A 288358-nucleotide genomic window follows, 5' to 3' on the forward strand; every position below is an offset into this window, starting at 1 on the left:
GATCTACTGGACTTTCTGAAGTGGCACTCCTGGCAGGTGCATTGTCAAGAAGAACATGCTGATTGGCAGGAAAAACATAATCACTTGTGAAAGGGCTACTTTTAATTGTGCAAGTGATGTCATAGTAAATAAGTTGCTATAGTGAAGCTAAACAATGATCCGTCCAGCCTAATATCCTGTCACTTACAGGGCCAATGCCAGAGGCTTCATAAGAAGACTGTGTAAACCCACATGAGATAATATTCTAGATGCAGTACTCCACCACTATATCACTAATGCAAATTTCTTCTTTATCTGGGCTGATGATTAATTTATGACCTGCAACAGGAAGATTAACACCCTTTTCTAGTGTAATTACAGCAGCTATTTATGACAGTAAACAGACTTTTATTTAGTTATTGTAGTATTAGTTTGGAATATCTGTGTATGGTAGTGTTACCCGCAAAAATCTAGGGCACCCCGCCCATACCCTACCAAAGGCTCAAGGCATGACCTGGTCAATTTAGGTACCTGCCCTTTCCCACAGGACTCAGGGCTCTACAGGTCTGCAGAACCTGCAGTGAGAGAGCCTTACACAGCTGTGCTCTAAACATCTATTTATTAGCAAAACACACTGAATACATATACCAAGCAAATCTCTTATGCTCACCACTCCCAATTTCCAGACCAAATACACCCAATGGCCAATCAGGATCCCTCATCTGGGGGTTTCTGGCGATGCCTCTGCACCTCATGGTCATGCAGAGGGGTCAGAGTTCTAACAGCTTGATGTTAAATTCCAGTCCAGAGGTGGTTCCCAAAAAGCACTGGCTTTTTGTTACATTATATAGGTAAAACTAGCTACCTCCTTTAACTTCACTAAATCTATCACATTATTCAATACCCCTAGATAATATTTAACCAATCACACACTGGCACCTATGTTTTCTCCTCCTTGCTCAACTCTCTTTATATTTTATCTTTCATGCCGAAATTGTCACTTATTTATGACTTTCTTTGTACAGATGGTCAACATAAATTCACTGTTCAGAGCTTGTTTTATCTATTTCACCAATTCTTGGGGTCTTTCCATTTCCCCCCTAAACTTCCCAGCGCCTGGGTGTCTCTATTTTACAACCCTTGGTGTTGTAACTCTTGTTAGGGGCACTCCTGAGGTGGGGGCATCTTAGCAGCAGTGGAGCATTTTTTTCCCTTAATTTTAGTGGTGAAATCCCTGAGTTTCACTCAAGGCTGGTTTAGTTTGGGGTGAGTTAAATCTCAGACCTACAGTAATGGATCAGAATCTCGCATTTTGTCCATCTCTGTTAAACAGCAATTAGTAATCTATCCTCTGTGGGGTTAACAGCAGTACATTTTCAGCTACAGAGTTGCTCTGGTGATGACACACTTAAATTATTCAGTCACTTGAAGGAACCTTATAGCACAGGGGTTCTCAAACTGGGGGTCGGGACCCCTCAGGGGGTTGCGAGGTTATTACATGAGGGGGTCGCAAGCTGTCAACCTCCACCCCAAGCCCTGCTTTGCCTCCAGCATTTATAATGGTGTTAAATATATTAAAAAGTGTTTTTCATTTATAAAGGGGGTTGCACTCAGAGGTTTACTATGTGAAAGGGGTCACCAATAAAAAAGTTTGAGTCACTCACTGATATAGTGAGTGAGTGATATTACACAGTTGTTGGGAAAACACAAACACTTTAAAATGAATAATAAATAAAATAAAATCAGCCATTCCTGATAAATAGCATCTATAGAGACAGCATATTAAAATATGTAGATATAGAGGTGGAGTATTGCATCTGTTGCGTCCTGAGGGTTTATATCGATACATATTTTAGAGGTTTTTACATTCCTGCTAAATTGTCAAATAATGACATGCAGAAACACGATACTCTAGTTTATAGACATACTCAAAGAATTTTGATATCATATTTAAGGAAGCTGACTTACACATCTTTATGCACTAGCTGATAATGGGATATATTCTTAGGAAGGATGTTATCTGAAAAATACAATTTTAAAAACATTATTTTGAATTTACCATCACAGAAATAACAAACAGCACATGCTGTACAGACAAAAATTAGGTTGTAGTAAAATGTGTTTTCAGTTGAAATTACAATATAGATTATGATAGTAACAAATAAAATAACTGAGGTAGTATACATGCTTCACATAGTTTTGCACATCAGTGTTTAATTCTTATCTTACCATTAAACAAGCACAAATGTCATTTTTTTCCTTTCCTAATCTCCTGTTTAAAATGTGATTTAATTTTTAAAAGTGACTCTAAAAATGGAATTATGGTTTTTCATGTTTATTGTCTGTCTGTGATTGCCATATCAAATGTGCTCAACTTAAAGACTGTATTTTTTCTAATTCTGTCCCATAAACTAAGAGATGAGCTCTGCTCTTTACTTCACCAAAAGTAATCTCAGCCATTACTCAATCTGTTGGTGTTATAATTAGGCACATGGTTGTGATTTTGTTTAGCTTAGGTATCTTCCTCAATAGTCTGAAGTACAGGGGCCTGGCATCTTGTACTGAATTCTTCTCAGGGAGAATATTTCTAAAATGTTTGCAAGCCACAAACATTAAAGTAACTTAAAAGGAAAAACAAGTTTTTTTCTTTTGCTCATATCACAAACTATTAAACCTTCTTGAAGTAAAAAACTAAGAGGAAAACTGAATTTGTTTTTTATATATTTTAAACCTCTAAATGCCAGCAATAATCTAACATCTAAAAATAAACTATGAAAACTCTTATGGACTGAAATATTCTGTTAAATGTGGTCTCTATTCACATTGTTACAGTGACTCTAGCATAGGTGGCGCATATAATAGGCTGAGGAAGGCTATGACTCTCCAAATAGCCCCTTGTGTCCCCACCCATGCTCCACCCCAAGGCCCCCTCCTGCTGCTAGTAGTTGGCCCCAGCCCAGGCAGGCAGCTCCTCTTCCAGGAAGGGAAGTCTTCTGGGGCTAGGGCATCAAGGACTTGGGTGGCTGGGGCCACCCAGCACTGGGGGGCTCCTGGTGCTGGGGCCGCACCGCCCAGCGCTCCAGGGCTGGGGGAGAGGGGGAGGCCGCATGTTGCCTGCCTGGTGCTCCGGGGCTGGAGGCACTTGGGCTACCTGGGGCTGGTGTGGGAGCTGGTGTGTGTGTGTGAGGGGGGAGGCCCTCTGGGCTTGGGGGAGGTGGAAGGGGCGGGGTCTCAGGAGGAAGGGGTGGGCTGGGCTGGGGGCTAGCCCGTGGTTCACCCACTGCCCATGGACCCTAGGCACACAAAATGAACAATTCCCATTCTGTTCATTATTTCCTATGAGGACTGGTTATAATACTTGTCACAGAAGCATTATTTTTAAAAGTTAAGGTACCTCAGATCTAAATTAGATTTCACATTCTCTTAACTATGCATCTAGACATTCAGGAGAGGACAATTAAAAAAAATTTAACCTCAAATCCTGTTTATAACAGCACATTTAACACACGCACACTTAGGGCAATAGTATGGGCTCCAAATAGGGCTTAAATGGTCCACCAGCCTAGAGTTGACCCTCTGCACAGGGGTATATTTCACCTTACAACAATAGGTGTAGTTTGACTTCTATATTTGCGGGGAGGAGGTAGCTCCAGTCAAGCCAATGGGGCCTCGTGCGGGGGGACAAATTCCATGCCCGCCTGAGGCTTTAAGTTTGGGGGGGTGGGGACAATACCCCCTGCCTCCCCCGCAAACTACACCCATGCAAACTACACCCCTCACATAACTCCCTGTACTCTTCTGCATGTAAAGAGTCAGTGAGAGGCTTTTGTAGAAATGTGAATTTGTATTTGTAGGCTATTGATTCACTTTAATATTTAAATACACAGTGCTTGCTCTCTGTATATAAATATACATGTATGTTGAAAGAAGGTTCTGCAACTGATTAAAAGCTTAAAGCAGCTTTTTAAGGTGACTAAATCAGGTTCTTGGAATGTAAATTGATGCAAGAGACACTAGTGGCTGCAGCAGGTTGCACTGCTGAAAAAGCATGTGTGATACTTGAATAACAAATTCCAAGGGTTTTTTCCTATATGGGAGGCATCCTCTTAGCCCCAATCATCTTTTCTATCCCCATTTATAATGTCCATATCACAGTATTCCTCTGCCCAGAGCAGTACACATTTCCCACTGGAGCCTGTCAACACTACTCTTCACGTCAGTCAGGGGAATTATTAAGAATGACTTGAGAAGCTGCCTTCCTCAAGTCCATTCAAATCCCAGCTGCTAAAATCATATTCCTGGGCTGGCAGGACCACATCAGCCTATTCAATGGAAGGGCCGCCTGCCGCCGAATTACCGCCAAAGACCCGGCTGCACTTCGGTGGCGGGTCCCGCTTCAGCGGCAATTCGCCAGCGGGGGGTCCTTCCGCCCCGGAGCGGAAGGACCCCCTGCCAGCGAAGACCGGGAGTGGAGGAAGCTCTGAGGGGCCCAGGCCCCGCAAGAGTTTTCCAGGGTTCCCGGAGAGAGTGAAGGACCCCGCTCCAGGGGCGCCGAAAAACTCTTGTGGGGGCCCCTGCGGGGCTGGGGCCTGGGGCAAATTGCCCCTCTTGCCTCCCCCCGGGCGGCCTTGCCTCCAATAGGCAGCCCCCTGTCTTCAATTAGTACATTAAAAAATCCCCTTGGCATTCAGTTCAATTTTGTATGATCTTTCCTTAAGGGACACGTCTGGGTAACTGATTTTTCCTGGTTCTTTGAGTGACTACTAAGATAGGTCCTTCAAACAAATTTAAATAAAGGTACCAATCTGTCCTCTGATGGTCATAGGCACCAACTCAGTACCCAGCGATAGCCCCCCGCTCAGCACCTCCCCCTCCCCTGAGTGCCTCGCACCACTGGTGGCCCTACCAATCAGTGCCTCCCCCTCCCACCCCCAGCACCTCCCACCCACTGTGATCAGCTGTTCTGTGGCATGCAGGAGGCGCTGGGGGTAGGAGGAGGAGAGAGGAGTGAGAGTGGGGTGTGCTCAGGGGAGGGAAGAGGTGGGGCTGAGCAGGGGTGTGAAGAGGCAGGGCAGAGTTGGGGCCTTGGGAGAAGGGGTGGAGTGGGGATGGGGCTTGGGGCAGAGCCAGGAGGGAGCACCCCTGGTACATTAGAAAGTCAGCACCTCTGCCTCTGGTTATTCCGATTTCTGCCCCACAACTCATTCACTGAGGGCAGGCCTGACCCTGCACTCACCGGGCGGCAAGAAGTGGAGTGACCCAGCCCCAGCCTGCTCTGTTCTGCTCCTGTGGCTCCTAGCCTTGGAGCTTGGGGGTCAGGGGGGAACCGCCCTCCAGAACTCACCAGTGGCGCAGAGTGGGCCGGGGTCAGGTCGCTCCACTTACCGCTACCAGTGAGTGCAGGCCCAACCCCTGCTGCAGTGCTCAGGGGAGTGGGGGCAGGAAGAGGCGAGGCGTGGGTGGAGCAGGGGCGGGGCCACGGGGAAGAGGTGGATCAGGAGCTGGAGCAGCATGCAGCTGTGTAGGGCACCAGGAAATTTGGCCCTACCCTCTCCCAAAATGCCCCTCACAGCTCGGAGGATGAGGCGGAAATCTGGACAGCGAACTGCACCTTACCCTTGGAGCCCCAAGTGTTCGCTAGGAAGCGGTGCAGCTTGTCCCGCAGCACTTTGGTGGCTGGGATCACAGACTCCTGGTCGTCTTCCAGCTGGGTCTCTAGAGCGGCCCTGTGGAGATGAGCAGACCCCCAGCACAGCACCCATTCTGCGGGTTCTGTGTGGTCCATCTCAGTCCCTGGCACCTGGGATGGCAGTGGAGGGAGAACAGAAGCCCTGGGTGGGGTGGGAGAGGGAAACAGAAAAACTGCCTCCTGGGGGTTGTCAACAGAGAAGGGAAACAGGACAAGTCCAGGGGCAGCAGAAGCATGGGAAGTGGAAGGGGTGGAGGTGGGATTGGGGCTAGGGGCAGGAATGGAATTGGGACTAGAGGCCTTGGCCGCCAGGGTGCGCATCACTTATCTGGGCATGGGGGTCAAAGGGATGGATGTGGGAAGGAGGCCATCAATGATGCTGGGTTTGGGTGCCGTGGTGGGCTTGGGGCCCCCAGCCACAGCACTGGACAGGAAAGTGTCCAGGTCTGGACCCCCAGGTTGTAGGGGGGTAGCCGCCCCATCTCAGAAAGGGGTGCAACCAAAGGCTCAGGGCCCAACCGTGCAGCATCAACCATCGCCACAGTGGGCTGACATCTGCGGCTGGCAGTTGGATGAGCCCAGGAGCGCTCTGAGAGTGAAAGCAGGGGTGGTGGTTTGAGGAAGGGGAGAGAGAAGAGGAGGGGGTGACACAACAAAGTTATCGCCCAGACTGAGGCCTGCGGGCAGGGCGTCATTCTCTCCCTGGGTGACAGGGGTCAGACCTGGGGCCTTGATCTCCTTGAAGATATAGCAGAAGTCCCCACCTGCAACCGCGGGATCCTCCCCGTCAGCAACTGAGGCGATAGCCACCTTGGTGCTGATGGGTGTGTGTGTGGAAGATGACAAAGTAGTGGGGCGGGGAGGCTTCCCTCCGAGGCCTTGTCTGGAAGGGACTCCTCAGTTGCCACAGCTTCCTCAGCCAGCTCCAGGGGCAAAAGGATAGCACTGAGGAGGAAAGGCGGGATGGAAGTGACCACCCATGCACCCAGGTTCTCCAGGGCTCGAGGGGGATGTAGAGGCCCCCTACCACGAGGCCCTTCTCCACTGCCAGGAAAATTCTGGAAAACTCACAGAGGGGCATTTGTCACTTGTTAGGTGCCCCACAATCTATAGAGGGGTCTAAGGAGTGAAAAAAGTGGTTCCCAGCCCTGTACCAGGGTCTGAGAAGTGAACTGAGGGCTCTCTCTGACTTCCTCCACCCTTGCCTCACTTCCTGGCTATTAAACTCAAGACTGTTAATCACCCTTTTGTAGGGCAAGGAGAGCAGTGTTCCTATGAGCTCCTCTAAGACAGTGCTGAGTGAGTCTTCACATTGATGTAGAAGAAGGAAGTGAAACTATTAATACAAAACAGTGAAATTGACTATATCCAAGTGGTATCAAATGCAAAGTAAACAAACGAAATAAAAATTATTTTCCTCTACTTTCTTGCAGTTATAATCTTAGTTGTTACTTCTAACAGCGTAGTCAGAAAATTTAACTCTTAAATTGATGGTGATCCTTCAAGTACTACAGATGGTGTTATACAATTCTGCTGCTAATTTTCACTCCCTTTTTGGGGATTAGTATTGAAGAATGGGCAGTGCATGAACTGCCAGTTGGGGGAGGCTAGTCCCCAGCCCCTCCCATTCTGCCCAAGGCCGCACTCCTTCCCCACTGGAGCCCAGAGCACTCTCACCGCAGGCGCCAGCCCCCAGCCCTGGGCTGCCCCAGCTCTCCTAACCTCAGAGCACCAGGTGGGCAGCACGCCCCCAGTCCTGGAGCACTGGGCAGGGGGGGAAGGTGGGCAGTGCAGTCCACGCTGTCACCAGCCCCCGAGCGCCGTACCACCCCGGAGTGCTGGGTGGTACGGCCCCAGCCGCAGGCTGGCCGCCCACCCCAGCGGAAGAGTGGGAACTGGAAGCAGGCAGGAGCCTGGGGGCAGAGCATGGGTGCGGCCATTCTGGGCTGTTTGGGGAGACTCATCCTCACCCCAGCCTTTGATACCCACTGCCCATGTATTAAAGTCATACTCTCAAATTGTGGGGAATGAATAATTTTGCTGTATTTCACTGATCCATACAATCTTATTTTAAATCTTCCTCGTTCTAATCATTTCCACTTTTGGCCTCAGGACCTGGGCTGCATAAAAAAATAGTAAGTCAAAAGGCCAAGGCTGCCATTTAAGGAAGTTTGTTGTAAAAGACTGATCAGTAGCCTGGAAGCTCTTGAAACTCCTAGCCTTGTCACTAGCTAGAAGTGATGGGGTGTGTGAGGTAATATATTGTATTGGACCAACTTCTGTTGATGAGCAAGACATGCTTTTGTGCCATACATAGCTCTTCTTCATGGCTAGAACTGCACTGCATGCTACCTAGATGTGTGATTTTGGGAAAGTCAGCGAGAGAGAGAATTATGATGCTGCTTCCTCTCATGGTGCTATGTCAGGATTGGCATTGGGGTAAGGGTGATAGTTCACTCTCTCCCAGTGCTGTGACCAGTTAAGAGGTGTTTGTAGGGGAATGGTGACAGTTCTCTCTCTCTCACTCTCATGGTGCAGTGGATAGGCCAGGTGTAGTTGTGGGGGAAGAGGGAGATTTCCTTCTCTCCCAGGGCTAGATTAAGGCATAGATAACATAGGGGTGGGTGGCAGTATAGCTCTATGACTACACTCTTAGCTCCCAGAGTTGCGATTATGTCAAAAATCTCAGCTCTCATCTAAAAAAGTAAGTTTCTAGCCCTCCTGGTTGCAAAGCAATGCATGAAAATGAGACCAGAGTGTAACTGATGATGCTGGGGGACAGGGCTGGGTGCAGCTGTGTGCGACACTTGTCAGATGCCCATTATCATGGTATCAGACACCATTATTAATCCTCACTGTTACCTTGGTAGCAGCCAACCTCACATGGTGGCTCCAGGGCCGGGTAGCAACCCCACGCGACCCAGCCGTCCACAGGTGGAGAGGGGGAAGGGCCGAGATACGGACTACCATTCCCGAGGGGCAATGCTGCCGGCTCTCTGCGTTGGGTTCGGGCAGGTGTCGTGGTGCCTTCTGGGATTCGTAGTCCACGGGCAACCAGGGGGCCCATTTTACATCCAGTTGCCAAAGCAGCCCAACAATTTGGACAAAGTTTGGACGTAGCCACAACTGGTCCAGACGCTTCTTCGGCCCCGCCTGGCCTCACCGAGAAGGGTCGGAGGAGCCTTGGCTGCTACTTGGTGTGAGGAGGCTTCGACCCGCCTCCCCACTTCGTCTGGACAGAGGAGGGGACACGTGTCAATCACCATCCCAAACCCGCCAGGCAGTGCGCGCTCCCCCTCCCGGCTGCCGCTGAGGGGGAGGCGCGGGCACGCGATCTTCTGGTGGCGCGCGCTCGTATGTAAATGAGCGGGCGTGAGGTCAGAGGCAGATGGAAAAGGAAACAGACAGAATGGCCGCCGCGGCTCCCGCTCCTCCTGCCGCTGCCTCCTCCCCTCAGTGCCGGAGCCCTCGCTGCACGGCGGAGCGCAGGGGAGTCCGCCGAGAACTCGACTCCTGGCGGCACCGCCTCATGCACTGTGTGGGTAAGAGAGGGGAGACTCCTCTGCCGCGGGAGAGCGGGGTCGGGGGAGGCGGGGACCGAGCCCGGGTCTCTGGTAGCGCTGGTGGAGGAGCAGCTCAGGAGTCTTCCCAGGCGGGCGGGCGGAAGCGGCGCCCCGGGGTCTCTGCCCAGGAGAGGGGGGAAGGTCTGCCGCCCTGGGTTTCTCCGCGCGGCGCGGGAGGAGAGCGTAGCGAGTCCCCTTGGGGCCGAGCTCGGCGGGATGGGAAAGACAGGCGGGCCCTTTCTCGGTTCGGGTCCTTTTGTCTAGGCGCTTGTGCGAGGAGCGCCGGCTGCCCCCTCCTCCCCACCGGGAGGGTGTGTGGAGGGAATGGGAGCCGGGTGTGTTTGCGCCTTTAAGAAGGAGCAGCTCTGCACTGACGGTTGGGATTTGAAGTTTTCCCTCCCCCCCTTGGAAGTTGTCATGGCGACCGCAGTTCTCCCCGCACTCCCTCCCCCTCCTCTCCAGCCTGTCCTAAGGCTCTCGTGCAGTTCCCCTGTGTCATGTGACTCCCCGAGGGCCCGGGGGGAGGCAAGTCTGGGTGCCTTTCAAACTTCTTCGCGCTGACATCCCCACACAGGGGGAGAGCACCAGAGAGCCGCCCCCGCTCTAACACCCTGTCTCGGCCTGCGGGGGAGTCCGTCGATGCCCAGCCACGCTGGGCTGCTGCTGGATGGATACCTCTGACTGGAGACCGCTTCTAGGTGCGGGAAGGGGATTTGTTCAGCCGCTTGGTGAATGTCTGAGTTAATAGAGAATGACTCTGTCCCCTTCCTTATGTATTATATGAGCTATCATATTGATTGATCTCTGAATAGGTTTTTTTTTTTGGTAGTCGCCTGCTTATTGGTGAATATTTAGGGATTGGAGGAGGGGGTTGTTCATTTGTATCATCCACACTGAGATCTTGCTTGTCAGGGAGACAGGTAAAACAAACAGTCTTTAAATGGCATAGCAGTTTCTTTACTCTGTTTGCATTCATCTCCCCAATGGCTGAGCCATGAAAACACACCTCGATAACTGAGATGATAGGCTTGAATTCACTTAGCATTTTTGTGTATCTGAGACCAAGATTGAAGTATGAATTAAATATCTGATATATACTTTTACATGAAGAGTGTCTTCTGCATTGCAAAGAATTGTCTCCATAACCCTGTAGCCTTCTGACTTAGGTTGCTTTAAAAGTAAATTGCAAATCATCCTGATCTGTTGGTGTTAGTAGGTGAAAGAATATTCTTTCAAGTGACATATTTTCTTTTGAAGGGTGTGTGTGGGGCTGTTTGTTTCCCCACTGCAAAGTTATAGCTTTGGTTATAGAAAACACCAAGTGGTTAAAAAACAAACTTTTCTTGGTATCTTTTTTGTGGTAGGAAGATAAAACCCAGTGTCATTAGGATTATAGGGTGAGTTGTAGTTCAGTGGGCTACTTAAATATGGTACTGGGGGAAAACTTGGGTATGTGTCATCCATCTGCTCAGACTTAATACGTATCATCTTTTAATTATATCAGATGGCCTAAATGCAAAATTATATCTTCATGACAGAATCCAATAGAAGGTGAAGGCTGGTGAGAGGAAAATCTCACATGATAGCACACTCCTGTCCTAGCAAAATGAATATAGAAACTTGTGAAATTAAAATTCAATTTGAACACTTTTTAAAATGTTTGTCAAGTTTGCTCTAATGTTCACTCAACCTCATGTGAAGTTGTCTGTGATTTTATTTTTTTACTTTTTTTTTAAGAGCTTGTTGGTTCACTTTAAAAAAAAATATTTCTAGCAATATGTTTTTTTTCAGTTCAATTTGATTACACAGACAAACTTCTTTATTTTGCCAATACCTTACTTCTGTCTCTTGTTTTGTAATTTTTCCGTACTCTTATAGTAATTTTTTTTTTCAGCACTGCATTTGTGCCTGGTTTGTCCTCCTTATGCTGGTGCAGCAAATCCCAATCCTATTGTATTTAAAAAGCACTTTTGCCAGGCCCTTTGTTTTAATGCTGTCAGTGTGCTGTGGTTCACTAAATGCAAAACTAAAACATAACTACTGAACTCCTAAATAGATTCCACCATGTTGTCACTTAGTGCTCTGTGTTTGCTTCTACCTTTGTCTCAGATTATAGATTTAGGGTAGAGATTCTTTATTCTTTACAGTGCCGAACACACTGTTGATATTGAACTAATAGTAATTGTGCGTATCCCTTTATAACTGCTAAGGAGGAAGTACACTGCTATAGGGTTAATGATTAGTCACAATCCCTATCTCAGGTAGGTATGAGCTTTTTGAGCAGTTCTTAGCTAAGAGAGAAAGCATTAACAAAATGACAGGAAAGTGGATGGGCAGGAGAATAGAAATAGTGTACTTTCCAGGCTTTTGCTACTTTTTGAAACCTTTGGACTTAGTTTCACCTAATAGGCAAGATAATTTATTGAACCAATCAATTTGATAGTTGGATTTTTCTTCAGGCAAGATTGAAAGGCTCAAATGCTGGTAAAAACGGGAAATGGTAACAGCATATGAAAGGTAGAACAAAACAGCTAGGTTAACTCATTCATATATGTCAAGTTATTGGGTGGTCATGTGGAGGAGGAGGGAAATCTGGGTTCTTAAACAAATCTAGCAGTTCATTTCTACCTCTGAGAGAGAACCATTTTTGTTTCTGATATCTCACAATTTATTGATGACAAACTTGGTCACTAGCATCTCTTTGAGATCCTCAAGTGAAAAGCCCGACAAAGTGCTTTGGAAGAGTTATTTCAGTGTTACATTATCTTTCTAAGATGGATAATCATACTAATTTTATAGGAAGGATAAACTGAGTCACAGTCTAAAGGGATTTTATCTAACATACCAGAACTCGGTGCTGCCATCCTAGGTTATATTGAGTACTGTCATTCATTTCAACAAATGACTACTTGAAGAATAAGGCACAGTTCAGTGCAAAGTTAGAGGACAGAATCAAACTCTGTTTATTTCATTAGTGAACAGTTGGACATAATTTTATACGCTTCAGTTTTTTGGTATAGATATTTAAGAGTTTGAGAAACTGAAGAAGTGATGCAATTCTAAATGAAAATACCAGAACATTTAGAGTCTTGACTAACATTTCTCACCTTAAACTGGAGTGATTGAAAATCTAAACTGGTTTGGTAGAAGTTCTTGAAGGATGTAGACTCAGAAGAAATGTCTTTTCAACTGAGAGAGAGATTCTGCATAGGCATATATCAGAATGCTTGCAGAAAAGGTAGGTTCTTTTTGAATAAAAATTTTATAACATTGATTCATTTCCTAATTGCATTCCACTGAGTTGAGAGGGTTTGATAATTTTATAGCTTTATGAGCATGGAGCTATAAAACTGAGGTTTCGTGTACTATATTTCCCCCTCCATTTATTTATTTATTTTATTTTAAATAGGTCTAATGCTAGCAGTACTAACTTAGTTTTGGGAAGTATGGCTCCTTTAACCTGGGAGGCATCCCTTTTTGGAGTCTCCATGGTACAGTGTTAACGGTCACTTTTACTTATCAATACATTAAATCCAATTATATGAAATTGTTAGGGGCACAGTTTTGATGGGGAACAGGCACCCACACTTGTCAAACATTTTACTTGGAATAGCAGGTCTTTGTTACCTCTTGGGATTATTCCCAGAAGAGCAAATGTGGGTAATTTAGTATGAATTTTTAAGGTTGGATTTCTAACATGGTTAAATAGTTCTTAAAATAACAATGTGAATGACTTTTAGGACCATACTCTAGGTTTCATTGAAGTTAAGGTTGACACTGAAATTTTCATGCTGGGTGTCTGTCTCAGGCTTAGTTTTTTGGAATTTTCAGCTAAAATAAGAGAGATTAAGGAGTTTTGTTTTGCCCTTGATGGTGTGTGGGGTTTGTGTGGTTTTGTTTTTGTCTTTGTTTTTGTTCCTACCATTTCTGTTAAGTTCTAGTGCCTCCATGTTTTGGAGCAGGGACTTGACATTTGGCAGGTGAGTTGCCCTCATGCCAGTCTCATGAAAATTCACCTAAATTTGGCCTGACTGTAAACCTCTGAAATTACAGTTCACACAAGATCGGTAGAAGTTTTACATCTAAATTCTGATTTCATGTGCATTGATCATGCTTCATCCCCAAAGGGCTCCTACATGACAACTGAGCTATGCATGCACCATCCTGGGGCAGCAGGGACTGAGCAGGACTTTCTGTGCAGTTGCTCTTCCCAGTTGCTGTGGGCAGCTGGGCATTGAAGGTGAAAGCAAGGATTTTGTCTCTCTTGTCCTGTGTCCCTCCATTATTGTCCAGGTAGCATGGACAAAAAGATGCTGGAACCAGTCTGACTAAAATGCAGTGGAGAGGTGCTGGGAAGGGCTGAGATGGAGGGAAGATAGGATCAGAGGTGGGGTAATGATAACAGGATGGGAATTCAGTGGCAGAAAGATTTATAACCACTAGAGTGCACTCTCCTTCAAACCTTGAATATTAGCCAGATCCTAGAATCTCAACATTCCTTTGCTGTCTAGCATGTATAGATGCTAAACCCACTGAAGTGCATATGTCATCCCTCCCTAGGGACATGTCCACTTGGATAACAATATTTTACTTTTACTTGAGCTAATGGAGTTACTAGTTGTAGAGGTCTGCACTGTGGATCTAAAGGCCCCAACCTCGCTGATGACCTATGCGGAGGTCAGTATGGTTCCACATGGTGGAATTTGTTTCTTCAGTTCACTTTTTAAAAAACACCCTAGGGAATTACATACAAAAAAGTAAAGAATGTTACATGAATAGTTTTAATTTTGAAACTCTCTTTTGAGTGCTTGACTTCAGAGTCTTAACTTTTTTTAATATGTAGTTCTTGTATGTAATTTAATATAGGTTAAATAAAACCTCATATAAACAGAAGTATCTGCATATTTCCTTATTACAGTGGCAAAGTATTTTTATATTTGAACTGTAGCTTAGTGAATCCACCTAATCTGTTAATGTTAGAATCAGAATGAAACTTCTTATTTCAGAGGGTCTCCAGCATTTTCAGAGTATGGCCTACTTCTCCCTTCATTTGTGATGAAATAGACCACCTCTCCTCCCAGTTGCTATCACACAACATCCCTGAGACAATGATAGAAATTACTTATTTGGAAAAGTAATATTAGGAAAATATGCTCATGTGTTTAACTGTCCTCAGAGGGAACAATCTTTTTATCCTCTTCATTTTTTTGGTGGAAGAGGAATCATACTGTCTTTTTATTCTTCACCCCATCCTCCTCTCCCATGAGTTCTATTTTCCCTCCTTTGGAATAAAGGGAGTAGTCAGCACCATTTGACTGGCCAGCCTTCTGTGGACCATCGCTGGTTCGTGGACCTCAGTTTGGCAACCCTGGTTAGTATGTTCTTGATTTCCAAACTGAAATGTTGAGTAAATAAAGCATAAATGGCGAAAGTGGAACTAGACTTATAAAATTTGAAAGGGAGGCCATCTGTTTAAACAGTATCTGTATGTTTCTCTAAAAATATTAACCTTAACTTTCTAAGATCCCAATTTATTAACTTTTCCCACTGACCTCAATTTAAATGATAAATACAGAATATTCACTTTAATTTTTTCATGTCAATTTTATTTTCTGATTGGTTTGAAAGCATTTATGTGTAGGATATTTAAATCAGATTTCAAGGATTTGGGCTCTTTCTTTTCTTATATTATTGAAAAGTTTTGGTGAGAAGATGAGTTTTGAATTTTGTCTTAGTGGGGATCCATGATGCTTTTGTGGAAGATTATTCCATCACTGTGGGCTGGCTGTTGGAAGAGATTTGTCTCTTGCCTCCATGTTGTCCTTGACAATGTGTCCCTCTTCAGTGCGTTTTGTCATGGTTGTTTATCTCAATCAAAAGACTTTTCTGAAGTACAGCATTTTTGTGGTATAAAGAAAGAAAGACCAGAGGTCAGACCAAAGGTCCATCGTCTCCAGACCTCTGGTCCACTGTCAGTGGCCTGCCACAGCCCCCAGTGCCATGATCCAGAACCTGAAGAAAATGATCCTCTGATCTCTCTCCTCCATCCTCATCCTCCTGATGAATTTCTCCATCCTCTGACCAACAGAGGCTAGTGGCACCATTCCATTATTTATTTTCCTAGCCCCCATACTTACTTCCCCCCTTTTTTATAGTCCCCCAGGTCAGCCTCTCCTCCCTCCTCAGGTTCACAAGAGTCCACAAAGTTGCTGTGAAAAGATTTTAATTTTTTTTTTATTTGTTGTTCTTTGCTGCCTTTTAATTTCATTTTTATTTGTTCTTGTATTTGTATGTGTTAAATATGTTTATATTACTATCTATCTTTTTTTCAACATCACTTCTTCAACTTCACCCATGATTTTATATACTCTTCTCTCTCTTTTTCTCTCTTTTAGCCTTTCCTCTTTAATCTCCTTCTCCCTCTTTAATCTTTCCTTCTAACCCTCTCTCTATTTTTTTTTTTTTTTTTATTTCTTCTTTTTTATCTTTTTTTTTTTTATCTTTTTGACACACATCTTCACACATCATCACAGATGTATGGATTATATGGATTTATATATTATATATATATATATATATCTATATATTCTATTCTCTTTTCCCTATCCCTTTTTTACATTTTCCTTTTTTTTTGTTTGCTTTTTCACAGAACAAGACTCTGCAGAGAGAGAGATCTCCTACTTTTTCTGATCTTTTTGCTAAATTAGTGTTGCTATTGTGCCCCCTAGGTTATGTATTTTGTATGCATTACTTTTTTTTTATTTTTTTTTTTATTTTCATTTCATTTCATTAAACATCATTTTGTTTTTGTTTTTCTTTTTTAGTCTTTTGAATCTTTTTGAAGTCTTAGTCTTCTATCTTCTCTTTCTTAGTCTTTAGTATAGTAGTAGTTTTCTGCTTTTTGCTTTCTCACCCCTTTCTCCAGATCATTTATGAATAAATTGAATAGGATTGGTCCTTTAGTCCTAGGACTGGAACCACCTAACACCCCCTCCCCCATCTTGAATTTTTACATAAAATTCCTACCCTTTGTTTCCTGTCCTTTTCCTGTCTCCAATCCATGCAAAATCCTCATTTTTATCCCTTCTTTAATTTATTTTCCTTTTTTTTTTTTTGAGAGAGCCTTTTAAGAGCCTTTTCAAAGGCTCTTGTCAAATCTTTGATCCCCCTCCACGGATCCCCTTGTCCACATGTTTGTTACTCTTCACAGAGAGTAGTAAGAGATTTATAGATTTATTAGATTTTATTGTTGTTTTGTATTTTATTATGTTTTTGTTTTATTTATTTTTTTCTTTTTTTTTTTTTATTTTTTACTTTTTTTGTTTTAATTGTACCGGTTACGCGGTCTGTAGTCTAGTCTGTCCCCTAAGGCCCTTTATTGGCTTTACATTTTTTAAATATTCATCATTGGCATACTTTACATTTTTTAATTAAAGGACAGTTTACAACAGGTAGTTAATAGTTCTTTTACTTCACATTTCTTTCTTTCCAGAACTCTTGGGTCAATACCATCTGGATGACATTGTCAATGAATTTTTAATGTTTAATTTAAAAATCAATCTCTCTCACACTCCTCTCTTCTGACACTTCAATCTCAGACAGTTCCTCAGATTCACCTACAAAGCCAGGAATCTCCATCTCATCTCCTAACATCCTCAGCCGTGAAGAGAGAGGCAAAGTTCCCATTTAGTTGACTTTATCATCTTTAAGCTTTTTCTTTTCTTTTTTTTTTTTCAAGGTCCCTGTTGTTGTTTAGGCTTTTTCCTGGCTTGATGTAAAAAAAAACATTTTTTTTATTTTTGAGTTTTTTTTTGTTTTTTCTTTTCAAACTCCTCTTTGGCTTTCTTTTTTTACACTCACTCTTTAGTTTTGGCGTTTTTGCTCTCCTTTTTTTTTGCTCTCTAGGATTTGACTTCCACTTTTTAAAGGAAGTCTTTTTAAAGGAAGTCTTTTATCACCACCTTTATAGTTCCTTAGCACTCCTGTAAAATTTTTTCATACACAGTTCCTTCCAACAGTGCAGAGTTGTTTAAACCACTATTGTGATTTACTCAGAGCATGTGTAGACTATCATTGTATCCTGCCCCTAGTCACTCAGCTCTTGTGCAGTGCCTGTATGGACAGGAAATGCAAACCTTGCAGCTGCAGCAGTGTAATTAGTCCTCCCAGTGTAATTCCCTAATGCTCTTGCTCACCCATTAGTGACAGCTTTGGTAGCTCAGTGCTATCTGTCAAGCCACTCACCAGCAGCCTGTGTGCAGGAAAGCACTCAATGTAGTGTGTGGCTGCTCTGAACAATTTTCTTCCCTTGCCACTCCAGTCTTCAGAGCAGCAAGGGAGGATACAGAGATAATAAAATGAAATGAAACTCCTGCATTTTAAAAGATATTAACTTTCTTGTCTCCCCAAATTCATTTGAGAAACCCAAGAAAAATAAATGGCTGGTTAGACAAGCATTACTCATGCTTTGTTGGGGATTGCTACAGCAAGCCAGTGCTGCCTCAGCATGATCTGCCACTCCTGAGATGAGGAAAAACAGAAAGGATCATATAATTGAAATATACGCAGGCAGGGGTATCACTATACCCCCTCATATCCTCAGATAATTCTTCTGCCTCTCCATGGTGCTCCAGGGTCTACTTGTCTCTCTCTCTCTCTCTCGAAGTGGTACGTTACCCGGTGTCCACACTGATGTGATTGGATGTCCTACCTTTGCACTATTCTTGTCTGCTTCTAGAAAGAAACCCTTACTTCAAGTAGAAAACAATATAATTTTAAATTTCTAGTTTTTCTTTTACTATTAAATAAATGGAAGAGAATAAAATCAGGTCCCTTGCCAACTTGAATGCAACCACCTCACACATGGCTGTGCTCATCAAAATACCTTGACTCTCCACTCATATGCAGTGACTAATTGGCTGCAGGTACACTGGAAGCTTAGTGGCCTTCCTGCATGGAAACTGCCAGTGTAAGGATATAGGAGATGTATCTCCTGTTCTTCATGAAGAAAGATGGTTATGATCCTTATGCAGGACAGAACTGTTTGAGGCGGGTAATCAAACAGAGCAATGGTAAGAACAATTAACAGACCATGCCAGATTTGCAGGGAGTGCTGTGTATACCCTTTGCACTCAAAACAGTATGACTTTTGTGTGGATATACACTGCCAGTAAACTCTCACTGGTGCAAGTTATAGTAGTTAAATTATGTAGTGTAGATAAGGTTAGAGATCATCTTGTAAGTACTCTTTTTGTGCCTAGAAGCCTGTAGTTTTGTAACATTTGAACAATTCATACTGGATTGGCAATATGCACTTGGTCCAAAGCAAACCTGTCCTATTCCTAACAAAATCTGCCATTTTCTGTGTTTGTACTGTGTTATGTTCAATACAATTCTAAACTCATTCCTCTTAGTACACTCTAACTGACCCTCTCTGTTAGGTGGAACTGTATCGATTCAGGGATTGATTGCAGCAAGTGGCCAGAGCTTGCACTGGTTTCTGAGGAGAGGTGCAGCTGCAGCTAGAGGAATCAGAAATCCCCTATTTCCTGGGCTGAATAGATTATCACAATGGCCTCCTTGCCTCTGAAATCAAGGAATATGTGAAAGAGTTCTAAGAATGATTAGCATTTCAAGGCCTCTAGAAAAACTGTTACTGTCACCTTCAGAGGCTGACATTTCATTAGGTATGTCAAGGAGAATGTAGTCACTTCATCATATTCAAATACACTTTTGCAGACTGAGACAACAAGAACGCCTCATCTGCATTGGCATTCATACACTGCCATGCCCTCTCCGCTGCACTATTGCTCTGGGGAATTCTAGCTGCTTATTGGCACACAGTGCACCAGTCAGGTAACAAAAGGTGATGTCTCAGACAGATGAACAGGTGTTAACGTCTGGCAAGTCTTGGGTGTTTATGTGAAGTAATCAAGTGTAGGTCAGGCTTAGTTATCCTGTCTTTACTAATCCACACCTAAATTTGACCTTTATGGCAGGGTGGATTTGATTTAAATCATGATTTAAATCACTAGTCAGGAAGACTCAATTTAATCATGGATTTCTACATAAAAGTACATTTCTTGTTGGTTGTTAAACCTTAATATATTTCTTCACAACTCAGATAGATATAGGTTTCATTTTTAGAAGGTATACACTATACATTTTTAAGTGATTTTGTTTTTAACTTTTCAGATTAGTTTTACAGTTAAATCAGAAAATGAATGATAGTTGGGTTATTTCATTTACCAAAGGTAATTGAAGCAAATATTTATGAAGTCATTGGGAAGTGAACTATATCCAATTCAAAAGGTTAATCATTAATATTTGGAGGATTTTCTTGCCATGCAGTATTAGGAGGAGAACATCACCAGACAGACATTTAAATTGTTTTATTTAACTAAAACAATGTTATGTGTTCTGGATTTTTTTTCTTCAATAGCAAACATATAATATCTTAACAAAACAAGCATATGAATTTTTGAATTTGGTTAAACATTCAATTTTTAAATTTAGGTTTATTTTTGTTAAAATTGTTTTTAAATATTAAATGAGGTGTGTGGTTTTTATTATTTATTTATTTTTAAACAACAAAAATTCAATTGTCAGCCAGGTCAACATGAAAAACTTAAAATATTGGCTTCTGCAGCTAACTCAGTCATCTTCACCTTCATTTTTCTGTTTACTCATAATCTGGAAAAGAAAAACAAGCTTTCCTGCTTTTTCAGGTCCCAAACGATTTCTCAGTTTGGAATGAATTAGTCCAAAGGAAGAAAATATTTTTTTCTACACCGGCAGAATAAGCTACTGCAGTTAAAAGTGAGATTATCACTTCAACAGTCTCTGAATCCAAATGCTTAGGTGACTTCCTCCAGTTCACTAGTGTGACTTCCTTTAAAACATCATCAGTAAATATATATTTCTTGAATGGTTCACCCTTAGTTCTGAAGTTTATTATAGTTGGCATTACGGAGGGATGATTGCTGGATGTCCATGTCATATCCAACTCCTCTTCTTCAGCAGTTAAGATTTGACCCTGATACCGAGTACTGAGAATATTTGCAAGAAAATGAGCTGGACATAATGCTTGTCCCATTTGTTTTTTTTTAATGTTGTAATTTAACTCTGTCATTGCATATTTCTCTTTTAAGATCTCACTCAGTTCCTTCTAAATTTCAACAGCGTCAGCAATAAAACAGCTGTTTCCCTGCATTTTGTTCAAGGCTACAGAAATAGGCTTCAGGGTACTCCGTATACGTTTAACATTTTTCTTAAGCCCAATGTTGAGAACTTTGGCTGTGACAGTGCCATCTATTTTTTTTTCATGATTTTGTTCACAAACTGTCATCAGATTAGGCCGGTTCTTGATATAGTGCTCAAAACAGTCCACTACTGAGTTCCATTGCACGTCTTGTGGGAGAGTTAGCTTGGTTCCTCCCACTTTTTTTCAGAGCAGCTGCTGCAAAGTGGTTGTTACGGAAGTATTTTGCAATTTCAAGAACATTAGCCTTTATTTCTGGAATACTGAAGCCTTTGACTAGGAGGTGCATCAAATGAGTACTGCAACCGTATGTTGTTAGCTTGGGACTCCCTTATAATTTTCTTCTCATCTTGGATACATTTGCAGCATTGTCTGTGAGCAAGCTGCATAGTAGACATTTTAATTTTTTTCCACAGTTTGTTATAGCTTTTACTGCTACTTCTTGTAAGTATTCTGCTGGGTGCATTTCCTGATGTACCAATTCTTTCTGTAAAGAAGACATTCCCCGCCCCCTTCTGTTGTCTCACAAGCACATAAAATGGAATCATTGTGGACATTGCTCCACCCATCAAGACTCAAGTTAACAATTTCACCCTGTAGACCTTTTGCACACTGATCAATTTCTCTTTCGTAGACTTTATCCAGCAATTTGCCTGCAACATCTGCTCTGTTGGGTGGACTGTATCTTGGTCTTAATGACTGAACCCTACGGAAAGGAGAGTTGGTTGCATAAACAAACTGGGCAATTTTTTCATTACCTCTTTTTGTAATCTGCTGGTTCTTCTCACAAACTTAACTATGGCTGTTTTCTGGATGATGGATTTTTTTTTTTCCTTTTTGTAACAGGTGATATACTGTGGCTAATGTGACATTACATGATGTGACTGAAACACTATCATTGGCAGATAATTCTGAAACTATAGAAAATGATGGTGATCTTGAAGGTGGATAGTCTTCAGAATCCTGTACATGGAGGATGGAGTCTCCTAAACAAAATAAGTCAATGCAGTTATTTAATTACTACCATTCTGCTCATTTAGTATTACTCATTGCAGTCACTGACACTCAGTACTACTTTAAAGGTGAAATTGTAAAAGGACGATCTGCCTATTTCAGCTTTTTTTATCACAACTGCATCTAAAATGATCATACCATAGAGTAACAATTTTTTTTCCCCTCAAACATGAGAATTCAAGAATAGTTGAGAAGGAAGACAGGCAGTCCTTAAGAAAGAAGCAAGAAATATAAAAAGTTTACCCACCTGAAGATCCTGCATGTTCAGACATGTTCCTTTCATCTTCAACGCAGCTTCCTCCTGAGAAGGAACACTTCTCATGGTGTTTCATTTGGGCATCCAGGTCTTGCATTTCTTTGTTGTGCCGTTTGCATTTTGCACGTGTGCCTGTCTTGCCCACAGGGAGAAGAACTTCATTAAAATATTCCCAAACTGGGTGTCTCTTATGGCCTGCTGCCATTATAGGTTTTCCCTTCTAATGAGAGAATGATATAGTAGATCCCAAATCAATGAAGGCTACACTTAGACTTCTGGAATATGCTGCTCAAACAGTCCCACTTTTGTTTCTGCTGCCTGTCCCTCCATTCTCACATATATCTCTAGACTTCTTTTCCTTGTCCAGATCTATTCTGCCCCAACAATCTTCCATTCATTGAACTTTTTGAAACTTTGCACTTTTAGAGAGAGGTAAGGGATTGACTGTCCCTCTGCAAATTTGTGTACACAATAGGTTTGAGGTCTGTTATTTCTCACCTCTGTATATTTAGTTAAACTTTTTTGCTGTTAACAAGCATGTTCTCTCCGGAGACACAAATCCACAGTTTGAGAACTGCAAAACTAAATCTCTCTATTGGAATCTTCTAGACTGAGCACTGAGTCCCATTGGGTAGATAGAAAGATTAACCTAAATAATCTATACAGAAGCCCCTAGAGCCCTGTAAAATTGGGTCCCTAATCCATGAACTATTGGAACTCATTTACAAAACTTTTCTTAAACATTACATGAATATATTCTCATACTATAGAATTAGAATTTATAATCCCTATTACATTATAGCTCAGATATCTCATCATGGATCTTAATTAAAACTATGTTTATATAGCTTTTTGAGGGGAAAAATACATTTATCCAAAAAATCCGATTTTAAATTAAAAAAAACCCTGTATATATCTATATCTATATCTATATTTTAAAATCATTGATTTGTATCCACCCTGAGTTTTTGGTAATTTATCTGTGCGTTACTGAACTTCCCCAAGAGGCACACATCACTCGTACTACTAGCAGAGGCGATAGATTTTGGAAAAATTTCTGAACTGGTTTCGGGTGCCATTGAATAGCTGAGTTCAGGGGCAGTCCAATCATATGCTCTGCCTCAAAAAACAAGAATCTGAACAATTTAAAAGCAAGTTATGTTTCAGCTGCATCTCCTAAACTTGCACCACAAACTCTTTCCCGGCTACTGTTGCTCTATCGTGGTTGTTTATCTTGAAACAAACAAACAAAAAAGTCTGTCCATGCACATGGATTTTTTTTTTTAGAACAATTTGAATATTAAAATCCCTTTGAGCAAATGACCCCAAATCTGCATGCATCATTAGCCACCCCCTGGGCCCTGATGATGCACAAACATTTAAGGTAATCCAATTATGTATGTATGTAGCTTGGCTGAACCTTGACCGCAGTGTGGCGGCAACCTTCCCCATAACATAAGCTGTGGAGATCTAAAAAATAGAAAGGTCAGGCTTTATTTACATCAGGAGGAAGCAGGTACTTCTTGGGGAGGGGTAGAGTTTGGTAAATGAAAACTTTTTATTATAAAATAATGATCAGATGTGCAGTCTTTAAAAGATCATAAGCTGATGAGGGTAGCTTCTATGTCATTTAAAATCCTCAAAAGTAAAATGCCCATTAGAGCAGAGGTTCTCAAACTTCATTGCACTGCGACCCCCTTCTGACAACAAAAATTACTACACGACCCCAAGGGCGGGGGCTGAAGCCTGCGCCTGCCCGAGTCCCACTGCTCCAGGTGGGAGGGCCAAAACCTGATTCCCTACCCCTTGGACAGGGGGCCTGTAACCTGAGCCCCATCGCCCAGGGTGGTAGGGCTCAGGCTTCAGCTTTGTCCCTGGGCCCCAGCCAGTCTAACATTAGCCTTGGCGACCCCATTTAAATAGGGTCATGACCCACTTTGGGGTCCTGACCCAGAGTTTGAGAACCGCTGCACTAAAGAAACCATTGCATTTGTGGAGTCTAACAATTGTCTTCTATGATTTTTCTGTCAAATTTTTAGTGCAGGGCCATTAAGGTCCATAAGCACACTGGAAGGCAGTGGAATTAAATGAGATTAATTTAGATTACTTACATTATTTTCATCTAATGACCAAAGTTCATAATGAAGGATGTTGTAAGTTATTACATTTGCAGCATACTATTATGTTGGAAGTATTATAGAATTGTTATAAAGGTGCTAAGGATAATTTTTTTAAAAGAACTGGTCTTCTCCTGCCCATGTTCCCTCAGAGGACTGATCAAAACTGTAGAAAATAACAGTTCTAACCACCATAGTAGCAATGAGCTGAATGCTAGTGTACAATAAGTATGTAAGGAATCTGCTGAGCTAGCAGTCAGTAGAGGGCAGTGTAACAGTCATTCATTTCTTAATTGCATTCCATTGAGTTGAGAGAGTTTGATAATTTTATAGCTTTATGAGCATGGAGCTATAAAACTTGGTTTCACGCAATATATTCCTTTTTTTTTTTTAAATGGGTCTAATGCTAGCAGTACTAACTTAGTTTTGGGAAGTATGGCTCCTTTAGCCTGGGAGGCATCCCTTTTTGGAGTCTCCAGTGGTACAGTGTTAATGGTCACTTTTACTTATCAATACATTAAATCCAATTATATGAAATTGCTAGGGGCACAGTTTTGATGGGGAACAGGCACCCACACTTGTCAAACATTTTACTTGGAATTGCAGGTCTTTGTTACCTCTTGGGATTATTCCCAGAAGAGCAAATGTGGGTAATTTAGTATGAACTTTTAAGGGTGGATTTCTAACGTGGTTAAATAGTTCTAAAAGTCATTCACATTGTTATTTTAAGAACCATACTCTAGGTTTCATTGAAGTTAAGGTTGACACTGAAATTTTCATGCTGGGTGTCTGTCTCAGGCTTAGTTTTTTGGAATTTTCAGCTAAAATAAGAGAGATTAAGGAGTTTTGTTTTGCCCTTGATGGTGTGTGGGGTTTATGTGGTGTGTGTGGTTTTGTTTGTTTGTCTTTGTTTTTGTTCCTACCATTTCTGTTAAGTTCTAGTGCCTCCATGTTTTGGAGCAGGGACTTGACATTTGGCAGGTGAGTTGCCCTCATGCCAGTCTCATGAAAATTCACCTAAATTTGGCCTGACTGTAAACCTCTGAAATTACAGTTCACACAAGATCGGTAGAAGTTTTACATCTAAATTCTGATTTCATGTGCATTGATCATGCTTCATCCCCAAAGGGCTCCTACATGACAACTGAGCTATGCATGCACCATCCTGGGGCAGCAGGGACTGAGCAGGACTTTCTGTGCAGTTGCTCCTCCCAGTTGCTGTGGGCAGCTGGGCATTGAAGGTGAAAGCAAGGATTTTGTCTCTCTTGTCCTGTGTCCCTCCATTATTGTCCAGGTAGCATGGACAAAAAGATGCTGGAACCAGTCTGACTAAAATGCAGTGGAGAGGTGCTGGGAAGGGCTGAGATGGAGGGAAGATAGGATCAGAGGTGGGGTAATGATAACAGCGTGGAGGTAGACAGGATGGGAATACAGTCAATCTGTCCACCTCACATTGATAAATGGGAGTGGAGGTTCCCAGCTAGTGTCCTAGTTAAATTGGAGGGGGTCTTGAGGTGGTTCTGGAATGGAAAAGGCTGACAGTCACTGCAGTGAAATATCAGGACATGCAAAGTTTGCCGTGTTGCATAGGAAATGTGCATCTGAATGTACCTGGTATTTTAGGCATAAGATGAACTACATACAACAGGGGTGGGCAAACTACGTCCCACAGACCACATCTAGTCCACTGGACCGTCCTGCTCCGGGCCTGGGAGGCTAGTCCCCGACCCCTGCCCCGTTGTCCCCCCTCCCCCCACAGCCTCAGCTCGCTTGCTCTGCCGCTGGCACAATGCTCTGGGTGGCAGGGCTGTGAGCTCCTAGGGCAGTGCAGCTACAGAGCCTGGCCTGACCCGGTCTCTGTGCTGGCGTGGCACGGCTCCAGTTGGGTGGCACAGCTGTAGCGTCGCCAGCCACTGGTGCTACAGGCAGTGTGGTAAGGGGGTGGGGAGCGGGGGGTGTTGGATAGAGGGCAGGGGAGTTTGGGAGGGTAGTCGGGGTGGGGGTGTGGATGGTGATGGAGTGGGGGGGAAGAATGGGATTGAATGGAGGCAGTGGTCCCCAGGGGCAGTCAGGAAGGCGGGGGGGAGGAGGTTGGATGGGGCAGGGGTTCCAGAGTGGGGGAGGGGGATGGCAGCAGGAATGAGAGGAGGGGTCGGATGGCGCAATGGGGGTCTGGGGGCAGTCTGGAGACACGGGTCCCAGAGAGGCTGTCAGGGAACAGGGGGGATTGGATGGGGCAGGAGTCCGGGGGCTGGGCCACAACCCCCTCCATACAATTTATGAAACCCAATGCGGCCCTCAGGCCAACAATTTTGCCTGCCCCGGCATACAGATACTCCTTACCAAAGTGACATCTCTGGCCTGGCAGAAAAGCAGACAACAAAGTTTTATATGCATTTGGTATGTAGCTACCTCTATTTTTATTGGCTTTCAATAAATACAAAACAAAATGGAGTCTCAGAAATTATGCAGTTATCTACACTTCTGTTATCTTGTCGCATGGCTTTAATTTAATCTTTTCACCAGCGTTCCCTCCAATGTCATTTTTTGCTGAGTGTAAGTTTAGTAGTAATGAGCATCCTCCCTCCTCCTCCCAAATCATATGCTGTTTTTATTTTCCTCCATTTCTCCTCATACACTTGTCCTAAATTAAACCTAACTACTCATTCACTCACTCCTCTGCTACACTTATTTATTTGACCTCTTATTCCACTCTTCCTTCTTTTCTCTCCTCACTTTCATCCTATGCATCTATCCACATGCTGCCTCCTGATGCTGTTACCCTTATTAAAACTGCTTCTTGGTAAATCTGCTCCCTGCCATTCACCCCTTTCCCCCCAAAAAAAGTATTATCTGAGCTGTGTGGACCTGGCTTCACTAATGTGAATTTCAAACATTCAAAAACTGTCAGACTTTCCCTCCCAAAAAAAGTTGTTTATCACATTTTCACTTACCTTCAGATTGGTTTTCCCCCTTTGGTGCAGAGGGCTGCCTCCAAATGTGTATGAAATGATCTCTGGTTCAAAATTCAATCTGAAATATTCTAAAAAATGCAGGTCTTTCGCTGTTTGCTACTCAGAGGGAACTCTTCTTACCTCTCCTATCCCTAGGATGTGGGGATCTCCCATTCTGCTTCTCTCCCTAACTAGATAGGATAAGCAGCTATCACACATGCATCCTCCTTCTGTGTTCCTCCACTTGTCCCCTGCATTTACTGTACTTGCCTTCCTGTTTTCTCTTCTTTTCACATTCTCCCTCTTGGCCTCTCCTTATTCCTCTGTAACCCACCTTAGTTAGCCGCCTTCTTCCCATGCTCCACCCTTCAGTCTCCTCCTGCACCTTTTGATCTTCTTCTGTTCACAATCCCCTATTGCCTCAGTATCCTGTCTAGTCCCTTAACTATAAAGTGGCATTCCAACTCTTGAGGACTGTCAGGCTTCAGTCTCAATTGAAACAGTGGTTGTAAATGGCCATCTTATTGGAGAAGCCTCACTTTCATATGGAGATATTGAAGGGAAATGGTGGCCATCTTGCTGGGCTTCAGATCTGTTGGAAACAATGGGAGATGGTAACCATTTTGAATAAGGGAATGTCATGAGATTGAAATCAGGAATAGGGCAGTCCTGTGAAGATTCTCTCTCTCTCTCTCTAAGACAACAGGAAGACTGAGGATAGAGGGCATGTTAATATTTCAGTTCCCCGCATCTAAGAGTTATTTTTTCCTTAGAGGTCTCATTCATCCTAGTTAGTGTTATTTAAATGTTTCTCCCCTTCTGGGAACTATAAATTATTGAGAGGGAATGCCCAATTTCCCTGGTTCTAAACGCTGCCTATTGTGCCAGGCACTAATCCTGGTGAGTGATGAGCAAGCCTGATGTATCTGTTGCCTCAGGGAATCTCACATATCAAAAGTGCAGCTGTTGTCTTGCATTAAAATTCTTAGGGCCAGAAAAGAACAGGGAGATCAAACTACATCTACTCATGATGGAGAACTCTTTGCCCAGCTTCTGATCCAGGCCATGACACCACCCCACCTCTCCTTCGCCAGTCTCCATAAAAGTCTGCCACTGTGACTGTGTGAGCACCACGCTCCCTGAGGGCACCTAAGAAGAAAGTCAAAATTCCTCTCATAAGGTTTCTAAAGCCCTCCAGGTAGGGAGCCTTCCTCAAAGAAGCTACAATCACCAATGACACCAGCTGCTTTGGCACCCATTGGTCTCCAACCCACAAAGTTGCTGGTTCCTTTGGAAGTAACAGAATCACTAAGCCGAAAGACTCCAAAATGTTGTGCTCTGTTAGGCCGTCAGTACCATTGGAAGAGCTAAGCAATAAAAAGATCTTCTTCTCACTGGATACTGAAAAAGACTGGTCAGACACTCCACTCTCCACAGTGTACACAAGATCCACAATACCACCGACCTTCTCAACCACGATTACTCCTACCCAGGCTATCACCATGGTACCAATAATGTGCTCAGTACTGCAGGAATTTCAGTTTCCTTTGCACTTTGCTGTGACCACAACACCCAATTCACCCATTGTTTGGTACCAACCATTCTCAGTACCAAGGACCTCAGTCTCCAGACGTTCATCCAGTACCGACAAACTTGCCTTCTGTTTTTCAGTGCTCCACTGCTTCAGAGTGATGTGGAAGAGGAGGATTGTGACTAAGATCTTGCTTTGGTTTCTCACATATCAGTTCAAGGATCTCCCACCTCATCTCCAAAGGGGTACTTTTCCAGAGCATCTGAGGAAGCTGATATCCATCAGAAACATTTACAGTCATCATCTTGCTGGTATGAACACCTATGGGTTCCTCCACACACACATGGCCATCCTGGGACTTCTGGGTGGCTTACTGTCAGCAATTTTTGTGGGCCTGGAGTACCACCCATCATAGAGGCAGACAGTTTCCATCATCATCTTTCTCCAGGAAACTAGAACCTCAGGAGGAAACCTTAAATAAACAGGAAGTGAGGGCTGATGAATGGGTCTCCCCACCAATCAACATCTCATCCCCTCCCCCCCATCTGAAACTGTGATACCACCTCCATCTCTGACTGATGACTTCCATCAGTTCCAGGAACTTACTAAGAGGATAGCAGACTCCTAACAGGTCCCACACAAGGTTAAAGAGTCGCATCATAAGCTGCTTGACATCTTCCATATAGCATCATTTGCCTGGATCGCCTTCCCTGTCAGCAAGGCCCTACTAGATCTAGTGAAAGTAATCTGACATACCTCATCTGTGATTCTAACCACCTGCAAGAGCATGAATAAGAGATACTATGTCACCTCTAAGGACTTGGAATGTTTATTTTCTCACCCTCTTCCAGTTCTCTGATCAAGGCAGTTAATGAACACAAAAGGCAGCATCACACTAAATCTAGGCCCCATGATAAAGATCATAAATGCCTCTATCTGTTTGGTCAAAAGTTGTACCTATTGGCCATTCTACAGTTTAGAATCCCCAGCTATCAGGTGTTTAATGGTTAAATACAACTATACCAAGTTTAATTCCTTTATTGAACACCTACCATTAAAGCACAGAGAATAATTTTCAGGTGATCACTGCAACAGGCCAGCTTCTTGTTAGAACATCTCTGGATGCTGCTGAGAGTGTTGTTTTTTGTTTTTGTTTTTTTCCCTATCTGTACAGCAGTAGTCATGAGGAGAGCCTCCTATCTCCAGCTTTTAGGATTTCAGAGAGAGGTCCAAAAAACTATTGAACCTTCCTTTCAACAGCTCCAAACTGTTTGTAGAGAGCATGGACAACTCTCTCCACACAATAAGACTCCAAAGCCACTCCGCACTCTTCTTGAGGATTTATACACCTGTGGTGCTGGCAGACCAGGTGTTAGGCCTCACTGAACGCGTACAAATGCATAGCTGGAAATTGTTCTTGTTTACTTGTGTGTTGTTGTCAAAATAGATATTGGATATTAAGTTGATAAGAGTGTGTGTTTAGTGTTTAGACTGCATAAAGTGCTTGTAGGATGCTGCATATATTGATCTCACTTATTGTCTCTATAGCCAATGGTATAAACTTATATTGAGTGTGTGCATTTTAAACCTCTCTAATTGTGTAACTCAGCAAACAGGAGAAGCAGCATTGATTTAAGATCAAGTTCTTGCCTTGTATACAAGAGTGGCCCCTTGAAGGCAATTGACATGTTTTGTAGCATCAGAGGGCTGAGACTTTGATTGCATTCTTATTTTCCTCAAGGAAGGAGACACCTATGCATGAACTCATCCCATCGGTTTTGGACTCTGGAGAGGAGTGGATAAAAATCCCTGGCATGAAGAAACTGAATCTCCTTTTATATTGTCTGGACTCTAAGGGGCAAGGATTCCTAAACATAAGCATAGATATCCCCATGCTGCTTTGCCTGGATTAGCCCTGAAAAGACATTCAGTGCTGATAGATTTCAAAAGGTGACACTTGTGGGTACGTGTTATTGTTACAACATCTGAGTACAGGTTAAAGCAGGCAAACTGAAAATAACTCGCTTCTCTTTCCTAGTTTAATAGATCTTTTAGTTAGTTTATTACAGGATTGGTTACCAGTGCTGTCTTTGAGATCTAAGTTACAAATTGATCTGGGATAAGTGACTTGTCTTCTGGGACTGGAAGCAACCTGAATATTTTGTGATTTTTATTTTGTGTACATGACTATTTATCACATAGTCCAGCTCGCCTGGATGGCAAGATAAACTGGGTTGTCTAAGGCAGTGATACACAGACTAAAGCTTGTGAGCCACAAGTAGCTCCTAAATATGTCTTCTGTGGCTCTTTGTAGTACATGATATTAAAACACTGATTTAATTAACCAGTTAGGTTTTACTATGTTAACCAATTGTAGTTGATAAAATAATAATAGTAATTTTGCTGTGATAATTATGTATGTATATAAACAAATAGTAAATGAGACAATGAATTCACACTACTGTGGTTCTACTGAGTAAAGTTGATTGCTAATTTGACTCCTGCACCACTGAGATTTGAGTAGCACTGGTATAAGGAGACTGCCTGTAACTCCATTATAAGACTGTTGTAGTACTTTGGAAATTGACATTTGTTGCTGGGTTGGTTAAATCTAATTGTAGAACATATCACCAGTTTGGGGTTCTGTCAAAAAGCAGGGTAATCTGCTCTGAGGTTGGCACTCTGTCATGAGCCACCCCCGACAGCGTGACGCCTACTCAAAAAGGAAAATTTAGTAAGCCTCAGACAGCACAGAGATCTCACCCTGCTCAGCCTCTGGGAGCCAGCGAACTATATGAACCCCAGCTCACAAGAGAGATTTCAGAGGAAGCAACCATCTATCACTCAGTCTCTGACCTCACAACCTTTAGTCTCTGAGCACCAATTTTGACAAGGCAGTCAAGGTTCTGAATCACCATCCTCCCAACCCCACCTCCTCTTTATATCATCTGCAGCAATTCTCCTATCTTCAGCAACTGCCTTTACCACTTCCACTGGGCTTGGGAATTTAGCACTATGGACAAGTGGGTTTTGGAGATTATCTCCACAGGGTACTCTATCCACTTTACTTCCTTCCCAATTTCCAATACTCCTTTCCTATCCCTCTTCAGTGCCCCCTCTCACAAGCACCTTCTAAAACAAGAAATACACTTTCTCCTACTCTTGGTTGCTATAGAACCTGTTCCTGTACAACACAGAGGGAAGGGGGTTTATTTCACATACTTCCTGGTTCCAAAAAAGAACAGCAGTTGGAGGCCTATCTTAGACTCAAGGCTACTCAACACCTTCGAGAAGGCACACAAATTCAAAATGGTAACATTTGCAGCCAGAAAAGAACAGGAAGATCAAACTAGATCTCCTCATGGCGGAGAATGCACTTCGCCCAGCCTCTGATCCATGCCAGGACCCCACTGCATCCTTCGCTGGTCTCTGTACAAATCTGCGACTGCTTGAGCACCACTCTCCTTGAGGGCATCTAAGAGGAAAAAGTGATAAGGCACAAATAATTTAGTCACTGGACCAAAGGGCTTGCTTCTCAGCCCTTCAGCATGCATATTTCTATATTGCAATCCACCCTTTTCATGGAAGGTTTCTATGTTTCACAGTCAAGACCAGTTTCAATACAGGGTGCTCCCTTTCAGTTTTTCCTTTGCCCCAAGAGCCTTTTAGAAAGTCGTCAACAGCAGCTCACCTCTGCAGAAAAGGAATTTAGGGATTGGCTTCAGAACGGTCATTCTTATGCAAAAGCTACAGTGGCTACTCACAGAGCCATAGACGTCTTCCTTAAATTGGGCCTACAGCTGAACAATAAAAAAAATCCACCTTAACCCCTGTAAAATTAATAGGAGCTTACCTTGACTTGATAGCAGCAAGACCCTACCTCCCTGTGCACAATTTTGTGGCTCTATACAATATACTCAATACAGTCCAGATTGCGAGTGCATTGCTTTCAGGGGTGGCTGAGGACACTTTATTCCCCAAGCAGGCATAGTCGGAATAAGTTACTCTCCATACCCATCTTTATGAAGGATTCCCTCGATTGGTGGAGATCCTTTTGTCTAGCCTTTCCCCCAATGATAGTTATAGCAGATGCATCAATCTTTGGAAGTTCTCTCCTACCTGACAGTCACATGGGTCAAGGCAGGTGCACACCTCTGAACAATATATCAACTTGATGTTATTCAAGGCAGTCAGATATGCCTCTCTCCAATTTTCTACCATTGATTGGGGCAAATATGAAGGCTTTTTGTTTGTTTAATATGCTTGTTTTATATGCACTGTGGAGGAGGAGTGAGATCACCCTCCCTCTGTGCTGAAGCAGTCAGGCTTTGGAATTGGTTTATACACAATTGTATTAACATGACAGCAGCTTACCCTCCCAGTGCTCAGAATGTGTCTGTGGTTACACTCAGCAAACACTTTTCTCAAGATCACAAGTGGGAAATCTCGTCATATTTCACTGCATATTTTGATATTGGTTCATCTCTTCTCTCAGCGGGTCTGCTGTACACATTCCTTCTTCTTTGAGTGATTGCTCCTATGCATTCCAGTTAGGTGTGCGCGCCGTGCGTGCACAGCATCTCAGAACTTTTTTACCCTAGCAACACCGGTGGGCCGGCTGGCGCCCCCTGGAGTGGCGCCGCTATGGCGCGTGTTATATACCCCAGCCGGCCCGTCCGCTCCTTAGTTCCTTCTTACCGCCCGTGACGGCCAGTTGGAACTGTGGAGTGCTCTCTGTCCTCCACTACCCTAGCTTTCGCTAAAGGTTTTTTGTATATAGTTATCTTAGTACGTATAGTTAGTTGTTAAGTTTAGGGTTAGGGGGGTTTCCCTCCCTTTCCTTCCCTGGTGCGGGCTCATGCCCAAGGCACCGGGTTTTAAGCCCTGCGCAATTTGCCAGAGGCCTATGCCGATCGGGGACCCGCACGACGCCTGTCTTTGCTGCCTCGGCGAGGGTCATCGCACGGACAAGTGCCAAATTTGTTCCGCCTTCAAGCCGAGAACGCGTAAGGAGCGGGACAGTAGACTAAAGCAGCTCCTTATGGAGGCGTCGCTACAGCCTCCGGCACCGTCCGCGCCGGCATCGAGAGCCTCATCAGTGCAGAGCACACCGGCTGCTCCGAGCCGCTCCGGCACCGCAGCCTCAGTCAGGGACTGAGAAGACCCGGCACCACTCCCTTTCGCCCGCTAGAAAGCGCAGACTGGCAAAGGCTATTGCTAAATCCCGCGCGCAGGACTCAGCCATGACTATTGCGCCATCCGCGCCTCCCGCGGTGGCCGTGTGCCAAGCAGGCACCGGGCCGTTGACTCCGGCGCCGCAAGGCCTGTCGAGTCCGGCACCGCCACGCTCCCCGGCACCGTCCGCGGTTGATCCACGACTGCCGTCGACGCCGGAGACATTCTCTGCGGCGCGAGAGCTGATACAGCTCGTAGAGGCACCGAGCCTCCGGCCCCCGGCACCGCCGGTGCGGGCTGTCGCGTCCGTCGGGAAGCCGGCGATGATGATCCGACCGCCCTCCGAGGACCGCCGGCACAAGCGACACTCCCGGTCCCGATCACGCTCCCGGTCCCGACGGAGGTCGCCTTCCCGATCTCGGCACCGTTCGCCATCCCGCCGCCGGTCAGAGTCCCGGTACCGTTCATCATATGGGTACCGGTCGCACTCCCGGCACCGATCCAGGTCCCGATCGCCGTCGCGTCGGCACCTCCGGAGGTCTCCGTCCCGGCGCCATTCCCGACATTGCGATTCCCGCAGCCTCTCCCGGCACCGCAGATCCCGCTCCCGGTCGAGCTCCCGGCACCGCGGTGGCCGACGGTCTCGGTCACCGTCCCGGTACTGGAGGTACTCACACCATCCATCGGTACCGTCTGCGGAGAGGCTACCGCCTTCAGCGGTACAATCTGTCAGCGCCTCAGCGCCTCCTTGGCCATCCCGCCCGGCATCGGTGGCCTCCGGCGTGGACAGCACCGCGTATCTGCCACCGACCCCACATGGCGATCCTCAGGGGTCTCAACAGTGGGGCTTCTGGGTTCCCTGGGCCCAGCATGAGGCGCAGGGGGTACCATTTCCCCTGAGAGACTTGGCCGCTGAGCGCAGGGTCCCCGAGGCGACGGTTAGCCGGCCGGCTCCTTCTCCTCGACGCGAGTCCCCTGTTCCACCGGACCACAAGTCCTCCACGCTGCGCGATCCAGCCGAGGCACAGTCAGCAGCCCCTGCGGCGGAGGCCGTAGTGCAGGGCTTGTCCTCTTCATCCTCCCCGGACGAGGCGGTGGCCGGCGCTTCAGCCAAGGATCCGCTGCCCATTGACCTGAAAGCCCATCAGGGCCTGCTTCACCGGGTGGCGACGGCCATGGATCTCCCAGTGGCGGAGGTCCAGGAGGACGACGACCCCGTCACCAATGTGGTGGGCGCGGACGCTCCCGTGCGCGTGGCGTTACCCTTTGTCAGAACAATCCAAAAGAACGCCACCACGCTCTGGCAAACTCCTGCATCCATTCCTCCCATGGCCCGTGGGGTTGAACGTAAATACTCGGTTCCCCCGACGGGATAAGAGTACCTTTATACCCACCCGACCCCGGACTCGCTGGTTGTGCAATCGGTTAACGACCGCGAGAGGCACGGTCAACCTACCCCTGCGCCTAAATCCAAGGACGCTCGGTGCATGGACCTGCTAGGCCGCAAGGTCTACTCGGCAGGCAGTTTGCAGATGCAAATTGCTAACCAGATGGTCCTCCTCGCCAGGTACGTCTACGACATCTTGACGTCCCTGGTGAAGTTCACAGAGCACCTGCCTTCAGCCTCCCGCCAGGAGTTCACGGCGCTGTTGGAGGAGGGCAGAAGGTCATCTAGGTCCTCTATCACGGCCGCCCTCGACGCTGCGGACTCCGGAGCTCGGACCTTGGCCTCCGGCGTGTCAATGCGGCGCATCGCCTGGCTGCAGTCCTCTACCCTGCCGCCGGAGGTGCAATATACTCTACAGGACCTGCCCTTTGACACACAGGGTCTTTTTCCGAAAAGACGGATTCTCGGATCCAGACCCTGAAGGACGGCCGTATTGCAATCCGTACTCTCGGCATGCACACGCCGGTGACGCAGCACAGGTCTTTCCGGCAGCAGCCCTCCCGGCCCTTCTATCAGCAGCGGTATCAGCCATACAATAGCCGGCGACCGGCCCAAAATCGCCGTCGTCCTTCCGGCAACCGCCGTAACCAGGGCCAGGCCGCTTCCAAGGCCCCTCGGGGCCAAGCAGGCCTTTTGATGGGACGCATGAGGACAGCCCATCACTCTCCCTACCGGATCCTTCCCCGTTATTTTACAACCGCCTTTCCCATTTCTTTTCGGCGTGGTCCCAATTAACAACAGACAACTGGGTGCTTCAAACCGTCCAGTCGGGATACCGCCTGCAATTTGTTTCGCCCCCACCTTCCCACCCACCCTCCCTGTCCCTCTTCAGGGACCCCTCTCACGAGCAAGTCCTCTTACAAGAGGTTCAGACTCTGTTGAGCGTGGGTGCCATAGAAGCAGTGCCTCAAGACAGGCGGGGCAGGGGATTCTATTCCCGTTATTTTCTCATCCCCAAAGCGAAAGGGGGGCTACGTCCTATCCTGGACCTTCGCGAGCTGAACAAGTACCTGCTCAAGCCCAAGTTTCGCATGGTCACCTTGGGGACCATCATTCCCTCTCTGGATCCGGGAGATTGGTTTGCCACCCTCGACATGAAGGACGCCTACTTCCATGTCGCGATCTATCCTCCCCATCGTCGTTATCTCCGGTTTGTGGTCAACAACACCGACTACCAGTTCGCCGTGTTGCCGTTCGGACTCGCCACCGCCCCGAGGGTGTTTACCAAATGCATGGCGGTGGTTGCCGCAGCCCTCCGACGTCGTCAGATACATGTCTACCTGTATCTCGACGACTGGCTGGTTCGAGGACAGTCTCGACAACTCGTGATGGGCCAGATGACAGAAATCCTGTCGCTCTTTCAACGGCTCGGTCTTCTCATCAACGCCGAGAAGTCCACTTTGATTCCGTCACAGCGAGTGGAGTTCATCGGAGCGGTCCTCGACTCCACGGTGGCCAGGGCCTGTCTCCCTCGCGCTCGACACCAGATGATGGTCTCCATCATCCGGGACCTCGTCACCTTTCCGACCACGACGGTGCGCTCCTGCCTCCGTCTCCTGGGACACATGGCTTCATGCACGTATGTCACCGCGTACGCACGGCTCCGCCTCCGTCCGTTCCAGTCTTGGCTTGCGTCGGTGTACCGGCCGCATCGAGATCCCATCGACATGGTGGTCACGGTCACCAGGCTGACTCTCGAGTCCCTCAACTGGTGGCTCGACCCGGAGGTCGTGTGTGCCGGAGTCCCGTTCCACCCTCCTCGCCCATCGGCCACTCTGACCACGGATGCCTCAGCACTCGGTTGGGGAGCTCACCTGGGCGACCTTCACACCCAAGGCCTGTGGTCGCCCCAGGAGCTCACCCTGCACATCAATGTCCGCGAGCTGCGCGCAATCCGCCTGGCCTGTCGCACCTTCTGCACCCACCTGCAACGCCGCTGTGTGACAGTATTCACGGACAACACCACCGCAATGTTCTACGTGAACAAGCAGGGCGGAGCCCGTTCCTCCCCGCTCTGCAAGGAAGCGATGCTCCTGTGGGACTTCTGCGTAACCCACTCAATTCACCTGGAAGCGTCCTTTCTTCCGGGAGTGCAGAACACGCTGGCCGACCATCTCAGCAGGTCGTTCCTCTCCCACGAGTGGTCCCTCCGTCCAGATGTCGTCCACACAATCTTCCGGAGGTGGGGGTTTCCCCAAATAGGTCTATTTGCCTCCAGGGGGAACAAGAAGTGCCATCTGTTTTGCTCATACCAGGGTCACTCGCCAGGCTCCCTGTTGGACGCCTTCCTTTACCCCTGGACGGATCGCCTCCTCTATGCCTTCCCTCCGTTCCCGCTCGTGCACCGAGTGCTCCTGAAGCTTCGGAGGGACAGAGCCCATATCCTACTCGTAGCGCCGGCCTGGCCGAGGCAGCACTGGTACACCCTGCTGCTCGAGCTCTCCATTCGGGAACCCATCCCCCTTCCGTTGTGGCCGGACCTCATCACCCAGGACTTCGGCAGACTCCGCCATCCGAACCTGCAGTCCCTCCATCTTACAGCTTGGTACCTGAGTGGTTGACCCACGCGGAGAGGGGCTGTTCTGCAGCAGTTCAGCAAGTCCTGCTTGAGAGCAGAAAGCCTTCCACTCGCTCCACTTACCTAGCGAAATGGAAGAGATTCGCACTCTGGTGTGATCAACGAGGTCTCAATCCATTCGTAGTCCCGGTCCCTACCATCCTGGACTACCTCTGGTACCTTAAGAAGCAAGGTCTTGCGGTCTCCTCCTTGAGAGTTCACCTGGCAGCAGTGTCCGCCTTTCGTCCATCCGTGGAAGGTCGGTCCATCTTCTCGAACCAGATGGTTTCCCGCTTCCTCAAAGGCCTGGACCGCTTGTACCCGCTGGTGCGGCGTCCTACCCCGACATGGGATTTGAACCTCGTGCTGGCCAAGCTGATGGGTCCTCCGTTCGAGCCCTTAGCCACGTGCTCCCTGCTCTACCTCTCCTGGAAGACGGCCTTCCTCGTCGCCATTACATCAGCGAGACGAGTTTCTGAGCTCCGCGCTCTGACAGTTAGCCCGCCATACACAGTCTTCCATGGGGACAAGGTGCAGCTTCGCCCTCATCCGGCCTTCCTCCCGAAGGTAGTGTCAGCTTTTCATCTCAACCAGGAGATCTTCCTCCCGGTGTTCTTCCCGAAGCCACATGCCTCACCCCGGGAGCAACAGCTGCATACCCTCGACGTCCGCAGGGCGCTCGCTTTCTACATCGAGCGGACTAAGCCCTTCCGGCGTTCGCCCCAGCTGTTCGTAGCGGTTGCTGACCGCATGAAAGGCGAGCCGATATCCTCCCAGCGGATTTCCTCCTGGGTCACTGCGTGTATCCGGATCTGCTATGAGCTTGCTCGCAAGCCGCCACGCCGCCTCACGGCACACTCGACGATGGCGCACGCCTCGTCTGCCGCCTTCCTGGCCAATGTTCCGATCCAGGACATCTGTCGAGCGGCCACCTGGTCTTCGGTCCACACCTTCGCCTCTCACTACGCGTTGGTGCAACAGTCTCGAGACGACGCAGTCTTCGGCTCCGCGGTACTACACTCCGCCACGTCTCACTCCGACCCCACCGCCTAGGTAAAGCTTGGGATTCACCTAACTGGAATGCATAGGAGCAATCACTCGAAGAAAAGACGGTTACTCACCGTAGTAACTGTTGTTCTTCGAGATGTGTTGCTCCTATCCATTCCAGACCCGCCCTCCTTCCCCACTGTCGGAGTAGCCGGCAAGAAGGAACTGAGGAGCGGACGGGCCGGCTGGGGTATATAACACGCGCCATAGCGGCGCCACTCCAGGGGGCGCCAGCCGGCCCGCCGGTGTTGCTAGGGTAAAAAAGTTCCGAGATGCCGTGCACGCGCGGCGCGCACACCTAACTGGAATGGATAGGAGCAACACATCTCGAAGAACAACAGTTACTACGGTGAGTAACCGTCTTTTCCAACTCCTCTATCTCGATCAGAACTTTGGATATTAAAGCTAGATGGGTTTTTGTAGTAGTCTTCATGTGGCCCAGACAGACATTCCTTTACTTCATCCAGCTGGTGACTTGCTTGCCAGTCACTCTCAATATTGCCCCCAATCTTCTATGTCAAGAAGGCAGGCAAATCTGAGTTCTTTGCATCAAAGCATGGCTAATCAGTGGTTTGCAGGATTAGAAACAACCTGTTCAGAGGAGGTAAAAAGAGTACTATTACACAGCAGAAAACATTCTGTGTGCTTACACTTACTTGCAACAATAGACAAGATTCAGCTGCTGGTTACCTAAAACACATTCCACCAATATCCTCTTCACAGTCGTGTACTAGACTGTATCCTGGAATTGAAAAAATCAGGATTGTCACTGAGCTCCCATTATGGTCCATCTGACACCTGCCATAGCCTTCCACTCCCTGATAAAGGGCTTTTCTGTATTTGCTCACCCAGTGATAGTGCGGTTCCTCAGGGGCTCAAATCTTTCCCCAAATCAAATGTCTGACCCCGACTTGGGCCTTCAGCTTTATTTTTAAATGCCTTAGTCACTGGCTCAAAAGTTGTTTTGTATCTGCTCACTCCTCCATTTACCAATTTAAAAAAAAAAAAGCATTCCTAGTAGCTGTCATATCTGCTCAACAAGTTGGGGAAATGAGGGCTTTTACAATATTTTTTCAAAGACAAAGTCACGCACCCCAACTTTTGATTAAAAATTATCTTCACAGTTCCATGTTAACCAGCCCATTCATCTCCCAGTCTTTTACCCCAAACCTTCATTGGGTAAAGAGGCGCTGTTGTGTGCGCACGCACACACTTGATGTCAAGAATGCTCTGGCCTTTTACCTTGGCAGGACTAAATCTTTTAGGAAGTCTTCCACGTTGTTTGTCTGTATTGTGGAGAGATCTAAAGGGCCAGCAGTCAACAAAGACTCTAGACAGATATTGGACTGAATTAATTGTTGCTGTTAATCTTTGTCTTCAGCTTCCTTTTGGGCATCCAGGTCTATTCAACAGGAACATTTTTTTTCAGAAAGGACACTGGAGTAGAAATAGATCTTATCACTGAAATATGTAGGGCGACTGCTTTACATGCCTTTTCTGAACATTAAGCAGTAACCCAAGACTTGGCTTCTGATATGTTTTGGCACTGCTGTGCTTTTCTTCAGTTCTGAATTGTATTTGGAAGCCCTCCCCTGCCCCCTTAGTAGTTGCCTAGAGCAGAGTACACATAGGGACACTGCTCAAAGAGGTTACTCACCCTGTGCAATAACTGTGTGGTTCTTCAAGATGTATGTCCCTCTGGGTGCTCCATTACTCACCTCCCTCACATGTTCTTAGAAGTTGTCTGCTATGGAACTTCGCAGTACAGAAGGAATTGAGTGAGGGTGGTTAGCCTGTGCAGCGCTACATAATGGTGGTGCAGTGCACCGCACTGTATAGGATGTATGCACAGGCCGAACAGACACTATGAAATTTCCGGTCAAAGGCGCAAGGAGTGCAAGTGCACCTAGAATGAAGCACCTATAGTAACACACACCTCAAAGAACCAGAGATACTGCACAGGGTGAATAACCTCTTCTTTTCATCTGTCAAAAAGAGCTGACCTTGGAACATAGGAGTGCGAGAGGCAGTATCCATTGCAGTTGTACTTGAGATTGGCTACTGAAAAGTCAAAGTTGCCTTTCTTGTAGGGGAGCTTTTCCATCAGTCTCTCCTAGGGACCCAAAACCAAAGTCAGAATCCTGTGATGTAAAGAACCTGTAGTAGTTTAGTGGTTTAATTTTTATTTTATTTAGAACAACTTCTTTTTTCCAAAGCAGTTTGCAAATTAGGGTGAACTTGTTTATTTTGTATGAATTTTGCAGCGTGTAGGGCTGTGAATTAATGGCAGTTAACTCAAATTGGGATTTAAAAAATTAATTGCGATTAATCAGTTTTAATTGCACTGTTAAACAATAGAATACCAATTAAAATGTAATTACGTGCCAGATATGCTAAACATTTGTATGCCCCTTCATGCTTCGCCCTCCCTTCCAAAGGAGATACTTCCTTCTGATGAGACTTGGTTTTAAAAAAATAAAAGCGTTAATTAAACTTGTGACAATTCTCCCCCCAGGAGTTCAGTATCTCTACTGTTCTGTTTTTACTCTCATTCTGCCATATATTTTGTTATAGCGGTCTCGGATGGTGACCCAGCACATGTTGTTTACTTTTGAGAGCACTTTCACTGTAGATTTGACAAAACGCAAAGAAGGTACCAATGTGAGATAGCCACAGCACTCGTCCCAAGGTTTAAGAATGTGAAGTACCTTCTAAAATCTGATAGCGACGATGTGTGGAACATGCTTTCAGAAAAAAAGAGCAACACTCTGATGTGGAAATTACAGAACAGAACCACCAAAAAAGATTGATTTTCTGCTGGTGGCATCTGACTCAGATGATGAAAATGAACGTGTGTCGATCTGCACTGCTTTGGATCATTATCTAGTAGAGCCCATCAGCATGGACACATGTCCCCTGAATGGTGGTTGAAACATGAAGGGACATACGAATCTTTAGAGAAACTGGCATGTATAAAAAAATAAAGTGAGCACTGTACACCTTGTATTCTGTGTAATTGAAATCAATATACTGGTATTTGAAAATCTAGAAAACATCCAAAATATTTAAATAAATGGTACTCTGTTATTGTTTAACAGTGTGCTTAATCATGTTTTAACTTTTTTAATTGCTTGACAGCCCTAGTCAAAATATTTTTTAAAAATCCTTGAATTTGATTTAAGTTCTCAAGCAGCATTTTTCTTTCTTTGCCTGTCTGCCATCTTTTATCATCAGTGGAAATATTTTGTGTCCTGTTGTTTACTGACCTTTATCAATAAATCTAATTCTTTCAAGTGTAATTATATTCATGACAGTGCCTTTGTTGGATTAAGAATTCTCAAATGCACATCAATCAACTAAGATGCCTCTAACCTGTAAGGCTCTGATCTTGCAGAGGGATCAAAGTGGGCAGACCCCTGCAACTCTGTGAAGCACCATTGACTTAAATGGGCCTCCATATGTGTACAGTACAATTGCAGGACTGAGGCTTAAATAGATTAGTTTTTTAAAAAACGCTATATTAGAGGCAAAGCAGTGTTTCTGAAAATCCTTCTCCTGTTTACAAGCTGACTCCATGTTCTTTCCATCTAATAATTTAGGAGGAAGGTCAGGCCTACCTTTTATTAGTTTGCTGCCAGGCCTTGCCCCCTAAATTATGCGAGTTAATGCAGTCCTTGGATGCATCAAGGGGGGGAATCTTGAATAGGAGTAGAGGGTGGTGGTTTTTTGTGTGTATATTAGTCACAGGTGCAACCACTGTCTGAATACTGTGTCCAGTTCTGGTGTCGTCAAATGAAGGATGTTGATAAATTGGAGAGGGTTCAAAGAGTCCTGAGAATGACTGACTGATTAAAAGAGAAGAAAACATGCCTTGTAGTGAAACTCAAAGAGCTCCAACTATTTAACTTAACAAAGAAGGTTAAAGTGTGACTTGATTACAGTACCAAGATGGGAAACTAATATTTAACAATTAGCTCTTCAGTCTAGCAGAGAAAGGTGTGACGTGATCCAGTGGCAAAGCTGAAACTAGATGAATTCAGATGAGAAATTTTCAATTGTGAGGTAATTAACCATTGGCTCAATTTACCAAGGGTCCTGAGGGATTCTCAATCACTGACCATTTTAAAATTCAGATTGGTTTTTCTCCCCCACTCCCCCACTAAAAGAGAGATGCTCTGGGAACTACTTCAGGGTAGTTCTGTGGCCTGTATTATACAGGTCAGACTAGATGATCTCAGTTGTCCTTTCTGGCCTTAGAATCATGAATGGGAACAGCTGCTAGAACTGTTCTCCTCACAGCAGTAATAGGATGTTTGTGATCTCTGCCATTAGTTTTTCTGAAGACTTTAAATACTCATATTTTTTTTCCATAGAAGTTAATCAGGGAAAAAACCCAACTCTTTCAATTGGCAGTGCTAAATTTTCTAGGTAATTTGGACAAACTTAGGGTGTGTCTACACTATGAAATGAGGTCGATTTTATAGAAGTCGATTTTTAGAAATCTATTTTATACAGTAGATTGCAAATGTCCACCCTAAGCGCATTAAGTCAGCAGAGTGCATCCTCACTACTGTGGCTTGCATTGACTTACGGAGTGGTGCACTGTGGGTAGCTATCCCACAGTTCCTGAAGTCTCCGCCACCCATTGGAATTCTGGGTTAAGCTCCCAATGCCTGATGGGGCAAAAACATTGTCATGGGTGGTTTTGGGTACATGTCGTCAGTCTCCCCTCCCTCCGTGAAAGCAATGGCAGACAATCATTTCATGCTTTTTTTTCCGCGCAGACGCCATACCACAGCAAGCATGCAGCCCACTCAGCTCACCGACACCACAGCTGTTGTGTCCTGGGTGCTGCCGTCAACAGACGGTACAGTAGGACTGCTAACCATCGTCATACACCGCTTTCACTGCAACTCTGCTCTGCTGCTCTTGCCGCGATAGTTAATTTCTCCATGTTGTCTGTCATGAGCTCCCGGGTATGTGTGTTCTTCCTTGGGAAATGTGCGCGATGCTAACTGTCGTTCTCCACTGCTTCCGCTGGAACTCTGCTCTCCTGGTGCCATTAATCCACCTTGCAGGTCCTGTCGTTCTGTATAAATCTGTTCTCGTGGCATCCGTTGTCATCCACCGATTCCACTGCAACTCTGCTTTCCTGCTCTCCTTCAGACACAGTACCACAGCAAGCATGGAGCCTGCTCAGCTCACCGTTGCTGTGGTGAGCACTGTAAACACCTTGCACATTATCCTGCACATACTGCAGGGTAATGCGCGAGAACCTGCAAAAGCAGGTGAGGAGGTGACGACAGCACAATCATGATAGCGATGAGGACATGGACAGACTTCTCTCCAAGCACAGGCCCTGGCAGTTTGGACATCATGGTGGTAATGGGGCAGGTTCATGCTGTGGAATGCACGGGAAACAAGCACAGACTGATGGGACAGCATAGTGTTGCAGGTCTGGGATGATTTCCAGTGGCTGCGAAACTTTCACATGTGTAAGGGCACTTTCATGGAACTTTGTGACTTGCTTTCCTCTGCCCTGAAGCACAAGAATACCAAGATGAGAGCAGCCCTCACAGTGGAGAAGCGAGTGGTGATAGCCCTCTGGAAGCTTGCATAACCAGACAACTACCGGTCAGTTTAGGATCAATTTGGAGTGGATAAATCTGCTGTAGGGGCTGCTGTGATCCAAGTAGCTAATGCAATCACTGAGCTGCTGCTATCAAAGATAGTGACTCTGAGATATGTGCAGCTCATAGTGGATGGCTTTGCTGCAGTGGGGTTCCCTAACTGTGGTGGGGGCGATAGATGGAATGCATATCCCTATCTTGGGACCGGACCACCTTGGCAACCAGTATGTAAACTGCAAGGGGTACTTTTCAATGGTGCTGCAAGGGATGTTTCACCGACATCAACGTGGAATGGCCGGGAAAGGTGCATGACGCTCGCATCTTCAGGAGCTCTGGTCTGTTTGAACAACTGTAGGAAGGAACTTACTTCCCAGACCAGAAAATTACTGTTGGGGATGTTGAAATGCCTATAGTTATCCTTGGGGACTCAGCCTACTCCTTAATGCCATGGCTCATGAAGCCATACACAGGCACCCTGGACAGTAGTAAGGAGCAGTTCAGTTATAGGCTGAGCAAGTGCAGAATGGTGGTAGAATGTGCCTTTTGACGTTTAAAAGCTCGCTGGTGCACTTTACTGACTAGGTTAAACCTCCGCTAAACCAATATTCCTGTTATTTCTGCTTGCTGTGTGCTCCACAATATCTGAGAGAGTAAGGGGGAGACGTTTATGGCGGGGGATTGAGGCAAATCATTTGGCGGCCAATTAAGCGCAGCCAGACACCAGGGCAATTAAAAGAGCACAGCTGGGTGCCCTGTGCATCAGAGAAGCTTTGAAAACCTGTTTCGTGACTGGCCAGGCTATGGTGTGGCAGTTCTCCTTGATGAAAACCCACCCCTTCGGTTGACTCTACTTCCCTGTAAGCCAACCGACCTCCCCCCTTCGATCACGAGTTTCAGAGGCAATAAAGTCATTGTTTCCAAATCATGCATTCTTCATTAATTCATCACACAAATAGGGAGAAAACTCGCAAGGTAGCCTGGGAGGGGTGGGTGAGGAGGGAAGGACAAGACCACACTACATTTCAAAACTTATTGAATGCTAGCCTTCTGTTGCTTGGGCAATCCTCTGGGGTGAAGTGGCTGGGTGCCCGTAGCCTCCTCTCCTCCCCCAGCGTTCTTGAGTGTCTGGGTGAGGAGGATATGGAACTTGGGGAGGAGGGCAGGCGCTTATACAGGGGCTGCAGTGGCGATCTGTGCGACTGCTGCCTTTCTTGCAGCTCCACCAGATGCCTGAGCATGTCAGTTTGCTCCCCCATTAGCCTCAGCATTGCATCCTGCCTCCTCTCAGCATGCTTCTCCCTCCTCTCATCGTGTTCATTTAACACTTTCCTGGACTCTGCCATTGTTTGTCTCCACGCATTCTGCTGAGCTCTTTCAGTGTGAGAGGACTGCATGAGCTCTGAGAACATCTCGTTGCAAGTGCATCTTTTTTCCGCCTTCTAATCTGCACAAGCCTCGGATGGAGATGATAGGGGGAGCGTAGAAACATTTGCAGCTGTGGGGGGGGGGGGGAAGGGAGAGTAGTATTTAAAAAGATACATTTTAGAGAGCAAAGGGAAGACTGAATCAAGCGATTCACATTACATAGCACATGTGCTTTTGGTACAAGGTCTCATTTTGCCTCTTGTATTGAGTGCTTGCCAGTTTGGTGAGACATCACACATGCTTGGCTGGGCAACAGAATTTGGCTTGCGGGCAGCCATGGTAAGGCAACGGGTTTCGGCTTCTTCCACCTTCATAACATGTGGGAATGGTTTTAAACAGCAGCACCTTCCTTTCCCATACCAAGCAATGCCCATTGGGTTGGCCATTTAAAAGGAGGGGCTGCAGTTTTAGGGTGAATGTGCAGCATAATCCAACCCCTCCCCCCATTGCGTGGCTAGTATCAGGGAAGATCCCTGTCAGCCAAAGGCAAACAGCCCAGCAGGAACGGGCATCTCTGAATGTCCCCTTAAACAGATTTTCCGTATTTCAACCAGGTGACCATAAACGATATCACTCTCCTGAGGCTAACACAGAGATATAAAGAACGGATGTTGCTTGAATGCCATCAAAGCCCAGGCCCATTTGCTGCAAGGTTTTGTTCTGCAACGACTCCAGACTACTTGCTACTAGTTTGGCGTAGTAAATAGATCATTAAACACGCTTACTTTTAAACCCTGTATTATCTTTACAAAGGTACACTCACCAGAGGTGCCTTCTCCAGCTTCATGGTCTGGGAGCCCGAGTTGGGAGGGTATGACTCCAGGGTGATGAACAGTTCCTGGCTGCTGGGGAGAAGGGATTCTCCGTTTGCCTCCTGTGTGCTATCCTCAACCTCCTCCTCATCCACAAAATCCTCATCCCTGTTGCATGAGACTTCCCCCCCCCCCCCCTTGCAAGTGTCCACGGATAGTGGTAGGGGCCACCCCTAGAATTGCATGCAGCTCATCATAGAACTGGCATGTATGGGGTTCTGACCCGGAGCGACCATTTGCATCCTTTTGTGGTTTTTTTGGTAGGCTTGTCTCGCCTCAGCTCCTTAACTTTCATGGAGCGCTGCTGTGTGTCCCTGTTGTAGCCTCTGTCCATCATGCGCTTTGAGATTTTTGGCAAATATATTGGCATTTCGTCTTTTGGAACAGAGTTCTGCCTGCATGGATTCTTCTTCCCATACATTGATCAGATCCAGTACCTCCCATTCGCTCCATGCTGGAGCTCTTTTGCGATTCTGGGAGCCCATGGTCACACATGCTGATGAGCTCTGCATGGTCACCTGTGCTGATCAGTTCACCCTGTTGGCCAAACAGGAAATGAAATTCATAAGTTCCTGGGGCTTTTCCTGTCTACCTGGCCAGTGCATCTGAGTTGAGAGCGCTATCCAGAGCGGTCACGATGGAACACTCTGGGATAGCCCCTGGAGGCCAATACCATCCAAGCTACCCCAAATTCGACCCAGCGAGATAGATTTTAGCGCTAAACCCCTCGCCAGGGAGGAGTACAGAAATCAATTTTAAGAGCCCTCTAAGTCGTGTGGACGGGTGCAGGGTTAAATTGACCTAACGCTGCTAAATTCAACCTAAACTTGCAGTGTAGACCAGGACTTAGTGATGTTGCGTAGTCCTTTTCCAAATCCTAAAATGTGCCTGGATAAGGGAAAAACCAAGAGAATGTTCCAACTGTAGTATCTCTTTGAAGGGGGCGGGAGGGGGGAAATAGCACACCGTTTCCAGCAGAAACATTTTGGAAAGAAACAAGCTAGTTAAGTATGATATAGTCTTGAGCATAAGAATGCTTTATGACACCAACTAAGCTGATAGGTTTCTTTCCCTCCTCGCCTGGAGAAGATTTTTGAGGTTTCCTAGATGTATAGTTCTCCCTGCTTCTGTGCAAGAGTCTCTGGTTTCTCTTCCCCGTCAAGCCTCCACCAAAGTCATAGCACCTTCCTCCAGCCCAAAACTGTCTGGGGACTCCAGATCATTGCAGACTTCTGGGACATCATCAGAGTTTTGAACAAATGTGAGAGAATGCAGCAGGCTTCGGAGGCCTCAGAGTATTTCTAGCTTCATGCTGATTTGCAGCTGCTTCTGCAGCATCATTTGAGGCACTATCATTCCATGGGCTCTCAGTCCCATGTACGACTAGTCTGCTCCACAGGAGTCCTGCACAAGTTCCAGGACCAATAAGGATATGTATACGCTGCAAGCCCTTCTTCTATCCACATGCAAATCAGTCTGACTCATTTCAGCAAGCACTCAGGACCTGGGTCCCAGAGACCCTGTTGGGGAGTAGGTCAGAGCCCAAGTCCCTCTGTGACTCGGCTCCATGCCTGGTCACTTTTTGAAATGTGGATGCAGGTCAAGCTGCTGACTTTAATCAGAAGGGCTGTGTAGTGCAGTATGGACCCGTTAGCATAGCTGTGGGACCTAGGTCCAGCTATTGTAAATTTTGGTTTACAATGTAGTGTGGATGCTCAAGTCTTACCTGGGATCCGCACCTGAGTCTCCTTTGCTCTAGCACAGCAACAGTGGTCCTGTGGTGAGGAAGCTCAATCAACATGGCCTATAGGTGCAGGCACAGCCCTGATACCTCATGATGAAACCCAGCTTGCTTGGTTGCTTCATGATGAAGTGCCACCACTGCAGCTCTTCTTCATGTACTGAAACCCAGTCTGGCAACATCTGGATCCTAGGCCACTCTCCATTCATAAGAAAGAGTGGCTCTTAAAAGTGATCTAAGGCCACTCTCAAGTACTAGCAGATGCCTGCCTAGTCTTTGCCCATAAACAAAGAAATTAAGGATAGATTATTAATTATGTAGCAAGCCTTAAGACCGGCTTCGGACCCAGGTATAAGGAACCCTCTTGTACAGGGACTCTCAACTTCTGTTAGTGCCCAGTCTGCATCAAGATCATGGTCACTGAGTGCTTCCAAGGTGAAAGCAGCATCAGGACCCTGGTCTCCAACCCTCTCTATAAGAGTGAGACCTACAACTGTGCCAGGAGTATTGAGATTTTCCTACTGAGACTAAAGAGAGGGACAAGAGCAGCAGAGCGGAGAGTTCCTCTTCAAAGAAGGTTCAGTCTCCAGAGACCTCAGGCCAGGCCTGGGAGGAGAGCTACTGAGGCTCTGAGTACTTCTGGTACGATGAAGCACCGTAGCACTTAAATGAAGTCCCTATACCTAAGTGGTAAGCTCCTTGGCATATTGCATACTACTTCAGCCTGGGTGGCACTCCTGATTTAATGAAGATCGTCTTGAGCCAACTAAGACCACCTGGCAAACTAGAACAGCAACCCTACATGCAAGCATGCTGACTTAAAAAAAAAAAAAAAAAAAAAAAAAAACCAAAAAAAACCCCCTACCAGTTTCAAATTCTCTGGTCGTGAACACAGTTAATGAAAGGGGGAGAGAGCCTTTTTTTTTTTTTAAATGCCATCCTATATAACAAGTACCAGAAACATCTGGACCTTTTTGTTTGTAAAAGCTACTCTTCAGCAACATTGGAGTTCAGGATACCAAATCACCAGGCACAGATGTCTAAATATGGCTCCCTGAACTAGAGAAGTTTCATGATTTTTATTGATCATTTACCACAGGAGAATCAAGATTGGTTTAGTGCCATAATAGCATAGGGTCAACTGTTGGCAAAGACTTGTTTGCAGGCTTCACTTGATGCGGTCAGCATTGCAGCTAGTTTCCACTGCAGTAGTGATAAGATGAGCATCCTGGCTTCAGTTGTCTGGTTTCTCATGGGAGGTATAATCAAACATTGAGGACTTACTGTTTTAATGGTTACAAGCTCTTCCTGGACTCCACAGATGACTCTCTTCATACCCTGGAGGACTGTAGGGCTACACTTACATTTTTGGGGATATAAATGCCTGTGTCAGTTGGCGCAAAGAACCCATCCTACTCAATTTTCCACTTTCTGTAGGCCATCTGAACTGCTGGGTTAGAGTCAGATTTTTCTAATATGAAGCTAATGACTACTTCATCCTAGCTATCAACATCTTCCAAACACCAGTTTTGGACGAGAATCTAAACCACCCAAAAGTCTGTTTCTTGGCTACGCTATACCACCCCTCTTTCTCCGTTTGGACACCGCCTCTTTCTATTCCGACAGGCATGGGAGGCTATAACATCAAACAAATAGGTGTTGGAGTCCCTTACATCTGGTTAAAGAATCCATTTTACCTCCATCCCACCCTGCCACCCCATTCTCCGTCCCTCTTCAGTGACCCCTCACAGTCAATTGCTGAGACAGGAGATCACATTGCCCCTAAGTCTAGGGGCCATAGAGCCAGTTGCACTTCAACAGAAAGGAAAAGGATTTTATTCAAGGTATTTTCTGATACCCAAGTAAAATGGGGTTGGAGTTCAATACTAGGTCTCTGTCAATTGAACAAAAGTGTTAGCCACCTGACATTCTGGATGGTTTCTCTACTAGCTATAATTCTCTCCCTGGAGTCCAGGGATTGTTTTTAAACTCAATTTCAAAGATGCCTATGTCCATATAGCAATTCATCCCTTTCACAGATTTTTCTCACGTTCTATCACAGCTGCTACCAGTACCAGGTCCTACCCTTTTGGCCTTTCTTCCACCTCAAGTGTTTTCTCAAAAATCATGAGAGAGGTGGGGCAGCTATACCTATCATCTGGGAATAACAGTCTTTCCATATGTTGATGACCGGCTTCTCAATGGATGGCTTTATCAGGAGGTGCTGTTGGCAGTTCAAATGAGAATTTCACTATTCCGCAGTTTAGGCCTACAAATAAATATTGAGAAATCGGCTTTGACTTCAGCGAATACTTTTTAAAGGAGTATTTCTGGATTCAGTGACAGGCAATGCTTATCTCCCTCATGTCAGGTTCCTCACTCTAAAGAACCTAATTCAAAGAATACAGCTTGGTTGTCAAGCTCCAGCAAGGACGTGTCTGCAACTTCTGAGAAATGTGGCAGCTTGCATGTTTAACATAAAATGCCAATTTACATCTCTGACTCCAGGGACGGCTCTGGAGAGTTTATCTATCCAACTAGCACAGCCTCAACAAATAGGTGTCTATACCTAGTTGGGTCTCACGGTGTGGAAGGATCCTTCCAAGGTTTGTTCAGGAATCCTCTTTATCCCAAATCCTCCTATGATCATAGCATCAGATGCTTCCATCTGGGGACAGGGAGCACATCTAGGGTGTCTCACAGTCCAAGGCAAAAGGTTGCAACAAGAACGGCTCTTGAATGTCAGCTTGCTGGAGTTCAGGGGGTTGGTCAGAAATGTCTGCCTCCACTTTCTTCTCCTAATCAAAAACAAGTCAATCAAGATCATACAAGCTATGTTATCTGTCATGTATCATATCAGTTGTCAGGGAGGAGTACATTTTCCCTCTTGCTCTGCACCGAAGTGATAAACCTCAGGAATTGACACACAGCCAACCAGATAGTCATCTTAGCTTCTTCTTGGGTATGTAGTACATCATTGCAGATGATCTTAGCAGAAATTTTCCCTTAATTACAAATGAGTTGGACTCTTGAGTCCTCAACAAAATATTCCTAGCTTGTGTGTGGGGGGCATTCCAGAGGTTGACCCCTTCACCACTGCAGCCAACACAAAGTGCAGAAAATTCTGTTCCAGAGGAGGACTCGATTCCCAATCTTTTGGAGACACTTTTCTCATTACAAGTGTCTTTTTTTTTTTTTTTTTAAACATGTATCTACCAGCTCCATTGCTTTTAAATGTTCTCAACAAGGTCAAGCTGGATCAAGCCAGGATCGTTTTGATTGTAGCAACTTAACCAAGACAAGTTTTTTGCTTCCTTACCTCATCAGACTGACCTCTTGCTCTCTCTGGTGGCTCCTGATCAGTTCTTGACTGTCTCAGAATGCAGCTTCAATTACGTCACCTCAGTGGTTTTCAGGACTAGAGGCATCCTGTCATTGGGAGTACAACTTACATTGTTCAATAGCAGGAAGGAATCCATAAGACATGCTTACCTCCACAAATGGAGACTGTCATCTTTGTAATTGCAGTCCTTTTTTACCTATCCAGTCATCTCTTCTCAGTCTTGGATTAGCTGTTGGAATTGAAAACATGGTTGGATGTGTGTCTCTATTTCTCTGTCTCAGTTCCATCAAGGTTCACTTAGAGACACTCACCAGTAGGTTTCTTAGTTCTCACGTATCTGACCAGAGTGAGATTTCTGAATGGTTTTACAAATCTTTTTCTGCAAATTTAGAGATTCTGCTACATGTTGGGATCTCACCCTTGTTCTTAACTGTCTCATAAAACAACCCTTTTGAGCCACTAGCTGTGTGCTCTGTTACATTTGTCTATGAAGATGGCCTTTTTGGTGGCCATCACTTCTATGCAAAGGGTCGGAGAGATGGGGGCTCTAATGGTGGTCCCTTACCTTCTCCTTGGAGAGCAAAATAAGTGATCATTATGACCCTGAAGACTTTTTCTGAATTTCATATTAGCCAGACTATGCACCTTCCAGTTTTCTTTTGTAAGCTGCATCAGTCTACACAGGAAGCTACCTTCCATACACTATGATAAGAGGGCATTGGCCTTTGACTTGAATAGAACCAGACCATTCAGGAAGTCTTCTAGACTGTTTGTTTCTATTGTGGCTAGGCCTAGGGGATCTACTATCTCCATTCAGAGACCTTTTTTTTTTTTTTTTTAAATGGATCTCTGGATGTATTCTTACCTGTTGTTATGGTTTGATATTCAGCTTCCCCTGCAAGTGACTGCACATTCTACAAGATGACTGTCTGTAGCCATACTAAAGGACATGCCAGTTGCTGATTGCTAGATTGGATGCTTGACTATGTTCTGAGCTTTCTGCCATCTTAAGAGGGTTACTGCTAGGGAGTCACCTGAAGTGGAGCACTCATAAGGACACTACTCTAAGAAGTAGAGGCTACTTAACTTGCAAAATAACTGGAGTTCTTTGAGATGTCTCTCTGTGCATGCTCCATTACCCATCCTCCTTCCTGTCTGCTTCAGCATTTCCTTTGGGACTTAGTGGTAGAGAAGGAACTGAGGGTGATTTGTCTGCACAGCCCTATATAGATTTGATATGGGATATGAGACTATGCAGAGTGTGTGAGTGGGCCAAATGGGCATTGCTATAAAAAATCTCCAATCAAAGTCACAGGCTGCATGTGTATCTGAATTGGAGAACTCACAAGGACGTACATCTCAAAATTCCAGTTACTGCACAAGGTGAGTAAGCACTGTTTTTAAAGTGCTTAAATGATTGGATAGATGTGATATGTATAATAAATGCACTTCATTTGTTAACTTGTTAAAAATTTGTACTCTTCCCCAGTATGAAAATATGGGCATAGTACACCCTGTGTACTGTAACGTTATTATTCATACCAAAATGATGTGTGTGGGTTAGCCCAAGTCATGCTGTGCCTCCCTGAATGTTCCTCTGTGCCCTCCCTAAAGGAGTGTGCTGCACGCTTTGGGGACCTCTGCTTTAAATGTTCTGCTGGATCTACAGTTCTGTTTTCAAACATAGTGGGGGGGAAAAACAAATGCTTTTATAAAATGTCTTAAATTTCAGTATCACTTCTCCTACAAGAGTAATATAAACAGAGTCATAAAACGGGCCAAAAAAGGGGGAGGCGGGAATATAGAGCTTACCTATTAAATAGTCTGAAACTTGCTTTTCCCATCAGAAACTTGGGCAGATGATAATTCATTACTTGGCATGAAAGGTTTTCCCAGGTAATTGTCAATCTTAGGACAGAGCATTGATGGTTTTATTTTTCTAGTTTAAATTATTTATTCGACTGACTGATATGTAGCAGATTGATGATTTTGTAGTAATATACTTGGTTTAAATTTTAAATGATTGAGGGTTTTTTGCATTTTATTTCAATCTAAAGCTGTATGCCAGGGGTCGGCAACCTTTCAGAAGTGGTGTGCCGAGGCTTCATTTATTCACTCTAATTTAAGGTTTCGTGTGCCGGTAATACAGTTTGACGTTTTAGAAGGTCTTTTTCTATAAGTCTATAATATATAACTAAACTATTGTTGTATGCAAAATAAATAAGGTTTTTAAAATGTTTAAAAAACTTCATTTAAAATGAAATTAAAATGCAGAGCCCTCCAGACTGGTGCCAGGACCTGGGCAGTATGAGTGCCACTCAAAAGCAGCTCGTGTGCCGCGTTCGGCATGTGTGCCATAGGTTGCCTACCCCTGCTGTATGCTATGGCCTTGGCTATTTCAAATAGAAACTTCTGAATTTGGGAATTCCCCTTCTTTGTTTAGCAGTAAAAATTGCATGTTTGTTTGGAAAAAGAAGGGGAATTCCCAAAATCAGAAATTAGTTCAGCAATTGACCTCAAAACCCAAACAAACTGTCTAGGTCAGTACTCTCTCTTGATCTGGCTGGCTGGAGTATAGTTGCTGTAACTGAACTTCAAGTGTAGTGACCCAAATCAAAATATTTCCACATGAGCAAAGGTGGAAGGCCACTTGACCCAATTCATGGTTGTTTTGAGAAAGTTCATGAAGATGGCAAAGAGTCTTTGATGCAAAAACTGCAAAGAAATAGTGGGAAGGCAGACCATATGAGGAAAAAATTTTTTTTACAAATTGCAGTGGCAAAAACAGACATACAACTGCTGCTGTTGGCTAAATTTTCAGGAGTGTTAGAATCAGACTCTGAGGATGAAGGTACTGTTAAAAGTGCATTGCTTTTGCCAAATACATCAACTGAAAGCAGAGCCAAGTTGGCCAGAGACAACGAGGAGGAAGTATGTTTTTTCAGCCACAAATGGATAGGTTCGTAACAAAAACAACTCCAGAACTGAAACACAATTTTCAAACAAAAATTGCAGATTTTTTTTTATGGCTGTAATAGTGTCTTTTAGGTTATTGTGATTACAACTTTTCAGGCAATGATCAGCTACCTAAAACCAAACTGCAAAGCACCCAGTCGAAAGTCTGTAGCAGATGAACTGTTAGATACAGTTACTGATGGCTTGAGGGTGGAAGCATGCAACAGATCACACGGAAAAGTGTTAATACAAGATGAGAAAAAAGTGCGAAGTATGAGAAGTGATTTGGAACAAGATGACAACACTTTGGTTACATATGGATGTGTATCACATTGGCTAAATCTACTTGGACAAGACCTTATCCCAAGTGGTTTGATAAAACATGTAGATTTACAAAAGTGTTTTTCTAATCCCCATCAGCTTGGAGCCTGGTTAAAAGAATGCCAATGATCTGTTAACCCTCAAATCCCTGGTGCCACACAATGGAACAGTTAAAAAATATGCCCAGAAACGTTGTTAAAAATCAGCTGCGTTATTTTAGGATTGTGAGTGATCTTGAGACAGAACTTGAAGATGGTGTTCTGTATAATTAATAATCAAGGGATTTTTCTGAGAAGCAAAGAACTTGATCAGTCATTTGAAACCAGTTGCTGTGCCACTTGACATACTCCAAAGGGACACATCAGCAATTGCTGTTGCATGTGAAGTTTGGTTGTATCTAATGAAAAATGAAGGTCTTGCATCACACAAAGCTGAAGTACAAAAAGAGATTTAATGGGGCAATTACTCCTGTACACGTTGGCCGACCTCCTTAATCCAAAATACGCAGGAAAGAAACTGTCAGCTGAACAAGAAAAAATTGCAAGGCAGTGTTTTGCTCAGCAAAGCCCTCTTGCATTAAATTAATATTTTAAATCAATATTTTCATCTGCTATCAAGGAAAGAGTTTCTACTGTGACATGGAAAAATCTGAATGCAGGTACTCTGTCAGACTCAATAGAACTGGTGGTGCAGTTGCCGTATCCAGCAAGTTAAGCAAGCATAGACTCAATCTTTTGGAGCTTTGGATACACCCATTCAGAATTTAGAATAGGCTCAGTCTATCCACTACATCAAAGTTGGTTGTCTGCTACAGAATTCTGGATGGCCAAATGGATCTCGACCAGTTGTCTGCAACACTGCATGCTTCTGACTGCTTGATGCTTCAAGTCTGCAACTCTCTATTATTTATTTATTACTTTTATATAATCAAATGTTTTTGACGTTTGTTTGTATTAAAATGAAAACTGAAAAGTTGATATATAACTTCCTTGAAAAAATATTGAACCAAAATGTATACAGACATTCTGATGTTTAGTATTTTAATTATATATGCTAGTAACATGCTCACTGCAGTTTTGTTTTATTTGTACAATCCTAAATTAATATCCAAATCTACTGCCTTATGTAACTAAAAGTAAGTGTAATGTGCTGTGCACTAATGAACTCATTTGTAAAATAGAAAATGCCTTAAACTGGGACAAACTAGTTTTTTCTCTGTTTAAATTCTATGTCATCCCTACAAAACTCCTGTTGATATAGTGAGTGCACAAGGAATGGAAGCTCTGGTCCCAAAGAATTATTCATAGAGCCTCAAGGTCCTCTTCCCCTGTTGGGATAGAGAGGCCATAACTTTTTCTAAAAATCCTTTTCTTCATTGTAGTAAAAAATAGGTATTGGATGTGGACATCATTCCTGCCCCAGAAGGCTCTCAGTCAATGAAGATATTGGAATAGAAGAGCGATACGAAATGGGATGCACCAGAAACTGATAAAGGAGCAGTGATGAGTTATATATTTTGTTTATTTGTAAGCTTAGCGTGGTTATACCTCTACTCTGATCAGATCAGAATAAAAACACAAGCTTCAGAAGAGTCCATAAGAATATCAGACTTTAAAAAAGTATAATGTTTAATACAAATCTTCGGAATGCAAACCCTTATTTTTCAGTCCCTACAATCTTCTCTTCGCCGCCCCCCCCCCCCCCAAAAAAAAATTAAGCTGCAGCAGACTAGTGTAGGGGCAGATTTATATAGGCTTCCTAGTTAATCCATGGCGACGTCAGGTGTTCCTTTAGAGGGCTGCTGTGCCTAGGTGTATGCTATAGTCCAGAACTAGATCTTTCAAACTGTCAGTTTATCTTTTCACAGTTTATTACATTCAAGGTGATCCCTTTGACTTTCCTACAAGGCTTTCCTCCTGACAGTTTATATTCATACATTTTTGGGCATGCTGACACAAACTTCATGATGTGTTGCTCTGGTGGGCTGTTACTTGTGAGGTGTCCTAAATAATTCTCCAGAAGGGGGTTCCAATCTTCCTCCTGTCTCACAAATATCACTGAGTCCATGTCATGATACAGACAACACTCTCGCAACCTCCCTTGTTGGTATTACAGTTCTAAGGAGGCATAAGCCATGATGAAACGGGCTATAAACGATGTATATATTGCGGGAGACTGGCATTCTTTTGCGTACTTCCAAGATAGGTTGTTTCATAATTTATAAACTTGTAGGATAAAACATCGTAAGTTGGGGCACAATAGATACTGAAAGAGTTCATCAGGATCTCTAACAATGCTGGCATTGGGTAACTCAAAGTATTGCAACCAATATAGAGGAATCGTGTCTTAGACCTTGTCCTAACAGATAAAGAGAAACTTATCACAGAACTAAAAACTAATATGGTGGCTTAGTACAGGTGACCATGACTTTTTTACATTTATAAATATGCAAACAAAATAGAGTCCAACTCAGTAACATATTTACTTGGCGCTTTAATGCGGCCAATTTCACAAAGCTGAAAACAATTATGAGCCAAATCAGCTGCGAGGAAGAACTTAATCAGAAAAATGTCAATACGTTCTTAAATGATTCTCAGTTACTAGATGCCCCAAAAGTCATAGACCCACTAATTGAGGAAGAAGATTATGCTGAATAAAAAAACCAACCTGGTTTAGAGGAGAAGTGAAGGCAGCTGTAAAATGAATATATACGTATGAATGGAAGAAAGGGAAAGTTGATAGTAATGAATATAAATCAGAAGTTGGGAAGTACAGAAAATTGATAAGGGAAGCCAAGGGACACAAGGAAAAATATATGGCCAGCAGAGTTAGGGATAGTAAAGAGTTTTTAAATATATTGGGAACAAAAAGAATCCTGACAATGGTCCATTGTGAGGTGGAAATGGTATGAACTGGGTAATTATAGGCCTGTCACCCAGGCAAGATAATGGAGAAGCTGATATGGGACTTGATTAATAGTGAACTAAAGGAGGGTAATGTAATCAATGGAAATCAACATGTTTTTATGGAAAATAGATCTTGTCAAACTAACTTGATCTCTCTCTTTTTGAGGAGATTATAAATTTGATTTATAAAGGTAATAGTGTTAGACTTCTCTAAGGCTTTTGACTTGGTGCTGCAGGACATTTTGATTGAAAAAAGGAAAACAATGATATAAAATTAACACAGCAGACATTAAATGGATTAAAAACTGGCTTACTGATAGGTCTCAAAATGTAACTAACTGAGTAATCTGTTCCAGTGAGGTCCCGCAGGATTTGGTGCTTGGCCTTGTGCTGTTTAACATCTTTATCAATTACATGGATGAAAACATAAAATCATCACTGAAAGTTTGCAGATGACCTAAAAATTGGGGAAATGTTAAATAACAAAGGGGGCAGGTTACTGATTCAAAACTATCTAGATCGCTTGATAAACTGTATGCAAGCCTACAATATCTGTTTTAATATGGCTAAATGTATACATCTAGGAACAAGGAATGTAGGCCATACTTACAGAATGGGAGACTCTATCCTGGGAAGCAACAACTGAAAATGATTTTGATGTAATTGTGGATAATCATCTGAACATGAGTTTCCACTACAGTGCTTTGGCCAGAAGAGCTAATGTAGTCCTGGGATGTATACTCCTACATTAGAGTTTCCGGTTTTATGAGATTATTTTTTATCCCTATATTTGGTGGTGGTGTAACCATTGCTGAAATACTGTGTCCAGTTGCCTGCAATTCAAGAAGGATGTTGATAAACTGGAGAGAGTTCAGAGAAGTCACAAGAATGATTAAAGGATTAGAAATTATACTTATAGTTATAGACTGAGCTCCTTCAATCTATTTAGTTTAGCAAAGAGAAGATTATGGAGGCGACTTGATTAGTCTAAAATATCTATGTGGGGAAACAAATGTTTAACAATAGGTTCTTCATTCTACCAGAGAAGGGGTATAGCATGATCCAGTGGTTTGGAAGTTGAAGCTAGACAAATTCAGACTGGAAATAAGGTGTACGTTTTTAACAGTGAGAGTAATTAACCACTGGAACAATTTACCATGAATCATGGTGGATTCTCCATCACTAATCTTTTTAAATCAAGATTGGATGTTTTTTCTAAAAGAGATGATCTAGGAATTATTTTGGGGAAGTTATATAGCAGAGACAAAAGAAGAGGTCATACTAGATGATTACAATTGTCACTTCTGACTCCAGAATCTATGGCCTATAACTTTTCGGGTGCTGTCTGTTTATCCCTCAAATACTGAGCCCTCTTTTGTTTCTCCAGCAATTGTTGTTATACAAACCTCTTCTTATCCCAACTCCACTCCATCTCAAACCCTATGCAGTCTCTTTTGAATTCAAACCCCTTTTACACCTCTTTGTCTGCACAACTTTATATTCACGCCTAGTCAGCTTTGTTTTGAGCTACAGGTTAACCCCTAAAAACTTGCATACCCTCTGGAAATCCGGTGTTGCAACCTCTGAGACAAAACCACCTATCCCTTTCTCTTCAAAGAATCATAGTATTCACAGAGAGCTTTAACAAATTTATTTACAGTATTCACAAAAAACTTAACTGTATAATTTTTCTCACCAAAAATCTACCACGTGTCTATTTGCTTGAAAACAAAACCAGTTAAATAACCAAACAAATCAGAATATATTTACTAAGGTTCAGCTTTATCAGCTGTTGACTCTGGAGAATTTTTCTTTACTGCTGTCTTTTCTTTTTTTTTTCTTTTGAGTTTGTTTATGTCACGGTCTAAGTGCCTCTCTTGATTTGACCTGTGGAAAACCTATTAAACTGTCTTAATTGGGCTGTTTTTCTACTATTTAAAACTATATATTAAAAACAATGCTTTACAAATCCCATTTTAGATATGCCTGTGCTCTTTTTCTCCCTCTTTTCTACTTAACAGTGTTTCTCTAGCCACAGACAAACATTTTTTTAATATTAGCACGTTTCCCCATTCTCCTATTATAAAAAACATGCAAACACCATTCTACATGTTCTTCCCTCCCCTCAGAGGGGGGAAAAACTTCCTTATTTTACACAACATTGATCTCCTTTTCTGGGAAGTTCTAATTTGTTGGGACATACATACAAACCTTTTTTTCTACAGGATAAAGGCATTACATGTATCGCTACAATACATATACTAACTTTTTAACCCATTTCAAAATAGGTGCATATATAGAATAGTAAAAATCTTGGATAGAGTTTAAAAAACCCGGTATGTTAATACCCAAAACCAAACCATTTGTAACAAACTACTTTTAAAAACCACACACCTATGTATACCCTTTTCTGGGGGCAAAGACATGTTGTGCCATAGAATAAAATGACACATTGCATATGTATCTAAACAACAAATAACAATGTAAGTATTAAAACTAACTTTAAAAACACCCCTTTTTTTAAAAAAAAAAGTTTTTAAAAGAAAAGTTTTAGAAATTTATCTTCTTACTCAGAGTAAAGTTGTGCTGGCACGTGGTTCTTCTGTTTTCCCACACAAGTACTTGGGCCTTTTGGTTAAAGAGCAAGCAAAATTTTAGTTTGTATTATTTCTCCAGATGCGCAAATCCCTATACAAGCTGTTTTAAATACTAGTTTTTTTAAATCAGCGTTAAACACAGGCATAGTTAAAATGGAATTTTATCTGGCCCTTCCACATTACGTCTTAAAGTTCTTGGTTCTATACTAAATAGCTCCCTCTGCAATAAAGATGAATCATGATTAGTAAGAAAGGTATAGATGGGGGAAGGGGGGTAGGTAGATGTACAGAGTTATAAAGTAACCACACCATTGTAAGCTTGCAGACCAGGTACTAGCTCATGTCCCTAGGCCTTAATGAACACTGACAGATGTGTAGCTGGAACCAGCCTGGCTCACCTGTGTGTTAACATTGTTAAAATAAATGTTGAGTTGATGTGATTAATATTTAGAGTTGAATTTAGGACTGTTGATTAATCGCCGTTAACTTATACGATTAAAAAAAATAATAATTGCAATTTAAGCCCCCCCGATTAATTGCAGTCTTAATTGCACTGTTAAACAATAGAATACCAATTAACATTTATTAAATATTTAGGATGTTTTTCTACATTTTCAAATATATTTATTTCAATTACAACACAGAATAAAAGTGTACAGTGCTCACTTTATATTTTTATTACAAATTTGCACTGTACAAATGATAAAAGGTAAAGTATTGTTCAATTCACCTCATATGAGTACCGTAGTGCAATCTCTTTACGTTTGTAAGTTGTGCTTTCGTGGTAGGTTTTTTTGTTGTTGTTTTGTTACATAAATGCTCAAAAAACAAAACAGGGTACAACTTTATAACCTACAAGTCCACTCAGTCCTACTTCTTATTCTGCCAAACACTGAGAAACAAGTTTGTTTACATTTGTGGGAGATAATGCTGCTCTTTCTTATTTACAATGTCACCTGAAAGTGAGAACAGACATTCACATGGCACTTTTGTAGCCCACATTGCAAGGTATTTACGTGCCAGATAAGCTAAACATTAATATGCTCCTTCATGTTTTGGCCACCATTCCAGAGGACGTGCTTCCATGCTGATGATGCTCTTTTTTTTAAAACACGTGAATCAAATTTGTGACTGAACTCCTTGGGGGAGAATTGTATGTCTCCTGCTCTGTGTTTTAATCGCATTCTGCCATATATTTTGTGTTATGGCAGTCTTGGATGATGACCCAGCACATATTGTTTATTTTAAGAACACTTTCACAGCATATTTGACAAAACACAAGATACCAGTGTGAGATTTCTAAAGATAGCTACAGCACTCGCCCAAGGTTTAAGAATCTGAAGCGCCTTCCAAAATCTGAGAAGGATGGGGTCTGCAGCATGCTTTCAGAAGTCTTAAAAGAGAAACACTTTGATGCGGAAACTACAAAACCACCAAAAAAGAAAATCAACTGTTGGCATCTGACTCAGATGATGAAAATGAACTTGTCAATCTGCACTACTTTGAATCATTATTGAGCTGAACCCATCATCAGCATGTCCTCTGGAATGGTGGTTGAAGCATGAAGTGACATATGAATCTTTAGCATATCTGGCATGTAAATATCTTGCGATGCTGGCCACAGCAGTGCCATGAGAGTGCCTGTTCCCACTTTCAGGTGACATTGTGAACTAGAAGCAGGCAGCATTATTTTCTGAAAACGTAAACCAACTTGTTTGTCTAAGCAATTGCCTGAACAAGAAGTAGGACTGAGGGGTTTTGTAGGCTCTAAAGTTTTACATTGTTTTATTTTTGAATGCAGTTTTTGTGCCTAATTCTACATTTGTAAGTTCAACTTTCATGATAATACAAGTACTGTAGTACAATCTAAGTGAATTGAAAAATATTTTTTATTTTTACCCTGCAGATATTTATAATAAAGTGAGCACTGTACACTTAGTATTCTGTTAACTGAAATCAATATATTTGAAAATGTAGAAAACATCAAGAAATATTTATATAAATGGTATTCTATTGTTTAAAGTGAGATTAATCACACTGTTAATTATTGTGATCTCTTGACAGCCCTAGTTGAAATGCTTGTAGAGTGCTGCGTATATTGATCTCTTATAACATCCGTAGCCCAGAGTATAAAGTTACATTAAGTGTTGATGATGTTGTAAACATGTTTCATGAGTTATGCAAAGTGCTGGTCCTACACAGAAGAAGGCCCATTGAAACCAAATGAGCCATTGTGAAACATCAAAGGGCAAAGACTTTGATTGCACCCCCGCCACACACACCTATGAAGAGGAGACAGGCACTGATGTCAGTTCTATAAGTTTGAACGCTGGGAGGAAAAGAATAAAAATCCCTGATCAGGAGGAACTATATCACCGTTCTACTTGGAATTTGGAGAGGACCATATTTGTAAGCATAAGTAAGGGATCCCCAAGCTGCTTAGCTTGGGTTAGCTCTAACGATCATAGAAGCTGCTGCGATATGCAAGCTTTCTGTTACGTTTTGGAACCTAAGCCTGTAACTCGTTTGTGTGTGTATGTTCACCTGCTTTAACCTTGTAAATAACTCATTTCTTTTTCCTAGTTTATAAATCTTTAGGTGTTTTTATTAAAGGATTAGCTGCAAGCATTGTCTGAGTGGTATAAGGTACAACTGATCTCTGATAAGTGACTGGTCCTTTTGGGAGTGGGAGTAACCTGAGTAGTATTGTGATTTTTGGTGTAAGGGACCATCTATTACAAAGGCAGGGTTGCCTGGTGGAAAGATAAACCGATGTGCCCAAGGAGATTGTCTTTGACTCCATATTAAGGCTGTTATAGTGCTTGGGGAGTTTACATTTAATACTTGTTGAAATCTAATTTGAGCACCCAAAACCAGTGTGGGGTTTGTGCCCTAATTTGTAACAGGCTGCCCTGAGGTTGGCACCCATGTTTGTGAGCCACTCTAGACACCTTTACAACCCTGTCTTGTAGTCTAGCAGCATCAACCCTGTCCAAAGGTGCTTTCTGTTGTAAAAGGACTATCTGATGGTCTCTCCAAAAAGCTCATTTTATATCATCATACTACTTTTTTTCCGTCAAAACTTCAATGTCTGTTAACACATTGTTTTGATCACTATCACTCTTAACTGATAGCGGTAATATATGTATTCCTCCTGGAACATCCCTTTTGGTGGTCTCTGGATAAAAACTGTCTTTTTAGTTATGTTTTAGTTAAAATATATTTTTCTATTTCAATTAAAACAAAGGTTTATTAAACAAGATATAGCCCCTGCCAGTTGGTCCCATCTTGATTGCCCAAACCTGGATATTCATTAAAACTGTTTATGGATCCTTTTGCAAATTGTAACATCTTACTCTGCTGTACCATTAAGGACCTGGTGTCTGTTTACACAATTGCTGAAGGCTGTAGATCCACCCAAGCAATTTCGAAGAACAGATTGATTAAGCCAGGAATTCCAGGGCCTATTGATGGATGTTTTGTCAGCTGTATTGTTCTAAAGAAGATGGTTTGAGAGAGAAAGCTATATCCCCTGAAATCTAAATCATGCAGTTATAATGTTACTGGCCTGGTGTGTCTATAACACGCCCTCCACAATGTTCAGAAAGCGTCTTCCTAAGCCAGTGCTTAAAGACACTATAAACACATATGACTTATGCTCACAGGGTGCAGGCTTAGCCAGCTCTATGCCAAGTGCCCTCTTTAATCCATGTAGCCATTGTCCTCTTCATGCTTGGTGTCCTCTTGAACAATTTGTCTTGGTGCTGAGCAAAAGCAAATTGGGCTTGATTCATCTTCACTCTCTGATGCAACATTGTCCAGGGCTTCCGGGCCCTCTAGAAAGGTGTTATCAAGCTCTCTGCCCTGGAAGTAATACACCAGAGGGAAGGGTCTTGTGGGTACAGAGAGTGAGGTCAAAATAGACCTTTATACTAAAGTAGTATGGTATACCTAAAAGATTTCATAAAATCAAATGGGGAAAAAAAGAGTGGAGAGGCGCACACAGTTGAATTTTTGAATACGAATCCTGAACTGTAAAAAAATACAAATATACTAGGGTCTATTACTAGCCTTTTGCTCAAGAAAAAGACACCCAAGTGCTCAAAGTTGAAGGAGATCAAAGCAGCAAAGTCTAACAAACTAAGTTTAGTGACAGTAAGGTTTCACCAAAATCCATCCTATCCATCCATCCCCTTGGAAGCATGGAAGAAACAAGGGAAAAGTCTCCAGTAGTTGTGGCTGTTTTCATATCCTCTTCAATACTGATAGCATTGTGCAGAGGTATTCACTTCAAGATCAAATCAGTATCTTAGATGCCTATATACAAATGCGAGAAACATGAGTAATGACCAGGAAGTACTGGAAGTGCTAATAAATAAATACAACTATGACATTATTGGCATCACCGAAACTTGTTGGGATAATACACATGATTGGAATGTTGGTATGGATGGGTACAGCTTGCTCAGGAAAGATCGATGGGGGCAAAAGGGGAGGAGGTATTGCCTTATATATTAAAAATGTGCACACTTGGACTGAGGTGGAGATGGAAGTGTTGAGAATCTCTGGGTTAGGCTAAAAGGGGTGAAAAAACAAGGGTGCTGTTATGCTAGGAGTCTACTACAGACCACATAACCAGGTGGATGAGGCTTTTTTAATTCAACTAACAAAATCATACAAAGCCCAAGATTTGGTGGTGATGAGGGACTTCAACTATCTAGATATATGTTGGGAAAATAACATAGCGGGACACAGACTATCCAATAAGTTCTTGGACTGCATTGCAGACAACTTTTTATTTGAGAAGGTTGAAAAAGTGGCTATAGGGGAAGCTGTTCCAGATTTGATTTTAACAAATAGGGAGGAACTTGTTGAGAATTTGAAAGTGGAAGGCAGCTTGGGTGAAAGTGATAATGAAATCATAGAGTTCATAATTCTAAAGAAGGGTAGAAGGGAGTACAGCAAAATAGAGACAATGGATTTCAGGAAGGTGGATTTTGGTAAGCTCAGAGAGCTGATAGGTAAGGTCCCATGGGAATCAAGACTGAGGGGAAAAACAACTGACGAGAGTTAGAAGTTTTTCAAAGGGACACTATTAAGGGCCCAAAACTAAGCTGTTCTGCTGGGTAGGAAAGATAGAAAATGTGACAAAAGACCACGTTGGCTTAACCATGAGATCTTGCATGATCTAAAAAATAAAAAGGAGTCATATAAAAAATGGAAACTAGGACAAATTACAAAGGATGAATATAGGCAAACAACACAAGAATGCAGGGGCAAGATTAGAAAGGCAAAGGCACAAAATGAGCTCAAACTAGCTACATGAATAAAGGGAAACAAGAAGACTTTTTATCAATACATTAGAAGCAAGAGGAAGACCAAAGAGATGGTAGGCCCACTGCTCACTGAGGAGGGAGAAACAGTAACAGGAAACTTGGAAATGGCAGAGATGCTTAATGACTTTTTTGTTTCGGTCTTCACCGAGAAGTCTGAAGGAATGCCTAATATAGTGAATGCTAATGGGAAGGGGGTAGGTTTAGAAGATAAAATAAAAAAAGAACAAGTTAAAAATCTCTTAGAAAAGTTAGATCCCTGCAAGTCACCAGGGCCTGATGAAATGCATCCCAGAATACTCAAGGAGCTAACAGAGAAGGTATCTGAGCTCTAGCAATTATCTTTGGAAAATCATGGGAGACAGCAGAGAGTCCAGAAGACTGGAAAAGGGCAAATATAGTGCCCTTCTACAAAAAGGGAAATAAAAACAACCCAGGAAACTACAGACCAGTTAGTTTAACTTCTGTGCCAGGGAAGATAATGGAGCAAGTAATTAAGGAAATCATATGCAAACACTTGGAAGGTGGTAAGGTGATAGGGAATAGCCAGCATGGATTTGTAAAGAACAAATGTCAAACCACTCGGATAGCTTTCTTTGATAGGATAACGAGTCTTGTGGATAAGGGAGAAGTGGTAGATGTGGTATACCTAGTCTTTAGTAAAGCATTTGGTACGATCTGGCATGATATTCTTATCAATAAACTAGGCATATACAACTCTGATGGGGCTACTATAAGGTGGGTGCATAACTGGCTGGATAACCGTACTCAGAGCGTAGTTATTAGTGGTTCCCAATCCTTCTGGAAAGGTATAACAAGTGGGGTTCCGCAGGGGTCTGTTTTGGGACCGGCTCTGTTCAGTATCTTCATCAACGACTTAGATATTGGCATAGAAAGTATGCTTATTAACTTTGTAGATGATACCAAGCTGGGAGGGATTGCTACTGCTTTGGAGGATAGGGTCATAATTCAAAATGATCTGGACAAATTGGAGAAATGGTCTGAGGTGAACAGGATGAAGTTTAATAAGGACAAATGCAAAGTGCTCCACTTAGGAAGGAACAATCAGTTTTACACATACAGAATGGGAAGAGACTGCCTAGGAAGGAGTACAGTAAAAAGGGATCTAGGGGTTATAGTGGACCACAAGCTAAATATGAGTCAACAGTGTGATGCTGTTGCAAAAAAAGCAAACATGATTCTGGGATGGATTAACAGATGTGTTGTGAGCAAGACACGAGAAGTCATTCTTCCGCTCTACTCTGCGCTGGTTAGGCCTCAGCTGGAGTATTGTGTCCAGTTCTGGGCGCCGCATTTCAAGAAAGATGTGGAGAAATTGGAGAGGGTCCAGAGAAGAGCATCAAGAATGATTAAAGGTCTTGAGAACATGACATATGAAGGAAGGCTGAAAGAATTGGATTTGTTTAGTTTGGAAAAGAGAAGACTGAGAGAGGACATGATAGCAGTTTTCAGGTATCTAAAAGGGTGTCATCAGGAGGAGGGAGAAAACTTGTTCTTCGAGTGGTTGTTCATGTCCATTCAAAGTAGGTGTGTGCACGCCAGCCAGAAGATTTTCCCCTAGCAGCATCCGTAGCGTCGGCTCTGGCGCCCCCTGGAGTGGTGCCACTACGGAACCCTATAAAGGGGCCTGCCGACCCTCCACCCCCTCAGTTCCTTCTTACTGCCGGTGATGGCTAGCTGGAACTTCTCTTGCGCATAGCAAGTTAGCAATGTCCTATCTTTGTGTATAGTCCGTGTATATAGTTAGTTAGTTTACTTAGATTATTGTATATAGTTCTTCGTAGTTGGGGGGGTCCCCCCTCCAGTCATCGTCGCCTACTGGGGCATGCCCGGGTCCCCTGGGTTTAAACTCTGCAAGGACTGCGGGAAATTCATGCCCAAGAGTGACTCGCACTCTGCTTGTTTGAGGTGCCTCGGAGAGAGCCACCAAAAGGACCAGTGCTCTATCTGCAGAGGCTTCCACCCGAGAACTCTCAAAGACAGAGCTCAAAGACTTAGAGTCCTCCTGATGGAGGCTTCCCTGAGGCCACCCTCGGACCCGGAACCGGCCGAGGCGGTGCCCAGCACGTCTTCCTCGGTGCGGAGCGCCCCAGCACTGACATCAGGACTTAGGGCCCAGCCCAAGTTCTCTAAAACCCGGCACCGGACGGAGTCGGGTCATAGGAAGTCGGCCTTAGTGCGGCACCGCTCACCATCGCCGGTGCCCGCCAAGAAGAGAAAGCCGGTGAGGGAATGGTCTCCCCACCAGGATCCGAGGCTGACGCCGTCTGCGGGTGCAAGTGGACAGGCTGGGCTACACCCCTCGGCTGCTCCGTTGATTCCCGCACCGCAGAGAAGGCGGTCGAGTCCGGACCGGCCTAGATCCCCGGACCTCAGCGGAGACTTGCGCCTCCCTTCGACGCCGGAGGTGTTCAAGACAGCCTCAGACTTGATGGGACTCCCGGCGCCGGCCTCCCCAGACCGTAGGGAGTTGCCTACCGCGGCCCGTCCCCTGGTACAATCGAAGGGCAAGCCGGCCATGCTGTCGCCTCCCTCCCCGCACCGCACCGCTAAGGTGGCACCGGACTAGATAAGAGGCTCCCCACCGCCTCAGCACCGCTCTCCAACGGCACCGGGTGCTGCTCCTCCGCCCAGGTTCTCGTACTCAGAGACCTCAGACTCAGAGGCAGACTCCTACTCCACCAGCCGGTCGTGGAGCAGGAGATCGGTTTTGGGGGCGAGCCACCAGCGTTACCCACAGTGGCAGCAGCAATCGCATCCGCCCTCACAGTGGCTGTTTTGGACTCCCTGGGCCTACCACCAGTTGGTAGGCCAGGCGTTTGGTCCTCGATCGAGGTCGGCCTTGGTCTCCTCGGCGTCGGTGGCCCCAGCGCTGCTGCCTCCTCCACCGGCACCGTCGCTGGGCAGGGGTGTGCCATATCCAAGTTCAGCACCCCCTAGCTGGGCAGCGGCTTCAGTTCGGGCTCTGCAGGCACCGCCCGATACGCCAAGCCGCTCACTGGCGACCCCGGTACCAGTTGCGGTGCCGCATTTAGAATCGGAACCGGCACCGCAACCACAGTACCGTGTGCCGCAGGACCCCAAAGGGCTGCATGCACCGGAGGAAGGGCCGATCCATGTAATTTCCTCGTCTTCCTCCCCCGACGAAGCGGTCTCGGGCACGGCTACGGCACCGGCCCTGGAGGACACTCAAATCCTCCAACAATTGCTCCGGCGAGCAGCTCAGAGCCTCGCAATCCAAGCCGAGGAAATCGAGGTGGACGCGGACCTTGTAGTAGATATCCTGGCTCCCTCAGGGCCATCCAGGGTGGCTCTCCCGCTGATAAAGACTATAGCGGATACATCCCGCACCTTATGGCAAACGCCAGCCTCACTGGCCCCTACTGCCAAGAGAACGGAGCGGCGCTATTTCGTTCCCTCTAAAGGGCATGAACACTTGTACACCCTCCCCCCCCGGACTCCCTGGTGGTGGATGTGGCCAACCAGTGGGAGCGTCAAGGGTTTCAGGGGTCAACACCAAAGAGCAGGGACGCTAAAAGACTCGACCTCTTTCGTAGAAAATTGTACTCCACGGCAGGCCTACAACTCCGCATTGCCAACCAACAGGCAATTGTAAGCCGATATGGTCATAACACGTGTTCAGCCATGTCGAAGTTTACGGAGCTCCTTCCCCAGGACTCGAGGTCAGAGTTTTCGGCCCTAGTGGAGGAGGGAAAGCTGATCTCCCGAGCCCCTCTCCAGGCTTCCTTAGATGCAGCGGACTCAGCCTCGTGCACCCTGGCCACGGGCCTGGTCATGCGGCGGGGAGCCTGGCTCCAGGTCTCGTGCCTGCCCTATGAGGTCCAGCAGACCATTCAAGACCTCCCCTTCAAGGGGCTGATGTTATTTTCAGAAAAGATGGACAAATGTCTGCATAGCCTAAAGGACTCGCGGGCCACGCTTCGCTCGCTGGGCTTGCATACCCCTGCGACCTAGCGCAGGCAGTTTAGGCTGCAGACGGCCCCACGCCCCTACCAGCCTCAGACTCGCCAGGAGCTGGGGCGCAAGCGGGGCAGAAATGGCAGGAGGCGTCACCAACGCCACCCCTCCGGCCAGGCATCCAGTCAATCGAGATCACCATCGGGGCCTAGACCCCCTATTTGATGGTACGGTTGAGGGTGACGTACCTATCGAGACTCTGGATCCTTCCACTCCTACCTTTTGGGTCACATCTGTCCCCCTTCTACCGTGCCTGGTCCCGAATCACGTCGGACAGCTGGGTGCTCCGCACGGTAGAGAGGGGATATTCTATCCAGTTCTCCTCCCTCCTGCCCCACCAGCCCCCCTCCCCATCCCTCTTCAGGGACCCATCTCACGAGCAACTTCTAACTGAAGAAGTGAAGTCCCTCATGGAGGCAGGGGCAGTTGAGGAAGTCCCTTGAGAGCTCAGGGGCAAAGGCTTCTACTCCCGGTATTTCCTAATACCGAAGGCGAAAGGGGGCCTGAGACCCATCCTAGACTTGCGGCGGCTGAACAAGTTTGTGCGAAAGCTCAAGTTCCGCATGGTCTCCCTGTCCTCAATTATTCCCTCGCTGGATCCAGGAGATTGGTATGCCACCCTCGACTTAAAGGACGCTTATTTCCACATTGCCATAATTCCCCGACACCGTCGGTACCTCAGGTTTGTCATGGCCGATGCCCATCTGCAGTTCATAGTGCTCCCGTTCGGCCTGTCAGCTGCTCCAAGGGTCTTCACGAAGTGCATGGCAGTCGTGGCGGCCTTCCTGCGCAGGTCGGAGCTCAGGGCGTTAACATCCGAGCCCCCGTACACTGTCTTCTATAAGGACAAGGTCCAACTTAGACCTCACCCGGCTTTCCTACCCAAGGTCGTCTCACAGTTCCACATGGGTCAAGATATTTTTCTCCCGGTGTTTTATCTGAAACCACACTCTTCCAATGAGGAGCGGAGGTTACATTCCCTGGATGTCCGCAAGGCCGTGGCTTTTTACATCGAGCGTACCAAGCCGTTCAGACGCTCAACTCAGCTCTTCATCGCAGTGGCGGATAGGATGAAGGGGCTCCCAGTCTCCTCTCAGCGAATCTCTTCGTGGATCGCGACCTGCATCCGAGAGTGTTACTGTATAGCTAAGACCCCTGTCCCTTCGGTCACGGCCCACTCCACTAGGGCGCAGGCCTCCTCTGCGGCGTTCCTGGCTCAGATCCCGACTCAGGAGGTTTGTAGAGCGGCCACGTGGTCCTTCATCCAAACGTTCTCGGCACACTACGCCATCACGCACCAGGCTAGGGATGATGCAGCCTTCGGTCGTGCAGTACTCCAGTCAGCAGTGATCTCCGACCCCACCACCTAAGGTTAGGATTGTGAGTCACGTACTTTGAATGGACATGAACAACCACTCGAAGAAGAAAAAACAGTTACCCACCTTTTAGTAACTGTTGTTCTTCGAGATGTGTTGTTCATGTCCATTCCAATACCCACCCTCCTGCCCCTCTGTCGGAGTGCTGGCAAGAAGGAACTGAGGGGTTGGAGGGTCGGTGGGCTCCTTTATAGGGCGCCGTAGTGGCGCCACTCCAGAGGGTGCCAGGGCCGACCCTACAGACGCTGCTAGGGGAAAATCTTCCGGCTGGTGTGCACGTGGCGCGCGCACACCTACTTTGAATGGATATGAACAACACATCTCTAAGAACAACAGTTACTAAAAGGTGGGTAACCGTTTTTTCATCTTAGCCTCTAAGGATAGAACAAGAAGCAATGGGCTTAAACTGCAGCAAGGGAGGTTTAGGTTGGACATTAGGAAAATGTTCCTAACTGTCAGGGTGGTTAAACACTGCAATAAATTGCCTAGGGTGGTTGTGGCATCTCCATCTCTGGAGATATTTAAGAGTAGGTTAGATAAATGTCTATCAGGGATGGTCTAGACAGTATTTGGTCCTGCTATGATGGCAGAGGCCTGGACTTGATGACCTCTCGAGGTCCCTTCCAGTCCTAGAGTCTATGAATTTGTGAATCTATATCCAACGTATACTGAAACAACAAGTATCCCACTTTAGCCAATTCTTTCACACAAAATCTTGATGTTGACCTCATACTTGTATCAATTTATTGATACATCTGTTTCATAGTTTATTTTATTTAGTTATTTTGCTTCAGCCCTGCTGAAATTGTTAACATTTTGTGACTAAGTTTAATGAAGTAAATGCCTTTTGGAGTGCATGATCAGCAGCATTGTAGATGAAGTGAAAATGACAAGGAATACTGAAAACTCTTTCTCTAACTTGTTTCCACACTTTCAAATGTCCGGATAGATTTGAGGGAGGGGGTTGTCCTGATTCAGCCTTAACCAAAAATATGATGGTAGTTTTCTTTTTTGTGAGGAAAATTGGTGTGCTACGGGGGGTTTCTCTCCAGGGACAGAGCAGAGAGCTGGAGAGAGAGAAACAGCATCGCTGAGGCTTGCTGGCTGTATTGACTGTTCTGTATGGTGTGAGAGGTCTCAACATACCTTGAGAAGGTCTCTATCTCTAACATTTAATCACCAAGGAAAAATCAGTGAAGTAAATACGCTATGGGTAGACCATTATGTTTAGCAATGTGACAGGGTCAGGCTAGATGGCTACAAGAGAGTGGTCGAAGGTAGATATATTAGCTCCAGGTTAAGCAGGTCCCTTTTCCCTGGGTAAGATAACAGGGTTATCAGACAAGCGTTAACAGACATCAGGAAGAAGGTCCTGTGGTGAGGACAAAGAAGGTGTTGGGAGGAGGCCATGGGGAAGTAGCCCAGGGAATTGTAACTGTCGTGTAGCTGTTCCAGAAGGTACTCTAGACAGTCCACAAGGCCCCCTTGGCTGCAGTCCACAAGGCCCCCTTGGCTGCAGTCCACAAGGCCCCCTTGGCTGGCACCAGGAGTAGAGGGTGGACCCGGGTTCGCCCCAAAACCTCCCAACTCCTGATCCAACACAGGAAGATCTCTGAGGTTAGCAAAATCTGCCAATAAGTGCAGGACCCACCAAGGTAGAGGAGGAACTTTGTCACAGCAATGATAACATAACCAGTCAGCTGAAGAGAAGTAGTAGTTTGCATGACTGCTTGTTTCCTGAAACATGCCCTAGTCAATCCCATATTTCCAAAAAATGAGTTTGGCTAACAGCAGCTGCAGCAGTATTATCCGTACTTGCATTCCATGTCTCTATCAGTGTGAAGCATACCTCTCTACCTGTCAGTGAGTAACACCAGCAGTGAAAAGTGTGACAAATGCTTTACATGTAATTTTTTCTATTAATAGATTACAAGAAAGGTCCATCATGATCATCTAGTCTGACCTGCACATTGCAGGCCACAGAACCTCGCTCATCTCCTTCTGTAATAGACCCATAACCTCTGGGTGAGTTACTGAAGTCCTCAAGTCCTCAAATCAAATCATGATGTAAAGACTTCAAGTTACAGATAATCCACCATTTACACTAGTTAAAACCTGCAAGCAACCCCTGCTCCATGCTGCACAGGAAGGTGAATCTGCCAGTCTGAATTGGGGGAAAATTCCTTTCCAACCCCAAATATGGGGGTGTGTTAGACCCTGAGCATGTGGGCAAGACCCAAAAGCTAGACACTTTGGAAAGAAGTCTCTGTAGTAACTCAGAGCCCTCCCCATCTAGTGTCCCATGACTGGCCACTGGAGATATTTGCAACTAGCAGTTGCAGATTGGCTATGTGCCATGGTAGGCAGTCTCATCATATCATTCCCTCCATAAATTTATTAATCTCAGTCTGAAGCCAGTTAGCATTTTTTTCCCCCTTGGAAGGTTGTTCCAGAATGTCACTCCTCTGGTGGTTAGAAACCTTCGTCTAGTTTCAAACCTAAACTTGTTGATGGCCAGTTTGTATCCATTTGTTCTTGTGCCAACATTGGTGTGTAACTTAAATACCAGGAAGGGGGAGGAGTTATTTATCCTGGTATTTATCCCTCTGATAGTTTCATTCATACAGTTACTCCTGTATTTAGCCTAATGACAGGGTTTAGGATGATATAATGTAACAAGACATCTGTTTCCTACCACAGTACACAACTTTGGAAGATTCAACTGTAATACAGTCTGGCTCTTTAAACCTCAATATGTGGGGTCATGGTGTCAGCATATACTTTGTCATCAGTAACTATGTCAGCTTTGACCAGCAACAACAAAATATTGATGTTAAATACAGTAACTTTTAAAACCTTTTGCCATGTATTTTATATAGTTATTTCTTCTAACATTCTTCCCGTCTACTCATAGCAAAGAATCACACACATTTAATTTCATACATCAGACTACTTTAGTATGTCTTAAGATCATTTTTTAAAACAATGTCAGATGCTAAAATAAATTTAAAAATTGTCACTCTACTCTTAAAAAAACAGAAACTAACCTTTATATTTTATCACTTTAAACTGCCATAGAAATTCAAGCAGTTCATAAATTTCAATAAGCATTTCAAATTCTTCTCATGCAAAACACAGATTCTTTTCATAGACTCTTCACCATAATTAAAATGGAAATCTCATGTAACCTTCACTGTTGTGGAACTACCATGCCAATGTAATAATGGGGCTTTTTCAGTTACCTGTGTGTAAACTGGTCAAATGACACTATAGGGCAAAATTATGAGAAGCAATTTCTCAGCACTTTAAATGACTGCTTCTTGAAACAGTTAGTTCTAGAGTACGAGGAAAGACTCCGTGTAGGGGGAAGGGATAGCTCAGTGGTTTGAGCATTGGCCTGCTAAACCCACAGTTGTGAGTTCAGCCCTTGAGGGGGCCACTTAGGGATCTGGGGCAAAATCAGTACTTAGTCCTGCTAGTGAAGGTATGGGTCTGGACTCAATGACCTTTCTATGAGATAGGTATATCTCCATATATTATATATACTCTTAAGTAAGATGCAGGAGTTAATTCAAGAAGTAACTAGCTGAAACAAAGTAATGATGACTAAATATCATTAAATTTAAAGTTCTAGAGGGAAGAAAAGTACCAAAAATGAACATAATGACATGGTATTGCAGGTTATTTGAGACACCCCAGGCATAGACTGTCTTCAAGGCTCCTGTTGTTGTTTGTGACTTCGGAAACCATTTGCTTTCTGCTGTGGTTGTCCTCCTCCCGCTGCTTGCTGTTGTTGCAGAAGTTAGTCTTTAGACGCTTGGCTCTGGGTTCTGGGAAGGTCTTCCCTGCCCGGCTCCTAGCAATCTCCAGGGCATGGTCTACGGCTCATTGATTGGAAACCAGCTTATTAAAGGTGGAGTGGTTGAAATGCTGCCTAAAAGCCATCAGACCCACCAGCTTGTCTGCTGAAACCTCGGAGAACTTCCCATCCCCAAACCATTGCACCCAGTGCATTCCGGAGATTGCCTGATGTTTGGATTGACTCTGTAGGAGACGATGATTGCAGGCCACTAGGAGAAGCGCTTGATCTCCGCCCCCATGAGCTCCCCAATTCCAAAATCATACCCATCCTGGTATTCCACCACTTCCCCTGCAACTCTACTCTCTTGCTCCCCAGCGACGAGCTCGGGGGATCTGTTCTGGTCCTGGGTGCTGCTGGCAGATATGGTACTGCTGCTCGGGGAGGACTCCTTGGAATCCTCCTCAGTAAGGTCGATCATGGGCGCCTGGACAGACATGGCCATCCTCCTCTTGGAGTACCGAATGAGAGCCAGAGACTCCAGCTCATTCTCTTCCTTAAGTTTCGTCTCATGGAGATTCAGTCCTGCCTGGAATATCATGCGAGCTGGAGGCTTCTGCCTCAGGCTGCTCTCCCGGCCAGATGCACCGCGCAGTTGCACCTACTCCAGCCTACCCCTTGCTTCCATGGCTCATGAAGTCTGGACAGTAGTAAGGAGCAGTTCAACTATAGAATGGTGGTAGAATGTGCCTTTGGATGTTTAAAAGCTCGCTGGCACTGTTTGCTGACTAAGTCAGACCTCAGCACAACCAGCATTCCCATTGTTATTGCTGCGTGCTGTGTGCTCCATAATATCTGTGAGAGTAAGGGGGAGACGTTTATGGCGGGGTGGGAGGTTGAGGCAAATCGCCTGGCATCTGATTTTGAGCAGCCAACACCAGAGCGATTAGAAGAGCACAGCAAGGCGTGCTGCGCATCAGAAAGGCTTTGAAAAACAGTTTCATGACTGGCCAGGCTTCGGTGTGACAGTTGTGTGTGTTTCTCCTTGATGCAAACCCACCCCCCTTGCTGATTTTAATTCCCTGTAAGACAACCACCCTCCCCTCTTTGAAATAAAGTAACTATTGTTTTGAAACCATGCATTCTTTCTTTCTTTATTAAAAAAAATGAGATAGTGGACAAGGTAGCCCGGGTTGGGTGGGGAAGGAGGGAAGGACAAGGCCACATTGCTTATTGTAGCCACACTCCAAATCAAATAGTTTGAGTTGTAGCCTTCTGTTGCTTGGGTCATCCTCTGCAGTGGTGTTGCTGGTTGCCCAGCGCCTCCCCCACACGTTCTTGGGCGTCTGGATGAGGAGGCTATGGAACATGGGAAGGAGGGTAGGTGGTTATACAGTGGATGCAGCGGGGGTCTGTGCTCTTGTTGGCTTTCCTGCAGCTCCAATAGACACTTCATCTTGTCCATTTGCTCCCCCATTAGCCTCAGCATCATGTCCTGCCTCCGTTCTTCGCGTTCACTTAATTCTTTCCTGGCCTCTGCCATTGAATGCCTCCATGCATTAAGCTGTGCCCTATCAGCACAGGAGGACTGCATCAGCTCGGAAAACATGTCATCGCGAGTGTGGTGTTTTTTTTGTTTGGTTGGTTGGTTTTTTTTTCGATGATAGGGGGAGTGTAGAAACATTCTACGCTCACGATTCTGGGGGGACTGCATGGTCAGCTGTGCTGCTGAGTGCTGCTGAGTTCCACGCTGACCAAACAGGAAATGAAATTCAAAAGTTCCCGGGGCTTTTCCTGTGTACCTGGCTAGTGAATGGGAGTTCAAAGTGCTGTCCAGAGCGGTCACAATGGAGCACTTTGGGATAGCTCCTGGAGGCCAGTACTGTCAATTTGCATCTGCACTACCCCAAATTTGACCCAGCAAGGTCGATTTTAGCGCTACTCCCCTCGGGGAGGAGTACAGAGGTCGATTTTAAGAGCCCTTTAGGTTGATGGAATGGGGTTGGTTGTGTGGACGCAGTCATTTTTTAAATCTACCTAACGCGGCTAAATTCGACCAGGCCAAAGACTCCCTCTTGCCACTCCAACACAGTGTTGGAAACTCCTCCCCCATTTCCAGCAGTAGACTTGAACAACGTCTTCTGTTTCCTCTTGTCAATTGCCTCCTGACACATCATCTTTTCTTCCATTGTAGTCCTATTTAATTGATATTTCCAGATGCCTAAAGTAAAATGGTGAATCTTGAAAATATTTTGATTTGTTTCATCCTTAATTTTAAAATTAATTTTCATCCTTAAATTTTTGCGTGAGGCTAGGAAGAATTCTTGGGAGAGCCTTTTCCCCCTCCCCCCAATAGTGCACTATTATATAATTTTAGCTATAATTAAAAAAGAGGAAACAAGCTTTGCGTTAGTCTAGAAAAGTTCATAATTGATACATTTGTAGAAATTCATATTATTAGAATGCATATTGTAATTATATAATTCTGAAGATCAAAGTTGAGAACCTTATATTTTGAAGCTCACATTTTTGTCATAGAGGAGCCTACCTCTCAATGAAAGGAAAATACTACTTCATTTGTGGACAAGCTATGAGGTTAATCGTCTCACCTTTAAGATTCCTTGTAGTTATTTTTAAATCTGATAAGGTTGTTGGGGCATGGCTTAATAGGCTGATTCGGTACAGATGGCAATTGTCTTGTCTTAGGTTGATCTTCTAATTCTGTTGAATGGCACTATAGATAAAGGAAAAAATATTTCTACCCGGTAAATTGTAACAATTTTTAGTTGCTACATATGTTTAAAAAGTATTTGCCTAGTTGGGGCTTTTGTGTTGGTTGGTTGATTTATTTTGAGTTAAAGGGTTTTGTTCACCATTTTAAATGTTTCTTTTGTTTTCAGGTTTTGAAAGTATTTTAGAAGGGCTTTATGGACCAAGGCTACGAAGAGACCTCAGTTTATTTGAAGGTAAATGACCCTGTATTTAGTGCACTGGGTTTTATTTGCTAGCTTTTCTTTTAATTTGAAAATTTATTTTTAAGCATTTATAGAAGTCTGAGAAGGAAATCTGAAGCTGTGAAACTTTATTGTGTTTTCTCTAATTCATTTTTTCATCTTAGCCTCCTTCCTATCCTCATACTTTCTGTACATATACAGAATTAGTAGCTGGAACTTGTTAGTAATGAAGTGCCTGGATTAACTAGGCATCCCTAAGTATCTGGCACAGGAAAGATTTTCTTTTCTGGAATACTGTATCCCTTTCTTTTTGTGAGCAACTTTCAGAAAGGAAGGAAAACAGCTTAAGTTCTCTGACTGTTGCTATCAGAATTAATTAGGAATTAGCTAGTTCTCAACAGCTATTCATTTTGCATAATCACCTACTCTTAAGAGGCTAAGCAAATTTTTATAATACAGTCATCTTCTAGCATCCATGTAACATCCTCTTTTTCCAAGTTTGCAGAGTTATGCTGGAATAACTGTAAACAATTAAAAATTTAAATTCAAGTTGATAGGAAAATGTACTTTGTGGTGTGATGTTGGTAAATGATGATGCCATATTAATGGTTTCTCACTAAAACAGCACAGGGGAAGCCTACATGAACTTGCCTGAATTTTTAAAAAGAAAGGACACTGTCAAGTCCATTTTCATAATTTATTGAAAAAAACTTTTGATTACTCAAAATCTTTTCCCTTGTCTTACCTTTCATTGCCTCACAATTTGTTACTGACAGTGTCATAAGTGTTAAGTTATTGGCAATGTGTGAGATAGATGTAGTTCTCGGCTCTTTGAGCTCAGATCATGTGTAGCAAGGTGTAAAAGCTTCATTGGAATGAATTTGAATAACTGCATTATTTGAAGGTGACAAATCCATGATTAAGTTATGTAAATCATTTTGTTAGTAAAATCTTTTACAGTGTTCCATCATTTTATATCTTTTGCATTTGTGTCTCACTTTTTTTTTCAGGGAAATTTGAAAAAAAATTGTTACAATTTTTGTTGATACAGTTTTTTGTGTTACCTCCATCTGTAAAGCCAGGTGTGCCATCAGTCAAAGAGATTATAAAATGTTTATGTAATATTTACATGTTCCTAAAAATAACTTTTCCAGAATAATGTCACAGTTTTAGGTCTGATACAGTAATAACTGATTACTGTGTACTGTGGTGGAAACAAATACACTTCATCATTTGGAAAGGGAAGGGAGCATTCCTGGCTTTCTAATGGTATAAATCACTCCTTTTCTAGACAGAATTACTAGTGGGCACAAGAGACTGGTTTTTAAACCTATTAGTGATACAAGATTTGAATATTCCTTGGGCACTGGAATTTTTAAATTTGGGGCATACAAGGAAGAAAAACCTTTTAATAGTTTGTTTTGTAAGTGGATTGAAAGCAGTTCAGAAGCATGGAATGTTAGTAGTATTGGGATAATGGGTAGAATACAGATGATGCAGGTAAAGGAACATGATGATCTACATGACAGATCTCACTGCTATATAATTGGTGCATTTATATATATGGGATATATTAATGGGGAAGCTGGTAGTGACCCCTCTATTTAGCTTGTCTAACACTTTCCATTATAAAGAATGTATAATCTTTTCTTTGAAAAGGTCTCGTATCTCCCTTGTTTGCAATAGGCGTTTGATATTTGACATTGAGAATTCCCTTGGACTGCAGAAGTGCCTTTTCTGTGTCCCATGAAATTCCACTCAGATTTGGCTGAGATACATATTGTTAAAATGCCATTTTCTGTCATTATTTTGGCAGGATGCCTGAACCACTGTTCTGAACCCCTGGGCTATATGTTTGACACCCCTGCTGGGTTCATACCACATCTGCTACAGTGGCAGCACACTAAACCAAGGAAGTACCAGATCAGCTGTAGTAAGGGAAAGGGAAGGAGTCAGACTGGGATGACCTCCGACTATATTTTTTAAAAATTTGTTTATTGGTATTACAGTGGCATCCAGGAGGTTTGGCAAGAACTCTCTTTAACTCCCAAGTTCTACATAGATGAACACATTAGCAGTCATCTTATGCTTGCTTGAGGTACTCAGTTCACATCCATTGCTTCACTGGTCAGAGTCTTTCTGACTGCCCTTTAGCAATGGAACTCCTGGTTACAACTGTCTAGTTCCACATCATAGCTTTGAATGACGTTGCATTTTATCATATTTGCCTCTTCTCCTGGGGCTCAATTCAGCAAGGTACTTAAACTCATGCTTAAATACCTTGCTGAATTGGTGTCTTAATTCTTTGTATTAGAGGGACAAGGTGGGTGAGGTAATATCTTTTATTGGACCAACTTAAACAGTCTCTTTCGATCTTGTATTTTGCTATGATAGCCTGATTAAGTTTCCCAGGCCTGACGAAGAGCTCTGTGTAAGCTCAAAAGCTTGTCTCTCTCACCAACAGTAGCTGGTCCAGTAAAATATATTACCTCAACCACCTTGTCTGTGATATTCTGGGACCAACATGGCTTCAACTCTTCTTTCTTCTATTGTTAGTTTTATGTTTAGAATCAATAAATTCATTCTTTTGAGTAATATCAAAGCACTGACGCTTGGAGAAGTTTGAGGCTTCTTGAATCAATGAATCCCTCAGACTTCATGTTCCTTCACTCACCAACTATTGAACATGTCAGTGTCTGACTATATCAGTAGACCCAACGCTTCACTACTCTTTACATGGTCCTGCTGGATCTTTATTTATTTTAATTAACAAGCTTTTCTTGCCTTTTTTCCCCCAATCCATTAGAGAATCTCTTGGCCCCAAACTCCAGGAGCATAACTTTTGCTAAACAAATCAGTTGGTTCACTTGATGCTGTATCAGGTATTTGTCTTTTTTTGCTTTGCTATCTTTTGCAGATAGAGGAGAAACTGTGGAGGGGAAAACACTTTTTCCTCCTTCAGTTATTTAAAAAAAAAATCTTGGATTTTTCTGAGGAAGACAGTGATGGGTGTCTGTTTTGTGGGGTTTTTTTGGGGGGGGATGTTATTTTGTGTCATTCTGGAGTATTTGCAAGAACATAACACTTGAAAGCTTTGTGAGACTAGAAATATTATGCTTTACTTTCATCCACCAAATGGAACAGTTCTAAAAGTTAAAAGGGAAGTGATGAGAACATCAAGCTTCTTGCTGTGCCTATTAGAAAACAGTAACAGTGCTATAGGACAGGGTTGGCAACCTTTCAGAAGTGGTGTGCCGAATCTTCATTTATTCACTCTAATTTAAGGTTTTGCGTGCCAGTAATACATTTTAACTTTTTTAGACGATCTCTTTCTATAAATCTATAATACACCTCTACCTTGATATAACGCTGTCCTCAGGAGCCAAAAAATCTTACCGCGTTATAGGTGAAACCGTGTTATATCGGGTCACGTTATATCGAGGTAGAGGTGTATATAACTAGACTATTGTTGTATGTAAAGTAAATAAGGTTTCAGAATGTTTAAGAAGCTTCATTTAAAATTAAATTAAAATGCAGAGCCCTCCAGGCCAGGACCTAGGCAGTGTGAATGCCACTGAAAATCAGCTTGCGTGCTGCTTTCAGCACCCGTGCCATAGGTTGCCTATCCCTGCTATAGGAAGTGTATTGGGATGGAGTAATTGATTAATTGGGATGGGGGGGCACATGTTTTGTGGGCGGGAAACTTCATGGGACTTGATTTGTGATAACCTAGAAAGTTCTGTAAGGTAGGCATTGTCTGAAATCTGTATGTAATAAAACAGTAAGTCATGTATCTCTCTATGCCAACCGTCCTAGACCATTGCACATCAGATGCAACTCAATTAATCGCCACCCTTAGTCTCATCTGATTTGCATGCAACAGTTTCATTGGTTGTAATGAGTCAGAGATGTGAAGGAGACTGCATAGATTGTGGCAGTTGGGCCAAGTAATCCATCATTCTTCTTCGAGTGATCATCTCTATTGTATTCCACTGAGGGTTATGTGCATGCGCCCAGAGCCAGAGCTTTTGAAAGTAGTCCACACGTGTACCCTTGTATTGCCTTGTTTCACCCGAGGCGATAAAGGGCAGGGTGGGGCAGACCGCCAGTGTCCTCAGTTCCTTCTCACCACCTCGTGGTCTGATTCAGAGCTTCTGTTGCCATCTCGTCCTTAATGTGCATTTTCAACAAATTTTAGAAAAATTGATTCTGTCCTTATTCATAGTTAGGATTTTATTGTTCTTTATAGGTAATTCCTAGTTTCATAGTAGTTGATAGGGCTAAGGACATGGGATGCCACTTCGGTTGTTTTCCTGCCAACCAGTCTTTCCCCTCCGCCATTACCTGGGCCTGGGTAGTGAATTATGCCAAAGACACTAGGATTCAAAATCTGTGCTTCCTGCGTTTGCTTGCTTTCCATCTGCGACCAGCACCAGTGCTTTTTGTACTGTTTGGAGGAACCCCACGTCACATTCAGGTGCAGTATCTGCCTCTCCTTCCTTGTCCATGTGTGGGAAATCCAAGTTCTTCGCCTCAAAAAGCACTTAATGGAAGCTGACAAGGGATTGAAATCGGATCCTAGCCGGGGAACCCCCACTGTACATTGGTCTGAGCAACCTGAGATTGCGCCCCCTACTGTACAACATCTACCTGGCTTTGCTGGTACCAGTGCTATGGAGTCCGCACCATGGCCTACCCACGAGTCTCAGAAGCATGGCAGTAAGTCTTCCTCCAAATCCAAGAAAGACGTTGCATTGTCCTCAAAATCCAGCCCAAGAGGAACGACTCGTTCCAGGGCTCACAAGAGCGACAAAAGGCTGAACCACTCACCAGATCTGTTGACACTGATCTCAGACACTTATGCTCTGCCTACTTCAGCTCTGCTGGCATCCCAAGAAATGTCTTTTCCGAGACTGATGCCTTTACTTGTTCTGTTCCCATCAACAAACCAGATACCACTGACTCTGGGGAGACTCGGAAGTGTCCCTGGCCCCCACAAGCTATTTGCCTTAGAGGGACTGAGGTCTCTGCGTGCTTCTCTGTGCTTATCTGCCACCTACGCTCTGACACATCCTATTCTGATGGCTCCATCAGCACTGCCATTTGCGGAGGCCTCAGATTTCTCCAATTCTGAGGATACGAACATTCACCTGCTTGCCACTCTCATTCTGGAAGCATGACTACTGAAGGGTTCTGACGGCACCCTGTAGTTTCCCACTTCATAGGTAAGGCAAAAGTGGTACCGGCTCCTTGGGCGCAGGGTCCACAACAGCAGGATCAACTGAGTTGGCCATATTGGAGCTCATGGCTTCAGTATTCGCCTTCAGAGCCGTCCTGTTCATCTTGGGAGAACTCCTCAACTTCGTCCACACAACCTTTGTCCGATTGATATTCAGAAATGGAGTTAGACAATGCACCGATTAGCCTGGCTCTGACGGTACCGGTGGATCTGGAGAGACTCTTGTCGTTGTCTCCAGACCCTGCCGTGTCATTGACATCTTCCTCTCCACCAGATAACTATCGACCGTTTCAAGAACTGCTGTGGAGTATAGCCACTGCTCTTGGGATCCCACTAGAAGAGGTGCAGGACAGTCAGCATCAGTTACTAGACATTCTGCACACATCGGTACCAGCAAGGGTGGCTCTACAGATCAATGAGGCCATTCTTCAACTGGCACGCACCATGTGGCATACCCTAGCCATATGCGTACTGACTCTGAAGGGGCCGAGAAAATATATTATGTCGTCCCGTCCCGTCCCCCCCCCCAAGAGGTCAGAATTTTTGTTTTCACATCATCCACCTAATTTCTTGGTGATACAGGCTGCATTGGAGTGGACCAAACAACAACACCTATGCTCCGCCCCGGCAGACAGGGAAGGTAAGAAACTGGACCTTATGGGTTGAAAGGTCTTCTCCTTGGCTGGACTGCAGTTCCGGATCTCTAACTACTTGGCACTGATGGTCAAGTATGACTTAGAGTCATAGAATCTCAGGGTTGGAAGGGTCCTCAGGAGGTCATCTAGTCCAACCCCCTGCTCAAAGCAGGATCAATCCCCAGAACGATTTTTGCCCCAGATCCCTAAATGGCCCTCTCAAAGATTGAGCTCACAACCCTGGGTTTAGCAGACCAATGCTCAAACCACTGATATATCCCCCTCCCTATGGCTAGATGAAAGAATTTGCAGACAGGTTACCCAGCAGGATTTAATTGCTTCCAGGCAATTTTACAGGAAGGCAAGTTGGTCTCCAGGTCCATACTTCAGGCTGCAGTTGATTCAGCAGACATGTCCTCATGTGTATTAGCAATGGGAATTGTCATGAGGAGAGAATCCTGTTTACATTCCACGTGTTTCCCTAGAGAGGTGCAGAACACAATCTAAGACCTTCTTGTTGAGTCACACCTCTTGAACAAGAAAACTGACGACCTATTACACTCACTAAAAACTCTAGAGCCACCTTACGATTCTTGGGCATTTATACACTGGCACCAAAGAAAATTTTTTTATCACCTACCACTACGCCAAGGCTATAGATCACCACATTTCTACTGCCTAGGAGCCTCTTCAGAGTGTCCTCTGGTACGCAGAATCAGTCCACCTGTTCTGGCAACACAGACCTATGCACAACACACTCAATTGTCATGAAAATGGTATTTCTGAGTGCGACTATAGAGAGCCGTCAACCATTCCATATACCAACGTTCCTACCATCTACCTCTTTTGTGGGTTATCTTAAACTCTTTCAACCAGCATGGAGAACTATAACAACAGTCAAGTGGGTCTTGGACATCGTTTGTTTTGGAGAGGCTGTGTTTATGACAGTGCCTCCTTCGCAGCTCCCTCCCAACCACCCCCTAGAGATCACTCTCATGACAGTATTCTTGCCCTAGAGGTGGACTCCCTCCTGCAGAGAGGAGCAGTGGAACCAGTCTCTTCAGTCTTTCAGGACACAGGGGTTCTATTCCAACTACTTCCTGCTACCCAAGAAGAAGGGGTGATGGAGACCAGTTTTGGATTTCCAACTCCTCAACCTCTGGATTTGCAAGCCAGAATTCCATAAGGTCATGCTTGCAGCCATCATTCCCTTGCTAGAAAAAGGCATATGGTTTACGGCATAGATATGCAAGATGCCTACTTCCATATCAACATACACCCCAGCCCACTGAAGATTCCCGAGGTTCAAGGTGGGACCTTGAATTCCAATACAGGGTTCTCCCATTTGGACTTAGAACCACTCCATGAGTCTTCACAAAGACACATGTTTCTTCATGGTAACAGCTCACCTCCAACGTTAGGGAAGTCTTGTCTTCCCTTACCTGGATGACTGACCGCGGTCCAACTTTCTAACTGTAAGGGTAGTTAAGCACTTGAACAAAGTAGTTGTGGAATCTCTCTCATTGGAGGTTTTTAAGAACAGGTTAGACAAACACATGTCAGGGATGGTCTAGATCAGCGGTCCCCAACCTTTTTGGCACCAGGGACCGGTTTCATAGAAAAAAAAATTTCCGCGGACCTGTGGGATGGTTTTGGGACGATTCAAGCGCATTACATTTATTTTTGTACTTTTATTTCTATTATTATTGTAATATATAATGAAATAATTATACAACTGACCATAATGCAGAATTAGTGGGAGCCCTGAGCTTGTTTTCCTGCAACTAGATGGTCCCATCTGGGGGTGATGGGAGACAGTGACACCCGAAGTGTGTTGCTTATGTCCAGTCTACTCCGTAATCTCGTTTTGGTTGCTGTCACTGCAGAAAACCCTGCTTCACAAAGATAGGATGTTGAAAATGGAAGTAAGCTTTTCAGTGCTTTTGTGGAAATCTCAGGATATTCCGCCTTGACTTTAATCCAGAACGTATGGAGATTTGAAGTCGTCTCAAACATACTTTTAAGGCCACCGTCATTTGTGATCTCAAGCAGTTGATCCTCTTCTAGCACGGATAAAGTTGATTCACCTGGCTTATTCACAAATGGGTCGCGGATCCATTCCTTCCCAGTTCGGGGATCTTTTGTGGTTGGGAAGTAATGCTCAAACTCTTTTGAAAGCTGAGATAGGTGATCATGCACCAGCTGGGAAAAAGAAGGCCCTGGCTCAGTCACTTTCAAAATCTCTGCTAATGTTTGAAACATGTCAAAAATCCCAGTGTTCACTCATTGCCCCCATAATTCTAGTTTGGCTTTGAATGCAGCCACTTTATCTGCCGACTTGAACACAGTTATTGTTCTCCCCTGAAGTGACAGATTGAGTTCGTTGAGCAGGTTGAATATGTCACACAAGTAAGCAAATTTTATGACCCATTCTGTGTCACTGAAATGTGCTGCCCGTGGTGACTGTTTTTCTAAAAGAAATCTCTGGAGCGGCTCTCGTAACTCAAAAACTCTGGCCAGTGATCTACCTTTAGAAAGCCATCTCACTTCTGTGTATAAGAGAAGACGTGTGTGCTCTGCGTCCATCTCCTCACAGAGCTGCGCGAACAGACATGAGTTAAGGGCATGTACTTTAATGTGGTTGATAATTTTAATCACATCCTGCAAAACTTTAAGTTCAGATGACATTTTTCGGCTAGCTAGCATTTCTCTATGGATGACACAGTGCGTAGACTCACATTCAGAAGCGACCTCCTTGACCCGAGTAGTGAAACCAGAAAGCCGTCCAGTCATGGCAGCTGCTCCGTCTGTGCATATAGAGACACAAAATGACCAATTCAGTTTTCCTGACATGTAATCATTCAAAGACTTGAATAGTTCTGCAGCTGTGGTGTTGGTTGGCAACAAAAGTGTACATAACATATCCTCATGCACATCCTCCTGAAAAATATATCGCACAAAAACAAGCATTGTTGCCTTGTTGTCAACATCGGTAGACTCGTCAACCTGGATTGCGTACTACGGTGACTCATTCACCCTCTCTAACAATTGTGCCTCAATATTTCATCAATTCGTCTAGTTATGGTGCTAGCCGAAAGAGGAACACGTGCCACCTTTTGAACTACAGCCTCTCCTAAAAGTTCATGACAAATGTCCTTAGCAGCAGGCAGGATCAACTCTTCACCAATAGTAAAGGGCTTCTTAGCTTTAGCAATGCGGTTAGCCACTAAGAATGATGCTTTCAGTGCAGACACATTTGATGAAGTGGTGGCCTTCAGTAATTGCTTCTGTTCTTCGTGTTCACATTTTTTTCTTTTGAAAAACTCCAAAGGCTTGTCTTTTAATGCAGGGTGCTTGGTCTCCATGTGGCGAAGCAGTTTTGAAGGTTTCATGGCTTCGTTGGATAGCCGGTCGCCACATATTATACAAAGCGGGTGTGGAGAATGTGAGTCACCTGTTGCAATGAACCCGTAATTTAAGTAGGACTCTTGGTATTTTCTTTTAAATGCAGCTTTCTTTTTGTTGGCCGTCTTAGAGTCTTCTGCTGTCTCATCATTGGGTCTTTCCACCTTTTCAAAGAAGCTTTGCAGCGACGTTTGTTTTTTACTCATTTTGGCCAGGGTTAGCTTGTGGGCTTACCAAAACTGTGCGGGAAAGAGGCACGGACGGAAGTGGTAAATAAAATAATGGGCGGGCCCCGTGTGGACTAATATAAGTGTCGGATTCTGACTTAAAGCCTGCCACCAGATGCAGCTGTACAATTGAAGTACATCAACTCACTTGCCACTATAAAGCCTGCCACCAGATGCAGCTTAATTGTCACTTGCCACTCACTGATAGGGTTCTGATATTAGTCTGCAAACAATTGATTTATTATGGTCTCTGTGCAGTGAAACCTCTGCTAATGTAATCTGTTTTTGCAGCCGCTCCCCAGCGCTAGCATCATGGCCTCAGCTCCACCTCAGATCATCAGGCATTAGATTCTCATAAGGAGTGCAAAACTCCCTCCATCGCATGCGCAGTTTACAGTAGGGTTCGCGCTCCTATGAGAATCTAACATCTGACAGAAGGCGGAGCTCAGGCAGTAATGCGAGCGACGGGGAGCGGCTCTAAACACAGATGAAGCTTTGCTAGCTCACTCACCGCTCATGTCCTAGCCGCTCATGTCCTGCTGTGCACTCACCGCTCATGTCCTGCTGTGCGCTCGGTTCGCAGCCCAGTTCCTAACAGGCCATGGACCGGTACCGGTCCGCAGCCCGGGGGTTGGGGACCCCTGGTCTAGATAATAATTAGTCCTGCCTCAGTGCAGAAGGCTGTATTAGATGACCTTTCAATGTCCCTTTTGAGTCCTACATTTCTGTTATTCTAGTTCAGGAACAGTCTCCAATTAGCCTTATGTATAGTAGGAAACACTGTATTCTGTGATTCCAAGACAGAGGAATTCTCACAAAATTCAACCCCTGCCACAAAACTGAGCTCTAGAATCCAAGCTTTCATGTAAAACAAACAAAACCAAACCTCTTTTATGATTTCAGAGTTAGCTTTAAAAACATGAGCTGATTCTAAAGAAATGTCTTCCAGAGTCTGCAGACAGCCTGAAACAATAGCTCTAAAAGTTATGAACTGTTAAAGTCATCCAGCAGAAATATTCAGCTAATATGCTTATCCCATATCTCACTACCTGCTGTTCCTTCCTGGCTGCCAAAAGCTTCAGCTGTCAAAACTACCAATTGTTGTCACAGTCGTCCCCCCTCTCTCCCGATAACTTTTATACTATAAATACAAAATATATAGCACAATGCCAGTATAAAATTCTCTTGAATATTAGTACTGTAGGGCAGAATAAAACAAACAGAACTAATTTTTTTAAAAATACAAGTCAAGCTGGTTGCATTAGTCATGTTGATATTCAATTCAATAACCTATCTTCTTTGTTAATTAAATAGTATTTCTCATAGGAAATTACACATTAAACCTGTATTCCATAATTTTCACCACAGACTTCCAGGTGAAGTTTTACGGTATTGATTTTAACTTGAGAAACCCTAAATAGTCCTAAAGTGACTCTAGCTAACTATCTCCTGGCTTAAATGAGAGGCCGCTGTATGTAGGACATACTCTGTGAGAAGGTTCTCTGCTCTGGAATGCATTTCTTTCCTCCCTTTTTTTCTTTGAAAACCTGTCTTTGTTAAATGGATAGAATTCTAACACACTTGTGAAGAATTAGTTACATTAATTTATGTATAGATTTTAGAAACTAGTATAGTTGTCTGAAATATAATAATCCTCATTAGAAACTGTTTGATACTGAAGGAATTAGATGAACCCCTTCACTTCAGTGGAAGATGGCAGAATTCCCTTGCCATGTTGACGTTTAAAAGCCATGCACTTGGAATATGCGGTGGCATCTGACTTGTATTTGCCATGGATACCAGGCACTTCTCCAGTATGCATAATGTTGTGTTAGAACCTCATGGTATCATCTGAGGATTTAGACTTTTCTGCAGAAATTCTGTCTGGCCTTGTCTGCACTATTAAGTCCAACTGTTACTAGCACTGATTGTCAGCAGTCAGTTTAATTGAACCAATATTAAAAACTCTTTAGTTCAAATTGTAGGCAAGGCCAAACTGTGTTCAGTACTGTTTCAGCAACTCACTCAGATGATAATTTTTAATTACAGTTTTGGAAATTATGTCCCAAACAGTATTTCCCTCTTTGCTCTTAAAGCAGTGGTTCTCAAACTTTTGTACTGGTGACCCCTTTCACACAGCAAGCCTCTGAGTGTGACACATCCCCCCTCCGCCCCCCGGGGGCAAAGTGGGGGTTGGGGTGGAGGCTGAAAGCTCGTGACCCCCCATGTAATAACGTCACAACTCCCAGTTTGAGAACCCCTGTCTTAAAGTGTAAGCGTTTCAACTACAGATCCAGCTAAATTGATTGCTGACAGTCATTGTCAATAACAATTCTTTTTCCTAGAGTAGACAAGGCCTTAACGCCTGAGATTGAATCTGAAGTGGAGCAATAAGAATGGATATATGAGTCTAATTATGTGATAAGACAGTGAATTGTGTGATATTAATTCATACAGAATGTGTCAACATCATGCTCTAAATTCAGCTAGGCATGAATTAATATAACATAATTCCCACAGCAAAATGTTATGTTTATTATTAAATGTTCCATTTTGATATATTCATTAAGGTTCAGAATTCTTATCAGCCAATCAAATAATTTGACTTTGCCCCTTTTTATATATATTTTATTTCTCACATTGCCATTTAGCAAGAATGTTTGTTTTACATATAGCTTCATTTTCAGCTTCTTGTTACTACTGTTTTCTGCTACTGAGCTTCATTCAAGTTTACACAAGTGCTGACAGTGCTGTATCTGGTCTGTTGATAGAGGAATTCAGTCTCTGGATTTGTCAGTCTGGCAGCTTTTTCACAAGTATTATGTTCACATGAAAAAACTAGTACAACTGTTTATTGTTTTATTTTTCTTAATCTTCCTGAATTGTTTAGCAAAGCAAAATCAAGACTTTGGCATATGGCAGCTCTATTTTGGTTTTTGACCAAAGAAGGAAGAGAACGGTTATATATTGTATATATTCATTGAAAAAGAGATGAGATTGTTCAATTACTGTATTGATATTCTGTATATTGTATTTAGGAAGTTTTATGTATTAATCCAGTGCTACAGTAGAATGTAGATTTATATACATTATCAGTACAACATTAGTTACTGCACAGTAGTTGTACAATTGCATTGCTAAATGGCAAAGTCACTGTGCCCTTATTAGTAGCTTACAGGTTGCTTTAACATTCAAATCTTTTTGTTATTGAAAGGAAGAATATTAACCAGGGTGCTCAAGTTAATATGCTGCTTTTGAAAAGAGTCATAGGATTTTTAAATATGACTTGGATAACCACAAGAGACAGCCAAAGTGGCCACTGGGTTTTACCTTTTTTTTAAAGAATAACACTCCCAAACTCCATTGTCAGCTTTGATCGCGAGCCAGATATTCTGATGTGGGAAATCGAACTCAAAGCCTTCTGATCTGGCGGGTAGAATACTACCAACTAAATCGTACTGATAAATACATGTTAGAGTAGACATTTTAACTTTGTAATTGATCACACTTTGTTCCTTTTTAAACAATCTCTATTTGCTCATCTTTAAATAAAACATTTTAATTGTTTTTCTTTTAAGACTGTGAGCCAGAAGAGCTGACTGATTGGTCAATGGATGAAAAATGTTCCTTTTGTAACTTACACAAAGAAACAGTCAGTGTAAGTATGAACGTGATATAAATTGTTGAAACTGATTTTTTTTTCCAATATTGGGTCTAAAAATAGAGCTTGGAGAATGAAATTTCCCATATGGATTCACACTGTTTGTTTTGGCTGGGGCGTAGGGAGGAATGTTAAGTTGGCAGAAATCTTTTTTTATTTATGCTATTCATTCATGTCCTGGGTTCTAGAAACAAGCTATAATTGTTATTGAGATCTGTTGCCATCTTACATTTTCTAGGATCGTACCCCAATTATTGGTTCTTCACAGTCAACACCAACAGAGGAACTGTCATCTCAGGGCCAGTCCAACACTGATAAGATTGAATGCCAAGCAGAAAATTACCTAAATGCACTCTTTCGAAAGAAAGGTAATAGAAGCATGTCTTTCACATTAAATTATGCAGTAAAAGTTTTGAATAATCACATAATTTAGGGATATTTTTTTCAATCCCAGATCGCTTTTATTACTCCAGTTTTGAGTTCTGAGCGTTTTTTTTCTTTTCTTCCTTCTTTTCCTTTCTGTCTCCCCTTCCTTCCTTCCTTCCTTCCTTCCTTCCTCGTTTTAGGACCCGCCGGCGCAGTGCTGTTTACCTCTCCTCTCCTGCAGTTGCTATCCCTCCAATTGCATTCTGATCCTGAATTCTGCCTTTCCCATAATGCATTCTTCTCCCTTCACTCCGTGGATTCTTGAAGCATTTAAACATTTTCTGTTCCGAAGCTGTTTTTTCTATTTTAACAAGAAAATGCTTTTTTAAAGGGGGGACTTGGATATCTCAAGGGATTAGTAATGGGATATAGTTCTTCTTATCTCATAGTTGCTACTCTAAATCCATCCAAATTATCAAATAACAGGTTTCAATCACTAGCATTCAATAACTCCACATTTTCACTTCCATGACTGCTGTCACTGATTTGACCCTGCTAATTTCGTGGTGTATGGTAGTGTGGATGACAAGTCAGTTTGGATCTTGATGCTAACTCAGGAGTAAACTAGTCACCTGCTAGAAGGGCTACACAACTCATTTTCTCCCTTGAATTTGATGATAAATATTTGCAAGAGTTCAGTTTCTGCCTGGTAGTTTTGACTTAATACTCTTCTTGGACCTACTAGACTAATTGGACAACAGAGCACCAGTCATAAGCGTGCTCTGCTCTCTACGACATGCATGTATGTGTCCGAGCTACATTCTTTGTATCTGTTCTGCCTATTGTGTTTTAAACAGAGCAGCGACTAACCCAGGTGCTGGAAAAAGAACTGCTTCCTTCACCTCTCTGTTTCTCTATGTGTGTGGGTGGAAGTAGGAGTGGCACTTCACTCTCTTCTAAGCAACTAGAAAGAGAGAGAAGAGAATGGTGTTTCACTCTTTCCCAAGGAAAATAAAAAAGGAAGAGTGGCTGTCTTTTCTTCCTTTACCAGGCTGCAGGATGGAGAAAATATGGAGTATCTCCTTGAAATCAAGGAGGCTGGATCCTTTGTCTGCATTGATAGGACTTTTTGATCTGTGTATTCAGCATAGGCCTGCTTTAAAGACTTGACATCTGAGAAGCTAGGGGATTTCAGTCCTGCTTTTTTTCTTGGCTTCATTTGAGTCCAGGTTAGTCTTATCTCACTTTTGAGTGAATAGAAAGCTCAGCTGTGGTGTCACCTCAGTGCACCTGAGAATCATCTGTTACAGATTAATCAGGGCTCTGCTCCATGGCCTGTCCTTGGTGGGGTTCCTCCTGCTGCTTCTGAGTTAAGCTTGGGATTTGGTCTCTGCTTTCAGTTTCCACTCGTTCTGCTGCTTCTTGGTGGTGGTATCTGGAAAAGTTTCTCCCCATAGAGCTACTCTATATCTTGGGGAGGCTCATTCCATGTGGTCTCTTACGTTGAGAGCAAAGACAGAATTTTTAAAGACATCATGAAGGTACTTCAGTAGATCTCGAGGCATCCTACAGTGTCATAAATCCATCTGCTAGATATGTGCTTATGGGATTGGTTTTTCTACAGGTATTCATGGTTGAAAAATTCTGTTTTATGTATAGAAGCTCAGTCAAATATTGATTTAGGTACTTAAGGAAATTTAGTAGGACATTTCAGAAAAGCCAGAGATGATATAGTATCTGTTTTCTACTAAGCAACAGATCCAAAAGTTAGCTAGATTCTGCCCAATTCTTCCTTCTCTCTCCCTTTTGGGGTCTTTTTGAACTAATTTTTATAAGCTTGGCTTTCATTATCCCAGTGGTAGGTACCAGAGGCTATGGAACAGAGGTGCTTTCTTCAGTTAGATGACATACCAAAAGCCATCCACTCCCTTCCCCAGTCTTAGAGAAGCTGCTATGGGGAAGTGGTGACCTGGCTAGGAAAAAGAAATATGAAAGAAATCTAATGTGTCTTTAAAAATCCTTTTCCTCTCATCCTGACCTGCAAATATTAAAATGCATGTATCAGACTAGCATAATTATTGCATTATATTACTACAGGGCAGAGTTAATATCTTTGAATATTTTTAAGTTTAACCTTAACTCTGAATTTCCAAGGTTTTGATTAGTTTTGGAATAATTACAACATCCAACTATGTTCGTTTTATTAAAATACTGAGATGTACCCTCAAACATAGCTCTATCTTAATGCAGTTTTTGTTTGGAAATACACAAAATGCTCAGGCCCAAAATTTCAAACTAAGTACAAATATACATTTAAATTCCTATTTAATTTTCTAAATAAGAATGGCTTGATTTTCAGAGGTACAGAGCCCCGGCAGCTCCCAGTGAAATCCATAGCACTTGAAGAGGTCCTCCTCAGCACATTACAGAATCAGACCTCTCTGCAAGAGAAGATGGAAATCTGGAGACAGTTGCAGTAGAGGTTAAGAAGTGGAGTCACAAGCAGAGCAGGGAGCAGTACAGTCAGGGTGATCTGAGTTCTTCTAAGCAGCCAAAAGCTAAGACAGGCACCATCCATTGCAGTTCTCTTTTACAACAAAATGATCTTTCCTGCAAGCTATTCAAGTCTTTCCGTGCTTCCCAAACCCTTATTCTCTAGCTGCCAAAACTCTCCATATCCTGACCTCCTCGATTTCCATGGTGAATTTTGTTGTGTTTGGACCCCCTCTAATACTGTATGTAGTTGTGGTCATCCCAAGAAAGATGAATTCAGACTGGAATAGGTGTAGAGAAGTGCTATGAGGATGATCAGGGAATGGAGACGCCTATCTTACGAGATAAAACTAAAAGTGCTCAGCATGGTTAGCCTGAATAACTGAAGGCTGAGAGAGGACATATGAGTGCTCTCTCTAAATACATTGGGAATAAAAACCAGGGAGGGAGAAGAGCTATTTTAGCTGAAGGAAAACCATTGGCACAAGAACAAATGGGTATAAATTGGCAATGAATACATGTAGGCTGAACATTAGAAGGTTTCTAACCATCAGAGGAGCGAGGTTCTGGAACAGTGTTCCAGTGGGAATAGTGGGGGCAAACAACCTAACTAGGTTTCAGGAGGAGCTTGATAAGTTTAAGAATGGGATTATGTGATGGGGTTCCCTGTGATAGCAGGGGACTGGATTTGATGAACCAGGAGGTGCCTTTCAGTCCTAAATTCCTCATCCCTACTCTTCGCTTGCCTATAGAGATTATTTCAGACTCACAGAGGTATTCCTGTCTTAGCAAAATCTAATTGTGCTGCCTCTAAAGTTCTTTCAGCTCCTGCTGGCCTGTGGGAGTGGATTCTGATCTTGCAAAAGTTAGTGCACTAACCACAAAACAACAAGGTTGACTATTAGATAGTCCTGTGATTATTCAAATAATTAAGACACTTTAAAATAGTCTTAAAATTAGAGTGAAAGTGATTTGTATTACGTTAACTACAGTCTTCTAATTCCAAACTAAATGTATTCAAAGGCCAATTTATACCCATTTGTCCTTGTTGCCAACATATCCTTTAGCTAAATAGCTCTCCTGCCTCCCTGGTGTTTACTTGTGTTACTTGCAAGATTTTTGGAGGTTTCTATTACATTTGATCCAGTAGCAACTGTTCACTTTCTTATATTAATCATTTTTGAACAACTCTCCTTATGTCTTTCAAAATCTAGTATTAAAATTGAGGAATGGGGCCAAAGTAGAGCTGAAAACTAAATGAGAAATCCACAAGTTTTGGTTAAAATCCCAGGTGAAACTCCAAAAGTCTGGGGAGAATGCTCAACAAATGTTTGTAAAAATCCCTGTCGATTTCTGGTACCCTTTGTCATAATGTTCCATGTCCAGAGCACCCCTTACCGCCTGAGCCAGGCCTTTGCATTCACCCAGCCTCTGGTCTTCAACATCTGGGCACTCCACCACACTAGTCCAACTATAGATATGTGCTAGTCCAGTTAGAAGATGCTCAGCCCTCCAGCCAAGCCCTGGTGGACAGTCTACCCCTTCGGGGGTTGCCAATGAGCACAAAAAGAAAGGAACACACATGAATTGTCCCATGGATGTGCTAAAATTCTGTTCTTCCTCGAGTGATTGCTCATATGCATTCCAGTTAGGTGCGCGCGCGCCGTGTGCACGTTCGTTGGAAGATTTTTACCCTAGCAACACTCGGTGGGTCGGCTGGGCGCCCCCTGGAGTGGCGCTGCTATAGCGCCGAATATATACCCCTGCCAACCCATCCGCTCCTCAGTTCCTTCTTACCGCTTGTGTCGGTTGTTGGAACAGTGGAGCGCGGCTTAGCTGACATCCACTTCCCTAGCTACTCGTAGTTTCTCTCGTTAATTCTTGTATATATATTTCTGATTTATATAGTTGTAGTTAACTTTATTCGTTTGTAGTATAGTTAGTGTATATAGTTCTCAGGGTTTCGGGGATTATCCCCTTCCCCGCACCCGGTGCCGGGTACTATGTCCGGTTCACAGGGTTTCAAACCGTGCTCGGCCGGCCACAAGCCAATGCCGACAAGAGACCCTCTCCTAAGTGCCTCGAGGAATCTCACCTAACAGATAAGTGCCGCATTTGTAAGTCCTTTAAGCCGAGAACAATAGGGGAGCGAGACTTTCGTCTCAAGCAGCTCCTGAGGGAGGCAGCTCTTACTCCTCCGCTCTCAGCACCGAGCGCTGGTCAGTCTTCAAGAAGCACTCCCTCGGCACCGGCCGTCGCCGGCACCGACGTCTGCTCGGCACGGATCCCTCTCCTGGAGGATGAAGAGGCACAAGACTCCTGCTGCGTCCGAGCCGTCTGCTCCGCAGCCCGAGCGCTATACTAAGTCGGACCGCTCGGCACCGATACCTGCCGTGGCACCGACAATATCGGCACCGTCGACTCCGGCCACGCAAGAGCCGTCGAGTCTGGTGCCGGAAAGCTCCCCGGTACGAGCCGTGGTTGAGCTCACTATTAAGCTGTGTCAGAGCCGCCTGCTCCGCAGCCCGAGTGCTATACTAAGTCGGACTGCCCGGCTTCAATACCTGCCGCGGCACCGACAATATCGGCACCGTCGACTCCGGCCATGCAAGAGCCGTCGAGTCCGGTACCTGAACGTTCCCCGGTGCAAGCCGTGGTTGAGCTCACTATTCCCTCCACGCTGGAGACATTTCCATGTCGAGGGAGTTGATTGCAATGACAGCGCCTACGCTGCCTCAACCCCCGGCACCGCCGATGCGGGTTATATAGTCGATCGGCAAGCCTGCCTTGATCAGACCACCCTGCGTCGGCACCGCAGAGCAGCACCGTTCACGATCGCGGTCCTGTAGATGTTCTCGGTCCCGTCGCCAATCCAGGTGCCGACGCCGCTCGCAGTCCCGGCACCGTTCTCCATTTCGGTACCGGTCATACTCGCGGCAACGATCAGCATCCCGTTCGCCGGCCCGGTACATTCGGCACCGATCCAGCTCTCGGCACCGCTCCAGGCACTGGACTCCCGTCGCCACTCCCGACGTCGAGCCTCGAGATCTCGGTTGACCTCCCGGCACCGCTCCGGTCGCAGGTCCCGTTCTCGCTCCCGGTACTGGTATGCCTCCCGGTACCGATCCCGGTGCCGCGTCGAGCGACGTCAACTAGAGAGGGAGACTCTGCCCAGGGCTTTTTAGCTCCTCCATGGCCATCCAGACATGCATCAGTGTCGTCCTGCGCAGGCGGTTTATACGCGCAGGACTGTGATTCAGATGTGCACACCAGAGTCTTCCAGGTGCCCCAGGCCCAGGACCCTGACCCCATCAGTGGTCACCCTGTACATCTTGGGCGTGCCATCAGGCCAAAGGCCTACCTGTGATCCCATCTCGCTCTGTTCCGTCAGAGCACTGGGTGCCAGAGGCGACAGTTAGCCGCCCCCCTCTGACCGGTACGGAGGAAGCCCTGGTTCAGCCACTGGACTCCCACATCCCACCGGATCAGGAGGTCGTCCAGGAGCGCGAGTCCACACAGGACCCGCTTGTCCCCGGCCTTTCTTCTTCCTCCTCCCCAGATGAGGCGGTGGCTGGAGCGTACTCCTCCAGCCCTCCTCTAATCGACTTGGGGGCCCATCAGGACCTCCTGAGACGGGTGGCACTCAATATGAATCTCCAAGTGCAGGAAGTCTCGGAGATACGGGATCCGGTCGTAGACATTCTGTCGGCTGACGCCCCCACTAGAGTGGCCCTACTGTTCATTCCGACGATTAAGGCCAATGCGGATACCATCTGACAGTCTCAAGCTACTATCCCGCTCGCGGGCACGGGAGTCGAACGCATGTATATGGTATCCTTCAGGGGCTACGGGTACCTATATGTACATCTTCCCCCCTGCTCCCTTGTCGTCCAGTCCGTCAATGAGACGGAACGCCATGGCCAGCTGGCACCAGCCCCTAAATCCAAGGAGGCTAGGCGAATGGACTTACTGGGCCGTAAGATGTACTCGGCAGGGGCCCTGCAACTTCGCGTAGCAAACCAGCAAGCCCTGCTTAGCCGCTACTATGGGCGGCGGTGGGCAAATTTACGGAGTCGGTTTCTCAGAACTCCCATCAAGAGTTTGCTGCCCTCCTGGAAAAAGGGAAGAAGGTGGCAAGAGCTTCCCTCCAGGCCTCGTTGGATGTAGCTGACTCCGCAGCCACGACTCTGGCCTCGGGTGTTGCCACGAGGCACATTTCATGGCTACAGTTATCGAGCCTTCCCTCGCAGCTGCTGCACACTATACAGGACTTGCCCTTCAATGGCAAAGGCCTGTTCTTCCAAACCAAAAAAAAAAACTGACCCTAGGCTGCAAAGCCTAAAGGACAGCAAGGTCACTATGTGCTCCCTCTCGGCATGCACATGCCGGTGACTCAGCGCCGACCTTTCCGCCCCCAGCCTCACCGCCCTTACCCTGCGCTTAGACAAAGACGGGACTTTGCCAGCAGGCGTCGCTGAGGCAGTCGTAGGCGTCAGTCAGGACCCCAAAGGGGCCAAAATCAGGGTCCTTCTAACCACCAATGGGGCAAAAGCCTATCCATCCTTGTCCCTCTTAGGGACCCCTCTCACGAGCAATTCCTCTTGCAAGAGGGGTGGACGCTCTTCACCATTGGAGCTAAAGAGGAGGTACCAAAGGACAAAAGGGACAAAGGGTTCTACTCCCACTAATTCCTAATCCCCAAGGCGAAGGGAGGTCTCAGACCTATCCTAGATCTGCGGGAACTCAACAAGTTCAGTATACACCTGAAGTTCCGCATGGTATCCATGGGGACCGTCATCCCATCCTGGTATACCGCCCTCGGTATGAAGGGCGCGTATTTTCACGTCGCCATTTATCCTCAGCACAGAAGGTACCTCCGATTCGTGGCCAACCGTCATCATTTCCAGTTTACGGTCCTCCCGGTTGATCTCTATACAGCCCCAAGTGTATTCAAAGTGCATGGCTGTAGTCGCCGCCTCTCTCCGCCACCGTCGGATACACGTTCTCCATATCTAGACGATTGGCTCATTCGAGGGACCACCGGGGCACAAGTTACCAGTCATGTGGGCGTCGACAAGGACCTATTCCTGCGTCTAGGCCTGATGATCCATATACAGAAATCCACTCTGATTCCCACACAGGGAATAGAATTCATTGGGGCCATCCTGGACTCCAATCTCGCCAGAGCCTGCTTACCTCAGCCTCGGTTTCACGCGATGGTAACAATTATACAAGATCTACGGACCTTTCCGACAACTTTGGCTCGCACTTGCCTAGGTTTCCTGGGTCACATGGCTGCCTGCACGTTCGTAACCAAACATGCCAGGCTTCGCCTCCGTCCACTTCAATCGTGGCTCACCTCGGTGTACCACCCGGGCAGAGACAGCATAGTCATGGTCGCCTCGATCCCCCCGAGCGTCCTAGGCTCCCCCGACTGGGGGTCGACACCCTCCCTGGTGCGTGCAGGGATGCTGTTCCATCCACCTCACCCCTCGGGGTCCCTCATGACGGACGCCCCATCTCTCGGCTGTGGGGGCTCACCTGGGTCAGTTTCGCACTCAAGGCCTTCGGTCGGCTCAAGAGCTGGCCTTGCACATCAATGTCTGGGAGCTGAGAGCAGTCTGCCTTGTGTACCAGGCGTTTCAGCAGCACCTGCAAGACCGTTGTGTCTCGGTGTTCACAGACAACACAACGGCCATGTGTTACATAAACAAGCACAGAGGAGCACGGTCCTCCCCTCTTTGCAGGGAACTATCCAACTCCGGGACTTCTGCACAGCCCAATCGATAGACCTGGTAGTGTCCTTTCTCCCAGGGGTCCGGAACACTCTGGCAGATCGCCACAGCAGATCCTTCCTGTCTCTCAAGTGGTCGATTCCTCCGGACGTTATCCATTCCGTTTTCCGGAAGTGGGGCTTTCCCCGCATAGTCCTCTTCGCTCTCACGAGAACAGAGAGAGAGAGAAGTTCTGCTCATTCCAAGGCCTCTCCCCGGGCTCGATCTTGGAGGCTTTTCTGATGCCGTGGACGAGCCATCTGCTGTACGCTTTTCCACAGTTCCCACGGGTTCACAGGGTCCTGCTAAAACTCCGCAGGGACAGAGCGCACCTAATCATGATCGCTCAAGCGTGTCCCAGGCAGCACTGGTACACCATGTTGCTAGACCTGTCGGTAGCCCACCCAATTCCCCTGCCTCTTTGCCCAGACCTCATAACGCAGGATCACGGCAAACTTCACCACCCAGACCTGCAATCCCTGCACCTCACAGCATGGCTGCTGCGTGGCTAAACCGATCCGAGTTACGTTGTTCTGCCTCGGTTCTACAGGATTCTCCTGGGTGGTAGGAAACCTTCCACGCCGTTAATGTATCTGGCCAAGTGGAAGTGTTTCTCCTGCTGCTATGAAATGCACAATGTTTCTCTCACCGAGGCTCCGATCCATTCCATCTTGGACTACCTCTGGTCTCTCAAACAGCAGCGCCTGGCGCGGTCTTCATTAAGGTACACTTGGCAGCCATCTCTATCTTCCACCCAGGGGAGACTGGCCGCACCATATTCTCACACCCTGTGGTTTCTAGGTTCCTCAAGGGCTTGGAGCGTTTATGCCCCCAAGTTAGCCACCCCGCCAAAACCTGGGTCTTCAACCTGGTTCTAACCAGTCTTATGACTGCCCCCATTCGAGCCACTGACAACATGCTCGCTGATATACCTGTCCTGAAAGACAGTTTTTCCTTGTAGCCTTTGCATCGGCCAGACGAGTCTCCGAGCTTCAGGCTGTCACGGTGGACCCACGGTATACTGTGTTTCTCAAGGGCACGGTGCAGTTGTGACCACGTCCGGCCTTCCTCCCCAAGGTGCTGTCGACCTTTCATATCACCCAGGATATCTTCCTTCCGGTCTTCTTTCCGAAGCTACACTCATCGCGAGGGGAGCACATTTGCCCTCCCTAGATGTCCGCAGGGCGCTCGCATTCTATCTCGAGCGGACAAAGCCCTTTCATAACGCCCCAACTCTTCGTCGTACTGGCAGACCAGACAAAGGGCCTACCTGTCTCCTCCCAGAGGATTTCATCTTGGGTGACGTCGTGCATCCGCACCTCCTGTGACTTGGCCCATGTTCCATCGAGCCACCTTACTGCACATTCCACCAGGGCTCAGGCTTCTTCTGCTGCCTTCCTGGCTCACTTACCCTTCCAGGGGATATGTCGTGCAACTACCTGGTCCTCGGTCCACACCTTTGCCTCATTGGTTCAACAGTCCAGAGATGATGCAGCCTTTGGCTCAGCAGTTTTGCATTCTGCAACATCTCACTCCAACCCCACCGCCTACGTAAGGCTTGGGAATCACCTAACTGGAATGCATATGAGCAATCACTCGAAGAAGAAAAGACGGTTACTCACCGTTGTAACTGTTGTTCTTCGAGATGTGTTGCTCATATCCATTCCAGACCCGCCCTCCTTCCCCACTGTCGGAGTAGCCGGCAAGAAGGAACTGAGGAGCGGATGGGTCGGCAGGGGTATATATTCGGCGCTATAGCGGCGCCACTCCAGGGGGCACCCAGCCGACCCACTGAGTGTTGCTAGGGTAAAAATCTTCCGACGAACGTGCACGCGGCGTGCGCACACCTAACTGGAATGGATATGAGCAACACATCTCGAAGAACAACAGTTACAACGGTGAGTAACCGTCTTTTCTTCTATGAGTAGTGTTCCTACAGGTGCTTCACTTCAGGTTCGTGTGCACCTTTGATCGGAGATGTTCAGTAGCAGTGCTCATTTGACCTGTCTATGCACTCCAGCCATTCTCTTCCCCGTTATGGTAGATATATAGAGCTGCGTGGGCAAAACACTTTAAGTTACTTCTCAACTTCACTTTGGCCTGAGATGGAGTGCCTGGTATGATTCTTTCAAACTGAGTTCATAACTCAGCCTTTTCTGATAATTTAGTTTAGTTTACTTATTTTTGTTGTTGTAACATAAGTTTTATAGTTTGTATTATCTTAACGTGTTTTCTTCCTTTAACACCCTTTTTTCCCCTCCTCTGGCCTTCCTTGGAAGGGCTATCTTCAGGAATAGTCTTTGCAGAAATATGCTGGGATTCAAATGCTGCTTCACCCACCAGGAATCGATTTCCAGTTAGTGACGGATATTCCTGGTGTCTTCACTGTCTGGGAGACACCCATGTACCATCAAAGGGTAAAATCTGCTTATCTATTAAAAGCAGGTCTCAAAAAAACAGGGAAATTAAATTTAGACTTCTTATGATGTAGCAATCCCTACATAATCTTTTGACTTTGTCATATAATGCAACTGGGGCATATGTACACCTCTACCCCAATATAACGTGGTCCTCAGGAGCCAAAAATCTTACCGCGTTATATCGAACTTGCTTTGGCCTTGAGCATTTCCGTTATTAATAGCAAAGCATTTTTGTTAGAACTAACACACTATATGCAGTAAAGAAATCTGTTCTACAATTGTTAAATTGTATCTTCTTTAATTACAACAATTATTTTATAAGCTTACTTAAAAGATACAGAGTATTAAAAACACAGATACTAAACACTGCTAAATGCAACCAGGTGGGCTGGGTTTCTTGATTCATCCATCATTTGGTCTACATGTAATGCTTTGGAAAATTCAAAATTCACATAAAATATCAGAAAAAGCTTTTAATTACACATCCTTATAAATTGTTGTAAAAAAGGATTTTGGTATTTTAGCAAATAGGAGCATGGGCCACTTTGTCACTTAGCCAACTGTGTTATACATAGATTAAGTAATATGAACTGTTAACTATTAAATACTGTAGTTTGAAAACATTTTGGAGATGGGAGTCTTTACTTATAGAAAAGGTTAAAATGAAGCTAAAAAAGGTAAAGTAATCAAGTTCTAGAGACATTGATAAAATGGTAAATACCTTTTTTTGGTGTACAAGATGCTTTCTTATTTAAGATGCACCCCTTAATTTTTTTTTAATTTTTAAAATAATTAAGCCATCCACTGCTAGCTTTAAATTCGTTACCTTGATGTGCAGAAGTGTCCTCACCCGAGCATCTAAAATTGAGATCCTTCTTCAATTTCTCCGCTTGTTTCCTTATAATGTCACCGGAACTTGGCGTGTTCTTAGGCAAATCATGTAAATATCACTCTATCTAGTTGGTTATCCTAGGCAGTTTTTAGGCGCTTCCTTTCCAGACCTTCACTTTCATCCAGTTCAACTAGCATTGATTGTAATTTATCCTCATCTTTGATCCACCCTCGTAATGTTGATTCCGCCACTCCTAGTTCTTTTGAGACCTTTGCTTGGCTCAGTCCTGATTTCAGTCTGTCCAAAGCTTCCAATTGTTCTTTGACTGTCCATGCCTTTCATTTCCGTGGCTGTGAACTACTTGCCATCACGTCAATAGTATTTTAATATTAACGCTAACAATTTTTTAAATTGTTTAGAAAATGTCAGTGCAGAGTTACAGTGTTTCTAAAATACAACTAGTGAGACAACTTAAGCTTAGTCGGTACTGCACACAATTTAGAAACGAGATTAAAATAGACGGAAGAGATGAGAACGCCTAATGGGACCATGGGCAGGCAACATACGTTTACCCCTGCGTTCTCATTGTTGCACATTTGTTCCACCACTTAGATATATGCACATTTGTACAGACAATGTACTGTAGGTACGTAATTTGATACAAGCCACATTTTAAGAACCGAGGCGCTGACCACGGATGGTTGTGTAACAACTTTAAACTGGCAAGGCGGCAGCAGGTTAGTCAACGACGAAGTTAGACTGAACTCTCCTTTTTGATAAATTAGTCATGGTTATAAATACGAAGGCTGTTTTTATTATAACGGCCGTTAAATTAGCTACCACCTCGCATATGATTTTGTTGTATGCAAAACGAATTTAAATACTTTAAATGGTTTTAAAATATCAATGGATTTAAACTGTCAGTGTTATAACTTTAATTAAGACTTGCAGACAAGACTTTTTTATTCACTGAAAATCGGAGTGCAAGTTTAAAAATGCTGTAAAGGCGCTCAGCTTTGTGTTTCGACTTTCAATCCAAGGCAGGCTTGTAAAAACATACATACTGAATATTGTGGCAAAGTCCCGTCTCAGTCTCCCCAGCCTCTGCTGTTTTTAGCTCTGGTGAGACTGGCTGTCTGTCCCTGTCTTCTCACCAGTCTTAATTAAAGTATTTTTACCCCTCTCTTGGGAGAGTGTCCTGCCGCTCTGCCTGGGAAGGCTTGCTGCTTCAATACTCCTGGTAGCCAGGCTCCTTCTCTGGTCTCAGGCAGCTCCAAGTTGTAACCAGCTGATCTCAGCTGATTCTAATTTGCTACCTGGGTAACCCTTTCTCAGCTGAACCTGCTTGACCTGTAGTTGTTTCAGTTTGAGAGGAGAGAGATTTTTACCCCCTCTGGACTGACTCCTCCCCCTCTGGCAACTGTCTGTCCTGAGTTTATCACACATCCCCTGCTCAACACTACAGGGTTGGGATTCCAGACCTATGTTGTACTCTGAAGTGGAAGGGTTGTAGTGACAGGAACCACCTGGTCACTCTCTTTGTTTTGGTGCATCCACTTCAGGGAGCATGGTCCGTGACAAGGGTAAACTTGTTCTTCCGCTCCAACCAGTTGTGAGAGTACGCCCCCAACCCAACTTCTGAGGCATCCGTTTGCAAGATAAACTCCTTCTCCCAGTCTGGAGCTACCAGCACTGGGTCAGTGCTCTGCAAATGCCTCTCAGCCGCGCTAGACCATTTCACTATATCTGGGCCACGGGAGGTCAGTTAGCGGGCATGCCCTGTGTGCGAAGTGGGGATGAACCGCCTGTAGTACCCCACCAGCCCCAGGAATGCTCTGACCTGTTTCTCTGTATTGCCTCTAACTTGTTGAGTTGGGGCACCACACCCTCCCCACTATATAGCCAAGGTATTTGGCTATTTGGAGGATTTGCAGTTAGCCCTGCCTTCCTCAAGGTGTCCAGGACTGCTTCCACCTTCCACTATGTATAATGACGTCATCAAGATCAGTTTGTCCATGAGTCGTTGGAAGGTGGCAGGGAGGACAGTGTATTGATACAGTCCTCTGAGTCAGGTCAAGGGTGGACAAAAATGGTCAATTAGCTCATCTATCATCAAATTGGGACACCTCATTCAGTTTCGGAAGTCATTGCAAAACCTCATACTGCCATCCGGCTTAGGTACTAGGACAACTGGGCTTGACCATTGGCTATGAGACTCTTCAATGACCATTTTCCTGACTTCTGACTTGATCTCTTCTCTTTCGCCTCCGGGATCGGTATGGCTTTACATTCACCTTCACTCCAGGCTCTGTGAGGATGTGATGGTGAACCTCCCTGGCTTTTCTGAGAACTCAATCATGTGGATCACCTCCGCTCGTTGGTCAGAGGTCAATTCTGGGGATATTCCCACTTGGCCAGGCAGGTTGCTTATAGTGACCACATGCGCTTCTCTGTCTTGCCAAGGTTTCAACAGGTTCACATGATAGATTTGTTCCAGCTGTCGGACTTTGCCATCTGGCCAGATTGTAATATGTTTGTTGGGCCCTTGTGCTCTCTCCATGTGTTCCGCACTATGGGAGTGACTTGGGCTATCCTGTCTTTCATCTGCAACACATGCTCGATGACGCTGTTCTTCCCAACTTTCTTTGGCAATGTCAAGTCTGAGGCACCTCTGTCCCAGTTCCTCCCATCCCGGCTCACCACCGATGATAGACTGATGTCCTTAGTGTCCTTATGTGGAGCATTGCACATAGATCCTTCATTAATTTAGACACAAAAGGAGTTCCTTGATCTGTCAGGATCTCTTTGGGTATTCGATTAATTCTTTAGCTATGGTCTTGGGTAGTGTTCCGTGGGGAATGGCCTCGGGGGTATCGGGTGGCGTACGTTCCGTGAGAGGGGAATGGCTCGGGTATCGGTGGCGTAATCTAGCACCACCAGTATGTGCTGATGGCCCGGGCTGATCTTTCTAATGGCCCTACTAGGTCCATAGCTATCCGCTCAAAGGACTTCAAAATCGGGAGAGGTACCAAAGAACTGGCATTCTGGACAGGAGGCACAATACCGTCGGACCGCTGCATATATTCCAGGCCAAAAACCTCTGTAGAATTCGGTCCAGGGTTTTATCTACCCCTAGATGTCCCCGAACAAATGGCTGTGAGCTAGCTCCATCACGCCTCTGATGTTTCTGTGGTACTAGGAGCTGTTCCACGACTTGCTCTTGGATACGGACAACACGGTACAGCAGATCCTTCTTGATCATATAATACGTTCCACAGGGACCCCATTCACCTCCACTACTTCTTTGCGAATGTTCTGGTATACTGGATCATTGGCCTGATCCTGTCCAAAATTCTCTAGTGAAGTTCCAAGTTGCCCAAACTCAGAGGGTTCTATCTCCCCTCCTCTTCAAGGGAGGTCCCTGGGGAACTGGAACCTCCTGCCTAGTCCGATTCTGGGCCAAGATGCCTCCTCTTATCTGCCCTCCTTTCAGTCTTCCTGGTTTGAGGCCACCCCATTGCTCTCTGGAGTGTTTTCTTCTGACTCCTCTCCAGGAAGTAGACTGCCAAACATCACCTTAGTGGGGTTTCCTTGGACCTCTATTTGGATGGTCGGATAGTAATTTACATCCCCATGGACACAGGATATCCGGATAGTTGATCATACCCGACCAGCTTACCAGCGTGACTGCACTTCCTGAGTCTACTAACGCGGTGGTCTTTATACCATTCATTTTAACTTGCCTAGTATATCTAGAGAGGACCATCGCACTCCTACTAGGCTTATCAAGTCACATGACTCTTCTAGATTTCCAGGTCGCATTGCATGGGCTCCTCTAGGTTTGGGCATTGGGCAGCTATATGCCCTATCTCTCCACATGCATGGTACATAGCCTTGCCTCTATCCCTGGCGCCTCCTTCCCCAGTGGTCGAGAGAGTTCCTGTGCTGCTAGATGTCTCCAGATGGATCAGGTCAAACAGCTGGGACCTCGGCTTTTGTTGGGCTGGTATTTCCACTCATGGAACCTCCTCACACAGAAAAGGTGCCCCCCACACAGAAAGGTGCCAGGATACTGGCCCACTGGTCTCATCATCCACTGTCATCTTTCATCAGGAGTTGATTTGTCTCCTGTGCTGGGCAGCCATCTGCACCCTGGTAGCTTGTGCCTTCACAACATCTTCCATTTTTTTTTGTCTCACTCAAATCCCTCCTGACACCACGTGTGGCAAAGTCCCGTCTCAGTCTCCCCAGCCTCTGCTGTTTTAAGTCTGTCCCTGTCTTCTCACCAGTCTTAATTAAAGTATTTTTACCCTGTCTTGTAGGAGAGTGTCCTGCCGCTCTGCCTGGGAAGGCTTGTGCTTCAATACTCCTGGTAGCCAGGCTCCTTCTCTCTCTGTTCCTTCCTCCCAGGAAGGGTCTCAGGCAGCTCCAAGTTGTAACCAGCTGATCTCAGCTGATTCTAATTTGCTACCTGGGTAACCCTTTCTCAGCTGAACCTGCTTGACCTGTAGTTGCTTCAGTTGATAAGGAGGAGGGCCTTTTAACCCTCTGGGACTGACTCCTCCCCCCCCTCTGGCAACTGTCTGTCCTGAGTTTATCACAATATGTACACAGTAATCATTAAATGTGTAAACTGGGTTTAAACAGAATAAAAGTATGTTGTAGACAAGACAGAAAATCATTTTTGCTTTACCATGTTATATCTGAATTCGTGTTGAATCAGATCGCATTATATCGGGATAGAGGTATATTATAATTTGATTACTTCAACCTAGCGAGTCCTTTACTGAATTTATCTTTTTAAAATATTTTTCAGTATTCATCAACATACATTTAAAAATTACATTTCAGTACCTAAGTGTATTTTTCATAAGTAAATTTTTACTTGACAGAAGTATACAGTATGTGATTGAAAATCCTGTATAAATCCAAGATCATGTATTGTTTTCATTTGAATTTTTCTCAGTGACTGGTAGCACATTCAAGACCCCCAACACTTTACTTCAACCTGTCTTGAAGATCTGTGGGGCATTATATCTTCTCCAAAATACTTCTAATCAGTTCCCTGCGGTATCATATTTGAAAAGAAATTCTATGTTTCTCATTCTTTTCCCCCAAACAAGTTTTTCTACTCAGTGTGATTCCTCCACCATATGAAAAGTTAAAGAAATATGATCTGTTTTGGAAAGAATAGTAGTATAGTGCACACTCTCTGTATATTTCAGTAACACTGATGTGGCCAGATTACCACCAGATTCAGATGTGGTATCTCACTAGGTTAGGGTTGAGTTGTGTACATAAATGAACAAAGGAGGAACACATAGGGAGTATGAGATGCACATTGTTCCCAAGGAAGTTGCTGATATTTTTTTAATCTGGTCCAGACTAATGAAATTTATGTTTTTTAAAGATTTTTCACCAGGATTTGCGAGGGCTGATGTTTTCAGGAGTGTAAATACAGAATTTCACACAGCTCTGATCTTGAACCCAGTCTTTCAAAGTTATTATCAAGAACTTTGTTGCTTGAATCTCTCTTAACCTTTTAGCTGCAGAGCTCTTACATAAGTTATGTTATTTATAAGAAAAATCTGGCCCTGATGATGTGAAACCAAAGTAGCATCTACTGGTGAGCAAAGTGATTAGCACATTAAGGCTTATTTTTAGGTTCTGTGTTGGTATTTCAGTTAAATATATACACCCATACACATAAATTGTATGTGCTTGTTTAGCATTGAGTCCCCAGAGTTCTTTAAAGAATTGTAGAAAAACAAATATAAAGTAGTCCTATGTTTAGGTATAAAGATAACAATAAAATATGAAATTGAAAGTACTGTTCATATTTAAGTCATGTGCAATCTTGAATCATGCTCTGCCTCTTCCACCCACACACATATTCTCCCTATATTAGCTTTTTACGGTAAATAAGTTTAAATCTGTAAATTTACAGTAACTGGCAGTTGAAGATCTGGGATGATTTTAATGGAGTTTTCCCATAGGGCATCTAAAATTGGAAAATGTTCAGAAGGGATTTTTTTTAAAAAAGCCTAATATTTGAGAGAAAGTTTTGATGGGAAATTTGAATCTTAGACTCATAGACTTTAAGGTCAGAAGGTACCATTATGATCATCTAGTCTGACCTCCTGCACAATGCAGGCCACAGAATCTCACCCATCCACTTCAATAACAAACCTCTAACCTATGTCTGAGTTACTGAGGTCCTCAAATTGTGGTTTGAAGACCTCAAGCTGCAGAGAATCCTCCAGCAAGTGACCCGTGCCCCATGCTGCAGAGGAAGGCGAAAAACCTCCAGGGCCTCTGCCAATCTGCCCTGGAGGAAAATTCCTTCCTGACCCCAAATATGGCGATCAGTTAAACCCTGAGCATGTGGGCAAGACTCACCAGCCAGCACCCAGGAAAGAATTCTCTGTAGTAACTCAGATCCCATCCCATCTAACATCCCATCACAGTCCACTGGGAATACTTAGCTGCTGATAATCAAAGATCAATTGCCAGATTAATTACCAAAATTAGGCTATCCCATCATACCATCCCCTCCATAAACTTATCAAGCTTAGTCTTAAAGCCAGATATGTCTTTTGCCCCCACTACTCCCCTTGGAATGCTGTTCCAGAACTTCACTGCTCTAATGGTTAGAAACCTTCATCTAATTTCAAGTCTAAACTTCCTAGTGTCCAGTTTATATCTTCAGTGTTCAGACCGAGTGAAAAGATGACTTCTCCAATTACTAGCTTTGCAAGTTCAACCTGGGTTCTAACAGTCAGTGTGTGATTTACACATGATCAGCAGTAAAGGTTCTGAAATTGGAAAGAAACAGTAATTTTGTGGATACAGAGAGAATATTGCTGTATAGCTTACTCTTCCACTATTATGTTAGCTCAGCAACTTTGATAGTAATTGTATTTCACTAAAGATGCCAGATGGGCAGATTTCTCATTCCTGGGTTTTGTGCTCCCTATTATAATAACGTAGGGTGAACTCCCAAATTCTGTAGTTTTTGTGGTTCCTAAAGGCAGAGAGAATGTGTTTGGGTGCAAGCCACCCCACCTTCCCGTCTCCACTGGTGGTTGCATATTACCCAGGAATCTGTAGTTCTTTTCTAGTCAGCTCTTTCTTGACTGCGTTCATCAAAGAAACTTTGTTCTCTCGTCACTGCTCCAGGTGGTAGCCTGCTCAATGTGGATCATACTTCAGTTATCTTTTTGTGTTTGTTAAATTTTTGAGTGTAAAATTTTTCAGTAGCTCTTTTCTTGCTCTTAGTTTGGGAACTTCAGTTCCACAGGTAGGCATTTATTTCAATTAGATGCTTCGGTGCTTTAATTTCACCACTTTGTCCTTGCTTTAGCGTTTTTGCATTAGTGTCTGTTGTTTCATCACTTTGACACTTGTTGCCTTGCTGTTGCTTCACCTTTTTTCACCTTTTTTTCTCCAAAGCTTCCTTAAGTCTTTTTGGCTCCAGTCTGCATTTCAAAGTTCACTAAATCCCAAAGCTACTTGCATTGAGTAGTGTTTTTTCTGTTTTTCAAAATATCATCCACTGTCTTTACCCTTAAGGAGCTAGAAAGCTCACTTAATGGAGTCAATGTCCACGAGGCAGAAAAATATCAGTAATAGAGAAGTGTGTTTGCTGTGCCCTGTGCCAGGGTGGTAGATTAAGGCATCATGGGGATTGCCTTCAAGTCTTCCTCAGACTGACTGACAGAGTTTATCCGAAGAGAAATTCTCAAACCATAAGTCTTAGTTGTCTTCAGCTGCTGATGTTAAAAATCTATGTCAGCACCACTGACGTGCCCTGCACTTCATGCTGAGTCCCTAATAACCTTGAGGTCTTTGCGCCTAAAAATTGGTGGCACTGAGCTCCTGCTCATTGGATAAGGTATTGCCTCTGAATAAGAAGCATTGGCAGGAGGCTATAGATAGCCAGCTGACCTCTTGTGCTTCACTGATGAAGCTCCCAACTCCAGGCAGCTTTACATTCAGATATCCAGGGTTCCTTTTTGTTTCCAGGACTTGAGGTTGAGATGGAGCTAGGAATCATGAGTGGCAGTATTTGGCTCCTTCAGATGTTCGAGTACTGCTTTCAGTGGTTCCCTCTAATGCTGTACCATGAATTGTCAGATTTCTTGGTGCAACTTGAACTTATTTTTGTACTATTTTGGCATCTCTGGTGTCAGCGCTCTTTGTGCAGTGTGTTGATGCATCCCAATGTGGTGTTGACACTTCAGACCAAACCATCATATCACCTGCTCAGTTCTTCAGCATTTGGGTGGGGCAGGGTGGTGTAATTGTTATCTGGATTCTGAGGAACTGGAGAACTCATCTGATAGCAAATACATACCAGCATGGAGAAGCAGCAGGATAGTGATTTCATAACAGGACTACTAGCACACTCTTAAAAAACTGTCTCAGTAGGCTAAATGTTGAGATAGGGCGAGTCCAGGAATTTTCAAGGACTTTGATACGTGGGCCAGAAACCCAAGTCCAGTAGGGCTGCATTTTCCTTGCTATCTGTCTTACAGCTGCTGGTGATGGAAATGTGACAGGCAACTTACACCACTGATCCATTCTTGGAGACAGTTGTGGAAAAGTATATCTTTCCAATGGGTGACATCAGTCATGTGTTCCTCCCTTCCCACAAGAACCTGGTGACCAAAGCAACTATAGTTAGAGCAAAAACCAGTCAAACACAGGGCACCAGGCCCCAGAAACCTCAGGCTCAGAGATGGAATTAATATGGACAAAAAAATTATAAATCAGCAGGTGTAGCCTTTTTGTATTGTGGTCTATTGGGCCTTCAAAGCCAATGTGCAGGTCATGCTTTGGAAAAATGTGTCTGTCCTGGTGGAGTCCTTTCACAAGGGCAAATGCCAGAATTGCATCATTTTCAGACAGTCATTGATGTGGATAATAGTAAGTAGCCTAAGTTAAAGGAATGGATGACTGTACGCTTGCTTCGTGGCTAGCTGCCAAATAGGTACTGAATAGAACCTCTTAGAGGAATAGGTGGGGACTCCTATAGAGAAGGTAAGAGTTGAAGGCAACTCTGTTTTTTCTGTATTTTGTGGTCGCGTCCATTGGGCCTTCTCACAAAGGAAGGAGGGGAAAAGGAGAGCAGTGCCCCCATTGAAGAGGCAACTTGGGAGCTTGTTATCCCCAATGGCCACTGGTTGCCTGATTCTCCTTTCAATTGGGAGTGCACATGTTCCCCTTCTTGGACAGATGCCTAGTCAAAGACACAATTTAAATAATTCCGTCTCACTACTGGGTAGTTTGAGTAGTTTATGATGCTCCCTAGTGGCTTCAGTTCCTCAGCAAACAATGAGAGAATGTACTAGCCCTGCTAGACATGGCTCAGCTGAATGCTTTTTTTTGGCTCAGGGCAGGATTCCAGACAGCCCCAATTCAAGAAAGCATAAGCAGTGGAACAGCTCAGACCATGCTGTGAATATTGGATCTCATGGGTGCAACTGTGTTATTAGTACCCTGGACAGTTCCCATATGAAGCAAGTTCATTTGATCCCAAGATCCCACTGAAGTATGCATCACAGGGACTCATGCATCACATTTGGGTGACATGATCCTAGTGGCAGTCCAGCAACCTATTGCCAGTTAGGAATTGACTTGCAAATACTTCTCTTCCAAATTGTAGTGAAAAATGGATACAGCCAACTTGTGCTGCTGAGCCCACATTCAGGGGCTCCATATTTAGGAAGTTGGTCTCTCACGGAACAACAGTTGCACATTATTCTTGTGGAGAGGAGCGTGGGCCTGCACACATTAGGCACTTTCAGAGATCTGCTAGCTATGAAGGTAGTGCTGATTCAAATGCACTTTGATCCCCACATTCTATATGCGCAAGTAGGACGATAGTGGATCATGCCTTGATATTGAGAAGCCCTGAAGGTGTGGGAATAGTGGGTGCAGCCCCACCAACATTTCTGGTCGCCATGTACCTGGCAGGAAAGCAGAACACAGTCATGAACTGATTCAATCTTGGATACCTCCTCACAAGTCAGAATGATGGATCTCATTTCCCTCCAGTGTGGATACTCCTTGCTACTGACCTGAACAAGAAGCTATTGTTTTCTGCCCACGGCACTGATAAGATAACCTCTCCCAACTATTTTTTTTAAAATTCTGTCGACCTTCATAATTTGAAGGATAAGCTAACCTCTGACTAGAGAGGATTTGGAAGAATTGCCTTCTGTGGACAGGTTATTATGTAATTGCCCATTATTCTTCCTAACTTTTCAAGGTTTTCTCCTCAACCATGAGGGTTAGAAATCTATTGGTTTTTAAAATGAAAACTGAGATTCTCATGTATTCAGATAACTCCAGTTCCTGGAATTCAAAGAAAAAACACCAAATGTCACAAAACTCTCAAAATCATGAAAGTTGGAAAAATTGAATTGTCATTTTAATAAAGAGAAGGGGGTAAACTGAGCCAGAAATAAAATGCAATAACTAAATCTTGTTGGAAAGTGCTAAGCAAATGTTTCTGGTATTTAAGAGACAGGATATTGGACTAGACGGACCAGAGGTTTGATTTGATGTGTTAGTTCCTGTGTTCCTAAGAGACTGTGGTGGCAAGTGTGCCTTGTCCATCCACTTGGGAAGGATGTTCCTCTATGCCTTTCCACCAGTACCTCTGGTAGTTAAAATCCTGTCAGAACTCAAGAGACAGATGTTCAGTGATCCTAATAGCTTTTGCTGGCCCTGAGAAGTATGGTCTCAACTGTTGCAGATTGCTAAAGCTGTTTCCACCAGGTTTAGTCTGGCTTTGGGTGATTACTCTGGACCAGGATACCATACTCCATCCCAACTTCACAGCCCTCACTGATGTTTTTTAGTAGAGCTTCATCAGCATACTGTCTCTGAGCAGGAGAACTGTGTCATACTGGCCTCTTTGAAACCATTTGTTAGAGGACTTAACATTTGTGAGAGGTAAAAGTTCAATGATGTAGTAGGCCCACATTTAATCCTTTAAATTCCTCAGTCCCCACTAATTAAACCTGCTTAATCGTCTGTCTGAGAATAATTTAAATACCACAGTAATTGCATCCAGCTTCATTTGGCAGACTTTGCAGCTTCTCAAGATCCTGGTTGAAGGGTAAACCAGTTTCTCTGCATCCCTTATTGTAAGTTTTTGAGAGGCTTGACACTACTGAAATCCCCATCAAAAAGTTCGTGGTGTAATAGGATAGTGATATGGTCTTGACGAAGCCGATGAAAGTTCTGTGAGCTCAAAAAAGGGCAGTGGTTAGATTCCTGGGTCTCATGTGCCACTTGTGTTGCTGGAGCGGGAGGAGGATGACGCCCTAGCCAACTACGGCTGCCTTTAGGGACCAAAAGTCTTAGAGCTTGGGGAGTGGTGTCTGTCTTGTGCTAAAATGCACAAGTGAGAATTCTGCCAAAATTGTATCTTCAGAGAAACAGAATTACAATATAAGTAATCCTGCCTTTAGAAGGTTCCCCACGCTTTTTACCATGACAGTTGGGCTGCTGTACAGCAATATTGCTAGAATATTTAAAGCTCAGTTAAAACATATAATGAAACTAAGGTTATTAACCATAGAAACATCTTTTTTTGTCAAAATAAAATGTGATTCAGACATGTAAGGGTTCATTGTTGAATGGGATATGGAGATTTAGCCATTCAACTCCATTGGCATATCTGTGAGAGTAGATCCCATGTATTGCATTGAAAACTCATCTTAAGTCAGCAAGAGTAGAAACTATAAGGGAGTAATGATCTATTTCGATGATCTTTCTAACTATTCTTATTCAGTGCTAAATTGCTTTGCTTTGTTGATTTGGCAGACCTTTTATATTGCAGCAGAAGGTGGGATTTTACTTTACTTTGGTGTTTCTCAAACTGTGGTCTATGACAAAGTTGCTAGTGATCTGACAGACCCAGCTAGTCACGTGATGCTGTCTCTTCCTTTTTCCAGCTGGTTAACTGCATTAAAAGATGGCTAAAATATGTTACACACTTTCCTAATACTACTTTTCTGTGTTGGAAAAAATTAAGCAATTGCTGTTTTTGCCATAGGGATGTTATGTGAACACAAATTAAAGGAGATATGGCCTCATAATTGAAAATGGGAACGGAAATTGTTTCTAAGACAATAGTTTCTCTATTAGAACATGGTACACACCATGAAAAAGTTTGAGAAATCAAATATTAGTTTATTACAGAACTACAGTTTGTATGGGACATTTCTAATGACATCTTACCAACTTGGCTTAGCAGTCCTGAATTGACAATGTGGACAATGAAAATTAACTTAATGTGTAAGTGAAACAGCTCTTTGTCAAACTTAATCCTTGTTTGTCTGAGAATGTCAGAGTTTTCCAATCAGTACTAAGGATTAATTGTCTGTAAAACTACATTCTTAAAATAATATTTTGTTTGCTGTAGTAAAAGTTCATTCTGAAAGTAACATTACACTGTGACTTACAGCTTTATTTAATTCACTTGCACTATTTTTGTTTAAACACCTTTCACATGTGAAACTACAGACCTAGAAGTCTACAAGACAAATTTCAGCTCAGTATATTTTAAAAGTCAAAAGGCTGGATTTTGGTACCCTTACTTACATTAAGCAGTACCTTACTTCCCAGGTAATCTCATTGATTTCCATAGAATTATACGTGGAGTAAAGTAGAAAGGGATTCAAAATCTGGGCCAAAATTATTAAATGTCTTGAGTAAGTATTTTACCGTTATTAAAAGAAAGATAATCAAAGAAAATTGTTAATTTATATTAATGCATGTGTTCCATGTGTTTTTTTTCCCCCTAGATCTTCCTCAGAACTGTGATCCTAACATTCCCCTAGTTGCTCAGGAATTAATGAAAAAGATGATCCGTCAGTTTGCAATTGAATACATTTCAAAAAGTAGCAAAATTCAAGAGAATAGAAATGGTTCATCATTTGAACCAAGTCTGATATGTAAAAATATCCAAATGAACCAAACGGAAAACTCCCTTCAGGAAGAACAGGATAGCCCTCTAGACCTCACTGTGAATAGAACTCAAGAACAGAAAACTCAGCAAGGTAAATCTTTTGTGTCTGTTTCATTAATATGCTGCTGTTTTGAAATTGTTTTCATGTAGAATTGTCTTATTATCCAAATCTGAACAATCAAAAATAATCACTATTTTTAAATGTTTGTCTATCCAAAGTAGCATTCAGTACATTAAAATAAATTCTATTGTAGATTATTAAAATCCATGTATAAAAAAAATCAGTTATTTCATGATTGATTTTTCTGTATTTTTTCCACATTAACAAATGGTTCTCTAAACAGCCGCAGAAATCTCATGGGAAAATTTTGAAAAAATTATTTCAAAAAACTTTTTTGTTTGTGTGCCATATTTCCCTAAAAGCTAAATATCCCCACTCCTGGATCCATGCACTCAGTGACTGGTGGCAATTCAGCAACCTTTGGAACACTAAAGCTCTTAAACCACCTCATCAATGGGCAGCATAAACCTGTTGAAGTGTGATCTACTGCTTGCTTCCCTCATTTACTTTTTGCACCTTTAACAGGATGGAAGTACATATTACACCTATTTGATTGCTAAGAAAGCGAGGAAATCAGTTTATGATGACTTTATTGAAGAAATGGGATTTAAGAACCATGAAAGGGAGGGAGAGAAGATACTGATGCATAAGTGAATGGTGTTCCAAGCATAGAGGGCAATATGAAAGGAGGCACAAGGTCCGAACAGGAAAAGGTGAAGGGAAAAGTAAGGATAGAAATTTAGTAGACGAGTATGAGGAAGTTTTAAATGGAGATTCTGTATATGTAGGGATGAGATATTGCAGAACCTTGAAAGTAAGGACAAGGAACTTGAATTTATGTTTTTTTGGTGGGGGGTGGAGTGTTGTATGTTTTTTATGTTTTTGTTTTTTAGGATGCTAATAAAGGAAATCGGGTGGAATGATGGGAGGCGGTGGGATTTTGAATAGATTGAAGGAGGCAGGAGGTAGACAAGATGTTAGGATTGGTAATAAGTTCTTTTTGGATATTTGGCTCATTATGTTCAAGCTGGCTGTGGAACATTAAGGAAATATCAGAGACAACTGAAGTTTCATGACTGGAGACCATCATGATATAGATATACAATTAACTATTTTATCAATCCCAGCCCTTTGTCTGGCTCTTTTCATTTTTTCCTGCCTAATTTATCATATCTTTTCTTCCATTTTTACCTCCTTCTGTCCTCACAACCGTTTTCTGTTGGTATTTTTATTTTTTTTATTTTTGGGGGGGGTGTGCTGATATAACTTTACAATTTAATAAGTTAACCTTTTCTCTCAGCATCGCAGTTTTAGTTTGTTTTTATAGACTTGTTAGGTTACCTTTATAGAAACAGTGGAGGAAGAGATCTGGGATATCCTTTTTTGCCTCTGACTGACTTTAGGTACTGCTTTCATAGAATCATAGAATCTCAGGGTTGGAAGGGACCTCAGGAGGTCATCTAGTCCAACCCTCTGCTCAAAGCAGGACCAAACCCAACTAAATCATCCCAGCCAGGGCTTTGTCAAGCCTGACCTTAAAAACCTCTAAGGAAGGAGATTCCACCACCTCCCTAGGTAACCCATTCCAGTTCTTCACCACCCTACTAGTGAAAAAGTTTTTCCTAATGTCCAACCTAAACCTCCCCCTCTGCAACTTGAGACCATTACTCCTTTCCTTCTAGTACAGTATAGTAAGAGCGGCTGTTTTAGGCTGAAGCTCTGAATAAAAACTCAGTATTTTGTTGAGAGATGCGGGGATGGAGATATGAAGAGGGTGAATATAGTACTGCTGCCCAAAGATGGTGGCACTAGTCAGAGTAGTTCCCTTGGGTCTCCAGGCCTGAATTTGGTCCAGCAGCAGTTTTGAGGGAAAGGTTGATGATTCTGCCATGGCATTTGCAACACTGAGATTAGGGTCCCCTTGTGCATATGCATTAAGATACAGTCTTTAATTATAGAATCATCATCATCATACTATTTTTTCCACATGGATGCACCTCCCCTCACTACTTATGCTCTGCTCCTCACCCTGTGTTCCATTCAAAATGCATTGTTCATTTCTCCTGGGCACTAGCAACCAGAAGCATTGAGAGCACAGGAGAGGCAGACTCCCTCCTCTCATTTCCTATGCCAAACACCACGGTGGCCCCTGATTGCTGGGCAGAGCAATTGCAGGGAAAATCCTTCTCACCACCTGCAGCCCTGGTGAAAGCCCAGTACAGACAGAATCTTCATTGACTGTTTCTACCAAACGTCAAGTCTCAAGTGAGTATGTGAACTGCAAGGTTTCTTTTTTTGTTTTTTTTTTTGTTTGTTTTTTTGGAGGCTTATAATTTGGCCAGATTTGGGCAGTTTTTTTCATGAGGGCAGCAGAAGGCATATTCCTGATACTAGGGCAGCACCACCTTACCCCATACCCTCCAGTTTCACATCCCTGCTGTAAAGCATGGAGATGCTAGTGTCTTAGTGAAATGTTTATAAGAATTTTTCAAGATGGGCAAAACAACATAATTCTTTCCAGCCTTGTTATGAGAAACAGCTTAACTTTTTTTGTGAAATAGTCTAAAAACATTCAGCCATCCAGCATGGAAAATTCAGCCCAAATGGTTGAAGTTCAGCAAAGTTAAATGAAAGCAACTAATAGAAAGCGTTAGGCAATTTTAACTTTTGGCATTGCTACCAGTTCTGCCTGTAATATGGTATGCACTTGCTCCAGGGAACTGAGCCAGGAATTGTGGGATAGATTCAACAATCTGTAGGCCCTGCAACACTTGCAGGCACTGTTATATGAGGATGGGCACATGGTGTACACCTGAAGCAGGATGATCAATAAGGATAGATTGTACTTTTGCTTCAGGTGCAATTTTTTAGTATAAATGCAGCCATAACGGACAACTAGAAGAGCTGGGAATTGCCATGTTTGTCACAGAGGAGAATCACAAGGTCCTCCCCCAGTTGCTTTATCAAAGGAAGAGCTTCAAAAGTAGACTCTGTGGAGTCACAATACTGGAAGAATATGCCTGTCAAGGCTGAATCTCCACTCTGTCACCTTGAGTACAGAAGGTGGTGGCCCGCAAGGATTTTAAAAATTAATACTTGCCACTCCAGGTTTGTATTAAACTCCCAAGGTAACAGCTTTTCTCTGACCTTAGATTGGTAAATGCTGCCACCACCCAAATGCAAAAAAAAAACCCTGGACCCAGGATGGAGCACTTGGGAATTCCTCCCTGTTGGGTACCCTCAAGCCCTTTACCCTTCCCCCTCTGGGGAAGAGCTGAGAAAGAAAATAAAGGAAATTAGCTGTTGCTACCAGCTAATCAAACAACATGCACAAACCTCTTAGGACACCAACAATCCAGTCCTGTTCTTAAAAAAGGTAAATTTTATTAAAAACAAAAAGGAAGAAAATACATCTGGAACTTAGGCTTTTGCTAGATTTTAAAAGAGCAATTCCAAAAATTAAGCACCCAAAATAGCTTTCTTTGGGGTTAGCTTAAAGGTTACAAGGAAACAAAAGCATCTGGGGTTAGCACAAAGGAGTTCACAAGCCTGAAGAAATAAACAGAAATAAACCTAATCTCATCTTTCTAAACATTCCTAATTTACTAGATATGATCTGATGGTTTTCATATCTGGTTCAAACTTTACACAGCGTTCCTGCTGCCTGTCTCTTCAGCCTAGAGAGAGCAACAGACCAAGGGAAAGTTTATTTCCCAATTTTAAAAAGTTCTAGCCTTCCCATTGGCTCTTTTGGTCAGGTGGCTACTTTTTTTTCTTTACCTGGGGGACTTTTTAACCCTTTACAGGTAAAGCAAGTAGAGAACAGCTACCAAGAGGGATTTTACAGCTAACTGGCTGGCTGGGTGTCCATGAAAGGGAGCTTACCCCACCCGCCCATCCACACACTTCATTTATCTCACACACTCCAAATCACAGATGGTGCTGGCCAGCCTGGTTCAGGTCAGGTTCACACTGGCTTGGATTTCTTCCTGGAGGTTTAGGAAACAGAGTTAATAAGATGCATACACCTCCAGTGTTATTAATAATTATATGAAGAACTAAACAGTACTTTTTATATTTCAAGGACTACACTGACTTAGAATGCAGGGACATTTTTACCTGGCTGATTGTGGGAAACCTTCCCTGGAGAGTGCATCAGGCACTTTGTTAGAGGCTCCTGAAAAGTGTTGTATTGTAAAATTAAAGTCTTGAAGAACTAAACGCCACAGAAGAAGTTTTTTGTTAGTCTCTTTTACTATGTGAAGCCACTTCAGTGCAGCATGGTAAGTCTGTAGGTGGAACCGCCATTCCCAAATATATGGTGTGATAGACCCAGGCCAGTTGGGTATAGCAGAAGGCAGATATACTGGCCACTGGATTAACAGTTTTCTGTTCCCTGACTGACCAGAGCAGGGGCTGCTCCAGGCTAATGAGAACACCTGACTCTAATTAACCTACAAAGAGTCAGGTGAGGCCATTCAGTTAATGTGACCACCTGACTCTAATTAAGGCCCTGCTGTTACTATAAAAAGGGCTCACTCCAGTCAGGCAGGGGAGCCAGGGAGCCAGGGAGTCAGAGGAGAGGAAGTGCGGCTGGTTACTGAAGACACCCTCAAACCATCGTTAAAGGAGCCCTAAGGCAAGGGAAGAAGGGAAAAGCAGGAGAGCTGTGGGGAAGTGGCCCAGGGAAATGTAGCAACTCTGGCAGTGAAAGGTTGGCTACCAACAACTGCTACCATTAGGGTCCCTGGGCTGGAACCCGGAGTAGAGGGCGGGCCCGGGTTCCCCCCAACCCACCACTACAGGAACATCTCCTGGAAGGGGAAGTCAGGTCCCTGTCAGGACAGGAGGCTGAACAGAGACTGTGGGAGTTCTCTCACCAACCTCCTTGCAGCCTATGATGAAAAGGGCTCATTAGACTGTAACCCTGGCCCTAGAGAGAGAAGGGCTACGTGGAGGGTCACAGTGAGCCACTGAGGCTAGTATAAACCGCCTAGAAGCGCAGGACCCACAGGAGCAAGGTCAGAGCTCTGCCACAATGGGCATAGCTTCTCCAGAGCATACACAATGGGGTAACATTTTTTTTCTGAGACTGACTGGTGGCTTTCCTTCTCAGAACGTTTTTTGCTGAGAAACACGACATGATGGAATTGTTGATCTGGTCCTTCCTGCATTAAAACTACTCCCACACCACGCTCGGACGCATCTGTGGTTACGATGAATGGTTGGTTGAAGTCCGGGGCCCTCAGTACAGGGTCAGACGTAAGGGCCACCTTAAGCTGGTTAAAGGCTTTTTGACACTTCTCAATCCACTGAACTGCATTTGGTTGTGTTTTCCTGGTCAGGTCTGTCACTGGGGTGGTAATTTGGCTGTAGTTTGGTACAAATTGTCAGTAACACCCAGCCAAGCCCAAGAAGGATTGGACCTGCTTCTTTGATTTAGGGACAGGCCAATTTTGGATAGCATTTACCTTTGCCTATAGGGGGTTGAATGTACCTTGACCCACCTGGTGTCCAAGGTACATTACCCTGTTTAGGCCTATTTGACACTTTTTGGCCTTAATGGTTAATCCTGCCTCCCTTATGCGCTGGAAGACCACTTGGGGGTGTTCCAGGTGTTCTGTCCATGAATCTGAGAATATAGCCACGTTGTCGAAGTAGGCAACTGCAGATTCCCCAAAGCCAGCCAGAAGGTTATGTACCAATCTCTGGTGGCGGGTCAGTTTCGCAGTCCAAAAGGGAGCGCATTAAATTCATACAGCCCTACATGAGTGATCAAGAGTGATCATTTCTTGGCTGGGTTCTCTGGCGGCACTTGCCAGTACCTCTTAGTTAAGTCTAAGGTGGAGATGAACTGGACACGTCCCAGTTTCTCCCAATAGCTCATCTGTGCATGGCATTGGATAGTTTTCTGGGTTTGTTAAAGCATTTAGTTTACAGTAGTCCACACACAAGTGGATTTCCCCATCTGGTTTGGGAACCAGAACCATGCACTTTCAGAGGGGCGGATTACACCCATCTGTAACATGTCCTTGAACTCCCTTTCTATTGTGATTTTAGCTTGAGGAGCCATCTGGTAGGGTTGGGCTCTAATTGAGCAAGCATCACCTGTGTCAATGGAGTGGTACGCCTATTCTGTCCGTCCTGGAGTGGCTGAAAACATTGGTGTGAAGCTGGTGCACAGCCCACTTTTTTCTTTCTTTACCTGGGGGACTTTTTAACCCTTTACAGGTAAAGCAAGTAGAGAACAGCTACCAAGAGGGATTTTACAACTAACTGGCTGGCTGGGTGTCCATCAAAGGGTGCTACACCCCCCCACACACACACACTTCATTTATCACAATGCCCTTCAGCTTCTTGACTGTTAAACTGGACTGGACTGTGGAAAAATACTGGTCTGACAGGAAAGGGCCAGGATGATACCTATGGCATCAAACTGGTGACCCAGGCTTTGGTTCCCAGATGTGGTAAGACGACACTGCTTGCTATTTTTATTCAGCTATGACCTTTTCTCTGGTCTTAAAGCTTCCTCCAAATCCAGCGGCATTAAACCTCACAATGACAAAGGCTAACGCCATTAATAAACATCATAACCTAATGCATGATGTCTACAGCATCCTAAGCATTTTTGTAGATTTTACTTTTACAATATGGTCTGGTGTTTGGATGTCCACTAATTCGGTAATTTCACCCTTGTGTATTATGCTGAATTCAGATAACTCCATACTTTGCAGTTTGCTCACATGTCAAGAGATTTTTAAAAGACATGAATGTTATTGAAACCTCCAGAAATTAAGATATTTCTCATATAGATGCTCAAGCTGGTACTCTATTCTTTAACCAAAAAAAAAATTGAACCATTCCAAGAGGTGGTATTCTACTTCCTGTTCTTCAGAGTGGCCTTTCTCATGCCTTTTGTTTCTGCCAGGGCGATGCCCAAACTTGGAGAACTGTTATAAAATAACAATACTTTACATTCCATCAACAGAAGATAGTACTCTGTGTTCTATCCAATTTCTTCCCAAAAGTCAACATTGAGATTTACTATTTCCAAAACACTGGTCTGCTATTATTTTGCCAAACCCATTACTTCTAGAAGTCAGTTTCATAACAGTCATGCTCTGCTTGAAGATCAGAGAGATATAAGTGCTAGCTATAGCTAAATTAAGCCATGATTTAAACTATATATAGAATTATTACTCTTATTGACTTATAAAAGATCCTGAGGTTTTCCCTTAAATTATTAATTAGATTTTCCAGAAATATCCATGCATCCAGGACATTAATCCATCCCTTTGAGATTGTCCTACTGCATGAAGCATCTCTTAGCTCAGTGGCAAAAAATGTTCGCTGATGACCAAATCAATGAAAAGAAAAAGCCTGTGAACTGGGAATTTGGGTAGCCTTCAGGACCACTTGGAAATAGTTTAACTTTCCTCCAGAATTTGCTCCTCTCTCTGCATGTCCACAGTATAAGGCATAGAGATGCAGTCTCAATTTTTTTACTTTTTATATTGCTCATTGTTATCTCTATTTATTGTGTGTACTGAACAAGTAAAGTATATAGTTAGACCAAGAATACAGTCTGTAAAGGTTAAGGTTAGAGAATATAAGTCTATCTGCCAAGATGCTGGTAATGGACTCATCCACTGTCGGATGTGGAGCTCATCTGTGTTGATGGAGCTGCCCTTTGAACCTTTGGCATCCTGTTCTTTATACCTCCTGCCTATGAAGACCATCTACTTTGATATATTTTCAAAGTATTTGAATGAAGACCTCCTTTTGGTTAAATCCCTGGCTCTGCTAACTGTAGCCTGCAGAGTTCTTAAATTCATAGATTCTAAAGCTGGAAGGAACCAGTGTGATCATCTAGTCTGACCTCCTGTATAATAATAGGCTATGCAACTCCCCCAAAATAATTCATAGAGCATATCTTTTAGGAAAACATCCACTCTTGATTTAAAATTGACACTGATACAGAATCCACCACAACCTTTGGTAAGTTTTTCCAGTGGTTTATTTACCTTCATTTAAAAATGTGTGCCTTATTTCTAGCTTTGTCTAGCTTCAAATTCCAGCCATGGGATCATTTTATACCTTTCTCTGTGAAATTGAAGAGCCCATTATTACATACTTGTTCCTCATATACATATTATAATCAGGTCATCCCTTAACCGTCTCTTCTTCGAGTGATTGCTCATATCCATTCCAGTTAGGTTTGTGCGCACCGCGTGCACTTTTGTCGGAAGACTTTTACCCTAGCAACCCCAGTGGGTCGGCTGAGCGCCCCCTAGAGTGGCGCCATAATGGCAACGCATATATACCTCAGCCGACCCACCCGACCCTCAGTTCCTTCTTACCGCCCGTGTTGGTCGTTGGAACAGCGGAGTGCAGCTTCTCTGACCTCCGCTTCCCTAGCTTCCTCATAGTTTTCTCTGTAAAAATTGTACATAGTTCTTAGCTTAGCTTAGGTTTTCTTGTTTTTGATAGTTTAAAATCAGTTTAGTGCTAGATAGTTAGTGGGTTCGGGGGTTAGCCCCACACGGACCCGGGACCGGCGCGTATGCCCGGCTCCCCGGGTTTCAAGCCGTGCTCGGCCTGCCGCAGGCCTATGCCTACAGGAGATCCTCAGAGCTCCTGTTTGAAGTGCTTAGGAGAGTCACACTTATCTACTAAGTGCCCAATTTGCAAGGCTTTCAAGCCTCGCACTAAGAGGGAAAGAGACATTAGGCTGAAACAGCTCCTAATGGAGGCAGCCTTAACCCCTCCGGCCGCGGCATTGCCCGCTGCCCCGAAGGACTCTCGCAGCACTGCCACGGCGCCGGGCCACTCTGCGGTGCCACCGAAAACACCATCGGCACCGAAACCGGCCCAAAGACGCTCTCTCTTGCCGAGGGTGAAAAAAGGAAAGACCGCTGCCTCCACGGCACCACCGGCTCCGAAGCCCCAGAGTGCGCTCTGTCCGGACCGCCCGGCACCAAAACCTGCCGCGGCACCGGTTCCTCTGCCGCAGACGCTTCTGCCGGCACCGGCGACTCCGGCCCCTGAGAGGCCGTCGAGCCCGGCACCTGTAACCTCCCCGGCTCCGGCCGCGGTTGAGATGCCACTGCCATCGACTCCTGAGATCTTCGAGGCGGCACGGGACCTCATTGCGCTGACAGAACCGGTTGTGCCACCGCCCCCGGCGTCGCTGGTGCGGGCGCCCCGCTCCATGGGCAAGCCGTCCATGTTTAGGCCACCTGCTGGCACCGACTCTGACCGGCACTGAACCCGTTCCCGTTCTCGACGCCGATCCCGCTCCCGCTCTTGGCGCCGATCCCGATCTGGCCGTCGATCGCACCGCCGCTCGCAGTCTCGGCACCGCTCAACCACTCGGCACCGGTCGGACTCGTGGCACCGGTCGTTCTCTCAATCTCCAACCCGTCACTCCTGGCACCGATCAAGCTCTCCATACCGATATAGCCGCCGCTACTCGCGGAGTCGCTCCCGGCACCGATCATGGAGATCCCGGTCGACCTCCCGGCACCGCACCGGTCGCAGGTCCCATTCTCGCTCCTGCTCTCGGTACCAAGATGCCTCCCGGCACCGTTCACCACAAAGGCGGGAAATGAGATCTGTGGGCACTTCGGCGCAAGGCTTATCTGCTCCTCCTTGGCCCTCTCGACACGCTTCGGCCTCCTCACACGCCGACAGCTACTATGTCGATGGCCACGACTCTCAGGTCCCTTCGGGAGTTTTCCGGCAATCCCATCCTGCGGACCAGGACCCAAATCAGTGGGGTTATTGGACCCCTTGGGCCTACCACCAAAGCCAAGGCCCTCCTGTGCCTCCTATGCGCACCTTATCGCATGAGCCACGCGTCCCAGAGGCTACTGTAAGCCGCCCCCCAGTTGACACTGAGGTACCATCCGGTGCAGACGAAGGGGCTCAGCCTGCCCAGGACCCTCTGGGGCAGGAACCTTTACAGGGGCCGGATGCTGACCAAGACGCCATTCTGCCCGGTGCTTCTTCCTCCTCCTCTCCCCCAGATGAGGCGGTGGCAGGCTCGTCATCAGCGGGTCCCCCTCCAATTGACTTAAGAGCGCACCAAGAGCTCCTTCGCAGGGTGGCACTGCAAATGGATCTCCAGGCTGAGGAGGTATCGGAAGTCAGTGATCCGATAGTGACCATTTTGTCCGCGGACGCTCCAACCCACATAGCTCTTCCCTTCATAAGGACTATCCAGGCGAACGCTGATACCTTGTGGCAGACTCCGTCGTCTATTGCGCCCACAGCCCGAGGGGTGGAACGCAGATACATGGTCCCTTCCAGGGGATACGAACATTTGTATGTGCACCCTGCCCCCTCGTCCTTAGTAGTGCAGTCGGTCAACGACAAAGAGCGCAACGGCCAGCAGGGCCCGGCTCCTAAGTCGAAGGAGGCCAAGCGCATGGACTTGCTTGGTCACAAGGTCTACTCTGCCGGTGCCCTACAGATCCGTGTGGCTAACCAGCAGGCCTTGCTCAGCCGCTACGGCCATGAGACTTGGGCTGAGGTAGAAAAATATAAAGAGCTCCTGCCTCAGGATTCCCGACAGGAGTTTGCAGCCTTTGTAGAAGAAGGCAAAAAGGTAGCACGCACCTCCTTACAGGCCTCCTTAGACGCGGCTGACTCGGCGGCACGTACTGTAGCCTCGGGCGTTACCATGCGCCGGATCTCTTGGCTCCAGAGTTCGATGCTTCCTCCTGAGGTTCAATATACCATTCAGGACCTTCCTTTTGATTCGAAGGAGCTCTTTTCAGAAAAGACGGACTCCAAGCTTCAAAATCTAAAGGACAACAGGGTTATCATCCGCACTTTGGGGATGCATACCCCGGCTACCCAGAGGCGTCCGTTCCGTCCCCAGTTTAACTGCCCTTACTATATGCCTCGCTACAGGCAAGACTCTGGTCGGCGGCGGGGTCGTGGCGGCCGTGGGCGACGGCCTGGCAACCAACCGTCCCAAGGGCGAGCCCCCTCTAAACCATCGGGGCCTAAACCATCTTTTTGAAGATGCGCCCGGGGACGACATACCAGCTCTTCCTCCCAATTCCTCCCTGTTTTTTTCCAACCGCCTTTCCTATTTCCTCCCGGCGTGGGCCCGGCTGACCACCGATGCCTGGGTCCTGCGCACGGTGGAGCGTGGTTACCAACTCCAGTTCGTTTCACCTCCACCTTCCCACCCCCCTTCCCGGTCCCTCTTCAGGGACCCCTCTCATGAGCACCTCCTCTTACAGGAGGTGCACTCGCTGCTAGCCATCGGAGCGGTCGAGAAGGTTCCGGACGCGGAACGGGGCAAGGGGTTTTATTCCTGTTATTTTTTGATCCCCAAGTCCAAAGGAGGCCTTCGACCCATTCTCGACCTGCGAGGACTCAACGCATACGTGCTGAAGTTGAAGTTCCGCATGGTATCCCTCGGGGTCATTATCCCTACTTTGGATCCAGGAGACTGGTATGCCGCCCTCGATATGAAGGACGCTTATTTTCATATCGCCATCTTCCCACCGCACAGACGCTTCCTCCATTTCACAATCGCTCACCTACACTTCCAGTTTGCGGTACTCCCCTTCGGCCTCTCCACGGCCCCAAGGGTGTTCACAAAGTGCATGGCCGTTGTCGCCGCCCACCTCCGTCGGCGCGGCATCTCCGTTTTTCCCTACCTGGACGACTGGCTCATCAGGGGGGACTCGCAGGCCATGGTCCAGCAACATGTCACAGAGATCAAGGACTTATTCATGCGCCTAGGCCTACTTCTCAACATAGAGAAGTCCACCTTAGTTCCAACTCAGAGGTTGCATTTTGTTGGCACGACCCTGGACTCCTCTCTAGCCAGAGCCTTCCTTCCGCAGGTCCGGTTCCAGGCCCTTACGCAGCTAATCCGCGACCTACAGGCCTCTCGCATGACCTCGGCCCGTGCTTGCCTCCGCCTCCTCGGTCATATGGCGGCTTGCACACACGTCACCCCGTTTGCCAGGCTCCACCTCCGCCCGCTTCAGCTGTGGCTCCATTCCAGGTACCGCCCACACAGGGACCCCCTGGATACCATACTCACCATCCCAGCGGGTGTCCTTCAATCCCTGGATTGGTGGCTGACCCCGTCCCACGTATGTGCGGGCGTCCCATTCCAGGCTCCTCAATCTTCCCTGTCTCTGACAACGGACGCCTCGTCCCTTGGATGGGGAGCCCATCTCGGCGATCTTCAGACTCAAGGTCTTTGGTCGCTGCAGGAATTAAACATGCACATCAACGTCAGGGAGCTCCGGGCAGTACGCCTGGCCTGCCGAGCGTTCCAGACTCGCCTCCACGGCCGTTGTGTCTCAGTCTTTATGGACAACACAACGGCCATGTACTATATCAACAAGCAAGGCGGGACCCACTCATCCCCCCTCTGCGACGAGGCGATGCTACTGTGGGAATTCTGCATAGCCCACTCGATACATCTGGTGGCGTCGTTCCTTCCTGGCGTCAAGAACACCATCGCGGATCGCCTGAGCAGGTCCTTTCTCTGCCACGAGTGGTCGCTGAGAGCAGACATCGCTCATGCCATTTTCCGACAGTGAGGATTTCCCCACGTAGACTTGTTTGCGTCCCGATTGAACCGCAAATGCCAGAAGTTTTGCTCCTTTCAAGGCCTGGCACCGGGCTCTCTGTCGGACGCGTTTCTCCTTCCATGGACTCGTCACCTGTTCTACGCCTTTCCTCCGTTTCCCCTCATACACAAGGTCCTGCTGAAGCTCCGACGGGACAAGGCACGTCTCATCTTAATTGCGCCAGCGTGGCCCAGGCAACACTGGTTCACCACGCTGCTCCGTCTCTCCGTAGCCAGCCCAGTTCCTCTACCGCTTCATCTAGATTTTATAACACAGGATCACGGTGCTCTCCGTCACCCGGACCTGCCGGCCCTCCACCTCACGGCGTGGTTCCTCAGTGGGTAGACCAGACGGAGTTGCGCTGCTCTGCTCCCGTGCAGCACGTTTTATTGAGCAGCAGAAAGCCTTCCACTCGATCTACCTACCTGGCCAAGTGGAAGCGCTTCGCTTGCTGGGCTCAAGCGCGTGACGCTATTCCTTCGGAACTCCCGCTTCCGATGGTCCTGGACTATCTCTGGTCGCTAAAACAACAAGGTCTTGCGCTGTCCTCCATCAAAGTGCACTTAGCGGCCATCTCCGCTTTCCACCCCGGTGAGGCGGGATATACGCTGTTCTCTCACCCGCTGACTACTCGCTTCAGAAAGGGCCTTGATCATCTCTACCCCCAGGTTCGTCATCCGACTCCCACCTGGGACCTCAATCTGGTCCTCAACAGGCTCATGTCTCCGCCCTTCGAGCCGCTGGCCACCTGCTCCTTGCTGTACCTCTCATGGAAGATGGTTTTTCTCGTGGCTATCACATCCGCCAGACGAGTGCCTGAGCTCAAGGCGCTCATGGCGGACCCGCCATACACCGTTTTCCATAAGGACAAGGTACAGCTATGTCAACATCCGGCGTTTCTCCCGAAGGTAGTGTCCGCCTTCCACGCTAACCAAGATATCTTCCTGCCAGTTTTCTTTCCAAAGCCTCACGCATCTCCGAGAGAGCAACGACTTCACTCCCTCGATGTTCGCAGGGCGTTGGCTTTCTATGTTGATCGGACAAGACCGCTCCACAAATCCCCGCAACTGTTTGTGGCAATTGCTGACCGGATGCGAGGTCTTCCTGTCTCATCGCAGCGAATCTCCTCGTGGCTCACAGAGTGCATTCGCACCTGCTATAACTTGGCTAATGTCCCCTTGGGCCATCAGACTGCCCACTCTACCAGGGCCCAGGGGTCCTCCGCTGCCTTTCTGGCGCAAGTACCCATACAAGAGATATGCAGAGCGGCGACCTGGTCATCCGTCCATACTTTCACCTCACACTATGCCCTGGTCCAACAGTCGAGAGGTGACACAGCCTTTGGCTCTGCGGTCCTGCATACCGCCACGTCTCACTCCGACCCCACCGCCTAGGTAAGGCTTGGGAATCACCTAACTGGAATGGATATGAGCAATCACTCGAAGAAGAAAAAACGGTTACTTACCTTTGTAACTGTTGTTCTTCGAGATGTGTTGCTCATATCCATTCCACACCCACCCTCCTTCCCCACTGTCGGAGTAGCCGGCAAGAAGGAACTGAGGGTCGGGTGGGTCGGCTGAGGTATATATGCGGTGCCGTTATGGCGCCACTCCAGGGGGCGCTCAGCCGACCCACTGGGGTTGCTAGGGTAAAAGTCTTCCGATGAAAGTGCACGCGGTGCGCACACATCTAACTGGAATGGATATGAGCAACACATCTTGAAGAACAACAGTTACAAAGGTAAGTAACCGGGTTTTTTTGTTAAGCTAAATAGATTGAGCTCCTTGTATCTATCACTATAAAGCATGTTTTCTAATCCTTGAATCATTCTCATGGCTCTTCTCTGAATCATCTTCAGTTTATCAACTTCCATCGTGAATAGTGGACACTAGAACTGGACACAGTACTCCAGCAGCAGTCGCACTAGTGCCAAATACTTAGGTGAAATAATGTCTCTAGTCTTACTTGAGATTCCCCTGTTTATGCACCCCAGGATTGCATTAGCCCTCTTTGGCCACAGCATTGCACTGGGAGCTCATGTGCAACTGATCATCTGCCATCACGCCCAAATTTTTTTGAGTCGCTTTTTCCCAGGATAGAGTCCCCCATCCTGTAAGTATGGCTTACATTCTTTTATCTAATGTATATGTTTACATTCAGACACATTAAAATGTACTATTTGCTTGCACCTACTTTACCAAGTGCTCTATATTGCGCTGTACTAGTGACCTATATACTCTTTGTTATTCACCGCTCCCCCCCTAATTTTTTTGTCATCTGCAAACTTTATCAGTGATGATTTTATATTTTTTCCCAGTTGTTAAAAATGTTAAATAGTGTAGGGCTAAGAACCAATCCCTGAGGGACCCTGCCCGGAAACACACCAACTTAATGATGATTCCCCATTTACAGTTACATTTTGAGACCTGTCAGTTAAACAGCTTTTAATCCATTTATAGTGTATTGGGTTAATTTGATATCTTTCTAGTTTTTAATCAAAATGTCATGCTGTACCAAGTTAACCACCTTACAAAAGTGTGAGTATGTTACATTGACACTATTAACTTTATCAACCAAACTCATAATCTCATGAAGAAAATAACAGGTTAGTTTGACAGGATCTATTTTCCATAAACCCATTTTGATTGGCATTAATTATATTACCTCCTTTAATTCTTTATTAATCAAGTCCTGTATCAGTTGCTCCATCATCTTGCCCATGATGATTGTCAGATAGGCAGGCCCATAATTACCCGAGTCATCCTCTTTACCCTTTTTAAATATGTGGCACAACATTAGCTTTCTTTCAGTTTTCTGAAACTTCCCTGGTTTTCCAAGACTTATTGAAAATCAACATTACTGGTTCAGCAAGCTCCTTAGCCAGCCCTTTTGAAACTCTTTGTTGCAAATTATCCAGACTTGCTGATTTGAAACTGTCCAACTTTAGTAGCTGCTGTTGAACATTCTCCTGAGATACTAGTGGAATGGAAAGAGTGTTATCATGTGATATGACTAAATCATCTGTTTTTTTTCCAAATACAAAAGAGAAATATTTACTAAACACTTCTGCTTTTTCTGCATTATTATCGATAATTCTACCATTTCCATCTAGTAGTGGACCAATATATCGAAAAATACACAAAATATATTGTAACGACAGAAGAGGTAGTGCTGGTGGGGGAGTGGTGCTATATGTGAAAGAAAGCATAGAGTCAAATGAAATAAAAATCTTAAAATGAACCAAACTGTACCATACAATTTCTATGGATAGTAATTCCATGCTTGAATAATAAGAATATAGCAGTAGGGATATACTACTGACCACCTGATCAAGGATGCTTATAGTGACTGAGAAATGCTCAGAGAGATTAGAAAGGCTATACAATTAAAAAAAAATAATTATGAGGCATTTCAACTATCCCCATATTGACTGGGTACATGTCTCCTCAGGATGGGATGCACAGATAAAGTTTCTTGACACCTTAAATGACTACTTCTTGGAGAAGCTAGTCCTGGAACCGAGAAAAGGAGAGACAATTCTTGAGTTAGTCCTTAGTAGAGCACAGCATCTGGTCCAAGAGGTGAATATAGCTAGTCACCATGGTAGCATTTAATTTCAGAAAGGGGAACTACATAAAAATGAGGAAGTTAGTTAAACAGAAATCAAAAGGTACAGTGCCAAAAGTGAAATCCCTGCAAGTTGCATGGAAATTTTTTAAAGACTCCGTAATAGCGACTCAACTTAAATGTATACCCCAAATTAAAAAATATAGATGACCAAAAAAGTGACATCATAGCTAAACAACAATGTAAAAGAAGTGGTTAGAGGCAAAAAGGACTGGAAACAAAAAAAAAAGTGGACGTTAAATCCTATTGAGGAAAAAAGAATAGAGCATAAACTCTGGCAAGTGAAGGCCAAAAAAGAATTTGAATTTGAAGAACAGCTAGCAAAAGACTCAAAAAGTAATAGCAAAAAACATTTTAAGTACATCAAAAGTAGGAAACCTGCTAAACAACCAGTGGGGCCACTGGACAATCAAGATGCTAAAGGAGCATTCAAGGACAATGAGACCATTGTGGAGAAACTAAATGAATTTTTTGTATTGGTCTTCACGGGTGAGAAAGTGAGAGAGATTCCCAAACCTGTGTCATTCTTTTTAGGTGACAAATCTGAGGAACTGTCCCAGATTGAGGTGTCATTAGAGGAGGTTAGTAATAAAGGTAATAATTGGAGATATACCAATCTCCTAGAACTGGAAGGGACCTTGAAAGGTGATTGAGTCCAGCCCCCTGCCTTCACTAGCAGGACCAATTTTTGCCCCAGATCCCTAAGTGGCCTCCTCAAGGATTGACCTCACAACCCTGGGTTTAGCAGGGCAATGCTCAAACCACTGAGCTATCCCTCCCCCCAAAGGTTTTGGAACAAATTGATAAACTAAACAGTAATAAGTTCACCAGGACCAGATGGTATTCACCCAAGAGTTCTGAAGGAACTCAAATGTGAAATTGCAGAAGTATTAACTGTAGTCTGTAACCTATCATTTAAATCAGCTTCTCGACCAGATGACTGGAAGATAGCTAATGTGATGCCAATTTTTAAAAAGGGCTCCAGAGGTGATCCCGGTAATTACAGGCAGGTACACCTAAATTCAGTATCAGGCAAATTGGTTGAAACTATGGTAAAGAAGAGAATTATCAGCCATATAGATGAACATAATTTGTTGGGGAAGAGTCAACGTGTTTTTTGTAAAGGGAAATCATGTCTCATCAATCTACTAGAATTCTTTGAGGGGGTCAACAAGCATGTGGAGAAGGGGGATCCAGTACATATAGTGTACTTACGTTTTCAGAAAGCCTTTATAAGGTCCCTCACCAAAGGCTCTTAAGCAAAGTAAGCTGTCATGGGATAAGAGAGGTCACCAAATGAAATTAATAGGCAGCAGGTTTAAAATAAAAGGAAGTATTTCTTCACACAACGCACAGTCAGCCTGTGGAACTCTTTGTCAAAGGATGTTGTGAAGGCCAAGACAGGTTAAAATGGGTTTAAAAAAAGAAATACATAAATTCATAGAGGATAGGTCCCTCAATGGCTATTAGCCAGGATGGGCAGGGATGGTGTCCTTAGCCTCTGTTTGCCAGAAGCTGGGAATGGGTGACATGGGATAGATCACTTGATGATTATCTGTTCAGTTCATTCCTTCTAAAGCACCTGGCATTGGCCACTGTCAGAAGAAAGTATACTGGGCTAGATGAACCTTTGGTCTGACCCAGTATGGTTGTTCTTATGTTCTTAATACCATTGTTAGGATTCCATTTGTTCCTAATTGACTTAAAAAACATTCTTATTGTACTTAATCCAGCTAGCCATAGATTTCTACATGTGTCCCTTTTCTTCCCTTACCATTTTTATATAATTCCTAGCTTCTGATTTGTATTTGTTACTGTTAATTTTCCATAATCTATTTGTAATATTTAATTTTTAATTTTTTTAGAACTGCCTTCACTTCCCCTCCAAACGAAGTTGGTTTTTTAATCAATATGGCCTTCTGATTGTGACTTTTTTGGACAACTAGTAAAGCATTCTTAAACAATTCCCAATTATCATTCACATTTTTCTGATTAAATTCTTCCTTGCATCTAATTTGGCTTGTAATTGTTTTCAACTTTGTGAAATTGACCCTTTTAAAGCACCAAATATATATATCACTGGTTTAGGCTTTATTCTGTTTTCACATTAGAAATGTAACCAAGTTGTGATCACTCGTACCTAAATTACCATTAATTCTTTATCAGATCCTGGTTTGAAGAACTTTCTGCCAAATAGCAGTTCTTCCTTACTCTGTAAGGGGCATCTTTGGGTGCTTCTTGGTCAGACACTTAATGAACTAGCTTAAAATTAAAATGTCCATGCTTTAGGAACGAGAAAAATAAGGCTTCTAATTTCAACTTTCAAGTCTTCATTATCTGCCCTGGTCCTACTTTCATGTACTCCTTCCTTCCTTCACCAAAACAATTAATGTTACTTCTACAAAGCCAGAGGGCCATCTTCTAGAAGCAGGGACCACAGTGCACAAGAAATCCTTTTGACTATTTCTGACTTACCAGACCATTCTGTATTAGGGCTACTGCTTTTTCTGTACCTTTTTCTTCAAATTTGTTTTTTTATATCTCTTCAATATCCCATTAAAGAGAGTGTGTAAAAAACATTCTATCATCTTGCCATATGACAATGACTTCAGTCCTCATAGCTATTCTGGTGACCTATTTGTTTATTTAGCAATGAATAAACTTGCTAGAGGAAGAACGGAACCAACTGATCTTAGCCTTTGTCTTAAATTGTTCTGTTGTTACCACCGAGGCTCAAGACTGAGTTGACCCATTTAATCATATATCCCCATCATCCCAGGGAACTCTTTCTTATTCACAAACTTACAGGATATGTATCTGTGCTTTGACAGCCACTCAGCTAACAACTGTACACAGCAGTTGTGCTTCAGAAGGCTGTGTTTCCAGTCCTAGGCTCTTTCCTTCACACTCCTACCTTAGCCTGTCATTGGCTGCATGTTACTCCAATCCCATCTCCAGAAGCATGGAAATTCCAGTGATTCCATCTTGATGACTGTCTAATTCAGGGTAGTTCTCTTTGAAGACGTAATTAAGTGTTTCCCATACTCTTGTCGTTTTCCAAACCTTAGGTCTTCTGAACCCTGTCAGAATCTCCCTTTTTCCATTCAGAATGTCATCCACTTGGGAGTTCTTTTCCACATGGAACAGAGGTGGTCTTGCTGCATTGTCTAAAAAGACAATGTTATCTGGCTAGGTATTTCAAGCTCTTCAGCAGAGCTTTCTTCCTTCAGAAAATGGGGGTACTTGTCCTCTTATAGCCTGTCTCACAGTAGTTCCCTGGGTCCACTTTCTATTTCTGTCTCTTCTGCTGTACTTGGTAATCATGAACCTCTGCACATCTCCAGTGCATACTTAGCATCTTAAGATTTGCTCCAGATGCCAGAATCCTTTGGCTTACTAGTTAGATACTTTTTCAGTGACTTGGCCCAATGCTCTATTAGTCATCTTTATTATTATTTATTTGTATTGTGGTATTGCCTAGGAGCCCCAATTAAGGAGCATGGCTCCATTGTGCTAGTCACCATACAGACATGTAACAAACAGTCCCTGCTCAGGAGAACTCCCAAGAGATGCTAGAAGAGATTTGTAGGTACAATAGCAAGTGAATAGAGCTGGCTGAAAACTAGAATTTCCATTCTGTGGAAAATTTAAAAAAAAAATCATTCTGAAATAGAACAAAACATGAAGCTTCAGAACTTCCAACTGAACAATCTGCTATGTGGGCAGAGGAGCTAGGGCTTCTGAGCTGCTGAGGAGACAGGGACCTTGTCAGCTCCAGGGAAGGTCCGCTTGGTGTGCTGCTGGAGAGCCTGGGAGCCCTTGCCCAAAGGCAGCCCATCTGACATATTGCCAAGGAGCTAGGAGCCTGGGCAGGCAAGCTGGCCAGAAATCAGGAAGGTATCCAATAGAACCCTGCTTGGTTTCTGTCATCATGTCATTAAAACTACCACGTTCCTGTGGCACATTTCAATTTCAACAGTTTTTTCCGGCAGAAAAGCATTCCTTCAGAAAATTTCTGACCAGCTCTTCAAATAAATCACTTAAGGAGAGATTTAAAAGGATACGGTGTCATCTTTACAAATATCAATAGAGTATTTGCCATGTATTGGGGCTGGCATCAGAGAAAATGCAACAGTGCTTTCCTTTTCCACTCCCTCCTTTTTCCTCACTCCACCCTGGCTCTTTCTTTCCCAAAATGGTAAAAGAAATTTGGCCCAAAGGGGCAAAAACCATCCTGGTGGGTACTGTATTAAACTCTGGTTTATCATATATATGGTCTAGCTGTTCAGACAAAGCAGATTACTCCTGCCACAAATTTTTAACCTCTCACTTTAAGAGAAGCCATATACTTCAAAATTCAGGCAGAATGTTTTGCACGTGTATCTAAGGCTGTAGACAAAAGTGTATTGTTGTATTATTTTAGAAATATGTAGCCAGTTAGTTCATTTTATCATCTATTTATCATTGTGTTATGTAGTGTTATGGTCAACTCAGATGCTATTTCATTAGTTTTGTCAAGTGATTAAAAAAGTTAATCATGATTAATCACACTGTTAAATAATAGAATACCATTTATTTAAATATTTGTGAATGTTTTCTACATTTTCAAATATATTGATTTCAGTTACAACACAGAATACAAAGTGTACAGTGCTCACTTTATATTTATTTATTACAAATATTTGCACTGTAAAAAAACAAAAGAAATAGTATATTTCAATTCACCTAATACAAGTACTGTAGTGAAATCTCTTTATCATGAAAGTTGAACTTACAAATGTAGAATTATGTACAAAAAAACCTTCATTCAAAAGTAAAACAACGTAAAATTTTAGAACCTGCAAGTCCACTCAGTCCTATATCTTGTTCAGCCAGTCACTCAGACAAACAAGTTTATTTACATTTGCATGAGATAATGCTGCCCGCTTCTTGTATACAATGTCACCTGAAAGTGAGAACAGGCATTCTCATGGCACTGGCGTAGCCGATGTCGCAAGATTTTTACGTGCCTTCATGATTCAACCACCATTCCAGGGGACATGTGTCCATGCTGATGACGGGTTCTGCTCGATAACGATCCAAAGCAGTGCGTACCGACACACATTCATTTTCATTAGCTGAGTAAGATGCCACCAGCGGACGGTTAATTTTCTTTTTTTGGTGGTTCGGGGTCTGTAGTTTCCTCATTGGAGTGTTGCTCTTTAAAGACTTCTGAAAGCATGCTCTACACCTCATCCCTCTCAGATTTTTGGAAGGTACTTCAGATTCTTAAACCGTGGGTCAAGTGCTGTAGTTATCTTTAGAAATCTCACATTGGTATGTTCTTTGCATTTTGTCAGATCTTCAGTGAAAGTGTTCTTAAAATGAACGTGTGCTCGGTCATCATCCGAGGCTGCTATAACATGAAATATATAGCAGAATGCGGGTAAAACAGAGCAGAGGACATATAATTCTCTCTGTCTCTCCTCTGCCCCCCCAGAATTCGGTCACAAATTTAATGAATGCATTATTTTTTTAACGAATATCATCAACATGGAAGCATGTCCTCTGGAATGGTGGCCGAAGCATAAAGGGGTATACGAATGTTTAGCATATCTGGCACCTAAATATCTTGCAATGCAGGCTACAAAAGTGCCATGCTAAATGCCTGTTCTCACTTTCTGGTGACACTGTAAATAAGAGGGCAGCATTATCTCCTGTAGATGTAAACAAACTTGTTTCTCTTAGCAATTGGCTGAAAAAGAAGTAGGACTGAGTGGACTTGTAGGCTCTGAAACTACATTGTTTTGTTTTTGAGTGCAGTTATGTAACCAAAAAAAATTTGATTTGTAAGTTGCACTGTCATGACAAAGAGATTGCACTACAGTACTTGTATGAGGTTAACTGAAAAATACTATTTTTGTTTATAATTTGTAGAGTGCAATTATTTATAATAATAATATACACTTTGATTTCAATTACAACACAGTACAATATATATGAAAATGTAGAAAAGCATTCAAAATATTTAATAAATTTTAGTTGGTATTCTATTGTTTAAGAGTGAGATTAAAACTATGATTAATCATGGTTACATTTTTTTAGTCAATCACATGAGATAACTGCGATTAATCTACAGCCCTATATTTCATACATAATCAATGTATCCTATAGAAGTACAAGATGGACAAATATTTAGGAATGATGAGTGTGTATTAGGTATATAAGTAAAGCATGGCTGTAATGCAAGGCCTATAGACTGAGGCCTCTAGGATTTTAACTTAGGCATACTAGGCTGTCGACTTTAGAACATTTGACACAGATAGGTGACCTAGGCATAACCCTAGGTTACAAGATTACTGGAAAGGTCATGTTACAGAAAAATAGACTGTAATAGACCCCAAAACACCTGATTGTAACATCACGGAAAGTTCTGTTCTGACCACAGGTTACCGTGGATACATGTTGTACATAGATCCTACTGTGTATATGGGGAACTGAGACAACAACAACATAAACAGAGTACCCTAGTATTCATGGGGTGTGGAAGTACAGATAAGGAAAAGAGGATTGAAAATGTCATGCATATGTATAAGGTTTTAGGCATGGTCAGAACAATATGAAAGAGGTTCACTGGTTGCATAAAAGAGGGAAGACCTACAAGAAACCCAAGAAGAAACCACCCCTCTTAGATGATGTAATTGAATGGGACTTTTTTTTTTATTTGACCCTAGGATCTGATGAGAAACAGTCAAATGAAAAAAAGTCCCATTCAGTTACATCATGTAATAGCAGACAGCTAAAAAGTGACAAGTTTTCTTTTTTTGGTGGTTCGGGGTCTGTAGTTTCCTCATCGGAGTGTTGCTCTTTAAAGACTTCTGAAAGCATGCTCTACACCTCATCCCTCTCAGATTTTTGGAAGGCACTTCAGATTCTTAAACCGTGGGTCAAGTGCTTCTAGCTTATATGCTAGAAGTCTAAATAATAAGATGGGTGAACTAGAATGCCTCCTATTAAATGAGGATATTGATATAATAGGCATCACAGAAACTTGATGGAATGACAATAATCAATGGGACACAGTAATACCAGAGGACAAAATGTATCAGAAGAACAGAACAGGTCGTGCTGATGGGGGAGTGGCACTATATGTGAAAGAAAGCGTAGAATCAAATGAAGTAAAAATCTTCAATGAACCAAACTGTACCATAGAATCTCCATGGATAGTACTATGGATAGTAATTTCATGCTCTAATAATAAGAATATAGCAATAGGGATATATTACCAACCACCTGACCAGGATGGTGATAGTGACTGTGAAATGCTTAGGGAGATTAGAGAGGTTATTAAAATAAAAAAAACCTCAGTAATAATGGAGGATTTCAACTGGATACATGTCACCTCAAGACGGGTTGCAAAGATAAAGTTTCTTGACACCTTAAATGACTGCTTCTTGGAGCAGCTAGTCCTGGAACCCAGAAGAGGAGAGGCAATTCTTGATTTAGTCCTAAGTGGAGCACAGGAGTTGGTCCAAGAGGTGAATATAGCTGGACCGCTCGGTAACAGTGACCATAATATAATTAAAGTTAACATCCCAGTGACGGGCAAAACACCACAGCAGCCGAACACTGTAGCATTTAATTTCAGAAAGGGAGACTACACAAAAATTAGGATGTTAGTTAAACAGAAATTTAAAGGTACACTGCAAAAAGTAAAATCACTGCAAGCTGCATGGAAACTTTATTTATAGACACCATAATAGAGACTCAACTTAAATGTATAGAGCCACCGTAGCTAAACAACGAAGTAAAAGAAGCAGTGAGAGGCAAAGAGGCATCCTTTAAAAAGTGGAAGTTAAATCCTTGCAAGGAAAATAGAAAGGAGCATACACTCTGGCAAATGAAGTGTAAAAAATAATTAGGAAGGCCAAAAAAGAATTTGAAGAACAGCTAGCCAAAGACTCAACGAGTAATAACAACAAATGTTTTAAGTACATTAGAAGCAGGAAGCCTGCTAAACAACCAATGGGGCCACTAGACGATCAAGATGCTAAAGGAGCACTCAAGGATGATAAGGTCATCACAGAAAAACTAAATGAACTCTTTGTATTGGTCTTCATGGTCGAGGATGTGAGGGATAGTCCCAAACCTAAGCCATTCGTTTTAGGTGACAAATCTGAGGAACTGTCCCAGATTGATGTGTCAGTAGAGGAGGTTTTGGAACAAATTGATAAACTAGAAAGTAAGTCACCAGGACCATAGTGTATTCACCCAAGAGTTCTGAAGGAACTCAAATGTGAAATTGCAGAAGTATTAACTGTAGTCTGTAACCTAGCATTTAAATCAGCTTTTCTGCCAGATGACTGGAGGATAGCTAATGTGATGTTTATTTTTAAAAAGGGCCTCAGAGGTGATCCTGGCAATTACAGGCTGCTAAGCCTGACTTCAGTACTGGGCAAACTGGTTGAAAATATAGTAAAGAACAAAATTTCAGACACATAGATGAACATAATTTGTTGGGGAAGAGTCAACGTGTTTTTTGTAAAGGGAAATCATGTCTCACCAATCTACTAGAATTCTTTGAGGGGATCAACAAGCATGTGGAGAAGGGGGATCCAGTGGATATAGTGTACTTAGATTTTCAGAAAGCCTTTGACAAGGTCCCTCATCAAAGGCTCTTTAATAAAGTAAGCTGTCATGGGATCAGAGGGAAGGTCCTCTCATGGATTGGTAACTGATTAAGGATAAGAAACAAAGGTAGGAATAAATGGTCAGTTTCCAGAATGGAGAGGGGTAAATAGTGGTGTCCCCCAGGGGTCTGTACTGGGACCAGTTCTATTCAACCTATTCAGAAATTTGCAGATGATACAAATCCACTCAAGATAGTTTAGTCGCAAGCAGACTGCGAAGAGCTACAAAAGAATCTCTCAAAACTGGGTGACTGGGCAACAAAATGGCAGATGAAATTCAATGTTTATAAATGCAAAGTAATGCACATTGGAAAACATAATCTCAACTATACATATTAAATAATGGGGTCCAAATTAGCTGTTACCACTCAAGAAAGAGAACTTGGAGTCATTATGGACAGTTCTCTGAAAACATCCAATAAATGTGCAGCGGCAGTCAAAAAAGCAAACAGAACGTTGGGAATCATTATGAAAGGAATAGATAAGACAGAAAATATCATATTGCCTGTATATAAATCCATGGTACACCCACACCTTGAATACTGTGTGATAGATATAGATATAGATACAAATATATTGGAATTGGAAAAGGTTCAGAAAAGGAAACCAAAATTATTAGGGGTATGGAACAGCTGCCATATGAGGAGATATTAATAAGACTGGGACTTTTAAGCTTGGAAAAGAGACGACTAACGGGGGATAGGATAGAAGTCTATAAAATCATGACTCTTGTGGAGAAAGTAAATAAGGAAGTGTTATTTACTCCTCACAACAGAAGAACTAGGGGTCACCAAATGAAATTAATAGGCAGCAGGTTTAAAACAAACAAAAGGAAGTATTTTTTCACCCAACGCACAGTCAATCTGTGGAACTCCTTGCTAGAGGATGTTGTGAAGGCCAAGACTATAACAGGGTTAAAAAAAGAACTAGATAAGTTCATGGCGGATAGGTCCATCAGGGGCTATTAGCCAGGATGGACAGAGATGGTGTCCTTAACTTCTGTTTGCCAGAAGCAGGGAATGGGCGACAGTGGATGGATCACTTGATGATTACCTGTTCCGTTCATTCCCTCTGGGGCACCTGGCTTTGGCTACTGTCTGAAGACAGAATACTGGCCTAGATGGACCTTTGGGCCTTTCTTATATTCTTCTGATCATTTAATGAGAGATACATGAGACCTTAGAATATTTTTGGGGATGTGAGTATGACTTCAGTATTCCTCATTGCATGGGTTTTTGTAGGCTTTATATATGAAACGATACTTGTAACTTTACTTATTCCTTTAATAAAACTTGCAGTACAGATAAGACTTTATATTTGTGATTTTGTTTGTGGTCACTACCTTTGTTCTCTGTATGTTCCTGGAGTCTCCAAATTTGAGAAAAGCATCATTTTGTCAAGCTTGAACTAGCAACAGGAGCTGAATCTATTGTAGTTTGAATATAAAATCACTAAATTAAGTTTAAATATAAAAGACTACAAATGGTATGTGACTGAGTGTCATAAAGCAAAAAGGACAGAGTTAAGGTTGCTTGTACAGCCATAATTTTGGTATATCTTGATATGTTTAATGTTTAACCATACAAACTTAACACTGCATTGATATAGCTGAGCAGAAATAGCTCAGACAAAAAATAGTAGCAAAGGTTAAATGAAAGGAGGCGAGGGAAGGTAATAGTTATGATAGAAATGAAATTAAATACATTAAAGTAGTTCATTATAAGCTGGAGAAAAAGACTGAGCAAAAGTTTAAAAAGAGGAAGAAATGTTAAGGAAATTATCAACTTTTAACCTCCATATTCCAAAATTCAGGATTTTCCTAATCTATACAGGTTTTTTCTTTCTAGTTTTTCACTTAGATTTTCAACAGCAAAGTATAACCCTGAGGACGGGAGTTTAGCCATTGACTTTAATGGAGCCCAGATTTTACCCATTATGTCTGTCCTGTGCTCTTTACATTAGCTGCCTTCAAATTGACAGATTTACCTGACAGTTGTGTTTTAAATCCCTTAGTTGGTGTACCCCATGAATACATTCTTACCCACCCCAATCCCTGTCAGTGTTTTACTTTTTCCTTTAGTGTTGTGTCCCCTCCAACATATTTAATTTGAATTATTATGAGTGGTTTTATTTATAAGTAGTTTAGTTATTACCATATATACTCGTTCATAAGCTGAATATTTTTGGTAAAAAAGTGACGCATCAAAGAGCGGGGGTCAGCTTATAAATGGGTCTACACCAAAATTTGATGATTTTAAACTGTATGGAATCATTGAATTAAATATCTAATACATTGTCGTTTTGTTTACCTGGAGCGTCTGCAGGCATGGGGCCCCTCAGCTCCCTGTGACCGCCGTTTGCCATTCCCAGCCAATGGGAGCTGCGGGAAGTGCATGGAGCCCCTCAGCTCCTTGTGGCCATGGTTCGCCATTCCCAGCCAATGGGAGTGGCGAACCGCAGCCACAGGGAGCTGAGGGTCTCCATACATGCAGACGCTCCAAGTGAACAAAACGTCCCGACCCGCCAGCGGCTTACCCTGACGCCCGAGGTTCCAAAGTTTGCCAACCCCTGAAATATAGGGTTGGCTTATGAAAGGGTCATACAGTTTTTGCTATTTTTACCTAACCATCTTGGGGTGGGGTTGGCTTATAAATGAACGGGCTAATGAACGAGTATATACCATACATTGTTTTATTTTTAGACGTTTATATTTTGTTTAGAGATGCAAAGTGTATAGCCCAGGGAACTTTGAAAGTCAAGTTGTGATACATAGAGTATATATTTGATATCTATTTTACTAGGATAGTCATGCAATCACATTCAGATTTCACCTTACCCATCCAACCAATACAGTTAAACTTTTCACCGAGAAGATTTAGAGAAGGACCAATAAATAAATCAATCTTTTGTCCCTTTGTGTCTGTGTAGATCCCATTATAGGTGTGCATGTGTACAAGGACCAGATTCTTTTAGCTAGCAGTGTGTATTTGGGGTGGTGCATGTGTCTTATAATGCCTTTTGCTCCCACATTAAAGCATAAAGGGTGTGACAGCTATGACCCTCCCTCAGTTCCCTTTTACTGCCATTGGCAGAGAAGTGGAACCTATTGGTATCCTTTCAGCTCACACTGGAGTTGTCAGCAATCTTCACCTAAATTTCTGGAAAACTTTAGAACAACCTTCTTACAGCATCTTGGATTGACTAATCCTCAATCAGTTCAAAATTCTTTGACCACGCCCCACCCACTGGAAGGCACTCTTGTACAAAGACCCCAAAATCCTGGAATCAAAACCCAAAGGCTTTAAGCCTTTCTCATCCTGGGATGGACTAATTCTGCTTTAAGATGGGCACAGCAGATGCCTTTTTTTATCTGGGCAAATCCCATGTCTGAAGCAGGGGCTCAGTTTGCCTTTCATTCTGCACCAGAACCTGAAAATCATGGAATGCAAGACTCAGGCTCCATCTCTTAGAACAATCTGTGAGAGTGGTATTGAAACCAATAGATCTGGGCTCGAAAACCACCATACCAGTCAAACCTGCATCCTCAGTGCTCCATCAAGCAGGCAATTGCACTCCAAGACTTCAGCAGAGAAATTGGCACTGACCATGGCACCAGAACTGTTGAGGCTGTCCACCTTGAAGGTGGTGCCAGAAATATCAAAGCAGGCCATTGAAAGACGCTGCCCAGAACACTGGGGAGGAGCTCTAGGAAGATCTCAGTGTACTCTCACATAGAGACAGAGAAAGAGAGAGAGTAAACCATCACAAGATAAATCTTCCAAAACTTGTGTGGCACCTAAGACAAGTGAAAAGAAGTACACTGTGGTGCAGCAGACTTTGTCACCCCACTACCAGTTCCCACAACCAGGGGAACAACTGTGGACACTGGAACTGTCATTGGCACTGAGATATCCACCAATACCAATAAAAACCCAAGCACCAACAGTGCCATACTATTGGCAGTGCCTATGGAGAAGATATACTCACCATTGTGGTCAGGGTAGACCTCCTCTGCATTGAGTAGGAAGCAGTGTTTTGTTTAGAGATGCAAAGTGTATAGCCCAGGGAACTTTGAAAGTCAAGTTGTGATACATAGAGAGAGAGCAGTGCCCCATATGATCCCTGAGCATTAGTGCTGGAAAACCAGAAGACTTCTTTGGAGCTCAGCCACTGCAACATTGGCATTGGTCCAGTTAACAACTTGTCAGTCACCTGTATTCATATGGGGTCTTCCTTCCAAAGCCTCAAGGAGCTGCTTACCTACATCTCAAGAGAAAAGATCCCCCTGTCTATTAGCCTCACTGGCAAAACTGCAGATGTCAGAGTCTGAGGAGGAGCGGGACGCAGGGATGCAAATCTATCAGTGCCTGATGTCACCCACCCAAAGACCTTTTCTCCTCATTGCCCAACAAGGTGATCACCTCAGCACCGATACTAATGTAGGATGATTTCAAGGTGTTTCCAGAGCTCCTCATACTAAATGCAGACACACTGGAAATCAAGACTTCAATCCTATCCAAAAAAATCTCAAAGTATTCAACATCTCATCAGCTGCAGATCCTGCCAGCATCACCCATTCCATAAATGAGGGATTGCTAGACCCAGCCTGAACTCTGTGACACATCCTATTCACTGTATGATTAAAGGATAAACATACTGAGAACAATATTAAAGGCACAAATTCAAACTATCCCAAAGGAAATACCAGAAGAAATAGTAAGAGGCCAATATGGCTGTATTAGTAGCTCTTTAATTACCTGAAAATCAAAAAGGAAGACATAGAAGCATGGGCCAATTGCTAACGATTTCGTCCCTACACACTCGTATAGAGATACAATCAAAATGGCTAAGGCATAAAATGAGTTACACCTTGCTACGTTATATAGAAATCTGTCTCCCCCTCCAGTTGTGCTTTTCCTCCATTGGAACTGTGTGCACTGCTGGTGGATCCAGACCCTTTCTTTTCTTTTGGAGAATTTCAACCACTACAACAGCCACTATCTCCTCCTCTGAAATCTGTTAATCCACGCAGGAGATCTAGAGCCTCATGATACCATTCTCATGAGCAGATTCTCAGACAGGAAGTGGAGTCCCTCTTATAGATGCATCTCACTTAGGCTGGGGGGGAGCACACATGAACAGCCATATGACTCAGGGAATTTGGACACCTTGAGAAGCCGTCTGCACATCAGCCTTCTGGAGTTCCAGGTAGTTTGAGAAACTTGCAAAGTTTTTCTACAATTCACATGGTCCAATCATGTTCTCAGACAATATGACAACCATCCTTTACATCAACAAACACATAGGTGTGAGATCAGCTCCCTTCTGCATAGAAGCACTCAGTCTATGGAGTTGATGTATCAAGAATTAAATCACATTTTTGGCAGCTTACCTTCCAGCGCCACAGAACGTGCTGGTGAATGCCCTCTGTAGGCATTTGGCCATCTAATCATGAGTGGGAATTGCGTGAGTCAGTAGTAAACATTTTTGCTCAGTGGGGGATTCCCACATGGGATCTGTTCATCTCTCAAACGAACAAGAAATACAACACACATTGCTCCTGAGGTGCTCAAGTGCTATATTCTCAAGGTGATGTCCTCCATCTTCTCTAACCAAATTATCTGAACTATGCCTTTCCTCCTTTACCACTCCTTCCTGGAGTCTTGAAGAAAATTTGTCAAGATAGGGCACATGTCATCCTCATTGCCCCCCATTGGACCAGACAGTTTTGGTTTCCAAACCTTCTACAGCTGTCCTCCCATCCTCTGATCAGAATGTAATAGTTTTCAAATCTCTTTACCCAGGCAAAAGGCAGGATCAAGCATTCCAATCCTGAGAGTTTCATCTCAGAGCTTGTTTTTTGGATGAGCATCAACACTAATACTTTCCTGCTCAGAAGCTGTACAAACCATCTTTAATAACAATAGAAAGAAACTCCACTCGAAGTCCTATTCAGCCAAGTGGAAATATTTCTCCATCTAGGGATATCAGTCAGTGGTTATTCCTTCCATTTTGGACTAGTTTCTCTCAAAAAGGCTGACCTTTCCCTTACTTCTGTACAAGTCCACTGGAAGCAATCAGTGTGTGTGTCATGACCCACACGTCTCAAACCTGGGTCCACAGGATTTATAGGAACAGCTACACTCCAACCCTCCACCTAGCAGCCTGCTGATGCTTGCCTACTTGGGACTTATGAAGCCTAGCCCCAGTTTGAGCTCTGCCCCTGTGGTCTTATCGGTGGAGTGCCAGAGCAGCTGATTGGCCTGCAGGCCCTACTTAAGCCAGCAGCAGGAACAGAAAGTTATCCGAACAACTGGGTTCTACCCTGTTCTGGACTGTGTACTTTGTACTTCCTGCTCCCCGGCTTGATTTTCCTGGCATCTGATTTAGGTAATAAAAGGTAATAATTGGAGATATGCCAATCTCCTAGAACTGGAAGGGACCTTGAAAGGTCATTGAGTCCAGCCCCCTGCCTTCACTAGCAGGACCAATTTTTGCCCCAGATCCCTAAGTGGTCCCCTCAAGGATTGAACTCACAACCCTGGGTTTAGCAGGCCAATGCTCAAACCACTGAGCTATCCCTCCCCCCTGATCTCTAGTTTGTCTCCTGCCTTGGTCCACCTGGTATCGTGACCCGGCCTGACTTTGGTTCCTGACTTGTGATTCTGGCCTCCAGTTGTCTCCTGCTTCTGACCTCCTAGTATCCTGGCCCAGCTGACTCCTGTCTTGTGACTGTGGACTCTGGCTGCCCATGACCCAGCCATAACAGATTGTTCAGATCACAGTTACCCTGAGGGACTGAGCCTGGTGTGAGAAGGATGGACCCAGAAGCACCACTGCAGCCCCTAGAAGCATTGGACTTGCCTGAATGGGCCTTCCACCTCCAGGCAGATAATTAAGGCTGCGTGTCTGTCACTGAGGTCACAGATTCTGTGACCTCTATGATTTCTTCAGCGGCTGGTGCTGGCTCAGGGGCTGCCCTAGCCAGGCAGCCCCTGGGCCAGCACCAGCAGTTTGGATGTGTGGGAGGGGGCTCAGGGCTGAGTCAGGGGGTCAGGGTGTGTGGCGGCGCTTACCTGGGAGAGGGTGGCTCCCTGGCTCTCACTGGCATGTCCCTGTAGCTTCTAGTGGGAGGGGCAGCCAGGGGGGCTCTGTGTGCTGCCCATGTCCGCGTGCACTGCTCCTGCAGCTCCCAGTGGCTGCGGTTCCCAACCAATGGGAGCTGAATAGCCAGCGCTTGTGGCGTGAGCAGCACACGGAACCCCCCTGGCCGCCCCTCCCCCTAGGAGCTACAGGGACATGCCTGGTAGGGAGCCTGTCAGCCCCGCCAGCCCTCCCTCTCCCGGACCAGCAGGGGTCCCGGGCCGCACGCTGCCATCTGCCTTCCCTCCCACCCCCAGCACCAGCGGAGGTCCCAGGCCGCCACCTCCCTGCAGCGCCCCCAGCCCTCCCTCCAGAGCACCCATTATCCCTCGGCTCAGGTTTTAGTTAGGGGCATATAGTAAAATTCATGGACAGATCACAGGCCGTGAATTTTTGTTTACTTCCCGTGAAGTATCCATGACTTTTACTAAAAATACCTGTGACTAAAACGTAGCCTTACGGATAATCAAGCACTACAGGCCCAAGTTGCACACTGACCTTGGACAACCAGCAGCTGCAAGTGAGGCAGGTCAGCACTCAGAATACTGTGCTGTGAATGCAGCATGCAGTGCCTTGCCCTAAACAGGGGGCACCACTACTCTTGCTCCAGTGGCTTGATGGGAACCACCAGCAGTTCCAGCACTTCATGAACCAGTGCCACCTTCTGTTTCTGATGCATCCCCAAATCCATAACTCTGACCAGGTCATATATACCTGCTGACGAAATGTTTTAGACTGGCCATCCCTCTTTCTGGAAGGCTATAGCCCTGTGCTGTCGAACTGAGATGCTTTTCTCCAATCAGTGTCAGCCATCTTCGATGACCTGCACCTAGTGCAGGTCACCCTGAGGGGACTCCAGTGGGGGCAAGACCCAGTGACCTCCTGTGCAGCGCACTTAATCATAGACCTTAAGGTCAGAAAGGACCATTATGATCATCTACTCTGACCTCCTGCACAACGCAGGCCACAGAATCCCACCCACTCCTGTATCAACCCCCTAACCTATGTCTGAGCTATTGAAGTCTTCAAATTGTGGTTTAAAGACCTCAAGGTGCAGAGAATCCTCCAGCAAGTGACCCGTGCCCCACGCTGCAGAGGAAGGTGAACCCCCCCCCCCCCCGGGCCTCTGCTAATTTGCCCTGGAGGAAAATTCCTTCCTGACCCCAAATATGGTGATCAGCTAAACCTTGAGCATGTGGGCCTGGTGGAGGGAACTGGCCTGCACCTTGAGAGAAGAGAATATCCTCATACCCTAATCCTCACTGATATGCACCCTGAGCCCCATCCATGGGCTTCTCATTTGCAGCTGTGTATTCAGCTTCACATCCTATGGGATCCCTGACAGATTCCCCTCCAACAGACCCTCATTGATTCAGGAGCAGCGGACAATTTCATGGCTGAAGCTGCAGCTCAGGTCCTATAGATTCCCCTGCTACGCACGGCCATACCCAACCAATTGAAATTGTTGACAGCTCTCCACTATCTTCAGATTGAGTTTTGGAAGAGACTGTCCCCCTGGATAGCAAAGAAATAATACAATTTGGTGGGATTTATTCCCTGCATTTTCCCCCCGGATCCTTGGCATGACATTTCATGACCCCCTCATTCACTGATAAGAACAGAAAGTTATCTTCCCATTGGAATTCTGCTGACAGCATGGCCATGCAGACATTGCACCCACACCCAAGAAGGCTCAAATAGGTGTAGTCGTCCACATGGAAACACCCACTGGAGGAACTATGGAACTTCCCCCCAAGTACTGTGAATACACTGATGTCTTTTGAGAAGAAGAATGCAGAAAACTTCCCCCTACATGAGGCAGACTGCGACTGCCTGACAGAATTTCAGCCAGGGGCAAAGCTGCCGTTTTGGCGGATATATGCGGTGTCATTGCCTAAACTGGCAGCTTTGTGAGAATCTCCAAGAGAGCCTGGCCTAGGGATTCATCTGCAAGTCAACTTCACCAGCCAGTGCGCTGGTCCTTTTTGTAAAAAAGAATGACAGCCTCCACCTCTGTGTTGATTACCAAGCCATAAATCAGATAATTTGGAGCTGTTACCTGCTACTCCTGATAGCCAATTTGTTGGACTGCGTGGGGGCTACCTGCAAATTCACAAAACTGGATTTCTGGGGAGCTTACAGTCTCATCCATATCAAAGATGGGGACTGCCTTTTGGATCTGCTACGGCCACTTTGAATATTTAGTTATGCCATTTGGACTGACTAATGACCCAGCAACTATCCAGCACTTCATTAACGATGTGCTATGAGACCTACTGGAACAGTTTGTGGTAGTGTACTTAGATGATATATTATTCTTCTCAGATGATCTGGACAAACACACAACTCATGTCCCCACTGTCCTGGAGAGACTACAACAGATGCTCTCTATGCTAAATGAAAGATGTGCATTTGATCAGACCTTAGCTGAGTTTGGGTGTTTTATCTGGTCCCTGGAAGGAATCAAGATGGATTTGTGTAAGGTCCAGGCTGTCCACAACTAGTCAGGCCCCTGTAATGTTCATGACCAACAAGGTCTTTTAGGCTTTGTGAACTTCTACTGGAGGGTCATTTCAAATTTTTCAAAATAAACTTCACTGCTCTACTCCAAAAAAATGCCAAGTTCTGTTGGTCGCCAGAAGCCCAGCACACATTTGCGCAATTGAAGCGTGGCTTCAACACTACTCCAGTATTGGACCACTCCAACATGGCACAAGCTTTCATTGTGAAAGCTGATACCTGTAAAACAGCAATCAGGTAACTCCTCTTCCAAAGGCATAAACTCAAGCAAACACTGCATCCCATCACCTACTACTCAAGGAAGCTTACATCTGCGGAATGAAACTGAGATCTTGGACAAGATGCTCCAAGCAGTTGAGGCTGCCTTCAGAATGTGGCAACACTGCTTAGAAGGGGCCCATCATCTAGTCCAAGTGCTTACGGACCACAAGAACCTGTAGCACCTGCACAGGGCCAAGGCCCTGCACCAACAACAGCTCCAGTGGGCCAGTGAGCATGCATATCCCACAGTTCTTATCCCTGTTCAATTTTACCTTGACCTACTGCCCTGGAACCCCTAAGTAGGTGCTGGATATTGTTACCTGTGGTCATACCATCCAGTTTCTTTCCCTTTCCATCACAACCCCTCTTGCCCATCCATCTTCAGGGACCTTTCTCATGAGAGCCTTTTACAAACAGAAATGTCCTCGTTGCTCTGTCTAGATGACACAGGAGAGGTGCCTTAGGAGTACTAGGAAAGAGGCTTCTACTCATGGTATTTCCTCATTCGAGAGAAGAAAGGTGGCCTTCATCTTGTTCTAGAACTGAGGAGGCTCAACAAATATATTTGATGCCTCAGATTCAGGATGGTAACACTTGCTTCCATCATTCTATCGCACCAAGATCAAGACTGGTTCATGGCTTTTAACTTGCAGGACATGAATTTGCATATTGCCCACGGGAAGTACCTCAGATTAACATTAGGATTCAATCATTACCAATACAAGGTGCTATCCTTCATACTCTCCATTGCTCCAAGAGTATTCACTGAGAGCCTGACAGTGGTAGTGACACATCTAAGGAAACATCTACCTGTACCTGGACAACTGGCTGATCAAGGACAAGCTCCATGACATGACCAAGATAGCCCTAGCTTGAATCCTCACCCTGTTGTCCCAGGCCTAATGGTAAACTACAAAAAGTCGTGTCTCACTCCATCCCAGGTGATAGGCTTCAGAGGAGACCCTACTTGACTCTGTCAGCACGCTCATCTCTGCCAGAGGACAGATTCTGTTCCCTTTGATAAATCATACATGAAATAAGGTCAAGACTACCTATGATGGTTCATGCTTGCATGGGATTACTAGGTCATCTGTTGTGTACATACATGATGCTGCTTGCCAGACTTTGCTTGAGGCCATTACCACACTATCAAAGAACAGTGTACTCCCCAGCCAAAACAGTATGAACAGATAGGCCACTGTAGCACTCCAAATCCTGTGCAAACTCACCTGATGACCCCCTTGAATGTGAGAAAATGGTATATTTCTCAACTCCTTCCTGTGCAACCTATACTTAATATGGATGCATAAGTGAGAGGTTGGGGGCCCACCTGAATCACCTCAATTGCAAGAAATTGCACGTGAACGTCCTAGGGCTGAGGGCCATCAGATTGGCCTGTATAGCATGCCTGTCAGTTCAATGGAATTCTGTAGAGCAAATCCTGATGGACAGTACATCTGTGATGCACAGTATCAACAAACAAGGAGGCACTTGATAGATCCCACTTTACCTGGAAGCCATCGAGTTCTGGAAATGGTGTCACCAACACAGAGTAAACTCTCTGAGCCCACACTATCCCTGCACTTTTCAGGGGTCAGCAATTACCTTGAAGACTTCTTAAGCAGAGACGTGATAACCAATTCATCCTAGACATGATTTTCCAGTGGTGGGGGACTCTAACCAAAGACCAGTTTGCCACCGCAGAGAATGTCAAATGCAACACCTTCTACTATAAAGGCGGTGTGAGCCTAGGAGCTTTACCAAATGTCTTTCTACTCTGCTGGTGTCAAGCTCTCCTTTGCACCTTATCACTCACCCCCCTGATTACCATACTAATATCAAAGGTCAGATGGGACAAGGCCACCACTATCATGATCTCCTCATACTGGCCAGGACGGTTTTGGCTGCCAGACCTACTCCATATGTCCAGTCAATCTCCCATTCATTTTTCCAGTTTGTGTGGACACACTATCCCTGAACATCCAGACCTGCAGTCACTACACCTGACTGCTTGGATGATGGCCAGATGAGCACTACTGATAGTGAATGCTCCAGGCAGTTGTTATGCACATCAGGAAAGTTTCCACTAGCAGTATCTGCTCTGCAAATGCAAGAGGTTTCCGTATGGGCAGCCCAAAACAACCTGAATTGGTTGAAGCCCGAATTCCAAAGATCCTAGACTACATGCTGCTCTTGAAACAATCAGGACTTGCATTAAGCTCTCTGAGTCCACTTAGCAATATCAGCATATCATACACCAGTTCAGTTACATTCAGTTTTTTTACATTCTGCAGTGTCAAGATTCATCAAGGACATTCTTCATGCCTACCCTTCATTTAGAGACCAGACTGCTTCCTGGGACCTCAGTGTTCTCCTGGTGACTCCCTTCAAGCCTCTATCCGTCAAAACATTCTAGTTTGTTGCTGTCACATTGGCACAAACTCAGTGAGATCCAAGTCCTTATGGCTGGACCATCTACTTTACAGGGACAATATAGTAATGAGACAACACCCTAAATTAATTCCTAAGGTAATCTCAAAATACCAACTGAATCAGTCAGTTACCTTACTGGTCTTCTTTCCAAAACCTCTCTCTTCTGCAGGAGAAAAGAAACTTCACACCTTGGATGTCTCCAGAACTTCTACTTTACTACCTAGACAAGACTAAATCCTTTTGACTGTCACTGTCTCTTTGTGGCTGTTTTGGGTGTAGAGTAAGACCTGGTGATCTCTTCACAGAAACTTTCCAAATGAATTAGTGCATTTCCATCTGTTACCAGATGCCCTCCTTCTTCCCACCAAACATTCGGACACAACTCCACTGTAGTACAGGAGACCTCATAATTGGCCTGGCAACCACCTGGAGTAACCCATTGACCTTTCTTAAATAGTATGCATTTGACATGGCAGCCAGGGCAGATACGAAGTTCGTAAGAGTGATACTGCAGTCTGTCTGTTTCATTAGCTGAAACTCCTCAATCCCACTATCAGGAGAATATTGCTTACTAGTCACCTACAGTGCGGTCCATACTGACACTTACTCGAAGCATAACGAACTATTACTTACCCTACGGTAACTGGCTCTTCAAGATGTTGTAGTCAATGTGGCTGCTACAACCCATCCTCCTTCCCCACTTCAGGAGTTCTTGGTGAACACAGGCTTTGAAATGCAAGGGAATTGAGGGAGGGTTGCGGTCATCCCATCCTGTGCACCTTCATGTGGGAATACGTGCAGTTCTGATAAACACTGCTAGCTAAAAGAATTGGGGTTGGTATTCATAGGGCTCATGCGCACATACAGTGGAATCTACACTGATTACAACATCTTGAAAAACCACAGTTCCTGTAGGATAAGTAACTGTTCTTTCATTGACCTCGTCCCCCAAACACACGGATGCCCTCTCTGACATATATCTTTCTGATTATCATCATTTTGGATCTTTGTATTACTAGTGTATCATGGATCTGCTATTTATTAATATTAACTTGATCTTGAACTACATATGTTCAAATTTATGACCCACATATCAAACCATTATTACTAATGGCTTATTGGTCTGTTTGGAATGGCAAGTATAATCTTAGAGTATATCTGTGGAAGAAACAAGGGATGAAAATTCTATTTTATGGCCTAATAAATATCTATTTTAAGCCCCCTGATTCCTATGTATGATCATAAGCCCACTTTTTTATTTTGACTCATCTTTTTAAAAAAAAATCTTGTTTAACTTTTACAAATGAATTTTGCAAAAAGTTAACTCCTCAGTATTTCACACTGTTAATGGAACCAAGATGTCAGAAATATTACAACATAGGTCATATATTAAAAAGTTGTGCCATGTGTATACAAATTCAGTAACAGAATTCCAAAAAATCCTTAAATTTGTAATTATTATGATTATTTTATTACAGGGGATGGAGTGCTAGATCTCTCTACGAAGAAAAGCGCAAGGCTGGAAGAGTCAACATATGATCCATTATCATCTGAAAATTCAGTGTCTGGGTAAGCATCATTTAAATATTTTTAATATATGTAAAAGGAAACACTGAAAAAAATCTCTTCTCTATGAAGGCAGATTATTTTTTTTATAACATACTTGTACAGTATATATTGACACACAAAATCAGTTTATATTTTGCTTTCCTCAAGAGTTTCACTCATAAGTGTGTGTCTATGTATTTATCATTTGTTTCATTGTCTTTTTCTTTTCTTTCTGTTAAAGAAAAGTTATCAGAACAATCACCAAACTTTAGTTCATGTTACTAAAAATGAACTGAAAACTTAATTACATAATACAAAAGAATAGGACAGTAGAAGAAAACGTAAATTTATTCTTCAAGGTTTTATTTAGGAAACTTCCATTTTGCACAAAAACATAACATCCAGATTATATTTTTAAAAATATCCTTCAGCTAACATGAACAAGTTAAACAGCTATTATCTTCAGTATTTTTTAATGAGAAAGAGAGAGAGAGAGAGAGTTCCTAATTGTTATACTTACATCATGGTTTTGCCTATGGTGTGTGGTGGCAAACTGCTAAATATGTCCATTCAGCATTAAAAACTAAAAATGTTGTTTCATGTGCTGAAAGCTACCATTACATTAACTGAAACAAAAATAATGAAATACATTGTTCTGTTGGATTTTGTTATAATTTTGGCATCCTCCCATCCACTAGCCATAGCAGGACCCTTTTTGTCACCTGTACATCTTACAAAATAATTTATTCCAAATAATACATTTAGCTTTATTTGTTGAATTGTGTAAAATTGTGTTCTGTTAATTTATTGATATGAACAAGTTTTAAAATGATTTATGATTTATAATTAGAAAAATATAAATAGTGATTAAAAACTGACTTGTATATTGACAAAATGGGACTTAATTGTTAATTGCAGCACTTATCTTATGAATGTAGAAAAATTAGTCTTGTGGAAATCTGGGGGTTTTGTGTTTGGTAATGTACCTATCACTGCAAATTTTCTATAAGAGGGTTGACTCTTTTATTACTTGTTTAGCGGTAACGTCACGTTTCTACTAACAAAATCTCATTTAGGATTTGGGTACTTAATGGAATGTTAATTGCATAACTAAAATTGTAAGTGTTGCTCTGCAAGCATGTATCAAAGGGAATATAGCAAACACATGAGAATATTATCAAATACGGAACTAGGATTTAAAGTTCTTGGAAGGGCTGCTATAGAAGCCACCGTATGATTTTGACACGTCCTACCAGAACTGTAGCATTTTACTATGATAATCAGTAACTACTACATCTCAAAGACTTAAAAGTATCAGAAGCAGTGATGTTACCTAAGCAAGGAGTATAATAAAGGAGTGGACCCTTCCCTTCCATAGCTGTGTGAGAGTCTCTCATACATCAGTTTACCATCGTTTCATTCCATCCATCCAGGAGACTACACAGACACAGAGAGGACTATGTGGAAAGAAGTGCTGAGTTTGCAGATGGTTTGCTCTCAAAAGCTTTGAAAGACATTCAGTCTGGAGCACTGGACATAAATAAAGCAGGCATACTTTATGGCATACCTCAAAAAACTTTACTTCTCCACTTAGAAGCCTTACCAGCAGGAAAGCCTGCACTTTTTAAAAACAAAACTCGAGATTTCAATGATAGTTATTCATTTAAAGACAGAAAAGAAACTTGTGCAGTGCTGCAAAAGGTAGCCTTGTGGGCAAGAGCTCAAGCAGAGCGCACAGAAAAAAGTAAACTCAGTCTACTTGAAACCTCAGAATTAAAATTCCCAACAGCTTCCAGTTACCTCCACCAGTTAACTCTACAGAGAATGGTTACTCAGTTTAAAGAAAAAAGTGAAAGTCTACAATATGAAACTTCAAATCCTACTGTACAGTTAAAAATTCCTCAGCTAAGAATAAGTTCTGCGTCCAAACCACAATCTGATAATGCTGGTCTTCTGGATGTCATGTACCATGTTTCCAAAACCTCCTCAGTCTTAGACGGATCAGCGCTTCAAAAATTGAAAAATATACTCCCTAAACAGAACAAAATTGAATGTTCTGGACCTGTAACTCACTCAAGTGTTGACTCCTACTTTCTGCATGGGGACCTCTCTCCTTTATGTCTTAATGTTAAGAATGGAACAGTTGATGGAACATCTGAAAATACAGAAGATGGTTTGGATCGCAAAGACAATAAACAACCAAGGAAAAAACGTGGCCGTTATAGGCAATATGATCATGAAATAATGGAAGAAGCTATTGCTATGGTAATGAGTGGGAAAATGAGTGTTTCCAAAGCACAAGGAATTTATGGGGTACCTCACAGCACTTTAGAATACAAAGTTAAAGAAAGATCTGGAACACTGAAGACTCCGCCGAAGAAGAAACTTCGATTACCAGACACTGGGTTATTTAATATGACAGATTCAGGGACTGGCAACTGCAAAAACAGCAGCAAGCCTGTGTAGATTAATTGTTAGCAAATTGTTTGGTGTGTGTGTGTGTGTGTGTGTCTGTCTGTATACACACACACATATGAGAAATACGTATGCTCACACTGACAGAAGACATGAAATTATACAGTTCAAAAACCACATACATGCCTTTTGAAAAGTAGTTTTATTCAGGGTTTTCACTGTGGACAGAATTATAGAGTTCTCCCTTAATTCTGATAGTGTGTATTTAATAAAATCCTTGTATAAATAGGTGAAAAAGATTCAGGTTTTCTTTAGTAGTCAATAGCATAAAATGTTTTGGGAAAACAAGTATTTGTCATGTGAAGCATTATTTTTAGTTGGTAAAGAACCACATTAGCCATTGAATAAACCATCTTATGGAAATACATGACACATGGTTTGCAAACTTTTATACTTCACAAAATACTTGCAATAGTTTGTAAGTAGTTCAAAATACACAAATCAAGGGATTATTTTTCTTTTACAAAGTTAGTTCCTTACGAAGGAAATGGATATGTGAAGTATTAGTAGGAGGTAGTACATTCTGTGGAAGAAGAAAAAAATACATCATAACTAGATCTCCAATACAACTAGAAAAAACCAAAACATTTCATTAATAAAAATGTGTGTTAGCAGACATAAAACTGTATTTTTATCATTTTAAGAAGAATTTTGTTCATTTAGCAAGAAATTGGTGTTTACAAAATATACATTTATGAAAACTGACAAATTACTGTAGCTATAGAACTATTAAATATGAAATAAGATGGAATACTAAGTATAAAATAATTTAAACTTAATTAACATAATTTTCCTTTTTAGTTTGGAAAATAAGATAACTTCTAAGGTTTAAGAAGAAAGTTGGAATGCAACTTAGAGCATGTTCATAATGTGCACAGAATGAGCTTGAGAATGGATATTAAATGTGCTGGTTAGTTAATGTTATGACTACTTAAAATTCATTTAAGGATTGTCACACTCCTTATATTGAAAAACAAAAAACTCACTGTAACTGTAACATATTTGCTGCTGTGACATTTCAAACCTTTTCAGTTTATCAGAATGAATATCAAGTTTTCATTTTGGTGGGCCGATACACTATCGTTTTGCTAATAACCAAATTTGCAGTTCAGGGTCTTGACAGATTCACAAATATTAAACAGTGAAGCTGCTTTGAACTTTCAGTAGTATAAATTCATTATAAATTTGGTAGAAGCTAGGCAGTTCATTTTAAATATATGACTTAATAGAATCTAAGAGAGACCAGCTGTCTTCAGATTGCAGTTTTTAAATTAATTTTCAAGTATTTACATTGGATTTTAAATTATATGTAATTTTGGTGGTGTAATGTCATAAAGCATATGTCTATATAAGAATGAGTGCTTGCTTTATACATTCAAAATTCAACACCTGTGCCCTTTTTCCAGTTAAAATTTAGGTTTAGATTGTTTTTTCTAAACCAAATCAAACATATCCAGAAACACTTACCTGTATTTCTACTTTTTGTAAATTTTCTCTCACACATACAGTGTCAGACATGTTTTTTGCTTAAATTTGCCTTTGTATAGGCTAATTATCCTATGTGAATGTAAGACTACATTACACGTGTAGGGCCACATCATGTAATTGACTTTAAAAAGAAACTTGAACTCAGTGCGGAGTTTCTCTTAAAAATTTGTGGCAAAATCTAGCTCTTGGCTATTAATCTTATTACAGGTAATTCCTTACGTTTTAAAATAAATGAATCCATAAGAAGTTAAGTGAAACTGCACAACCACCAACATATCAATCTTTTGGTCTCTTAGATCTATAATGTATCCTCTTCAACTATTAAGGTTTACTTGCATATTAGAAAAGGAATCCTTCTGTAAAATAATTGTATCTAATAACAAGTAGGATACATATAAGCAGGTGTCAGGGTCATCGTTGATTTTAAAGAATTAAGCCATATTTTTGTGAGGGCCAGAAAGATGAATTTGTTAATGTAGCCTCCCCAGCGGAAAACAAAATTGATAGTACCTAAAGGTTTCAAAATCTCTCTTTATACAGAATGTTACTTGCAAAAGTTTTTGGGGCTTCAATACATTGCCTAATATTTGTACCACACTAAAAATTTGTATTCCTCGGACAATATTATAAAATTGAGTCAGAAGTTTATATTGAAGGCAAGTTACAGTACACTTTTTATATCATTTAAAAGATGACCTGACCAAAAATTGACAGGATTCATAAAATCAGGGATCATTTTACTATTGACTTAACAGTGATCAGTAGTTTTGTACGTAATATTATAATTAATTTTCAGCATTTTAGTACTTGTATTTATTTATTTTTTTGGTCAGAAATAGTATATTAAAATATTTTTTGATAGTTTATAGATGATGCTCAACCTGTAAGTGTTTAAAAAGAAACAGAATTATTTGTTTCTAATTATTAGGCTAACTTTTGATTACACAACTAAGGAAAGGCAGGGAAATGTGTAGGTTCCCCTTCCCTAACTCCAGTGTATTCCATTTAAATGTCATTTAAGTTGTATCTTTGAACTGTTTTATAAATTCAGTTACCAGTGACTACTTCAGAATTGACAATTTCTGAAAATTCATGTTTCAGCAGACTTTTAAATGAAGGCGAAAGCAAGCCCTACATGCTTTCTACTTATTTGAATGTTTCTCAAGTATTTTATATTAAAAAACAGTGCCTCTGTTTTTAGAACTACTGCTCAGTAAAGTTGTTTAAACCATTTCTGGTAGCTAATGACAATTTTATATTAAATTGTATATTAACTTTAGTGAGACTGATTTTTTTTTTAGTTGTTTACAGTACAAATACTTGTATTTGTTTTTTAATTGCAGTATTTCCATTGTCGCAGTAATTTAGTAAAACTCTGTGGCTGCCTTGATTTTTGACAGATTTTGTTAATAACTGATTTTTAGGCAATTAGTTATATTTATGCATAAATCAATTGCACTATAATTCATGAATTATTTATTACAATATTTTCTAATGAATTCCATGTATTTGTCTTGTGTTGTAAATGTACTGTAATTCTGTTTCCTCTTTGTGTTGTTATATACCTAAATCTGATTGTATGAATTTAATTGTTTAGTTAACGTGTTTCTACGTTGTAATTTGTAGTAAAGCACTTCAATGCTTTTGCACATAAATTTACAACAACACTGATGTGTGATTGATTTTGCTCATTCAGTAAAACAAAACAAAAAAAGACCATATACTGGCTCATTTGACTTACTCTTTAGGCACAAATTTACTATTAGTCTAATAAGTTCATGATAGAACTTGCTTTTGACAGTTATTGCTACAATGAACGTATTATAAAGCAAAAATAATTGTCACAAGGAAGACTGGTTCTCAGAATATGATGGTTTGCTAATAAATTAGGCACACTTTAGAAAATGAAAATGTCCTAAAGTATAGGAGAAACAAAATTATTTTATCAGTTTTCAACTGCAACCGATCTGTATGAATTGAATGCTTATTTTACTAATAGTCTGTTCAGAAAGCTTTATTCATTTAATTTGTTAAACTTCAGCCAATATATTTAGTTATTAAATATATGCATTGGGGCATAGGAAAAGGGAGAACATTTATACAAATAATTTATATGGCTAGTAATTTTTTTGTTCTCCCTTTGAAATGAAAACATTTTTGTTCCTCCCAAGTCCAGTTACTTTTCTGCTCATTTCTTCAGTGAAGCCGTAATCATGTTATAAAGCATCTCTGGCAGAAAAAGCTAAGGATAGAACTCTGAGGGAGAAAATGTGTGTTAGATAGTTTCTCTTTGATAGTTCCCATAGGTTGGAAGAGAAAACCAATCTGATATTTTATATGTTAATTCTATACAAAATAGGCTACCACACCCATCCTCAAACTTGGTGGGTTACCATGTGATGACCCTATGCCTTTGTGCCAACTTTGACCCCTACAGACAATCGCCAGTTTTTGGCAATTGCTGCCTCTGGCACTGAGCAGGGGATCTCAGTAGAAAGGATAATGCAGTCCAAGGTTCTATTATAAGTTCCACCGAATCTGTGAATGGCTTGACTTTGAGGGACAAGATTTGTTGATCCTCTTGCCCCTAACCCACCCCATTTCTATCCCCTCCCGCTGCATGAACCCTGTACCCACAGAACCTCTACCACAGAATTCATAGAAAGATGAAGAGTTCTGTGAAGACAGGAATTGTAGCTACCGTTGCGCACAGGAAGGGGGAAGCTCTGTATGGCTCTACGGGGCTAGTAACCTGGACTTCTGTGTTTGACACTGCCAATTTTGCCATGGGAATTACTGTGATACTATAGATTCTGTATAATGACGACGCAACAGGTTGAAAGAGAAAAAGAGGGGAAAGCATTTGCTGAAGCACAACTCTTTAATACTTAACAAAAGTGGTTGGAAAGCTATTAAAAACATGAAAGTTGAACGAATTTGTTTACAAATACAAACATTTCTACAGAGGGATTATATGTATCTCTTTAAAGTAAATGCTTTGTTTTAAACAGATTTTTAGGCCTATGTCCTGAGCAGCAGCCAAGCATACTTTAGTGCAGGGTGGTGCAAAGGTAACTTTTAACATTTTGCATTCCCCTAAACCTGAGGTCATGTAGTACATGGCGTAAGTTAGAGCAGCATGAGCTGCAAATGATCTTATGGGGTTGTTCTGACAGCTAAGGATCACTGGAGTATGGGGATGTCAGACCCACTCTACTGATGGCCAGGAAAGGGGTGGTGTAAGAGCAATAGAGTGGCTGTGCACACCTGAGAATTAGTGAACATAGTGGGAAAACCTTCAGTGGCAAGCTCAAGGCAGCTTTGAGGCCCCTGGAAGACCTGGCCCATAACTTTGAGAGACCTTTAGGAACACTGAAGTTTCTTACAGTAGTGAGCATATATTTTCTTTAGATAGATGTTCTAGTATTCTTAATTAGTCAAATATTTAAAAAAGTAATCTTATAAAGAACACTAATCGTCCATAATTGATTAAGTATATATATGCGTGGAGAGCATATAAAGACATATTCCTCTCTGGAGGCTTCAATTTATGTCGGTATTTTTTACCACACCAATCACAGTGAATTAAGTGCTTATCAAAGTTGTAATTTGCTAGTTGTTTGTTTAAACTACAGCATATAATATTACTGAACAAACTATTAAATAACATGTTAAAGGCCATTACTATTTTTAAGAATTTTTACTTCTATTTTTAAGTTTCAAAATATGTTCTTACATTTAAAAAAAAACATAGAAAATACATTTATTTATCCAGTGTGATTACAGAAGTCAATTTTTAACCTAATTTTTCTATTCCACTTTCAGTCTTGGCTTTTATATTTTTGTTCGTTTGATTTTTGTTTTTTGGTTGGTCGGTTTGTTTTTGGTATTTCAATAAATCTGATAAGTTGTTCTACATTTTATAATTGCCATAATTGGAGTTCCACATAAAATAAGCTTAGCTGATTGGGTCCTAAACTCACTCATGGTGGTAATATCATTACAGGCTCCACAATACAGTAGAGTTTCATTTTAGATGAGAGATGCAAATAATTTTGTCTTTTCATGTCATTTAATTGAATTTTAATTACAAATTCAGCTAATAACATCAGGATTCAGTTAGAATTTTAAGAGATAGTAGAATCATCTAGATGGTTCACTTTGAACACTTTCAAAATTTATAAAAATGTTTCAGGAGAGGAAGAAAATCACCAGGAATTATTAAGCATAGTTGATTGCTTTTATAGCATACAAATTAAAGCTTACCTAGGGCAATAATTTATATATACAAAACTATGCATGTACAAATGCTTAGTAAGAAAGATGAAATAATTTATGGATTTTTATAATTCAGACTTGATACTAGTTTGTTTACATTTGTTGAGTAACGAATTAATAATTTATATACATGGTATATTAAAATGTAAAATGTAAAACCAATCAAAATGAAATTTTGCCAAAATGGAGATTTAAATATTGAAAACGATTGGTGAGAGAAATAGGGTGAATGGTTAGTGTCATGTTCAGAGTTTGGTGATATGTTTAAAAAATACCTACTTTTCTAAAACAGAATTATTTTAATATTATTTGCTGCTCTTGCCTGGTACCAGTAAAAGTTCTGAATTATAGAGGATAACTATTTTATTGTAGTTGCTATTCAACAGTGGTTTTTGTGTTTAGTTGAAGAAAGGTCTGTATTAATTTCTACAATGGAACGTTTTCAGCTTTTCATTTTAAATGATTGATTAGGTAAGTAGTAATTTTAGTTTTAATAAATTTGTGTTGAGAAATCAAGTAGTTAAGAAGATAGAATTTCATAACTGATTTTGTTTTGGTTGAGTATCTGAGAACAGCCGTTTTGAAGTCTTATTTAGATATAGACACTTATGTTAACCTGATATTTAAAGGGATTCAATCTCATTTGGTTTGCAAGTTATTTACTTCAGGGGTTCCTTTTTGTTGTCTTGTAGGTACAAAATAAGTATGTGTGTGTTTTGAGAGAGAGAGAGAGAGATGCAATGGAAGCCTGTGGTAGATTTATGCTAATGTGGTAAAAACTGGAAAGGGAATCTATATCTTAAAAGAACATTAACAGCAGTGATGGCTTCTAAAGTTATTTCTGTGGCCTACTAAGGTTGAATGTCCTTTTAAACAACTTTTTTAAGTTCATATTGAACATCTTATGGGCTGTGCTGCATAACACACACAGTAAGGGAGGTATAGTCTTGTAGTTAAAGCATAGAATCTGGAGTCACAAGAGAGGGGTTCTCTCCCTGGCTCTGCCACAAGCGTCCACTGTGACTTTGGACAAATCATTTTACCTTTTTCCATGCCTCAATTTTTCCATCTGTAAAATAGGGATAATACTTACCTCACGTTTGTTGTGAGGATTAATTCATTAATGTGTGCAAGGAAATTTGAAATACTGGGATGAAAGGTTCCATGAAATATGTAGGATTATAATTATTGTATTTGAGAAATGCTGGATTTCAAACAATTTTTCCTTTGTCAAGTAAAATGTTTTTTTGCTGGATATTTTCCTAAACATGCTAGAAATATTCTACTATATATAACATACACATCAGCTGCAGTGAAATAGTTCTATAAGACATTTGCAAATACGATAAATGAGCTATGTAAAGGAAATGGAAATCCATTTTTTCCATGCCTTTTCAGGATTTCAGTCTTCTGTTTAACAGTTAAAACTGTAACCTCCATCATATTTTACTGTAATTTATTTTTTGTTTTGATTTGTTTTTGTTTTCAGTTCAAGTTCAACAGCTGGTGCAAAATCAGAGGAAGCAACTAAATTGGAAAAAGGAAAATCAGCACTAAACAAGGTTTTGGAATCTTTGTGCTCTTACCACTGGCAGCAGATTTTGGCTATTTTGAAATTTTTAATCCAGGATAAAAATGTTCCTTCACTTTGCAGTTGTCTGCAACCTCATATTATCCATTCAAAAACTCAGAACTCCCTCATTGAAGATGAAAACCATGTTTTATTTTGTAGTTGTGATGGACATATGCTGACAAAACGGTGCTGTTTACAAAATCAAAATCCAAACACTTGTTTACCAGCTCTGTGTGTTTGTATTAAAGATTTGCACTGTTTGCCATGTCAGACTGTAGCTACTGGATGTATTAAGACAGTGGTGAATAAAAGGATTGCTAACAGTTGTAATCCTCATAGGTGCTATACAAGACAACTACAAAACTGTAACAACAAGTACCCTGTGACAGCAGCAACTTATACATCTTTTTCTTCAACTGAAGACGATGATTTGTCAAACAGCATTAAAAGTTCTAGTAGATCTCGCAGCCCATCACCCCCTCCATTGTCACCTGCACAAAATAATGAAATTGAAACATTGGAAGGATCACCTATAGATTTTCCAGCTTTAGACAAGAACAAATTTGAAATAACCATTAATCAACCTCCATCTCTCTTGCCAGCAGAAGGAAGCAATGGACGGTTTGAAGATGAAGGTAAACTATGCAAAGGAAAAAGGTTTGGTTACTCAAATGAAACTTGGCCGTCAACAGATCAAGAAAGCAGCAAATGTGTTATAAATTCTGAAAAGTTTGAAAAAGGTGAAAGTTCTGCCATTTTTCAAGATTTAATGGATCGTATTAATGAAAAATTAAAATCAATAGAAACTACAGATATAACAACCAATCTTGTAAAATGGTCTGACAGTGACAGGGCACCAGAAAATGATAATGTAAAATTGGGGGACTTCATAACATCTCTCTTGCACGATGCCAAGGCAAGTGATTACACTTTTATGGAGTTACTGAGCCAACATGATAAACAAGTGGAAAATAAAATTATCAAAACCAGATTTCGCAAACGTCAGGAAACTTTATTCGCAATGTATAATTCTCCTGATTCACCACTGATTAGACGACAGTCTTTGCAAATCAAGAGGGAACTTGCAAGTCTTGATGAAACTTTTATAAGGAAAAAGTCAACTTTAGAGAGAAATGCAAAGAAGTCTACAAAAAATTACAGTAAAATGCCCACAAACAAAGGAGACAGTTATAACATGTTAGAAGACAAAGCTTTACAAAATACTGACAATAATCTAGGTATGAGATGTCAAGCTAAATCCATGTCTTTGCCAGTGTGTCAAGCAGAATCAATGGGACTACCTCTGAATAATTTTGAAACTAACTCTAGTTTTGTAGCATTTTCAGAAAACGACGTTACTATAGTAGACCAGACTAACTTTGCAAAAACACAAGATTATGCAATTGAAAAAGAGATTGACCAGAGTCCTTTGAAGGGGAAATATAATGGAATCTTGGGCAGAACTAAACGTAACATTGTGCCTCCTGGATGGTACTCTGTATATGTAACAAATGACTTTTTATGTAGAAAATCCTCCAAAGCAAAAAAATCTCCTGAAAATTTGGAAAGAGATAAAATAGTTAAAGATCTTCAAGCTGAAAGATCTATTGATGCAAATAAGATTGTAAGGAACACAAATCTACAGGTTGTTGTGGAGCGCTTGGAAGATACAATAAACTTAGCCAAAAAGACTAAAAGTCCATTGTTGGATGGTTATAAAATATCTAGTACATATGAGCGTGATACGAACCAAACTGCTAGGAGAGGCCTACATTTTAACATGGGTGAAAAAGGAGGTGCATGCAAAACAGATTGTGTGCCTACAAGAGAATACCAAGAAGTTCTAGAGCAAGGACTTGGTAACAACCTTTTGAAATCTTCAGCCTCTGATTCAGGCAGATTGACTTCCAGTAATGGGGATGTACAAACAAGATCTGAAGTTGGGGAGAGTGCATCTCTCCTAGGTTATTCTAGCCCAATAAAACTTATGTTTGTCTCAGAGGTTAATAGTAGTGAAGGAGTGAAATATACTTTAACTGCTGCCAGTGCATCTTCTACAGCAAATACTGATCTTTGTTTATTTCAGAAGTATCCAGACACAATATCAGGAAAAAAATCTAAAACAAGTGATCTTGTTCATGAAATCTGCATTGGAGACTCTGGATATAATTGTAATGAAAGTGACACTACAGAGGAATCAAATTCTGTTAATGCTGAGACAATTGCAGATACTTGTGCAGCAGATGAAACTGACTTAAATTATTTTAAGCAAAGTGAAGAATCTGTGGAAAAATCAAGTAGTGGCAATGAATCTGTTTTAAAAAGAAAACCTGGTAGGCCTAAAAAAATAGGGCCTCAGGTTGTAAAACAGGTTAAGCGACCAATTGGACGACCTCCAAAGCCTAAAATAGACACAGCTGAAAATAGTGACCATAGATGTGAACCAACCAGTATTGGGAAAACCACCAAATCTGATGTAACGGTAATGAAAGAAGTTATCAGTAACAAGAATATTACTGTGACGGTTGTTTTTGGAAGGTCAAGACGAACTAAAAGGCATGTTTCTGAAGGTAATATAAATATAATTAATGCTATGCCTACACAACATGATTCCAATTTTACAAATGATTCTAGTGAACTGAGGCAAAATACAGAAACTGAAAGTGGTTTTGCAGAAATAGTAAAAGTCTTACAGAATTCTGCTACTGAAAATGAAGTCTCTGGGTCTGGTTATGAGTATATTAGACCTATCAAGAATAATCCACTGTTACCGCACCTTTACAGCAATATCATACAACCAAATCAGAAGCCTTTAACTATCACTAGAAAGCCTGGTAGACCAGCAAAAGTAAAAATCTCTGGCATATCAGTGACTATTAATAGAGTTTCACCTCAAGAAAGAAAAGTAAGTATTAGCGGCTGCCTGCCTCCATTGCAGCAACAGCATATGTTAGAAAAAAATATATCACAGGAGAAGAATAATCAACCATGCAGTAAGATGAATGAAATAAAGAGCATTCAGAATGACACTACCAAGGATGCATCTGTGATTACTACTACAGAATCAAGAAAACATGATATTCCTTTGAGGCATTCTGTTAGAGACAGAAGACCATCACTGCATTTCTTACATTCATTAGCATCTTCTAGCACATTTACTTGTAGAAGTGCCTTGCTACATAAATCGTATAAGCTCCATTTGAAAAAAGCTAAGGATCAAAAGGAAAAACGTATGCAATCAAATCTGAGGCTAACATCCAAGGATACCTCAGAAACCAAAAATTCAGGGAGTGAAGAAATGGGTTCTGAGGTAAATGAATTTAGGTCCGTTAATGAAATATCACTGGATCCCATTTTTTCATCAAATCCTTCTCTCAGGTGGTGGGCTACTTCCACTTCACGTGACTCCTTGTTGGAAGAACTAAATAATAGATTTGAACAGATAACTAATACCTGGTTGCAAGTGGGTGGAAATGAATTTGAAAAGTGTTTATATGAAAAAAGCAATCATGTTGAACAAGATTGTAGCATTAAAGTGTCAAGACCTTTAGATACCTGCCTTGTAGAACTTGAAGCATCACCTATAAAAATGCTTTTTCAGAAGAAGTGTAATATAAATGAACTTAGTACTTGGTTTATGCAAACAACAGAAACGCAGTCTCTCTCTCTAGTGAGAAAGGCAAATGCTCGCAATCCTTTGGAAGTAATTAGTACTAGAGAGATTAAGATGGGAAGTAAACAATCTGATCTTAATACTAGTCCTTTCAGAAAGCACTTTAAAAAGTTTGCACTATCCTCTCCTTCAGAACCAGCTGGGAAATTACAAATATTGCATAAAATGGTCCAGGCTCCAGTCTTAAATATGAAAAGTAATTTCACACTAGCCAGATTAAGAAGAACTGAATTTAAGAAGTTACAACATGACAGGTGGAGACAAGTGAAAAAAATGTATAACCATGGAACAGGTGACTGGAAATCTAAAAGACAAAATTTAAGATTTTTCTGCCAAAGCCAGTTTTTTAAAAATACAAGTGGGAAAATCAGTGATGTAGTATCCATGCACCAAGGAAAAAGTACAGTAAAAACCCAGCCCACTGAAATCTTAGAATCTCACAATAGAATCTTGCCAACTGGAACTGAAGTCAAAGATGCATTTCTTCCACGGACAATAGAATTGTCTGACTTCAGCACACATCCTGGTTTAACAAATATTTTTAAATCACATTCAGAGATAAATGGAACAAGTTATAATCAAAAAAATGTTGGAAAATCACAGAACCAACTTAAAATGAGTCAAAGTACATGCAGAGCCAAAACCTTTAAAGATTGTAGAATATTTCTGAGAAAACTGAACAATATAGAACAGCATAAATCGTTCAAAGTAAATACCATCATTTACTCTCCGGAAGCTGTTGAAAGTAGAAGCAATGAGACCTACACTGAAGAAAAAAGGCATTGTGCTTTAAAGTCCTATTCTGCAAGGCAAGATGCATTAAAGAGTAAAGAAAAGGATGTGGAGACATGTAAGGGAACTAATCCTTCCAAAATGACTGCAATGCTGGATGACCAATTAGACAGCAAAAAATCAAGCACATGCATAAACAATGAGAGCCCTGCTGCTAGTTCTGAAGTTCTTAACAAAATAAACATAAGAAAAAGACCACAATGGGAGACCACTGATATGAATGTAAGAAAAAGGCATAAGAGACAATCATGCAATACTGGACAAATGGCGAATTGTTACTCAAAATACCAACTAGGTAAGTCTTCCTCCCTCCCCCCGCCTAATTTTAAAATACTAATTTTAAATTAAAGTATAAGTGAAAGAGAAGTAGAATAGCTGGAAACATTAAAATGTATATGGTGTGGGTCAAAAATATCCAGTCTTCAAAACATAATAAAATGGAATAATTTATAATACCAAAAGTATAGTGTTGAAAGTGCAGTTAAAATTTTTAAAATGCTTTATCATTTTATTAAAGTTTGCCATCTGCTTTTACAATAGGTATATTATACTATCCAGGCTGAAGATACACTTAACGACAAGTCAAAATAGCAATGAGCTACTTTTAGTAGCATAGTCTGCGAAAGACGGGTGAAATTCTGACACCATTAAAGTCAAAGTCAATTGGAGTTTTGTCATTGATTTCATCCATACAACATGGTCAGGATTTCACCTATACGGCATAGTCCTTGGTATGTCAGGGAGGAGTTAACTACAAAACACAATTACACAGAGATACATAGTTACAGCACAGTTAAACAAAAAAATCATTTTTTCTCATTTGACATTGATTTAAATACAAATCTATAATAGGACTCATAATTAAACAGTAAAATATGACCGGTAGTATTGTGTATTTCTCAGCAATTATTTACTAGAATGTCTGGGGTAGCTCCTGATTTGATGCCAGCTGAAATCAATGAAAAGATTTCTGTTGATGTTGATAGATTTTGCAGTGATCCTAATTAAGTGAGACATACAGTAATCACACTGAAATGGATTTGCCCTAGAATATTATATTGCTGTTGTGAAATGCAATCTGTACATAAGAAAGAACAGTAAGATATTTATAGGGCATAATTGCGCAGGTTTGACATCATCATGGCCATAATATAGTTAAAAATATGGGGTTGATTGTCAAACTCTTATTCATGTCTGTGAACCCTTACTAACATGAGTAGTCCTATTGATATCAATAGGACTATTCAGGTGAATAAGTGCTCAACAGAATAGTAAGGGTTCCACAATAGGGCTCATAATTACAATAAAATGATACATTTACTAACCTACTATTATATTAGATTATCTGTCCAGGTAGCCCAGAACAGAGAACTAATTTAAATTATTCAAAACAATGAAGCAAAATCTAGTATTTCTCCCCTTGTCGTTTATATCTAAGAAAACTCTCCCTGGATTAAGGCAAAATCTAATTTTAGCTGTAAACTGACACATTGAATGAAGTTGTACATTGTTTAGAAAATGCAGCACTGAAAGCAACTGTGCTTTCTTGCATTATAAATAAGATGAGGAAAATTATGAACTATGTAAAGTTTTTCTTATGTCATGCTCATTTCATGTACTCCTAGCTCTGCAAAGGTAAATTTTCTACCTAAATTTATACTATCTTTTTTTCTCTGTGTGTGCTTCAAGTGCATTAAGTTTGGAGTGCACTCAAAAGAAAAAAATATCTAAACCCTCTCTTGCTGTAGTACAGGAATTTTGTATTCAAATTATATTTATTTCTGAGTTTACTTTTTTCTAATTGCAACAATCTACAAACAATCTGCAACATGCTCTCATGTTAGTTCTGCTTAAAACTAATTTCTACTGATAACTTTCCTCCTTTTTAGTTTGACATCTTTAGAAAATCTGAACACTATTTTAATATTGTTACATTATTTCATTTTAGACTTTTGTTACTTATTTATTTATTTATTTATTTTTCCTGTTATTCATAGTGTCTGTTCCATGGCTGTTGGCATCCATAGAAAGATGTCAAAAAAAGCTCACTTATAGCTTCAAAAGAAGCACTGATCTCAAAGAGGCAAATTTGTAGTCAGCCTCAACCTGGTGTTTAAGACACTGATTTTACAACTGCATCCATGCTGGTGGATTTCTGAACTGGTGCAGAACCTGTCCTCCTCCCCCCACCCCCTCCCCCGATGAATGCAGCTGCAAGGTCAGGTTCTAATTTTGCATGCATAACTGTTTGATGGCACATTTCCTGCATCTGAAAGCTTCATATATATGAAAGCATCATTATGTATGTGTATATTCTTTGGATTGCATGTGGGTGTTACAGTGGTATCAAGACCTACATCGCTTGCTAAGGTTTTCTGTATATTAAATACTTTTAGATAGATAAGTAGAAATTTTTTTCAACATTTTCACGTTTTTCCTCAATTTTTATTAAACTCTCTATCAGACTGAGGAAGAGAGGGGGAAGTACCTTGCATATTCCTGAAGGAACTTTCTGATGTCCTCTGAGGAAAGGCAAGATGTTGATATTGAAGAATTATGGTTTCAATTTTTGTTGCAATCTGAGAGTTGTATAACCAAACACAGGTGGATGCGATTGCATTCTTACAGGTCAAGACACTTTTTCAAAAGAAAGTGTCTCGATCAATTCTCAATCTGGCTGCAGAAGAGGACTGATCATACTCTCATACCATATTTTGTTCAAAAAATGGCAAATAGGAGATACTTTGAACTTCATGATGCTTCTGGCACTTTGATTAGCTTGTGAAGTGGCTGCTTCAATGACACATTTGGATATGTTGAGGGCTTGGTTCCAATGTACTGTGAATCTCTGTTCTTAAACTTTTTTTTTTTTAAAGGACATTTTCATTTGGCAGTGTTGAATTGGACTTGTCTACATGAGCCAAGAATATCATATAAATACATTTTTAGTAAAGGATTTATGGTTCTTGCTAGAAAGGCGCTAACATGATTTCCCCTGTCAATATATCATAGACCTCACCTAGAGGCTTGGAGCTAGCTAAAGTATCCACATACAGGCTTTGGAGATGGCTAAGCTAAAATAGAATAAACAATCATGTTATGATAAAACGTGACATGATATTGAGAAGATACCATGTGAGGACTTCACCATATGATGGTCTAAAGATTTCCAGCAAGAGGTACTGAAAGAACTCTTAAAAAAGAGATCGATTCTAATTATTTGCAACATAGGGCATTTTTCTTCATCCCATTGTGAACTTTTTCATTTCTGCCTTACATTTTGGTAACTAAGAGAGTTGACAGGGGCTTAAGTATCAGAGGGGTAGCCGTGTTAGTCTGGATCTGTAAAAGCAGCAAAGAATCCTGTGGCACCTTATAGACTAACAGATGTTTTGCAGCATGAGCTTTCGTGGGTGAATACCCACTTCGTCGGATGCAAGTAGTGGAAATTTCCAGGGGCAGGTATATATATGCAAGCAAGAAGCAAGCTAGAGATAACGAGGTTAGTTCAATCAGGGAGGATGAGGCCCTGTTCTAGCAGTTGACGTGTGAAAACCAAGGGAGGAGAAACTGGTTCTGTAGTTGGCAAGCCATTCTCAGTCTTTGTTTAATCCTGAGCTGATGGTGTCGAATTTGCAGATGAACTGAAGCTCAGCAGTTTCTCTTTGAAGTCTGGTCCTGAAGTTTTTTTGCTGCAGGATGGCCACCTTATGATCTGCTATTGTGTGGCCAGGGAGGTTGAAGTGTTCTCCTACAGGTTTTTGTATATTGCCATTCCTAATATCTGATTTGTGTCCATTTATCCTTTTCCGTAGAGACTGTCCAGTTTGGCCAATGTACATAGCAGAGGGGCATTGCTGGCATATGATGGCATATATTACATTGGTGGACGTGCAGGTGAATGAACCGGTGATGGTGTGGCTGATCTGGTTAGGTCCTGTGATGGTGTCGCTGGTGTAGATATGTGGGCAGAGTTGGCATCGAGGTTTGTTGCATGGATTGGTTCCTGAGCTAGAGTTACTATGGTGCGGTGTGCAGTTACTGGTGAGAATATGCTTCAGGTTGGCAGGTTGTCTGTGGGCGAGAACTGGCCTGCCACCCAAGGCCTGTGAAAGTGTGGGATCATTGTCCAGGATGGGTTGTAGATCCCTGATGATGCGTTGGAGGGGTTTTAGCTGGGGGACTGTATGTGGTGGCCAGTGGAGTCCTGTTGGTGTCTTTCTTGGGTTTGTCTTGCAGTAGGAGGCTTCTGGGTACACGTCTGGCTCTGTTGATCTGTTTCCTTATTTCCTCGTGCGGGTACTGTAGTTTTGAGAATGCTTGGTGGAGATTTTGTAGGTGTTGGTCTCAGGGGCTTGGAGATTTTAGAACAACTCCCATCATATGTATTTGAAAAGGTTTTACAAGCAATGTGTAAAAATACCAGTAGTTTAATTTATTTATTTACTTTCAGATTTGAAAGCCATGTTTTCAAATGTCTATATCTTAATGGGGTACACTCAGCTCAGCACTTCGACAAAATGGGAATTTACAGTCCTAAATAGTGATTTGGACATCCTGCTTAAGGAGCCCACATTTGAAAATTGGACTGTATTGTTCCAAGAGTCTAATTGGTTTCCATCTTTTGCTTTGTACAATCCCTTGCCATTTAAAACAATGTCTGTATTAACATATCAGGATAACAACAGCCAAGATGTTTCTCAAACATCCCTTCTCATTCCAGAAAGGTTCTTGGATTTTAAAAGTTATATTGAAGTCTGTCTATTTTTCTACTTTGGTACTATAGTCCAGTTAACGTCTGGATTCCATTGTGCTGGCCATTTTACAAGCACATTGGAAGACATAATCCCTGCTCCAAAGAGCTAATGACAAATAAATAAAATAAAATCTTAGAGCGTGCGTTCAGCTTTTTAACACATGGAGAGGCTTATTCTATGCTCTAGGTGTGGAACAAGTGAGGCATATGCTTCTAGTGTATATAAGGTCACATTAAGTGCAAAATAATCTGCTGAAATGGTAATTACATCTTTCTCTTGTAAGAATTCCCTGTGGAAGCTCATCAGAGGAATACTAATGAAGTAGTTGGCCTCAGGATATTTCCACCTGTAGATATTCAGAGCAAACATGTGTAGCTCATTTCATAAACTATAATTACCTAAGCCATTGGCACCCAACTGTTATCAGTCAAGGAGCCATTTTATCATTGAACAGAATCACAGAGAGACATAAAAGAATGTAACAAGTTAAAATAAAATTGTATATAACAGTTATTAAAATTAATAACTACTTTCAATTAAATGCATGTTTCTTAAAGTGAAAATGTCAAGGGCAAAATTTTAACAACTTATTTTGCTAGCAACACAAATATATATCTAATAAATCCGATGTGTTGTGTGTGCGCGTGTGCACGCCTGTGCGTTAAATTGCAGGTTTTTTTCTTGGACAATTATTGCATCATAGTTAGGCTGTTGCTTATCCTCTCACTGGAGAGACCCATGGGCTGAGTGTCACTGGCCAGGCAACATGTTAAATTTGGCTTATCTGTACTACAGTAGTTCTTTTAAACAAAGAGGCTTATCTCTAAATACTTCCACTTATTTTGTCTGCTAGGATCTCTTTATATCTTGGTGTCTTGTTTTTTTCATCCTTGGTATATAATTTACACTCACAACATTCATTGATCATTTTAAATCTTATTTTTATTTCAGTTTTTCTTTTAAGATTGTCTTAATACCTTTTCTTTAACTGGTATACTAACATTTGATTTCCAAATATGGTAATACAGACAGATTCACACTCATTTTCTCTCCTTCAGCTACAGTTTTGGGAGAATTACTGTTAGGTTTTTCATGCTCCTTTAATGAATTGATAATGCTTTTTAGATGGTGCTCTAGAGAAGAAATTTATTTAAAATTACCTGAGCCCCAATTCACCAAAGCATTTAAGCATGTGTTTAAACTATAAATATGTGAGTAATTCAATTGAAGTCAACAGGACTATTCATGGACTTAAGTGATTTGCTGAATTGGGCTTTTGAGAATGCTCCCAAATCCATTAATTGGAGACTCGTTAAAGTATGAGTGTAGATCTTTGTAAAATACATGTTATAAGAAATGAAATGCAGGTAAGTACTGTATTTTTTTGAAACAGCCATGGTTTAAAATTATGTATACTGAAGTTTGACTGTAACAGTGAAATGCAAGGAAACTGTTGAAACAATAATTTTTGCTGACATAAACCATAATGAAGAAAGAGAAGTATTTTTCTTGTTGTAGTGCGGCTCAATTTCTATTACTGTAAAGTACTACATTCTGTTTTCTAAACATAGATATGGAGGCAAGACATAGAGACTTCCACATTTCTAGGCCCTAATTCAGGAAAGAATCCCTATTCAGAACAGTACTTTGAAGTATGTGCACAGGAGCTTGCTGAATTGTGCCATTAGATATAAAATATGCAAAAAATAACTCCTCTTATGCCTGTGTAAACTTTTCACTTTGTTTCCAAAGCTTTGATATTATTCTTGTATTTTGTCTCATTCTACGTCTTTCAAACTCAGCCAGAGTTTTGTTGGCTCTTGATCCAGATAAATGACTGATTTGAAAAATGATTGATAAATAATCATCAAACAGAAATTCAGGAAGGTAAAAAGATCTAACCTGGCAGATCTAAGAGGTGTTTTTCAAGGGCAGGGCTAGTAAAAAATGTACAGTACAACCTCGGAGTTATGAACACCTCGAGAATGGAGGTTGGTGGTCACTCTGAACAAAACATGGTTGTTCCTTTAAAAGTTTATAACTGAACATTGACTTAATACAGCTTTGAACCTTTACTATGCAGGAAAATAATGCTGCTTTCCCTTTAAGTCTTTAGTATTTTATATTTAACACAGTACAGTACTGTGTTTGCTTTTTGGGGGATAAGGGGGTCGCTGCTTCTGCTGCTTGCTTGTGTACTTGCAGTTCCAAATGAGCTGTGTGGTTGACTGGTCAGTTTGTAACTCTGGTGTTCGTAACTCTGAGATTCTACTGTATAAATAAATTGCTTTGTTAGAAAACTTGACATGATTCTGTCAGGTAAGCTGATCAAGAAGAACTTAATGGTGACAGAGAAATTGACCAGGGCTACATGTCAAAATTGAAAGGAAAGAGCTGATAAAATTTAGTCATTATCTTCATTCACCATCAAAACTAATTCATGCCCTAGATATTGGGTTCATTTTCTAGACAGTGTAGCTAAGGAGCAAAGTGTTAAAGTGACTTCCTAAAAGTTAATAGGAAGCTGCAGCAGGAATGGGACTAGAACCTTGATCTACGGTTGTCAACCCATATTTCATTTATTTAGATAACAGCCTCTCTTTTATACATGTTGGCTCAACTCTCTGTAGTTAGGTCAACAGTATAAAGAAGGTAAAGTTTGTAAAGTGAGATTTGCTTTGAGATTGTGAGGTGAACAAATAGTGGGGCTCCAAAATTTTGGACAGGGTAACTAAGAGATAGAGAGGTTCAAGACTGGGAGGCACAATCAGCCTACTGGGTTAAGTATTGTCTATAAATCCAAGAAATCTGTGTTTTAAATCTTGTGATAGAACATTATTACTTCTAAACACTTTTAAGCCAATATTTGGAGAGAAGTTAAGTTGTGGGTCACATGCAAACATGACTAACTTGGCTACATAATAAATGTACATATATTAGGTGCAAATTAAATGAGACAGACCACAGAAGACAGTATTTCCTTAGGTACCACCAAGTAATCTGTTGCATTGTCTATTCTTTAAAATTTTTACAAACCTTGTCTTTATTTTCCCCACACAAAAGAAGGGGAGTGGGGAGATGGGAAAATTTCAAAAATCAGTTAAGGCTGCTAAGAGACAACCTATCACAAAAATATTGGGTGAAATCCTAGCACCATTGCCTGCAATATTGCCCCTCAAGACCCTCCAAGTCCAACAACTACCTTAAAGGTATCATCTTGACGATGTATTTTCAATCAGGCGACATGCCCCCATGGGGGGGGGTTGCATCAAATTTTCTAGGGGGCCGTGGCCACCAAAGATGGGGCACCAAAGGGCCATTGCCCCAACATTTAAATTGGGGGGAGGGGGGGGTTATGAACTCTCTTTTGAGAACCTGAACTCGACAAGGGCACAGTGAGGGTAGGACCAACCTCTCCCCCCCGTCCCCAGGCCCCTTTCCAGAACTGGGATTTGTAACAATGAAGCCCCTTCCCTGCTGGCATGATGGAGAGGTGGCCTGGAAAAATTTGAGTGAACAGACTTGAAAACTGGTGCATGGAGTCACAGTGCCACTCAAATAGAAAGATAAGAGGTGGGGGGTTTTAGTGCCATGTGATTTGCATTTTGATTTAAGCAATTTTGCCCAGTATCTCCTGAAAAAATTCAAGAAAAAAACCCACTAAGGTTGAATGTTGTTCGAAAAAGGTTGAGAGTCTCTGATCTAGACTAAGCTTAAACAAAATTTAAGACCAGTACAAATATTTTATTTTTTAAACATTCTAATGGAAACTTTTTAACAAACATTGCTCTGCAATGTTTGCAACATTCACATGGCAACATTGCAGCTAATGCATATGAACCTATTCAAGGTGGTGTTTGTATCACAGGTAAAGATTTGATTGTTTTCTTACATTGTATTTTATTTTTATGTGATTTTTTTTTCATTTCTCCACTTAAACTGTATAACTGGGCAGTGATTTCATGCAATTTAGGTAGTGGCAAAATTTTGAAGTACTGCAGTTTCATTTGGTAAGCCTTTTCCTCTAGACTTTTTTCTTGGCTAATATGGAATATAAAGAAGCTGGGTGCCCTCAAATCCTAATCAAGGCCCTTCTGCCATGAGTAGCACTCACATATGAACTGCTGCATTCACATGACTTCAGTGGGGCTTCACCCAGGAGCGAGCAGTCTGCATGTGTGCTATGCATTGTAGGATCATGTTTGCCTTCAGTGGGAACTGAGCGCCTTCAACACACTGTAGCATCTTACAGTATTGGGCCCGTTGTGATCTGTAACGACTGCCTGTATTGAAATAATGGTGTGCTTATATATGAAATCTGGCAATGAAATCTCATATTTGTCATCAGTGGCATGTAAGGTTTATTATCAGGCTATGACAATGTTTTTAGGAGTTTTAAACAAGAACAGGTGGCAGTGGGGTAAGATTACCTCTAGAACCAAAGTTAAACATTTGAACAGACTAAAATAAATCCAAGAAGGAAGTCTCGACCTACTTAGGGAATTTCCAATGAACTATTTAAAAAAGGCAGATCCCTTCTCTTGGAACACTGCAGATGGAGCTCAGATTAAGGAAACAAATCAACAAGACAATTAACTTCGTTATAACATGATCCAGTGGCTGAAAGTTGAGGCTACACAAATTCAGACTGGAAATAAGACATACATTTTTTACAGCAAGGGTTGTTAACCATTGGAACAATTTACAACGGGTTGTGGTAGATTCTCCATCATTGACCATTTAAAATCAAGACTGGTGTATTTTTAAAATATCAGCTCTAGGAATTATTTTGGGGAAGTTCTATAGTTTGTATTATACAGGAGGTCAGACTAGATGATCACAAGGGTCCCTTATGGCCTATTTTCTGTTGCCATGGTACATGCAAATAGTTTTTAGCAGTGCAATATTGATGTGTGATAAAAGTAAGCAGATACCATTTCAGTGACGGCCAGTGGACAACTTTTTAAAATATCCAGGCAAATCCTTACTCTGCAAGAAAAATAGACATTGTGATGTGTTACACACAAGCTTCATTGCTCAGCTAACAATTAGAATTTAAATAAAACTATTTTTCTTAATTGGCCAAAGTACAGTACCTTGCTACATTGTATGTGCTCTTCAGCACCTCCTGTTCATATTCCTCTCATCTCAGTCCACCAGTTGCTACCCTGGATTACTTCAGTTTCCATAATTCCTCCATCTGTTGGTGGTGGGTTTTTTGCTGTTTTTCTTCATTAGATCATCAGCTCTTGGCTGACTGGCTTGGTCATTTTCTTCATACTGGTCTTCACAAAGCACTGGTCACTTCCTGACTTCACTCTGAATACTTGGATTACTATCTCATCTCTTCCACTGCTGCTCGCTCCCTGCACTACAACCTGTCAGATCCAATACTCCTTTCAGACTCTGACCTGTGCAGCTTTCAGTCCTCTTATTGCCTTTCTGATCTCCATTCTGTATGATAGTCTCCACCTCCAACTGCACCTTCTCCCCCCAACTTAATTTCTTCATTTTTCTCTCCCACTGCTTTGTTTATCTCACCAAACCCCAGCTTCTTCTGAACCTTTATATCAGCTTCCTACACTCTCAATCTTCTGCGACTGAGTGTCTGTGGAGAAAATCCAGGGACAAAGTGCATTTCCTGCACTCCAAATTCATTCTTCAACTTTGCACTCTTCCTTGTTAAACTCTGCTTCATTCCACTCCTTAAGCATGAGAACTGTTTCCTTCTTCCCACAATCAACGTATTTCCAGTCTTTCCTCAAAACACTCAGAAAGCCCTTTATAAATAGCCACTGTGCGCTTTTTAGCCACTTCCAGCTCATTGCAGGTCACTATGTACCTTACAATTTGTTTGTAAAGCACTAAATATCATAAATACTAATTATGCAAAGGCACCATGTGTCGTAGATTCCAAACTCTTTGTTTCTATGCTTCTAGGTCAGGTAGTCTGAAAACTTTAGAATTCTAGACGAGCTACTCTCCGTCTGATCACCTTCCCAAGACTGTCAACAGGTGATACATTCTGTGCCTGCTGAGGTGTAGCAACTCCCATTTCCTCTCTCAAATTGTTTTCACAGCTGATGGAAGAAGAACTCCTCCTGACTATTATTGCATTGGTCACAAATTTAGCTAAAACTACTTAGATTGCTTTGAAGTATTTCTTGGGATTTATGTTCATGTAACCTAACGATATGTGTCTGGCCCAGTCTGTCAAGTTTAAGAGAATATGACCATGGTGTGAGGCAACTGGTGCCTCATTAAGCTTTAAAGTTACTTCCCTGTCTTGTTTTTTTTAGGTTTTGTGTGTCAAATATTTTTCCCCATTTTTCTTTCAGGTCCAGCAGTTGAAACTTATCTGACTTACCCAGCTGAATTCAGCTACATCTGTGCCTTACCACTAAACCCATCTTAGTTCTACACACTATCTTGAGATTCAGTGCCTTGCGATAGTTTGTCTGATATGAGAGGCAGAGATGCCTTGAGGTGACTCCAGAAATCTCTTCAGTGGCAAGAGACTTAAGTCTTTTGTGCACATGAAAAATCCACCCGTTTAATTTAAAAGGGTTTTAAAACTAAATTAAACCAGTTCAAAACCCTACATAGATGCTCTTATTTCGGTTTGAGGGGTTTGTTTCAGTTTGCTTAAGCCTGTTCTAATCAACTTAAATTTAATCTATATAAAGGCAAGTTAATATTGATTTTACTGTGTCCGCACACCCTTCTGTATTAGTTTAACTAAGGGCTTGTCTACGTGGCAAGTTACTATGCAGCAATCCAGGGTGCGAGTCTATAGTGAACCAGCTTGCTGTGCAATAATGTCCCATATGGACACTGCTACAGCATAGTGGAAGTCCTAGAGTGCAGCTCAGCACATCTACTGCTTCAAAGCTGGTGCTCTGAGATGGGCACCCGGGCTTGCTGCACAGTAACTCCCTATGCAGACAAGCCCTAAATCATTTTTGAATCACACTTTTAGTTACGCTGGTGCAACTTTGCATGTAAAGAGCCCTTCGTACTCCTGGGCCCATTACTGAATAGTGTAGTCAAATCTTACACATTTTTCTATTCAATTCTGTGCAGAAAATATGAAGGTGGGGGAAGTTGACAACCACTGTCACTTTGCAGCTCCATGCATAAAGTTATTTAACATTCCCTATGTGATGTGATCTCTATATTTCACATTGTAATGTGTGTAAATATGTATTCATACAATACATATGTTGTCATATGTGATTGTTCCTTCCATGGACTCTGTCACCTACAGACTGTTAGCCAGAGTGCTGTTTTCACATATACCCAGAGAATATAGTCGACTTCTTACCAGCACAGTCTGTATTTAGGCTTTCTAATTTCATAAGTGCTCAGTGCCCATTGACCTCACTTTTGAAAATCAAATCACTTATTTAGGATACTAATAAAGCTTTAGGAGACTTACCTTCAGATACATGTGTGTTAAAATCCTGGCAGTATTTGTTTTGCTGTTTATCTGTGGAAACTTCCAGGAATGTGTCGGTGATTTGCTATCACTTTTCTCTAGAAAATTCCTGACCCAGGGTAGTCTTCTCCTGTCTCTGAGGCCTGCTTCTGACTCTGCCTCTCTGTCTTTTCTCACAGCTATTTGTGTAAAAAGTGTACTTATGGACACAGAAGTTTCAGCCAATGGAATGGTTGATTTTCAACCTTAATTACTTCACCTCACTATTCAGAAGTCTCAGTAAATTCTCAAGCCACATGTGGACAGTTGCATCATATCTCTGAGTTAATCTTCATCCAAGACATACTGGTTTCTTGACATTACAGAGTAAATTATGAGTTTAGATTAATCTAATTCAAGCTGTAATATACAAGGTTGCATCCATCACAGCTGGAGAACCTGGCAGAACAGTCAGGCCCTTTTGGATGGATCATCTTGTTCAACAAACAACAATGCACAGCATTGGTCTCTTGTGAAAACAAGCATCCTGACCAAGATTTCAATGTCTAAATCTCCTAATCATGTTTTGTCTTTTTTACCTTAGTTAAACCAATTTATTAGTGCAATTAAGTAGAATAAGGTGGTGGTGAAGCACTGGAATGGGTTACCTAGGGAGGTGGTGGAATCTACATCCTTAGAGGTTTTTAAGGCTCAGCTTGACAAAGCCCTGGCTGGAATGATTTAGTTGGGGTTGGTCCTGCTTTGAGCAGGGGATTGGACTAGATGACTCCCTGAGGTCTCTTCCAACCCTAATATTCTCTGATTCTCTGATTCTGTAATAGGTGTAAGGTCTTTATTCTCTTACAGGACTCATATTTCCCTGGGAAACTCTCCTATATTCCCATCTGAACTACAGATGACATTTCTTAGTAATTTACATGCTATTAGGTTTCCACCAATACATAGAAATTAGTCTGTCTCTGTCAGACTGTGGTCTTCTGTTTCATAAAACTCATTCCATTGAAATCCCAAAATAAGGGATTCATTATGTTCATTACTAAACTAATGATTTCCCTTCAGCGGCTAGGTGACTTGTAGATGTCAGTTTCCAGAATCTCTTCTTTCTGATGACAGTGAGCTCAACCATTGGAATGAGAAACTTGAGACCACAATTATAATTTTTGTACCATTAAGGGGGACTACAGATTGGACAATTATCCCAGTAAGATTTCCTTTCTTATTCATACCAATTTCAGCAATGGTTAAAGGGGGCTAAGATTTATAAAAAAAACTAAAGCATACTGAAACTGTTGGAGTGTCCATTCAGCTTTGGTCCTTCTGACACAGCTTGAATTAACAAATTTCCATGAGAACAATGTAAAGATGGGGTCTGAGCTTTGTTCATGGTAATTCTTGATAAAGTCCAATTTCACAGTTCTGGGGTGATTCTTTAGGTCAGTCTGCTTGAAATAGGATTTCTGCATTCATTTACAAAACATTACTGTCTAGACTCACTCTCAGAAAGTCTGGGTAGGGGGCACAGTCTGGCTGAGTGCCCAATCTTGTGCCCCTACAAATTTTATTGATTACTGGACATCTCTTAAATAGTTGTTCTGCTCTCCGTTCTTTGCTTAGACGTTTCAGTTTAAACAGCAATGACTGCTTAAAGGCTGTATGTGACCATTTCCTCTTGGCAAAAAGCTCTGGCTAATTGTTTGGTCTTTTATAGACCATCCTTGAAGCTTTTAAGTTTCTAAGAGCTATTGCAATTGGTACCTATATGGAGAAAAAAAATCCTGTAAATTGTGGTGGTGTTCTCTGAAATGATACATTGTAATAGACCCACCTTCACTCATGCACCTTCCCAGTAAAGTTGCAAATTCATGCTTGCATTCTCTTATGCTGACACCTTTTGCTTGAGGATGGAACTGATGGTTAGCCAGCATTATGGAACAACATGCCACCTTCTTCCCTAGAATTTTATACCTATAGGAATTCTGCCAGTCACAGACTCAAAGCATGGACACAGAGCGTTGATCTCTTACAACGTATACTTTCAGAAAACAGTTACTGGTAAGTAATTCTTTCTTCCTGACACATCCCTGTGCCTCCCATGCCCCGCAACTCCCATCTTCTCTCTTTATGTCCTTAATCCATATTCCCAGCTTCCCCATCTATCCAAGATCGCACCAATGTTTTCAAGATAAAAAACATTTCCAAGCTAGTTTTTCTCCTCTGCCCACGCTTTCCACCATTTCCTCTCACCCAACAGCCTTAATTTCAGTCTTGTAAGATGGCTCTCTTGGTGTCAATCTCTAACCCTTCAGTCTGCTCCTCAGTTCCATCCATTCTCGCCTCCTAACTTCTGTCTCTTTCTCTCCTTTAGCTATTTTCAAGCCTGATTTTGTATCCCCTATTTTTAAAAAGCCTCCCTGGACCCTGCATTGCTTCTGCAACTACTCTCTCATCTCCTTATGCATGCCATCTATTTCCAGGGCCCTTTACTTCTAATTCTTGTGGATCTACAGTCTAACTCCTGACCTCTCCATTTTACCAAAAAAGTTGCTCCATATTATATTAAGAAATCATTTGACAAATATAATTGAAACACACATAATTTTTTATAATTTTTTTGTTGCGTTTAGAAGCTCCGACAAAAAGATTTTCAATTTTAGGTACAGCTAAACAATGTGTCACATTTCTGCCTGGACTGCCCTAACTCCAGTGTACAGGCATTATGTAATCTGTCCATATTTGAAGAGATGTTGAGTCTAGTGCAGCTGTAGATTTAAAAGATTTATATTTTGTCCTCTCTATTTTATAGTAAAAAAGTAAGATTTTTGTCCAAGGTAATATTTTGTTATATGATCTAGGGTTCCACGAGACCCCATCCAGTATTTTTTAAATCCTCCTTAAAAGCTTCAAGTCAATGCTGCATATCCCTGTATTATTGGGAAGAGGTTACAGTAAAGGATGTGTTGCCCCATGAAACATGCAGACCATCTATTAAATCATATCACTAGCAATCCTGAGGGAAGGGGTTTAGGAAGGGAATGAACTGATGTCTACATGGAATTACTGTACTGGGGACTTTTGATTTGACAAGAGCGTTTTAATGGATTCAAATATAGTTGAAGTAAAGGTGGTGATAACTGAAATAAATTGTGGTCACAATTCAGTGAACCGTGCCAACACCATAAAAACACCCTCCATAACATAGTTTAAAAAGCAGCTCTTCTCTGGAAAATGGCTGGAAAAAATTGCACCTTTTTATTCAGCTGATCTAGTACTCTGTATATATTCAGACTAATATTTTTTTAGGTCCAGAAAAAACCCTTATGTTCATCTAGTCTGACCTCTTGCATAACATGGGCCATATTATTTCATCCAGTAATTTCTCCATCAAGTCCATAACTTCTGGCTGAAGTAGAACAAAATTTTTATTCCGCTTATGTTGACTCATTATATTTTACCTATTTTTTTTTAAATTCCTGTTGACACTGGGAGAGGGAGCTGAATTCTATCCCAGCTTGCCCATAATCAGTGGAATTGTTTACAGATTTCCAGCTGCAGATTCTTTATTGCTGATTGATGCATCAGACAGGAAGAACAAAGGTTGACTATGGCTATGTCTACACTACAGACCTTACAGTGACGCAGCTGTAAGAACCCTGTGTAGCTGCTCTGTGCTGGTGGGAGAGAGGTCTCCCGCTGGCATAATTAAACCACCCCAACAAGCGGTGGTAGCTATGTCGGCAGGAGACGCCCTCCTACCAACAGTGCCCTTCCACATCAGCACTTTTGTCAGTGAAACTTATGTTGGTTAGAGGGTGTCTTTTCGCACTCCTGACTGATAAAAGTTTTGCCGAAAACAGTGTTAGTATAGACAAAGCCTTAGAATGAGTTTGCGTGGCTGGCAGTGAGAAAAAGACATTTTTATTTGTAAACTGATCAGATTTGGAAGTCATTGGAAGACAAAAAACAGGTAACTCCACAATGCCATTTTTAGAGTCAGTTGCACAGTACAACTGTCCTATAATTTAACTGATGGGGGGAGGGATAGCTCAGTAGTTTGAGCATTGGCCTGCTAAACCCAGGGTTGTGAGCTCAATCCTTGAGGGGGCCACTTAGGGATCTGGGCCAAAAATTGGTCCTGCTAGTGAAGGCAGGGGCTGGACTCTATGACCTTTCAAGGTCCCTACCAGTTCTAGGAGATTGGTATATCTCCAATTATTATTATATTATTATGGTCTTTTCACAGCCATGCCTAGGACTGACCTAGTCTAAGGGGTTAAACTGCTACATTGCAATTCATCCAGCAGTTCTGTGGATATCACTAGCCAGATTTTTTTTTATAATAAATCCTGTAGTCTCCATACTGTAGGTTCCACTTCATCTGCTTCCCCTGAAGAATACAATTCACAACCACTAAAAAAATAAGAACCTTTGAGAGCATTATTTTCTGGTGCCTCTGCCTCCCAGTCTAATTCCTTGGGCAGTGCAACCACACAGTACTCACTTGGGGCTTATGGTAAATCCATGATTTAACCCTTTGAATTCTATAAATGCTTGTTTCTTTTGCATGAGGTCATGAAAGGCCATAGGAATAGTCTGATTGCCCTAACAGGCTTTTAATTACAGACTACAAGCAGAGGCAAGAGTGAGCATGATACGGTTACTTTGCACTCCAAGAATATTTGAAATCTTTTAAATCGTTGACTTGGAAATATTGTACTTCTCAGAAAATTATGTCTCTTATAATAAAGAGATCAACAATATTAGTGCCACTACAGTTGGAGGGCAGGGACTGGTTTGAGACAGCACAGTTTTAAAGGAGGATAAAGGCAGCTTTTTAATTTTGAAGTCATTTTAGTGTGGGTTTTTGTTGCCAAATTTTGTCCATTAAACACTGAAATCTAAAAAATTTAGGTATTTGTAAAGTTCAGTTTTTAATTGCTCGCTTCTTTTTCATAGGGACTGTTAATCCTGTTGGACTGTCTTTGCTGGGAGGATGTGCAAGCAGAACTGCTGAGTACTCCATGACCCCAATTCAAATACCACTTCATGGAAGCACCCAAGTCTAACTTCAAAAACCACGTATTTTCAAGATGAATGCATCTATCACCTAGTCCCTCATAATATGTACTACTGTTAATGCACCTGAAACAGACCTCATTGCAGTAATACTAAACATTCTGCATCAGAACTAGAAACTTAGTCTTTCTACAGGCTATAGTTTAAATTCAGCAAATTGGTACTAGTTTTGCTGTAAGGCAAAATGTTCTGTTGTGTGTAAGGAAGACTTCTGAAATTGCAATTTCATGCTGTTTGTCTGAGATTGCTGAAGTGAGCCATATCTTTCCTTAGGTGGGGCTTTCTTTCATTGTGAATAGGAAACTAAGAGTTTTCACTTGCAGAGCTTCCTTCAACTCATCCCTTTTTGGGGGCAGAGCTTGACCAGCCCTGGATCTGACAGGCTGCTTGGAACATAGAACTTTCAGATCTCAGGGATTCAGTTGATGACAGAGCCATCTCTATATAGATGTCCTGTAATTGAGCACTGGTTCCTTGCCCCCTTCCCCACCAAAGCATGCAACAGTATGGTTCCAGAAGCTGCTGCTAGGGGATTTTCCTGAAGAGACTGCTGCTTATCACTCCTTGGAGAACATTGGGATGGCCAGACTATAGAGCGGAAGAGCAAGTAAATTAAAGCTGACTGGGTTCAGCGAGCAAATGATTCCTGATTTCCCATTGAGTTGGTGGGGTCACCTTGGCCCAACCACACACACATGCCCAGCGTTATATTTGTGGAGCACCTGTGAAGGGGTTTCCTGGGGTCAGGGAAAGCTGGAGATGAAGCCACAGAGACTGGAATCCCCACTCTCGTAACAGACCAGTAATTGACTCCACTGGAAGTGGAGAAAAGAAGTAAGACCACTGTTAGGGTCATGGTGTAATCTGCAGCTCTGCTCTTCCCAGCAAAAGGTGTCTGTGTGGAAAGACCAGACAGAACAGTTGTAGATGTGAGACACTTATGCAGCCGTTTCTATTACTCGGAACACACTTAATACTTGAGTGCAGCACTGTACATACTAAGCTTTGCTTGAAGAACAAAACATTTTTAAAAGTTAGTTGTAAAATGTACTGCGTAATCACAGTGGTATTTAGGAAAGAATTCTACTATTTTTGTGTTCATTGTAAATCTCATAATTCAAAATATATTTCAAATAAATGTACCAATATAATCAGGTAGCTTTGTTTTTTTAAAATGTGTACTGTGTAATAGGTGCAGAAGTTCTCTGGTGATGCACAGGTAGCTATAAGATAAATCATTCCATGTGAGCGGCAGAGCTAAAGGTAGATGATGGACTTATTCTGGCCAGCACAACAATCATATAGTAGGAAGAAGTGGGTTAGGGACTATAGTATCTGTTTACAAAGTAAAAAAAACTAGTAAAGATCTGTTTAGTCATGCCCTCTGAAAAAAGAAACAGCATATTTATATATACACACACACACACACACACACATATATATTAGGGCTGTCAAACAATTAAAAAAATAATGGCAATCAATCACACTGTTAATAGAATACCATTTATTTAAATATTTTGGGTGTTTTCTACATTTTCAAATATATTGATTTCAATTTCAACACAGCCTGCAAAGTGTACAGCGCTCACTTTATATTTTTTTATTACAAATATTTGCATGGTAAAAAAACAAAAGAAATATTACATTTCAGTTCACCTAATACAAGTACTGTAGTGCAATCTCTTTATCTTGAAAGTTGAACTTACAAATGTAGAATTATGTACCAAAAAACTGCATTCAAAAATAAAGCAATGTAAAATTTTAGACCCTGCAAGTCCACTCAGTCCTACTTCTTGTTAAGCCAATTGCTCAGACAAACAAGTTTGTTTACATTTGCTGCCCAGTTCTTGTTTACAATGTCACCTGAAAGTAAGAACAGGCATTTGCATGGCACTGTTGTAGCCAGTGTCGCAAGTTATTTATGTGCCAGATGTGCTAAAGATTCATATGTCCCTTCATGCTTCAACCACCATTCCAGAAGACGTGTCCATGCTGATGACGGGTTCTGCTCAATAACGATCCAAAGCAGAGTGGACTGATGCATGTTCATTTTCATCATCCGAGTAAGATGCCACCAGAGGTTTATTATTATTTATTTATTTATTTTGGTAGTTCAGGTTCTGTAGTTTCTGCATTGGAGTGTTTCTCTTTTAAGACATCTGAAAGCATTTTCTACACCTTGTCCCTCTCAGATTTTGGAAGGCACTTCAGATTCTTAAACCTTGAGGTGAGTGCTGTATCCATAGTTAGAAATCTCACATTGATACCTTCTTTGCATTTTGTCAAATCTGCTGTGAAAGTGTTCCTAAAATGAACAAGTGCTGGGTCATGATCCAAGACTGCTATAACATGAAATATATGACAGACTGTGGGTAAAAGAGAACAGGAGACATATAATTCTCCCCCAAGGAGTTCAGTCACAAATGTAATTCATTTTTTTTTTTAACAAGCATCTTCAGCATATCCTCTGGAATGGTGCCCGAAGCATGAAGGGGCATATGAATGTTTAGCATATCTGGCATGTAAATACTTTGCAACGCTGGCTACAAAAGTGTCACGTGAACGCCTTTTCTCACTTTCAGGTGACATTGTAAATAAAAAGCAGTGAGCAGTATCTCCCGTAAATGTAAACAAACTTGTTCATCTTAGCAAGTGGCTGAACAAGAAGTAGGACTGAGTGGACTTGTAGGCTAAAGTTTTACATTGTTTTGTTTTTGAGTGCAGTTATGTAACAAAAAAAAATCTACATTTGTAAGTTGCACTTTCATGATAAAGAGATTGCACTACAGTACTTGTATGAGGTGAATTGAAAAATACTATTTCCTTTATCATTTTTACAGTGCAAATATTGAATCAAAAATATAGTGAGCACTGTACCCATTGTATTCTGTGTTGTAATAGAAATCAATATATTTGAAAATGTAGAAAAACATCCAAAAATATTTAATAAATTTCAGTTGGTATTATCAGTGTGAGTAATTTTTTAATTGCAGTTAATTTTTGGAGTTAATCGCGATTGATTGGCAGCCCTACTACACATACACATACTCTGGCTATTCCTACTTTTATAAAGCTGTGATAGCTAACATAAATGGGTCCAGATAAAGATAATCACTTTCCTAGAGCTGTATTACATAACAAGCTTCAGTTGCTTCTTAGCTCCTTGTTTTTTAGAAAGCTAACTCTTGTCTCTCCTAAGCCAGAAACCTGCACAAGATACAAAGGTTATGTGAGTAGGCACCACTCTTTTTTAAGTCAGACCTGCAGTGTTTCATGGAAACGTTGTTTTCCCTAGGAGTGTTTCTCTGGTGCAGGATGGAATAGCTAGACAGATGCACCCAGGTTCAAGTCCCTGCTTTGAATCAGGCAAAACACGAGCTTGAACATGGGTCACCCACATTGCTGCTGGGTGCCCTAATAACCACGCTATTCTGGGCTTGGGCTTGCTCACTATTTATATGATTTTTTTTTCTTCCAAAACTTTCAAAAGATCTGTTTCAGAATGCAAATTTCTTACCTCAAAACTTCTTGCAAAAAGGAAATATTGTCTTCTAGCCACCCAAGTGACAAATGCTAGTTAGCATATGCTTGGCTAGTTTCCATATTAAACTCATATTTTTTCATTAATATTTATTTATTCATTAAAAGCAGATTTTGTTTGTCATCAGTTTAATCCAAAATCTTCCTGGGTGACCCAGCAATATAAAAATACAGGCAATGCCTCCCCATTACATAAATAAAATTGGCTCATCTGGACGCTACCAGGCAATAATCAAATTGGGTCACTTTCTAATTGCCAGAATGCAAAAATACTTTTCAATTTCTTTTTCATTTTTGTGAGAAGCTCAGCTGACTCAGAATGGCTTTGCTTTAAAATTTGGCAGGTACAGTACATGGTCCTGCATGAGGGATGTGGGCTTTGCTTTGAACAAGGGAGTTGCGTGAGCTAGTGATTTAAGACCAGAATGTAGTCATAGAAACTTTTGATTGCGACCGCACATCCCAGTCATGCTTCGGGTCATCCTCCTTTCACTTTCTATCTGTAATGGGGTAGACTACTGGTAAGTCACAGCTGGGAACGTTCTGAAGATTACTCGATAAATGGTAGTACAATTCCGTGAAACTGGAAAGGGCTTGACAAGCTAAATATTGGTTGAAGAAATGTGGTTTTGAAATTTTATAGCTTTTTGAAATCTGACTCAAACACAGGCCCTAGTCCTTATCTTTAGAAAGATGCATCAGATTCTAGTGTACAAAATGTTCTCACTACCATTTCTAGCTAGAGAATGGAATGTGTATGTCTACTTAATGCCATCCTTTCTTAGATCACATGTTGTGTAAAGAGAATATACGTTTATTTAAAACCCCTTTCCTACAGCAAAAACCTGCAACTTTTTTCTGTGGCACCTGCCAAGCATTAATTAAAAGAAACAGACACATGCACATTAACCTCCAAAAGCAAAAGGTTAAGGCCAGTATACAGATCTCCTTTCTGACACTAATGTTGCTTTGTCTAATTTTACATAATACTTCATGTCCACTTGACCTATTGTGGTCTAGAGCAGTGGTTTTCAAACTTTTTTTTCTGGTGACCCCATTGAAAAGTGTTGATGCCCGCAACCCAACAGAGCTGGGGAGGGTTTTGGGGTGTGGGGAGGGGCTCAGGGCTGGAGCAGGGGATTGGGTTGGGGCTGAGGGGTTTGGGGTTCAGGAAGGGGTTCTGTATTTGAGGAGGGGCTCAGGGCTGGGGCAGAGGATTGGGGTGCTGCCTTGCCAATGGCAGCTCCCAGTCAGCTGGTATGGCGAGGCAGACTTCCCACCTGTCTTGGCACCATGGGCTGCGTTGCGCCCTGGAAACATCCAGCAGCAGGTGTGGCTCCTAAGCAAAGGTGCGCATGCAGCTCGGCACAGCTCTTGCCTGAGGTGCCGCCCCCACCCCCCCCCAGCCAGTGCTTGGGGCGGGGGCAGCGCTTGGAGCTCCATGGCCCCCGCCCCAAGGAGCCGGACCTGCTGCTGGCTGCTTCCAAGGCACAGCGTGGCGTCGAAACAGGTAGGAACTAGCCTGCCTTAGCTGGGCAGCACTGCTGATAGGACTTTTAACGGCCTGGTCAGTTGTGCTGACCAGACCTGCTGCAACTCAGTGCCTTACAGGCCACGACCCACAGTTTGAAAATGACTGGTCTAGACAGATGAGGTAGTTATGTTTCAAACTAGTGTGTCCAGACCACAAGTGAACCCCTCTTGTAAGAGCAGGCAATGCTGCACAACTTCTACGTCTGCCCCAATCCTCTTTTCCCACACATTCTGCAAATTTAGCCTTGTTAACATGCACAGAGGTGTGGTCAGCTTTCCCCAAATGCAGCACCATGCAGAGGCTTCAAGCTCAGGCAAGCAGCCCGTTGTTCCAAGCTTCTCTCTCTGACTCTCAGCTCAGCTACAGAAATTCTTGCTGATATAGAGGTTTAGATCCATTTCAGAATAGACTAATTCATTTTAAGGCTTAGAAGCAGCCTCTGAGAGCTAGTCTGACCTCAACAGATCATCGTATTTCACTAACTGATTCCTGCATCAAGCCTCGACTTTAATTGAACTAGAGCACATTTTTTACATTGAGAGTGGGTAGCTCAGACTTCAGTTGATGGCAAAATCTCCACCTGCCTAGGTAAGTTTCAGTAATGAGGGTTAAATCTGCAGCTTATTTCCAGTCAATTGGTTTAGCTTCAGCAACCAGCCACTGGAGCCTATGGCAGAGGGCAATCAATGTTACCCAAAAGAGCCACAGTAGTGTGAATTCATGGTCTAATTAACTTTTTTTAATATATATTTTCTCACAGCAAAATGACTGATCAAGTATTATTTTATCAAATAGTTAAATAACAGTAAAAGCAGTCTGATTGGTTAATAATTAAAATCAGTTTTAATAGCATGTGCTGCAAAGAGCTGCAGGAGACATTAGACACTTGCAGCTCACAAGCCTCAGTCTGAGTATCACTCTTAACCTTGAGTCATGTAAATGGATTTGAGTTTTCCTGGATTCTCACTGTCCAGCTTTCCAGAAATTGAATCATTTTTGTAGTTCTCTTTTGAATCCTTTAAAAAACAATGTCAATTGCGAAGTGTGAAAACCAGGGCTGAGCACATTTGAAAATCCTACGCTACAGTTGCTTTTGACAAAGAAAATATGTATAGGAGCTTTGCAATTATCTTGGAATTTTGTCCTGCTTTCTAGAGACTGTTTCCTGTTGACCTTTGAATGCACACTACCTTTCACTAATGAGGTTTTTGTGTTGAACGAATTGTAGGCTGCAGCCTGATTTCAGTGCCCAGGAGGAAGTCTTTTTGTAATGATCTCCCCCACCCGTCCCCCACTCCAAAAAAACCACAAAAACCAGCCACCCAGGGAAATATTAGTATATCCATTGTTTGTGTCTCTATTGTAAATATAACCTAGATTAACGTAGTAATAAGCAGACAGTAAATTTTGGGGCGGGGACTGGGGCTATAGCTTGACTGCTGTTAACACCTCTCAGGTTAGCCTCTCTTGCGTGAGCATGGCAATACTGCAGAACACACAAACTGCACCGACCACTTGTAGGAGCAGCTGATGAGGTGGGCTAATTTGAGCTGTAGCCTAATAGCCCCTGATGGACCAGCCAACTTAAATTTAAAGCTCTAGCACACTTGCATTAAGGGTCTGTGTGGACAGGGCTTGAGTTATAATTTGAATTAATCGTACAGTGAGGGAAACCCTGAGTGTTCCTAGATGTTGTGCAGAGCCCCGGCAGTGCTCCACTCCCACTTGGTGCCTCTAGGTAGGCTTGAGGTAGCCCCCCCCAAAAAAGTGCCTTCTCCACCTCTGACCCATGGTGATGTGCCTGGTTTGGATGAAAAATAATACACTAAAGTTTTTTATCTCCTTTTCCCCCTCCCCCAGCTTGATACAAGTGAAAGCCTCCGAGAAGCAGAATTTATTTGATATGAACACAGCAACTCAACCTTTGAAGTCCGTAAAGAAGTGCCTTAATCAGCCCACTGAGTGGAATCTGAATTTTGCAACGGTATCTCTTGCCAACTGTAAAGTTTTTAACCAAAATCTCAAAACTGATGAGAACAAATAGATTGCAGCTATTCTTGCACTATTATTTTGTACATTGTTTTTCTTCTGCTGAATCATAAGCATTTATTAAATTGATCTTGAAATGATCTCTTGTGATTTGGCTTTATATTAAAATCATTAGCATTATTCATTTTGATGTACTCTTTGTATGTTTTTTACATGAAGGTTTGTATTTGACCATTATGGAATTTTGCAGTACTAATCTCATATCAGATGTTTCCCTTTTAATAGTATTACATTGGGGGGGTTATGTTCTTTTAAGTTTAATTATATAATTATCCCAGTTTTATTTTTGTGCATGAAAGTTAATATATTTTGTGACATGGGTCACTAACTGTAAAGATTTATGGCAATGATTCAGAAACAATTCTGTAACAGGTGGAGACTGACTACCTCGAAGCAAAGCAGTAAAAGGATAAGGCAAAGATGTATAAAATCTCACTCATAATGTTCAAAATTTACAAAACAATCAGATTGCACAGTATGTTTTCCTTCTCTAGGGGGTTGAGGGTGGGGTTTATTTTCCACTTATCCTGAGAACATGTCAATATTTAAAAACTAGTCTAAAAGAAAGGCCAGCCTTGCAGAAGAAATCTCTTGAAAGATTGTCATTCAACAACCCTGTATGTGCACTTTTTTTTATTGATGTTTCTGATAAATGGTCTATTTTGTTTTGTTTCTATGAATCTTCTTGTCACCAATTAAAATGGATGTAAACACATTTCCAGTTAATTGCTCTATTGCATTTTAGAATTAAATTTCACACTTCAACAGTATACCTCTTAAGCCGATGTAAATGTTTCCACTTCATTCCCTAGTAGAGATTTTTAAATCAAGCCTAAACCATAGCCTCAGCTATGGTTATTTGACATGTCTAATAAAAATTGTATTGATAGTAGTGTGCTGTTACATTAGTTACTTAGAAGAAACCTATACTGTACATTTCCCTTTTCTAGATGCACTTATTTTATGGACAGAGCAAAGGTTCTTTCACTGAGTTCTCCATCCTTGATAATACAGAGCCAAGAGAGTCAATAGCCTGGAAGAAGTCTCTTTCAATGACAGTAATCTATTTATAAATTTTAGACACCAAAAGTGTCCTGGTTGTTTACAGCACTGACTCACCCTCTTGGGCCTGGTCTACACTGGGGGGTTAGGAGGGTGTCGATGTAAGATGCACAACTTCAGGTACGAGAATAGCGTAGCTGAAGTCGACGCATCTTATTTTGACTTACCTCAACAGCCGTGGCTCCCCCGGCAACTCCGCTTCCACCTCTTGCCCTGGTGGAGTTCCGGGGTCGACGGGGAGCACATTCGGGCATCGATTTATCACGTCTAGATGAGACGTGATAAATCAATCCCCGATAGATCGATCGGTACCTGCTGATCTGGCGGACGTACCCTTGGAATGTAAGGGGGAAGACTTTAAAGGTGCAAGCCCTGGCATTGGAAACCCCTTTTTCCACGCAGCAGGCAAGGCAGCACCGACCCTCCCTCCCTCTGATGTGTGACTATCAGGTGGGGTTTGAACCTGCTGTGGGCATTGTACTAGTCACTTCTTTTTTTAGTGGGGCTGGGAAAGAATTTTTTCCCTCACTACCATATTGGTGTCAGTGAAGTGGGGGTTTTTTTTGGCCTTCCCCACAGCAGGGGTTAAGGAACATCTATTATAGTGAGCACAAGGTGTGGTAGGCTGGATGTCGCAATTTATTTGGAAATTGTGGGGCAGATGTCCAGTGCAGGTACTCCATAGGGAAGGCATCTAGTGACCAGATAAATGGCCTGGTAAAGGACTTTAAAAGGAGGTGCTGGTTAAAGGAACGGAACAGCGTGGGGTTTGGGGCTCCTATGGTTGGCATGGGAGCCAACACCCCCCTTTCTTATAGCCCACCTTACCCCTCCTACGAGGGGAGGGAGGCGGATGGTAAGGCCCCAGCAATGGATTTGCTGGAGGGTCCTCGATGGAAAAAGGAGGAGGAGCTGGTGGAAGTCCCCCTCAGGTAATTACAGAATAAACTGGTTACCTGCATTGTATACTTTTATCTGCTGGATAGTCCCAGACATCTAATAATAAAGTTGCGGCTGATTAAATCCATATCAGGTGTCTCCTGTCCTTCTTTTGGTATAGCTGGACAACAGAGGTTCCCCCCTGCCCAAAGAGATTTGCATATCTCAACAACGTAATGACTCAAGATACCTAGTCCCACTAGAAAAAACAAGAGCATTAATTTCCTGGAAATTAGGGTACTGACACTGACCTTAAGGAAGGACAATCTGACAGTACAACAAAACATCAGTGGCCAACCTGAACAAGCAGAAGAGCACACACAAAAGTCATACATTGTACAAATTTTAGTCATCCCTCAACTTCTCATTAGGATAAGACGGTTACTCACCGTTGTAACTGCTGTTCTTCGAGATGTGTTGCTCATATCCATTCCATGTAGGTGTGTGCGCGCCGCGTGCACGTTCGTCGGAAGACTTTTACCCTAGCAACTCAGTGGGTCGGCTGGGCACCCCCTGGCGTGGCGCCACCATGGCGCCAGATATATACACCAGCCGACCCACCCACTCCTCAGTTCCTTCTTGCCGGCTACTCCAACAGTGGGGAAGGAGGGTGGGTGTGGAATGGATATGAGCAACACATCTCGAAGAACAACAGTTACAACGGTGAGTAACCGTCTTTTCTTCTTCGAGTAATTGCTCATATCCATTCCATGTAGGTGATTCCCAAGCCTTACGTAGGCGGTGGGGTCGGAGTGAGATGTTACAGAATGCAAACTGCTGAGCCAAAGGCTGCATCATCTCAGGACAGTTAGACCAAAGAGGCAAAGGTCCGGATCGAGGACCAGGTAGTAGCATGACATAGTCCCTGGAAGGGTATGTGAGTCGGAAAGGCAGCAGAAGAAGCCTGAGCCCTGGTGAAACGAGCGGTAAGGTGGCTTGATGGACATGGGCCAAGTCACAGGAGGTGCAAATGCATGATGTCACCCCAGATGAAAACCTTTGGGAGGAGACAGGTAGGCCCTTCATCTAGTCTGCCAATACAACGAAGAGTTGGGGGCGGACGAAATGGCTTGTCCGCTTGACATAAAAAGCGAGCGCCCTACGGACGTCTAGGGAGGGCAAATGTGCTCCCTTCGCGATGAATGGGGCTTCGAAAAGAAGATCGGAAGGAAGATATCCTGGATGATATGAAAGGTCAACAGCGCCTTAGGGAGGAAGGCCGGACGTGGTCACAACCGCCCCTTGTCCTTACGAAACATAGTGCACCGTGAGTCCACTGTGAGAACCTGAAGCTCGGAGACTTGTCCAGCCGATTCAAAGGCTACAAGGTAAAAACTGTCTCTCAGGACAGGTATCTCAGCGAGCATGTTGTCAGTGGCTCGAATGGAGCAGGCATAAGTTTGCTTATAACCAAGTTGAAGACCCAGGTGTTGCCGGGGCGGCGAACCTGGGGGTATAAACGCCCCAAGCCCTTGAGGAACCTAGAAACTACAGAGTGTGAGAATATGAAGCGGCCACTCCCCCCTGGGAGGAAGGTAGAGATGGCTGCCAAGTGTACCCTTAATGATGAACCGTGCCAGGCGCTGCTGTTTGAAAGATCATAGGTACTTCAAGATGAAATGGATCAGAACCTCTGTGGGGGAAACATTGTGTTTCGTAGCAGCAAGAGAAACCCTTCCAGTTGGCCAGATACGTTAACTGAGTGGAAGGTTTCCTACCACCCAGGAGAATCCTGTAGAACCGAGGCAGAACAACGTAACTCGGATCGGTTTAGGCCCGCAGCAGGCATGCGCGGGAATTGTAGGTCTGGGTGGTGAAGTTTGCCGTAATCCTGCGTTATGAGGGCTGGGCAAAGAGGCAGGGGAATCGGTTGGCTACCGACAGATCTAGCAACATGGTGTACCAGTGTTGCCTGGACCACGGTGGAGCGATCATGATCAGATGCGCTCTGTCCCTGCAGAATTTTAGCAGGACCCTGCGAACCAGTGGGAACGGTGGGAAAGCGTACGGCAGACGGCTCGTCCACGGCATCAGAAAAGCAGCCAAGATCGAGCCCGGGGAGAGGCCTCGGCATGAGCAGAACTTCTCTCTCCTTCTGTTCCCGCGAGAGCGAAGTTCCGGAAACGGAATGGATAACCTCCGGAGGAATCAACCACTTGAGAGACAGGAAGGATCTACTGAGGCGATCCGCCAGAGTGTTCCGGACCCCTAGGAGAAAGGACTGTACCAGGTCCATCGATTGAGCTGTGCAGGAGTCCCGGAGCTGGATAGCTCCCTGCAAAGAGAGGAGGACCGTGCTCCTCCATGCTTGTTTATGCAACGGGTGTCCGTTGTGTTGTCTGTGAACACCGAGACACAACAGCCTTGCAGGTGCTACTGAAGCGCCTGGTACACAAGGCAGACTGCTCTCAACTCCCAGACATTGATGTGCAAGGCCAGCTGTTGAGCCAACCGAAGGTCTTGAGTGGGAAACTAACCCAAGTGAGCACCCCAGCCGAGAGATGGGGTGTTCATCATGAGGGACACTGAGGGGTGAGGTGGATGGAACAGCACCCCTGCACACATCAGGGAGGGCGTCGACCCCCAGTCGAGGGAGCCTAGGACGCTCGGGGGGATCGAGGCGACCATGACCATGCTGTCTCTGGCCGGGTGGTACACTGAGGTGAGTCACCATTAAAGTGTATGGAGGCGAAGCCTGGCATGTTTGGTTACGCACGTGCAGGCAGCCATGTGGCCCAGTAAACCTAGGCAAGTTCAAGCCAAAGTTGTCGGGAAGGTCCATAGACCTTGTACAATGGTTACCATCGCGTGAAATCAAGGCGTAGGTAAGCAGGCTGTGCGATACTGGAGTCCAGGGTGGCCCCAGTTAAGTCTATTCCCTGAGTGGGAATCAGGGTGGATTCTTCTATATGGATCATCAGGCCTAAACGCAGGAATAGGACCTTGTCGACGCCCACATGAGTGGTAACTCGGGCCCTGGTGGTCTCTGGAATGAGCCAATCGTCTAGATACAGAGAACGTGTATCCGACGGTGACAGAGAGGGCGGCGACTGCAGCCAGACACTGTGAATACACATGGGGCTGTATAGAGGCCCACCAGAAGGACCGTAAAACTGGAAATGACGGTTGGCCACAGACCGGAGGTACCATCTGTGTGGAGGATAAATAGCGACGTAAAAATATGCCCCCTTCATATAGAGGGCGGCATGCCAGTCTCCGGGATGCACGGATGGGATGACGGTCCCCATGGATACCATGCGGAACTCCAGGTACATCATAAACTTGTTGAGCTCCCGCAGGTCTAGGATAGGTCTGAGATCTCCCTTCACCTTGGGGATCAGGAATTAGTGGGACTAGAACCCTTTGACCTTTTCGTCCTTGGAACCTCCTTTATAGCTCCAATGGTGAGGTGCATCCGCACCGCTTGCAAGAGGAATTGCTCGTGAGAGGCGACCCAAAGAGGGACGAGGAGGGATAGACTGTTGCCCTATTGGTGGGTAGGAGGACCCTGGTTTTGGCCCCTTTGAGGTCCCGACCAACGCCTACGACTGCCTCAGCGATACCTGCTGGCAAAGCCCTGTCTTTGTCCAGGCGCAGGGTAAGGGCGGTGAGGCTGGGCGGAAAGGTCGGCGGCAAGACATGGGCATGTACATGCCGAGAGGGAGTGCATAGTGACCTCGCTGTCCCTTGGGCATTGCAGCAGAGGGTCAGTTTTGAGAACAGGCCTCTGTCATTGAAGGACAAGTCCTGTATAGTGTGCAGCAGCTGTGAGGGAAGGCTTGATAACTAGAGCCATAAAATGCACCTTGTGGCAACACCCGAGGCCGGAGTCATGGCTGCGGATTCAGCCACATCCAACAAGGCCTGGATGGAAGCTCTCGCCACTTTCATCCCTTTTTCCAGGGCATCAACTCTTGACAGGAGTTCTGAGAAAACGACTCCGTAAATCCTCCCACCGTCGCCCATCGTAACGGCTAAGCAGGGCTTTCCGGTTTGCTATGCAAAGTTCTGGGGCACCTGCCGAGTACATCTTATGGCCCAGGAAGTCCCTTCGGCTAGCCTCCTTGAATTTAGGGGTGGTACCTGTTGGCCATGGCATTGCGTCTCAGTGATGGACTAAGTGACAAGGGAGCAGGGGGAAAGACGTACATGTAGGTGCCCGTCGCCCCTGGAGGATACCATGCACATGCAGTCGACTCCTGAGCCCACGGGCGGGATAGTGGCCACTTGGAGATTCATAGTGAATGCCACCCGTCTCGGGAGGTCCTGATGGGCCCCAAGGCCGAGTAGGGGAGGGCCCAAGGAGTACGCTTCTGCCACCGCCTCAGCTGGGGAGGAGGGAGAGGTAACGCCGGGGACAAGTGGGTCCTGTGTGGGCTCAGGCTCCTGGACGACCTCTTGATCCGGTGGGATGTGGGAGTCCAGTGGCTGAACCAGGGCTTCCTCCGTACCGGTCGGAGGGGGACGGCTAACTATTGCCTCTGGCACCCAGTGCTCTGACGGAACAGAGCGCGATGGGATCACAGGTAGGCCTTTGGCCTGATGGCACGCCCAAGATGTACAGGGTAGCCACTGATGGGGGTCAGGGTCCTAGGCTGGGGCACCTGGAAGAGACTGGTGTGCACATCCGAATGGATGGCCATGGAGGAGCTAAAGTCCTGGGCAGAGTCTCCCTCTGCAGCTGATGGCGCTCGATTCTGTACCGGGAGGGAGCAAGAATGGGACCTGCGACCGGACGGTGCCGGGAGGTCAACCGAGATCTCGAGGCTCGACGCCGGGAGAGGCTATGGGAATCCAGTGCCTGGAGTGGTGCCGGGAGCTGGATCGGCACCGGGTGTACCAGGTCGGCGAACGGGACGCTGATCGGTGCCGCGAGTACGACTGGTACCGAAATGGGGAATGGTGCCAGGGCCATGAGCGGTGCCGGCACCTGGCTTGGCGACGGGACCGAGAACATCTGCGGGACCGCGGTGCTGAACGCTGCCGCTCTGCGGTGCCGACGCAGGGTGGTCTGAGTAAGACAGGCTTGCCAATAGACAATATAACCTGCACCGGTGGCGCCGGGGGTTGAAGCCGCGCAGGGGCTGTCATTGTCATCAACTCCCTCGCTGTGGAAGTGTCTCCGGCGTGGAGGGAATAGTGAGCCCAACCATGGCTCGCACCGGGAAGCGGTCAGGCGCTGGACTCGACGGCTCTTGCATGGCCGGAGTCGACGGTGCCGATATTGTCGGTGCCGCAGCAGGTATCAGAACCGGGCAGACCGACTTACTATAGCGCTCGGCTGCGGAGTGGGCGGCTCTGACGCAGCTGAAGAGTGAGCTCAACCGCGGCTCGTACCGGGGAGCTTGTCGGTTCCTGACTCGACGGCTCTTGCATGGCCAGAGTGGACGGTGCAGATACTGTCGGTGCCGCAGCGGGTATAGGTGCCGGGCAGTGCGACTTAGTAGAGCACTCGGGCTGCGGAGCAGGCGGCTCTGACGCAGCTTAATAACGGGCTCGACCACGGTTCATACCGGGGAGCTTTCCAGCACCAGACTCGACGGCTCTTGCATGGCCGGAGTTAACGGTGCGGATATTGTTGGTGCCACAGCATACATCGGTGCCGGGTGATCCGACTTACCATAGCGCTCGGCAGCGGAGCAGGCGGCTCGGACGCAGCAAGAATCTTGTCAGCCTTCAGGAGAGGGATCCATGCCGAGTGGACGTCGGAGCTAGCGACGGCCGGTGCCGAGAGGCCTTGGTACCGGCGATCCAGTGCCGAGGGAGCGTTCCTTGAAGACTAACCAGCGCTCGGTGCCGAGAGCGGAGGAGCAAGAGCTGCCTCCGTCAGGAGCTGCTTGAGACAAAAGTCCCGCTCCCCTTTTGTTCTCGGATTAAAGGCCTTACAAATGCGGCACTTATCTGTGAGGTGAGATTCCTCGAGGCACTTAGGAGAGGATCTCTTGTTGGCATTGGCTTGTGGCCGGCCGAGTATTATAAAACCCTGTGGACCGGGCATCGTACCCGGCACCGGGTGCGGGGAAGGGGATAAACCCCGAACCCCTGTGAAATAAATACACTAACTATACTACAAACGAATAAGGTTAACTACAACTATATAAATCTGAACTATATACGATACTTAACGAGAGAAACTACGAGTAGCTAGGGAAGTGGAGGTCAGCTAAGCCGCGCTCCACTGTTCCAACGACCGACACGGGCGGTAAGAAGGAACTGAGGAGTGGGTGGGTCGGCTGGTGTATATATCCGGTGCCATGGTGGCGCCACTCGAGGGGGCGCCCAGCCGACCCACTGAGTTGCTAGGGTAAAAGTCTTCCGACGAACGTGCACGCAGCGCGCACACACCTACATGGAATGGATATGAGCAATCACTCGAAGAAGAACAACAAGGCAGCAGCTTGACTCAGCAGGACAAATATTTTAGAACAGAAATACATCTTACTTTACAGCCTGTAGGAGAAAGAGTTTGATTTGTTTGCAAGGCTTTTGTCTCTTTTCTTGATTAGCTTTGAAAATTACTGGAGGAAAGCTAAGCAGAAGAAATACATTTGAGCATTTAGTTTTGAAAGTGGAGGGCTCTGACTACAAGGAGATAGATCGTAAAAATGGATTTTGCCAGGGCAGAGAGCAGACCCCAGGGTGATGTGCTAGCAACCTGCATGGCCTTTTGTACCAATTGCGGCTTATTGGGTTGTGATTTTATTCCTAGATACAAGTTGCAAGAAATCAGGTATACAGCATTTTTCTCCTTTAAACAAATATCTACTCAGCCTGAAACTAGCAATGCTGTTTCAGTTATCACCAGTGTACTATGTCAAAACACTCTCTAGCAGGTATTAAGATACTTCAAAGCAGATAAAAAAGCCACACCCAGCATCTGCCCTTTTTTTTCTAAATGGGACTTTCAGAACTTCAACAGTGTACATTTTTAACCTGGCTGCCAAAGCTTGTTTCTTAACAGTAATCACCTGGGGGTGGTGGGAAGGGAGAAAGTGTCAAATCACATCCCTCTCCTAACAGCCCTATTTTGTCCTTTGCTAAAACCGAAGTTTTACAAATCACCCATGTACTTCCTTACCAACGTTAAGTCCTATACTGCATGGGGAAGCCTGCCAACATCTTCCAGAAAGAACAAACAAGTCCTTGCAAAAAAATTATGGCACAAAAGTAGATGTTCACAAAGTGAACCTTCAGCACACAGAATCTATGAGGAAATCCACCCATTTATCAATTTCTATCCAAATCACAGGTTTCAAAATTCTAAGGAAATGGATAAAATATTGCATCAAAGAAAGGTTTACAAGCTTTCAGACAGTACCAGCAAGGGTAACTAACCCCAAGATCCACAGCCACTTACAGGCAGAAAGATGTCTGGCAACAACTGAAAGACATGCAAAGCTGCAATGGCATCAATTCTACTTTCTTCGTGTTCTGTAAGCAAGTCCCAAAATCCTATATTTAGTGCCTGAAGACGCAGGGAAGGTCTATAACAAGTTGCTTCCTCTTTTCTTCCCCGATGCATTTTCTGAGAAGCAGGGGAAATGTGATTTGGAATAGATAATTTACCTGTTTGTTTGTTTTTTTTAAAAAAAACAAATGGCATCTCTACTAGCCCAGCCCATTCAAAAAAAACTATTAAAATGGGAAGTTGCTCAAAAAGTTGTTAGAACATTTCTCTAATACATAGACATAAGTTCATACACACAACATACAGTAGTTAGTAACTAACCTATGAATTATCTATGCAGCTTTGGAAGCTCTTGTTTGGGCAGCAACAGGAAAAAGCAAGGCCTCCTGGACAATATTTCCTGGCAAAAAGCTGAAGTTGCCCCCAGGTGAATTTGCACAAGGAGCAAGAATTCAGTTCAAAGAAAAAGTAAAGGTAACAAATTTCCAGTTAGATGACCTGAAGAGCTGTAGCTGGAGAAAGGTCTGGGATCTTTTGATCAGATGGCAATGCGGTTGTATATAGTGCTGAAAAGGCTGCCATTAACCTGATTTCAAAGTATATTAATTGGATAGCCTTTTACTCCTTATTAGTTCTTATTTCTACCATACCTTTCTGTGGTTTTGCAGCATCTAACACAATGGTGTCCTCATCCATAATTAAGGCTCCAAGGTAATACATTATTATTTGTATTATTTAGCATTTTGATGCTTGTATGAAACCAATGGTGGGTTTATATAAAAGGATATAAAATATGGTCAAATTTTTGCCTTCATTCCTAGAGTTAAAACTACATATTTACATTTTCAATATTGGGTACACCCCCTCCTGTAGACACAAGTTGCTGCTCAATTATAGACCACGCCTAATATCCCTTCTACACTTTAAAGTGAAACAACTCGGTCAGCTCGGTCCCCCACCTCATACTACAATACAGACAAGCCAATAATGAGAATAAGAACACACACACCATGCCACACACTAGTAATTGTAAATTAACACCAAAAACAACAGCTAGCTTTAAAAATTCAAAAAGGTAATTCTCAATGCTGCTAATAAGACTTAAATCTTCAATTGGGAAGTGCTGTTGTGTTAAGGTGCTTTATCAGGAAGATTAAAAACCACAAATCAAGTTTTAGTAAGACTTTATACTTTTATTACACAAACAGAAAATATGTATCAAACTAAGGAGTGATTGTCAAAATTAACTCTAATTTAAAATATTGTAAAGTTCCTGGGAACTTCATGTTTTTACAACAACTATAGAAAGATTAAAAAACTGGATTGGCAGTAAAACAAAACTTATTTTTGTAAGTCTGTTGCAAAGAGCTGGCTTTCATGAAGGACACTTCTCTCGCTCGCTCTCTCTCACCTTCAATCATCTGCTTCTACATTCAGAAGCTTTGAGAGATTCATTCGAGTTTTCTCAAGTGCTGCTGTTTTTGCTCGTCTTGAAGGTCTTGAACTTGGCAATATAACTGGTTCTGGAACTTCATCACCACTAAACATAAAAAGTTTCAAAATGGCCACAAAAAAGTTGTAAGCAAATTTAAATGTAAATGCACTGCCTTGAAACCACTGAATAATAAACTACATTCTTTACTGTAGACACTGCACTGGATATAGGTTGTAAGTTTATTTCTAAATAGCTATGTATCAATTAGAACATGTGACCACCCCAAAGGGATAAGCAAAAGTTAAAGTGTGTGGAAAGCTGCAAGATTAGCTTTTAGGGGCTATCAACAAAAAACGAATTGTTCAGACAAATTAAAGGGCCTGATCATATTGAAGTTAATGGGTCATGTGCTTGACCATAAGCAGATGTGGGTCCACAGTTAGAGTTAAGATACCACAGATAACAGCATTGCGTAATGGGGTGAAGTGAATGGTGTTCAATTATTTATTGCCAAATGTTTCTAAAGTTTATCAATTTACAAATTAAAAAACTAAACCAATAGTAACAAGATAGTAGCAATTAGTGTAGCAGAGGTAACATTACAAACCCTTCCCTAAATAGCTGTTACACACGAACAAAACTGGAAGATATACTGGAAAAAAATTAATGCAGGTTGGATTTCTTAGCTTTGAGTCTTAGCTATTAAAGAAATTGTTTTATTTCCTTACTATTTCTTAACTAGTACTTCTGAAGGAGACTGAACATTTATGGACAGGTTTTAATTACTTATGTTTTATTACCCTTGTTGAGAAGTCTGGGATTAATTCTACACCTCTACCCCGTTATAACATCACCCGATATAACACGAATTCGGATATAACACGGTAAAGCAGCGCACCGGGGGGGCAGGGCTGCGTGCTTCGGTGGATCAAATCAAGTTCGCTATAACGCGGTTTCACCTATAATGCAGTAAGATTTTTTGGCTCCCGAGGACAGTGTTATATCGAGGTAGAGGCATATATATAGTCAACATGTAGTTTATCTTCTGTGCTTGGAACACCTAATTTTAAAAAGGAAGGTCATATGGATGAAAGGATTTGAATTAAGTTTGCTTGCGAGAAAGAAGGAAGGAAGTTAGAGTGGCAGGAGGGACGTTGTGCATTCATTACACAAGACGGTTTACCTTTCACTGTCAGACGCTACCGTTTTACGATTTCTTCTTGTGTTCACAGACCTAGCCCCTGTGTTTACTTTTCTCTGCCCTAAAACACAAATGAAAGTTACCCATCACCAGAACAATGACAATGTGCCTTTTGTTCAAACAACCTTCAAATCTTAGAACTCCTAGAGACTTTTCACTTCTTCAATACTATTTTCCTAAACAAATTTCCCTCACCATACATGGGTAGTTCCTTACACCAGTGACTCTCAACCTTTCCAGACTACCTTACCTCTTTCATGACACCAGCACTATTGTGTGGTAGTCCAAAAGTAGACTATCTGAACATGACTATTAAGTCAAGGCTGTTATAGTGATAAAAACTGTTTCATAAACTCTGTCAAGAGATCATGTTTTATTTATTTTTTAAAAATCTAAAAGGCTTTAAAGCAAATGATGCTACAACAAAGATATGTTTGCTGCAATTCCTATAGGCCTTACTTTAAATTAAAAAAAATATTTGTAGCTGTTAATGTTAAGCTACAAAACTTAAGTCATCTCATACCTCTAGTAGTTTTGCTTCTTGTAGATTTCTGCTTTGCAGCTGCATAATCTTTATGTTCATTAACAGGACTTTGATCAACTTCTTTATTCTTTTCTGTGTAACAGAACAGCGTATCAGGCCAATCGTAACAGATGTGATCTTTATATACCAATGCTGAAAATAAACTAAACAAACCTCTGCTGTCATTTTTAAACATTTCAGTCATTTTTAAAGTGTGGTTTTCTTTACAGCAGTGTGCTCAAATTTTTCCAGTTGCGCCCCTCCTTACCAGTAATGGAATGTGTCTGCCCCTTCTCCTCCCTCCAATTACTGCACAGCCAAGGCTTCCTTAGCAGTAGATCTTGGGCTAAAGGCGGAGTTGGGGATGGAGACAGAGCATGGCACTCCCTTCCTGCCCTCCCATGGGGGCTTGCCACAGCCCCACACCCTCCTAAATATTCCTCTGCACCCCCCAGGGGGGCACACCCCACAATTTGAGAACCACTGCTTTACAGGATGCAAGAGCACTCTCTGCAAGAAAATATGTACTGAAATGCAGAATCTCCATTCCTCTTTGTGAGAACGTCACACTGGAAAGAACGAACTATTAGCCAGCAGCAGGCAAAGGCTGTTATCCCACAGCTGGAGGAAGGAGGCAGGGGGGAGGAAGGGAGGGTACACAACCTAAACAAAGGAGTCCCTACCAACTCCCCCTACAGTGAATATGCAAAGATGAAAACAGCTGAAATTGTTATATATATTTTGTGACATCTCTGAATTACATTTATTTTAGTCTATCAGCCCCACTGATAGAGCTTAGTACTCTGAAATGATGGCGTTCAGGCCCTGAAGTAAGTCACTAATAAAGCAGCAGAAAGGAAAAACCAACTGAGTGGTCTTCAAGTCAACTTAAGACAGTTGCTTAGCTATTTAGATAGGAAACGGCTCAAGACCAGTTCCTGGAAGGATTTCTAGACTCCTTGTCTGAAGGGTGCTAACAGATCTGGGTTACTGATAGTATAGGAATTGCAAGTGGGCCACCTGCTGCCTAAACGGTACGGAGGGTGGGGAGCTTCTTGCTGCACAACTACTCGTGCAAAGTCTAGCTCCAGATGCATAAGCTAACACTGAGAAGAGACATCACTGCTAACATATCACTCCAATAAAAATTAGTCTGAAAAACATAAGAAATCTCTTTTGAGAAAAACTGCAGATATGAAAAGAACTTGAGTCCAACAAAGCAAGAAAAGGAAAGAAGAACTTGAAAACTAGTGAAAACTTTTAAACTCAGTAGGTTTCCAGGCTAGTTAATAGACACTAGTATTCAAGAGGTAAGTGACTATTCAAATCTGAAGAAAGCCCACCTGGTTAGTAACATTTATTTGGGAACAGACTGTGAAGAGAATCGCTGATGGAGAAGTGTGTGGCAATTCTCACACAAGAGGAATATGGAAAATGAAAGGGAAAACAGCAGAGAAACAGGTAAAAAAGCTAGAAAAAAAATCAATAGGTAAAATAGTCCATTTTCAAAAGGGTAAGAATGTACAATTTACAACTTATATTTTTGTTACTTTAAAACTTTTCATTGTGAAGAGAAAGCCTGTATGCGTCTATGTAAAAAATATATATATACCCCACCCCGCCCGCATTCAAGGACTCATTTATTCTCCTGTTAGCCATACTTTCACTACATTACCTTCCTCATTTGGATTAACATGCTCAGATATTGTGGTGCCAGTTTCCTGTTCTACTTCAGAGCAGTCTTTGTCTATATCATTTCCTTTGCTTAAATTTATCTTGAATTTCTCAATCACTCTTTGACACAACTTATCTTTGACCTTCTGTGGGTAGAAATGTTTCATATTAATATTGCTTAATTCTGCAACAGCTCAGTTTCTACATATCTTCTAATACAGGATTATCCACAAAATTCTGGCATTTCTGTATCTGAGAATCATGCACCCCTCAGTATAGCAAATTCAACTAGCACCATATTTTGTATGGAGATATAACGCTCTCTAAGTTATGGATACTAACACACAAGGTCAATTATTTAGGAAACAACAGGGTGGATCAGTTTAAAAACCACAGTGGTTACATAGCAATTTAGATCAAGAATAAAAAGACTATATTAGGTCACCAGCATTAATCCTTTGTTCATTTTAGAATTAGTGGCCAAAATAAAAGGAAGGCTATTGATCAATAATCTGAATTCTTCAAGATGAGTCCCTGCACATTCATACTAATGGGAGGTGTATCAGCAGTGCAGCAAGCTATTGCAACCTTTGAAAGCAATGCCTGTTGGGGCACCTGGGTGGCTCTGAACATTTCAGAGGAGGCCATGTAAGGGCCTGGACCTTCTTGAATCCCATCATAGCTCTGTGATCATACGAGAGCTCCAACCTAAAATCCCCAATTTATTTGGTAAAAACTACAATGTACAAGGCACTAAGAGTATAAATCAAGTATCAGAGGGGTAGCCGTGTTAGTCTGGATCTGTAAAAGCAACAAATAGTCCTGTGGCACCTTATAGACTAACAGACGTTTTGGAGCATGAGCTTTCGGGGGTGAGTACCCACTTCATCGGATGCATAAATGTTTACTGCTGTTAAGACCTAGTAAAGGTTTCAGGTCTACATATAATCTCTGTTGGAAGGAAATGAGGCAGTTGGGCATCCTAGCCCCTTTTATACCCTCACCTTTGGAACATTAAGAGCAGTAGGGATAGGAAGAAGTGCAAGCATCACAATGGGCAGGGCTTCCAGAAGGTTCCATCAATTTGCTGTACTGTGGTGTAAGCCGGGGGCCAACTCACCAACCAGTGTGTCAAATAAAGCTGCCAATAGCAATAGAATGGCTGTCCCTTTCTTCCACGATGGGTTTATTTTTCAAAATTCAAACAGTCCAACTCAAAGCAAAACAGATAAACCAGGTTCTGATGCCTGGCCCTTCCTAAAGCCTCTTCCTCAAAAGGCTTCTGCCACAGCCCACAGTAGATATCTCCAGCCAGATCTTCCACCTAGTTGGTGCAGAGAGCCCTTCCCACCATTCCCTGATCATGGACTTCTGGAAAAGACTTCCTGCTTGCTCGCCTTTTATCTGAGGACAAGGTGACCTACTATCACCTAAGCCCTAGTCTCAAACCCCCTACCTGGAAGGCAGCTAGTTAGCAACAGGTGGGACTAAGCCCACATCCCTTAAAAGGGCCATCCCACCCCATGACACACAGGTAATAGTGTAATACCACAATAGTCCTAAAGCCACTCAAAGAAGGCAAATTAGTTCTCATTACTGGGAGGTTAATCTGAGGGGGAAAGGAGTCCAGGAGAGCTGGCTGTATTTTAAAGAAGCCTTATTGAGGGCACAGGAAGAAGCCATCCCGATGTGCGGAAAGAATAGCAAATGTGGCAGACGACCAGCTTGGCTTCACAGAGAAACCTTCAGTGAGCTTAAACACAAAAAGGAAGCTTATAAGAAGCGGAAACTTGGACAGATGACTAGGGAGGAGTATAAAAATACTGTTCGTGCATGCAAGGGTGTAATCAGGAAGGCCAATGCACAATTGGAGTTGCAGCTAGCAAGGGATGTGAAGAGTAACAAGAAGGCTTTCTACAGGTATGTTAGCAACAAGAAGGTCAGGGAAAGTGTGGGACCCTTACTGAATGGGGGAGGCAACCTAGTGCAGATCTGGAAAAAGCTGAAATACTCAATGCTTTTTCTGCCTTGGTCTTCACAGACAAGATTAGCTGCCAGACTGCTGCACTGGGCAGTACAGTATAAGGAGGAGATTAGCAGCCCTCAGTGGTGAAACAACAGGTTAAGGACTATTTTGAAAAGATGGACATGCACAAGTCCATGGGGCCAGATCTAATGCATCCAAGGATGCTGAGGGAGTTGGCTGATGTGATTACAGAGCCATCTTTGAAAACTCGTGGCGATCAGGGGGAGGTCCTGGACGATTGGAAAAAGGCAGATACAGTGCTCATCTTTAAAAAAGGGAAGGATAATCTGGGGAACTACAGACCTCTCAGCCTCACCTCAGCCCCTGGAAAAAACATGGAGCAGGTCCTCAAGGAATCCATTTTGCAGCACTTGGAGGAGAAGGTGGTGATCAGGAACAGTCAACATGGAGTCACCAAGGGCAAGTCACGCCTGACCAACCTGATTGCCTTCTATGATGAGATAACAGGCTCTGTGGATATGGGGAAAGCGGTGGAGGTGATATATCTTGACTTTAGCAAAGCTTTTGATACGGTTTCCCACAGTATTCTTGCCAGCAAGTAAAAAAAGTATGGATTGGACGAATGGACTATAAGGTGGATAGAAAGTTGACTAGATCGTCAGGCTCAACAGGTAGTGATCAATGTCTCGATGTCTAGATGGCAGCCGGTATCAAGCGGAGTTCCCCAGGGGTCTGTCCTGGGGCCGGTTTTGTTCAACATCTTCATTAATGATCTGGATGATGGAATGGATTGCACCCTCAGCAAGTTCGCAGATAACACTAAGCTGGGGGGAGAGGCAGATACACTGGAGCATAGGGATAAGGGCCAGAGTGAGCTAGACAAACTGGATGATTGGACTAAAAGAAATCTGATGAGGTTCAACAAGGACAAGTGCAGAGTCCTGCACTTAGGATGGAAGAATCCTATGCTCTGCTACAGGCTGGAGACTGACTGGCTAAGCGGCAGTTCTGCAGAAAAGGACCTGGGGATTACAGTGGACGAACAGCTGGATATGAGTCAACAATGTGCCCTTGTTGCCAAGAAGGCTAACGGCATATTGGGCTGCATTAGTAGGAGCACTGCCAGCAGATCGAGGGACGTGATTATTGCTCTCTAGTGAGCACTGGTGAGGCCACATTTGGAGTATTGCGTCCAGTTTTGCCCCTCCCCCCCACAATAGAAAGGATGTGGACAAATTGGAGAGAGCCTAGCGGAGGGCAACAAAAATGATTAGGGGGCTGTGGCACATGATTTATGAAGAGAGGCTGAGGGAACTGGGCTTATTTACTCTGCAGAAGAGAAGAGTGAGGGGGGATTTGATAGCAGCCTTCAACCACCTGAAGGGATGGTTCCAGAGAGGATGGAGCTAGGCTGTTCTCAGTGGTGGCAGATGACAGAACAAGGAGCAATGGTCTCAAGCTGCAGTGCGGGAGGTCTAGGTTGGACATTAGGAAAACCTATTTCACTCGGAGGGTGGTGAAGCACTGGAATGGGTTACTAGGGAGGTGGTGAAATCTCCGTCTTTAGAAGTTTTTAAGGCCTGGCCTGACAAAGCCCTGGCTGGGATGATTTATTTGGGGTTGGCCCAGTTTTGAGCAGGGTTGGACTAGATGACTTCCTGAGATCTCTTCCAACCCTAATCTTCTATGATTCTATTCTATAGTCCAAGTTGTAAAGGACTATCTTCAATTTTATTTACATGTGATAAAACAAGCTGCAGCACATCTATCATGGACCTTACTGTGAAGACATGAAAAACATGGCATGTTGCTTCAACTTATTGCACTGGTTGAAATGGTTCATTGTATTTTAACAACATAGTTCATAGTGATCTCAGCCCACAAATTAACTCATTTTTTATTAGATTTGTTTAAAATATAAATATCCTGATTAAAACAAAAATTCCATCCTGATTAGTATTAAGTTTACACAGATTCTTTGTTAAATAACTAAAAAATAAACCATGGAATACTACTGGGATACTAAATTTTTAGCTATTAAAAAGGTACCAAGAGCAATGTAACACAATTTATTTGTATACTACCTACCTCAAGGATCTCGTCAAGTAGAACCAGAAGATCTTTTGTGAAATATTTGCTAAGTTCTAATGAACTCAAGGCTTTCGCATAAATACGAACATCTGGTGCAGTTGGGTCTATCAAGATCTCATTGCAGATTTTCACGGCTAAGCTATCATGCACTGTTAAATCCTGGAAAAATTGTAAGAATATTCTGAAAGTTGGTTGAAAGTTATTTACATGAGAAGACCATGTAATGTGCCTAATGTAAGTATCCAATCAGCTATGTTAAATGGCAAAAAGTTAAGTTTCTCAAAAAGCAGCATTTTAAGCATGTGTGCCAATTTATGTATGCACGTGCACACACACACACACAGAGGAGGGAGCAAACAATAAGTGATGGCAAATTAAGTTAGGTGGTGTTGCTTTAACCACATGAGAAAACAGCAAGCTAGAGACAGGTCACTTGGGATGATCTCTCTCCTTCCCTCTTATGCAGAAGCCTCAAAGGGAGAAATCTTCACAGAGTGATAGCAGTGGCTGGGTTGTTGGGATGCAATCTCTAGCCACAAACATCAAAGTAGCACCCCATCAACCACAATCTACATACTTGGTAATCCTGGGACTTTTTGGCCTGAGGATTCAATCCACTTGGTCTTGTCAGGTCCAGTAACAGTTCAGAAACATTAGCAATATCTACTTCAGCCAAAGGTGAAGATGCAGGAGCATTAAACAGTGTTCGCAGAGTTGGAAGAAAGGCTTCCTCAAAACATTCTTGATTAGTCCTGTTTTAAAAGAGGCAAATGCTAGTAACACAATATGAAAATGTGATCAGAAGTTCATCACAGCTGCAGGTCAGAACTAGCACAGTTTTGTGGGGCCTCAGTAGACCCAAACCTTCCAATCCCATCCTAAGGATTGAGGCCCACCATGGACCAGGGGTCCTGTCTGTTTGCTGGATCAGGAAGAAGGCCCTGAGCCAGTTTAAAACCAGGTTATTTATCCAACAATCCTTTCTCTATCTGTTGGTCTCTGAAGAATCCAGTTTGCAACTCTCCAGAGTGCGGGGGCAGAGGAGGGTGGCTTCAAAGGGATGATAACCAAGGAAGTACATTAGCATCCCCCTCCTATTAGAGAAGGTACATTCAATGCCACAATAGCACATACACAATTGCATTTTTAATAGTGGTGACTCTGGAACAAAGAATGACCATGACTTGGTGGGATATACCGTAAGACTAATGTTCAAAGATAAAGATTTCAGACTCCTCTTGCCAATATAACTGCAACCAGAGAATGTGTCTCAATAAAACCAGATAACCTGCTCACGTGTAGAAGAACTAATCACAGAGGTCAGAGCCCATTATTCCAGATTGGGGGACACTGAAGACATATATCCTAGTTTCACTTTGATACTGGACTCAACAGAAGTGAAAAATTATCCTCTCAATAAAGTGACTTATTCCTGCTCTTGACAGAGTAGTGATAGCAAATTAAGGGTTTTTCCCCCACCACAATTTCCCTCTCCCCATCCCCAATTCATTCAACTGTCCTTTTAGTAGCAATCTGTAGTCCAACAGAAACTTTAAATTCTATTTTTTACAATAAAAAGTGATTAGTAACTATTTAATATTCCCAATTTAGCTTTTACACTAGCTAGCCACAAACTGCCACTCAAAGAGTAGCCAGTCATATTTTTTCAGTGGCAGAGAAGGGAAGGAGGAGAATTTAAGTCTTCCACATTTTTGTTGTGTTTATTTAAACCTCACTTTTCCCTCTCCCCCATCAACCTCCCTCTGCCCCACAAAAACAAATACCCTGCATTGAAAATCCTGAATCTGCTAATTTAATTATTTAAAACAGGAGCCCAACTGTTTCCTCTACACAGCTGCTGAGCACTAAGGTCAGTGTCAGTTTCCTTTTGAAGTTCCACTGCTAGTGTTCCTTCAGTGACACTTCAATGCCTGGCTGCACTGCTCAGCAGCATAAACAAGTAAAAATAATTCTGTTTATATTATCTCTTCCTTAAGAAATTCAATAAAGAGTCGGATCAGAGCTCCCAAAGCAGTTTCACAGGCAGCAGTAAAAACAGATTTAGGAGAGGGGAAAGAAAAGGACAAAAGGAGATAAAAAGGGAATTTCAAAAGACTAGAAGAGATTTATTTCACTGCAACCCTCCAACCCTAACTGCACCTCTTAAACATCGGCACAGTTATCTCACTGTCATAGTAATCTATGCACAGACAGAGGAATCTGTTGACTCAGTTAAAGATCATTTCTATGATCCATTGGAACATCTAGTATACACAGTCCCGTCACATGATAATCTCATGATCCTGGGTGACCTAAATGCAGTTACTGGCTCCCTGCGAACTGGATTTGAACAGGTCATTGGTCATTATGGTTCAGGCACACCCAATGATAACTCTCACCACTTGCTTATATTCTGTGCCTCCCAGAATCTTTCCATTCTTGGGTTATGGTTCAAGTGGCGACGCATACATCAGATGTCATGAATCTCTCACGATGGCGCCAATCAGACGGAGTTGGACCACATCATTACACACGATAGACGTCTCTTCGCCTCCTGTAGAGTATATCGTGGTGCGGAATGCATAGCAAAAACAAATCACCTTCTAGTGGTCGCCCATATGGTGTAGATGCTCCAATGAACAGGTAAATCCTCTGCGATGATGATGAAATTTAATATTGACGCACTCCATGTGCCAAGTTTAGCCAACAGGTTTTGTCTTGACATCAGCAACAGATTCTCAGCTCTAGCTAATCTGCCAGATGACGTGGAGGTTCCCTGGTCCCTGTTCACTTCTACCCTCAACCAATCTGCTGAGTAGACGATTGGCTATAGGCATCCAGCACACCGACCATGGCTATCAGAGAAGGCCTTCCAGATAATGAAATTGAAGGCTGCAGCCCACCAGTGTGATAAGCACACTTGTAATCAGCTGAAGTGAAAATTTAACACCCTAGAACTCCGCCCTCGCAAGGCATATTATAACCAAGTGGTGGATGATGTCAAATTTGGCTTAGCCAGGGGCGACTTGAAGCCAGCATTTTGCGCCATTCGCAACCTCAGCAGTCAAGAGGTAGTCATTACAAAAATGGCATCCTGAACAACATGTCATCGCATGATGACATTCTCTCACACTGGGTGGAACATTATCACAGTGTCCTGAACCATCCTCCAGCTGCCGCTTGTTCAGTGCTGGATGATCTGGCAGTCACTGTGGTTCCGGATCCAGACATTTGTACTGATGCACCGACATTGGATGAAGTGAAGTGTGCCATCTCTAAACTGAAAAACAGACCCGCAGGCAGTGCTGATGGCATCCCCTCAGAGCAGCTACACTGTGCTATTAATCCTGGAGCAGAATCACTTCTGGCCATCTTTCATCTGGTGTGGAGAACTGGAACCCTGCCAACTGCCTGGAAGGACAGTATTGTGATCTCACTCTAAGGGCAAGGGACCGCGCAGTGAATGCAAGAGCTACAGGCCGATCACCATGCTCTCAGTTCCAGGGAAGGTGTTTTTGCATGTTTTGCTGGCACGCCTGGAGTCTTTGCTACATTGGAAGCATCATCCTCAACAGTCAGGTTTTACGAGGAACAGGTTCACGTTAGATGACATTTTGGCCCTTCGCTTGTTGTCGGTGATACATCGCGAGTTCAGGAAGCCCCTGCATGTAGCGTACATTGATCTTAAGGCTGCATTTGATTCAGTAGACCTGTCACCTTATGGAAGGCCTTAAAGGGCGTAGGTGTCCTTACCACTCTGCTGGACTTTATTAGAGAGGTGCATAAATGGAACCACTACCCATGTTAGTCTGGGGAACCGGATGTCAGCACCTTTTAAATCAGTATCTGGTATTAGGCAGAGTTGCATTCTGGCTCCTGCACCCCTTTGTCAGGCAATGGATTCCATAATGCAGCATTCCATCAGGTCCATAGGCATTGAAATCGGTGATTTCTCACTCACAGACCTTGACTATGCTGCTGATGTTCATTTAGTACAGAGCCCCAACAGGTTTCGTGAGGCACTCCAGCATATGGAGAAGGAGTCAGATAAGATTGATCTCCATGTTTCATGGTCAAAGACAAAACTGCAAAATTTAGGACCAGGTCCACCAGCGACCCTAATCTCTTTGAACAACAAAACACAGTTTCCATCTTTTTCTATCTGGGTTCTATACTTACCAGCTCCTCCAATTCTCACACAGAGGTTCTCCATTGGATTGGCATCACAGCATCTGCCATGGGCCGTTTACAATGGATATGGAATCAACATCATCTTAGTATGACAACCAAGTTCAGGATTTATTCGAGCTGTATCTTTCCCATACTGTTGTAGGGCTGCGAAACATGGACACTACACCGCGCAGACTGGACAAAGCTGGAGACTTTCCACACAGAATGTCAATGTTGTATACTGGGCATACAGTGGAATGACTTCATTTGTAATGCAGATGTTTATGGTTGTTCAGGTCTACAGACTACTAGGGCCATTGTTCGCAGGCGGCACCTCATGCTTTTCGGACACGTCGCAAGTGTGCCACAAGGCGTTCCGGCGAACACCGTTCTCTGGGTAGCTTGTAAAATCCGGGATAAAATTCCACCAACTGAGGGGTGGATGCAGCCCAGAGGCAGACCCCCTATTACATGGCTTCATTAAGTCTGTTCTGATGCTGCACACTCTGGCCGTCAAGCCTTTGCGGTTGTGCAGGAATGGGCCAAATGGCGAATGGTCATTACGGCCGACTGTCTGGCTAAGCGTTGAAGAACCGTCCATTAAAAAAAAATGGAGGTGTGGATTTTATTTCTAGGTATGTCCCAGATGTAACCAAAACAGTGGAGTGATCAGTGTTAATAGCCACATACTAGTGCAGCGCAAAGGAATAAATGAATCTTCTTGTGCAAACAGACACACACTATTACTATTTTAACTCTCTCAAGAGGGAGCATGAAAATGATCACCGTACCTTCTTAGGAGGCTGTAAATTAAGCCTTTAAACACATAGTTAGGCACTTAAACGTGCCCCGATTTCAGAGTCGTTGAGATGCAAAACTCCCAATGAAGTAAATGAGAACTGCAGGTGCTCAGACCTACTGAAAAATTAGGCCATTTATTTAGGTGTCTGATTTTAAGTACTCAGGTTCGACAATGCTGTCCTTACTTTCTTAGGCTACTGTATCATAGTTACGTAATACATCCCACATACAAAACTTATGGGAATCACAAGAACAAAATCAGTTAAAACTACAACCTAGAAAAGAAAGAAAAAACAATATATGATTTCAACATCAGATTTTAAAAAGCTCATACCTATTTGCATAAGCAAATAAAGGGAAGAAAACTCCCAGACAGTGTCTAAGTTGAGTATCCTCTTCTGTCACTGGATTATACCACAACAAAATGAGACGAGAAAGAAGTTTGGCACTAATTAACCTCCCAGAGAACATCAACTTGGCCAGGCCTTCTGCAGCTTCTGTCCTGAGTTCTGAAAACTTAAGTAAAGAAAGACTGGATCAGAGACAGAAGTACAGTCCTTTGACTGATACACATTAGTTAATTGAAAAGTAAAGCCCCAATCTTACACTGAGATTCATGTGGATACATGCCTACACCGCTGACAACCTCCATGCAGGCTCAGAGTTGCATCCTTAGTGTCAGTGAAACTCTTAAAATAGCATCCCCCAGACACTTGTAAGTTACTGTAAATGTAAAATGAATGATATCCAAATCCACACTAATAGAATTCAGGAGCCTCAAATCTCTATCATGAAACCTACAGATAAGTTTTTATTTTTCCATTATGTTCTTAGCTTCCAATCCATTTCCAACCCAGTTAAAAATGAAAAAGGCTTTTCACTCACTAGTGAAAAAAATGGATTTCAGAACACACAACTTTGTTACAACAATCCTGCCATTTCATTGCTCTTGCACAGCTACGAAAGGCATGGAGGATTGACAGTTTCAGTAATGCCGGGGATGTAGTTAATCATACTTCTTTGTAAGTTGCCAAATACTCAAACACTAGTAGTTTGCATCCATTTCTCCTTATTTAGTTCAAACTCTCACTGATGAGGCTTCAGATTTGCCCTTATCCATCTACTTAGGGTATTTCAAAAAGTTTGTGAGCGGTTTCCCAAAAGGAAGGAAGGAGACCAGTAGGTCCAAAGTAGGAGCCAGTTTTCAAGACAAGTCCCAATATATTTATCCTAAGACTACTTACAAGAAGGCTGCCATGGTGAAAAAGCCAATCACACAAGGTGACCAAGATCCAAAAGTAGCTTAATGAAAATTTAATATAAAACAGAAAATAATAATGAGGGATACAATCCATCAAAAGGCTCGTACACCTTTTTTTTTTTCCTTACAAAGGTCACAATTTGATGTTTTCAGAAAGCACTGGGTATAGAATTGTAACTGAAACAAAACCACTGAAAACCTGCGGGAGATGTCTAGTTAGTGCCATGAGTTACGTGGGAGGGTAGCAGAGACCAGGAACAGAATACTACAACTCCAAAACCAGACCCAGTGAACTCACAATGGCAGCTTTAACTCCTCCAAGAGTGATGAAGTAATTTCCCCCTCTTGCAAAGTACAGAAAACAGTTTATAAAAATGGATTGGAGTAGTGTTTAAAATAGTCTGTTCCGGTATAGATACTACTGTATTCACATGGATATCCTTGTTATTACAAGCTGTTCTAGTTATTATTAATTTAAATGGAGCTATGCCAATTTACACCACCCTAGAATCTAGCCTAATGACCTTTCATGGGAAAATAAAGTTATCTGGGTCATAAAAGAATGTCGCTCATATTTTCACCAGGAGTAATATGAAGTTTTCTAAAGAAACCGTGGAAGAACAGCAGCTCTATTTATAGACTTCTATGCAGTACTCAACAGTGCACATGCAATTTTCATTCATATTTAAATCTATAAGCAGTTCCTGAAATATCTCAATACACTGGGCATCTGATCCAAGAATATAAACATACAGAAGTGTTTGGGAAGAAAGTAAGATTACTTATGTACAATTATATACAAATTTTTACTTTTGTAACAAAAAAGATATAGAAGAGCGGACTGATGGCATTTCATAGATAACTTACCTCGCTGTCTAAGAAACTGGAAAGAAGTTGTAGGAGGTTGTGAACAGTGGTAGTCTCTTCTTCCAATTCTTTTATTTTAGTCTCCTCCTCTTCACAATCTCTATTTCTAATCTCTGTTTCTTCACTGTGAGAATCATTGTCTTTTTTTGCTTTGAATGTTTCTATCCCAAATAACATCAGCTGGTCAAAGACTGCCTTTAAAGCACTTCGCTTTACCTTAATATCATCAATTTGTAAAACCTAGGTTTTGTAGAGGGGGGGAAAAGATGTATAGTACTATGGTACATCACTCAAAAGTTTTGTTAAAAACAAAGAGCTGATAATATTTAACTCCTAAATCAGTGACTGAGATTACCCAAAGATCACACAACAATTCACCTAAACTAAGTGGAATCCCCCCAAACTTTAGAACAGTATGAAAAAGAAACCTGAGCGCTCAAATATGAACCCAAGTATGGAATAAAATCTGAGGTTGAACTATATAAGATTATTCATTCAGCTCCAGCTATGCAATCAGCCTACTTCGTTCAGTTCAAAACTGTGCAGCACTATTTATAGTTGTTTCAATTGGGGATGTCATCCTGATCCAAATGGGAGGCCTTATCCCATGTATTCTTACTGTCCTATTGTGTCTATTTTGGAAGCAATAATAATAAAATCAAACTTATTTGGACTCTGCTAACTCCCAAATGCCCAAATCATAATCTGGACCCCACTCTGCTGAGTACTATTCATGTAAAACAATAATCCCTGTCCCAAACAGTTTACAGTCTAATTTGAAAGCAGATGCAACAGGTAATGAAATGGTAATAAATTCAAATAGTTGCATAAATTAGTCTAATCTGAAAGAAGACACACATACCTAAGAGTAACATTTTCCAGAGTGACTTCACCTTAAGCTCCATTTTCTATAGTGATTTAGGAGTCTAAGTCTCACTAAAAGTCAATGGGATTTAGGCTCCGAAGTACCTATGTCACTTTTGACAATTTTACCCTAAATTCCCCTGGTCAGTGACTATATTGTCCTGTGTGTTTGTCAACACCTAATACAATGGGTCACTTATTTTGATATGGGCCTTTAGATGCTACTACAGTACAAATAAATATATAAGAATGTTATAAATAAATAAATAACGGTTCAAGAAACCCATCTGCTATTGTCCATGTGACTCTAGAGGCCTTAGGTTTGATTTAAGCTCCCTTCGTTTTGCCCTGAACTCAGGGGGAAAAAAAAGGAGAGCCCCAACCATGAAGCATTTTCCATGCCATGGACATATGCAACTTGCGTTTGGGAAAAAAAGTGCCGAGAAGACCACCTAGAGCTGCCAGGACTCCTTTCTTTTTCACATAATGCCCAAGATAGGACAAAAAGAAGAAAGTCACAAATATTATGAATTAAGCTTCTCAGCATCTTGTACTGAAGTACCCCATTTTACAGGTGAGGAAAACTGAGGCAGAGAGAAGTTAGATCAATCAGCATAAGTCAAGTGTATGTGGCAGAGCTGGGATGTAAGCCACATATATATTTCACTATTTTTTAAATCTTCAACCAACACAGCTGAAGTCCTATATACAGTAGGTACTATTTTATTTAGAATTACGTGCCACAACTACAAGGCCAATTTTATTCACAGTCACAGCCAAACAACCCAATTCTTATCACTAAGAACATTTTTACCTGTAGCAGCAATGCAAGGTGTTGACTAGCAAAGTCTTTGTTCTGCAGGGCACAGCAACCCAAACATAAAACTGCCATGTTTCTTACAGCTGGATGGACATTAGTTATTCCAGGAAGTATCTAAAAATAATAATTTGATTCTTTGTGATTAAAATGTAAATATTGGAACAACAAAATAATTGCTATGACATGTTTGAAAAGAAGTTATTAGAAAGTAAAATGTTGAGAGACCTAGAGTGCAACATATTCACGTGTGCTTTTGTACCTAGTGAGTGAGCCAACTCCCGACCCGCCTGTGGTTTACCCTGATGGCCGGGAGCCAAAGTTTTCGAAACCCTGAAATGTAGGATCGGCTTATGAAAGGGTCATACAGTTTTTGCTATTTTTACCTACCCATTTTGGAGGGTGGCTTATAAACGAACGGGTTAATGAACAAGTATATACGGTAGCTCATAAAAAAAATACAAAAATACATCACACGCAAATCACAAAAAGCAGAGATTGAGATGTTAACAGAGAAGATGAGACACCCATATATACACAAAGAAATTGACAACTACACGAAATGTACTGTGAAGATGCATTACAAGAACTACACCATTTTCCATGATACTTAAAAATGTTTCTATTTTCATTTTATTTTTTCTATTTTCTATCTTTTATACTTGTAAAGTTGTACTACTTATTGCCACATACCAAGGATTCAATGATCCCATTCATTGTTGGGCCTATTTCTTTAGAAAGGGCCATCTGCTTGAGGAGTTCATAACACATCAGTAAACACTTCAGGAGTGTTTCAGGATCATTCTTTAAGAAGAGAAAAAGATTTTCTTTATCAGGAATGGGAGACAGAAAAACAAACAGATAATCATGTCTTTCTATGCAAGCAAAATGTTCTCTTTACACTACATTCTCATTATCAAAAGAATGCTATATCCACCTACTGGACTGAAAATGAAATAGAACTACAGTTAGTTGAATTTGTGGTTCATTTGTCATTAATTTTCACTTAAAGCTAGGAGCACTTAGGTAGGATAAAACCCCTTTTTTAAAACAGAGTTTTAATTATATCCTCAAAGTACATAAACTGCACAAAACAGCAGTTATATTGTAGAGCATTTTTGATAGAGTACATTATTATTTACATTTGAAGTTCAAATGCAAAACACTGACAACTGGATGAAAAACAATGAAATGCCTATTAACAGCTTCAAAAGAAAATTATATAAGACACAGGCCTGTTCACCAGTTGGTTGAAAACCAAAGTGAACTAAAATAACACTGATATAAAAACATAACCAGCACTTTTTTTTGGGGGGGGGGGGGGGGGGAGAAGAGAAGAGAGGAAAAAAAGGAAGTCGAACCTTCTCCACGCGCATTTCTTTAATTTCAGGCTGTTCTGCTTCTTTTATCAGATCACTCTTGATGCATTCCAGCTCTCTTATTTTCTCTTTTAACACCAATGCACGATTAAAATCCTGCAGAGTAATACATTCCTCCAAAGCTTCTTTTGTTTCCAAATGTTTCACTTTTATTTCAGCCAGCTAAATACACAGAAAATGAAAGTCACAACATTGTAACTAATTTTTATTAGCTGTAAAATAAATGATAGACTATCTAAATCAGTTAGTCAGTAGCACATATATACAAAGTGTGCTGTCTGTAAAAGTACATAAAATTAAATAGCCACTGTATCCATTTCCTGTAAGTTACCTAAAATTCATTTACCTTAAGTTGTTGCTTTCTTATTTCAGCTGCATCTATAGGAGTGTCAACTGTTACAATGGGCTCACGAACCTCTGAGATAATTTCTGCAACCTAATATTGGAGGCAAAAGTTATTGCTATTAACACCGCTTGTTGTCATTGGTCTGACTCAGATCCTATGGACATATATACCTGGACTTTCAACATTAAAAAAGTACCATCCCTCTGCATAAATCCTGAGCTTTCATTCAGATTTCTTTAGTAGATAAAACTACTACAATAAATCCCCAAAAGATTAGTGACACTTTTTGCCAATATACTGCCCTACCATGCAAGAGGTCTAGAATTTCCTGATAGCTAGCTGAGTCTGGAAATGTGATAGAAAGGACTGATGCCTTCATAAAGAGGAGTAAGGGCCTATGAATGTTCTGGTCAAAATTGGTTGAGATCTGCCAAGTTATGAGACATTAAATAATGCAGTTTGTGAAAGGGCACCACTTTTTAAATTTAGTGGTATTTTCAAAAACAATCCATCAATGTTTAGAAATCATACAGTCTAGATTGTGGGTGTGCACATGGCTTATTTAACTTCAGAGGTCACATCTCTTAGGGTGGATGGTGAAAATGAGACAAGGCTGGAAGAGAGGACCAGAATGGCATGTTTTTGCAGAAGTAACTATAGTGGTTGCTGCCACTTCCATTACAATAATCTGTCAAGGCTGTCTGTCACATGGCCTAGAAACAAATAAAACTACTTACAGTATGAATTCTCCTGTCATCATCTTTGAGAATGCTGAGCAATCTCTCGACAAGGGAAGATATAAGGGATGTTGAAGTAGTAGGTAGAATAAGAATCTCCTGCAAGACGGCCAGTAAACGCTTCCTATGTTTTTTTTTAAAAAAAGTAAAGTTTAAATTACACCCTCCTTTCTTAAAATACTGGGGAAACACTCAATAGCTAAGATTTAATCTACTTTATTTATTTTGAAATACATTTGCTAGCAAAGTACTAGGTTGTTCTTAGCTGAACACTAATGAATTATTCAATTTTTTTTTACTCAGTATTATTTTCTTCTGCTTTTACCAGATGACACCAAATAAAAGTACGGGGATAGGAACACTCATTGTTATAATTAGTGAAGAACACTTCTATTTAAGTTCTTTAATTAAAAACTCACATCTTTCCAGATGCAAAATGTCTTAACTAGTCTAATAGTACAAAACAACTTTATTCCTTCAATGCCTGCACAATGCAGTAAACCAAAACAAGACTGTCACACCGACAATATTAATTAAATGTGCAATTGTATCTGGAAAAAGGAAAAATGTGGCATTGTGGGTTTTCAAGCTTATTCTTTCTCAATAACTTCCATGTCAAGTTTGCTCAAGTTGCAGGTAAAAAGATGGTTTTAAATGTATCAATTAAAATAGTAAAATCTGCTTGAGATCTAAAATGGAATCTATGCCTTTTTCTTTCTGATATCACAATTAATGAAGAGGCTGTTTACTTAGAACTTAGTCAACAATTCTGATGATTATGAGCAAGTCAGAATGGAAAATAAACGAATTCACTCTCCCATGGTGGTACTAGGTCTGCATTAATAACAGAAGTATTTTAAATGTATTGTTTCACTGAAGTACGCAGCTAGGACTCTGAATATAATCAGAAGCAATCCTGTTAAGCAAGGTGAGGCCATTTTTGCAACCAGCATAGAACTGTAATATTTTGACTGGCTGACATTTTTTTCTTTAGAAGTACATTCTAGATGTAAGCAAGCGGGTTTCCATAGTAAAGGCCAAGAAGTCAGTAAAACAAACCTGTACATGCATACAATTTTACAAAGCTTACCTTCCTCCCTCCTCAGTGGTATCCATGCAGCCTATAATAAGAATCAACTGCTGACCTATAAATTCTTTTGTCAGCAAGTTTTCAATACAGGAAAAATCTTCCCTTTGTTCTTCACTCAGAACTGGCATGTTCTGAAGGTAACTGAACACAAAGGACAGTCATCATTAAATGCAGTATCTCTGTTGCAAAGTCAAAATACAAAAGTGTTCCTTCCTACTTCTGTGTAACAAAAGGTTACATCTTTTACTATCACAATACGTTAATGATAAAACATTTGAAGTTCATTTTTCATGTATTTTCTTTTTGAAGATTTATACAATTCTGGATGAACATTTATAAGACATGCAAATAAAGTAGCTTAAATGTATGAAATCCACAAAAACCTACATTGAGATCTCTATAAATGTTAGAAGCAGAAAACGACAAAAGTTCATTTTGCATATGCAAGCTTAATCCTGCCTTGTGTGTAGGCATAACCATCTTTTAATACATATGCACCATTTCTCAAATAAATGAGCAATTTAAAAAGAAAAAAAAAAGATTTAGTATAACTATAGCATTGAATACCGCATACCAGATATACAGAGTCTAAGAAAGTAATTTATATGAGAAGTACCCAGTAAGCCATTCTAACAAACACCATAGAGTAACACTGAAAATTTGCTGGCTAAGATGGGTAGTCCATATTCACAAGGAGAAATGTATCTTTGGTCATTTCCTGACTTTCTGGAACCCGTGCTTCTCTACATTTTTATTCCTTGGCTATGCACACATGTTCTGCAGAGCATTCCTTAGCATCAGAAGAAAACTTGATGTACAGTATAGGTCACAAAGTGTGATTTTCAACAACTTAAGTCAAATCCAAACATTTTCTCCAGAACACGTAGGCATTTTTCAGTAAAGGCTATTTTTATGCCAAATACTAAGTCTTAAACTTCCTAAATCTAATCATTTCAGTGCTAGCTCTAGTAAAGAAAATTTTAAGAATTTCTTTATAATGGGGTAAGTGTCTCCCCATCATGCAATACACACTTTCCTCATACTCGAATATCTGAACCATTTTTTCCCCCTCAAAAACTTTAAAAAATTGTGAAAAAAATCAAGGATAAAGTATTTTTCACCTGGAGAACAACCGTTACAAAGAAAACACTTCTGAAGAAATTGTGATTCAATTAAAAGATTTTCTCTCTCTTACAGACATTACAAAAAGAGGAAGACAAACATTTTTTAAATTGTTTGCAGCTTTGTATTTATGTCATTCCCTAGGACTCATTTGGGGTCATACGGTTACAGACCTTCACAAGTTAGAGCTTAGAGCATGGATAAGGGCAGCATAGTCCAAACTAAAGTTATATTTTAAAACAATTCATAACAGATTTAACATGTTGTAGCACAGGTGGCTGGTATAATAGGCATGGGGAGGCTAAACCCACCCTAAGCCAACCCCTGCTCTGCCCTCTCCCCAATGTCAGTGCCCAAGAAGGAACTCAGCTCTGCTGTCATCTGGAGGCCTGGTGCTAGAGGTGGACTGGTGCTGGGGGCCCGGCACTGGCGGCCCAGCACTGGTGCCGACCAGGGGCCTGGGACAGTTCGGCCAGGGCTCCTTTGGCTGTGGAGGGGAGAGAGGCCACTCCAGTGGTCAAGGAGTAGGAGTGGGACCTTGAGTGCAACGGTCGGGGTCACATGGCTAGCCACCCAGAAGGAGGGACTCACGCGTCGCCCATGTGCTGTAGTTTAGGTTTTCCAAAACCCATACTAATAAGACCAGGGAGTAGTGAAAGGGTGGGAGGACACTTTAAACCAACAGCTGCACAAATTATAACACAAGATGTAAAAGAAGAGGGTGCAACTATTTTTCTGATTGTGTTCCATGGGGACCATTCAGAACCTGAAACCACTGCAAAATTCAGCTCCCTGCTTATTAAGCAATTTCATGCCAAAAGCACCTGTGCTCCATGATCTATACTGGCTGCTAACTAATTTCTTGGCGAAATTTAAAGTTACCCCTCTGAGACCTAAATCATTTAAATTACAGGGGTCTCTCTGTGAAGGATCTAACACTGTGTAATTCACTCCCCGTCCTGTGTCTCAAAACCTAGATTATCTTATTCCAGTCTTTTCCTGGTGGGGAGAAGACAGAAAGGGTTTGAAGAGCATTGTCAGGAAGGAAGGAAAAAGTCCTTTATGGCCTCTTAAATTAAAATGTACATGTCATTATTTTACACCCAACATACTGGATTAGTGCTTTTATAAATATGAATAAATTTAATAATCTGACATCTATAAAGTTCATAAAGCATGTTAGCAGCATCCTTTCTCTGTCTGAAGTTCCCTGCCTCATTTACCACACAGTTGTCAATTTCTGCAACAAATGAGGCAGGGGTCCTACAGACAAAGCCTAATTCACCACACATCCCAGATCACATTCCATCTTGTGCACTTAAAGAAGCAGGGGTCCTGTGTAAAAGTTAGTATGTGATCAAGTAAAGACTGTATCATAATGCATACGCACAGAGGACTAAACTAAGGTTGCACAGAAACCCTAAATCTGGCATTTCCTAATTTCTGAGGTCTTGACTTTGAAACCTTTTAATAAGGTTTTTCTGGAATGTTTAAAGATGTTTAATTTACTCCAGGGGGAAATTCTGCACCTCTGCGCATGCACAGAATTCATGTCTCCCATAGATTTTTTTTCTCCACAGAATACTACATTCTGATGGCGAGGCATTGCAATTACTCCTTTCGCCTACCAGGGGCTGCTGTGGCACCAGAAAAGAGGACAGACGGCTCACAAGTTGGAGCAGTCAGCCATGGAGAGGAAGAGAGCAGAGGCTGCTTTTCTCACAGCAACATGCAGAGCCAGGTTAGCGAGAACAATATATGGGGGTGTAACAGGGTGCTGGCCAGGAGATCCTGAGCCAGGCCCCTGTTAGCCCAGCTCCAATTAAGAAGTATTAATTGGGGCTACCTGACTAGGCCATGCCAAATTGCTAGAAGAGAAGCACTTGCGGGCCTCATTATCCAGGGAGCTATAGAAGGCTGACAGGAAGGAACTGAAGGGGGCAGGGGGGGAGAGAGAAAGGAAAGGGAGGAGCCAAAGGCTGTGCATCCCTGCTGGCTGGAGAAGCTAACTGTCCCCCAGGTTGCTGGTTTGGAGCAGACTGTAAATAGCAGGTGGTGGGAGCTGACACTGAAAATAAAAAGCACTGGTGATTGCACTCAGAAGGGGTCTCTGGCTGATTTGTTGCAAGGGGAAGCGAAGGCCTCGTTACAGGGGGGCACAGACAGAGCAGGGCACACGGGGCTGCTGGATGGTCACCTAGACTGGCGTTCAGAAGGGCTAGTGGGAGGGACAGACTGGAGCGAGAGTACAGGAGCTAGTGGGGTGACAGCATTGAGCCGGGGCTGAATGGGAGTGTGGTGCAGGGACACATGGGCCCTGGGGGAAGAAGGTGCAGGGAGAGATGGGGGTGAGACAGATGTGCCTGTGATCAGAGTCTGCCTGGGGGAGGCTTCCCAACTCCCTAATAATCCTTTCCTACCCACAATAAAAACCTGCTCTATACTTCCCTCCCCGCCGCACACAACCCTCCCCCCCACACAGATTCACTCCCAGACTCCTAGCAATTACTTCCTTCTCCCTCACCTCTTCCATTACCCTGACTCCCTCCAAGCCTTTGCACTGTTGCTAAGGAAGGGGTGCAGGAAAACATCTCTGTATTGTACTTTAAATGAATTATTACTCAAAGGTCTGTATTCATATGCCTAGTAAGGACTCTATTTGTCAAAAAACATTTCTTGAATCTTTTTTTTGTTGCCCATATTGTTATGGACATACTTGCTGACAGGTATTTTGAAATAAATGACCAAAAATAATTGAAAGTGGTGTGATTATATGGCGCAAAAAATTAAAAATATGTGCAGCTCATTAATTATGCACACACGCAGTGGCACAGAATTCCCCTCAGGAGTAGACATTGGGTCACCCTAAGTATATCGACCTAAGCACTACACCTGTTGCGGAGGTGAAATTAAGTTGATGTAGTGGGTGATTTACATCAGAGGGAGCTACGTTTTAGTATAGACACTTACAGAATTAACTTGACATAATCTGTACTATACATTTTAGTATAGACACACTTACAGAGTTAGGTTGATGTCATCTGACCTAAATCTGTAGTGTAGACCACCCCTAACAAATATTCTCAGCAGTTTTTCCTACATTAGTGGTAATTAAGCATTTTTAAATATAATTACCTCAACAGATAATCTGCATATGTGGCAGGTTCTGACAAAATCTGCTCCATCAAAGCTTCACCTTCTTCCCCTTTTGATTTTAGATACTCACAAAGGGTTCTCCAATATAAAGCACTCTCAGCAGTTAGATCTTCCACTGGAATCAATTTCCTAAAAATAAAGAGAAATAAACACACACACATACCTGCTGAGATCAGTTAAAAATATTAGAAACCTAAAAGACAGAGAAGGTGGGTAAGATAATATCTTTTATTGGACCAACTTCTTTTGGTGAAGGAGACAAGCTTTCGTGCTTACAGAGCTCTTCTTCAGGTTTGGGAAAGGTACTCAGTGTCACACCTAAATACAAGATGAAAGATGGTTTAGTTTAAGTAGTTAACCCATATTTCAAAGGACTATTCAAGGTGAAGTGGCCCATTAACACCCCACCAGTCACAGGGGTGCACAAAAGGCAGGGGTGTTAGTAGGTTATAGATTGTTGTAATAAGCCATAAATCCACTGTCTCTGTTCAGTCCAGGATTTTTAGTGTCTAGCTAAATTATGGATTTAAGATCCCACATTCATCTTTTTAAAGTGGTGTGTAGGTTTCCTTTGAGGATGAGGGCTGAGAGGTCAGATACAGAATGATCACTTTGTGAAAAATGCTCACCCACAGGTGATAGGGTTTTTTTTTTGGTCTTTTATCACTTTCCTGTCTGAGTTCATTCAAGACCGTAGTGTTTGTCTGGTTTCACCCACATAGCTGCTATTGGGACATTTAGTGCACTGGATGAGGTACACCACATCGTATAGGCATGTGTAGGACCCATGGCTCTTGACAGGTGTGTTGTGAAGGGTGTTGATCATTGTTGCAGTGGAGATATTTCTTTCAGGATTCAGACATCTTTCCTGAACCCCACTTTCTGGCCTTCAAACAACCCCCCAACCTCATCATCAGAAGCAAGCTCCCCATAGACCAGGGCATACCAAATAAAAGCAGCACCAGACCCTGTCAGAACAACAGATGCAAAAGCTGCTCCACTGCTATGATGATCAACATTCCTCACCCACCATAATGCATCTTTCAATATAATGGGTCCTACACATATAACTTCCCCACTCAAACTCTATAGTCCAGTTTATAGGGTCAAGGACCACAATGGCCCTTTTAGCCACAGCATCTCACCGAGACTTCACATTTAGCTGATTATATAACATAACTGCCAAGTCTTTTTCAGGTTTCAGAGTGGTAGCCATGTTAGTCTGTATCAGCAAAAACAATGAAAAGTACTTGTGGCACCTTAAATTTATTTGGGCATAAGCTTTCGTGGGCTACAACCCACTTCATCAGATACATGAAGTGGAAAATACAGTAGGAAGATGTATATAACAGTACTGATGAAGTGGGTTTTAGCCCAAGAAAGTTTATGCCCAAATAAATTTGTTAGTCTCTAAGTCCTTTTCAGTTTCACTGCTTTCCAGGATAGAGTCCCCCACATCTCGTAAGTATGGCCTACATCCTTTATTCCTAGATCATCTGCTTGCAGCCACCAAACCAAGCAATCCAGATGACACATTATCAATGACTTGTCCACTTCATTATTTACCACTCCCCTTTTTTATATAATCAGTGATTATTTTGTTTTCTTCCAGGTTATTGATAGAAATATTAAATAGCATTGGGACAAGAACTGATCCCTGCAGTAGCCCATTACAGACACCAGCTCAGTGATGATTCTGTTTACAATTACATTTTGAGGTTCCACATTGTATTTCGCTGTGACCATCTCACTACATTTCCCAGACTTGAGGAAGAACTTTGTATAAGCTTGAAAGCTCGTCTTTCTCACCAACAGAAGTTGGTCCAATAAAAGATATTATCTTACCTAGGATTATCACACATCTGGGTTTTCCCGGACATACCCTCTTTTTTAAATCTTTTTTCTCTGTTCGGGCAGAGTTTTCAAACAGGAAGTGTACGAGTTTTTAAAGACCAGAAAAGCTGCAGGTCAGAAAGAGCCCTGATTGGTCCCTCTCCAGCATCTGCAGCTGATTGGTCCATTCCCCTGCAAGCCATAGCTGCTGGATCCCCCCCTGAGCTTTCAGTCTTGGGGAGAGGGTCCCACAGAAAAGCACTGTCTGGCAGCTGTTGCTGCATCCTGGGCTTGTGCCACCCACCCACCAGTGTGACAGGGAGCAACACTGCCTACCCACCTCCAATGAGTACCCCCACAAGCACCTCCAACTGTACCCTCTCCCAGTTCTCCCCCTGCTCCGACAGTGTCTTCTTTTTGGGAACCTGAAATATAGTAACCCTAACCTAATCCACCTTGTCTAATTTTGAAACTTATCAGTTAGCCAGTTTTTTGTATTGTTGCAGTTTCTTAATCAAAATGCCTGGCAGTACCAAGCCAAATGCCTTATAGAAGTCTACGTATATTACATCAACATTACCACCTTTACCAACCAAACTTGTAACCTCATCAAAAAATGATATCAAATTAGTTTGGCAAAATCTATTTTCCATAAACCATGTTGATTGGCATTAATATTACCCTCTTTTAATTCTTTATTAAATTGAGTCCCTTATCAATCATGTCATTATTTCGCCGAAGGTCAAAGTAAATTATTCATCATCCCACTTACCCTTTCAAATATTGTCACAACATTCGCTTTTTTCCAGTCCTCTGGGACTTCCCCAATGTTCCAAGACTTATTACAAATAATATTTTTTTAAAAAATCAACACAGAGGGTTCCCGGTATAAGTCTCCCCTTTATCTGCTATTTCAGATATCCATCATTCATCAACAGGGAAACATGTTCCGATTCACGTTGGTCCTGATCCTGATCCACATATCCATCTTTTGCACAGATCGGGACCAACATGAATTGGTTCCCCTTATGGTACAGTACAGTATTGTACTTGTCTACATGCCCCTCCCTCCCAGTGCCTCCAGCCTGCCGCCGATCAGACGTTAGGCGTGTTCAGGAGGCGCGGGGGGGGGGGCGGGAAGAGGGAGGAGTGGGGATGGGTGCTCGGAGGAGAGGGTGGAACTGGGTGGGATGAGGCGGGGTGGGAGTGGAGGGGGGGGCAGGAAGAGGCAGGGTGGCCCTGTACAGTACTGTCCTGTATACCTCCCAAGTAGTGCTCCTTCCACTGTCATATGGGGATAGGGGTACATAACTGCCTACTCCACAGGGCTGCTGTGAAAATTAATCTGATAACATTCCATAAAGCCCTTTGAACAGAGCTTCATAAATGCTAAGATTAAGTGGCTGTACAGTGCCCATCATGGGTGCAAAATGCATTCAAAGTGTTAAGAGTGGGCCTGTGTCTAAGGGAACGTCAGAGTGTAACATTAGAAGTGAAATTAGATGTTATAAAGTGAATTGAAAGAGGTGAGCATGCAGCCGACATTGCTCATATTGTTGGTTTTCCTGCTTCGACAGAATGCTCAATTTTTAAGAGTGCTGATCTAATTCGTAAAAGCACTAGAAGCGCTACAAAATTGTCATCAATGAAGATAATGAAACAGAGAATCAGTACAATGGAGAAAATTTAATGTTTGCTGGATGATTGGATTGATGACCTCCATGAAAAGAAAACGCCTGTGAGTTTAAGCTTGTTTCAGGAGAAGGCCAAAAGCCTGTATAATGATTTAAAGGAAAGAGAGGGAGAGCTCAACAGCAGAAAAGGAGATCTTCAGTGCTAGTCATGGGTGGTTCCACAGATTTCAGAAGCGTGCCAATTTACATAATGTAAAACTCACAGGAAAAGCAGCTAGTGCAGATAAAGAAGCAGCTGAAATGTTTCCAGTGCAGCTAAACACAATTGTTTCAGAAGGAGGCTACTCTCCAAAACAGGTTTTTAACATCAGCAAGACGGGCCTTTACTGAAAGAAGATGCCAACAAGGACTTATATTTCTCATGACAAGAAGATTGCTCCTGGATTCAAAGCCTCAAAAGACCCTTAACCCTTCTGCCTGAGGGAAATGTAGAAGGCAATTACAAGCTGAAGCCCTTGCTTGTATACCACAGTGAAAACCCAAGAGCAGTGAAGGGCTATGTCAAGTCTCGTCTCCCTGTGATTTGGAACTCGAACAGAAAGGCCTGGATGAGATGCAATATTTTCCGTGAGTGGTTTGTAGACTATGCTGTCCCTGAATTTAAAGCTGACTGTCAGAAGGAAAATTTGGCCTTTAAGATTCTCCTGCTGGATAACGCAAGTGCCCATGAATTGGACTATGAAGCTCTCTGCCTGAAGGTCAAGGTCCCATTTTTGCACCCAACACCACATCATTACTGCAGCCTATGGACCAGATGAACAGTCTGCCAAAGTCTCCAGGGCTCTCAATGATGCAGTGGCTTGCTACAGGGAGATCTATCATTCAGAGATTCATGCAGGAGAGCAGACGTCGATAAAAATCCCTTTTTAAAGACCTCTGCAACCAAAAAGACAGCCACGGAAAAGCCAGCACATGAAAACTTAGCCACCACTCCTACTTAAGTTTAATGTAATTGACACTTTTATACTGTATTACTATATTAAAATGTTCTGTGTGTTTGAACAGTGTTAGTAGAGTTCTATATTATTTTATTCAATGTTTTATGTGTAAAATGTGTAATGTGTAACCTATCATTGTAAAAAGGTACAGTTTAGACAAAAAGAGCATTGTCATAGGTGAGTGTGGTGGACGCTGTGAATGCATCCCCCCAATTCCATTATTTCTTATGAGGAAAAATTCCCCTGTATACGTTGTTTTGATATCCATTGCCCTTTTCAATAATGCAACCCCAATATATACAGGGGACCCCCTGCATTAGCAATTCAGATAACTCCTCAGCCAGCTCTTTTAAAACTCTTGGATGCAAGTTATCCAGAGCTGCTGATTTTAAAACATATAACTTTAGTTGCTGCTGTTTAATATCCTCCGAAGCTACTATTGGAATGCAAGTATTTCATCCTCATTGAATATGACATGATTTGCATTTGGGGAGAAAAACAGAACAATTTATTAAACACTTCTAACTCTTCTGCACTAGTGACAATTCTGCCACTTCCATTGAGTAAGGACAATTACCATTGTTAAGGTTCATTTTGTTCACAATGCTTAAAGAAACAAAACAAAACTCCACACCTCCTTATGGTCCTTAATTCTGCTAGCTATAGCGTTAGCCTTGAGACCTTTTGCTTCCCTTATCAATTTTCTACAATTTCTAGTTTCTACTATACATTCATTGCTATCAACTTCCCCTTTTTTCCTTTTGCTGTATATTATTTTGTATGCTGCTTGAACTTCCCCTCTAAGTCAGGCTGTTTTGTTAACCAGTGTAGCCTTCTCTCTCAATAGTGGGATTGTGGCTTCTTGGGCTTGTAGTAACACGTTCTTAAACACTTTCTAATTATCACTGACATTTTTCTATTTAAATTCTCCTAGCTGATTTGGCTCAAATTTTTTAAACTTTGTGAAATTGGCCCTTTTAAATAACAATTTAAAAAAAGAAAAGAAAAGAAAAGAAAAGAAGAGAAGACAGACATTAAAGATGGTCAAAAGTATAATAATCACCATGATGTTCACTGACTTCACTTCCCAGCACATAGAACAGTTTCTCCTTTCCTATTAAAAAGGCCCCAATAAACTGAAATCCCATGTTGAAAGTTGAATGAAAAAATGTTAATCTTTTAGATACACAGGGCTGATTTACATACCTGTTATCAAGGTTTTTGCAGTTTTGAACTAAGTCACTAAGTGGAGATAACAAAAACATGGCATTAAGCACTGAGACAGCCACTTTGGGGCAGTTTTCTACATCCAGCCGGTGAAGCAATTCTAGGACATCCCCCTCAGTCAACCGTAACCAGGCTTGAAGAAGTTTCTTCTGCACCACCTCCTTAACAGCATCTATTCATAGAAGAATTGAATCTATATTCACAGGATTAAGTATATTTCCCATACACTTTTGGTACTCCAGGGTTCTTAGGAACTAATGCATATATGAAGACCATAAGGAAACAAAAATCGATATGGTACTACTGTAGAAAAGGAGCAGCTACTTACATTACTGTAAGGAACGGTGGACAGATCCACCAATGGCTATTAGTCAAGATGGTCATGTTACCTCATGGTCTGTGTGTCCCTAAACCTCTGACTGCCCTGTTCTGTTCATTCCCTCTGAAGCATCTGGGCCAGCCATTGTCAGAAGACAGGATACTGGGCAAAATGGACCCTGGGTCTGACCCAGTATGGCAATTCTTATGTTGTTATGAGAACTGTAGTCCTTCTAGATGTTTTGTCTCTGTGGATCCCACTTGTGATGTGCACAAACAGCATGTGTGTGAGATTACAATCTCTTGACCAGTCGTGTTCTGCTGGCCATGCTTGTGTTTTGCATGTTTCTGTGCTTCTTCTCTCCCACATGAAACGACATACAGCAGAGCACCCCAACCTCTCGATTCCCTCATACATTCCAAATATCAAAAGAAATGAACTCCAAAAGGAGTGGGGATAGAGAGATACATGAGACATGGATAAAACAGCTTGAAGAACCACAATTACCATAAAGTAACTTCTTTTTTAAATCTGTGTCCATACAGACCTACTTGTGGTACATAGGTAGCATTTCCCAAATTAATAGGAAGGTCTGAGAAGTGCTAGCTACAGCTAGATAAACAAGGATTGCAGAACTGCCCTTCTGAATTTAGCATCAGATCTAATAATCTATCTAGAGTGTAATGTTTGGTAAAGTTATGGAATGAGTTTACTCTGCTCAATACATCTAGAAAAACTAGGGTTTCCAACTTTCTATTTGCAGAAAACCAAACACCCTTGCCCTGCCACACTTCTTCTCAGACGCCCCACACCTGCTCACTCCATCCCCTCTCCCTCCATCGCTCGCTGTCCCCCCCCCACTCATTCACTCATTTTCACTGGGCTGGGGGAGAAGTTTGGGGTACGAGCTCTGGCTGGGGGATCGTGAATGAGGAGTTTGGGGTGCAGGAGGGGGCTCTGGGCTGGGCCAGGGGTTTGGGGTGTGGGAGGGGATAAGGCTGGGGATGAGGACTTTGGGGTGAAGGAAGTGGCTCCAGGCTGTGGACAAGGGGTTTGGAGTGTGTGAGGGGGCTTTGGGCTGGGGCAGGGGGTTGGGTTGCAGACTTCAGGAGGGAGTTAGGGTGTGGGAGAGGGCTCCAGGCTGGGCGTGTTGGGGCGCAGGAAGAGATGTGGGCTCCGGGTGGCGCTCACCTCAGGCGGCTCCCGGAAGTGGCAACATGTCCCCTTGGCTCCTAGGCACAGGGGCAGCCAAGTGGCTCAACGCGCTGCCCCAGCGACAGGTGCCACTCCCGCAGCTTCCACTGGCCGCGTTCCCGGTCCATGGGAGCTACGGAGCCGGCGCTCCAGGCGGGGGCAGAAAGTGGTGCTTCCCTAGCTGCCCCTGCACCTAGGAGCCAGAGGGACATGTCACCACTTCCAGGAACTGCATGGAGCTGGGTAGGGAGCCTGCCTGCGCACAACCAGACTTTTAACAGCCCGGTCGGCAGTGCTGACCAGAGCTGGCAGGGTCCTTTTTCAACCAGGCGTTCTGGTTGAAACTGGACACCTGGCAACCCTAAGCAAACCTTGTAAAAATCACAATACAAAACTTTGCATTAAACTGTTCACATTTTACACACACAAAAAAAATTGTGACGCTGTAAGGCTCCCTGAAATCCTCTATTACCTAACTGAACTCTATTATGTACCTACAGCGTGTAGTGTTCTGCCTTCATATTACTTCTATACTATATCTTCCACATTTTCTTTTAGAGTATTTTTTTAAATACCTGAAAAATAAACATTTAAGAAAGGAATGATACCCTATAAGCCAAAATACACTCAGAAATTCAAATATTTCTCTCACCAGATCTATCATTCAGTCCTTGCTGCAATAGTTTTACTCTCTGAGCTATGGACAAAGCTCTCATGTGAACTTTCTCTGCCAAAACCTTAAAAAAAATATTAAGCAGACATTGGTATTTGATTATCAAATGCATGTCTACAAATTACATCCAGCAACTTGAAATTCAACACCTCAAACTCTCATTATGGTTCTGAATGCTAAAAACCTTAACAGAATATTTAAGAATTTAAACACACAGTTAGAAAATTAATTTATTGCAGGGGTTCTCAAACTGCGGGTCAGGACCCCTCGGGGGGGGTCATGAGGTCATTACATGGGGGGTGCAAGCTGTCAGCTTCCACCCCAAACCCTGTTTTGCCTCTAGCATTTATAATGTTAAATATATAAAAATGTGTTTTTAATTTATAAGAGGGGGTCGCCTCAGAGGCTTGCTATGTGAAAGAGGTCACCAGTACAAAAGTTTGAGAAACAGTGATTTATTGTTTCTACAGCAACTATAAGTCAGCCCTCTTCCCATAATCCTAGACACATTAATAAGGCACTGATATCTATGATTCTTAACATAACTCAACAGCCGGACTGGCCCTTCACCCTCCCTTGCGCCCCCTCTCACACACACACACACTTCATTTTTCTTCAACACAGCTCTGCTTAGCTCCCAGCGCAGAATTGGAGCTTAAGTCTTCTTTCCTTCCTGGCTTAAGGGAAAAGATTCACAAGTAACACTCTAATTAACAGTGACTTTCCGTTTAAAGCACTAAACAGAGAAGCCAAACCTGTCTGTAATGATAGAAACAAGACTGCTACATTACTTAAACCCAATTTTTTTTCTTCCAAGTCCACCAATATGAGGATTCAGTCCAAAAACAATTTAGATTATTGAGGGACTCTATAAAACAGAAACTATTTCAGATATAATTAACATTTGTTAGTCATCATCCCAAATATTTTGCTTGTATGTGATAGTTTCTTTTCCTTCAGACTGTAAGCTCTTTGAGACAGGAAGCGTTTTCTCTTTTGTGTTTTACAGAACCTAGCACATGTGGGTGCCAACACAATAATATTACTAGTCATTCATATTACAATAATACAAAAAGCACTCCAAACAAGAACCACACCAACACCAATAGCCAGGTTTTAGGAAACAATATCTATATATATAGATATAAAGTTTGATTCACAGCCACACCTGCTAGGGGGATGGACTACTTATGCTTTCTGTTCCTGAAGAGCTGGGTTCTAGACTCCCTGTACTCTACCATACACTACTTTTTACAATGGAGTTCCACGAAGGTTATATCATGAAGGAAAAAACTGACTACTTTTTCTAAAGATTCAGGAGATGCTACTTGAAAGATTCCTTTAATGTATCACTCTCTTATGCAGCGACTTTTCTGGTAACTGAACATACTAACCATTTTAGCTACTTTTCTTACTGGAAATACCTTATACGCTTTATAAAAACATATACTAAATCTCTTAAAGTCTTGGAACTGAAATTAAGAGACCTGTTTACCTCATATGCCAGTTTCCTGACAGCCTCTTTTACATCCATAGTGCGGCCTACAATTTTTGGCAAAGTCTTAGCTGATGGGGCAATACATGACAACACTGCACGCCTCACTTCTGCACTTGAATCATTTTCAAGCAAAGCGTTGTAAACTGAAAAGAAAATATCAATCATTAGCACTATGTTTCTTAAAAAAATATTCATATCATAATAAAATAAAACCCATCTACTAGATGCCTGCAAACACAATGTGAGAAATAGTTCAAATCAATTAAAAATTCTCTCTGTATATCCCTTATGCTGTAGGCACTTTGTAGAACACTCTAAGCCCTAGCTATAACAAGCAATGACCTTTTGTGTCAGGGTCCTAGCCCTCAGCTTCCCTCAAGACCAAGCCTCAAGCAGGGTCTTTGATTGTGGAACTCTCCCATATACAAGGACTGCAATCTTCACCAGTTGACTTCAGGCACAACAAAAAGCCCACTTGTTTTGGCAGGCTTATCCTGGTTTTTTATTTTCCATTACTTTATCTGTTAATCTCATTTCTCTCATCCTTTTGGGGACATTTTAAATGCCTGTTATTTGACCAGGCAACATTACTGAGGGCTACTTGGTTTGACCTTTTGGTTGGCAATCTATTGGGTTAACATCTTTATTTTGATTTGTGTTTTACTATATGACCATTTAGGCTACCAGGTTAACTAGTTTAACATGTTCTGTAACATTTAAAATTTACTTATTCAAAGATTTTCTATCCTATTTTTATTTATTTATTTATATATATATTTTCATTCTCTCTCTATACACACACACACACACACACACACACACACACTATTGCATTGATAGAATTAATAAACAAATCAGTTACATTTTTGTATAGTATTACAGGTTTAGTCAATACTTACAAAGAAAATTTTAGAAGAGATTAAGTCAACTGTGTTTACTAAAAGAAAAGATTATAATAAGTATATAAACACACCATTAACCACAGGACAGTTCTCATCATTGGGATCCTGAAGTCTAGCCAATGCCAGTACAGCTTGGAGTCTCACATTTGGAATCTTATCCTTCAGTCTAATTAGCATGGCTTCATTAATTTTATCAAAGAGATCATCATCAATCTGGGCATTTTCTGGCATACTTCCCAAAAGCTTATTAACAAGCTGGCACACTCGAAGTCTAACAGCATGGCTGTTCGCACTGTGAGACTAAAAACAAGAGTCATCAAGACAGTGGCCAAGGGGTTATGATTTTGACCACAATTACGACATAATAAACAAGTCATGTATAACTTTCCCTCATCTTTACATCACACATAGATACTGATGTATAGCTACTTAATACTGTGGGTACACAACAAATACACATTTTTACTCTATAGCGAACAAATCACAACTTAGACTGTATATCTACAAAGAAGTAGCAAAGAATCCTGTGGCACCTTATAGACTAACAGATGTTTTGCAGCATGCGCTTTCGTGGGTGAATACCCACTTCTTCGGATGTGCTTGCATCCGAAGAAGTGGGTATTCACCCACGAAAGCTCATGCTGCAAAACGTCTGTTAGTCTATAAGGTGCCACAGGATTCTTTGCTACTTCTACAGAACCAGACTAACACGGCTACCCCTCTGATACTATCTACAAAGACTTACACATATGCTTAACTTTACTATTGTGAGCATTCCCACAGAAATCATAGTAGTAAAATTAAGCAAAGTCTTTGCAGGATTTGGGCCTTAAGCTACAAAAGAACAAGTATTTCCTAATAAGTATAATACAACACTAACTATAATGTGCTTCCTCACAGCCCCCAATGAATCAAAACTGAATACAAAGAGCCTGAATATTCTTTGAAAATGTGAGGAAAAAACATTGTGTTTTAGCAGCAATTAGTAGTACCAATTTTGATTGGCCATCATAGTGACATGAACAGTCCCCTCCCAAAAAAACCAAAAGTTTTTTAGTTTTCTGAAGCTACCAATTTCAAAAGCAAACATACTTATTTGTGATTTCTTGTTACTGGAAATTAAATTTAATTAAAATAATAATAAAACAGTACAATAACGAATGCTCTATTTAGGCAAGATCTACATTAGAAAGTTTTGCTGGTTTAATTACACTGGTATACTTAAACCAGAAAAACTCTCCTAGTGCAGACATAATATATCTGTATGGCAGTGCTTATATCAATATACACCTCTACCCCGATATAACACGGTCGTGGGGAGCCAAAAATCCCTACCGCGTTATAGGTGAAACGCTGTTATATCGGAGTAGCGGTGGCAAGGCTGCAGCGGTGATTTTAAAAGCCCGAGGCTATGGCCGCAGGGAGCCCCAGGCCCTTTAAAGCGCTGCCCGAGCCCCGCTGCTGCAGCCCCGGGGTAGTGGCGGCAGGGCTCCAGCAGTGATTTAGAGGGCCCTGGGCTCCCCACAGCAGCCGGAGCCCCAAACCCTTTAAAGCGCCGCTGGAGCCCCGCTGCTACCGCGCTATATGCGAACCCATGTTATATTGGGGTAGAGGTGTAGTTTATGCCTATTTGGGGAATTGGCATAAACGATACTGGTATAAGAACTTTTATACAGATCTGAGTGCATTTGCACTGGGGCTTTTACTGGCATAGCTACATCAGGCAAAAATAATAATAAAAAAAAAATAACTCCCCTAACCTACCTAAGCCGGTAAAACTTAAGTTTAGACCAGGCCTTAGATTCATATAGTGTTCACTTGGTAAGTACATTACAATGCCAAGATTTTCCCTTAGATGGAGATTTCACCATCACATTAATAATTTGATAAATGTTGTCATGGTACCTCAAGCAGAAAATTAAACAAATAACTCAGAAGTGAGTTTTCTTCTTCTTCCTCATTACCATCTTCTTTCTCCAGCTGATCAAATGAAGTAACAAACTTAGCTGCAAAATTTATCACTTGTTCCACAGCTGGTTCCCGCTTGTAGATTATCATAGGATACTTAAGGTAATGAACAAACTCCTCATGAAAAACCATCTTATCCTTCAGCTGAAATATATCAAACACAGAACGTTAACAATCTTTCCTTTACATTATCACAGAAAAGAAAAGAGGTGATGTCTTAGATAGGCAGCTCCTATTTAGGTCCTTATAGGTCTAAAACAGTAAGCACAGATCCACTGCTTAATGTGCTTTCAGCAAAATGTCCTGCTTAGTAATTGAGCTGTCACAATTTATGCCATAGTTTGAACTCTAGGCTCCCCTGTAAGTCCAGCTCAAGAAGCTAAAACGTTAAAACTACAACTTGGTGTGTCTACACCAGTCTATAGAGGTTCTTATACCACTTCATCTCTGTAGTGCCTGAGTATTTTCCAACAGTGCATTAGACAATGTGAGTGATATTGGTCATATGTAGTTCATTCTCTCTCTCATCTCCTTCCCTGGGGGAGAATTGCATGTGCAGTGCAGAGTACTGTTTTTTGATAGAGCTTTGGTTTTAGGTTTTTTAAATGTACACGCTGCTATGCATGTTAGAGAAAACAAGGTCAAATAATAATATCTAGTTTGTTTTTCATCCACATAGCTCAAAATGTTTTATAAAGGGAGTCAGTATTATCCCCATTTTACCGATGAGGAAACCGAGGCATGGGGCAGGGAAGTGACTTGCCCATGGTCACCCAGGAGGCCAGTGGCAGAGCTGGGACTAGACCCCTTATCTCCCGAGTCCAGTGCTCTGTCCACTAGGCCACACAGAAGCACAAGTTGCACTTAGACTGGAAGGTGTGGAGGTTGGTGATGGCCCCTAGTTCAATTAGCATTTCAAAATGTGATCCCCCCACCTCCGTTCCTCCTGTGGAGGATCCCTAGGAGGATATTCACCTGATTGTAGGTTCGCTTCAAGGCTGCCACTAGCTTTGCATGGTTCTGATGCGGTTTCTGAGCCATCTCGAACGCATCTTTGATTTGCAGCAGCTTCTTCTCCGCTCCCATTGCTGGGGAGATACGAGCGCGTCATTTACCAGGGGCGCTGGGAACATGACGGGATCGCTGCAGGGCCCAGAAGACCCGCGCAGCCCTGCTCGTGCCCACGGACCACTCGGGCCAAGCGGCTCGAGCTGCCGGCAGAGCTGGGGAGGGGGGGGGGTTGCAGCCAAGAGTTCACGCGCAAAAAATAATAATAATAAAAAAAAAGTTCCAAAGTATTTGCAAATTTGTGTCGAGTTCGCCAAATAGTTTCGACGGACCCTCCCCACAGCGCCTGCCCCCAGCCCAGCCCGCTCCCCGCAGCGCCGCTCCGCCCGTGCGGAAGGGGCAGCGGCGGCGGCAGCTGCGAGACCCCGGGACTCGCGTGCCCGGAGCAGGACGCGGGAGTAGGGGACACAAGGGGGCTCTTCAGGCGGTAACACACTCCCCCCCTCCCCCCCGAGGAGCGGGTGCCTCTCACCTGCCGGGCCCCGAGCTGGGAAGCGCCGATCTATCGCGTCGGTCCGCGTCTCCCGCCCCGCTGCCGTTACCCAGTTCAAATTGATCGCGAGCGCCACGAGCAGTCTCGCGAGGATTCCGGTCGGAGAGCGAAAAGCCGGAGGGCGGGCGACTGCGTAGTCGTAGGAACAGCCAGGAGAATTCGGACTAGCGGGTTGTGTAGTAGTGGGAACAGCCGTGGGGGGAGGTGCAGTCGTAGGAACAGCCGGGAGAGGGTGAGCTGCCCAGGAAGTCGGAACAGCTGCGGGAGGGAGTGCAGTAGTAGGAACAGCCGAGAGCTGGCGGGAGGGGGCGGGGATACGGTCGCAGGAACAGCCGCCTGGGCGGGGAGCAGTGTGAGCAGCGGAGGGGCGGGGGTGCAGCTGGGTTTTACAGAGCCTGTGGGGCGCTGCGCTGGGTTTCTAGTGAATGAAGAGCCGACGTGTCCCTCTGGCGGCATAGGCGCTGCTGGAACGGGGGGCGGGGGGAATAGTTTGGTCCAATGGAGCTCAGCACTCCCATTATAAAACCTGTTCCGCGCCCCGGCCGCTTGGAGCAGGTTGTCAACGCTGTCAGTGGGGTGGGGGTACCACATTCATCATGTTTGCTACATCGGGACACCGGTGAGTGCCCTGAGCGGTGCCTTAAACCAGGCATGGGGAATCTACGGCCCGTGGGCCAGATCCGACCCATTGCTTAATTTCATCTGGACCACAGCAAGTCTTGGTGCCGCGGGCCAGGAGCCCTGAGCCTTGGTGCGCCCCCGCAGGACTGGAGCCGCGAGTGCCGGCTGGCCCCGGTGCAAGGGGAAGCTAGGGTTGCCAGGCTGTTTAACAGTCCAGTTAGCAGGGCTAAGGCAGGCTCCTTGCCTGCCCTGGCTCTGTGCAGCTCCCAGAAGCGCCCAGCATGTCCCTGTGGCCCCTGGGCACAGGAGTGATCAGGGCACCTGGCCGTGCCTCTGACTAAGGGCTAGACATACCAGTCACTTCCGGGAGCCACCTAGAGTCAGGGTAGGCAGGGAGCCTGCCTTAACCCCACTGTGCCACCCACCGGGAGCCGCCTGCGGTAAGTGCTGCCTAGTCAGAGCCCACACCCCAAACCCCCTACTGCACCCTAACCCCCTGCCCCAGCCTTGAGCATCCGCCCACACCCAAACTCCCTCCCAGAGCCAGTACCCTGAACCTCCTCCTGCACCAGCCCTGCGCCTGCTCCTGCACTCTAATCCCCTTCGCCCCAGCCCAGAGCTCCCTCCTGCATCCCCAACACCTCATCCCTCACCCCACCCCAGTGCCTGCACCCCCAGCTGGAGTCCTCACCCCCTACCTCAGCCCAGTGCCTCCTCCTGCACACTGAACCCCTCATTTCTGGCTCTAATCATGTAACCCGCACCCCCAGCTGGAGCCCTCACCCCCTCCTGCACTCCAACTGCCTGCCACAGCCCAGTGAAAGTGAGTGAGGGTGGGGGAGAGCGAGCGACTGAGGGATGGGACTGGAGTGGAGTGAGGGGGGGCAGAGCCTCAGAGAAGGGGCAGGGGTGTTTTGTGCAATCAGAAAGTTAGCTACCCTCTGGGAAGCCCTAAGCCTCCTTGTCTCCCCATGGGGCTGTGTGTGGCCCACAATTAATTTTTTCTGTGGGTCAATGGCCCCTGATAGAAAATAAGGTTCCCCACCCTACTCTAAACAATGGGCGTTAGTGTCTGCTTCTAACATTGCCAGCTCATGATCTTATAACAAGCCTCGTGATCAAGCTCCAGCTCCTGGAATCGCATTATAAGAAAGGAAAAATCAAATGCATGACTACAAAATGGGGAATAACTGTCATCTAGGCGATATTACTCCTGAAAAGGATCTATGGATTGTAGTGGACCACGAACTGAATGAGTCATCAATGTGATGCAGCTGCAAAAAAGGCTAATCTGATTTTGGGGCAGGGAGGTTAACTGGAAGGTTGTATGTAAGACACAGGAGGTAATTATCCCTGTAAGGCCCCAGCTGGAATACTGTGTTCAATTCTGGGTGCCACAATTTAGGAAGGATGTGGACAAATTGGAAAGAGTCCAGAAGAGAGCAACAAAAATGATGCCTAAAGGTTTTGAAAACTTGATGTACAATATGAGGAAAGGTTGAAAAAACTGGGCACATTTAGTCTTGAGAAAAAAAGACTGAGGCATGACCTGCTAATAGTCTTATATGTTAAAGACTGTTAGAAACAGGACAGGGATCAATATTCTCCATTTGTTTCCTAACTATAAGGGTTGTTAAGCTCTGGAATAGGCTTCCTAGGGAGGTCATAGAGTCCCCGTTATTGGAAGCTTTTAAAAACCGGTTGGACAAACACCCATCAGGGATGCTCTACGTTTGCTTGGTCTTGCAGGGGGCTAGACTTGATGACTTCTCAAGGTCCCTTCCAGCACTGCGTTCCTATGATGTTGTGAGAATCTCAGCTTTCATTTAAAAAATGTCTAGCCCATATGAAACAATTAAAAAGGCTCAAAAACAAGCAGATCAGTACAACCCTCTCTCTCTCTCTCACACACACACACACACACTTTTCAACATTTTATGTTTTTGGGGACACTTCATTCATGATTAGTTACCACTTGATATTGGCATTTCTATGCTACTTGGCTGGTGTTGAGGAGACTGAGGGTATGTTTACACGGCATCCACCCTGAGCCCCATGAGCCAGAGCCAGCCTGACTCAGACCAGCCAGTGTGTGTTTTATTGCAGTGTAGGTATATCCTAGGAGGCTCACTCCCAGCTGCAGTGTAGACAGTCCTATAGAGGGAACACAGGTACAGCCAATGGGAAGAATAATGGCTAGAGGGAACTCAGTGGACTCTTTAGAGTAGGGAGGTGAAAATCCCTCTACAAGGTATATTGATAAAATAATACAGATGTTTCAGTTACCTGAAATTTATAAAAGAATCAAATTCAGCCATACAGTAGGAAGAGTTGGGGTGATTTCCTTGTCTCTGATGGAGTTCAGCTCATATTGACTATTGCTGAGCGATTATTGCAAAAATAACTTTAGTAAAAGCTGAACTTGACCAGGTGGCAAAATTGGGTCTTATTGGATGAATGCACACACCAACTGCCTAGAAACAGTATGTTTTTATTCCAATGACTAAACAAGTTTAGGCTTTTATAGATAGGAGAGATTGAATAAGACCATCAAACCCAAGTGCTGCTTTATGAGAGTGGTTGAGGAAGTCATGTCTAAATTTCAAAATGCAGGAATATTTTAAATAATAACCTACAGTATTAAAGCCACATTTCCAAGAACTGCTCAACTCTATAGGCAAACTATCCAAATAAAGTGAATTTAGAGTGTTGACAGCTGTAGGCTGCAAACTTTTTAAAATCCTTATGAAAACCTCCTCATGTTTGGCACAGTCCATAAGGCATCTGCAGAGCTGAAGTATGGTAGGTGCTAACTGAAGGTTGTTTGGATGAACAGTTCCATTTCTTCCAAAGCTTGGATGTTTTCTTTGTATAACCTTTACTTTGAGTTTCCAGACTAATATTTGTGTTTTACTGAGCTCCTTAATATTCTGAGGGGAGGGTTTCTCCATATGTAATAAACATTTTCTCCAAAAATTTAATTTGAAATTAATAAAATACTGTGTTTTTTGGAGGTAACACATTAAAAATGAATTTTAATTAGGTCAATCTCCAGAGACTGCCTGAAAGGGCAGGCTCCCCATCCTAGAGAACCCTTTATAAATATTTTGTTTCTTTACCTTTCTTTTTATCCTTGGCAGAAAGCAGGTCCTACGAAGGACACATTTGTCATCTCACTTATCCTATCTCTTCTTCCTTCACTGTTTCCTTTTTCTTTCATTTGATTTTACAACTTACCTGCTGTCTCTGCACTGGGAGATATGTGGGGAAAGAATTTAAAATGGAACTATGTGAATTTGTAAAAGAAGGCCTGGATCCACAAAAGAACTTAGGTGCCTAAACCCCAGATTTAGGCACCAGTGTAATCCACAAAACCTCTGCTTGTCTGTCACGTAACGCTGTAGACACCTAAACTTACTTAGCAGCTACGTTTTTGTAATAAGAGTTCCCTGCACACCTAAGGTTCTGCTTTGGGCATGCACATTGCAGCCTCATGATAGGCACCCAAATGCCTATCTCCACATAAGCCACAGAACAATTGAACCATGGGAAGATATATATTAATTAGCTTGCCTTTCTTCCTTGTGGGCCTGATCCAGTACGTTTACCTCTTACAAAATGCCTGGGGGAGTAGAGAAAGGAAGAAATGCTCTCTTATAACCTGTGCCCCAGTTGTTAGGGTACTCGCTCAGGATGTAGCAGGCTACAGGGTTCCCCCTCGCCTGATGAGGTAAAGGTATTTGAACATGGCTCAGCCATCTTGCAAGTGAATGTTCTAGCCACTGGACTACAGTGTCATTCTTTTTCTGGCCCAATTAATATTTGATTAGTTAATCATTTAATTAAAGTGGAACAACTTCAATAGGAGAGACTAAGGAAAACCTACATCCGACAGTTCTATAGGGTAGTGATTAGAGCACTCAGCTGAGAGGTGGCAGTTCCCTGTTCCCTTGGCCTAACAGAGGGGAGACATGAACTGGTAGTCTCTGTGACCTAATTGAGTACTGTAGGTGCTGGGCTAAAGGCTATAAGACTTCCCACAGCCATTACCTGTTTTATGTGGAGCTATGTGGGCTTTGAGCACATCTTTGAGCCCTGCAGGGAAGACAGACAGGCAGGTGAATATCTATCTTCTCTCCCCACCCCTCCCAGTTGTGGATCCCTAGCAAAGATAGGTGGCTCCCTACAGCCTGCACTTAGGCACCTAACTCCATCAGAGAGGCAGGATTTAGGACACCAACCTCTTGTTATCATCTCCTACTGGCTAGCTTGGGAGGCTCCCCACCTAGTGTGCTGGCTTTTATAGATCACATTTTACCGCACCTATCTCTCCCCATTCATTGTATAGGGAGCCTAAGCACCTAACTCAGGCTTTATGGATAGCAGTGTTATGGGGACTTTCTAGGCACCTAAGTCCCTTTGTGGATCCAGCCCAAAGTTCCTTCCCTGGGAAGTGTTATGTTAATTAGGGATGGAACTAGGGCCACATATCTACAGTTGTGGCTGTGACACCTATCAGCTGAGTTAAGTCTGGAGAATGGATGTAAGTGAACAGATTCAGGCTTCCTAAATCTGGGGATTGAAAGCCATACCTACATCTTCTAGCCAAAGACTGATATGGAAGGTTGGTCCCCTGGTCAGAATCCTAGTCCCCAGCCATACTTAACAGTTTCGGATTCTTCTGTGAAAGAATTTTTGTTGCCCCCTCCCTTCCCCCTATTGCTATAACTGTATCTAGCACCATTATACACAAAGGACATACATTTGAAACATGCTGAGCTCATTTCATGTGCCTGGATGAAATCTAATAATCATATAATTTTTATAGTTATTTAATACTGTAGAATCTAATTTATTTTTCTCTCCTACTTTTCTTTTATCTTTCCTTAAGAAATCAGTAATAACTAAGGCAAAAGCTTTCCTGCACAACAGAAAGTACTTACATTTGGAAAAATGTAAATACAAGCATTTGTTCCATGATAAAACTGAAAATAGTACAGATAATGCAATATGTGACATTGTGACATTTATAAAGCTTGAGTTGAATTCTAAAGGTAACCTCCCCCCATATAATTTAAAAAGCAGCACTCTTGAACTCATTAAAATTTGAAGTGGCTCATTGAAGCCACATTTTTTTTAATTTATTTAAATTAATAGATTATACTAAGTTTAAGCCTTAAATAAACAGGTTTATTTTTTTTAAAAAGGTATTTAATTTAAATTTAAACAAATCCAATTTAAATTAAACACATCTGTTTTTAATTGATTTTTTTAATCATCAATTTTTATCCACCCTTGCTTTGTTGGTGCATATAATTCTAGAGAAGCACTCCCCCCAGGCTCTGTCCTCCACACCCTCAGTTTGTTCCCATCCTCCCCTAAGTCCACACTCAGAGGTTGGGGATGGCCAGTAAATCTATTTTCTCCCATCATTTTGCATGGAATGGACAGGAGGGGCCTGCTAAACTTCACTATCTTTCATGCAAGATCTCAACGGTGCACTCTGGGCAGCTATCCCACAGAGCACCTCTTTCTCTTTTGCCGCTAAGACTTGTGGGAAGGCAGAGGGGGCCAGGGGACATTCTGGGTCCAGTCCCAATGCCCCGTGATTCATTGCTTTGCATCCCAGCACTCCCTGTGCTTCTGTCTGCATTTGGCGCCATCTTTCAATGGTTTCTGTACCGCATGCCCTGCCTCTTTCAGGCTGCAGGAATGGATCCCGAACTGCTGAACAGTATGCTGCTCGCTTTGACCGACATGTCACAAGTGGCAGTGGAGTTATTCCTTAAACTACAAAGGCAAGAGGAGTGCGACATTGATCTCACCACATGAAGTAGCTATGACACGAGATTGCTTGTGGCATTCACGAAGGTGCTGACCACAGTGGAACGCCGCTTTTGGGCTTGGGAAACAAGCACTGAGTGGTGGGATCACATCGTGATGGACGTCTGGGATGACAAGCAGTTGCTGCAGAACTTTTGCATGAGGAAAGCCACATTCATGGAACTGTGTGATGAGCTCGCCTCAGCCCTGCGGTACAAGGACACGAGAATGACAGCTATCCTACTGTTGGAGAAGCGTGTGGCGATTGCACTGTGGAAGCTGGCTACTGCAGACTGCTACTGATTGGTCGCTAACCAGTTCAGAGTGGGAAAGTTGACCACTGGAGTCAGGGGCGGCTCTAGGCATTTCACCGCCCCACGCAGAGCGGCATGCCGCGGGGGGCGCTCTGCCGGTCACTGGTCCCGCGGCTCCGGTGGACCTCCCACAGGCACGCCTGCGGAGGGTCCGCTGGTCCCGCGGCTCCACCGAAGCCACGGGACCAGCGGACCCTCTGCAGGCACGCCTGCGGGAGGTCCACCGGAGCCCTGCCTGCCACCCTCCCGGCTCTAAAAGACCATGACTCTGGGCAACATGTGTAACATTGTGGATGGGTTTACACAAATGGGCTTCTCTTTCCTTCTTGTTGTTCCGCCACTCCTTCAATTCCTGTTTCTCAGCGGCGGAGTGCATCAGAACCTCACGGAGGAAAGTCCTCCTTAGTTCTTCGTGGCCACTTTCTAATTCTGCGCAGCCGTTCTGCCGCCGATAAGGGAGGCTGGCCTCCCAAGGTCATCTCTGTGAAGTTTAAATGCAACATTTTACAGAGCGGTATTGTTTGCAACACAGACAACACTGATTCAGTGCTTTAAAACACAGCCAGTACTCACACACCTGTCACTAACTGGCTGACCCCAGGCAAGCAGACATGAGCCACAAGACCTCCAAAATGATGAGTAACTGCAGGGGCAGGTAAATCACTCTTCCCAGACCCTGCTGTACACTGGGCACATGGCTCTTGGGACCACCCAGCACTGTAGGGGGGGCTTGATAATCATTCCTGTCCCCACACTTTCCACAGGATGGGATCATTATGGAAGATATCTTGCTGCAGAGGGTGAGCAGGGAATCAGGGGAGGGTCTTCTCCAAGTCTGTGGCTTCTGCCCTGGCCCCTAAATGGCTCACCTGTGTGCAGCAATGGTCCCCAACCCGTGATGGCAGAGCAGTGAGGGAAGGTTACTGTTAATGGGGCAAGAAACAAAGTACCGGTAGCTCTGCCAAGGAACCTGCTGCAGCAGATTGCCCAGTATCTCCAAGAGAGTTTCCTGGAGATCCCTGAGGGAGATTCCCATGAAGTGAGGGAGTCAATCAACAGCCTGTTCCGCCGCTCAGACTAGGCATGCGGTTGGAGACAAGCCTGCTTTCTGCAACCCTCCTGCCCGCAACAAATCACTTCATCAATTTCCAAAATCAGATCCACTTACCAGGGGCCTCCTCTCCTGTTTGTGCTTCAACACAATCTGACTGCTGTGACTGGCTAGGCTCCTCCGGGGTAGAAAAGAGCTCCTGACTGCATGCATCTCTGGCGTCTGAGCCATCCTCTGCCTCTGGGTCTCCCTCCTCCTCTTCATCCAAGTTTTCCTCCTCCTGGCTCGGTCCAGTCTCGACTGGCACGTGAGCCAATAAAGTATCCACAGGGGCCTTCGCAGTGGAGGCTGGGTTGCCACCAAATATCGCGTCTAGCTCTTTGTAGAACCGGCAGTTCATGGGCGCAGCAGGTGGTTTGCCTCCCACACCTTGTGGCAGGCATTTTGCAGCTACTTCACTTTCACCCTACACTGCAATGTGTCCCAGTCATGGCCCCTTTTTATCATGCATCATGAAATCTGTCCGTAGGTATCATAATTCCTACGGCTTGAGCGCAGCTGGGACTGCACAGCCTCCTCTCCCCAAATGCTGATGAGGTCCAGCAGCTCGGCTTTGCTCCAAGAGGGGGATCACCTGGTGCATGGAGCAGGCCTGGCCACCTGGGAAGATGCGCTGAGACCATTGCATGAATCACGGAGCACACAGGAAGGGGACTTTCAGATTTGCAAAGGAATGTATGGGGTGGGGATGACAGTTGGTCACCTGAGGGTAGGGCAGTAGAGTTCAAACAGATGACCAGAGAGGTGAGAACAGGCATTGTGGGACACCTTCCGGAGGCCAGTCGGAGTGCTGTAATCAGCCACAGTGTCTAGACTGACACTGCAGCACTGTAGCCCCGGCGCAGAAAGCTCTATGCCTCTTATTGGGGTGGGTATTTTTAGAGCGCTACAACTGCACAGTTTCTGCTCACTAAGTGGCTTGGCAGTGTGTACACCTTGGGAGTTACAGTGTAGAAAGCCGTTTTACTGCACAGAAACTTGCCAATGTAGATAGGGCCTCTGTTTTTAAACGCAGCTCCAGCTAAAATGATTTCTAGCACAAATCAGCCAGCCAGCATGGACACAATCAAATCATGTTTTAGTAACATGTTCCCAGGCACCTACTTTTAAACAGAATCTTAATGTGAACAGAATTTGTCACAATGAGCCTGAGTCTCACCTGCTTCACATCTTGCATTGTTATTTACGCTAGTACAGAGTGAGTGCAAAGCAGGTGTAAAATACTACCAAACCAGAATAATAGTGTTTTACACCCACTTTGCACAGGTATAAATGACTATACAACATGCAGAACAGTGGAGAATCTTAGAAGGTTCTCAAAGAGTCAGAGTCACAAAAATTGTAGAAAAGGGTATGTAATCATGGAGACCGAGAACACTAGGAACTTAAATTTACTGTAGGGTTTTGGGGGATGTTTTAATATCTACTTACCGCTATTTATAGGGTTGCATATTTAGGAAGGAGAAATTCTAGGCCATCGTATAAGAGAAATTATAGTATTTTGTTTAATTACTCTGGCCTGAGTTTCAAATGTTCTCCTCTTCATCACACAATTGCATTCAAATTGGTCAACTTCAATTAGGAAATGAATAGTATTTTTTAACTTACTCCCAAAAGTATTGTATGAAACCCAAAACATGTTGTGGTTTGCAAACGTAATCTTCCCAAATAATGCTCTTTTTATCTCCTCTAGCAAGGACGCAGTGTATATAGAAAAAGGATCTAATACATACCCCAAATATCTTCCCAGAAGAGGAACACTTACTTCTGTCTTTCCAAGAGAATGAGAAAATCATTCAGACAACCATATAAAACATGACCACCAGAGGTCAGTCTTGTTTCAGTTTTGGGTCAAACTAGTGTTTTTGAGGCAAGATACCAGTTTTTTATCTGCAAAAATAATAAAACAATTTTATCTTTTCAGCTGTGTTCCAAGATTAAGGTGAGTGTGATCTACATGTTGGGAACAAGGGAAGCAGCCCCAGGGTCACAAGGACCTTTAATATATTGGTCAAAAAAACAGGCACATTGGGGGTTTTTACTTACACACTGTACTACAACATAAATGGGTTGTTGTATGGTGTATTAAAAACAGATGCACACAAATCCTCCACATGATTAGTACTTGCTGGGTCTTCATTTTCTAAGAAATTGACTGGAACCACTAAAATAACAATCCTTTAAAAAGCATTAGGAATATATACTTAACAATAGAGCACCCTGAACTTTCAGGAATGGAGTGGTGTAAATATTATCCCATTAGATATTTACCCTGAAAAATTAAATTGTCCATCTTTTTCCATTAAAGTAGTGTGCAAAAAAAATTGCCAGTTTTCAGTGCGTTTTGGTGCTCTAGTAACACAAAAGTGATATGATTGTTTAAACTATAGAGGTCTTTCAAAGCCAGAGTGTGGACTAAATTATTTTTGATAGTCACACATTGGCAACCCTGTTATGTTTTCTTGCATCTCAAGAAAAGTGTACATGTGGGTGTGAGGCGTTTCTACACATAATATTCTATAGCCTAGGGGAAATCACACTGGATTTTGAGCCAGGATATTAAGAACATAAGAACGGCCATACTGGGTCAGACCAAAGGTCCATCCAGCCCAGTAACCTGTCTACCAACAGTGACCAATGCCAGGTGTCCCAGGGGAGTGAACTTAACAGGTAATGATCAAGTGATCTCTCTCCTGCCGTCCATCACCACCTTCTGACAAACAGAGGCTAGGGACACCATTTCTTACCCATCCTGGCTAATAGCCATTAATGGATCCAGTTCTCTTTTAAACCCTGTTATAGTCCTAGCCTTCACAACCTCCTCAGGCAAGGAGTTCCACAGGTTGTGTGCTGTGTGAAGAAGAACTATTGAGTTGTAGGTTCACCTCTTCCACAGAGTGATGGTAATATTTCTGCTAGGCTTTATATTCCTACTAGGAAAGATAACTCAGATCTCTAATAGGACAACCAGAAGCCTCATCTCCTTAGCCACCATGCCTTTCAGAATAAATATGCTCCAGGAATCCTGATATTTCATTAACAGATTTGTACTGTAACCCATTGGCATAGGGTCCCAGTTGCTGTCAATCTAAGCCTTCGTCCACACAGAGGCTAACAGCCTACTTCTGCTACAAATTCTTTAGCTCAAGTAGAGCTCTCTGCTGTGTATATGAAGGTGCTAATAAATCATGCTGATAACTATATTGGAAAAAACAGTATGTGATCATAGAATCATGGATGTGGGGCTGGATGGGACCTTGAGAAGCCAATTAAAGACTGTATCATAATACATATTCACAAGGGGGCTGAATTAGGCAACCTTAGCTCTTGTATTTCCTGACTTTTGAGTACTTTAAGAAGAATTGGAACCTTTAGATCTAGCACATAGACCAGGGGTGGGAAAACTACAGCCAGCAGGCCACATCCGGCCAGTCAGACCATTTAATCCGACCCTGAGCTCCCACCGGGAAGCGGGGTCAGAGGCTTGCCCTGCTCCGCGCGGCTCCCAGCAAGCAGTAGGCATGACCCTCCCCTCCAGCTCGACCCCCTTCTGGCTCCTAGGTAGTATGCAGAGGTGTGGCCAAGCTGCGCAGCTCTGCATGCCTCCCTGTCCACAGGCATCGCCCTGTCCGCAGACACTGCCCCCGCAGCTCCCATTGGCCCAAATGGTTAAAGTTTGACAGTTATGAAAAACTGAAAACAGTTGCAATGGGAAGTGTCAGGCAACTGTGGTAACAGACCTCATTGCCAACTGTGTCTATAACGAACCCTCTTCTGTTAGCATTTCTTGGAGATCTGGATGTGTCAGGGTCAGTCGTGCAAGCAGGATTCATTTCTTACCAGTACGCTGCACTCATGGGAGGGACACAAAGAGGTGACACCAGCTAAAGGGTGGGCACGTGACCCCCCACCTTACTCCTCCCTGCCCCCATCCCGGGACCCCCACGCTCTCCCTGTCCCCTCCCCATGATCCATCCCACATTACCTGGGGGGGGGCTTTGTCCTCCTCCTGCTGCGTCGGAGACTTCTGAACCGGCGGGATCTCCAGAACCGCAGCAGGGAAAGGAGCAGAATGTGGGGCCACTGGGTAGCCCCATGCTGGCAGCTCCTCCGGCATGGTTGTATCACCCCACCCCCGCCCTCATCCCTGTCCTCCGGGGGGCTGCTGTACAGACCCCAGACAGGAGATGCAGCTGCGTGGAAGGGCTGGGGGTGAGGCTGGTACAGCTGCGCTGGAGGAGCTGCTGGTGTGGGGCCACCCAGCTGCCCCACGTTCTGCTCCGCCTGTGTCTTTCCAGTACAGAGTACCGGCTATAAATATCTTACTGGTATGGCGTACTGTACTGTACTGCTGTACTAGCACCACTGGTCAGGGTGTATCTAGTGGACTGTGATGCCTCTTATCTGTAGGTCACCAGTCTGAATCCAGCGTAATACTGTAAAGATTGAAGTTGTTCCTATCCGATCTAATAGAAGTTCGGTGGTCTCTATATGAGATTAGTTTGGTAGGCCTCAGTTATAGCTCCCACATGACAAATTTACCACCACAGTTTGCACTAAGTGGCAGACTCAGCAGAGAGGCCAAGAATTGTACAGACTGTGGAGACACTGAACTATCTTTGTTACTCCTCATGGTTCAGGTAGAACCATGCTGGTAGCCAGGACAGTGTATGGCAAGCTTGCCATAGCACTACCCTGTAGATAAACCACAAACTTCATTTACTAGAGCTGTTAAACTGATAACTTTAACTGAAAATGAATCACACACAATTATAATGGAAGTTGATGGTTATATGCCAATATGTAAATTAGCTAATTAGATAACTTGCATGAAATGTCACTCATGGAGCTGCGCAAAGCCTGGCAACTATATCCTTAGGGGAAGGCAGAGGTTAGGGCACAGGTGAAGCGAATGGCAGCATAGTTTCTGAGGAAGTCATGCTGCCAAGAGGAGCAGGTCAGGGAGACATGTAGCAAAGCCAGTACTCCCTACTGATACTCTGGAATCCATCTGTTCAGATCCTTTGTTCCTCTCAGCTCTTCTGGGTCTGAAGTATTTGAAGACTGCAGCACCTGCCCCCTACTGACAGGTCCAGATTTCTTCTACCCAAAGAAACTTTCCTCAAACTTGGTGACATCACTTAATTTCACAAAGCTTTCAGATCACTTTTTAGGGCTTTTCTGTAGAATGGGAATATTAGGCTCTCTGAATTTTTTACGTTCCAATAAATTTAAATAAAGATCAGATATGACAATGATTACTTGGATTGCAGTAGCACCCAAAGATTCCAGCAGGGATAGAAGAGGAAGATACAGTCCCTGATTTGAGGAGTTTGCAGTCCATTTTACTGATCATTTAATTAAGATGGTATAAAATATTTCAAGAACAAAAGTGACTAGCCTAACTGGTCTTCAGGTTTTCAATAGCATTGGACTAAAAAAACTGAAAAACATACTGGTCTAGCGTTTCAATCCAATTTTGCCCTCAGCTACCTAGGCACAAATCCCACTAACTTTAATGGGATTGGCACCCATGTACATTGATGAAAGAATTGGGCTTTGTATTTATAGTCCTGTCGAAAAGGCTCTCAAAACACTTCACAGTACATAAATTATACAAGACCATAAACACACACACATTAATGTAAGTGTTGTGGAGTGAATATCCTTTTTCCTAATTGTTGAATTAGGTGTGTAAAGCATTCATGTCTTTCATTAGCAGTTATTCCTAGAACATATAAAAGAAGAAGATCTTTGTATGTGGGTATTTAGAACAGAGGTGGGTTGCTGGATTTAGGTCTCTGTTGAGCTGATAGGAAAGGTTAGGCAGGAGGGCTTGATGCTTATGGATCAAACCATTAGTTAAATTATATTGATATTTGTTTGAATAATATGAAGGTATATATATGATATACATGTTATAAAAGCCTGAATAAATACCATCTCAGTCCTCATGAAGCTCTTAGCCAGAACCACAAAACTTGGCTAGTTTAAGATGGCAAGTATTTTATAATAATTTTACCAGTGTTTGCCAGTCCTGATAGTATTGATTTAGAGCATCTTTGAAAGATTTATTGCTATTGACTCACCAGTTATGGAGGAGTGTTCCTGACCTCTGAGTCACTCATATAGAATAAATGGGCAATATGACAAAGTGCTGTTATGTCAGCAGAACAGTTTGTCACTGCTATGTTATTGTTGTACCAGAATTCCAGATAAGGACTGGGTAGGTTTACTTATTCTGCATGCAGGTTTTGTTCTGAACCCTTCACTTTTTTGTAGAGGGAGGAAAAAATATTTAAAAAATGTTTTGGAAGGGGAGGCCATGTTTTGATGCTCTCCCTCCCCTAGAAGTAGCCAGGACTCATGGGCCCATTCCAAAGCCCACTTAAGTCAATGGAAAGACTCCTGTTGACTTGAGTGAAATTTGGATCAGAACCTATATACAGAAAACAACATATGTACTGGTTAGGGTTGCCAACTTTGGATGGATGAATTCCTGAAGGTTTCATCACATGACATTATCTTTAATTAAAGATTAATCTTTAATTTCTGGAGACTACAGGACAATCCTAGAGGACTGGCAACCCTGGTACTGTTACAGATGTACTATATATACAAGTTTAACAAGAATGCCTGATTTTTATTTGAACTGAATGCCTGATTACACAATATGGGCTCAGTCCTACACTATTGAAGCAAAAGGAAGATCACCTCTAACACAAAGGATGGACTACCATTTTTCCAATTAGGAACTTGAGCAATGATTTTCTAGGCTATAATACATTTTTCTAATACACTGAAGATTAGGCTCCTTGCAACAACCAACATCAGTATGCCTAATTTTAAGAAACAATACTATTGTTATTCTGAAGTGTAACAGAATAAATGTAGAACTTTGTTTAGTTGAAATTTATTTATAAAATAAATGTGTGCAAAAAAAGTCATATGCATATTTAACATTCTTAAATATTGCTAGAGCACGAGCACCATGGGCCCATATAACTCACCACCTATGCTCCCAGGGATCTCTGTCTTCTCCCTGCTTTTTCACTTACCTGGGGCTGCCTTTTTCTCTGCTCTTCACTCACACTCCACCCATTTCTAATCCCCCTGGGCGAGGTCTCCTCTTCCCCACCACCCACTAACTGCGGCTCCTGGTGTCTCCCCCCTAGTCCCCGGGGGAATGAAGCGGTTGAGACTCTTGCAGGGAGAAGGAGAAGCACAGCCACCTGGGAGATGATGGAGTCCCTGACTACCAGGGGCCTGCTGCCTCCCTTCACCTTTGGAATCTTTTGCACTGGCTGAAGTTCAAAGGATGCTCTAAAGCCTGGGGTCTGGAGTGTCTTTCCCTGTTTGCCTTTTCATCCTTCTCTCCTTGTGGTTCTTCTGACCTTCTCCCGATTTTTCTTCTTCCTTCCCTCTCCCCACCTCCTTCTTTTTTAAATACTTCCTGTTGCTTTTGTAGCATTATCTCCTTACCTTATCTTCACCCCTTACCGGCCCTTTCCTCCTCTCCCCCTTCTCAATCATTTCCCCTTCCTAGCATAGTTAACCTTTTGTGCCACTTTGTCTTTCTTTCACACCCGTCTGTCCCATGCCTCTTCTGCAGTCTCTTTTAGACTCTGAAGCCTAAACACCCTGCACGGGAGCCAGGGCTGCAGATGGAGAGAAAAGGACCTGGAACCTAGGCACTGTGCCTCCCCTGCAGCCTGCCAGTGTATAGAGAGTTTCTGCACTTGATGCACCAAAGAGAAACTGATCAATTCTGCGTAATAAGCAGAGCGATTGCCAGGTCCTTCCCACCCAAACTTGCTCAACTTTCCCCTTACGTGCTCCGGACTGGAAGGGGCTGCTCCATCCCACGTGGGAGTGGAGGAGCAAAGGGAAACTGACAAGATTCGCGAAGTACTTCGCTTTGCCGATGCACCGTGGAGATGAGCCGTAAAACAACAGAGCCTTCAACAAGGTGCCAAAAGCCCCCGCCCGTGCCCCCTGCCATCGCCAAGCAAGCGGTACGATTTAGCCTGCAGAGCGCCTCTATACTCTGTCTCCAGCAATGCCTATGCTGCTGGCTGTAAGGCTGGCTCAGCGTCTCCTCTGGGGAATTTGTAGCATCCAGCCATTGGCATCTTGTCGCGGCGGAAGCTCAACCATTAGGAGAGAACGAATAAAAAAAAAAATCCTGAGCAGGAGGAGCACATGTTGTCTGCCTGCTCCTGCTTGAGTGTTCTGCTGAGGCATCGGGACATCTGCATAGAAAGGAGGGAGGCAGCGGTGTAGGGGCTGAAGTTCCTTCCTCTAGTGCTACTGGACGGGAACTGGGGAGGGGGGGAGTGGTGCCAGAACTGCAGCACAGTACTTAGAGCAAACACACACACACCCCTACATCTGGCTTTACAGAGAGATTAAAATATCTCATGTCTGATGGCCTCTGGCATAAACAAGATTCATCAGCCCGGGACTTGCAATGAAGCTAAAGCCGCTCGGTGCAGCTCGACAGAGGAATGCAACCAGGAACTCCACCTGCAAATGTGCAAGAAGATTGCCCAGCTCACCAAGGTAAATCTTGCTGTTCATTCAGCGCCTTTCGGGCAAGGGGGCCGGGATGGGGTGGTGACTGCTTGGAAATTTCCTCTCGTGATGACCCCCTCCCCCCCAAAAAAGAGGAGAGGAAGGAGTTTTAGCTTATCTCATAAGGAAATACCTGGGGGATGTATATGCAGAAACTTCATTTCAAAGCGCTTTCCCTCAGGGTGCTGCAAATCAACTTGCCTCTGCGGCTGGCGCTCAAGTCGCGGCGCACAGCATGCCCTAATTATAACCGCGAGGGGAGAGCTGTAACTCTCTGAAATTACGTCGGGTAGACGGGAGGATATTATCCGGCTTTTATCTTAAATCCTTAAGGATCAGAGTTTGTTTGCTTTTTCTGGTGCTGAAGTAATGCTGCCTACACGTCTGATAACTTCGCTGTGTGGAATGCAATACTGCTTATAGCACATGCTGCATAGCTACATGTATCAGGTATGTTTGCAAAAATAAAAAATAGATTCAATTACCTTAGCCAAGGATAGGTACAGGGAGTCAGTCACTAAACTACCTCACTGGGCGCTTACACATCTCAATATAGAGCCTGTCAGTTAATCCTGAGTTACGCAGGTCAATCAGTGGTTTAGCCTGACCACTTCCTACAGCATGTCAAAGTTTTTAAAAAGCCCCAAACCCGGTAGCAGTAGTAACTGTCCTTCAAGCTATTTGTACACTGCACTTTGTCAATGAAAGGGAAAAAAAAAACAAACTACTTCCAGCCCAGGTTTATGTGCTGTTTCTACGTATTATGCAAACTCAACACAATCCATGGAGACATGACTGTACATGGTCCATTAATCTATCTAATAACCTCCACTCCCTTCATTATTAATTAAAAAGTACTAACTTCAGTTTAAATTGCCACGTGTACAAATATGGTATGAACATAATACAGTAGGGAATCATTAAAAGATAAATGTTCACTGGGCAGGGATACTGTATTTTGCTACTGGTGACTTCTTCAGTTATCCCTAAATAATGACAAATATGGAGTGTTTGTTGTATGTATGCTGTCCACACAGATATACACAAGTGTTTTGTGTTTGTGCATGTGTATAGTAATGGTTATTTCTACTTATTTTATATACACACATGAATGCACATGAATGCACATTTTGATCCTATAGTAAACTTAAACTACTTGCCCACATATCTGTAGCATTTCATTCCTTAGGAGGTACTCAGACAGGGCAGGGATGAGGCCCATATAAGTACCTAGAAATAATCAGAGTGTAAGGTTATGACTTGTTTAACCATGTTCATTTTTTATTTATCCCTGACATTGCTGCTCCCTTGCCCCAGTACTACGCATGCACAAAAGGTGACTGGAAGATTAATTTAAATGGCTCCTCATTTTCTACCTACTGGTTCAGCCATCATCATTGGTCCACTTTATCTTTGGCCGAGGACTCAAAATAGCAGCAGCCTCTTACACCTACTCTAGTTACTGTTCCATGGGTGTACTGAAGTAGTTGATCCAAAAGGATCACATTCAAAAGCTAATTTTCAAGTTCTTGTCATTTTTTCAATTTGAAAAACAATAGTAAGGTTGTCAAGTATCAGAGGGGTAGCTCACTGTGTTAGTCTGGATCTGTAAAAAGCGACAGAGTCCTGTGGCACCTTATAGACTAACAGAAGTATTGGAGCATGAGCTTTCGTGGGTGAATGAATACCCACTTCGTCAGATGCACCCATGAAAGCTTATGCTCCAATACTTCTGTTAGTCTATAAGGTGCCACAGGACTCTCTGTCACTTTTTTCAATAGTAAGGTTATTACTTATTTATTTTTAAAAAGCGAGACTTGATTGTTTACAGCATTAGTAGTTCATAGGATCACCAACTCAACCTTTCAGGTGATCCTGCCAGATCAGACCTGAGGCATATTTGTGCAGCAGAGTGGCGAAACATACTGCTGAAACTCTCTGTGGATAAATAGAAGGTTTCATTCTAAGGCTTTCAGCACACTGCCTTCCACAAGCATTTAAGTCATATCAAAATTTTGCTTTAAAGCATCTTTAATTCCAAATAAATGTTGAGAGAAAAATCTTTTATTCTGTCCCAAAATACAGCAACAGTATTTTGTAAAGTTTGTCTCTGGACTAGGAAAAATAAATCTGGTGTCTGTTCTTATTCATTGTGGGTAAAAATTCACCTGAGTGCAAATGCCTCCCCACCACTGAAGTCCTTAGCCAGTGATAGATGAGGCTCTTCAGAGCTCTTCATTAGAATTCCACCACTGCATTCAGGGGAAGGTTGGGATGATTTCTTTGCCTTTGATGGGATTCATCCTCTGGATGCTGCTACATCATCTAAAACTGAGATGAATTATCCCTGAAGCTCATAAAAATACGTCTGAAGAGTAAATTCATACAATTATAGGATGTGGCCCTTATGCACTTTTTTTTTATTGCAATGAGATACTTATTAAGGCTAGACCTATGCAGAGATCATTGCAGGTTTTGGGCTTGTCATAAACAGATAGTTAAGGGTTAAGGTCTCTTTTACCTGTAAAGGGTTAACAAGCAGTAACTTGAGGAACACCTGATCAGAGGACCAATCAAGGGACAAGATAATTTCAAATCTCTGTGGAGGGAAGTCTTTGTCTGTGTTCTTTGTTGGGGTCTTTGTTCTCTCTTTGGATCTAAGAGAGGCCAGACATATCTCCAAGTTCTCTAAGTTTTCCTGAAGTATTTTCTACTATCCAGTATAGTGAGTATTAGAATGATGGATTAGTCTTATAATTAATTTCTGCATTTGCAATTGTGTGTTTGCTGGAGAAATATCTTTATTTCTGTTTGCTGTTACTTTGATTATTCTGAGACAGGAGCGGGGGGGAAGTCTCTCCAGTTTTATAAGTTAGACCCTGTAATTTTTTTCATCCTGGTGTTACAGAGAGAGTGTACTTTCTTTCTTTTAATAAAATCCTTTTCTTTTTAGAACTTGATTGATTTCTTCCCTTGTTTGGATTTTCAGGGGAAGGGAAGGGGGATAGGGAATCCCTCTTTGTTTAATTCAAGGTACCTTTCCCAAGGACTAGGGGAGGGGGAAGAAGGTGGTGGTGGGGGGAATGGATTATTTCCCTTTGTGTTAAGATTCAAGGAGTTTGGATCTGTGTTCCCCAGGGAAAGTTTGGGGGAACAGGGAGTATGCCAGACACTAAAAACCTGGCTGGTGGCAGCTTTACCAGATCTAAACTAGGATTTTAGTTTAGAGGAGTCCATGCAGGTCCCCATCTTGTGGACGCTAAAGTTCAAAGTGGGGAATAAACCTATGACAGGGCTGAAGTCTCTTGCCATTTTGTTTTTTAAATTCTTGACACAGCAATGTTAAATTAAATAAACACAACAAAACACTACCCCAGAAGGCTTCATAAAAGGTCCAGTTTTTCAAAAAGTGGCCTCAGAATTTCAGCAGGCAACATCTCACATGCAATTCAGAGCCCAGAGTGAGGCCAGCTGAAAATTTTGGCTTCTGTTTGGAACATCTGTCTAAATAGGTCAGATTTTGGCCTAGCAACTAAAAAGATGCCCTTTGACTGGTCCTCTTCTCCTGGCCAAATTCCAGTCTGGAAAATTACATTACAGTAAATTCCCCCCTTCAATTTCAACTGGATATAGTATTCATCTCCACTTCTAACCTGAAACTAATGTATAATGTTGCTATGTGTGGTTAAAGAGCTGCCTTCCACCCCAGGGGTGTCAGTATTTCAGTGATGGAGGGATGTGTGTGTGTATTGGGGTTGCAGCCCCACTTCCAGCTCCTCCAGGGGCGGCTCTAGGTATTTTGCCGCCCCAAGCCCGGCAGGCAGGCTGCCTTCGAGGGCTTGCCTGTGGGAGGTCCCCGGTCCCGCGGATTTGGCGGCACACCTGCGGGAGGTCCGCCGAAGCCGCGGGACCAGCGGACCCTCCGCAGGCATGCTGCCGAAGGCAACCTGCCTGCCGCCCTCCTGGCAACCGGCAGAGCGCCCCCCCAGCTTGCCGGCCCAGGCACCCGCTTGGCGTGCTGGTGCCTGGAACTGCCCTGAGCTTCTCCATAACCTAAGAGATTCTGGCTGAACATTTTCCCACATCTCCTAATTCATGTGCACCCCATCCATGGCCCCACAAAGTCACAGGACCTCGTCGCCAATCTCCTCCTGGCACTGGCAAAGATGGTCATCTATCACATGAGGAGGAGGAAGCTAGGGAGAGGGTTACTCTGACTTTAGGGACTATTTCCAGTCCCCCATCCAATCATGTCTCCAGGCAGATTTCCTCTAGGCAGTATCCACTGACGCCTTACACACCTTTGAGGAGCAGTGGACACGGTCTAGGGTTCTCTGCTCAGTAAGAGCTTCAGGCTCCCTCATTTTTAACCTTGTGCCTCACTCCCATTCCTGTTTTTTCTTTCATTGTCCCACATACTGGTACTAACTTGTGGACTGGGCCTAGTGGTTCATCTCCCCCTCAGTTGAGGGGATGGGCCTTTAATCTTCTGGGGAGGCCCTAGACCCTCCTGTCCCATACTTACAAATAGTATCACTGCTAATTCTGCTCACAAGGAGGGAGATAATGGCATAGCTTTTGTACTTTCAGCCAAGTGCGTTTTTGTATGGAAGGGGCTGAGGTTGCCTGTATGTACATAGCTTATAAAGCATAGAAAAGCCTTTGGGATGAAAGGTGCAATATAAATGTCAGAGAGTATTAGCAGTGGTTATTAATAACTATCTGCAAGTGATGTAAGAGAACATCAGTTTGGCTGTGGGAAGATGACTAATTTCATTTTAAATACTGTATAATAGAGTTGTATGAGTTTGAAGTACCGGAATCTAAAGAGTTCGCAAGCCAGCCCTGCTTACGGCATAGACGGAGCAAGTGACTAAATAGAGCTTCACCGTAGAAAAGATATTCATATCTTGGTACAGAAAGCTGTAGATTGATTTGCTTCCCACAAAAACAAACAAACAAAACCATTGTTTTCAATACATCAGTCCCCTCAAATTTTAAACAACCAGTAATCACAGGTACTTTCTCACTACTTGAGAGTTTGGACCTCCAGCTTCCTATGCTTGATATATGTCTATGATGTGAAGAAGTCTCTTTGTCAATACAACACTGAAAGGGTGGCAAGCCTCACACTGTTACCAACTCTCATGATTTGTATTGCATATCTGATGTTGTTCCAGCTCCTGGATCATGTGAGAATCTCTATTTTAAAAAAAAATTAAAATGAAGTTTCTAGTTGTTCTGGTTCCAGAGCGAAGCTTAAAAACATGAACCGTAAAGTTTCAAAAATTTTGGTTGGTTGGTTTTAAAATCATGAGATTGTTTTTGATAAAACTCAAGATTTTTGGAGGGTTTGACTCAGGACCTAGGAATGCTTGGTGTTGGCATCACTATGTGTGTGCACCGATATTTGTGTAAAGTATTCCTAGTGGGTGTTTGGATGACTCAGATTTGTGTCCTAGAAAGGGAAGGCAGAAAAACAAACACTTGCTCAATGGATTTTTATTAAGTCTATATAAAACTTTCATAATGAAATCAATGCAAACCTGAAATTTGGGTCCAGTTTGCCAAAATCACAAACCTTGCAGCAAACTACATCCAAGTTTCAAGTGGACCTTGGAACTTTGGGAGAACTTTGGGGTTGGTGGAAACTAGGTAAACCTAAAACAAGGTAAAATTAGCAGTTTCAGCTGATTTTTTTTCTTTGAGTTTGAGTTCTGAAAACAAAACACCGGGCATGTGAACTCACAAAGTGCATGTTGTAAAATGGAAACTGCCAGCTTTCACACAGTTGTAGTTGTGCTTGACTGATACAAAGACCACTTCTGCTCTCAGATACATAGCTATGCAACCCCAATGGATTCAAATCAATAAGGATTTAAAAATAGGGGGCTTTCATGTCTGGAGTTGAGTGCGGAATTTGGTCAACTATGTATTAGTAATTAAACTTAGCTTTCTGTATTGGACCCAACCTAGTGAGAATACTACTACAGCCCTGGCTTACTGTCTGTATTGTGCTTGCCAACTCTGTGTATTTCTGCTCTGTATCGCAATAACATTCAACTTAGAATGAAATGGCAATTTTCATTCAAAACTTTGGGCCCAATCCTGAGACGTACAGAGTACCCACAACTCTGTAATTGTACTCTGTAACTGTAATTGACTACAAGAGGAGTTACAGGTGCTCAGCACTTCTCGGGATTGTCCCTTTTATTTAAGACAACTTGAGAAATACAAATGAGCTTTCAGAGGACAGCAATGAGGAAAATGGATCAACTTTCATTTAAAAGGAGATTCTGACATGACTGGCAAGAACTAGGCATTCTACAGATATTCGTTATATGCAAACTTCTCCTTGCAGCCATACCAGTGGGTCTCAGTCTATTCCAGACTTTAGTCTCTTGAGCAGACCCTGGCATGCATAAGATATCCTACTAAAATATGTAATGATATTATCAGGTAAGCAAAAAGCCATTAGTGAGATGAGTGCCAGCCCAGTGCTTTAACCACAAAACAGTCTTTTCATCCTTCTGCTGTATTTTTCCAGGGTTGAACTCCCGGAGGCTGATGGCAGAATATTCTCAGTTGGGGTTGTCTGCCCCTCTGGAACTCATTTCCCCGAGGGATCCATCTGACCCTGTGTGTCTAGTGATTGTTAGGCATCTGTGCAAGATGTACATTGTTTTTGTTTGGCTGTTCAGTTACGTGGACTGCGTTAGTCAGTAGAGAAAATTGGCTTCTGGGAATGTTATGTGTGTTGACTACTAGTCACATGCTTAAATGTAAGCACATGCTTAAGTGCCTTTCTGAATGGGGGCCTTACTTTGCTTAAGCACTCCCTTCATTGGTATCCTACATCAGTTAAGGCCCCACCCCTCCGCCTGCCGGAACCCCGAATGCCTCCCATGCCAGCAGCTGGAATCCTGAGCTCCCACCCGCACCTCCCGCCCAGGGCCAGAGGAGCTCCAGGCCAGCCCCAGCTGCCGAATGGGAAATACACTATGCTGCGTCTCCCCTCCCGAGACCCCGAGCTGCCCAGCAGGAAACCCAGGAAGCTGAGGAGCAGATACTGCCTTCTCAGCTGCCCAGGAACCTGCATGGTGCATAATAATAAGCAAAAATTTCCTCCAGCAGAAGCCCACTCCTAGCCCGTGCAAACCACAAAAACCCGCAACCTGGTGTCCGGTGGCAATGGCTGCGCCAGGAGAAGTTTAGCCTCCCCTGGTCTATTATACTGGCCACCTATGGCAGCGATGCAGCTATGCTGCTGTAGCTCTGTACTGTAGACACTTACAGCAATTGGAAGGGGTCTTTTAGGGCTGTCAAGCGATTACAAATATTAATAGCAATTAATCACATGATGAAAAAAAATCACAATTAATCGCGCTGTTAAACAGTAATAGAATACCATTTATTTAAATATTTTTGGATGTTTTCTACATTTTCAAATATATTAATTTCAATTACAACACAAAATACAAAGTGTACAGTGCTCACTTTATATTTATTTCTATTACAAATATTTGCACTGTAAAAAACAAAAGAAATAGTATTTTTCAATTCACTTAATACAAGTACTGTAGTGTAATCTCTTTATCATGAAAGTTGAACTTACAAATGTAGAATTATGTACAAAAGAAAACTGCATTCAAAAATAAAACATCGTAAAATGTTAGCGCCTACAAGTCCACTCAGTCCTATTTCTTATTCAGCCAATCACTCACACAAACAAGTTTGTTTACATTTGCAGGAGATAATGCTGCCTGCTTCTTGTATACAATATCTCTTGAAAGTAAGAACAGACATTTGCATGGCACTGGTGTAGCCGGTGTCACAAGATATTTATGTGCCAAGTGCGCTAAAGATTCATATGTCCCTTCATGCTTCAACCAGCTTTCCAGAGGGCATGCGTCCATGCTGATGATGGGTTCTGTTTGACAACAGTCCAAAGCAGTGCAGACTGATGCATGTTCATTTTCATTACCTGAGTCAGATGCCAGCAGCAGAAGGTTGATTTTCTTTTTTCGGTGGTTTGGGTTCTGTAGTTTCTGCATCAGAGTGTTGCTCTTTTAAGACTACTGACAGCATGCTCCACACCTTCTCCCTCTCAGATTTTGGAAGGCACTTCAGATTCTTATACCTTGGCTCGAGCGCTGTAGCTATCTTTGGAAATCTCACATTGGTGCCTTCTTTGCATTTTGTCAAATCTGCAGTGAAAGTATTCTTAAAATGAACTTGTGTTGGGTCATCATACGAGACTGCTATAACATGAAATTGTATGTTATTTGGCAGAATGTGGGTAAAACAGAGCAGGAGATATACAATTCTCCCCCAAGGAGTTTAGTCACAAATTTAATTAACACTTTTTTTTTTAATGAACATCATCAGCTTTGAAGCATGTCCTCTAGAATGGTGGCTGAAGCATGAAGAGGCATATGAATGTTTAGCATATCTGGCACATAAATACCTTGCAATGTCGGCTACAAAAGTGCCATGGAACACTTGTTCTCACTTTCTGGTTACATTGTAAATAAGAAGAGGGCAGCATTATCTCTTGCAAATGTAAACAAACTTGTTTCTCTTAGCAATTGGCTGAACAAGAAGTAGGACTGAGTGGACTTTTAGGCTCTAAAGCAGGGGTCGGCAACCTCTGGCACGTGGCTCTCCAGGGTAAGCACCCTGGCGGACTGGGCCAGTTTGTTTATCTGCCACGTCGGCAGGTTCGGCCGATCGCGGCTCCCACTGGCGGCGGTTCGCCGTCCCAGGCCAATGCGGGAGGCAGAAAGCCGTGGCCAGCACATCCCTCATCCTGCGCCACTTCCCACCGCCCCCATGAGTTACCTGTGATGAATCGACAGCCCTAGTTTTTTCCTATCGCTATAGTACAGTGGTTTTCAAACTTTTTGTATTGGTGACCCCTTTCACGCAGCAAGCCTCTGACTTTGCCCCCCTATAAATTAAAAATGGGGGGGTTAATTTAATTTAATTTTTGCTTGTGGATGTCAGCCCCACCGAGCAGACAGCTCACGACCCTCTTGTACCCACCTTGTGACCACCTGAGGGGTCACGACCCCTAGTTTGAGAACCCCTGTTGTAGTAAATCCACCCCTCGAGAGGTGGTAGGTAGGCCAACAGATTAATTCTTCTGTTGACCTAGATGCATCTACAGTGAGAGTTAGGTCGACTTAACTACATCACACAGGTTATGAAGTCTTTCACAGCTCTGAGCAATGTAGCTAGGTCGACCGAAGTTTTAGGTGTAGCCTATGTGTTAGCCATCTAAGTTCTAGCTTCCTGGTAAAATGTAAGGCAGGTATAATGATTGATCTCAGCACTCCATAGAAGGGTTCAATGTTCTACAGAAATGGGGCAGCATGAGACTACATCTAAACTAGGATTACATTTTTAGAGCAATGATTTTTTTTTTCTCATGGGCATACAGTATTGACACTGATCACCACGTAGACAGGAAAAGTTAATCTCTTTTAAGGCATCTTAAAGGATCTCATGCTCTAGTAAAAATATAACATTAGGGATCTATTATCGACCACCTGACCAGGACAGTAATAGTGATGATGAAATACTAAGGGAAATTAGAGAGGCTATCAAAATTAAGAACCCAATAATAGTGGGGGATTTCAATTATCCCCATATTGATTGGGAACATTTCACTTCAGGACGAAATGCAGAGATAAAATTTCTCGATACTTTAAATGACTGCTTCATTGAGCAGCTGTTACGGGAACCCACAAGGGGAGAGGCAACTCTAGATTTAATCCTGAGTGGCGCGCAGGAGCTGGTCCAAGAGGTAACCATAGCAGGACCGCTTGGAAATAGTGACCATAATACAATAGCATTCAACATCCCTGTGGTGGGAAGAACACCTCAACTGCCCAACACTGTGGCATTTAATTTCAAAAGGGGGAACTATACAAAAATGAGGGGGTTAGTTAGACAAAAGTTAAAAGGTACAGTGACTAAAGTGAAATCCCTGCAAGTTGCATGGGCCCTTTTTAAAGACACCATAATAGAGGCCCAACTTCAATGTATACCCCAAATTAAGAAACACAGTAAAAGAACTAAAAAAGAGCCACGGTGGCTTAACAACCATGTAAAAGAAGCAGTGAGAGATAAAAAGACTTCCTTTAAAAAGTGGAAGTCAAATACTAGTGAGGCAAATAGAAAGGAGCACAAACACAGCCAACTTAAGTGCAAGAGTGTAATAAGAAAAGCCAAAGAGGAGTTTGAAGAACGGCTAGCCAAAAACTCTAAAGGTAATAACAAAATGTTTTTTAAGTACATCAGAAGCAGGAAGCCTGCTAAACAACCAGTGGGGCCCCTTGATGATCAAAATACAAAAGGAGCGCTTAAAGACGATAAAGTCATTGCGGAGAAACTAAATGGATTCTTTGCTTCAGTCTTCACGGCTGAGGATGTTAGGGAGATTCCCAAACCTGAGCTGGCTTTTGTAGGTGACAAATCTGAGGAACTGTCACAGATTGAAGTGTCACTAGAGGAGGTTTTGGAATTAATTGATAAACTCAACATTAACAAGTCACCCGGACCAGATGGCATTCACCCAAGAGTTCTGAAAGAACTCAAATGTGAAGTTGCGGAACTATTAACTAAGGTTTGTAACCTGTCCTTTAAATCGGCTTCGGTACCCAATGACTGGAAGTTAGCTAATGTAACGCCAATATTTAAAAAGGGCTCTAGGGGTGATCCCGGCAATTACAGACCAGTAAGTCTAACGTCGGTACCGGGCAAATTAGTTGAAACAATAGTAAAGAATAAAATTGTCAGACACATAGAAAAACATAAACTCTTGAGCAATAGTCAACATGGTTTCTGTAAAGGGAAATCGTGTCTTACTAATCTATTAGAGTTCTTTGAAGGGGTCAACAAACATGTGGACAAGGGGGATCCGGTGGACATAGTGTACTTAGATTTCCAGAAAGCCTTTGACAAGGTCCCTCACCAAAGGCTCTTCCGTAAACTAAGCTGTCATGGGATAAAAGGGAAGGTCCTTTCATGGATTGAGAACTGGTTAAAGGACAGGGAACAAAGGGTAGGAATTAATGGTAAATTCTCAGAATGGAGAGGGGTAACTAGTGGTGTTCCCCAAGGGTCAGTCCTCGGACCAATCCTATTCAATTTATTCATAAATGATCTGGAGAAAGGGGTAAACAGTGAGGTGGCTAAGTTTGCAGATGACACTAAACTACTCTAGATAGTTAAGACCAAAGCAGATTGTGAAGAACTTCAAAAAGATCTCACAAAACTAAGTGATTGGGCAACAAAATGGCAAATGAAATTTAATGTTGATAATATAAATGTGCACGTTGGAAAAATAAAATAAACTATACATACAACAACATGATGGGGGCTAATTAGCTTACAACGAGTCAGGAAAAGATCTTGGAGTCACTATGGATAGTTCTCTGAAGATGTCCACACAGTGTGCAGAGGCAAAAAAAAAAAAAAAAGGAGGATGAATCATTAAAAAGGGGATAGAATATAAGACTGAGAATATATTATTGCCCTTATATAAATCCATGGTACGCCCACATCTTGAATACTGTGTACAGATGTGGTCGCCTCACCTCAAAAAAGATATTCTAGCACTAGAAAAGGTTCAGAAAAGGGCAACTAAAATGATTAGGGGTTTAGAGAGGGTCCCATACGAGGAAAGATTAAAGAGGCTAGGACTCTTCAGCTTGGAAAAGAGAAGACTAAGGGGGGATATGATAGAGGTATATAAAATCATGAGTGATGTTGAGAAAGTGGATAAGGAAAAGTTATTTATTTATTCCCATAATACAAGAACTAGGGGTCACCAAATGAAATTAATAGGAAGCAGGTTTAAAACAAATAAAAGGAAGTTCTTCTTCACGCAGCGCATAGTCAACTTGTGGAACTCCTTACCTGAGGAGGTTGTGAAGGCTAGGACTATAACAATGTTTAAAAGGGGACTGGATAAATTCATGGTGGCTAAGTCCATAAATGGCTATTAGCCAGGATGGGTAAGAATGGTGTCCCTAGCCTCTGTTCGTCAGAGGATGGAGATGGATGGCAGGAGAGAGATCACTTGATCATTGCCTGTTAGGTTCACTCCCTCTGGGGCACCTGGCATTGGCCACTGTCGGTAGACAGATGCTGGGCTAGATGGACCTTTGGTCTGACCCGGTATGGCCTTTCTTATGTTCTTATGTTCAAAGCCCTTTGCGAGCACTAAAGACTCAGGCTAGACTTTCCAAACTTGGATGACTAAGGCACCCTCCCATCTCAATGGGAACCAGGAATGTAAGAGGCAAGGGAGCTAGGAATCCTTGGTCCCACTAAAAATCAGCCACGTAGGTTCCTAAATAGGTAAGTGTCATATTCTGGGTTGCAGTTCAGATCAGTGAGGCGTTGTGTCACCACTTGCCCTGTAACCCTGGGTGCCTCATAGTTGCTGTAGCTCCCAACCTGGACTGCTCCAAACCAGCCTACCATCATGCAGGTCACACCCTGAGCATCTGTTTTCTAGACAGCCCTGGTTCAGCAGCTCTGACCCCAGCAGCTCACTCTGGTTTCCATCCACTTTGGTTACTACTTGCAGGGTGACTCCAACACATTCCCAGTCCCAATATTTTCCCAAAACCATGTGCTCTGCAATGTCCATCCCTCTCCTGGACAGTTCAGAGAAATAATATGGTTTGTTCATTCCCTTAAAGACACACAGACATATCACAGCTTATTAATGTAACTAGTGTGAATACACTCTTCCCTATAAACATCACACTGATTCGGTTTATAGTAAAATAAACCAAATGTATTAAAATTAGGAGATAGATTAAGTGATGAGTAAGAGGAATAAAATTAGAAAGGGTTACAAACAAAAGTTAAAGTGCATCTAAAAATCTAAAACTTAATCTAGCAAGACGCACATGTTGTTCAAGATGGTTTCTCTCAATCATTTTTCTTCCCAGCCATGGCTGGTTTTCCCTCAGTCAGGATCTTCCAGAATAGTACAAGGTGCTAGCTACCCATGTCTTCCTAGGTGAAAGCAGTTTCCTCACCTATATTCAGTTGCCAGAGACTTTGACATCTGCCCCGCCCTTGGTTGAAGGACTCATTTTTCTAAGGGGGCAAGAGTACTGGTCTCTTGTCTGTCCAGTGATGGATGCTAAAGATGGCTTCTATCCTTGCTTATATCTCCCAAAGTTCAATGACCTTACTTCAGAAGGCAGGAAGCCCTCAGCTTTCTGAGTCCACCAGGAAGCTGACCTCATACGGTTCTTCCCTTCCTGTGGGCTTCTCATCCCTGCCTTTTGTAAATGGGGTTTTCATTGTTTTGATTCTACTATGCTGGATTTACATAGGAGATAGCTGCCCCATTCTTGTCTAGGTGGGAACTGTTCCTTCCTTTGTTTGGCCACACACTTTAAAACAAAATATCAATGAGTATTCTTAATTCTTCCTATAGTGTTAATACAGACATTTCACAATGATATTAGTCACCAGTGTGTCATTAGCTTGCAGAAATGACCTAATTCTATCCACTTCTATAATACAGTGGTATTGTATACAATCCAGTTGATTCAGTTGCTTATCACGTGTGAGGTTCAGTCCCCTCTCTTATAGGTGCTGGAACTAGGGTGCTGAGGGTGCTGCTGTACCCCCTGGCTTGATGTGATTTCCATCATATACAGAGTTTACAGTTTGGTTCAGTGGCTCCCAGCACCCCCACTGTACAAATTGTTCCAGCACCCCTGCCCTGTCTTTATAGGTCTATAAACCTTTGAAGTGTATTATTCTGAAAATTAAAACCCAGGCCAAACTTCTCTCTCCTCTGGTTATAGACATCATGCTGTCTTCTCCACTTGTTAGTGTGAGGTTTGCCTCCACCCCTTGTTCGCTTGCTGGGTCTATTTACTGCTTATAGGCAGTATTACCAATCCCAAATGTTCAAAAATCATGAGTTAGGCTCACCAAAAATCATAGATTGGCTTTAAAATCAAATGTATATAGATGGATTTATATAGTGGCACAATGATATTTTCTGACTTATCTGTCCCTTTCCTAAAGGTTCCTAACATTCTGTTAGCTTTTTTGACTACCACTGCACATGTTTTCAGAGAACTATCCACATTGACTCCAAGATCTTTCTTTAGTGGCAACAGCTAATTTAGACCCTATCATTTTGTATATAAAGTTGGATTAAGTTTTCCAGTGTGCATTACTTTGCATTTAATCTCCTATTTTGTTTCCTAATCAGCCAGTTTTGTGAGGTCCCTTTGTAATTCTTTGCAGTCAGCTTTGGACTTAACTATCTTGAGTAATTTATCTGCAAACTTTGCCACCTCACTCTTCATCCCCTTTTTCAGAGCATTTGAATATGTTGAACAATACTGGCTCCAGTACAGATCCTTGCAGGATCCTGCTACTTATCTCTCTCCCTTGTGAAAACTGACCATTTATTCCTATCCTTTGTTTTCTATCTTTACTGATCCATGAGAGCACCTTCCCTGATATCCTGTGACAACTTACTTTGCTTAAGAGCTTTCTTAAAGGCTTTCTGTAAATCCAGGTGCATTATATCAACTGGATCACCCTTGTCCACATGTTTGTTGACCCCTTCAAAGAATTCTAATAGACTGGTGAGGCATGTTTTCCCTTTACAAAAGCCATGTTGACTTTTCCCCATCATATCATGTTTATCTATGTGTCTGATCATTTAGTTCTTTACTACAGTTTTAACCAATTTGCCTGGTACTGAAGTTAGGCTTCTGGTTTGTAATTGCCAGGATCACCTCTGGAGCCATATTTAAAAATAGGTGTTAGATTAGCTTATCCTCCAGTCATCTGTTACAGAGACTGATTTAAGCGATAGGCTGCATACCACAGTTAGTATACTCCTGGGGGAATTATATGCCAAAAAATTAAAAATTCTGCTCACAATATTTTAAAATTCTGCATATTTATTTGTCAAAATAACACAAAATCACACTAGTTTCAATTATTTTGGTAATTTATTTAAAAATATCTATCAACAGGTATGTCTGTAACAATACAAACAAGAAAAAGATTCAGGAAATGTTTTTTGTATGGCTGTCGATTTAATTGAAGCTAACTCACACAATTAACTCAAAAAATTAATCTAGTCCAACTCTTCCTTGAGTGTTCCTTTAGCATCTTGATCATCCAGTTGCTCCTCTGACTGTTTGGCAAGCTTCCTGCTTCTAATGTACTTAAAAATAATAACAACAACAATAAATTTTTGCAGTTAGTGTTTGTGTCCTTAGTTAGCTGGTCTTCACATTTTTTCTTGGCCAGTCTTCTTATACTTTTACATTTGACTTGCCAGGGTTTATGTCCCCTTTTATTTCCCTCAGCAGGATTTGACTTCCAATTTTTAAAATGATGCCTTTTTTGCCTTTAACCTCCTCTTTTACTCTGCTGTTTATCCATCATGGCATTTTATTGGCCCTAGCCAACTGCATTAAGTTTGCAGACAACTTTTAATAATAGGGAAATAAATGCTGATTTACAATATAAAATTGGACCAAATTCAAGCTACTATTTCAAGTCCCCTTGTTTATCTGAAATGTCTTACATTTTGTCTGTAATGTAAGAACTGATAAAAAGTACTAAAGCTTAAAAGTAAATGACAAGTACGGGCTCTAGTGTCAATAACTCTTTTCTCATTCTAGCTTTTAGTTTTGGATACTATACATAAGTACCATTTTTCAGTGACTTTCTAAATTATACATCTCCAACACCCATTTATTTAAGCAGTATTATAGCTGCTAGGATTGAGACATTACAATCAGGAAAAAAATAGTATCTGAGTTAGGAGTTGCTACAGCACCCTTTAGCCTAGCTTTCTTAAGGTATTGCATTCTCATGCAATCCTTTAAGAGAGGTTGCACAGCAGTGGATTATATTATGTGTCCTGAGCATTCCTTTACACTGTGGTATAAATAAGGCACAAAATATTTCTATCTGCGATAGTGACGGTCTACACAACCCAAGGGGCGGACAGGAGGCCTAAACCCCCTCCAAAATAAGCAATTGAATTGACAGATTGCATACAATATTATTGTACTATAAAAGTGTATTGAGTAAGTGTCAGAACTGGTTACACGCTGGTCATGAATATGATTGTGTGAGTTATGGATGGATGGTGCATAAAGAGTTATGTATGTGTGCTGGGCATATGTTCCTAAAATATGTTTTGGAGGCAGACTTGATAAGAAAGCTTGTCTTAGACAAAGGGATGTTGTTTGCCTGTGTCTCCAATGTAATTGAGCACGGTGATGCGAGAGACAGAAGTTACATTTACACACAAGTCCACAGCGGGATGATAAGACAACAGGACGAGACAAACAGACGGGGAGACAAAGTTTATCTGGGGATACATGTCAAAAAAAACCACATGCCAGAGGTTTATGGACTATTAAAAAGGAGAGAGAACCCCTTAGTTATTCATCACAGAGAGGACAGCACAATCTGATTCTGTGTGTGTTGAATCATCCTACTGGAAGGGCTGGAGTTGCTGTTAGTTTGATATAAATGAGAAAGCTGTATAGGCAAAGATTGTAGCTTGCTAAAGTTAAGTCTTGGACACTAGCAATGTGTTTTATTTGAGGGTGAGTTGTAACCATTTTCTGTTTCTCTCTCCTTAGTATCACTTTAATCTGTTTTTTAAAGATTGGTGGACAGTAAAATACTATAAGTATCTTAATGGTGGGATAATGACCTTACATTGCCATTCTCTAAGGCTGTTTATACAGCAGGAAGAACGTATGGCTATTTATAATAGATAGTTAGCATATCAAGGTAAAAACTACAACTCGGCCTGTCTACACTAGGATCTTACAACGTGTGAGCTACCTTACTGTAAGAACACACCTATTTTTCTGGATGTGCACATAGTCTAAGAGATTGGTCATGTGTGGTACTGAATGCCTTCTGACTACGGTGGGAGTTGAGGCCATGCAGCAGCTCTCAGGCTGTTTTGTCACTAGGAAAAAAGCTGTGTTCTTGCCTTGAAGTAAAACCCCGGTGAAGACAAGATAGTTGGTAGCTTCAAACAAGTTAGCAGGTCAAGTTAAAGGCTACAGGGGACCCTAGTGTTGTCTTATCTAGGATTGTATCCTACATTAGTTAACTCAACTTGGCAAATTCAAGTTAAGAACACGCTTTTTTTCCTAATGAAGACAAGGCCTCAGAAGGTCAGCACTTTGTATGATTGGGCCCAAAGACCATTTAAACTCATGGTTAACTTTAAGCACATGAGTAGTTCTGTTAAGTCAACTAATCTAAGAATTTACTAAACTGCTTTGCAGACCTAAGGCCCAACAGAGGAGCACGTATGTGATAATGCCTATAACAGAAGGGGACACCTTCTCATTGGACACCTAGAAATTATTAAGTCTGCTGTCTCCAAAAAGACAGAACACAGAGCAGCCTATTAACTCTCTGAGGATACACTCTTTACCATAACTCAGTATGTGGAAGAGAAGCTAGCTCATCTGTTTGCTGATGCATTTCTAGGCAGAGCAATCTTTCCTTTAATTGTTCATTCTGTGTTTGCTCCTGGTTATTTTCAGACCAGGCACAGCTAAATCTACTCACATTTGTTCTCAAAACAAGATAAATTACATAAGCAAGTAATTGTAGGAAAACAACCGCCAGAAAGCTATTTGATACCCAGTCTTCATTTATGGGATCAAAATTTTATATCCCCACTCCTCGGATGTTTTTGCTCTCATGGACATATTGCAGTTCAAAGTTATCTCTTCCCTCTGCCTCTTCTAAATTTCCCCTAAACATCCCAGAAACAATTACAAAAGTGTAGACTAGAGAAACCTTCCCTTTAAATTATCTTTGGAACTTGAGACACTTGTTTGGTTGTGGCTACAATTGGACAGTGAGTGAGTTACTTAGCTGGTTGATTCCAGTGACATATGAAAGAAACCTATAAACATACATTTTGAGTTTTATATCTAGAAAGTGTTTTGCATTTATCTACAGGTCATGAAGTGAGAGTTACCAGTTAAACTGATAAGGAAACTTGATAGAATTGTGGCTGTTTCTTAATATTTGTTTAAATTGAATTTCTAAGCTGCTCTAGTGGCTTAGCATTCCATGCAAAATGCCATCCACCCATATCAACATGGTGGAAATTGATGGGGCCAGTGGTGAAAGGGGGGTAGTCCCAGTAGCAAAGGAAGGAGGCACTTGCCAGGTGAAAATAGCTAGCTCCTTCCATGGGAGTCTCTGGCACCCCTTGGCCAGCTAGGGGAGACTGGGCTGATTGGCCAGCATTCCCCAGCTCTCAGGATTTAACTCAGAACAGGGCCATGTGGAACCTCTTTCGGCTCGGTTCCAGCATCCCACCCTACCCATCTGAAATAAGAATGGGAACCCAGCCTGACGGATGCTGTGAGTCTAGCCAATCACCTGTTTAGGAGGTCAGAAAGGAATATTTTCTCCCAGGAGCCAAATTGGCAGAGGACCAGGGAAATTTTTGCCTTCCTCTCAGCACCGGCAGGCCACAGTGGGTTAAGTAGGAATGCACAGGGACCTAACTGAGGTACTGGCGTGGTGTTGCTTACTCGTCACAACTCATGGACAGTTTCCAGTGTGGTTAAGAGACTAAAGTGGACATTTTCTAGATGTAAATTATTCTGGATTTTGGTGATGGGCCTTGGGCTCATGTGATAGGGTCAGAACTTGTGGCCCTCTTGGGCTGAGGTCACCACCCTGCTGCACCCTCTGTCCCTCTCGCAGGCATGGAGAATAAGATTCACAACTCTCATTACTGTATGGAGTGTAGTTGTAGCCATGTCAGGTCCCAGGACTTGAAGAAGAGTTGTGTGGCTCAAAAGCGTGTCTCTTTCAGCAACAGAAGTTGGTCCAATAAAGGATATTACCTCACTCATCTTGACTCTCTCACTCCCATTATTGTTAGAGAAAGTTGCATGTCACATTTCACATGCCCTGCCTGGGAAATTTATCATTTATCTGAAATCACAGAATCATAGAAGATTAGGGTTGGAAGAGACCTCAGGAGGTCATCTAGTCCAACTCCCTGCTTAAAACAGGGCCAACCCAACCAAATCATCCCAGCCAGGGCTTTGTCAAGCCAGGCCTTAAAAACCTCTAAGGAAGGAGATTCCACCACCTCCCTAGGTAACCCATTCCAGTGCTTCACCACCCTCCCAGTGAAATAGTGTTTCCTAATATCCAGGTCAAAATATCCTAAAATCCCAGGTCAATGAAGTGTATCAATGCCTATAGCTCACTATTCAGTTCTTTTAAACAAACATAATTGTCAGCTAATAGTCCCCTAACAAGTGCAAGAAGCAGTATTTATATCCATGAGTAATTGTGAAAAGGGACCCACCTTTCAGGTTAGTTGGCAGTGTCCGCTTTTTCAGCACATCATAGAACTGCTTTCTAAAGCCCCACTGCTGTAGCTGGCTCCACATTGGCTATTGACCGCCGTGAGGTTCCACGCAGGTGCAGGAGAGCCTGCTGAATGGCAGACTGGAGCCTGGTTTGTATAGCATCTTAGGAACAAAGCCATGCCTTTCCTATTGAGTCAATGATTACTTCTCACAAGTGCCCCCTTTGAGTTAATTTCTTCCATCCTCCAAATATGAAATACTCCATTTATGTTGCTTCCTTTGAGGTGTAGGGCATTAGATTTGAACCAGCCAGGGCCATAGGTGCCAACTTCCCCTCTCCCCAGTGGGTGCTTGGCCCCCCCAGCCCCTGCCCCACCCTCACCCCACCCTCATTCTACTCCTTCCCCAAAGTCCCTGCCCCACCCTGCCTTTTCCCACCCCAGCCCCACCCCCTTCCCACCCCCATTCCACCCCCTTTCCCCAAGTCCCCGCCCCTGCCCCGCCTCCTCCTCTGAGCGCACCGTGTCCCCGCTCCTCTCTCTCCCTCCTGGAAAGTCCTAAGCACCGCCAAACAGCTGTTAGGTGGCGGGGGGTGGTGGGAAGTGCTGGGAGGGATGGGGAGGAGAGAGGACGCGGCGTGCTTGGTGGCAGGGTGGGGAGAAGGAGGCGAGAAGTGGGGAGCTTGGCTGCCGGGGGGTGCGGAGCACCCACTAACTTTTCTCCATGGCTGCTCCAGCCTCAGAGCACCCACGGAGTCAGCGCCTGTTGCTAAGACAATATATGTGTTGCTGATAATGAGTAGAAGAAAAAGTAAAAATTTGAGGTTCGCCCCCAGTTTCCTCCTCTTACACTAAATGGACTAGCAGAGCAAAGACTTAACGCTCTGGCAGTTGCTCTCTTGGGATCCTTTTAAAATTCTTTTTAACCATCTCACATAAGTTATTGATCTTGGGGGAAATTCCTGCAGAAGTACTTAAAATCTCCAATAGCCCCATAAATCCTCTGGCAGTTACAGTATCCAGTAAGTTCAGCTCAGTCTTACAAAGCTCTTTTGGATAGTTAACATACTGGAAATTGAAATTTTCTTGGATTTAGACCATATTTATTTCCACTTCCTTTTCTGACATCCCAGTTCAAGTTTGGTTTTAAGGTAGTTGTATTGTAGATGAATTTTCAGCATAGAGATGTAATTACCCATTCTTCAGTAGTAACGGAGAGAAACGCAAGGCATTATTCTCATGCTCTGCACAGACATGTAAGCCCTTTTCCATAGCTATCTAACAATTACTGAGCAGTGTACATCCCAGAGGCAAGGCCATTGTTATAGTTCAAATATATGAGCTAGTGCATCTCAGTAAGCAGTTCTAAGTACAGAGAGAGAGAGAACTGATTTGCCACATTATCAGTACTGGGTAATCATTGCCATGTGTTAATATTTAGCTACAAAGGGCCAGATTTTTAAAAGGTAGGCACCTAGGCATTTTGAAAATTCCACTAGGTGCCTAAATTCCACTTAAGATACCTAAATGCCTTTTAAAAATCTGGCTCCAGATAATTATCACAGAATATGGTACAGTATTCCAGAAAACTCAACAAATCATCAAAACCCACATAGGACCATATTCTTCTCATTCTCCTTTTTAAAAAAATATTTCCTAATTTTAAATACTGTTAGAGTAGGATTTGGGGAATTTGATAGAAGAATTCCAGGCTGTTTATAGTTAACAGCTTTAAATGAACAGTTAATTATGAACATTTAGTCCTTGTTTAGGCAAAACTTCACCCAGCCAAATTGACCACTTCTCAGGAGACAAAGGCCATTAATAAAATATGGTGTATTGGAAAATGGTGTAAAATGACAAGCAATCACTTTAAATTAGGGTTGTCAGCCCTCTAGGATTGTCCGGTAGCCTCCAGGAATTAAAGATTAATCTTTAATTAAAGATTATGTCATGTGATGAAACCTCCAGGAATACATCCAACCAAAATGGGCATCCCTACTTTAAATGTGAAGGATTTTCTGGTCCTGCTTGCAGGCTAGGAGGCTCTGAGGGAAGTTATATGATCTATGTCATCTGAGTCAGCTAACAGACAGGCAGTCTGAAAAGTGTGAAAAAAAACAAGGTGAAGTTGTACCTCACTGCCTTAGGGAGCAGCCTGTTTCCTCTCTTTCTGTTTTTTTGGATTCCTATGTGTTATCCGTCTGAATTCTAAGAAATAAAGTGGTGTTACATTGCAGTCTTCCAGCAAGAATGTTGATGTTTTTATCTAACATCGGGATATGTATGCTGTGAATATAACATTAAAAAAAAGTAGGTTGCAGCTGCCCTTATCTTTAATACAGACATGTGGCCTGTGGAGACTATAGGTCCCAGAGAGGAATGTTCCATCTTCATTAATGTGAAAGCATTGTGCTTGATGTAGTCAGATCCTGATATTCTCATAACATAAGAGTAGACTTTTGGTGGAGGAATTGTTAAAACTCAGGGAAATCCCTTAGAGATCTGTAGACCTTGCTATTGAAGAAAGGAAATTTCTGGGCAAGCATATATTTCCCTAATCACACTCCCTCCAAGGCAGTAGCTAGGCAACACTCTGCTGGTGTAGATCAGAACAGCACCAGAGGAGCTGACCCTGTCTTGTTCTCTCTCTCATTCTCTTATAGCAGGGGAGTTGTTTTTCTTTTCCTTCCCTCAGAGCTTACAGTGCATTTATACAGAAATTGGAAGTGCTTCACTTAAGGTTCCTGAATATTTTTACTGAGATCATCACTAGTTATACAGGGAATTTATAAGTTAGATGAAGTGCATCTTTATTTTTAATATTAAAAGAAAAAAAGATCTGTCCCATTGTTTCTTTTGATTAAATAGCAGGAGCCATTTAGAAAATCAGAATTTAGATTAAAGCTTTAATGTAAACAGTGTCCCTTTGAAAACAATTCTAATGTATTTTCAGGCAGTTTACATTACAAATGTTTCATAGATTTTTATCTGTGACATTTAAATGAGCTGGTTTTACATTATACATGCTGTGTAAGTCACTTGTGAATGCTGGAAGTACAGTTCATTAAAGGGAGTCCATAATATTACAGAAATCAATGTCCCTACAGAGTAAAATGCCCCTACTAGGAAACTTCAAAAACTTCAGCAAGCAATAAAAATAGACATGACGCCCAACATTCCACATCAATGAAAGTTGACTTCATCTAAAATGTTCTGTTACTTTCCCAATATTTCGTCTTAAAAACAAAATTCCTATCAGAAATACCTTCAGATTTGCCACACCTGCATATAAATGGGGATGGATAAGGAGGAGAGTAGCTTCTTATTTAAATGATAATAGCCCAGGGCCGCTATCCTTTTGGCATTCAAATCCCTCCTGGAGATTCGCTTCTGCTGTGATTCCAAGAAGAAACTAACCAAGAGTTGATGGCAAGGTTGATGGGTGGTTTGGGATTGTTTATATATTGTATCTAGGGGAAGGAAACACTGTATTATCAAAGTATTTAAAGTGGCTTATCTCCACCTTTTCCCTCACGTCTGTTCACTTGTTTAGGCCTCAATCATCCAGACAGCTACATATGAAGATATGATTAACTTTGTGTGCAATGCACTTGAATTGAATTCAGTAGGATTGCTCATGTGTGAAAAGTCCACTCACACAGATAAGCATTTGCAGGATCACGTAAGCTTAGCTTGTAAGCCCGCAGAGCAGAGACTGCCTTGGGTGGGATTTGTTGGTCCCTGAAGAATACTGCAAAGTTCACAGCAGGCCAGGGTGAGGACTACGCAGTGGGGCACTAGCCTCATAATGCTCACATAAAGGATTGGGGGGCCTTTGCAGCCTATTTAATCTGTCTGTATAGCTTTTTATACTGAGCTCACACGGTGGAAAATGGAGATAGAAGTGTGTGTGGAGACAAGGGAGGAATGTGAATGAAGCCCATATCAAGAAAGCCATAAAGTGTGAGCTGAGAGTAGATGGATAGTTGTACTGTCTCATTCATAGTTACTCAAAAATGATATGGAGGCAGGGTATTTGAATGAGACAAAACCCCTTCTTGAAGAGTTTGGTGAAGGGAGAGGGAATGGTGGGAGATGCAAAGCAAGGAGGAAAATGGGAAGAAGTAAAAGCTTTTAAAATAAACATAATGTAACAAAATTCTCACTGAGGAATGACCATCCACAGCCATATAATACTCAAGGAACCTCCCTGTTAATTTGTGTCACAGGGTGGGCTGGTCCCTTTAAGGGAGTTTGGGCTCAGTTTCACCTGTGCCTGATCTACCTCTCAGAGCATGAAACCCAGGCCTGCTGGGAGCTATGAGGGTAGCCTGTGGTGGGGGGAGCAGAGCTAGTAGGGAAAGCTGTGTGCTGAGAGGAAGGCTAGCAATGGGCCATATAACAAAAGGAAGCTGTTGGGAATGGCTGGAAGGATAGCAGCTTGCTGAGGAAACTCCTACATAATCTGTGGTGATTCCCTGTGAGACAATTACAGAAGCTCAGAAAAAGGGTGAGTAGAGGAAGGGGCCCTTCATTGCAGGTTAATTGAAACTAGAGTGAAGTACAATATTATGGGGTGGAAACACAAAATTAATTCACTGTATAGTAAGTTTTTCCTTTTTAAAATGAACCCTAAACAGTTATTAAATCACAAAGCCTATGTTTGTATAAAAATACATATTGAGTTGTGAATTCCTATTTTTCTTCAAAAGAAATACCCAGGTTATATCAGTCAGCCAGCGACTTTGCCATGTTCCATCAAAGTTCCCTACAAATATTAATAGACTTGGGGTTTGTTTGAACACAAGCATTGTGCTGCTTTAACTGTAGGCTTAGGCCTTGCCTACATTACACAGTTTTGTTGACAAAAGTCAGGTTTTCAACAAAACAGTGGAAGTGTACACACAACAATGCTCCTCCTGCCGATTTAACTCTCCTGCTGTGCCGACACAATAAAACCACATCAAAGATTTTTGTGACAAAGTTAGAGCAACACAGTGTCAGTGTAGATAATGCGCTTGCTTAAGTTGCTCTAAGGGGCCTTCAGGAGGTGTCCCACGATGCTCATCATGACCGCGCTGGTAAACAGTTTCTACTCTGCTGCCCAGGTACACAGGCATCCCCCTTTAAAGCCCTGGGAATTTTTGAAATTCCGCTTCCTGTTTGCTCAGCACGGACAGCTCACATTGCATCTTCCCAGCTGACCATGCAGCAAACACACTCTCAGCTTTCTGCAGCAAACGCACTTACACCTGGAGTACACCAAAGTTGCTGGGAGGGAAGGCTGTGCAGTCGCAGCTCTGATCCAGCCGTAGAAACTTTGACACCTACAACCAAATTACTCATGCCATGGATGAGAAGGGGCTCAAAAGAGACATGCAGCAGTGCTGTGCTAAGATCCATGAGCTGAGGCAGGCATACCAGAAGGCAAGGGAGACCAACCATTGTTCTGGTGTGGTGCTGAAAACATTCCGCTTCTACAAGGAGCTTCACGACATCTTCGGCAGCAACCCCACCTCCACTGCCATAAGCCTCGTGGATACTCTGGGGGGACTGGAGGCAGATGAGTCAACCTGAGGACGAAGTGGTGGATGAGGAAGTTGAGCTGAAGGAGGATGACAGGCTCGTCTGGTGGCGTGGTGAGCCAGGACCTCTTTTTGACTCCAGAGGGATCTAGCCAGTCCCAGTACTCTGGCTCTGGCATGCCTGAAGCAGGAAAGGGGAGCACTAGTAAGTACTCATTTTTCTTTGATAGTGCACGGTTATATGAGGTTGAGGTGTCCTTTCTTTTGTTACATGGTGCACGTGGGAGAAGGAATCGAAATTAACAACACTAGATACTGTTTGTATCTGCTTCGCATTCCTCTTTGCAGCAAGGCAGAAGGAGCCCTGCAGAAAAGTTTGTTTATGCACATCGAGATCTCCAAGGAATCCTGGATAGAGATCTCTAGGAAACTTTCCTGCAGATCCTCTGCCAAAGGTTCCTTGACAGAGCTGCTTTGTTTCTTCCCCCGTTGCAGGAAACTTTGCCGCGCCAATCGGCAATTACTTCCAGAGGAACCAAAGCAGCACACAGGCGAGCAGCATATAGACCCGATCTGAAGTTGCACACATGCAGGAGATGCACCCTGGCATCTTCAGTTACCTTCAGTCGTGTGATTTCAGCTTCGATCGCCCCCGCCTGTGGAAAATGGTGCCAGTATTCAGAATCGTGTCCCCAGGCACATTTATTGATCCCCTTTTGCTGAAACCACACAGACCCTTTGTCCAGTCATGCTCCCCGCCCTCCAGATCGAACTCACCATGTTTAGTGCTGTGGCCGTGCTGCATGCTTGCCAAGGGAAAGTGAGAAAGTATGTAGCTTTCATGATTCAAGACTGTGAGTGCGCACACAGCACTGACTCTGTGTATTGTTTCTTTTGCTTCTGCAGATGTGCCCTTGAGGGCACTACACACAGGCCACTACACACCAGCGGAGCACTTCTGTCAGATAAGGAGGCGAACGAGAAGGAGAATGGAGGACATGTTTCGCTAAGCGCTGTCATCGTAGATCAGGCCGATAGTGAGCACAGAGTGTGGGGAGAGACAATAAACAAAAACCTAGAACTGGATAGACAGGAGTGGAGACAGGACCAGCAGCAGATAATACAGGGTCAGGAGTGGATAATAAAGCTCACGGAGATGCTGAGGTCCCTGATTGCGCTGCAGGTGGAACATATGAATGCTCGACTCCTCCTGCAGCCCGTCCAGAACTGCCTTTTATGCCCTCCCCAAACTCCCCCCACCCATTCCTCTCACATTCCCGGCCCATCGCAGTACCCCTTGCACTCCACCCCTAGAGACATTTTCCCTAACGATAGCTGGACTTACACACTGCTGTGAGATCCTTACTTCAGAGAGTGCTGTTCACTGTCATGTCCCTTGTAAGAAATGTTAATTTGTATATTGCTGTTAAATAAAAATTGAGTCTTACAAAGACAGAGATTCTTTTTTGAGGATGGTTGCAACAGAAATTCATACACAATGGCAATCACCACATTTGCAGACTACAGTTAATGCTCATCCAGGAATCATTACAGCGGTCATTCAATGTGGCACATAAACAAGGTCTGTCTCAATTCATTACAGAAAGACACATTACTGGGGCTCATTGTCAAAATGCTGCTTCAAAGCCTCCCTGATTCGAATAGCCCCTTGTTGTGCCCCTCTAATAGCCCTGGTGTCAAAATCAGTCGCCAGGTGATCCACCTCAATGCTCCACCCCAGGAAACTTTTCCCCCGTGGCTTCACAAATGTTATGCAGAGCACAGAAGACTGCTATGACCATGGGAATATTTTCTTTATTGAGTCTAACCTGCCAAAAAGGCAGGGCCAGGAAGCCTTTAATCTGCCAAATGCAAATTCTATGGTCATTCTGCACCTGCTGAACCTGTTGTTGAAGCACTCCTTGCTGCTGTCAAGGTTTCTGGTGTATGGGAGTAAGGGGTAAGCTGGAACACCCAGGATCACTATGGGCATTTCCACATCCCCTATTGGAATCTTCTGGTCTGCAAAGAAAGTCTCTGCATGCAGTTTTCTATATAGGCCAGTGTTCCTGAAGATGCGTGCGTCATGCACCTTCCCTGACCATCCCATGTTGATGTCAGTGAAACGACCTCAGTGACCCACCAGCACATACAATACTACAGAGAAGTAGCCCTTTCTGTTGATGTACTGCATCGCAAAATTATATGGGGCCAAAATTGGGATATATATCCCATCTATTGCCCTGCTGCAGTAAGCAAATCCATTGCCGCAAAGCCATCCACTGTTTCCTGCACATTGCCCAGAATCACAGTCCTTCGTACCAGGAGGCAATTAATGGTCCTCCACACATTGCAAACCCTACAGTGAACTTTCCAACTCCAAACTGATTTGAGACTGACAAGCTTCCACGCAGTGATAGCCACTTGCTTTTCCACCATTAGGCCAGCTCTCATTTTAGTGTCTTTGTGTTGCAGGCCTGGAGTGAGCTCTGGACAGAGTTCAAGGAAGGTGGCTTTGCGCACATGAAAGTTCTGCAGCTGCTGCTCATCATCCCATACCTGCATCACAATCCGATTCCACCACTTGGTGCTCGCTTCCTGAGCCCAATAGCGACACTCCACCATATGCAGCTGCTCCATGAATGCCAGCATCAATCTTGAATTGTTTCTTTCCAGGGAGCACAGCAGGGCAGGCACCACGGATTCCTGTACAGATTCTCAGCTCATGAAATACTGCAGGATCAGCCACTTTGTGTTCATAATGCTTATCCCCAGACTGGTGAGCAGTGCAGGATCCATGCTTTCAGGCAAAGATGGTAGGCACACAGTTTACAGGGGCAGTTGAAAAACGGCACGAAACGCAGTCAGATGTCCTGGGAATTATGGGACAGAGAAAACTGCATCATGGCGCGGTGATCCCACCCCCATGATGCACTGTAATCCATTCCCAGAACTCCTAGTGGGAGAAGGTGGCAATTGGCACAGTGGAAAAAACTGACATAGCTGTGCCAGCACAACCCCCTCAGTGTAGAAGCACTATGCTAACAGAAGAGTGTTTCTGTCAGCATAGCTAATGTCCCGTGGGGGGGGGGGCAGGTATAAATACATGGAAGGATAGGGGTCAGTCTAACGAGATAAATCAATTAACAGCAGGATACCAAGGGAGGAAAAATAACTTTTGAAGTGGTAAGAGAATGGCCCATTACAGACAGTTGGAAAGAAGGTGTAACAGTAGGGAGAAATTAGTACTGAGGAAATTAAATTTAGGTTTTGTAATGACCCAACCACTCCCAGTCTTTATTCAGGCCTAATCTGATGGTATCTAGTTTGCAAATTAATTCCAGTTCTGCAGCTTCATGTTGGAGTCTGTTTTTGAAATTTTTTTGTTGAAGAATTGCCACTCTGAGGTCTGGTATTGAGTGACCAGAGAGACTGAAGTGTTCTCCCACTGGGTTTTTGAATGTTATGATTCCTGATGTCAAATTTATGTCCATATATTCTTTTGCATAGAGACTGTCTGGTCTGGCCAATGTACACGGCAGAGGGGCATTGCTGGCAGATGATGGCATATATCACATTGCGAGATGTGCAGGTGAATGAGCCCCTGATGGTGTGGCTGATGTGGTTAGGTCTTATGATGGTGTCCCTTGAAAAGACATGTGGACAGAGTTGGCACCGGGGTTTGTCGCAGGGTTTGGTTCCTGCATTGGTGTTTTTGTTGTGAGGCGTGTAGTTGCTGGTGAGTATTTGCTTCAGGTTAGGGGGCTGTCTGTAAGCGAGGACTGGCCTGTCTCCCAAGGTCTGTGAGAGTGATGGATCGTCCTTCAGGATAGGTTGTAGATCCTTGATGATGTGCTGGAGATGTTTTAGTTGGGGGCTGTAGGTGACGGCCAGTGGCGTTCTGTTACTTTCTTTGTTGGGCCTGTCTTGTAACCCCTCTTACTTACTGTGCTGCATCCCTCTCCCAGGGCTGATTTCAAGTCCATCAGGGCAGGAGTGGGTGTCCACCCCACTACAGTGACTTTGCAAACTAATTAATTTGCAAACTAGATACCATCAGATTAGGCCTGAATAAAGACTGGGAGTGGTTGGGTCTTTACAAAACCTAAACTTAATTTCCCCAATACTAATTTCTCCCTGCTGTTACTCACACCTTCTTGTCAACTGTCTGAAATGGGCCACTCTCTTACCCCTTCAAAAGTTATTTTTCCTCCCTTGGTATCCTGCTGTTAATTTATTTATCTCGTTAGACTGACCTAACACTTGGTAAAGCACCCCCATCCTTTCATGTATTTATACCTGCTCCTGTATTTTTTACTTCATACATCTGATGAAGTGGGTTCTAGCCCATGAAAGCTTATGCCCAAATAAATTTGTTAGTCTCCAAGGTGCCACAAGGACTCATTTTTTTTATGTTAAGAAAAGTCATAGATGATACTAGGTCATGTGGAATTGCAAACACTAGTGAGGGAAGAGAAATAAAACAAAAGGAACTGCAGAGGGGGAAATATGGACAGAAAGCAACAAAACTGGATTCAGGTTGGAAAACTGCAGGCAAGCACATGTGGAGAAAACTAATCCAAAATGTGGCTATTGAATGGGAAGGAGAAACCTGGAAAACTGTAATATTGAAAAAGATCTGGGAGGAAGGAAGCAAAAAGCTGCTCCACAGTGGTTTATGTAGGAATTCTGCACAGGCAGAGGCATTGACAGGATGGCTAATTTCTGTCCCTAATTTGTGTCTCCAGTTCCTACCTTGCTTTACAGGGTGGGAAGAGCTCCATAAACCCTACTGGACCACATGAAGTGGCTGCACTCTGGTCTGACTAAATCCTCAGTGCACAAAAGTCAAAGGAGTAAACCATGGAGTGGAGATGAGTAGAGAACTCGAGCT

The 288358-nt window shown here is 43.0% G+C and overlaps 4 protein-coding genes across 19 annotated transcripts in view; 3 read left to right on the top strand and 1 right to left on the bottom strand.

Annotated features, from left to right (window-relative positions):
• The first annotated feature begins 8962 nt into the window (after positions 1–8962).
• On the top strand, positions 8963–195341 carry LCORL (ligand dependent nuclear receptor corepressor like). Of its 10 annotated transcripts, none has more exons than XM_039539451.1 (8): positions 8963–9210; positions 77727–77792; positions 90865–90944; positions 91186–91315; positions 115654–115908; positions 154618–154708; positions 164418–167071; positions 193169–193273. In XM_039539451.1, exons 1-8 carry the CDS (start codon positions 9057–9059, stop codon positions 193171–193173), a joined length of 3435 nt encoding a protein of 1144 aa, XP_039395385.1. In that variant the 5' UTR covers positions 8963–9056; the 3' UTR covers positions 193174–193273. The 10 variants fall into 10 exon arrangements, 9 of the variants coding, with proteins under 9 accessions (XP_039395385.1, XP_039395389.1, XP_039395390.1 ...); XM_039539455.1 differs by lacking the exon at positions 193169–193273 and having other exon boundaries at positions 164418–164490; positions 165107–165362; XM_039539452.1 differs by lacking the exon at positions 8963–9210 and adding an exon at positions 9480–9929.
• Positions 167082–169570, top strand: LOC120405732 (putative uncharacterized protein ENSP00000382790). The gene is made up of 2 exons (XM_039539460.1): positions 167082–169261; positions 169507–169570. The coding sequence occupies exons 1-2, from the start codon at positions 167095–167097 to the stop codon at positions 169527–169529; spliced, it is 2190 nt and encodes a 729-aa protein (XP_039395394.1). The 5' UTR covers positions 167082–167094; the 3' UTR covers positions 169530–169570.
• Positions 195342–203966: 8625 nt separating the features above from the next.
• Positions 203967–242319, bottom strand: NCAPG (non-SMC condensin I complex subunit G). The gene is made up of 22 exons (XM_039540868.1): positions 242074–242319; positions 241509–241621; positions 240471–240677; positions 238637–238865; positions 237661–237806; positions 236145–236229; positions 233959–234151; positions 228267–228416; positions 224010–224150; positions 222920–223043; positions 222183–222272; positions 221819–221998; positions 221151–221261; positions 220455–220574; positions 218777–219016; positions 216983–217164; positions 212255–212429; positions 211675–211836; positions 207601–207745; positions 205926–206018; positions 205385–205463; positions 203967–204306 (listed from the first exon to the last, which is right to left on the bottom strand). Exons 2-22 carry the CDS (start codon positions 241617–241619, stop codon positions 204180–204182), a joined length of 3090 nt encoding a protein of 1029 aa, XP_039396802.1. The 5' UTR covers positions 241620–241621; positions 242074–242319; the 3' UTR covers positions 203967–204179.
• A 15879-nt stretch (positions 242320–258198) lies between these two features.
• Positions 258199–288358, top strand: part of FAM184B (family with sequence similarity 184 member B) — an 88944-nt gene continuing 58784 nt past the window's right edge. For 6 of the 7 annotated variants that reach the window (XM_039540867.1, XM_039540863.1, XM_039540861.1 and 3 more), the window contains exon 1: positions 258199–258525. In XM_039540867.1, coding sequence (XP_039396801.1) covers positions 258391–258525 — 135 coding nt within the window. In that variant the 5' untranslated portion in view covers positions 258199–258390. Of the gene's footprint in view, positions 258526–258835; positions 258988–288358 lie in introns of those variants that run through there. The other variant, XM_039540866.1, reaches the window with a different exon arrangement.

The sequence above is a fragment of the Mauremys reevesii genome, linkage group 5, assembly GCF_016161935.1.
Source record: "Mauremys reevesii isolate NIE-2019 linkage group 5, ASM1616193v1, whole genome shotgun sequence".
Classification (NCBI taxonomy): Eukaryota; Metazoa; Chordata; order Testudines; family Geoemydidae; genus Mauremys; species Mauremys reevesii.

Bases quoted from the DNA above. Each gene is read 5' to 3' on its own strand.
- LCORL (XM_039539451.1), top strand. From the start codon at position 9,057: ATGGAAAAGGAAACAGACAGAATGGCCGCCGCGGCTCCCGCTCCTCCT. The intron at 77,793-90,864 runs GTAAATGACCCT...TTTTCTTTTAAG, and splicing joins AGACCTCAGTTTATTTGAAG to ACTGTGAGCCAGAAGAGCTG. The intron at 115,909-154,617 runs GTAAATCTTTTG...ATTTTATTACAG, and splicing joins AGAACAGAAAACTCAGCAAG to GGGATGGAGTGCTAGATCTC.
- LOC120405732 (XM_039539460.1), top strand. From the start codon at position 167,095: ATGCCTACACAACATGATTCCAATTTTACAAATGATTCTAGTGAACTG. The intron at 169,262-169,506 runs GTAAGTCTTCCT...CTTTTACAATAG, and splicing joins TTACTCAAAATACCAACTAG to GTATATTATACTATCCAGGC.
- NCAPG (XM_039540868.1), bottom strand. From the start codon at position 241,619: ATGGGAGCGGAGAAGAAGCTGCTGCAAATCAAAGATGCGTTCGAGATG. The intron at 240,678-241,508 runs GTGAATATCCTC...GATATATTTCAG, and splicing joins TGAAGCGAACCTACAATCAG to CTGAAGGATAAGATGGTTTT. The intron at 217,165-218,776 runs GTAAGTTATCTA...TCTTTACTTAAG, and splicing joins CCAGTTTCTTAGACAGCGAG to TTTTCAGAACTCAGGACAGA.